The 288,358-nt window shown below is 42.8% G+C and overlaps 6 protein-coding genes across 13 annotated transcripts in view; 5 read left to right on the top strand and 1 right to left on the bottom strand.

The window, feature by feature from the left end:
- LOC146503275 (uncharacterized) overlaps positions 1 to 19,770 on the top strand; it is a 39,702-nt gene extending 19,932 nt beyond the window's left edge. The window contains exons 2-13 of the mRNA XM_085130614.1: positions 3,974 to 4,219; positions 4,525 to 4,675; positions 6,208 to 6,390; positions 6,465 to 6,599; positions 6,690 to 6,884; positions 9,081 to 9,210; positions 9,313 to 9,456; positions 9,583 to 9,665; positions 12,369 to 12,599; positions 16,970 to 17,122; positions 17,274 to 17,329; positions 19,135 to 19,770. Of these exons, the coding sequence (XP_084986740.1) occupies positions 3,996 to 4,219; positions 4,525 to 4,675; positions 6,208 to 6,390; positions 6,465 to 6,599; positions 6,690 to 6,884; positions 9,081 to 9,210; positions 9,313 to 9,456; positions 9,583 to 9,665; positions 12,369 to 12,599; positions 16,970 to 17,122; positions 17,274 to 17,329; positions 19,135 to 19,339 (1,890 nt within the window). The 5' untranslated portion in view covers positions 3,974 to 3,995 and the 3' untranslated portion in view covers positions 19,340 to 19,770. The remainder of the gene's footprint in view (positions 1 to 3,973; positions 4,220 to 4,524; positions 4,676 to 6,207; positions 6,391 to 6,464; positions 6,600 to 6,689; positions 6,885 to 9,080; positions 9,211 to 9,312; positions 9,457 to 9,582; positions 9,666 to 12,368; positions 12,600 to 16,969; positions 17,123 to 17,273; positions 17,330 to 19,134) is intronic.
- A 37,894-nt stretch (positions 19,771 to 57,664) lies between these two features.
- On the top strand, positions 57,665 to 108,322 carry LOC146503274 (uncharacterized). Of its 4 annotated transcripts, none has more exons than XM_085130615.1 (4): positions 57,665 to 57,828; positions 98,716 to 100,266; positions 102,984 to 103,499; positions 107,263 to 108,322. In XM_085130615.1, the coding sequence occupies exons 2-4, from the start codon at positions 98,925 to 98,927 to the stop codon at positions 107,283 to 107,285; spliced, it is 1,881 nt and encodes a 626-aa protein (XP_084986741.1). In that variant the 5' UTR covers positions 57,665 to 57,828; positions 98,716 to 98,924; the 3' UTR covers positions 107,286 to 108,322. The 4 variants fall into 4 exon arrangements, with proteins under 4 accessions (XP_084986741.1, XP_084986744.1, XP_084986742.1 ...); XM_085130618.1 differs by lacking the exon at positions 57,665 to 57,828 and adding an exon at positions 57,836 to 58,008; XM_085130616.1 differs by lacking the exon at positions 57,665 to 57,828 and adding an exon at positions 75,866 to 77,257.
- LOC146503273 (transmembrane protein 87A) lies at positions 107,572 to 135,424 on the bottom strand. Of its 3 annotated transcripts, XR_014868674.1 has the most exons (22): positions 135,196 to 135,423; positions 129,885 to 129,957; positions 129,363 to 129,457; positions 127,854 to 127,967; positions 127,705 to 127,761; positions 127,419 to 127,472; positions 126,359 to 126,397; positions 126,136 to 126,256; positions 125,229 to 125,290; positions 124,939 to 125,122; positions 124,757 to 124,856; positions 122,416 to 122,509; positions 122,272 to 122,346; positions 120,451 to 120,559; positions 120,313 to 120,371; positions 120,028 to 120,131; positions 119,867 to 119,940; positions 119,432 to 119,493; positions 118,077 to 118,129; positions 117,965 to 117,995; positions 112,768 to 115,159; positions 107,572 to 112,732 (listed from the first exon to the last, which is right to left on the bottom strand). XR_014868674.1 is itself a non-coding variant. In XM_085130620.1 (21 exons), exons 1-21 carry the CDS (start codon positions 135,331 to 135,333, stop codon positions 115,118 to 115,120), a joined length of 1,734 nt encoding a protein of 577 aa, XP_084986746.1. In that variant the 5' UTR covers positions 135,334 to 135,424; the 3' UTR covers positions 107,572 to 115,117. The 3 variants fall into 3 exon arrangements, 2 of the variants coding, with proteins under 2 accessions (XP_084986746.1, XP_084986745.1); XM_085130620.1 differs by lacking the exon at positions 122,272 to 122,346 and adding an exon at positions 120,921 to 120,989 and having other exon boundaries at positions 107,572 to 115,159; positions 135,196 to 135,424; XM_085130619.1 differs by having other exon boundaries at positions 107,572 to 115,159.
- Positions 135,425 to 137,314: 1,890 nt separating this feature from the next.
- Positions 137,315 to 145,973, top strand: capns1b (calpain, small subunit 1 b). The gene is made up of 11 exons (XM_085130624.1): positions 137,315 to 137,474; positions 138,775 to 138,833; positions 138,916 to 138,952; positions 139,346 to 139,438; positions 143,466 to 143,523; positions 143,634 to 143,698; positions 143,819 to 143,887; positions 143,966 to 144,044; positions 144,197 to 144,313; positions 144,835 to 144,893; positions 145,665 to 145,973. The coding sequence occupies exons 2-11, from the start codon at positions 138,787 to 138,789 to the stop codon at positions 145,689 to 145,691; spliced, it is 651 nt and encodes a 216-aa protein (XP_084986750.1). The 5' UTR covers positions 137,315 to 137,474; positions 138,775 to 138,786; the 3' UTR covers positions 145,692 to 145,973.
- A 133-nt stretch (positions 145,974 to 146,106) lies between these two features.
- Positions 146,107 to 161,286, top strand: LOC146503271 (synaptosomal-associated protein 25). Of its 2 annotated transcripts, none has more exons than XM_085130625.1 (8): positions 146,107 to 147,561; positions 150,913 to 151,065; positions 155,240 to 155,281; positions 155,798 to 155,846; positions 157,194 to 157,305; positions 158,020 to 158,166; positions 158,411 to 158,555; positions 160,151 to 161,286. In XM_085130625.1, exons 2-8 carry the CDS (start codon positions 150,982 to 150,984, stop codon positions 160,214 to 160,216), a joined length of 645 nt encoding a protein of 214 aa, XP_084986751.1. In that variant the 5' UTR covers positions 146,107 to 147,561; positions 150,913 to 150,981; the 3' UTR covers positions 160,217 to 161,286. The 2 variants fall into 2 exon arrangements, with proteins under 2 accessions (XP_084986751.1, XP_084986752.1); XM_085130626.1 differs by lacking the exon at positions 157,194 to 157,305 and adding an exon at positions 156,093 to 156,210.
- Positions 161,287 to 161,518: 232 nt separating this feature from the next.
- Positions 161,519 to 172,736, top strand: LOC146503270 (uncharacterized). Of its 2 annotated transcripts, XM_085130621.1 has the most exons (7): positions 161,519 to 161,660; positions 164,892 to 165,155; positions 165,861 to 165,955; positions 167,132 to 167,288; positions 168,730 to 168,909; positions 169,162 to 169,209; positions 169,676 to 172,736. In XM_085130621.1, exons 2-7 carry the CDS (start codon positions 165,014 to 165,016, stop codon positions 170,542 to 170,544), a joined length of 1,491 nt encoding a protein of 496 aa, XP_084986747.1. In that variant the 5' UTR covers positions 161,519 to 161,660; positions 164,892 to 165,013; the 3' UTR covers positions 170,545 to 172,736. The 2 variants fall into 2 exon arrangements, with proteins under 2 accessions (XP_084986747.1, XP_084986748.1); XM_085130622.1 differs by lacking the exon at positions 161,519 to 161,660 and having other exon boundaries at positions 165,041 to 165,155; positions 165,331 to 165,955.
- Positions 172,737 to 288,358: the final 115,622 nt, after the last annotated feature.

The following is a 288,358-nucleotide window of genomic DNA, read 5'->3' as shown; positions in this document are numbered from 1 at the left end:
GCTGCTACGTAGAGTCTTTCTCCAGATGTGGCTTGTATAAAACAGCTGTGCATTACTACACTACACCGCCTCCGTGCACCTTGGGAATTCAGGAAAACATCTTTCGGGATGGCTCGCTGATTTATGGCTCACTGGCAGGAGGACAGACCGTCAGCTTGATGATGTTGTTGTTCTTCCCCCTGGTGGACAAAAACCGAGTAGCGATGTTGACCGATACGCGACCATAAATAATGATATTTTCTCCTATTTATTTCCTTATCATAAGAGTTAACTAATTAACCTCTTAAGCCCCAAGCCTACCTGGTCTCCTGCTTTTTGCCCCCTGAAAGCAGGAGATCAGGTAGGCTTGGGGCTTAAGAGGTTAAATAAAGGTGCACAGAAAACGAAGAGTGTTGGAAAGGGAAACCAAGCAGACTGTCTTCAAACACAGAGGACGAGCAGTTTTCTCTTCATTAAACTTGAGCTTGAACTTCAGCTTCACTGAACTGTGAAATCCCTGCAGCACACTTTCTGATGAGACTCTACAGTTTGCATTTGTCTGAATTTACTGAGCTCCGACTGGCAGATCTGCCATCACTGTTTCCTCTGTGTTCATTTTATCTCGGAGTACTCCTCCTGCTCCTCCACTAAACGCACAATAGATGGGTATGATTTATGACAGGAAGTGTTTTGAGTTTATAGATGTGTGTGTGTGTGTATACACACTCTCTCATGCACGCACAAACTCGTGTTTTCATATTGTTGCGTGGACCTCTCATTGACGTAATAATTTCCCTAACCATCAAAAATCAATGCCTGACCTAACATAAGCCTGACATTAAAACCACATTTAGTCTCAAAAATGCCTTCAGACTCGTGGGGACGGGCACTTTGTCCCCATATATACCTCACATAGCTATATAAACATGGTACACACACACGTGTCATTCACTCGGTTTTTAATTGTGTTCACTGTTAGTCTTGAGGTGGAGTCGAGCTCGTGTTTTCTTGTCACGCTTTGATGATTAATTTTTGATGGTTTTGCTTCATGCACTGATTTAAAAAACTGCTCGAGTGTCGAAAGTGTCCGCATTTTAGTTTCTCTGTTGTGCTGCAACAAGTCGTGAGTTGAATCAATCACCAGATGATTAGGAATGTGATTCGATAAGACGCAGTTATTTATTTGAATGTTTCAGCCAGTCATGATTGGATGATCAAACTCTGTCAGAGGAGAAAGGTCAGACTCTCCTCTCAGCGAAGAACAGGAAACTGATCATCGCGTCTCTGCTGCCCGTTTACGTGATGAAGCGCTGATGGACCAAACGGCTGTGATTTAATATTCCAGCATTAAACGTTTGAAGCCGTTTTGGGGCTCAAAGTGGTTTTTAGAGTCAGGGTTATGGTTGGGGTTAGCATTATGTTAATTAGACGTCCTCACTAAGATATGAAAGTGTTTTCTCTTTGAGAAGAGCAGCGTATTTAAACGTGTTTAAATTGGGCTGTAACAGCTTTTAGAGACATCTCTCACCATCATCTGGGGAAGCACAGCTGGCAGATTAGTCAGTAGCACAAGTCACTGGGCTAAATGATAAAATCTCCTATTTATGTACCTTTTATTACATGATCGTCTACTTTGACTTGACGTTGCCAAATCCCCTGAATGCTGTCTGAAAATGTTTTTGATCATCTTAATTTTGAGACGTTTGGAGTGGAAATGGCGTTTTTATTGTGCAGAGAGCGCCTGGATGTCGGTCACAGGTCCTGAGTGTGTAATCACCTGCTGCGTCTGTAAATCAGGAGATAATTACACACAGACTGTGAGCTCCAACTGAATGAAAGGTGCAGTGTAAATTTGTCCTGCTTTTCATAAATCAGACCCGCTCTGTCTCCACTTAGTGTGTGTGTGTGTGTGTGTGTGTGTGTGTGTGTGTGTGTGTGTGTGTGTGTGAGATAATGGTGAATCATGGCTGTGTGTGGTCGTCCTCCTGGCTCGGAGGATTTAAACCACCGACTGGAAGCCTGATTTCTTGTTGTTTGCTTTTCTCCAGGAGCGCCGTCTCAAACATGTTCGTGTCACCTTGTTAAAGCAGTCGCTTCAACTTCAGCAACAACTAAAGATTGTGGGAATAAAAAGATTCTCCTTATTGCCAGTGTTGGGGAGTAACGGAATACATGTACCGCCGTTACGTATTTAAAATACAAAATATGAGTAACTGTATTCCGTTACAGTTACCGTTTAAAAAGGTGGTATTTAGAATACAGTTACTTTGTTGAAATAAATGGATTACACGGCGGTACTTCCCTGTTTCATATTGTGGCGGGTCAGGACTGTTTGGGTTTTGTTTGACAACTACGTTGTTGTTCCAGGCGGCAGCGTTACGGTTGCCATGGTTACAGGGTGACGCTCTCTCTCTGCGTGTTTCCTGGGTGAGAGAGCGCCTGTTGTTGTTGTGCTAAGCTAATAGGCAGAATGCTACAGGTATAGCTCTAAAGAATGTAGCATCATGGGCAGTGTAGTCCGTGCTGCAGGGAGAATGGACTGCCATACACGTTATGTGTCTGTGAGCGAGGGAGGGAGAAAAAGGAAAAGTACGAGCTGTCATCGAGCAAAAACGGGAGCTGGAAGCATGTAAATATAATAATAACCACTGCAGCCAAGAAGAGAGCCTGACGAGCCCAGTTGTAAGTAAGCTATTAAGACTCGACTGTACACCGTGTTCGTGTTTTCCTCCAAAAACAATAAGTTCTGTTGGAGCAGCCTTTCAATGCCTCTCTCTGTCTCTGGCTAGCAAAGTTGACCCAGACAACAAAGTAAAGCTAGTTTTCAGCTACGAGCCCGACACAGAACCCACCGTATTAGCCAGAGGTCCCTTTACTACGGTTCGGAGCCGCGGACCTTCAGTAACAGTAATAAATCACAGCAATAGTACATTCACGTAGTTGTAAACAGCATGATAATATATTAAGTAATCCAAAGTATTCAGAATACGTTACTCTCATTGAGTAACTAACGGAATACGTTACAGAATACATTTTGGGGCATGTAATCTGTATTCTGTAATGGAATACATTTTAAAAGTAACCTTCCCAACACTGCTTATTGCCCACAAACGCTTCGTTTAGTCATTGAACACAGTAGGGATGGGGGACAAAATCGATACTGTGTAGCATCGTGATATTTTGTTTGCTAATAATGTATCGATACAGGGACAGCAGAAATCGATATTTTGTTACAAAAAAAGGTTTTGATCCTTTTTCTGAGCAAGAATCCTGACGTGTTTAACCTTTTTTTTTTTTTGTGGCAGCAATAAACATGACAGTTTACTTATTTTAATTTAAGACATGTTTTATTTTAATTAAGTTTAAAACTTTTTTATTTAATGTAAAATTATATTTTGTTTTAATTTACTTTCAAATTCTTCAGTTGCTGAAGGGGCTGCATAGTTTTCATAAACTGCATAGTTCAGAATAGCTATAATTGTACCAGATGGTTGATTCAGTTAAGTTGGACTAGACTGTAATACAAACCGTTCAGTTTGTCAACAATAAAACTGAAATGAGAGAAAGACTGAGTGTGAGACTTTGATATTAGATAAAATGAATATTGATAAAGTTTACCTTTATGTACAGAATCTGAATATCGCAAAATATTTTTAAAAAATTGCAATAATATCGTATTGTGGGATGTATGGTGATTCCCACCTCTAGAATACAGTAACTCCATAACTTGGCTATAGAGTGAGGAAATTATTTGATCCCCCTGCTGAATTTAATTTTTCTCAGAATAAAATGAATTAATTTTGTTTTAATATTAATGGACATGGACAGAATATCAACCAAAAATCCAGAAAAACACAAACTGACCCGGAGTTGGATCAGCAGAGCAGGAGGGGTGGTTGGCAGTGGTTAGTGTAACCAATATTGTTGCCATGTTGTGTTAGGCATATGTCTCTGAATTAATGTGAATTCTAATCAGTGGCATCTTCTCCATCAGGTAAAGGTCACATGATGTTGAAATGCCTGGCATAGACCTGCCCACCTCAGAACGCCACAGCAGCATCACCCCAAACCCTGCAGGAAGTGATGTTGTACCCGGAGATGAAGTGAGTGACACGGAGCACCTCCTGGATCTGTACCAGTGCCGGCTTCCTGTCCACTCGTCTCCAGTGGAGCTAAAGGAGGAAATGCAGCGAGTCGACAGCAGTTGGAGCCAAGATGGAGACCTGCAGGACTGTGGACAGTGAGTGTCCTTCAGCTGCTAATCAGACCTGAGTAATCAGTAAAACAGATGATCGATTTTTAAGAGTTGCTGTGCAGCTACTCTGCAGCATTTTTTCAGCTGAGGTCACTTTTACCTCAAAGTTTGAAAGAAGTTGGAAATATATGAGCCTAAAAGTACCAACTTTATTTTTCTGAGTGGACAGAAACTATATTCTAAAAACTTTGAACGATGAATCTGCACTGCTGACTAATAACAGCACAGTTACTTTTCTCAGGTTTCTTGTTCAGCTTGAAAACGTCTCACTTTGTGCATATTTCTGCCAGGTTGGAGAGGAGATGGCTGCTCTGGCATGAGTTTATGAAGGAGTACGACCATTTGGATGCTTGGCTGAGATTGGCCGAGGACGCCGTCTCTTCCCCAAACTCCGTCCACGTTACCTACCAGACCGCCAAGGAGGAAATGAAGAAGTTTGAGGTGGGAAAAGAAATAACTTAAACGGAAACTGAAATCTAAACTTGGCTTCAGGTGTTTTAACCTCACAGGGATTCCAGCCACCATCTTTCACCTCATCTGTGTTTTTGTTGTGCACTGAATCTCTTTTGTTGTCTCTCTGTGACAGAAACGATGTTTGAGGTCTGTGTTTGTGTTCAGGCACTCGCACAAATTAAAACCTGGGTCGGAGCAAAGATGGGCCAAAGTTCAGCACATGGTTAAAGTTGTCATCCAGCCAGGGTGTAAATATCGCTCAGCAGCCAGCCGTAAAGCTGAAGCAGGCAGCATCGACACATAAATCTACTCGTGCTGCCGGCTTAAATAACAAGACCACCTCTGACCGAAAAGCTGTAGATTCTTCTTGTTTGCACAAATTAATTCAGGCTCACACGAATTGTGTCTGCAGCTCCAACAAAATGAGGAAGAGGAGAAACACAATTAGCCTGAATTAGAATTTGATGGAAAAGGAGGACAAGGAGAAGGAAGAGCATCTCTATGATGTCACTGAGGTTTCCTTTCATTAATACGATCCTCTCACAAAGAAAGACGCCCCTAATGTAGTTCACCTACTTCCTGTATTAACCTCCTAAGACCCGAACTCTGTCATTTGCATCTGCATTTTTAATTTCTCTTTGCTATTTGGGCTGATAGGGACCTGATGAATGTAAAAACAAAGAATTGCATGATCTTTTTTTTATTTTTAAATCTGATTTTTTGTTTCTGAGAAACTTGAGATCCACATATGATGATATGACCTTGGCAGTATATCGTCCTCGTAAGTGGACATCAGGCCCATGTAGAGCAAAATTTAGTATTTTGGTCTACACAACCCAAAATGTGATGTCCACATGTGGATGCCGGGTCCTCGGAGGTTAAATACTGGTTTGCAAAATGTTCTGATCAGGTTTGCATCTGCAGGTAAATGAACATCAAATCTCTAAAACGGATTAAAATCAGTTTTTACTTTTAGTCTTAAGACCATATGTTGTATATTTATCATCTTTGTGATAAAACCCATGTCAGCCTTTGGTTTATGGACTTTGCATTTTGAAGCTTTAGCATTTGCTTTATTGCTGTGTTGGTTTTTGTGAGCCACATATTAGGACGAGAGATCAGAATCTGGAGTCGTGCACACTGTAGTTTTATTAAGTGTGTATCTATAAGATTTCTACAACAGATCTAAGGTGTGCCTGAGAACAGGAAGTCGTCTGCATAGAGGAGAACTTTCATAGCAGGCTGGTACAAAGTGAGGCTTTGTGCTCACATTTGCTACAAACACTTGTTTTAATTCTGTTTTGATGCACAAATCAGGCAGAAACGGGACTTTTATGGTGTGTTCTTCTGAACTGATTGCATATTGCATAGATTTGATTTGGGTTTCATTCTTTCTGGAAGACAACAGTCGCAGGCTCGTCCAAGTTTTCCAAATATAGGAATATCTCCACCTGATCAAGCCTGGATTTGGGAAACCAAAAAACATCTGCTTCAGATGCGCTTTGTGTTTGTGTGTTCAGAGGCTGCGGCGAGAGGCGGGGCCTCGCCTCATCCAGCTGGACAGCCTGACACGGAGGAATCGAACACTAACTCGGCTCTTCCAGGGTACCATGCAGGCTCGGCTGCTGTCATCGGCGAGGGAGTGCGGCCGCCGCTGGGATGACGTGAGCGCCAAACTGCATTCCATCACAGGCCAACTGCAGGTACGCGAGTCAGACCTTCTGAGGAGGGTTTCGCTTCTCTCTTCTAGTATAGTTGACTCTTCCCTCTCTCTCAGCTCTTTGTCTCAGAGTGGGAGGCGTTTGATGCGCAAAGGGAGGAGCTTGCAGTTTGGTTGGCTGACATGGATGTCCGCCTGATCGAGGTTGAGCAGCTGACAGGAAACGCCTGTGAAAAACTGAGACAGCTGCAGGTGTGGGCTTGTTTTGAAGTGACACATCAGTTTCTTTCTGCATGTTTTTACTTTGTTGTTCATTTTATTTCATCTTTTTTTTATGCACAGTCATTTCAGGAGTGCGTGTGCGAGAATTCGGGGCGTGTGAACGCCCTGCTGCAGCGCGGCGAAGCGTTGATCCAGCACAGTGTGGCTTCTGACGCTCAGCACGTCGAGAGCCAGCTGCTGGAGCTGCTGCAGCATTGCAGCCACGTCTACAACAACATTGGACGAACACACACCCGGCTGCTCAGCATGAGACTGGTACACACACACACACACACACACACACAGAGTAATCAAAGCGTGTCTCAAGTAATTGATATAGTGTTTGATTTTTGTGCTTTTAGACATTTAAAAACATGTCAACATCTGAAGTAATCACACTTATCATTCATTTGGTGTTTGTGCATCGTGTCAGCATGAGTCTGGTAACCTGAGGGCACAAAACAGACAAACAGTGCGTCGAAGGGAGGAGCATGCAGTTTGGTTGGCTGACATGGATGTCCGCCTGATCGAGGTTGAGCAGCTGACAGGAAACACCTGTGAAAAACTGACATTTTAATTTCAATCAACCTGTTTGAAATGTTGATTTTAAACTCTTGAAAGTAAAATTTAACTTCTCTGCAGCTCCCAATACAACGATAGCGCCACACAAACTGTGCTGGAATAAAATATAAATAGTAGACATCAGGAATAAATAATATGCAGGAGAATTGTGTACAATCAACAGGAATATGTTCGAAAATGATAAAGGCACACATCAGAGAACCAGATGCAAAGTGCTCTGAGGTACTGCAAAGAAAAGTCTTGACCTCACAAGTGAGATCAGCAGAGGTGTGGGGGGGGTCCCTGTTTATGATGAGAGGGGGGTCGTCTGTGCCTCATGAAGTCCAGGATGAGTTTATGATGGGACATTCAGGTTCAGGTTAGTGGGAATATTCAGAACTTGAGGGATGAGGTTTTTTTTGTACTCCCTCCTTCCTTCCTTCCTTTCTTCCTTGGGATGATGCCAAGGCATTCCCAGTCTACCCCTTCTCCGTGTCCTGGGTCTGTCCCAGGGTCTTCTCCCAGTGGATGATGCCCAGAACATTTTACACAGGAGTTATCCTGGTCAGATACCTGAACTACTTCAACTGGTTCCTTTCGATGATGAGGATTAGTGGACCGCCTCTTTGCCCCTCAGAGTTCCTCATCCCATCCCGAGGCTGAGCCCAGACACCCTTGGGTAGAATCTCATTTCTCTTGCTTTTATCCACCACCTCATTCTTTCTATCACCACTGAAGGTTTGTGGCCATTGCCCAGTAGACTGGCTTTGCTCTTCAATCTCTTGCTTCGCTCACAGAGAAGAACCCAAAATACGTCTCCATTTGTGGGAGCGACACTCCTGACACTCCCCTCTTTCCACCTGAGAACTCTGCCCTCAGACTTTGAGGCGCTAATTTTCATTCGATCTGCTCCAACCTCGGCCGCCACCTGACGAAGCCAATAAAACCATCATCCCCAAGAAGCAGAGACAAGATCCTGAGACCACTGAACCGGACGCCCACTTGACCCTCGGACTGGTTCCAAGAAGCTTCCTGGTTACTATTTTCATCATGCTGACAATTCAGGGTTAGTTGTCATGCAGGTAACAGGTCTCGCACGATCTGATATCCTCGTGTTGGTGTTGTTCCCAGATCATCATACTAAAGGTTGTTCCAGGATCAACATTGCAAGTGACCAATCAGAATGTTGTGACGTCATACTTTTGCGACTTCGGGAAAAACCGGCGTAAAACAAAAAACTGTACTTAAGCTGCGAGAAACCGCCTTTGTCCGCCGATCAACGGACCCTAACCCTTTAATAAACGCTAAGCAGAATTGATATTGTCCTTGCAACATTGGAATTTCATAAATGCACGAATGGGTTGGTGCGCAAAAGAATAACGTCACAATAATGTGATTGGTCACTTGCAATGTTGAACCTGGAACAACATTTTCATGATGATCTGGGAACAACACCAACACGACGATATCAGATCATCCAACAGGTCTCTGAGGAATAGAGTGAATATACTGGCATCAGTTGTCGTTTTTTATTTTAGCTTCCTATTGTTTGTGAGCAAGGTTTCTTTTTTGTCATCATCTAAGCCTCCATGTTTTGGACTTTCTTATATCAGGCCCCTCTTTGTTTCTTTGGCCCAGATTTACTGGCTGCATCTGAAACATTGGCCATCTTTTCCAGAAAGATGTCTGCAGGTAGTAGCTCCCAGATTCAGGAATCCTGAATGGACTGTCCAGATATTCCAGTCATGGAGATGCATAACAGTAAAAACTCGGGCGTATTAAGGACTTAATGTTGTGGTCTGACGTGAGTGCTCCAGTAACTGAGTCTGAAGTCAAGCTTCAAAAACATGCACATCAACCAAACCCCAGCACATAAATATCCTCTTCCTCCTCCCCATCCTCTTCCTCCAGGTGTTTGAGGACGACTGCATTCTGTCCCAGGCTACAGACTCTGGTTGTCCTTCGGAGAGTCTTTTAGAAGATGAGGGAACAGCTGAAAAGCAAAATGTGGACCTCCTCGCATCGTCAAACCACCGTAAAGGTAAACCAACATCTCTGACCTGAAGGAGTCGGTTTGATCAGTTACTCACAAAAGGATTACGATCAAAACGAACCATAAACCTCTCATCTGCCTCCTCCTCAGACCCTCCCTCACCCATTCACCATCCTCCTCCTCCATCCTCTCCTACCCATGAGCACCTGGGGCTGGAGTGGGACCCGTCAGTTGACATTGGACGCTCTGTCTCCCGTGACGACGCCGACTCATCGTATTTCAGTGCCAGCACAGGTAAGAAGCGACAGAACAGATGCCTCACCTTACACGGGAATACCGCCTTAAGAAATCAAAGGTGGCACCGTGAGAATGCAGATTTGTTCTGTCAACAGGATGTTTTTTTTTTTTCTTTTTCTGCAGGTCTGAAGAGGTGGAGCTACCTGAGTTCTTTTGACTCTCAGTCTGACATCAGCGCTGACATCAGGAACCAGGAGGGAGACTTGGTGAGTTAAAATCTAACATTGATCCATTTCCACAGGTTGGTAGAAAGAAATCTTGATTGTGATCTGCAGTGAACCCCGCAGACTTCCTGCTGCACAAACTCTTGGAAATATTCCACTTCTGCCGCCCATTTGTCATTTGTGTCCTTTTATTTATTTTGAAAGTAAAGCACGGAGTAACAAAGGATGGGAATCGGCCGACTGCGGTGACTTCACTGTAATTTGTTATTGATCAAACTGTTACAGAGTCAATAGCTCATCTATATTTTGGTGTTGGTGATGGAGGATTATTCTATTCCCTCAAACATACCGTAAACTTCAATTTTCTGATTCGACACGCACAAAGTAGCACAAAAGTGGAAGCAGCTCGTCCGTTACCGGCCTCTAAGGACGGACAGGACTGGATTCTGAAGTAAAAATCTGGTTCCAGTTTCCGAGCCCTGGACTGCAGTGATGAGTGGTTTTGTCATTTGAAATCATCATTTGTTGTTTTTGTCACCAGTTAATGAGTTTTAAATCACAGAGATTGTTTCACTCTTAAAAAACGTTTGCTGTTACGATGCCACCAAGATTCTCACAATTGAACAAATGAGTGGTCCTGGAATTGAACCCTGGGGAACACCTTTAGTTCCATTATGGTAGAAGTGATTCCTTCTGCCTGCGCACACTGTCTGTATGACAGGTAATTGTCAAACCAGCCGTTGTGCCAGACGCCTTAGCTCGATCGATACAAACCACATTGTTTTGTGTGTTTGTTTTTTGGATGGATAAAGTCATTTATTTCTCTTGAGGTTCTGAAAAAAAGACATCACTTGGTTATTTTAGTCAATAAAACCTCCCATCTCTCCCTCCATCACAGCATCCACCAAACTGTAGTCCGGAGCACACCGTGATGATATAAACCAGCAAAACACTGATGTTGGAAAACCTTTTCTTGCAAAAGCCTCTGGATGAAATTAAAGCCAGTCTTTGTGGTGTTTGGCCTCCTAATTTTGTTGTTTACTCTCTCCTCTTGGTTGTTCTGCGCTGACCCAGATGCTGCATGGCCCAGAGGCCTGTCTGCCTGCCTCTGCCTCTCACACAGCCACTGATGTTCAGATACAGCGGCTCTCTAAAATCGTTCCCCATCAGCGGCTGTCGGCTGTATGAGCTGGTTACAGCAGTTCACCTCCTCTTCTGCTGATTTATTGATGATGCCTGCAGAACGTGGCACCTCTGCATGTTGTCGGGTTTCCTTTTTTAGCTTTATTGTGGCGAGATGCAGCAGTGTGCTGAAAAAGCTGCTGTATGAGGCAGGCAGAGGAGGGAGAAAGGGGAAAATAAGATGGGAAACAAAGGCGAGGACAGACGTTGTCAGAGTCTGAAGTAATTTGAATGTCCTCCTCTGGCAGCCTGTAGCTTCCTCGTTTTTGTGTATTTCTGTCTCTTTCAGACAGAAACACACTGTGTTGCATTGTCGGCGAAGCCCCCCTCAAAGCCCAACAGGAAAGAAACAAACGAGAGGCGCACGTAAAACTGAATTAGCATCTGATTACAGCTGCAGGATCATAACAAAGATATCAAAGTTTGTGTCATCTCGCTCTGCTTTCTTATAAGCCCAGCCTCATTATTTACTGGGCTGGCGAAGACGTGATGTCAGCGCGCCGTCCCCACGGGCTCGGCTCGGCTCGGCACCGCCTGCCCCGAGGACTCGTGTGGTTGTACTTCATTAAATCTGCGACTGTGTGACCTCGTCTCTGGGGGCTCGCATGCCGCATGAATTCTGAGCGCTACTCAAAAGACGTGCCTGCAGAGTTTTGTGATCATGTCCACTATGGTCACCACCGCCGGCTCCCTGTAAAAAGATTTATTTTTTCCATTTCTTGTGATTTGAAAAAGCAGCATGACTGAAAATGTTCCTGGTCATCTTTTTATACAGTTAACTCATTAAAGGTACGTTTTGTGAGAGCCCTCTGCAAAGTGTAATGACGACCTGCACCACAAGGTGGCGTCGTCTTAATGAACATCGTATTTACAGCACAGATAATCTTTGCATCATTTCCCACAATGTTTAAAAGAAATTAAAAAGAAATAAATGCACACGAGCTGCTATAAGATTAAAATAAAAAATATCGATATACACTAAACCTTACAGTTCATGAGGTGACTACTCAAAAATAACTGATAACTTAATTACTTGTTACTAAAATACTTTTAGCAAAATTAAGTTACTTAATTACTTGGCAGAATAAAATAATTACACGACTCGTTACAGTACTTAAAGATCTAAAAACACATTTTCACATAATTACAGTTAATATAAACCTGCAGTCCCACACCAGCATAGTCCCAGTCTGCATGAGGACACACAGGATCTTTCATTTAGCTTTTATGTACAAGCACAAAGCAAAGCAGAGTTAGTGGTGAGCGGCCTGGATGGACTTTCCACTTCACCATCCTGCTTTTTCCCCTTTTGTGGAACAAAATTAACCTTCTGCTTTACTTTATTTCATGCTATCTTCCTGTTTGTTTGCTTCTTCTACTCCTAACTCTTGCTAAGCTGCTCCAGCAGATAATAAAACACGGTGGTGGGAATGAGCAGAATAACTGGAAGTTTTGCAAACCTGGATGGTAATAGAGTTCTGGGTTTGACTTGGAGAATAAAAAAGAAGCGTTAAATCGTCTCAGTGAGGTTTTAAACTTTTCTATAATGAACTCTGTCTGCAGGAATGGCTTGATCACACTCAGCTGGGCTTCTTCTCGCCTGTCGCAGACCAAAAGGAGGAAGCTCTGGGCTACAGGGACCAGTGGAAGACCTCGACTCCCGACCGACAGGACGGCGAGCCGGTTGACTTTGACGGAGGCCGCGTGCAGGCGTGGCTTAGAGTCCAGAGCGCCGCTTTGCCAGAGAGGAGCACGTCCTGTTCGAAAGAAGTGCAGACTGACGGGAGGCTGAAGGTACCGTCTTAAAAAATGCTCATGTTCAAGCTCCATGGTTATACTTCCTCTTTGGTCCAAATATAACCATGAAAAACAACCGAACGGCGCGCTCGATCACTGAAGTTTTCTTTATAGTTTAAGCATCTCGGAGAATGTTATTTGTAAAGAATAAACAGTTGGTGCTGCTGCGGTTCTCACAAATCTTATGTCATTAGAAGTTCGTGAGCGGAGCTGTGCATTCACAACTGTTTCATTTTCCATTTGAACGAAGCCGGTGCCCACGAGGTCGGCCCTTCATTTGAGAGCGTCTGTTTGTGGGAGAGTGAAGCAGAATGTCAGCAGACGCAGGTCAGGAGGTTTTACACGCAGATGATATTCATGTGCTGAATGTTGATGCTCAACTCCAGGAAAACGGGTTCAGAGTCGAGGACAGTCGGTTTGGTTTTATTCCAGATGTTCATCACAGACGACACATGAAAAGCTCAAAGCGCTGCAGATATAAACAGCACCCGTCACAATAACATGCTCGTGTAAGGTGACCCCCTCACATGGAAACGCATAGATACTCACCTCTAACAGCCACAGGGCCAAGCAGGAGGAGACGGTTGGAATCAAGTCTCAGTATTTTCACGTCTCCATGAAGTCCTACGGTGCTTTTATTGAACTTTGTGGTTGTACACATTTACACTTAGATTGCAACTTCACCTTATATGAAAAATAAAACAAAAACATTAATTAAAATAAAATGTACAATATTAAAGGATGTAGACGTGCGTATGGTGCAAGGTTATTATCGTTAACGAAAACTAACGAAATAACGAAAACTAGAAGTGAAAAAACATTTTTGTTAACGGAAATAAAAATAAAAACAAAAAAAGGAAAACTAACTAAAACTGAGTGTTCACAAAACTAACTAAAATTAACTGAATTTATAGCAAAAATGTGTTTAGTTTTCATTGATGTGTGCGTGTCATACAAGAGTCAGGGGTGAAAATGAAGTTTAGTTTCCAGATTTTTTTCTTGCTGTGTCTCATTATGCCAGCAGGTGGCAGCACGTTAGTAGAGTCGTCTGTGTTGCTGCTCCGTCCACGCGCAGAATCATGTCAGGAAAAGTCGGGAGCCAGAGTCCAATTTGGGATTACTTTGAATATGACTGTGTTTTGGATAAAGCAAGTGTCTTGTAGTGGAAACAGACAAATTATGAGGGACATTTCTAAAGGGAAAAAATCCCACAAACCTTAAAGTGCACTTGAAAAGCTCACACAAGAAGGCTAACCTAGCTTACCTTGAGAAGGTAAGGGAGCACACTCAACCCTCATCCCCAGAAAACAGAAGCTAACCCCAGGCAAGGCAGCGTGATGCATCCCGAGACAACAGGACGGGGATATCTACACAACTGTGTGAGTCAATCACCTTCAAAAAGTTTATCAATTCACTTGAACCAAAATTACGAACACCCGGTGCTGCGAGAGTTAATAGTGTCATTGGGGCCAAGATATACATTTTATAGTTGCCTGGTATCAATGGTTGTTCATCTGCCTTTATTTATTTATTTAAAGAACCCATAGGTGGGAATGTGAGTTGTCTGTCTCTGCGTGTTAGCCCTGCGACAGACAGGCGACCTGTCCAGGGTGCAGTATGGTAGCTGGAATAGCAACATACCCAAGGATGAGCAGAATGACTGATATGATGAAACTGGGATTTTGTTACACTTAATTATTGCAAACACAACTAAAACTATAACTGAAACTAATCAAAACTAAACTGAAACTAAGGATTTTCCAAAAAATAAAAACTAAACTAAACTAGCAAACAATTGGTAAAAACTAATTAAAACTGATATAAAATTGAAAATCTGAAGTCAAAACTAAATAAAAATAAAAACTAATGAAAATTGCAAAACTATTAAAACCTTGGTATGGTGTAAATTGTTTATGGAATCGCTCGGGTTGTGTAATGTTGTGGTTGTACTGCAGGGTCACAGTGAGGTCGTTATAACTGAGAGTCCAAACGGTTCTACCAGGATGACTCTCAGACTGAAGGTGAGCTGTAAGAAGAATGAAAGCCTCTGTGGTGTTTGGTCGGTGGGAGACGTTCAGGCAGGCGCGTGGGGTCACTGCAAGCTGCTGGTGGCTTTCCCGAGGCAGCGTCTGTGCTTTAGAGAGAAGCTAAACAACCGCCAGCTGCCTTCAAACGCCATTGATAAGCTCCTCCTCCTTTCTGCCTGTCGGGGGCATCAGGAGAAGCCCGGCTGATGGGTCGTGATGACAATAGCACATTTTTAACTCCCGCAAACACAGATTTTCCTTTGTTCCTGTCACCTGGGACAAATTAGTATTACTGCTTCGACTGCATCAAGAGTTCATGTTTGGTTGCGTTCAATAAAAGAAAAATAAAGACCAGATTTGAATGAACGTAATCAATGAAATGAGATGACAACATCAATAAGAAAAAACATCACCACAAGGTGGCAGCAGTTTACCACAAAGTTTGGCCTAATTTAATGTTTTCTATTTAAAAACGACGACGGCACAGATTGAGCTCCTGAAGCTACCAAAATAAATCAGCAAAGTGTGGCGTTAACATGAATTCTGTACAAATTTGGAGCTAGCAGTGGCCTGAAAAGAGAGGTCTTGTGCTGGAGGGTAAATCGAACGCCACCTTGTGGTTAAAAGCGGAATTACACACTAGTACAGCTCAGCTCTAGTTCAACTCTAGTTGATATCTATGCAGATATCACACAGACATCTGTAATATCTTTTTTTGATGGATTTTGAAAGTTTTAAATTCTTTTTAAGCAAGTTTGTAGAAATCAAAGCTGTGAGCGACGTGTCGGACGCGCAGCTTTAAACTGTTTGCGCTCTCCTCGCTGACTGCCAAAAGTGAGAGTGAGCAGATTTGATAATTGTAAGCAAGAGAAGCTCTGTTGATCTCTCAGCTTTAGTTACACAATTTCTTTTGCATGGCTCCAAACAGCTGCTGCATTAATGAGTCTGTCCTCAATCACACACGCAAATCCAATTCGGCTCTTACAAATCTGTCCTGCGTGCTCACAGATGTCGAGTCGCGGCCCGACTTTGGAGAGCACAGATTTGTTTAGCGCTCGCTCACGTCCTTATTTTCTACCTTGGTTTGTCCCGAGATGGTAGTCGGGTCCCCGAAGTGTGGGCGAAGAGGCAGATGTGTCCCCAGAAGCTCATTAATACAGGTTTAGACTTTACACTGACGCAGCCGCACAGTCTATATGTTCCAGTTTGAAGTTGCAGCTCACACAACAGATCCCATCAGCCTTTATTTTCCTCCCAGATTCATCCTCCTGAATAACTGTCCTCTCCAGGCCTCGTGTTTCTCTCTCCATTTAGACTTCATTGGCCTCAGCCTTCATTTTCTCTCCCTCGCTCTCATTACTGGGGAATAGCATCTATTTATCCTCCTCTTCCTCCGTCCCGTCTGCTGCTCCTCGGGCCGCCGAATGAATCCATAAAGTCTTGATTTATGCATCGTCTGACTGCACTTTAACTGTCACCATAAAAACAGAGAAGCACGCCGACTTCGTCCTTTCCTTTTTCCTTCTTTAGTTTCTCCTTGCCCTCGTCTTCCTCCGTCTGACTTACAGCCAGTCCACATAACTGTCCGTGTGCAGGAAATCTATAAAGATGAGGAAGAGAGGGAAGAAAGTTTGTGGATTAGTTTTTAGGGATCAATTCAGATGACAAAGTGTTATTGTATCAGGTTTCTTTATGTGCTTGAATTTGAATTATGCAAATTTGATTGAGCGTGTGTTTGTGCGAAATAGCACTGGGACTTTCTAATGGAGGTTCATTACAGAAAAAACTATCGAGTGAGTGCAAAACAAATTGGAGGAGACATTAGCTGCAAGTCCAGATCGAGAGCAGCGAAGGAGAAAGTCCCAAAGTTTGTCGATGTTTTGCAGCAGCTGCAAACTTGTGATGGAAACAGAACTGTGTGGCGTTTGTTCATGCGACAGGATATAAGCTGTATATAAAAGATGGACACAGTCGTGATGAAAAATGAGTCAAAAAACAAAATCTATCCCCCGTACAGCTGTTATGAAGGACGTTGGCCATAGAGACCAAACAGGTGTTTGTAACCACGTGTTAACTTGGGCGTCTGTGGACTGATTCACTGCTGCTGCCTCTAGTGGACATTTGAGGAGCTGCAGGTTTTTGGGAGTTCCACATTTGCTTAATGCTTCAATCCCGATGTTGCTGCTCTCCGATCTGACGGATAACGATGCAAATATAATCTCAAAGCTCAAAAACAGCGTCCGTGTCTGAGTTGTCGTCCATCTTTAAACATTGACCGTGATTTGAAGGATGAAGTAAACTCTAACATTTACATTTGTTTACCAAAATCCCCACGTTCAGATGTCGCAGTGTTGCATGGATGAAAACCACGCTGATGCATCCAGCAGCAGCCATGGCTGCCGCGATGACACACGGCGGCTTTCCCCGTCAGATCACCTGAATTTAAAGGCCAGCTCTGATAGGATGAGGAACCACTATCAGTCACAAGCACGGGTGAGCTGATGGGTTTTCAATAACAACTCTTTGTTTTTGTTACTTCAAGGAGAAAATAAGCATCTGGACATGTTGGTAGATCGTTTTAAATCTATAAAGTTATAAGCTGTTGACACTGGTGTGGATTATCGGAGGCTCTCTGTTCTTTTAGGAGGAAGAGGAGCTGTACTGCTGTGAGGAAGCCGACGGTCTCATCTCTGAACAAAGGTGAGGAAACACAGAAATCCCTCCGAGAGGAACTCGGATGCAACAGGAAACTGTCACATGTGTCCTTTACAGTTTGTTCAGGTCAGCAAATGCAAAAGTAATGATGAGTTCAGATTGCTGTAAATACTATATCAGGGTTTTTTCTACTGTCGGATCTGTATGATGTCACGTGGAGCAGATATGCCTAATATGATGGTTGATAAGTCTCAGCCCAATCTTAACTGATTCATTTTTGAAGTATTAAATATTCAATATGTGGGACACTGTGTGTCACAAAGCCTGTTTTTAAAGAAACTGGGCTTCAAGCTACGCTTCACCTGCAAACATGCAAACGTAGGATGATAACTGTATTGTTTTTAAAGGCTTGGAGCCATAAAATGGTTAAATATCATTCAATACTTGACTGGGAATATAAAACCATGTTGGTGAGCTGGTCACATAAATATCTGACCTCTAGATTTATTATATGATTAGACAGTTGAACATAATATTTAATATTAGTATTTAAATATATTCTTTAACCTTGTTCTGTATATTTTGCTTTGATTCATTTTTACCTTTTAACATTAATGCTTAGATGTAAATAAAGGAAAACCTAAGTTAAGAAAAGAAAGAACAACTAAAATGATGATACTTGATCAGGTTTGTGGTGTCGCCGCCGTGTGAGGAGGTTTCTCCGGCTGCTCGCGTTTCTTCTCGAACCACAAAGACGCGTATCTCAGGCTGGTGACTGAGAGGAGATGAAGCGCTCGAACTGCCTTTATTGATTTGACTGTGTGGATATGGTGTGAAGCTCTGAGAGGTCAGCAAGAGAAGAAAACTGTTACATAAACAGTCAGTTTCCATTTGCACAGCTTTGAGACTACTCGTCTTTCTACTCAAACTTCAGATGCCCAAAGCAAATTTCTTAAAATGCTTTAATTATTCAACTTTTCATGTTTTAATTATTGATTTAGTGCCTCAATTATATTTTCTGTAGGTTTTATTTAAATGGAGTATTTCCAGGGCAGTTTCTCATGACTTTATAACTTTTTACATCTGGTGACTGTGGAGACTGTGAGCACAGTGAAGTCCCATCAGACGATGGGATACTGTTCTCACTGAGGGATGGAGATGATCGGCAACAACGGAGTTTAAACAAGAGGCCCAAAGTGTGCCAAGAAAACCTCCCCCAAACTGGTGCATGCATCCATCCTGTCAGCATCGCCATCTAAATGTCGCAGCAGAAATTGAGACACATCGGGAAACTTTTTTCCATCTGTTATTGTCCAGTTTTGGTGGGTCTGTGAGCTGTAGCCTCAGCTTTCTGTTGTTAGCTGACAGCAGTGGTACCCGGTGGTCTTCTGCTGCTGTGGCTCGTCTGCTTTAAGGTTTGAGATGCAGAGATGCTCTTCTACAGTTTGAGTTGGTGTTGCTTCAGCTTAAAGCAGTCTGTCCTCTGACATCATCATGTCTCCCGGAGAATTTTTCCTGACCATTATCTGTAAACCAGAGTGTGTAAAATCATCTTTCTTCCTCATTCTGATGCCGAGTTTGAACTTCAGCAGGTTGTCTTAACTGCAGGGCTAAATGTGCAGAATTGCTGCCATGTTATTGGTTCCTAATAAAGTGGCCAATGAATCTACATCTTGCTTCCTAATGTTATTGTTGGCAAAATCAGATTACATCAAACGTGACAAACCGCAGCCCTGACTCTGTTTATCTGACATCAGCAGGTCTCCTTAAAACCTAACGGTTTGCACTGAGCTCCTTTAAACTCCCCGGGCAGGTAAACCAAACACTAACGCCTCCACCTTCCCCTGCAGTGTTCCCCGTGTGACCTCCAGCAGCAGCAGCGGGGCTGCTTCCTCGCTCTCCCCCACCCTCTTCTGCCTCCTCCTGGCTGCAGCACTGGTTCTGCTGGCCTGTCTGGCCTGGGTCGTCGCTGAGCAGCCATGTCACCGCAGCAACACGATGGCCCGTACCTGCCACCTGACACTGAGATACGTCAACGGACCCCCGCCTACCTGAGTGCCAGTGGAAACGCTTTCTTGTGGCTCTTCAGGACAGAGGTTTGCAGCTCGCTGTGAGCAGTTCAAACAGCAATAACTTGAAACAAGACCACAAAAACAATCAGGTCTTCTGCTAGAAGATGGAAGAAAGTCTGTATACACAGGATGCACCAAATGTTGGAGATCTTCTCACTCTGAAGTCTGACTTGCAGGGACCTCACATTATGTAAAAACTGTAAAGATTATATGGGAGAGGTTTATATATCCACGATGTGTCCTCAAACTGTGCTAATGTTAAAATGCAGCTTATAAACTGACCTCTCCCCCTCACTACATGACTGTATATAATTTTGTCATTTATATCAAATATTTGTAGTATTTTGTACTTCATAGTCCACGTCTGCCTGTGACTGTACTTTCCTAACTCACTTTGTACAGTGTTGCATGTTTTACAGGAAAATGCTTTACTTTGAGTGAACATCAGCGTTTGTGTCCAAGCTCATGACCGAGAGTGAGGTTGACATTTTTCTAAACCACTTCAGTCTTTAAAGACTTTAAACGGGGCCGGGTTCTATTTTTTGTGTGTAATAAGACTTTAAACCAGAAGGTGGCGCACTGAGGTAAAGACGTCCCAAAAATAGTCGAGCTAATCCGACGTATTCTGGATTCGTTAGAGTTCATCCTTCCGAATAGTTGAAAGAAAATCCGATTGAAAAGAAGACACAGTTTGACGGCAACAATGAAACCTGCTCAACGTGCTGCCACCTTGTGGTGGAATATTTTCATTACAATTTAGAAAAAGTACCTTTTGTTATTTCTAAGGTTTCAGACTTCTGTGAGAATCAAACTGTAGAGCCCATCTTTGGCCCTGTTGGTATCTGACATCCAGCATCTGTTGATTTCCAAGTTCGGAGCTGTTCTCACGCACTGAAACCTGGTTACTCAGACCATTTTTGAAGGTGGTCTGGGCGACACTGAAGGACCACCTACACAGCTCACAGCTCTGCTAGTCTACCGAGCTATGTGGGGCCGGGTTGCAAACCAGGACCCGTGCAGGACTCTGGCATCTGGTCTTTGCAAACATAAAGAAAATGTAGGGAGAGACATCCTGGAAGAACTGGTCCCCTCATGTTCTTGGAGCTGTGGATGCACATTGAGAGGTGTAAACAGGGCCTGTGGAAGTCAACATGGCGTCTTTTTAAACAGAGAGACGAGCTTTGACTGACCGGCAGTCATGTTCTGCAGAGGTATGTGAAGCACTGACACATTAGAAGAAGTGAGCATGTTTTCAGTATGAAGAGCTGTTTGATGCCACGTGTGAGTTCAGCACAGCTTCCTAAATGTTTGAGGGAAAAGTCATTTTCTGTTGCTGTCATGAGCTACATAATTATGAGATTATGTGTTTTTTAAAGCTTTAATGTGTTGGGAAAATAACTGTAAAACTGACGTTTGTATTGGTCGCCTGCCACCTCATACATTTACTTTTTTATACAAGAATAATTCTTGATGTGTTGTTGAATATTTGAAAAAAGCCTTTTTGTCCAATGAAATGTCTAAGATTAATAAAATTAATTAAATGAAAAAGTGGTATTTTCTGATCTTTGATCAATGACCTCAGTAATTCCTGATCAGTTTCTGGTCAAAGTCCACGTTACTGTCTGCAGTTTGAATCTAAAGAGCCAAACAGACTTTCCTGAATTTCCTTCCCCCTTTGAGAAGCTTCAGTGGAAATACAATTAACCTTAAATATTCACTGAGATGGTGTTTGCTGATTCTCAGAATGGGGGGGACTGTAATGTGGAAGTTTAGGATTTTAAAGTGATGAAGAAAATGTCTCTTTTGGTCACTTTAGTTGGCAGTTAAACGTCCATCTGTCCATCTAAGCTGTGAGAAAATCACTAGAAGCAGAGATGCCCACACTTCCCTCTTAACAGACACCTTCTTGACTTCTTCTGAAAGCAATACTGAGGTGTTTCCACGACAGACCTCGGTCTTTCCTCTGGCTTTCCTGCAGTCTCCATCCAAAGAACATCCCAATCATCATGAGCGGTGGATCCCCTCTGAGCTCCTCCTGAATGAATAAGCTCCTCATCTTATTGCTAAAGCTGAACTCGGACACCCTGCAGGACTCTGATTGTATCTTTGAGCTTATTCTTTCAGTCCCTGTCTTCAGCTCATTGCCACGGGTGAGACTAGAAGGGAATCAACCAGCAAACTGGGTTTGGAGAAAAAAAAAGTTTATTTCATAATCTGTTTTCTTGGATTCAGACAACGTCCATGCTGCAGACCTGAAACGCCCTGAAACATGCTGGTTTTAAAGGGTTGACCTCACACCCACAGTGCACAGTCCATCATTTTCCAGCCAATAATCAGGGACTTGGACTTGGAGCCAGTTTTCCTCCTTGCTGTGTCAGCTACAAACCAGCTCAGCAGGACCTGGATGTCCAGAAGGTTCAGTCTTTAAAGACTTTAAACGGGGCCGGGTTCTATTTTTTGTGTGTAATAAGACTTTAAACCAGAAGGTGGCGCACTGAGGTAAAGACGAGACGGTTCGAGACGGTTCGAGACGGTTCGAGCCCGGGCTCGAACCGTCTCGGTCGTTGTGTCCTTGGGCAAGACGCTTCACCCGTTGCCTACTGGTGGTGGTCAGAGGGCCCGGTGGTGCCAGTGTCCGGCAGCCTCGCCTCTGTCAGTGCGCCCCAGCGTGGCTGTGCTACAATGTAGCTACAATGTAGCTGTAGCTATGTACCGGTAGCTACAATGTAGCTACAATGTAGCTACAATGTAGCTACAATGTAGCTGTAGCTATGTACCGGTAGCTACAATGTAGCTACAATGTAGCTGCCATCACCAGTGTGTGAATGGGTGTGTAAAGTGCTTTGGGGTCCTTAGGACTAAGTAAAGCACTATACAAATACAGGCCATTTACCATCTTGCGGTAAGAAGTAGTATTACTGACAGAGAACCTTATTTGATCTTTAATTGATATCACTCTGAGGGGCTGATTACTGATATAGCTTCAATTAAGGCATCCTTAAATTATGTTTTTAAACCAGGAACTCTTTGAACACTTATGTTCCGGTGTTCAGCTATATTTTTGTCACACTCTGCCTGTTTTTGCCTGCACGAGTGTTTCTTCCTCCAGAGACGGATTTTCATCTGTGTGTGTGGTTTCTTATGAATGACTCCACTGATAATATACTTTTATCTGCGTGACTTTCCAGCTTCTGTCTGTGTGTGTGTGTGTGTGTGTGTGTGTGTGTGCGCGCTTTGCTGGTGATCCAGTTAATGAAAGTGCTCCATCTGTTCGGAGCGCCGGCAGGCCTGCAGCTGAGACAATGATGATTATGATATCCGCTCATTAAGAGGAGGGAAAAAGAGAAGAAAATTTTAAACTTCCTTCACTGAAACCACTTGATGACCAAAACAACCACTGCACTGTAGTTAAGTTTCAAATTGAAGCCAAAAGCGCGGGGGGCTGAATTTTTTTCTTCGCACTATTGAGGTTTTACACACTCACACAAATCTCATTTCTTTAGCTTCTTTGCGAGTAGCAGCAGCATTTTTTTGAAACCACATCAATAAGCTGGATTCCCATTTTAAATCTGCACAATGTCTGATAGAGATAGCATGTGTTTGGATGGACAAGGCCTGTTTTTCAGCTTCTGCGCGTGGAAACGGGACGGAGGTTCAGGGAGGCGGAAAGCGTACGAAGGCGGCGAGCAAATGAATGGGCACGATTGTTTCCAACAGCTGAGAAATCGGCACAAATTCAGTTAGAGGGCAAATAATTTCACATTAGCAGAGGAATTCAACAGTGGACTTTTAACCCGGCAGTTGTGACACACAAAGAGATGGAAAGAGAAGATAAAAGAATATAATATAATAGCCCTTTATTGCCACTGTACATGTACAACAAAATTACGGGTGCTCCACGCCAACAGTGCAGGAATCAAATATAAATAGGAGGAACACAGAATCTACAACGAAGATGGATACAAAAACTTTCACCACAAACCTAAAAGTGTTGACGATGTTGGAGTTGTGCAGGTTTGCAGTTCTTAAACTAAAGCTCACTGTGACTGATTCTGCCCCCAAAATATGTCACTGTGGGACAGCAGAGACTTTCCCACAGCTTCTCTGCCACTTTGGAGGAATGTCCTACCTTTTTTCTGTGACCTGTACCATAAGGTCAAGTCAAAACGCTGCCTACAGAAAGGACAAACATGTCAGTTTGTGGGGGGGTTAAAAATAAAGATGCATTATTTAAGAGCCTGCCTAAGACTATACATGGCTTCCAGAGAGCACGAACAAATAGACTCTGAATTTATCTTGGAAAGGAAGATCTTTTATATTTAAGTCTATGTTTCCCTTCCAAAGAGCATTAAATAGCAGTGGGTTAATTCTCGGAAGCAGTCCTACTCAAAAACAACTGAAATCCAATCCGAGTTCAGGAAAAGGTCCTGACGGTTTTATGGACTACCAAAGTTCTTGGAAACCCCTGAGATGCCGCTGTAATTAAGTGATATCTTTCACTGGGCTGTCCTCATTTTTACTGCAGAACACACAAATATGTAAGATGAGATTTTTGTAATCCGTCTTGAGGACATGACAAACCAAAGACCACATTATGGCTCACACTGAAAGTAAAAAAAAACAGGATGGTAACTAAGAGGAAGACAAAAAATTAAAATCAGTGATCAAGGGGTTTATTTTTGGGGGTTTTTTTTACTGTCGGATTTTAAACACAGACCAACTTGTTTATGAACCAAGCTGGTGTAAAACAGCAGTATGAAAGAGTCAGTCTGCTATCAGATTGCGACTGAATGGGGTCAAGCTGGTCATCTGTTGGTGACAGTGTTGCCAACTTAGCGACTTTGTCACTATATTTAGCGAGTTTTCAGACCCCCTGAAAACTCGCTAAATATAACGTCTAAAAAAAGACGTGAAAGCGCATATCACTTTTACTCTCAACAAGCAGCGGGTGCTGTAACGCAGTCAGTTCTTATTTTACTCTTTTACTCTTATGCTGTTTTGTGGATCACAAGGTTTAAAACTACTTATAAACACACACACACAAAGTAACTCCACCAGAGTGCCTATTTCGGGTCACTTTTGCAGGTCCAAGCCCGGGTAAAGGAGCAGGGTTGGAATTGTGACATTACAAAAACAATAATTGTTCAAATAAATTTAATTTGTAGTTCTAAATAAATTCTAAATGCATTCAGGACGTTTTTACTCACTTTATGTCTCTTCCACGATGTTATTTCTCTCTCCAACAACATAGATTATAATTACATTAGCATGACCAATTATGCAAATTAGGTGATGACGTCATTTAGCGACTTCTAGCGACTTTTAGGACAGCCAATAGCGATTTTCCTTACTGAGGAGTTGGCAACACTGGTTGGTGACGATCCGGTCTTTCAGTGATGATGTATGAATCCTGCTTTTGGGTCCAAACTACTCTGCGTTTATTAAGGCTGTTGTGTTTTTAACATGTTTTAATGTTTTGTATCTTGTTCTATTTAATCTGAACAAGCCCCTAAAAGCAGTCAGTGATCACTGTCGGCCTCTCTCGGTTTTTATTACCACTGTTTATTTTAAAGCTCAGTTTTTAAACCTCACGATGTAGCTACAGCCCAGCAGCAGTATATTAATGACTAACCTCGTATTGTGGATGTATTTTCTCAGTTGTTCTTCTGACTGAAGTTTGGTCCTTTTACAGCATCCTGCCATGTGATTGCATTTGTCCCTAACCATCAGGAACCCTCACATTAACTTTTATCGAGTGGAAAAAGGTTAGCGTTCATCCTCCAGCTTCACTGTGTTTATGCTATGCTAACATAGCTGTGTCGCTAGCCACCACGTAGCATATCATTATATACCAGCTAGCCCAACTTCAGTAACCCTACAAACGTCACTGCTGTTTCGTTTTCTGTCTTCATTTATGTTGGAAGTGATAGCAGAGCTGTACGTTTGAATTTGTCAGAAATCTCTCAGTCAGAACATGCTATATCATGTTCAGATGGAAGCTAGCAAGCTAACTCCCTGCTAACTTCCAACTCAGTTAAACTTCACGAATCCTGTTTTCTTGGATTTTCCTGGAATCATCAAAATCACAAACCTGTTGGCATCTACATACACAGACTATGACAGTTTTTATTTTATTATATGCATAAGAATGTAACCAGAATACAAACAGCTGAAAAGCAGCTGTCCGCTGTTTGAGAGTTGCGTTGCAGATGAGTTGCGCTCGTCAGTTCAGACCGGCTCAGACTGATTGCAACATTTTCAATTTGTAATTATAAATTAGGCAGTCATTGACAAACTTCACCACTCTTCCTGAAAGTTACTGAAGTCAGTCAAATATGCACATATTACATAGTTCTTTATCTGCAAAGTGCATTTCACAGTCACTGGAACCAGAATATCTCCTGCTTTGTGCTACACCTGAGAAATATCCTCACTTTATCCAGAGTTCATGTGTAAAATCACCCTAATTTTCAACAAATACAACTGAGATGCCTTTATTAAGACTTATAAATGTGCAGGCATTCATCTAAACTAGAAATAAACAGCAGTGTGCAAAAGTCTTGAGCCACCCATGCTGTATTTCTGTCTATACTTGCAAATTTCAATAATTCCTGCACATATTTTACAGTTTCTTAGCAAAATATAAAGAATTGAAGGGTGGCTCAAGACTTTTGCACAACATTGTAAACTGCACTTAAGTTAACTCAGCCGAACTGCAGAAACAAACCACGAAAAGGGAAAAGACTGCGAAGGATTCCAGTCGCATTGCAGCTGCGTTCAGGAATGTGAGATATTTCAGAGCATGTTTAGGAAGAGCACACAGGCCGTGTTGTTGCATCCACAAACCCTCCTTCAGCCTCCAGGCTATAGATAAGTCTGTTCGCAGCTGCTTCCTCGCACTGAGGCCACAGTTTAGCATTTTAACATGCTAACGTTTTTCATTAAAGAATTTTAAACCGCCACCAACGGAGCAAATGTAAAGTAAAAAAAAACCAAATTCCTGCACTGATTTGATTTAATTTGAGCTGCGTACGGCAGCTGCTAGCTGCTGTGGCTAATCAGATTTAAAACACACTGAGGTTTTAGTGACGTTTAAAGAAAATTGATGTCAGAGAGAAACATTCCTGATTTAATGGAGATGTAATGGAGTTAGTCTATTAAGTGCTTAAAAACACAAAACCAGAAAAATGCAGCTTTCTTTTTAGGCTCGCTGTCTCTGAGTGTACTGGGGCTTTATTAAGAGTGTGTGTGTGTGTGTGTGCGCAGATAATCCAGTGTGGCTCCAGGCTGGACAAACACTCTCCCTGATCTCTAAAACTAATGAACCGTCCAAATTACCATCCTGGACAGCCATCTTCTCGAGGTTTCAGCATCCTTAAAAGACTCTCTTATCAATTCTGTCCCAAACACATTCTCTGCATTTCAGCATCACAAATACATCCACACAGACGCAGTTTGTTTTTAGTGTATGGAACGGCTGAAAGCCAATATTATCATGACTGTGAGAAATATAAACTTTTATCATCTTTTAATTTTTCTACATGAAGAAGAGGAAATGTGAGATTCTTCAGTAATCAAGTCGCCTGATCTGAAACTCAACAGAGCAGCTGTAAAGACAAACCTGCAGCAAAGGAGAAGCAGAGTATCTAACAACGGCAGGAGCTGCACCAGAGCCCTGTACAAGAAAAGGATTGATGCAAAGCTACTCTACTAGAGTAGAGTAGCTTTGCATCAAGAATTACAGTGTGGAGCTGGAAGTGAGCAGAAAAAATCTTAAATTAAATTAAAAAAAAACCCAAAAAACCTATGAAATCAAGTAGGAGGACGTCATCCTGACCTCCAGCTCGGGCTGTTGTTTAAAGCGCTGCTAATGTTGGCGAGGTCACGGGTTCAGATCACTAATAACGCTAACCATCATCGCTCTGCTGCGAGCGTTAATGCAGATAAAAGCATCCAAAGGAGGTTAATCGTAGTCCTGAGCCTGTAAACACACCAATTAACACAGCTTTACCTGCACCCATCTGTAGGACAGGTGTGTGTGTGTTAGTACTGCAGTGCAGGATGAAGTCAGGATGTTCCCCCAGCTAAGCTTTGGATCAGAGCCTGACAGTGACAGAAGTGACTGAGGCAGGAGCTGAGGCAGGAAGCTGATGGTGGGAAGCGCGTGTGTGTGGCAGGAAGCTGATGCTTTTTGGAAATTGAAAGTGACACGCTGGATCCGGAGCATGAAAAGGGGAAGACGTTGGGGTGTTTTTGCTACTTAATTATTTAAAATGAGCCTCTGAAGCGATCGACACCAGAGCAGACTGACTGGAAGATTTAAGAAGTTGATGCTGTAAGCTTCATGTAGCTGTTTAAACGCCGTCAATTTCTCAAAAAGTCTTAGAAAAACACAATAATTAAACCAGGTTTACACTGAATATTCCCTGTGTCTGTGCTGGAGCTTCATCAGATGCTCCGTTAGTACAATTAACTGATCAGAGAAAATCAACCGGTGAAGCTGAGCAGGCAGCTAGCAGCTACCTCCACCTGTCAGTCAAAGAGGCCACGCCCCTAATATTTCAAACTTTATCATCCATACAGGTGAGCTACAAAAAAAAGGTCTCAGTGAGAAGTTCGAAACTGCAAAATGAGCTGAACGAATTAAATTAAACATTTATTTGTAATCAGATTTTCTGTAACACTAAACGTGCCAAATATTCAGAGGTTTAAACATCACGGTGGGTGGTCTTCAGTCAGCGTCCCAGGGTCAGAGGTCACTGAGGTTAGAGCCTCAGTAGATTAGTATTGACCGGAGTCGGTGCTCCCTCAGGTCCAATCGTCTGTCCGCGTGTTAGAGCCCGGCCCCCCAGTGGAGACGATGGTGGAGTGCTGCATGCTCACCTGTGCAAATGCTCAGGTTTTATTTCAGCAATCATCAGTTATGTTCATTTTTAGTTTTGTGTTCTTTATGTGAGCAGTTAAAATTCTGAGGAGATCCCAAAACTCAGAATAAAGACGGTGGAGACAGCTGAGCTGTGGCGAGCTGTGCGGCCCCGTCCAGGCGATCTAAGACGTTTGTCTTAGATCGCCTGGACGGAGCAGCGATGCCTCGCAGGCTGCCGGCTTTTTATTTTTGAATGCTTTGACATTTAAGTGATTTTGTACGGAGGTGAGCTCTGTGTGTGTGTGTGTGTGTGTGTGCGTGTGTGTGTGTGTGCGTGTGTGTGTGTTCGCTGTGGAAACACATCACTATCTGCCTCTCTCCATGTCTCTCGTCCCGAGGGTCCACTCAGTACACCAGTCAAACCGCTATGAGTTCACTCAACCACCGCTCCCCTGGGGCATTATGGGTAAACTCACAACATTATGTTCTCTATTGACTAGGTGAGTGTACTCCAGGGACTGTGGACCCAGAGCAGTTACACACACAACTGAATCATGCAGATATACACAGGTGCACTGTGCTACGTGCATCAGGGGATTGATGCTAAACACACACACACACACACAGATGATCAGGTGAAAACATCCTCACACATGGGGCGTTGTCTGTGCTCGACTATCTGACAGAAAACAACTACGCCCGCTTCCTCAGTTCAGAGTGGTGACACGCTGCGAGCTGTTGAAGACTCGATATGTCTGTAAAAGCCGCCATGACATCACCAGGTGGTTTTTTTTTACTGTTGTTGTTTTTGTATTTAGAAGCTGCATTATTTAAATCAGTGTTATCATCGAATGTTCGCCATCTCACATAGAAAGCTGAACTGCAGAGACTCGGACAACCTGCAGTCAGACTAATGAACTCCTCGTACTTCTTAGATGATCTGTTAGTTCAGCCCATTCTCACTCCCGAGGCGTAACATGGCGACGTTTTGTCACGTCCCGCGGCGTTCCTGAGGAACGCAAAAGGAGACCTTCGGCGTTCTTATAGTACGCGGCGGGTTATGGCCGAAATCCAGTGCAATGACGCTCCCGCGGTAATAGACGTTCCAGCCCTGTATTCCAGCCCTAAACCTAACCTTATCCCTAGCCCTAACCATAACCTTTTTCCTGATCTTAACCAGGACTTTAACGATGTTAAATAGCGTGTTTCTAAGCGATTTGAAGAAAAAGAGCGAACATGTGTAGATTGAGTCCATACGGTTCTCATATTTCCTCATTTTTCCGAGGTCGTCATTTAGGAACGTGGTGGGTAGCTGAAAACGTAATATGTTGACGATTTGTCACCTAGCATAAAATGTTACGCTTTGGGAGTGAGAACGTGTTGGTTAGTTCAACCAACCACACAGCAGGCATAACGGGCTCACTCGGGGTCTGGTGCACCGTTTCCCTTCATTTGTTCATGTGTGTGCGAAGTGTGAAGCCCCCTTGAACTGAACGTTTTCACTGTCACCATGCTGAGGCTTTGGAACCTGCGACGGAGCCTCGGGGCCACATTAGGCCTCGGCTGCTGTACCCTCTACAAACTGCGTTGGTGAATGTGCACTTCATCAGTATGAGGATGTTGAAAAGACGGTGCAGAAAACTGCGTCTGGCCAGAAGGAGGAGTTGGCCTGATCTGTGCGATGTGAAATGGTTTGTGACGGACAGATCTGAAACTCAAAGGTCAAACCTCGGAGCGAACCACAGCCTGATCGCTGAGACAGCTGCCCGCTACCGCCAGCTCTCCAACCTCCTAACATGGACTTTGTGCTTCTCTAAAACACATCAATGCACAAATGCCAGAGACCACCTGGTGCGTCTGACAAAATGGCATCATGGGGAGGTGGGGAAGGCGCTGACTGTACCCCGAGGCGGGGGGTCAGTAAAGTTTTGGGGCTCACTGCTGCAAGCTCGCAGTGAGTCACAGAGAAAAAACAGAAAGAGGAAAAGAAAACTGTGTTTTTAGGGCAGTCTGGTTAAGATTTGACTGTTCCAGAATATAGAGCTCACACTGTGTGTGTGTGTGTGTGTGTGTGTGTGTGGTACACTCAGCAGTAGGTCTGCCTCTCTGGGACAGATCTCACTAGGAGCTGGAGCAACAGTGTAGAATAAATCTGTAGCAGTGAGCCAGGCTCCGTGTCGCGGCTTCTATCAGAGTACGTGACAGAAACTGTTTCCGATAGATTCAGACGTCCGTTCACGAAGTGGCTGCAACACGAACGAAGCTCGAATCAGACCACAGCAGGTGAAGCAGAGGAATTTAACACAGGTTGGTGACTTGCGGTCTAATGGTGAACACAGTTTAGTTCACATGCTTACTTATTGTGAGCTAAAGCGATGCATGAGCGACGACTCCGGGACCTAAAATCTGCTTCGTTAATTTAAAGAAATGTGAAAGGCCTGGTCTGTATCAAGCATGTTTCTGCTCATTCAAAGCGATTTATGTAACATGCCTCATTCACACATCTTAGTGCCTTCTAACATATGTACCCCAACGGGTGCATCACACAGAAACTTGGGGTTCGGTATTTTGCCCAAGGTTATTTGGCAAACTGGAGCAATCGGGTATTGAACCATCAACCTTCTCAATTAGTGGATGACCTGTTGTACCTCCTGAGCCTACAGTCGGCATGATTTATATCAAAGTATATTTTCTTTAACCCTTTAACATCCACCAGTTCATCACCAGCTCAGCTGGGGTCAAGTGTAGGGTGTGAGTTTGTAAGCATACAGGACAAAGGTAACATGTCCAGTTTGAAAGCCTGGTCACTGTTGGAGACCTTTAAAGCCGGTCAGAGTGGGCACGCTCCATTTTGCGTAACTATTTTTAAACCCCGGTAGCACGGCAACCACATAAGCTAGGGAATAATTTTTTTTGCATATGAAACCAGAGGAGTTGTACTTACATCTTATGCCATCAGCTTGTCCTCGGTCACAGTTTCCTTCCACATATAGCTTTGCAAAAACTGCATAAAAAGCACTTGCAGCAACAAAAACATAATATTCCAGAAACACGCTTTGCCGATCCGATCAGCTGTTTGTAACACTTCCTACTTCCATCAGCGTGAACTATCCATGTCCGCCATGACCTGCCCGAAACCGGAAGTGACGTCATTTTGCGGAAATGTAGTTTTTTACCATCAGGGCCTCATGAGCCTATACTGGTGTTTTTAAAAGTTATGTTTGACTTTATGACTTTCTGTGTGGTTTCTGGGATGCTTAGGACTCATATTGCACTGCTGGAAATAGTTTATTTTGATGCATATGCTGCTTTTTTGCAAATTTGAACTATAATATTTATATTTGTTTTTCCTGCAGTGTATGAAAAATAAGTGTATTTCAAAAATGAAACTATGAAGACACTTAAAATAAATTTCCTGTGGTGGGAAACTATTTTGCGCAACTTTTTTGTATTTACAGTTTTGAGGGATAAGCCTCTTAAATTTCTATAACTAGAAATATATGTTAAAAAAACAAAAACGATTTTAAATTTTTTTGTAGTTTACTGCACTTTTTTGCAATTTATGTAATTACTATGCACTTAATGCAGACATATTATTCAAATTTGGGCTATAATGGTTGTATTGATGTATAGCAACTTGAAATGCTCCCAAAAATGGCTCCACCGCATGTAAAAATATAATATAAGCTCTGGCGGACTTGGTTCTATGGTAGGTCTTAAAGGGTTAAAAGGGAGCCGATATTTCTCCAAAGGCTGGGTGTTCATATTAAACATGACCAAAATTTGAAGGCTTATTTTGAACTGGAAATGATGCAAAGCTACTCTGATAGAGTCCAACAATAAAGAGCAATAGAACAGGTCCCAGTGTCTTTTTCTGCTGACCACTGCCTGTTCATGTTTTTGTTTCACTTAGTGTTGCACAGCTGCTGCCGGGCTTAGCGTACTGTCCTGGTTTGACTTGTAAATCTGCCCTGTTGTCCACCCATTGGCCAGTTTCAAACCATGTTTACTGCCACCAGATTAGCCTTTAGCCTGACTGTACAGCTGATTGTTGGCGAGCTAGCAGACTGGTTACGCTGCCCACAACTTTCCTGCTGGAGCCATCAGGTGTGTCACAGGTGAGGTGAACACCGACCACTTTGTGCGTATCACATATGCCGCCCTACATTTCCAAATTTTAATGCTCAAGCATTATGGATGTGCTTTTTGTTTGTTTTTTACATGGATTACTGTTTCAGCCAATCAAGTTTTGGACGATTTGGCTCAAATCCTCCAGACAGAATTTACTCCCCTATAAAAGTGCACATATTTTATTTTTCTTTATCTTAAACGTCAAAGTTTAAACGTAATCGCTGCGAGCCACACCCCTGCAGACCGCTCGAAACCCTCAGCTGATTAATATTTTCTCTGCATGTGCAGAAATCTTGTTTTTCCTATTTGATTTAAAAACAGAAAACATTAATTGTCTCTGTGACCTTTTAATAGGTCAAATATACCTGTTTGAAGATTATTTTACATTTCTGACCTGTGTTTGCTGCTGCTCGCTCTGAATATTAAGGAATAAATCACAAAGAGCAATAAAAGGAAAGATCAGTCGATGAGTGCACATTTGTCCCTCTTCACTTCTTTCTGCTTTTCTTAATCTCTTTCTCCTCCTCGTCTTATCTTCTCCTTCACGCTGAGTTTTCTGACTGACCTTTATTCTGTGTTCGCCTCTGTTATCTTGGACTTCCTGTAACAGACTTTTGTTTCTCTCTTTCATGTTTACATTCTCTGTGCAGTGGAAAAGTATGTTATAAACAGAGATGGGCAGTAACGCGTAACGCGTTACTGTAATCTGATTACTTTTTTCATGTAACGAGTAATGTAAGGGATTACATTGCAAAAATGGTAATTAGATTACCGTTACTTTCCCGTAGGAACGCTGCGTTACTGCGTTACTAAAACCGTGATTTTTTGCGAGAATGTCTCATGACAGTGACGTAAGCGAGTGCGACGTTCGTGACAACAGCTGTGTGCAGATCAACAATGGATCATATATCGAGTGCAGAGAGAGTATGAGCGTGCAGCGTTTAAAGCGTGGAAGTACTGACCTTACTTTGAGTTTGATTCCATAAAAAGTGACAAAAACATTAGTGTCCGTTGTGCGTGGGAAGAAAACTTCTTTTTACAGCAAAAAAAAACCCTAAGCAAGCACCGAGTAGCTACGACGTAATGGGAAACTCACAGAGAAACTGCCGTATCCTTCCACTGACCGCTGCACACCTGCACCAGGGTAATCCTCCGCCTACCCCACTCCTGCTTTACAGGTGAAAATAGAGCAACAGGACCGCTAGTCTTTGACTTTATTTATTTTCTGCTGTGTTTTACTTGCATCTATTTGAAAGACTGAGTGTAAACACAAAAAATATTTTATTTTATGTGCTGGAATGTGCAGAAAATAGGTTTAAATGTTAAACTAATTTCTTCCAGTCAGAGAATGTTGCAGATAATTAAATTTTTGCTTGATGGATAAAGTTAAAAGATTAAAACTAATAAAACAAGTTTTAAAAAGAGACTTTTCCATTTGATTACATTTTGTATGATGGATTATGTAGAAAAAGTAGAATTTGGCTGAAAGATCTATCACTTTATCACCTATTCAGGGTGTAAAGCGTGTTTTAAAAAAGTAACTAAGTAACTAAGTATTTAATTACTTTTGAAAATAAGTAATCAGTAAAGTAACGGGATTACTTTTTTGGGGAAGTAATTGGTAATTAGTTACTGATTACTTTTTTCAAGTAACTTGACCAACACTGGTTATAAAGAGTCTCTAATATCAGCGGGAGAAGGACCGGACACGTTATTGCTTTCCCAGACCTCAGTCACCTTTTGTTTCTCTGATTTTTGGTGAATCTTGTCAGGAAAATCATTTGCATCTCTCATCATTCCTCCAATAGAGATGCTGATCATGATTTCTGATACTGATACGTTTCCCCTGCTCAGCTAGTACACGAGCAAGTCATCATCACAGGTGGTTGAATCTGGCTACTTTGATGAACTGAATAAACCGGATTAGCAAATCCCGGTTGAGCAACTTTATCTTGGATCTATTTATCCAGCGGGTGAAGTTGTGACAGATGTTTACGTCCATAGACAGTGGTGTTTCAGCGAAAACCATCCGGTCCTACACAGCTGTGAAAGGTTTTAGCGCTTTAGTCGATCTCAAGAAGAACCAGCGCGTTCAGTTAGTTTCTCCATCCTGCACGAGGCGTCCGGCCTGGTCTCACAGTAAATCACGAAATCATGAAAGAGCAGAAAGAAACAAAAGAAATCAGCTTTAAAAGAAGCGACAGCTATTATTTGAACTCAAATTTGAGCTCTTTATAACACAGTCGAGTCAGGCACTTTGAGTTTATAATGTATTAAGAATTAATACAAATGATGTGTGAAAGTCTGTGTCTGATGTGAGCGGTGAAACGATTCGCTCCACCACCAAACCCTCCATTCTTTTCATGCACACAGACATGAATCCCGTGAGACCCGACAGGAACACGAACCAGTGATTCGATTTTATTTAGACGACATATTTTATCAGGAAAGGACACAGAAGCATTGCTTTCAGTCCGATTCTGTTTTTTGAATTCTCAAACATAAACCAGACGAGACGGGCAAGAAGCTCAGACATGACAGTCGCAGGGTAACAGGGCGTGTCCCGGTAACGTCCTGGCTCTGTGTTTATGGATTTGTTCATTTCTATTCTGGTTTAATTATTATTATTTGACTGAGTCTCTGAGTTGTTTTCTGCTTGTGTTATGTTTGTATTTTCTAGTCTTTACCTCCCGTGTTCCACGTTTCCATGTTCGGCGTTCCCTTTCTGTCTCCTCAGTCAGTTATGTTCCCATCAGTGTTGCCAACTCCTCAGTAAGGAAAATCGCTATTGGTTGTCCTAAAAGTCGCTAGAAGTCGCTAAATGACGTCATCACCTAATTTGCATAATTGGTCATGCTAATGTAATTGTAACCTACGCTGCTGGAGAGAGAAATAACATCGTGGACGAGACATAAAGTGAGCAAAAAACGTCCTAAATGCATTTAGAATTTATTTAGAACTACAAATTAAATTTCTTTTAGCAATTATTGTTTTTTGTAATGTCTTTCACGTCTTTTTTTTTTTTTTTTTCTGTGAGGGGGTCTGAAAACTCGCTAAATATAGCGACAAAGTCGCTAAGTTGGCAACACTGGTTCCCATGCCTGTTCTCCCCCCGTTCCCACGTGTCTTAGTCTTTGTCTCCATGGTTATTGTACATCCTGTTTTATTTTGACAGTCTCTCGTCCGTGTTTCCCATGCTCTTGTTATCCTGTGTGGATTTAATTTTATATGTCATTTCTAGGCGTTCATCATCATTCCTGCAACAAACACCAAACAGAGTCTGATCGTATAAATTTGGTGCCACTTCAACGCAGCACAAAAACCTTTTTCTCCTGGAAGCAGCACGACTCAAATCTGGATCCTCGTTTCTGCTGCGGCCCGATAAAAACATCCAATATGGCCGCCAGCAGGTGCGTTACATCACCTGAAAATCCTTCTGTTCTTTTCTGTGTAACCCCCACCCCCACCGCTAGCCCTCCTCCCCTCCCCCCAGAGTGGGTTGGGCTACATAATGAGATCACGCCAGCTAATCAGCAGGGAGGCTTCCCATTGGCCGGACTGGTTCATGGCGGGAGGTTGGCATGACGAGAACACTGATTGACACTGACAGGTCGTTGCTACACATAATGGGATTATGGAGGGACAAGGGGTGGAGGGATGGGAGAGGGAGGCTTTGTTCCCCCCTCTTTGCTCTGACAGGGTTTGTGTCGCTGTGCGTTGGATCCAAAGTTTATCTGCTGTGCTCCAGCGTTTTCACAGCTAAAGAGGAACACGACTGCCCCAAAGGTTTGTTGCCATAGTGACGGGAAAGCAGACCCCCACCTAAAAAAAAGCCTCACACCCTCAATAACTGATACAGGTCAGAAACAGCAGTCAGTCCAGAGCATAAGACCAGCGAGGGCAAGACATCACTGTGTTAATGTAACTCACATATAAGGCAGCAGAAACAGCTTCATTCAGCTTCATTTCTTCATTCCTGGACTCTGCTACAGTAGCTTTGCATGACTCAAAGCTGGAATCAGTTATTTTTATTCAGAAAAGAGTAAAACGCAAGGTTGAAACAGGATGGAAGACCTGGCTGACAAACCTGCGACAAAAACTGAGCCAAGGTGTACAGAAGAAGCAAAGGAGTAGTTGTATGAGGCTGACCTCATAATCAATAGTAACAGTACTAAATAAGTATTTGAGAGGACAATATTTCCTAAGTGTCTCCAGTAACAGAAATAACCGCAGCACTCCTGGCTCATAAACTCAGCGGTTACATCTTCCAAAGCGGTTCACACATGCACAGCAGCCCTGAACTGTTCTACGATGTGAGAACACAAATGTCATCAGTCAGACGTGTCTTTCACTCATCACGTCCGCTTTCAAAACACCAACATCATGTAACTTCGTGGTGGATATGGCATCTATTTTCTTCACTGTGTGTAATCGCAGTGGCGTCAGGCTAAATACGTTAGCGTGTTCTTCCTTCGTCTAAGCCAGGGGTGGTGGAACTCCAGGCCTCGAAGGCCGGTGTCCTGCAGGTTTTAGACGTGTCCTTGATCCAACACAGCTGATTCAAATGGCCAAATGACCTCCTCAACATGTCCTGAAGTTCTCCGGAGGCCTGGTAATGAACTAATCATTTGATTCAGGTATTTTGACCCAGGATCTAAAACCGACACCGACCCTCGAGGCCTGGAGTTTCCCACTTGTGGTGTAAGCCATTCCCTCCAGCTTATAAACCTCTGTAGTCCGACTCATCATTGGCGCAAACCACAACCCTTAACTATAACATGCAAAAACAACAATAGTATGAGTGTTTTTTTTGTTTGTTTGTTTGTTTCCAGACTGCCAAGATTCAGGAGAAGAATTTAATAAAGAATAAAATGACACATTCTGAGTGCTCGGTGTTAGTTTAGGGTTGGGTCTCACAAGGTTAATGGAGAATGGTATTATATAGCCTTGAATGCCCGTACAGATGCGCCTTTAACCTGCTAACAGCCGGCAGGTTCTGACCCGTCCAGGGTTAGCCAAATGCTGAGATAGCAGTTTTTATACAGCTGAAGATGTGACCATTTAAGTAAACTCATAAACATTAACTTTGGCCTTACAGTTGACTTTAGATTTTAGTGTTTGAAACAGGCAGAAATAATATTAAAAGGGGGCGGAGCTTAATTTGGTTCAATCCAGAACCTTTCCTGGGTGGCTGTTGGTCAGGTTAAAGGTGAGTTCAGTCATCCATCAAAAGAGGCGTGTCTTCTTTCTTTATTCACAGCTCATGACCAAAGGTAGGGAGTGAAACTGTAGACTTAAATTTCCTTTTTTTCTAATTAGACCCACTTTCACATCGGGTCAAAGGTCAAGATTTTTGGTAGTAGAAGCCTTCTGATTTCCATTTGTAGTCTGAGTGGAGTCCAAGTCCACCAAAGCAGAGTGGGCTTTGGTTTCATGTTTGAGTTTGGAGAGCAAGCGAAGGACTGAGTTACGGCAGATTACCTACATTCATAAACAATAACTGGAACCCGGACTTGAAGTCTTGGTGTGGATCTTTGTCATGTTGCTGCAGGTAAGCAAACACACATGATGTTCATGGCTGTTTTTCTTTCATACAAACATGAAATATGAAGTTATTTTCTTCCTTTCTGTTGAAATTATGCTTCTCTATCAGGATAATATACCCGGTCTCCAACTGTGAAGCAGTCATAACTGTAATGAGATTAAAGTGATAATGCAGCACATTCCTACCAAAATTAAACCCAAGACAAGAACACATCACTATAAAAATGATTGCCAGGTTTCTTAATATTCTGCGCATAACCCAAATATGAGTTTCTGCTATTTTATTATGCTTGCAGCATAAGAATTTTCCAGACAAAACAAGAAAAATAAATAAACTCAGTTCTTATTTTCTGTCTGCAGCCGTCCTGACCCTGTTTGTCCTCCTGCTGCTGCTGAGGTTTCAGGGCTGTTTGGGGATGTGACCCAAAGAGGTGAAAGACAGCAGACAGCACTAGTCAGCACAGATAACACACACACACACACACACACACACACACACACACACACACACGCACGGGCTGAGCAGCCAGTAGGACTTGTGTTTGAGTGCTACCAGCCTGACTGTCATGTCAGCCCCTGCAGCTCTGCCATGAATCAGCAACACAGAGACAGATGGAAACAGGCCACCGAGACACAGAGAAGGACAAACGGATGAAGAGATGGAAATACTGCATGTAAACAAATCATTTAAGCGACTTCATCATTTTATCATGCATCCTAAATATGTGCAAAATTACCGCCCACTAAGCACAAGAGTTTTATGGAGGGTAAATTTTGTACCAAATCTGGTATTTAACCCTTTATAAGATTTATTTTCATGTTCAAATTCTATTTAAAAATCCGTCCATCTATTCAACCATCAATTTATATAGCACTTACAGAAAACTCCCAACTGAAAACAAAGTGCCATACACTTCGATACATTTAATACATGCATCCATCCATCCATCTATTCAACCATCCTCCATCCATCCATCCATGCATCATCCATCATGCATCCATCCGTGCATCCATCCATGCATCCATCTATTCAACCATCCTCCATCCATTCATCCATCCATCCATGCATCATCCATCATGCATCCATCCGTGCATCCATCCATGCATCCATCTATTCAACCATCCTCCATCCATTCATCCATCCATCCATGCATCATCCATCATGCATCCATCCGTGCATCCATCCATGCATCCATTTATTCAACCATCCTCCATCCATTCATCCATCCATCCATGCATCATCCATCATGCATCCATCCGTGCATCCATCCATGCATCCATCTATTCAACCATCCTCCATCCATCCATTCATCCATCCATCCATGCATCATCCATCATGCATCCATCTGTGCATCCATCCATGCATCCATCTATTCAACCATCCTCCATCCATCCATCCATCCATCCATGCATCATTCATCATGCATCCATCCGTGAATCCATCCATGCATCCATCTATTTAACCATCATCCATCCATTCATCCATCTATTCAACTATCCTCCATCCATTCATCCATCCATCCATGCATCATCCATCATGCATCCATCTGTGCATCCATCCATCTATTCAACCATCCTCCATCCATCCATTCATCCATCCATCCATGCATCATCCATCATGCATCCATCTGTGCATCCATCCATGCATCCATCTATTCAACCATCCTCCATCCATTCATCCATCCATCCATGCATCATTCATCATGCATCCATCCGTGAATCCATCCATGCATCCATCTATTTAACCATCCTCCATCCATCCATCCATCCATCTATTCAACTATCCTCCATCCATTCATCCATCCATCCATGCATCATCCATCATGCATCCATCTGTGCATCCATCCATCCATCCATCTATTCAACCATCCTCCATCCATTCATCCATCCATCCATGCATCATCCATCATGCATCCATCTGTGCATCCATCCACCCATCCATCTATCCAACCATCAATTTATATAGCACTTACAGAAAACTCCCAACTGAAAACAAAGTGCCATACACTGCGATACATTTAATACATGCATCCATGCATCCATACATCCATCCAGACTTACGCTTATCCAATTCAGGGTCCTGGGGGGGCCTACCCCCCGTGCCACAGGTTGAGAGGCAGGATTCGCCCTGAACAGGTTGCTAGTCTGACACAGGACTTGGTTAAAAAGTGAAATGTTTTGAAGACAAACATCGGCATCAGCTTCAGGTATTGAGCTCATTAGCACACTGATACAGCAAACTACAGCTGTGTCTAAAATCATGTACATACTTACATGCTAACTATTCTGAGGGCATGCGTGTCTTCACACCATCGACTACTACCTCATAAAGGGCTCTAAGAGTATGTGAAAGGTCAAAAAGATGGATGCTCACCATCTTGGCTTTGGAGAGGAAACAGAAAGATCACAAAACATTTTTCAGCCAGTGGAAGCAAGATATGAGGATGTCAAAGGAATGGAGCTCTGTGAAATGTAGACTTTGTGAGGAAAACACTTTTCTTCTGGAAATTGTCATCATATTTTTGACAGAAGGGGCTGAGATAACAGATATAGTGGAATTTTTAGATTGTTTTCGACTGGTTTCTGCTATAGTAAAATATCTTTCTGTGAGTATCAGGAATGTTTGAGCACCACGAGCCGAAGCATTTGGTGAGCAGCAGAAGATTTTTAGCCGGTATCCTCTCCAACCACCACGACCAGCTGCTTCTACACACATGGAAGCTCCTGCTGGGCTTTAATTGCACCTTAACTTGTTCTAGTTATTAAAGTAAAACCTTACCTGGTCAGTACTTATTTTTCACAAAGTTGTCTAATAATTTTTAACTATGGTTTGTTCAGAAGTTGGCATCAACTCATAAACATATAAAAGATGGACCAATCCACTTTGACATCACCCACTGGTGAGTGAATTCACAACGATCCACCTTTCTAACACAACGGCCAAAATGTATTTAAAAAAAATGCTTCATGTTTCATTCAGTAAGACCTGAAACTCGTGACTGAGACCATGAACCCATCAGGGAGGTGTTGACAGACGTCACGGCTCATGGTTGTTTGTCACACACACTTCTATAGGACTGGAAATCTTTTGCAGCCACAGCTGGTAGTTTCACTTATTGGATTTTGCAGTTTTATGCTGGATGCTCTTCCTCACACAAACCCAAAGGGGATTTAAAAATGTTTAGTAGACATCAAGATCAAATCTCGCCTTTGTTTCAGAAGGTCAAAATAATACCACACTTGACTGACATTTGGGGAGATACGCTGAAATTCGATGTTCTTGTGATGAGTACACAAACACACACGTATGTAAAACTTTGTGTGTCCACCGTTGGTGTGCTTGTGCTCGTGTCAGTTAGGTAAAAATAGGCCAAACGTTGTGCTGAGCTGCAGACTTAATGTTGAATCAAGGGACACTAATCTCAAACTCGCTCCTTTATCCAGGTTAAGGCTTAAGTAGAGGTTATTTGATGCCTCCAGCAAGCAGCTGGTGGCTCCTTACTCCTTTCATCTCAGCTCCACCTGGACTGAACTTTGGGGTTTTTTGTAAAGATGATAGAGCGAACAGACCCAAATTCCAGGATTCGCGGCATCCCCTCAGCTTTTCCTTACAGTCTGCAGGATTTAGAGGTGTTACAGATAAACAGCTCTTTGCTTCTACTTACAACAGCACCAGCTGATGCATTTATGGAGGACAATAAGCAGATACTCACATGGAGGATTTTCCTCAGCCCTTCATATTTTCCACTATTATGGTAAAATAACAGTACAATCTCATTAAGCTTGGTGTGAGCATCTCTATTCTTCAGCATAGCTTGAAGTCTCTTCTTGTTCTGGTCCGGATGATCCCACACCGCTCCAGTAATGTTGAGGTCCGGGCTCCAGGGACACCGATTCATGACTGATAGTGATCACCTTGGGAAAACTGCCACCTGAGCATACCCGAGACCATTTCTGATGAGGCTTCAGTGAACAGTAGATGGATCAGATGCATCTCTCAAGTCCTGTGTCAGGTCTTTACTGGATGTTTTCCTGTTTCTTAACGACGTGACTTCCAGATCCTGTTTATCTGCTGTGGATAGTTTTTTAAGGCCTACACTTTGGTCCTCCACTCGTCCAGTTTCCTCAGCTCCTGCACACCGCGCTGAGATATGTTTTCAGATAACAGGTCTTTAAGAATGCTGCAGAAACGCTATTTTATGTCTGTCAAACTGTCTTATCCTCGACAAAGGAAATGTGACAGGCCATTAGTAACAAAGCGCCTAAATGTAGGCAATTTGTTAAATGATGTGTTATGTGTGAATGATTCATAGGTCAGTATTAAGTGGCTCAACAAACAAATGACTCCTCTGAAAGCAGTCAGTTACAAAGACTGGAGTGAAAAAGCAGCCAATGTCAAAAGAAAAAGGAGAACTGTGGCTCAAGACCACTTTAAAACATCGCAAGAAAGCCTGGCTCCTTTGATTCAAGATCAGTAACTAGACTTCAACCAGAACCTTATCAGGTAACTTCCTGCTGACCGGCCACACTGATTGGTTATCACAGCTGAAAGAATTTGGACTGTTTTTAACTCTCAGGGGAGCCTGGGCGTTTGTCTGAGGGAGCGTTTGGTAATGGATAATGACGTCAGACTTAACGAGCAGATAGGTAGCGCATTGGTTTGTCATTATCATGTTAGCAAGGTGACATTAGTGTTCGACCCAGTGCAGCTTTATAGAGCTGTGACTGCGGGCTTGTAGTCTTGTTCCTTGTTTCTATCCACCATGAATAATTAAACTCAGTCCTTCCAGGTTCTGTGTGTGACTGGGGCTCCGGAGATTTAGCCAGGAAAAGGAGAAGCTGGAGTTTGTAGAAAAGCGGGAGGAAAAAGGAAGCGAATGACGCAGAAAGAAAAATAAGAGAAGATACAGAGAGGGAACGAATGAGTAGGAAAGGTAATGGAGTAAAATTAAGAGAGAAGAGGAGGAAATGTAGAGGAAGAAGAAAAGGAAACAGAAGAGGAAGGCCAAGGAGGAGAGAAAAAGATAAGAGGAGGAAAGGGGGTAAAACAAGCTTCGAACCTAATTACACAGATTAATGTGGCGTGGAGAGAGCAGTTACCCAAATGGACTAAAAAGACAGAATGAGAGAGAGAGCGGGTGAGAGAGAGAGACTATTAGACTCCATGATGCTCCAGACTCTAATGTTAATAGATGACTTCCCAGCTCTCTCTCTCTCTCCGCTTCCTATACCTTTCACCCTCTCTCGCTCGTTCTCGTTAGACAGCATGTGTCAGCACTACACTTTATAATCTCCCTCACTTTTTCTAATTTCTCCTCTCCCTCTTTGTCACTTCACTTCAATTCGATGGGTTTAGTGAAATAAAGCGCAGTTCAGCGTGTGGCATGGCCGAACAAAATAACACCTGGTGGAAATGACTGAGCCCATCCCGAGCGGGCAGATTTTCAGTGGCTTTTAAGGACAGATTAACACGTTTCCATTACACCGTTTCTGAAACAAATCACTGACGTCACCAAGAATTGGAACTAATGAAATTCGAGATCCAGAGAGTCCCGTTTGATGGATTGATGTGTGAGTTTGAAGGCTGCACAGAAACAGTTTTACAACTCCGGAGAGTTATCACAGCTACAGCTGCTTTATCGTCTGTCTCACTGATTCTGAGGTAAACAGTAAATTTGGGAGGTTTCCGCCTCCGCTGCTGCAATTTCCACCATTCTTTTACAATCCCTCAACTTTATGTTTATATAAATGCAACATTAAATCATTGCAGAACTTTCTGAAATAACTTTTTCCAGTATTTTCTTATTGTTGACGGACAGCAAACACTGGGGAGGGGCTCCACAGACAGAACAGCTGTTCTGTTCTTTCAACATCGGTAAACTTACAATGTGTGCACAAAATGATCATCTTATTAACCTGTTGGCCTGAACACATCATTTACAGCATCAACAGGTTATAGTGCAGAACTGGAAACTGGTTATTTTCTGGCACCTTTCCAAACTATATGGCTAAGGAAAGGTGAAGGCGGTTACCCAGGCAACTTCTATTTCAGGTAGTACATTTGCACTGGGTTAACACCTCATAGAAATAGTCCTGAGTGGGCTGATTTATGGACAGATTAACTCACTTCTATTACCCTCTATATTAAACATTTTTTTCTGTTTATGTTTATTTATATAATGACAATTTATAACAATATTCACTTTTTAAAAAAAGGGCTTTATGGTGTGAGGTACAGTATTGGAGAAAACCTCCTTCCAACATTCAGACAACCCCCTGTGGGCAAGCACTTTCAGATGGTGGGAAGGAAAAACTCCCTTTTAACAGGAAGCACTGATAGCACAAAGCTCAAGAGGGAGGAGCATCCATCTGTCATGACCAGCTGGACGTGAGGGGAAATTACAGACATTAACAACTGGAACTAAAACCTGCTCGGTTATGTTTAAGCAACAAAACTATTTGATGAGCTTTAGATCAGTGATGGAATATTCCAGATTACTTTGGTTGTGATGATGTGAATTCGTGGTTCTAAAACATCAGGTGGAGTTGTGACCATCATAGCATAAAAAATGTAGCCTGATCTTTTTGAAATCCTATCCGATGAGTCAAAGCCAAACGTCAGGGTGAACCAGAGTGTCTGGGTTAGGGTATGACAGTCCATTCTCCCTGCAGCACGGACTACACTGCCCATGAGGCCACATTCTTTAGAGCTATGCCTGTAGCATTCTGCCTATTAGCTTAGCACAACAACAAAAAAAAGGCCTCTCTCACCCAGGAAACACACAGTCGCAGAGAGAGTGCGCGTCGCCCTGTAACCATGGCAACCGTAACGCTGCCGCCTGGAACAACAACATAGCTGTCAAACAAAACCCAAACAGTCCTGACCCGCGACAATATGAAACAGGAAAATACCGCCGTGTAATCCATTTACTTCAACAAAGTAACTGTATTCTAAATACCACCTTTTAAACGGTAACTGTAACAGAATACAGTTACTCATATTTAGTATTTTAAATACGTAACGGCGGTACATGTATTCCGTTACTCCCCAACACTGCGTATGAACCGTGCTTCCGGGTCCAAACTACTCTGCATTTATTAAGGTTGATGTGTTTTTAACATGTTTTAATGCTTTGTATCCTGAACAAGCCCCTAAAAAGTGATCACTGTTGGCCTCTCTCAGTTTTTATTACCACTGTTCATTCGCAGCATGTTTTAAAGCTCAGTTTTTAAACCTTACGATGTAGCTACAGCCCATACAGCAGTATATTAATAACTAACCTCGTATTGTGGATGGATTATCTCAGTTGTTCTTCTGACTGAAGTTTGTTCCGTTTACAGCATCCTGCCCAGTGTTGCCAACTTAGCGACTTTGTCGCTATATTTAGCAAGTTTTCAGACCCCCTAAAAGACGTGAAAGCGCATTTCGCTTTTACTCTCAACAAGCAGCGGGTGCTGTAACGCAGTCAGTTCTTCTTTTACTCTTTTACTCTTATGCTGTTTTGTGGATCACAAGGTTTAAAACTACTTATAAACACACACACACAAAGTAACTCCACCAGAGTGCCTATTTCGGGTCACTTTTGCCGGTCCAAGCCCGGGTAAAGGAGCAGGGTTGGAATTGTGACATTAAAAAAACAATAATTGCTAAAATAAATTTAATTTGTAGTTCTAAATAAACTCTAAATGCATTTAGGATGTTTTTTACTCACTTTATGTCTCTTCCACGATGTTATTTCTCTCTCCAACAACATAGATTACAATTACATTAGCATGACCAATTATGCAAATTAGGTGATGACGTCATTTAGCGACTTCTAGCGACTTTTGGGACAGCCAATAGCGATTTTCCTTACTGAGGAGTTGGCAACACTGATCCTGCCATGTGGTTGCATTTGTCTCTAACCATCAGGAACCCTCACGTTAACTTTTATCGAGTGGAAAAAAAAGCTAGCGTTCATCCTCCAGCTTCACTGTGTTTATGCTATGCTAACATAGCTGTGTAGCTAGCCACCACGTAGCACATCATTATATAGCAGCTAGCCCACCTTCAGTAACCCTACAAACGTCACTGCTGTTTAGTTTTCTGTCTTCACTTTCTATATCAGAAGTGATAGAAGAGCTGTACGTTTTAATTTTTCAGAAATCTCTCAGTCAGAACATGCTACATCATGTTTAGATGGAAGCTAGCGAGCTAACTCTCTGCTAACTTCTAACTTTGTTAAACTTTATAAATTTCGTTTCTCGTGGATGGCTGGATGTTAAACTTAATTGTTACACCTGGTAGAGCAGCCACACTGATCATTTTATTAAAGATGAAAGAATTTAGGCAGTTTTTAGCTCTCAGACTTTGACTTTGGGACCTAAAGCGGAGTTTGGAACGGAAAACGGCTAATGACATCAGACTTAAAGAGCGGACGGTTGCAGCAATTCCCCAGCTCTCTCTGAATGCAGTCATGGTCATTGATGAGTCTTCACTACAGTTTGCATGTTAATGATCATGAAACTGACCTCACAGATCAAGGTTACTCAGTGGTGCCCGTTTTGAGTCAACTTTTTGAGACTTTCCTTACCTGGATCATTGAGTGTGATCAAAACACAGACCGACTAAACTTATTCCATGTTGTGCCGTGAGATGCGGCGAGTCTTAAGTGATAACTCTATACTGCACGTTGTGTGGAGCTAACAGTTCAAAAACTGGTTTACTGCATTATCAGCAAAAACACTCACACTTTACATTAAGCACCTACACATTTGTGCACAGCATTTCACACACAGTTAATGAAGCCTTGAGAAAAATGGTCTTATTTTTCACGGTTTTACTAATATCACAAGTTCACAAAGCCCTCTCCATCTGTTGTTCCAGCCCCCAGCTTCTCATTCATTTCATTTTGCTGCCATTACCTCACCTCTGTGTGAGCGTGTGTGTGATGAGTCATACTTTTATTTTGTGGCGGTCTTTAGTTCCAGCCGATGGCTTGGACCGCTCAGGGTGACAATGACACACACACAGCCTTTAATTCATGTGAATGGGGGGGTTGTGGGATATTTGGGGGCGGAGGACGCTGACATGCATCAACGCACAGCCACTGAAAGGAGACCAGCTCCTTTTCCTTCGTACCCCCTTCTCTTCTACTCCCTTTCCCATGTCTTCCACCTCTTCCCCCTTCCTGCTTCCCTCTTCTTCTCGCGGTTATGCTACCAGTCAACATTGATTAGATATTGAAGTTAATCTCGGCTAAACTCCTCCACTTACAGCCCGCACGTTTCAACCAGTCAGAGACCAGCTTGCTGCTGACTGGAAATCTAAACTGCATCCGTATTGGTCCGCAACAGCTGCATCCTGCTGCACGTGCACACCGCATATCTGAAAATAAGCGAGCATGATAAGCGAGCGGGAAATTAATTTGACGGGTAGCACAAAGAGCTGACACACACACAGCCCAACCCTCGACGTATACATGAGCTCACTCATGAGTGCACAGACATGTAGCCGAGCGTGAAGAGGTGCACAGAGGCCATAGGTTTATAATGTACGCTCTCACCGACAGCTCGGTCTCACAGCTGAAAACCTGTTTGCTCATCTCCACAAACACAAATTAAGTGTAACAATGTTTCCATCACCACACCAAGCCAGAAAATACAAAGATCTGAAAAGGTTTCTGTTATATTTACACCTAAACTGTGATCTTTGTCTATCGCTGAACTTAGTTTTGATTGATTAACCTGACAGGGAAGTTTTTATTGTCTAAAGCTTCTTCTTCTTGTTTCGGCTGCCCCCTTTAGGGTTCACTACAGCGGATCATGCTCCTCCATCTCACCCTATCCTTAGCATCCTCTTTGGTCACATCGACCCTTTCCGTGTCCTCCTTCACTACATCCATGACCCTCCTCTGAGGCCTTCCTCTTTTCCTCCTGCCTGGCAGCCCCTCTCTCTCCTCTGCACATGTCCAAACCATCTCAGCCTTGTCCTTCTAACTTTGTCTCCACGCCGCTCAGCCTGAGCTGTTCCTCTGGTGTCCTCATCTCTAGTCCTGTCCATCACTCACGGGAAAGATCTTCAGCTCAGCTTCCTGCCCTTTTGTTGGTTTCTGTTATGGAAATCTGAAATAAATCGATCAATCCCCGTTTAAAAACCATGTAGTTCACGCATAGAAAATCCAGAAAGGGTCAACCCTCTTGTCTCTCAACGGTGTGAGGTTAGAGGCTGGAAAGCCGGCCTTCCAGGACGATCAGTCACCATGTAACCTCTTCTACCTGCTTCCTGCTCTCACTGGTCAAGCAAATAGTTTATCTGCCTAAACTTAACTAAGTAGTTATTACCTAAAGCTAACCAATAGCTGATATCTATTAATGCAACAAGAACCAGACTGTCTCATGACGTCTCCGTGGTCTTCCTCTTAGTCCCTGTGTTTAAAGTTCCTCCTCTCACTTCCACACTCTGGCGTTCCTTCTCTCTTGTTGCCTCCTAACACACCTTCCTCTTCTCCTCTTCCTTTGTCTTTGGTCATCAGCAGCACAGTTTCCACCCTGCTGGCCACCAGTGAACCCGGGGCGGGTGGAAATCTCACTCTTGCTAATCCACATCATTGAACTGGCAAAGATTTGATGCATTTTGCCCTCTCTGACCCAATCCTAGGATCACCTTGCTTTGTGCCCCCTCTTTTAGTTTGGGACGTGGCGTGTTAGTGCAAACATCAGTGAACAAATCTTGAAACCAAATGTCACTGAAATCACGCCAAAGTTCAGAATTATATCCATCAAAAGATTTGAAGGTTTGCAAGATACTGCATAACTGTTGCTTTTTGCCACCAGTTCAGCTCCGCCCACATGATGTGTCATCGCAGCTTGTGAACATAAAAAAGCTCTACGCCAGAACAGTGTGGTGGGAGGGGCTTATCCAATTACTTTTCCTAACAGTTTGCCATCCCTAGGACCACTGACCGTCCCTAACACCGTTTATCAAGCCTGTCTGTCTCTGTGTCTGTCTGTCTCTCTGCTGTATCCATTTCTTTCCTGACATCCCAATGACTGTTATTTATTACCCGGCAGTGTCGGCTTTAGCCGAGCATGCCAAGGCTGGTCGCTCTGTCCTCAGGCAAACTCTCTCCCTCTTTCATTACCCATCTTTCTCACTTTATCGATGCCTCCCTCTCTCTCTCTCTCTCGTTTTATGCCACTGTCTGGCACATTCTGCATCTCATTTCTTCTTCCTCTGTCTTGCCGTCTGTCTGTTGTTATTCGCCTGTCGTGCTCCATCCTCTGTTTGTGTTTTTCCCCTCCATCGGCATCACTGTTTGCACACATACAGACACAGACTGCTGTCACCAGAGGCAGGAGGCTCTCTCCAGACACCTCTCTGTCTGGTGACATCCAGACGACATTGGATTGTGTGTGTTTGCTACGGGTGTGTGTTCATCCCCCTCTCTTTATTGAGATAGATAGATAGATAGATAGATAGATAGATAGAGAGAGAAGAATGGAGTCAGGAGGTGGTGAGTGAGAGGAAGCGAGATGACGTTCATGAAAGGCGGGATGAATGTGGAGGTGTGTGTAGAGGGGGGAATGAGGGCAAGTAAGAAAGAGAGAGAGAGACTTAATGGCATGTTGGCATGTTTGTCAACTTTACCCTAAAGCTGTGTGTGAGTGTGTGTACAATTACAGCCACTTACAGCTGTGCAGCCCTAATTAGCCCTCAACACACACTCATTAGTCTACAGTGGAAGACCAAAAGAAGGATAATGTGGGCCAAAGTGGGATGGTCCCCTCACAACCACAAGGTCAAAGTGGGGAAGTCTATTCTCCTCTAGAGGGGAACATCCTAATGAATGATGCTTCAATTAGGAAGACTTTCAGTTACGGTGTGCCAACCAATCCAGACACATCAAACATCATCCAGAGGCTTCAGGCTTGACCAAAGGTAAGCTGAATTATTAGGATAACAAGACACTTTTTCCTAAAATCATCTGTTACAACACCAAAATCAGACAACTGCTTGAGGATGACATGAAAAGGACCAACAGCATCAGCCTTTCAGCCAAAAACCAAAAACTGGTTTCAGTCATTATGCAGATGTTCTGTTTATAAGATTGAAACCTGCAATCAGCTGAGACTGAAGAAGTCACCCGGATGCTGGATGCAAAACGCTACGTCCAGATGAACAGAATCAACTTTTGGAAAAACTGCAGTTCCTCTAATGTCCACATGAGGCTCCATAAATGTCAGTCATCATTGCAAATATTCACCACAGTGTTAATCTTCGTTTGTAAGTTGTTCTCCTTCCAGCCCACAATAATACAAGCCCAAACCTCAACAAACCAACTTCATTACAAATACATAAACACCTCGGGGACTTTCTTCGCCCTGAAGTCATTTTCTCAAACACAGTGGAGTGCCAGACTGTGTGTCTCCTCCAGCAAGTTCCAATTAAACTCTCACCTTATTTACTTTTCTTACCTAACCCCTTTCGATTGATTTGGCTTCTTGGAAGGCAAAGCATGAAACCACCAAAGATGTTGATTATTTAAAGTCATTATTTAAGAAAAAATCTAATTCTATTTTTTTTCTTTTGCTTTGACATACACTTGAAATCTTCCTGCTGCTACTATAATTGTAAGAACATTACCTGAGCACCAGTGGGCTTGTTGTGATCATAGACATAATGTAAAGGAACACAGTAAAGGATTTCCTGCTTTTTGTCTATTTAAACACTAATGGAGACCATAACTGAAAACAAAAACATCATGTTGTATTTATAGGGCTTTATAAATATACATATACCCATGAAGGAAGTGTTTGCTAGTGGAATAAATCAGATGAGCTGTTGGGTAATATTTTTTACAGGCTCCTGTACATTTCTTTAAACAAGCAGAGGAGTCGCCCCCTCCTTGGCATTATAAAGAATTCAGATTTAAGCCACTTCATCACCTCAAAATGGTATTTATCTTATTTATGTCCTGTATTAAAACTCTTAAGAGTAGTTTTAGTTTACTAGTTTTAATACTTAAACTTAAAACCACAGAGGAAGAAAAGTCAAAAACAAGAGCAATTAAAAATTCAAATAAGTAAAGAGAAGTGGTCCAGGTGAGAGCTTGAATTCATGCGATTGTGAATTCTGCCACCCAACTTATCTTTTAGTGCTGACACTTTTAGAATATTGTTGTTCCTCACAATTAAAAATCAGCGGTAAAAAGACACAAATGTGCTTTTTGAAACCAAAGAAGTCGCCCCCTGCTGACCATTACTGAGAAAGGACGTTAGACCAGAAGCCACCTTAGCCTTTGTACTCAGAGTTTGCTTTTAATGCATATTTTAATTATGAAGGGATGTTTTTGTAGTTTTAGTGTCTAAATTTAACCAGACAGACAGAAAATGAAAAATGGTATAGCCAAAGGAAGATACGATAAAAGGTTGTACAAAAAAGGTGATTCCTAATACGACTCAGACGTTTAGTTTTACTTTGAAGGTTATGTGACACAACCAGCTCTTAAAATGCACCTTGTAGATTTTGTTGTGGCTCACATGGGAAATTAATTAACTTAAATTCAATTTAATTTTATTTATATAGTGTCAAATCACAACAACAGTTGCCTCAACGTGCTTTGTATTGTAAGGTAAAGACAAGCTTAAGGCTCTGCCTCCAATTGTACTTTTAAAGACCCTGGAACCACAAGTAAACCTGCAGTCTGAGAGCAGTGCTCTGTTGGGTGATCTATGAGGACTTTCAGATAAAAATGGCCCTGATTATTCAAAATGTTATGAGAAGGATTTTAAATTTGATTCTTGATTTAACAGGAAGCCCATGAGAAGCCAGTATGGGTGAAATCTGCTCTCTCTTTCTAATCCCTGTCAGGACTCTTGCTGCAGCATTTTGGATTAGCTGAAGGCTTTTCAGGGAGTTTTTAGGACTTCCTGATAATAATGAATTACAGTCGTCCAGCCTGGAAGTAATAAATGCATGAACTAGTTTTTCAGCGTCACTCTGAGACAGGATATTTCTAACTTTAGAGATGTTGCACAAATGGAAGAAAGCAGTCTTACATATTTGTTTAATATGTGCGTTGAAGGACATATCCTGGTCAAAAATGACTCCAAGGTTCCTCACAGTGTTACTGGAGGCCAAGGTAATGTCATCCAGAGTAAGAATCTGGTTAGAGACCATATTTCTAAGATTTTCTGGGCCGAGTACAATAACCTCAGTTTGATCTGAATTAAGAAGCAGAAAGTTAGCGGCCATCCAGGTCTTTATGTCTTTAAGACATTCCTGCAGTTTAACTAATTGGTGTGTGTTATCTGGCTTCATGGACAGATAGAGCTGGGTGTCATCTGCATAGCAGTGTAAATGTATGCTATGTCTTCTAATGATGCTGCCTAAGGGAAGCATGTATAATGTAAACAGAATTGGTCCTAGCACTGAACCCTGTGGAACTCCATAATTAACCTCAGTGTGTGAAGAGGACTCTCCATTTACATGCACAAACTGGAGTCTGTAGCCACTTTTCCATAAGTACCTAGTCACCACACTCGAGTTGGATCGACTGGTTTTCCATTACAATCCGGTACTACCTAACATGCATGCTTGTCATCATGGCAACGTGTCCAAGCATCATACAACGTAATTAATATGCAACACGAACGCTACAAAACAGGTTGATGTCGAAGCAAGAATATACCTGCTGCTCGGTCTGTGGCTTTTCATTACACTCGGGGAAAACAGTGTTGTTTGTTGTTCGCCGGGTTTCGAAATGGCCGTTTTAATTTTCATGAATGAGAAACTCTCATGAGTAGTGAAGCTACTGACCAGCCAGTCGGTGGCATGCAGTCTGGCAACATCACATTTTAGTATCTGCTTGGATCGCCTGAAAGCAACAGTCGCCTCAAGGTGCTTTATATTGTAAGGTAGACCCTACAATAATACATACAGAGAAAAACCCAACAATCATATGACCAACTATGAGCAAGCACTGTGGCGACAGTGGGAAGGAAAAACTCCCTACAGGGGCCTCATTCTGCTTTCTGCTACTACAGTAAGAGTCTTTAAGAGCTTTGCGTTTTACTTCCCCAAACATAAGACACAAAATCTGTCAGCCCGACAGACAGAATCAGACTCTCAGATTTTAAACCAGGTAGACATTTCTGCCGTAAACTGTACACGTATAAGTAGGACCTCCACACTTCAAACGTAACGTGCCGATCCCTCTGCTCTGAGGAATCCCATGGAGCAGCTGTGAATGGAATTACACGCTTACCTGAAAGCATCAGTGCATATTTATGTGTGTGTCAGTGCTCCTGGTCTCAAAGGCTCATTAGGTGAGCATATGGAGTGATGAGTGAAAAAGGTCTGCCGGTGATGGGGAACAGAAACAAGCTGACTCAGCACTCCGGCTGCTGAATTACAGCTCGACGGTTTTACCTCTCTGCTTTTAATACACCGCGCTGAGTAGAACACACTAAAACTCGCACGACTTACCTTCGAATATCCGAGATTTGTTTTATTGGTCCGCAGAGATTTTATGCAGTCTTTAAAAAGGTAGAAAATAATTTTAATTTGTCTTTTAACCTTTTTTTAATATACAGACAGGAAGTGTCTGAGAGGGACGGACCTGTTACTGTGGGTCGCTGTGCAGGAGCAGTCAGGTGAGAATGATTTTTCCTCGGTTCAGTCAGGGATCTCAGCATGCTGTGACCCGGCGGGCAGTCTGAACCACTGGTAATAAAGTGGAGACACATTAATTCCTGAAATGTTTCGAGATATCAGAGCGTGCAGTAGAACATCAATATATCATTACCACTTAAATGTCGAGACAGCAGTGTAATTACTGCAGACGAGAAAGCTGCCAGCCTCTATCAGTTCAGGAGATGTTTATATTCCCTCACGAAGATGCAGGATCCTGAGAATGTGCTGCACATTTTAACCCCTTAAATCCAGCCACCGCTGATGATGCTGAACCTGTTGTAAAGGTTCTGGGCTCCAGATTTGATGCAACAAAAAACAACAATATTGCACACGTTCCAGTCACAGCGGTGTTAGGCGGTAGAGTGTGCCTCACAGATGAGCTGTTTTGTTTCCTGTCAGGCTATTTGACCGGTAAACCAACATCACACTAATGACGTTCTCATCGGTACACCAATAAGACAGTGTGTCACTTTGGCTGCGAGGTTTATTTCTTGTTAGCCGACATATGAGCCAAAGGAAAAGGCAGCTAACATGATGAGTTGACTTTAAAAATGTCAACCAAACTTGCTACCTCAAAAAAGACTGACTGTGTAGGCCTTCAAATGGATACGTTAAATACACTTAATATAATGATAATATAATATAATAAATACAAAACGTTACCTGATGAATCGTGATTTATGCTGAGACATTCAGAATTTGGTGATGTTGTCAAGTCAGTATGGACTAAAAAGTTTACTTTGTTAGTCTTTTTCTGAATAATTAAGGATACACTTCATATCCATCCATCCATCTATCTATCTATCTATCTATCTATCTATCTATCTATCATTTTGTTAGTAAATAAACTCAGAAATTCACATGATTAAATGTTTTCTATAAACCTAAGCCTGTGAGTCCAGTATTTAAATGATGTTCTAACTCTCTGTGATCTCACACTTTGCCTCATTCACATGCCCCATAACACCACAGTTACAGAAACACTACTTTTAATTAACATTTAATCATTAACCCTGAACACGAGCACTGACCATGAGCCATTAACGGGCACGATCCTGGTGGCCTGTTGCTGCTCTCGCTCCAAAGAAACACTGGAAAGCACTTCTCATCCACTGGAATGACCAGTTAAACACATAAACATGACTAAACTAAGGCAGGGAAATATTCCCATGAGTATTCTGTACTTTGAAAAACCAGGTACGAGTCACTGACTCAATATGAGTATAAATAAAGTTAAAGGCAGTCCACTGTGTGCATTTACAGTGTGAGGTCCTGTTTGCTGTGCCTGACTTTATATTGCTCATATTATGGCATGTTTGGCATTGTTAAAAAGACTGTTTTTTACGGTCAGAAGATGTTGTTGTGGGCTGAGACATCTGCAGTCATGTTTTAAGTCTCATTGCTGCCAACGTCCAAAAACTTGGAACATTTTTTAGAACATCTTGTCAAATGTGCACCCCAGAAAACGGTGCTAGATCAGATTTTATGAGGGATACAATTCATGTGGAAATGTGCAGTCAAATAATACGTCTTCATCTGGTGACTTTTCTTAAACTATGAAAAAACAAGTTTGATTTCATCCACTAGGATCCTCTGTTGAATCTCCTTTGTTCTCTCCTTGGTACTCCTCCTTTGCCCATCCACTCCTTGCCCATGTCTCCTCTCCTCAGAGGCACAGAGGGGGGATGAGGGCAGAGCAGAGGTAAAGGAGGAGCAGGAGAAAAGGAGGCTGCTGGCTGTCATGTCAAATCATCATCAGACTGCAGAATCAACAGCAGGCTGAGTGACACATCCCTTTTCTGCTCACTCACTCTCTCGTCTTCTTCGTGTCTCTTTTAAGATCCTTTAACGTTGGACCGCGCTGTGTCTGCACGTGACAATTAACCCAGTCCCAGATGCTTTAGGCTTCAGAATAAAACAGCTACATTTCTTCTTTGCTCTTTAATGATCTGCAAACGAATGCACTGCAGTGTTGGGCAGTGGAGCAGACGTTTGTTTTTAAACTGGACTTATTTTTCTCATTTCCAGCTCCTCATTTCAGAGTAGCTTTGCATGATCTTCTGTGGAAAGCAACCCATGTGAAATCTTTTTAGAATGAGCATGAGCATTTCTGGTGGGTCAATAGAAACTCTAAAAATTCATGCAGGGAAATTAAAAATCTTAACTGACACACAGCAGGGTCACTGAGTTGTGATAAATGGGATCAGTTGTAGTCAGTTCCAGCTCTATATTTTCATGCTCTTGCTAATAGGTTTGCTTTGCATGATTCACAGTTCAAAATGATCCTTATTTGATTGTACTGGGCCTTGGTGCAGCCCCTCAGTTTATCAGCTGTCTGAAATAAACAGTTTTAGCCCCTCCCACTTTAAGCCAACAGCTTTTTTAATTGGCTGTCCCGCATAAACAACAAGTTTAAACAACAGGTGGGTGGAGCTTTGTGAGGTGATCAGATTATGGATGGTCTCACTTTGTGACATCATCCAGAGCTAAGAGCAAAAAAACCCAAATAAAAATAAATCTGTGTTTAGAACAATGTCCAACAATATTCAGTTATATCTGTTAAGAGCCAATGAATGCAGCTTATTGAACAGTTGGCATGGAGTGAATGTTTAGCAGAGACTGGGATTTGGTCTGTGCAGAAATTCAGAGTTGTGTTATCAGTTAAGTCTGTGAAGCAGCTTTCTTATGACTCCCCTACATAAAATAAAGCTGGTGTGTCACACTACTGCAGTAGTTACAAGGAGTAAAGTGCAGTTGCTGTTTATTGCTCTGCAAACACACTTGAAATGCTGTAAAACCAACCGTATCATCCGTCACTGCTGGACATTCCCCCAAAATGTCACATCAGGACAGCTTCTTCAGGAACAGAGCGCAGTTAAAGGATGAAGATTATTAGGCTGTGGTTGTGCCAAGTCTGTTCAGGACATTAAAAACTAGAAATTTCGTGCCCAGAAACAGAAATGTGAATCTTTTGTCCTGTCTTGCTCCCCTAACCCCAACTGCTGAGGATTCTTCCTGGTAAAAGGGAGTTTTTCCTTCCCACTGTCACCAAGTGTTTGCTCATGGGGGTCATTTTTCAGTTTTCTACCTTTACTGCTGTTTACTGGTGATGCGATTTACTGCTATCTAAATAAAACTGAACTGCCTTCAATTAGTAAATTAACACTTGTGAATATTTTACAAACTGCTGTGAGACTGTTATTATCACAGTACAGCCAAATATTTTTGACACTGCCCCATTCTGACAGCAGATCCTCTCTGCAGTCCGTAGCTTCCAGCGAGCTACCAATGAGCTGCCTCCACTGAGCTATCATTTCCCCTTAAAGTGGACCTCAGAGTAACTGCAGTTCTGCAGGTTTCCAGTTGTGCTGAAAGAAAAACTGCAGCCATAATGTACACAGAGTAAAGATGCAGTGTGGACACAAAGGAGGAAATCCAGAGAAGATCCGAGCTTTTTGTGCATATTTTAAATTTAGGAGGAAGGGGCCACCTCGCCCTGCACCCTCCTCTCTTTTTCTTCTTTTCTTGCATTGATGCTTTGCCCCCATTGTTCTCCGGCCTACACACACACACACACACACACACACACACACACACAAAGATGGAACACAATGCGTGAAGCGTGAATGGAGCAGCCACCACAGGGAGAGTTGTAAGCTGCTGGCGCACAGAGGAGCGCCGCTGACTATCTCACTCCATCTGCTCCCTTTGTCTCTCACTCATCTCTCTCTCTCTTTTAATTCAAAGTTTGCACGCGCATCCGAGGGATGGAGAGAAAAATCATTTTCACATTTTCTCAGAAACATTTTTTTGGGCAGTCTAAGGAGGTGGAGTCGGGTGAAGTGATGGTGGTGAGGGTGGAGATGATGGGGCTCCTGGACAAGGGGCGCAGAAGGGGTGGTGGTCTTCGCGGTTGCTAGGGGCAACCAAATAACGTTGAGAGGTGAAGAGGTGTGTGTGTGTGTGTGTGTGTGTGTGTGTGTGAGAGAGAGAGAGAGAGAAGAACCTGCCAACGTCCCGCTGCTCAACCCCTCGCGCCAATTTCATCTCACACAATTGGCTGAGAGAGAGAGAGAGAGAGAGAGAGAGAGAGAGAGAGCGACGACGCAGGCAGACGCGCGAGCGAGCAACAGAGAGAGAGAGGGGGGATGGCTGGTAGGATTTAGCCCTGGCAGCGTCTTTTCCCGTCCAACACAACAAGCTTATTACCTTTCTGTCCACGCGCCTGGAAACGGATTTACGCACACGAAAGGAGGTTTGTTTGCCTCTTTTATTTCTGCATTTCTCCACTCTGACCATCACTCTGCCGAGTGGCACATCTCTGGCGTCTTATTCATGTTTTCCTGCTCACCTCTTAATGAGCGGAGGCTTTTATTTCGGCTGCAGCTGCAGGCTACAGGTCGCAGGAGTGTGTTTAATGGCGATTAGCCGGCGGGTAATTAGCCTTTAACGGTCATATTAACCTGGTAGTAGTAGTGGTGGAGGTGGTGGTGGTGGCGTGCGGGGCAGTGAGGGTGTGCTGATTTGGGGTCCTCGTGCGAGGGCTTGTTTTTGTCGGCGGTGACGGTTGCGGAGGGGGACAATGAACGGGGACTGTTGTTTGGCGACGTCGCGCGCGCTTGTGCCCAAAAAGCCTTTGATCCAATTGAGTCTGTTTGCAAAGAGACACGTTTATATATATTTATTTATATAGATTTTTTTTTTCTTTAATTGAGTGGGGGGAAAACACAGGATGGTTGGCGTGTTTTTGTGACGTTATGGAGCCTCACAGGAGCTGTGTGTGATAGGTGATGATACTCGCGCGGGGCTTGCGGTTGATACTTTGATGTCACACGGAGCTGTTAATGTCTCTTCGTTCTTCCACGCGGCTCCAAGGGGCGTTTGTTGCTCTCCGGGAGGGACGGTTAGGTCGGTCCCTGTGGCTCTGACATGTGTGTCTGTCATCTTCTCCTACTTGCGCGCGCGCGCGCGCCTGTGTGTGTTTCTGTTTTGAGCGCGTGCAGTCTGGAGAATATCCTACCACAAAAATAAAATCAGTGAATTAGAACAAATAATAATAATTTAAAAAACAACCCGTCGAGGCGCGTGAGGTTGTTTACGCGCCCAGGCAGCAGCGAGCGCAATAAACACAGAATCTCAGTCTGAATGCGCGCGCAGGAAGAAAAGAGACTGGAAAGGGGGCGGGGAGGGGAGAGGGCGCGTGAGGGTCTTTAAGCCATTTTCGATGAAGCGCGTTTAAAAAAAAAATGGTGCGCACATGGCGACAGACAGAATCACATCACAATCAGAGCCCAGCGTGCACGTGAGAAACGTAAACGAGGTCAGCGCGAGGAAAGCGGGAAAACTCGTGTATGTAGTGTCACTATCGGCTGTTTCCCGTCCTGTTGGCCCTGATGCGTCGAGGCTGGGGGTTAAAAGTGAGAAGTATGCCAGGCTTTTCTTCCTCCAACAATAGACAACGACGTGCTTGTCGGGAATCTGGCGCTTCACTTGTTTTGCTCAGTGATGGATTCTCTGCGAGCCCCCCTCTCTCTGTTGTTGTTGATCGTAAAGCCATGAACCCCTCACTCATTTGCTGCTTATCTTGATTACGATTAAATTACCAGGTGGTGATTAATCGATCATTTAGCGGTTGTTTTGGGGGGCCCATGTGCCGTCCATTGTTCCCCGTATAAAGCTTTTCATAAAGACACATTGAACTGGGTCCAGTTGGAGCTGAATGCGAATGTTTGCGTTGATGTTTTTTCTGTCCTTCCTGCATCGATGTGAAATGTGTCTGCAGCAGGTGTAGTAAACACTGAAGTCTGCTGACCTTCTGGATCATCATGTTTTTATCGCTTTGTTCATATTTCTGCAGTGTTTCAGCTCTGACTTGGATTTTTTAAATACATAACTTACAGAATCGTCCTTTAAAACTGCAACATGGTGGTAGGATTTTAAACGTTTTCCCCTCCTTTGGTGTGTTTGGGAGGAAAGACGAAGGGGCACACGATTTAAAAACATGTCGCCATATTAGAAGCTTTTTTTGCCCCCCAAAATGGAAGGGGGAGGAGGCTCAGAGAGGAGCTCATTAGCAATGCAAATTAGTTTTTTTTCCCCTCTTCATCTGGGGCTCGGGCACCTGCTGTCTCGAGCATGCGCGCGGCTGGCTGGCTGGCTGGCTGGCTTCCTCCCCTCGTCGTCCTCCTCGGGCCTCGTGTGCGCGCCTCCCTCCCTCCTTCCCTCTGCCTCCTTCTCATTAGACTTATGTTCCATTTTCCACTGCGCGCACACGCTGCAGGAGCTTTGACGGATAAAGAATAAATAAATAAAATAAGAAGGAGGAGGAGAGCTCGTGCACTCCTCTCCCTCTCATGCAGCTTCTAGCAGAACATGGTGGAAATAAACGGAAAAAAAAGAGGGGAAATAAAAATGTGGGAGGAGGGTTAGGGTTCAAGTTAAACTAGAAAAGGAATTAGGACACAGAGCTAGGAGAGAGGAAAAAAGGAAGGAAAAGTGAAGAATGAGAGGTCACCTTATTTTAACTGAAATTTCACATTCACACAGGATAAAATATAGATAGTTGTGGTCTAACGCACATGTAGGGTTATTTTATCTGCTTGGAAAGTCTGACGTCATACATTTACGGGTCCAAACGCTCCTTCAGGTTCTAAAATCAAACCAGCCCTGAGACAGCGCTCCAAATCCTTTCAGCTCCCTCTGACTGAAAGATGCTAAAAATAAAGAAATTAAAGCATTCAGCTGTGCTACAACTCTGCAGTATTTTTATGTGATTCGCTCACCACTGTTGCCTATTGTTACACCCATTTGTATGTATTTTAGGGTGCCGTCAGGTGGTCTGGTGCACTGCTCCCAGCTAAATGGCGCTAGGAGAGCCAAGCGTCTCCTCGTTCAGACGACTCGTGTCTGAAATGACTGATTTGTCACAGCAGCAGATTAAATTTAGAGTTTGGTGTTTAGACTCCGGGCTTGCTGTTTTTTTATGATGGATGTAAACATTGGTGCATGATGAGTAAACGTCTGCCTGGAGGCTACAGGTGGATGCTGGGGTGGTGGAGGGGTGTAAACAAGTCTGAGAGGAAACTTTCAGTGTGAGTGTTTTTGGAGTTGTGATCAAAGTGAAGTGTGTTGTGACTAGGGCTGCCACAAACGATTATTTTGATAGTCGACTAGTCACCGATTTTTTTGCAATTAGTCGACTAATCAGATCATCCATTGGACGTAAAACATACAGCTTATTGCACCAGCAGCATCTGCTCTTATATAACTATCATTAGCTTACAGCTTTAAGTGTTTAAGGTATGTGCTAACTAAAAATAAAGACAAGATGATAGTTTATTAAATTTTAATGAAATTTGCAGATTGTTTCGGTAAAGTTTAATAAACTCCTTGCTATCTAAAATATAACAGGACCGGAGTAAATTCTCGAGCATCTCACACTTCTGATAATCAGCTGTCTGCTTGACGTTTATTCAGCTGTGTAAAAACTATAACTTTAATCTCAGCCAAACCGATTTACTCAGGAACAAATAAAATACTAAAAAAAAGCCAAACAATAACATTTTTAAGTTATCTAAGTGACTTATATATCATGTTTAACCTGAGTAGCGAAAGACGGCGGTGGGTTTGAAAGCGATTAGCCGGGAGTCCGGTGTTCTCACGGCTCTAGAGAGCTTAGCCCCCGGCTAGCTATCGAGCTAGTGGCTAACAGACGTCTCCGAAAACGTCGGAGCGCTTTTGAAAATATGTGGTGTCTTGATAAACTGAGCAGATATTTGAGGTTTACACAGCTACATTCTCGCCTGAAAATATGTTAAACGTTTATTTTGTGACCCAGAAAGAATAATAAGAGTAATATTAAAACTAACTAGCTGCCGCCATTGTTGGAAACTGAGCTGGGCTGCGCTATGAATTCTGGGACACAGCTTCTTCTTCTTCTTCGGGGTTTAACGGCAGCTGGCATCCTTGTACATGCAGTGCTGCCATCTTCTGTTTCAGTCCGTTATTACACTCTTAAATCCTACTACTTATTCCTGCATCTTTTGGGATCTTACAAAGCTTCAAACGACGAAGATTTTGATAGTCGACTAATCGTGGCAGCCCTAGTTGTGACACAGGGCAGTATTTTCTATGTATTTTGTACTAAATTTAGCTTCCATAAGTTTACTAAATACATTCAGTTTTAGTTTAGTTTTTAATAGATTATTAGATTATATATTGGTATTTATCAGGGAAAAATGTAGTAGATACATTAGTCTGAATATTAGTCATAAACTGAATTCTCACATAGTTTCTCCTGTTTCTGTTATATTTTTCTTTATATTTCTTATTTAATTTAAATGATACTCTTCTTTTTTACACATTGTTTAGTTTTATTTTGTTCAGCTTAAATTGTTTAGTTTCAGTTAAATAGATTAATCTTCCTCACACAAATGCGTCAGTATATCCGTCCAACATCTATAGATTTATTGATTTTAGCGCCTGATATTTACCTGATGTTGCCTGGGTTTTGTGGCTTTATAATATTTGCACATTACATAAAGAAAGAAGTAGAAGTGGAAAAACTAGAAAACCAAAATAAACATTAAAAATAATCAGAACTCAACAGTTAAAGTTAAAATATCAGCATCCAACCCAAACTCACAGTATTTACATTACAATAGGTTTAGTTTGCTTTTGCCGATGGGAGGAAACTGTTGTACATACCAGTATGAATAAATCTGAAGAATATTTGTATGTTTGCTGATATGGTTAAAGAATAAAACTGATGTCAGAATCTGACATTTATCACATTAATTTTTCATGAGACAAATGTTTAAAGAAAAAGCTAAAAGGCTGCAGTTTGGTGTTTTTACATAACGATCAAAGGGAGGAAAAATATCGCCATTAGCTTTGGTTGTTTTAAACATCGATGCTGGGACAGAATTCATAGTAAACACTGATTCATTGACGCACAGAAGATGGAAATCTGGACTCGAGCCCCGTGTTTTAATCGGTATTGGCCTTGTCCACTGACATCGGCACAGAATAAAACAGCATTTACTGAAGTCAGAGCCGATGTCAGTTGCGTTGCATCAGTTTTTCACCAAATTAATGGCATTTAGTAAATATTTATGATTAAGATTTCTCTGTTTGTCTGCAGGAAAGGGGGATAAATAATAATCACTAATAGAGAGAGAGATCGGTGTCAGCTATTGGTCCAGGTGTGATGTCACACCCAGTGCTGATTTTTCTTACAAACATCTGTGTATGTCAAACGTTTAGTTTGACCTTTGACCCTAGGCTGCTCATCGTTGCACAGTCAGTATAACGTTTAAAAACATAAACATAGTTTTGACTCAGTACCAACACAATATGGTCACCTTCAGCATGCACGCAGTCCCAGCTTGTGTCAGAAAGAAGACTAATTAGCTGATAAGCAAAGGTTAATGGGCTGAATGATGAATGGGAGATAAATGAATGAACGCAGGAGACGAGAAGACCGGACGACAAAGATGAACGATAGACAAAAATGACAAATTATTGTTGGGGTTAAAATGGCGAAAGTAAGAAGAGAAATGGGCAGGAAGCAATGACGAGGAGCAAAAGGATGGATGGTGGCTTATAAGTGGAGGAACATGCAGAGGACGGCACGGCGAATTAAAGAGACAGAAAAAGAAGAAAAGGGTAAGAATGAGGAGAAGAAATGAGGTTAAGACAACTGTTAAGAAACAGGAAGATGTTAACGAAGAAAGATGGAGCTGAAGGATATTAGGAGCCAAAGAGACAGTGAGGAAAGGAGGGAAGAAATAAGAGAAGGGTAATACATGGAAGGAAGGGAGGAATGAGAAGTGGTGAAGGAGGTCGCATTTAAAGGAAGATTAAAGGAGACAAAATAGTTGAGGGTGATAATGATCAATCAGTGAGTGAAATATAAAGAAGATAAAAAGGAAAATGACAGATGTTTTGTGGGAACCCAGGAGGCAGCGTTCAGCATCACGTATCGCAGCTAACCGCGAACAATCAGCGAGGAAAATGGATGTATAGATGCTAACGCGGCGAGCGCGATGGGAGAGCAGAGCAGGGGATTGTTTCCTCTGGTCACGCGTGGATCATGTGGTTGTTTTAAATTCAGTGAAATGCACAACATGTGCAAAGTCTTCGCTTTACTGTCATGCAAGACTACGATGGATCCACGAGTTTCTCCGTATACGCTCATCTTTACCGTTAAATGGTCCCATGTTTAGCATCGATGGGAAATCATTGGGATACGGCTTCACCCTGATTTCTGATTAGCTTAGTCGTGCTCATTTTTTAAACTTCTCACCTTACAGCGTGTTTTTTTCAGTATGTTTGATTTATGTAATGCTCTGCATGTCTGCAGTGATGTATCTGCAGCATCGCTCTGGTAGGTCAGAAACAGAGTTTATGATGTGAAGTGTCTGACCAGCGCTGCGTTTCTGGGTCGGATGCTGGTTGATTGATATGTTAGCTTATGCATTGCTCATTTTTTGGTATTAGCATTGTGATTGCGAACTAGTCGGCACATCACATACTCCCCCTGAAGTGTGAGATGATAGCTTTTGTCAGACATCACCTGTGGCTTAGCAAAGGTGATGTCTGACACAGCAGCGTTGGATGCAGGGAGACCTATAAGGTGCACACTGGAAAGCTGTAGTAGTGGTGAGGAAGTTTTGGCTCTAAAAACTGCCTGGTCAGGTGGAGGAAACAGTACTGGGTTCGATTGTAATGTTGTAGGCTGCATATAAGAATTGGACATAAACATTAGAGCAGCGGTCTCCAACCTTTTTTGCGCCACGGACCGGTTTATGCCCGACATTATTTTCATGGACCGGCCTTTAAGGTGTCGCAGATAAATACAACAAAATAAAACTAGCACCAGTACCGAAAAAAAAGATTTATTCATAACACACGTGAAAAGACCCAGGAAAACCGAGTAAACGATAAAAACGATAACAAAATAACGCTGAAAACCGATAAAAACCCTGAAAACTATACATTTCACACCTGAGCCTCAACTCTCGCGGCCCGGTACCAAACGACTCGCGGACCAGTACCGGTCCGAGGCCCGGGGGTTGGGGACCGCTGCATTAGAGGACCTACATTAGCTTCATTTTTTCAGTCAAAAAGGTTGCTGTTTGATTCTAATCTGCCCCTTTGATGAAAAATGATGAGTTTAGAATTACCGCCTTGTCACCTTAACTCCCCAGAATGAGAATGGGCTGGTTAGCAACTTAAGGTGAAGCCGCAGCTCGACTCGCTGTCGTCTGAGCTGCAGATTCCAGCGTGTGCTGCAGACAAGTTAAAGTTAAAGAGTTAAAAACACTGAAGTGAATGGACGTGGATGTGACAGCGCCATTTCTAAAGCACACCAGTCATTAGGGGTGGGGGAAAAAATCGATACTGTGTAGCATCGTGATATTTTGTTTGATAATAATGTATCGATACAGGGACAGCAGAAATTGATATTTTGTTACAAAAAAGGTTTTTGTGCTCTGACTTCAGAGCAAGAATCCTGACATTCCTTCACTGTCCAAATGTGTTTAACTTTTTTATGGCAGCAATAAACATGACAGTTTACTTATTTTAATTTAAGACATGTTTTATTTTAATTAAGTTTAAAACTTTTTTATTTCATGTAAAATTATATTTTGTTTTAATTTACTTTCAAATTCTTCAGTTGCTGAAGGGGCTGCATAGTTTTCATAAACTGCATAGTTCAGAATAGCTATAATTGTACCAGATGGTTGTTCAGTTAAGTTGGACTAGACTGTAATACAAACCGTTCAGTTTGTCAACAATAAAACTGAAATGAGAGAAAGACTGAGTGTGAGACTTTGATATTAGATAAAATGAATATTGATAAAGTTTACCTTTATGTACAGAATCTGAATATCGCAAAATATTTTTAAAAATTGCAATAATATTGTTTCGTGCGTTAAGTATTGTGATAATATCGTATCGTGGGATGTATGGTGATTCCCACCTCTACCAGTCATAAGGGTTTTATATTGGCACAAACTGGATGACACATTCACTGAGGTGTCTGGATTTGGGCTATAAATAAACTGGATTTTCAAAGCTGAAGAATATATGAGTAAGGAAATATTTAACTTAATTTAACTAAAGTCCAAACACGATGTCTTTAAGGAAAGCTCTGCTGCATTTTGTTCACATTTCTCTGAGAATTTAACATTTTAAGAAGAGTTCAAATCTTTTGAAGACATAACATTAGAAAAGGTGCAGAATTAACCAGAAATTCCCAAACTTTCTTTTAATAATCACCCCCCCTTGTTTCTTTGAATATTTATGGCTGTTGAGACTGTTGATCCAACAAAACAAGGGATTTGGGAAAGTTTTGAGATGTTACAGAACAAACTGGGAATAACTAAAAACAACAGCAACCTGCACCTCCGCAGCAGGCTCGTCGAGTTGACTCACATATGTTTGTGTGTTGATGCTGAATGGCTGATATGAAGAGATTATTTGACCAGAAAATAAAATGTGGAGGAAAAAACAGAAAACCTCTGCTGGAAAGACTTAAGAGATAACATCAAATCGGTATTAAGCTACGCAGACAGATAGCGCTGCCATGGATAAAATATTTAGCTGGATTTCCAAATCAGCCTTTTCCCCCCACATTACTCTGAGAGTGTGTGTGTGTGTGTGTGTGTGTCTCCCCCCAAATCCTACCCAGCATGCCTGCGGAAAACAGGGTCAGGCCGGAGAAAAAAGAGAACGAGAGCGAGCACATGATGGGCAGATAAAGGCTCGTCTGTGTCAGAGGGAGAAGAGAGCAAGGAGGAGGAGGAGGGCAGGACGATGAAGGGGCCTCTCTGTTGAAGGAGGGAGTTCAGGCTCTATAGAAATCTCCCATGGCGGACAGAAACAAGGCATTTAGTCTGTGAGTCGGCCTCTGGAACGCCATAATAGGCTCTTATAATGATGCCACTATGGACAGGGACGAGAAAACACAGAATGTCCCTTTAAACTGAGCTTTTGGTGAGAAATGCCTGTAGTGTGAAGGAGGTGGATGAGCTGTTGGAGGGCCTGCAGTAACATGGACTCTCTGTTAAAGTCGACTTATCCTGCTTTTCCTTACTTCATGGGCAAAGTTTTGAATACTGAGGTCAGAGTATGTACATGTAATCCCTGAAACCGAAGGTCAGACTTCTCTCTGCTCCCAGTGCTTAGTTTTTTACTCTTAAGATGTCACAGACAGCAGATTTCCTCAATATGGTCATCTCAGGCAGAGAAGCCACGCCCACCTGCAGTATAGACTTGCTTAGGAGGGGCAGCCAATTAGGGCTGCCACAAACGATTATTTTGATAGTGGACTAGTCACCAATTATTTTTGTGATTAGTCGACTAATCAGATCATCATCCATTGAACGTAAAACATACAGCTTATTGCACCAGCAGCATCTGCTCTTATATAACTATCATTAGCTTACAGCTTTAAGTGTTTAAGGTATGTGCTAACTAAAAATAAAGACAAGATGATAGTTTATTAAATTTTAATGAAGTTTGCAGATTGTTTCGGTGAAGTTTAATAAACTCCTTGTTATCTAAAATATAACAGGACACCGGAGTAAATTCTCGAGCATCTCACACTTCTGATAATCAGCTGTCTGCTTGACGTTTATTCAGCTGTGTAAAAACTATAACTTTAATCTCAGCCAAACCGATTTACTCAGGAACAAATAAAACACTGAAAAAAGCCAAACAATAATATTTTTAAGTTATATAAGTGACTTATATATCATGTTTAACCTGAGTAGCGAAAGACGGCGGTGGGTTTGGAAACGATTTGTCCGGTGTTCTCACGGCTCTAGTGAGCCTAGCCCCCGGCTAGCTATCGAGCTAGTGGGTAACAGACGTCTCCGAAAACGTTGGAGCGCTTTTGAAAATATGTGGTGTCTTGATAAACTGAGCAGATATTTGAGGTTTACACAGCTACATTCTCGCCTGAAAATACGTTAAATTTTATTTTGTGACCCAGAAAGAATAATAAGAGTAATATTAAAACTAACTAGCTGCTGCCATTGTTGACAACTGCGCTGGGCCGCGCTATGAATTCTGGGACATTGCTTCTTCTTCTTCTTCTTCGGGGTTTAACGGCAGCTGGCATCCTTGTACATGCAGTGCTGCCATCTTCTGTTTCAGTCCGTTATTACACTCTTAAATCCTACTACTTATTCCTGCGTCTTTTGGGATCTTACAAAGCTTCAAACGACGCGTCCACTATTAAATCAGTCGTCGACGATTTTGATAGTCGACTAATCGTGGCAGCCCTACAGCCAATGAAAGGAAAATATGTGAGTTATTAATTCTGGGTGCCTAATGAATGGGTTTTAAGAATGCATGGTGAGTAAAAAGTGGATTGAAAGAAAATGATTAAAAAAAAGAGGATACAGTCTGAGGAAAAACATCTACCCAGATTACATTTATCTGTAAGTGTATCAAAGAAAATTTGTTGATTAATTTCATGAGTTGTGCTGAAATAACACTGAGCGAAGAAAAGAAAATCTTCCACTGTGACTATTAAACCATTAAATAGACCGAATATGCTTTTCTCTGTGATTTATGTGAGGCACAGCCAATCAGAAGACAGTCGACTTAAAGGAGGAGGAGCTAAAACAGTTTGTTTTAAATAGAATGAACTGAGTTCACTCAGAATTGAGAAGGATTATTTTGAACTGTGAATCATGCAAAGCTACTCTATTAGGACTTCCAAGCATTGTTTTGGGGAATTTGGTTAATGCTCACACGTGAGTTCTCATATATTCACTTAATGTGCAACTGGTCTCTTTGGAAGAGAACTTAATTGAAGTTAATAAGTGTTAACTGGAAATGTTATAGGTTTGCAAAAATTACATATTAAGTTTGGATTCCTGTGTGAACCTTGAATATAAATCATTCTGTCGTTAAAGAAGAGAAGCAGGGCTGATGGTTGGGGAAACTTGCCTATTGTTCAGATAATGTGGGAAGTAGTTTCACAGTTGGAATTACAGTGGATGTTTTTCATTGTCCACGATGCATCTGTGCTTCCAGTCGCCCACGCTTCCTTCACGCCAAGCTTCAAACAGAAGATGCTGTCGTTTTGGTCTTTTCTGCAGCTTCGAATTTGAACATAAAATAAAAGGCTGACTTCTGAGAGAACGTCACATCTGTACAGCCTGGATTTCATTTTGACTTCTATAAAGAAAAAACCTTTATTCTTCTCAGACTGTCACCAAATATCTGACCAGATAGAGGAAAATTCCTTCTTCCCAACTAGCGAATGATATGTTTTATTAGGACGAGCAGACAGCAGCTTCAGATCCAGGTATCCATTTAAATGAAGTCAGGAAATATACGACTTATTATCAGTCACGTATTTCATATGTGAAATATCGTCAACACTTTTCACAGGATTCTACATTAAATGTGTTTGTAACATGGTGAAAAGCTGTTTTCCTATTTAATTCAATTCAGTTCGGTTTAATTTACACAGCACCAAATCACAACAACAGTCGCCTCGAGGCGCTTTACATTGTAAGACCCTACAATAACACATACAGAGAAAAACCCAACAATCATATGACCCCTAAGAGCAAGCACTTCCAGGTGTGCCTTAAGATTTTATGACATATTCATAATAATGCATTTTAAAGATAATGATATATGTATAGAAAACATTGTTTAAATCACTTCTGTCAGAGGGAAGTTTGGTCTGTTGGTTCACTGTTGGATGGTGGGAATTATGGGAGGGTAACACACATGCTCTGAACCACAAATACGGTGCAGATGATCCACTGCCTGAAGCAGCGGTCCCCAACCTGCGGGCCTTGGACCGGTACCGGACCGTGAGTCGTTTGGTACCGGGCCGCGAGAGTTGAGGCTCAGGTGTGAAATGTATGGTTTTCAGGGTTTTTATCAGTTTTCAGCGTTATTTTGTTATCGTTTTTATCGTTTACTCGTTTCTCTGGGTCTTTTCACGTGTGTTATGAATAAATCTTTTTTTTTTTTCGGTACCGGTACTAGTTTTATTTTGTTGTATTTATCCGACACCTTAAAGGCCGGTCCATGAAAATATTGTCAGGCATAAACCGGTCCGTGGCGCAAAAAAGGTTGGAGACCGCTGGCCTAAAGAATAGAAAGGAAGCAAGTCCACTAAAATGGAATATAAATGCTTTGATCGGACATTTGAATGGGATATCAGTCCGGTCCTGTCTTAAAAAGTTGGTTCAATTGACATTATTTGATTTCGTCACCTCGGATCAGCTCCAAACTTTACTGCCAAAAGGAGCAGTAAAGGAAGGTAAACTCCGAGTCAGAGGAGGAAAGTCAATAACAGCAGTTTCCTAATGACTCTCAAAGTTGAAATCAAACTATTACAAGTAAATTTGTTGAATAACATCAAAATATTTTTGTCCTATCATTCCTAGTCTCTGCTTCACAGTCGGGGTTACAGCTTTTTAATTTGACACCATTATTACAGAACCCAGCATGAGCAGGTACCAGAAGCAAAGGTATCAGTATTGGACCTGGAAAGAAAATGGATTGATCCCTAACTTGGACACCAAACATCCTTTCTATTCATAGGAGGGCTGAATCTGAACCAGACACAGGAAGATTGTTAATTAGACTGTGTCAGAGTGTGAGGTGATGCAGGCAAAGAGGAAGGCATCAAATCTGAATTTTGCATATGTGAGTACTGGTGTGATATGGTCAGAAAAGGTTTCACCTTTGTTGTGTCAGAGTTTAAAATATTGACAAATGATTAACAGCAAAAACGGAAAACACCGGGTCCAAATTCCAAGAGCGTCCGTGCAGAGTGTTTGAGTCTTTCAGCTCTCCTGTGAAGGACTTCATCAGCTTCTAAAGCTGAAGATGCCGTTCGGATGAAACTTTTGCAGAGGACATAAGAAGTCGCCCAGTTTGTCTTGAGTCAAGCATATTAGCCCATCATGACCTGCATGGACCTACATACATATATCTACAAGGAGAACCTCACACAGCTCTAACAGATCAATACAAACAATGAGCCGACAGCTCCGATGTTTCTTTTTTTCTCCCAGATTGTGCGTTCATACTCTCCGGGTGTGGTGCAGATAAAATAAAACTCCTGATTTCAGCTTGTAAGAGAACCAGGAAGTAAAAACAGACCTTAAACTCTTCACTGTGCATGGACAGTTTGGCCTCTGAGACTTCCTCCACTTGGCTAAATTAATGAATAACTTTCTCAAACAGAAACCGTCACTGTAGCTCTTCAGTTAAAATGTAAACCGTGCTGTTAATCAAGCTGCAAGTGAAACAGCAGAGTCCAAAGTTACAGCGGTGCCCCGGGGATATAAATTAATCTTAAATACTGTCCTTACTCCTTGCTTGGCATCAGCCCAAATTAGTCTGGATTAGGACTGCTGTCTCCATCCATCTTAAGATGGTGTGACAGAGACTTCGCCCTTTTAGGTTTTTCTTTTAGTGCTTTACTGGTATTCAGTTATTCAATTCCATATTTTTATTCATGGACTCTATCAGAGCAGCTTTGCATTATTCACTGTTCAAAATAATCCTTGTGTGTCTTGTACTCGGTCTAAGTGCAACCACTCAATTCATCTTCTGTCTGACAGAAGTTGTTCTAGTCCCTCCCCCTTTTGGGATAACTTTTTTCTGATTGGCGGTTCCATTTGTGCCTGAGATGACCATATTAGGGATATCCCCTCTCTATGACATCATATAGAACCAAAAGTAAAAAAAAAACAGTTATAAATTGAGTGTTTACAGCAGCCTGAGCTTTTCGCTCACTGGGATTGTTTTCATGTTAACCTTTATGTTTAATATGAGAGTTGACAAGTGGAATAAGATGCATATCTCCATAAAAGGCTGATAAAACCAAGCTTCTACTTGGCCTCCACCAACTTGGCTGAATGCTAGTTGACTGGTTTTGAGCATTTTAAATGGAGGCACCACGCTTTTATATCTACATACCTGCCAGTCCAGACAATAGTGTGGTTGAGCTGATGTATCAGTGTGTCCCGACATCGAGTTCTTCGCCTTTCTCAACAGAACTCCAACTGGAACTGATTTAAACACAGAATGACTACAAGCTGCAGCTTTTTAACCTCTAGTGTCGAATCACTGCAAAAAGTAAACGCAGCACGACACAGATTTCTGTGCCACGGGTCTGAGTCTGGACACTGGTGACATTAGTTTGACTCCACTGTGGCCTTTTCTGCTGCTACCAGGGTCACAGCTGCCACAGAGGACTTCACGTTCGTGTCCTCTGAAAGTTTCTGGCAAAGCGAAAATGATCCATCGAGGTTTTTAAAGATGGTGAAACATGATTAAACAAAAAGCATTTTAGTGTTTTCTGCTAGGATAATGCGCCTGGCTTTGAAGACGAGCTCCTTCTCACCAACTTTTAACCAACCTGCAGGCCCGAAACAGGAAGCCAACACTGAAGTGCAGTTTCTCTAATGACCACTAGAGGCTGCCTCCCAATCTTCAAAATGCTACCCCTCGGCCTTCTAGTAGTTGCACCTGTGGTATCAATTGAAAGTCCTTGGTAACCTTAACACTGCTGAAGTGCTAAAGTTCAAAGTAATCCTTATTTATCGTCACATTAAAGGCTTTAATGGACCTTCATGAACTGCTGTGAGAGTTTGTTGGAATGAACCTGCTGCACACATTTTCAAGAAAGCTAAGGGTCACATGTCAGATGATTTTCAGAAACATTTCGGAGCAATTGTGTTTGTTAGACTTGATTTTGATTAAACCAGCAGAAACTGCTGCAAATCCATTTAAACACGTTTTTATGTCGACACTGAAGATGTGTGAGGGAAGTCCTTCACAGGCAAACCTGTGTGTGGTCTCCGCTGATCCTGCAGATGGATCTAACATGCTTAAAGCACCTGCCGTGTCATTTGAAACTTTATGGCTCAGCGAAGTCGTCCCGTCTCTTGACCCTCTGCACTCTGTGGTCAGAGATGAAGGTTAGTGTCAGAGCCTGCCTGGAGTTGAACTGTTTTACCTTCGGCAGACAGGGTGGAGGTGACGGTGGTCCCGCGGCCCCACCGTGCATCAGGGTAGCATTTTAGATCAGAGAGCATGTTTCATGGTTTTAATTTTAACGGCAATAAGGTCTGCGCTCAGTGGCTGTGAGGCTGGTGGTGGCGTATAAGAAGAAGTCGCAGATTATTCCATTCCTGTCCTTTCTACTTCAGGTTCACCGGACGCTAAAACAAACCCGTGCAAAACAGCACTAGCGTAGCTTTTTAAGAGTCTGCTTCATAGACGTGGCCTTTTCAGTTCAGTTTTATTTACATAGCACCAAATCACAGCAGCAGTCACCTCACGGTGCTTTACACTGTAAGGTAAAGAACCTGCAATAATGCAGAGAAAACCCCAACAATAAAAAACATTGAGCAAGGCGACAGCGGGACAGAAAAACTCCCTTTTAACAGGATGCACCTCTGACTGAACCAGGCTCAGGGACACTAAACATATTCTCTCATATCTTCATTTTCTTTGGTAAAACGTTGGCTCTGCTGTGCAAAACTGGCCCTGCCTTCCTGGATTTGATTATTTCTCACTGAGAGGCGTTGCTATCAGATCCAACAACCTTGAGTTTCAGGGCAAACTGTTTAACATGTCAGCATTCGGGGGATATTCACCCTTTTTTGTGGGCTCTTTTAAACTGAAGGGTGAATCAGGAGGGCAGCGGTGTCTTGTTTTTGTCTGCTCTTGTAGTGGTTGAATGAGTTGCTGTGTTGTTATTGCATTACTGCAGATGTTACGGCCCTGTGGAGACTTAACACTGTACGTGTGATCTGTTTTTAATCCACAGTAGTAATGTGTTTTTCCCCCTCTCTCTCTCTTTATCTGCCTTGTAGCTACTCTCCTTTTTGCAGCTCTTTGGCAGATTGAGCTGAATCGAAGGGTTTTTGATTCAGCGTTGTGCCCTCATTACCATGCAGACCTATATTTTCAAAATACAATTCCCTAATTATCCGTGCTGTCGTAGTTCTGCATCAGGAGCAGGAGGGCTGCTCTGAAAAGGCTTTCATGTGCAGCGCAGTGAGGGTCCCGTTATTCTCAACTCCTTCATCAAAAAAGAAAGAAAGATTTGTGTGTGCTGGTTCAGATGAGAGCGTTTGTTCCTGGTTATTCAGGGGAAGAAAGAGCAGGAAGTCTTGCATTTTTGGGAGGATTGTTGAAGAACTGCAGCTGTTTGGTTTTTTTAAAGGACCACCTATGAAAGTACAAATGAACAAGGGCCCAGCCAGCGGTGCGTTACATGGATCGCACTAATAATTGATATTTAGGTTCAAACGGTTAACTCATTGGCCACGCTTCTTCTTCTGTAAATGCAACACCCTGAGAACTTTCTCATTTTCCTGACACGGGTGGATGCAAGGCTAGAAGATAAGCAGCCAACTGTCCTGCATGGTGGTGTGACCCTTTAAAGTTTACCCAGAATGCATTTTTTTGAGGTGAAAACAGATTGAATTGGGTGACAATGCTTGTTTCTATTCCTTTGCAGACATTAGGGGCCAGATTTACTAAACGGGGCAAAGTATCACCAAAAGCCCAAATAGTTGTGATTTTATGGGGGATTTAAAGAAATTGTGCCGTTGTCTAAATCCAGGTACTGTCAGTTCACTTCAATATCAACAAACAAGTATTTAAATCAGTCTGCACACTGGATTTAAATATTCTTCCCCTGATATTTCGCAGCTTGAGAAAGGAAGTCCCAGAAACACACATCCAACAGGGTCAGCTGCAGAAAGCTCTGAATTCTCAGCTCTTACAGTCTTGTAGCTGCGCTTTGTAAATACAAACTTCTGCTTTTTGTCCTGGCACAGTACGCTAGGAAATCCTAAACTGCGTTGCATAGCACTAAATTTTGAAAGACCAAACCAACAGTGTGCTCCTCTGGTATTCACAGGAGAAAGCCCTGCAGGTTTTCCTGTTGCTTTTCATACTTGCTGTTGAATTTACAGACAGGGCGTCACCACATATCCTTACAGTCAAATATTCAAAAACAAAGGGGAGATAAAGACATAAATGGAGGCAACTGTCAGACAGCAGCAGAGAGACCGTGTGGTCCCATGGGCTGAATCCAGTTTAAATTGGCTGCTTTCCTCGCTCAGGATTAGACCTGGGCTTAATACCTTTACACTAAAAGGCCTTTCCGTTCTCTCCGAGGGCAATCTGCTGCAGGAACACACCCGGCTTTTAATCCACAGCAACAACAACAAGTGCGTGGCCGAAGCTGGCGGAGGCGAGTCGCACCACGACGAGCTCACTTGTTCCATCTCAGCGCCTCAAAGTCTAGTTTAAAAAATAACAGAAATCTGGGAAATTATTAGACAGAGTAAATCGGTTCTTATGCAAACGAGGAAGCGGTTTCTGTTTCTGGCAGCCATCTTTGTTTTGGTCAAGGAAGGTGCAGCTTATGGGGAGCTTTCAAGTTCTTTAACAACAACCGGATACGGGAGACTGGTGCCAATTGGATAACTTCATTGACACAGATTGAATCAAGAACGGGTCTAAAAGCAGATTATTTCTTCTTCTGTGGTTCTTTAATGTGAAGGTGCTGTTTTCCTTGCTGGTAACCGGAGGATCTTTGGATTTTGGTTGGATAAAATGGAGAATCTGAAGACTCCAGTTTGTTTTTATTTGATTTTATGATTGTGTCATGCAAAAACACCACCATGTCCAACTGTAAAAACAACCCCAAGACACAATCAGGAAGAAACTGCAGCCATGCTGTGAATATTACAGAGTACTCACACAACCTGCATGTTTGTAAATCTGATGATTTTATGGGTAAGAGGAAGGATTCCTGTCACAGACCATTATCTTATTAACAACTTGCCATAACGTCATGTTCATTAGAGGTGGGAATCACCATACATCCCACGATACGTTATTATCACAATACTTAACGCACGATACGATATTATTGCAATTTTTAAAGATATTTTTTGATATTCAGATTCTGTACATAAAGGTAAACTTTATCAATATTCATTTTCTCTAATATCAAAGTCTCACACTCAGTCTTTCTCTCATTTCAGTTTTATTGTTGACAAACTGAACGGTTTGTATTACAGTCTAGTCCAACTTAACTGAATCAACCATCTGGTACAATTATAGCTATTCTGAACTATGCAGTTTATGAAAACTATGCAGCCCCTTCAGCAACTGAAGAATTTGAAAGTAAATTAAAACCAAATAGAATTTTACATTAAATAAAAAAGTTTTAAACTTAATTAAAATAAAACATGTCTTAAATTAAAATAAGTAAACTGTCATGTTTATTGCTGCCAAAAAAAAGTTAAACACATTTGGACAGTGAAGGAATGTCAGGATTCTTGCTCAGAAAAAGGATCAACATGCTCTGAAGTCAGAGCACAAAAACCTTTTTTGTAACAAAATATCGATTTCTGCTGTTTCTGTATCGATACATTATTAGCAAACAAAATATCACGATGCTACACAGTATCGATTTTTTCCCCCACCCCTAATGTTCATGGCTGAAGTTTTACTTGATCCCAGTATGTTTGTTATGTTGTTAACAAATATTTCAACAAGTTCTCTTAAAACAAGTCAATCACTTTATCCTAATTATGTTTCATTTTAAATTATTAACACACTGTAGCAGTAATGTTGCTGCGATTCACGCTCAGCTCCCAAACCTCCAAAAAAATAAAGACTTGCTGTTTTTAAATGTTCACATTCATACAGTCGTGGGCAGCAGCCTACAGTTAATTGCATTATTGGCTAGTGACGTGAACTAGCCTTCGAAACGTTTCAGAATCGGTACGAAGCAAGCGAGCTATGCTGAGCTTAAGTCTGAGTACCGGAGGAGGCTGTGCAGTAAAGCTGCAGCAGTGCAAACTGGAATATGACTGAATTTTTATGTTTTCATTTGATGACTCAGAAAATGTATATTTACACTTTTCTGTTTGGTCCTAATTGGCTGTTAAGCCTGTTTGAACATGGGTTGGAAAATGTGTTTGTCTCTTTCTTGTCCGTTTATCGCTGAGAATTTTGAATCTGCATTTCACGTTGATCTCGATCTCCACGTCTCCATCTTCAGGCTCTCGTCCGAATCGCAGCAACTGAGCTGGTTTTTTGCTGTTATAATTTTAGTGGTTGTGAGGTCTGTGAAGCGGGCGGCAGGTGAGCAAAATGATGTCATGTCCTGCTATTATGTGAGCGTGCTCAGAGCCTGAGGCCCGGGTTAGCAAAGGAAGCCGATGCTCATGTTTGGGGTCATCTCTATAAACAATAAACAATAATAAACAAATTGTTTCAAATGTATTAAATTGACCAGTAATGCTAATCCAACCAAAGCACCTTCAGACAGCAGAGGCAGGGTTCACACCTCTGAGGAGCCTCCTTACCTGTTCCTTAAACCCTCCAACTGTAAAATCAGCTCCTGGCTTTACAATCAATCAAAATGTGCTGCTTTGTGCTTTGCTTTGATCTGATTGGCTCACAGTCTGACAGTATGGTGGCCAGCAAGGACAAACTTTACAACCGGCAAGGAACAAAGAAGTAATCAAGTAATCAGAGCAGGTTCTGTGTTTCTGATTGAATTGGTGTGGGATCTTTAGGCTCTGATTAATCCACCAAATGCTCTGATGTTACCTGCCGGCACACGAAACGAGGCAAAATGAACTCCTGAGGTAAAGTTTGTTCTTGTTCAAATAATCCATTCGGGATTTTGGTTTCAGTTTCTCCGGTCCTGTTGAAATATGGCTCAAGTGTTTAGGTGCAACAGTAAGCTGCGTATTTGTGAAGCGTGATCCGTTTGCTGCTCTGAAGCCAGAAATGAAACGACCACATGTGTGCCGGACAGGGTTTTAATAGTTTTGCAATTTTCATTAGTTTTTATTTTTATTTAGTTTTGACTTCAGATTTTCAATTTTATATCAGTTTTAATTAGTTTTTACCAATTGTTTGCTAGTTTAGTTTAGTTTTATTTTTTTGAAAATCCTTAGTTTCAGTTTAGTTTTGATTAGTTTCAGTTATAGTTTTAGTTGTGTTTGCAATAATTAAGTGTAACAAAATCCCAGTTTCATCATATCAGTCATTCTGCTCATCCTTGGGTATGTTGCTATTCCAGCTACCATACTGCACCCTGGACAGGTCGCCTGTCTGTCGCAGGGCTAACACGCAGAGACAGACAACTCACATTCCCACCTATGGGTTCTTTAAATAAATAAATAAAGGCAGATGAACAACCATTGATACCAGGCAACTATAAAACGTATATCTTGGCCCCAATGAGACTATTAACTCTCGCAGCACCGGGTGTTCGTAATTTTGGTTCAAGTGAATTGATAAACTTTTTGAAGGTAATTGACTCACACAGTTGTGTAGATATCCCCGTCCTGTTGTCTCGGGATGCATCACGCTGCCTTGCCTGGGGTTAGCTTCTGTTTTCTGGGGATGAGGGTTGAGTGTGCTCCCTTACCTTCTCAAGCTAAGCTAGGTTAGCCTTCTTGTGTGAGCTTTTCAAGTGCACTTTAAGGTTTGTGGGATTTTTTTCCCTTTAGAAATGTCCCTCATAATTTGTCTCTTTCCACTACAAGACACTTGCTTTATCCAAACACAGTCATATTCAAAGTAATCCCAAATTGGACTCTGGCGCTTTCTTCCGACTTTTCCTGACATGATTCTGCGCGTGGACGGAGCAGCAACACAGACGACTCGACTAACATGCTGCCACCTGCTGGCATAATGAGACACAGCAAGAAAAAAATCTGGAAACTAAACTTCATTTTCACCCTTGACTCTTGTATGACACGCACACATCAATGAAAACTAAACACATTTTTGCTATAAATTCAGTTAATTTTAGTTAGTTTTGTGAACACTCATTATAGTTTTAGTTAGTTTTCCTTTTTTTGTTTTTATTTTTATTTCCGTTAACGAAAATGTTTTTTCACTTCTAGTTTTCGTTATTTCGTTAGTTTTCGTTAACGATAATAACCTTGGTGCCGGAGCCGGTTTTATACACACTGAAGACAGCTGCTGGTTTAAGCCCAGGTAGCTTCGCTCTGTGGGAGCTTTCTGTCGTTGTGGACTACTTCTATATTTTCTCTCTTGTTTAACAAGTGGACAAAACAACACTTTTATTCTGTTTAATATAATAACAATGAAAAACAGTTTTCAGTTCTTGATCTGTGGTGAAAACACAGAACAGTTTCTTTCTTCCACGTGATCCCAGCATCCTCCTCCGTCACACCAACCCTCAGCACGTCCTCCATCACTACATCCATCAGTCTTCTCTGAGGTCTTCCTCTTCCCTCCTGCCTGGCTGGAGTCCAGTATATCCTCTCTTCCTCCTCCACACATATCCAAACCATCTCAGCCTCTCCGACTTTGAGCCGTCCCCGTGATGGACTCATTTCTGATCCCGTCCATCGTGGTCATTCCTAATAAAAATCTGGACTTCTTCAGCGCTGCCTCTTGTCTTTCCGTCAGCGCCGCCATCTCCAAACCTTCCCTTTCCTTTTCTTGCTGCCAGTCACAAATCACCCGCTCCACCCTGCCTGCATGCTCTTCTTATCTGAATTTAAAAATTCAGATTTCCATTATTTAATATTTTATCTATAATGGAAACAGAGGAACCTGTTTTTTTATTTAATGGAATACTAATACCATTAAGTCCCACCTTATCCTTGGGTTTTTAATAGAGATGGCACGATACCACTTTTTTATGTCCGATACCGATACCGATATCATAAATTTGGATATCTGCCGATACCGATATGAATCCGATATAGTGTGTTTTTTAATCAGTAAAACTGTTTTTTTAATATCGTGCTGCTTTTTGTATAAGTTCATACTCAAGTTAAAAAACAACAACAACACTAAAGCTATTCTGCTATACCTGTATGTAAAAAAAAAAAAAAAGAAAAAACACACTGCACCCAAAATATTTCATAGATCAGCAACACTGATCAATCTAATAAAGTTAAACCTGCACCATCCTTCCTATTCTGGTATTTTAAAGAGTACTTAGCAGAAATATTAAGCAACCTAACTAATAGGGTTGCAAACTCCCAGCAAAAGAAAATAGGGAACCATCCTCTTCCTCATGATGCTTAATCAATGTAATCAACTTTAATTTGATGCAGGGTGAAAAAAATTCACAGAAATAAATTATTTTTCAAGAATAATTAAATAGATTCAACATCTTTCTTCTACAGAATTGCAGACTGCACAGATGGTACCTTCCCAAAGGAAAAAGTACTACTACTAAAAAGTACTAGGGTATATTAGACTTAACAGTTACTATATACAGTAATGGACTTCTATACATTTTACATCAGATTAAAACTTTGGGTGTAAGATTCAGATAATTATTAAATAATTAAAAGCTAGATATTTTAAATGAGAATAAGAAAGAAAAGTATGTCTTTGTGCCCCCTTTTGCCTGTTCATGCCCTATCGGCCCCCCTGGCTAAACTTTGCTAGATCCGCCCCTGCACAGTTACCAGCCGTCAGCTGCGTAGAAAAAGATCCTGGTCTAGAAAGTAATATTAAATAAATTCTAACAACAGCTTATCAAGCTTAAACGTGCTGCTGTTGTTCAGCCGCTGGTTTCCTCTTTCTGGTGAGAAGTGGGCCAAAAACAAACAAGAGAGACGGACTCGCGACAGAAAAGCCGATCAGCTGATCATTAAGCAGTTTCACGATTGAAGTAGCAGCAGGAGAGAGAGAGAGAGAGAGGCAGTTGCTCTATATATCGGTTGTCAAGCTTAACGCGGGAATGCTTTACAAACATTCAGAGATGAACTTACACACTTGCTTTACTTCTCTCTGAGATAACTTCCTCGGTGATTAAATGTTTGCTAGCAGGCTACAAATACACACAGCCGCTCTATCACGTGACCACACTGCTCCGGCTCGCCATGTCGCCAAGTTTTGTGAGGTGCTTTTTTGATATTTAATGGATCGGATTACATTTTCTATTTCTCTCCGATATCCGATCCAGTAATTTAGGTCAGTATCGGACCGATACCGATACGTAATATCGGATCGGTCCATCTCTAGTTTTTAATGGTATGCGTGGAGTGAAAATACAAACCTATACGTGCCTGTGATGATACGAGGTTTTTGCATGAGGGACAAATCCACAGCCTTTAATTTTGACTTTACATGTTGCCTCTGTAATCTGTCATCCTCAGGCTGTTGATTCAGCAGGCGCCGGAAATTTGTTGTCAAATGAGGTTGAATTGGTTTTGTCTGTATTAAAGACAATTTTCTGTTATCAAGGTTACTTCCTGATTTTTGCCACTTTCAATGCATCGCGCTGTGTAAAGGCCTGATCGTCTCTCTGTTGTCGTCTTCCAGCTGTTTGTCTGAAGGCAGCTCAGTTAAATTGTGAATGCTTTTGCTCGGCCTCCGTCTCAGAGGTCACAGGTTCAATTCCCTCGGCAGCTAGTGTGTCCTGGAGGAAGATTTCGTCTCTTTATCGCTGTACTTCTGTCAGCTCTGTAAAGTGGACCTTTTCCTGCAGGCCTGGTTTCATTTAATGGTTTTTATTACAAAGCGCTGCAAACTGCTGGAGTTCAGGGCTCGATATTTCATGAGTGTAACCTCACATCACCTGGAATGTCACCTTCACCGGTAATGAAGCTTATCGCTGTTGCGTGACTTAACCTGTGAATGTCTGTTTGCTTTGTTATCTGTTACACTGTTGCACATCTGGTTCCTCACAAAGTTTCAAGAAATCAAACAGAGGTTTTTTTCCTGACCCTGCAACCTGATAACTTAGACAGTGGATTTTACTAATACGGTCATCTGAGACCCAGAAGCCCCGCCCACCTGTTTTTCAGACTGGGCAGCCAATCAGAAGAAAGCTAGCTTTCCTTAAGGGCATGTTTGATAAGAAGCCTCTGCTTTTTTATCAGAAAGTTTATTTTTTCTACCCCAACACATCCGCTGGACAGTAACGAGTCTGCACGTGATTCTGAAATGTTTTCCAGTGACGTCGCTCTGCTGGTGTCAAACTGAGTAAGCAGAGGTTTTTACTTCTAAGTGTGTGATAACTGTTGAAGAGCCGCGTGCTAACGTCGCGCTGTCAGACTGGGCTTTTGTCACTTTGGACTGAATAGTGTGGCGTTTGTGAGCAGCAGGAATTGTGGCCTTCAGCTGTTGGAGATGTTTGTGTTTGTGTGTCGCACATTTTGCTTCACATGCAGCTCAAACCAAATGACGGTATTTTAATTTGCTGTAAAACCAGAAATAAAATGAGGTCAGGGGTAAAATCTACTCAATTAGTAACAGAATTATGTAAATTAGCAGTGTGATGGGTAAAATGGTGGCGCGTCTTATTTTTGCTGCTGTTGTGCTTCCCTTTAACAATAACTAACCTCCTCAAAAGCTTCCAGGTGATTCCTCTGTAAAGCGGCGACTGCTGAGTCAGCAGTCAGGCACCTGTGTTTCCATGTTATCTGTGACTTACTAAATAGATTACCCACAAATCCTCTCTGATCAGACGTCGAGCTGTGGACCATCTTTGTCACCGATAACTAAACAATAACCCGACAAATAAGAGAGCGAGCGACGAGCACCTGTATGAATATATTTAAAAGTCAAAGTTAAGTTGTAAAGTCTTCAATGATCAGCGTGTTATTTGTTGAGATTATACTTTAGAGATTGTCCAACATAATGTCCCAGGGACAGAAAATGAATAAATAAAACATTATTTTATGTTAGGGCTGCAGCCTTCGACTATTACAGTAATTCAGTATTATTTATTCTATCGATGAGCCTTTTAACATCAATTAAATAGTTTAACTGCACATAATAGCTGTTAAAAGCAACTAAAACTGTTGTTGTTACTTAATATTTTTGAAAGAGAACATTTTCATAAATGCAAAAATAATGACAAATAGGGGTGGGGGGAAAAAATCGATACTATGTAGTATCGTGATATTTTGTTTGCTAATAATGTATCGATACAGGGACAGCAGAAATCTATATTTTGTTACAAAAAAGGTTTTTGTGCTCTGACTTCAGAGCATGTTGATCCTTTTTCTGAGCAAGAATCCTGACATTCCTTCACTGTCCAAATGTGTTTAACTTTTTTTTGGCAGCAATAAACATGACAGTTTACTTATTTTAATTTAAGACATGTTTTATTTTAATTAAGTTGAAAACTTTTTTATTTAATGTGAAATTATATTTTGTTTTAATTTACTTTCAAATTCTTCAGTTGCTGAAGGGGCTGCATAGTTTTCATAAACTGCATAGTTCAGAATAGCTATAATTGTACCAGATGGTTGATTCAGTTAAGTTGGACTAGACTGTGATACAAACCGTTCAGTTTGTCAACAATAAAACTGAAATGAGAGAAAGACTGAGTGTGAGACTTTGTTATTAGATGAAAATGAATATTGATAAAGTTTATGTACAGAATCTGAATATCGCAAAATATTTTAAAAAATTGCAATAATATCGTATCGTGTGTTAAGTATTGTGATAATATCGTATCGTGGGATGTATGGTGATTCCCACCTCTAATGACAAATGCAGTAAAATGAAATGGCCATTACTTTAGAGCTTTCTTACTAATGCAGGAAAGCGTTCCAGGCGTTCGACTGTTTTCCTGGTAGGAGGCTGTTGTACCTCATGAATGGGCTAGATTGCTGTGTGCTTTTATGTGTGTGTGTGTGTGTGTGTGTGTGTGTGTATATATCATGAATATTTTATATTAATCTAAAAATTGCAAATAATGTTACTAAAGCCTTGAAATGAATCCAGTGCCCCCCTTCAGATGCTCCCCTGATTATTGGAGGTATGACAGCGATGGAAAGTGGGACGGCTGCTGGCAGCCTGATTTAAACACGTAACAGTTCATCTACATACATGCACTTATATTCTACTGTAGAGTTTTCACTGTGTAAAACAAACAGTGACGTGTACACAGACTCAGCCTCGACATTAAACTAGTTACAAGCTGACAACGGAGTCGTTTGCATCAAGTTTTTAAAAAGAAATTTTTAAATAGCTGAGTAATTCAAGTCACGCGACGAGTCATTGGAGCCTTTTTTATATGCTCAGCTTTATGTATAACATTACAACGTACTGTTTAATCTGTGACACAGCTTTATAATAAATGTGAAGGCTACACCGCGCCCTCTTTAGGTTCCCTGCATGCTGCTGTCTTCTAGAAAAAGAGAGGAGGGACATCTGTATTCTTACGTTTACAAAAATTAAGATCAACTTAAACTAAACCAGCAGTTTATCTGAATAAGCAGAAGTTTAGTTTCAGGTTTTACTTCAGCTTTGCCGTCTCTATAAAAGAGAGCAGTGCTGAATGTGAAGCGGCTCCACCAGAAGCTTCATCTCCACTGCTGTTATCAGCCTTTCTGTTGAGCAAAACAAAGCTTGAATCTTAGGATATGTCCTGGTCACACATGTGCCCCTCAATACATGTAACGGTCCATCTGGTTCAAATGTGAGCGACACGCTGTACGGCCCTGAATCATCAGCGTCGGCTTCCTGCTGTGTTTTCTGCTTCACTAAGAACAGTCTCTTTATTTCATTAACCTCAGGCATTCCCTTTAATGTGACAGCAGGAAAAATCGACTTGTTAACAATGAAACTCTATTTAAACTTAAACTTAACGTTGAATTTAAATTTTATATAGCGCCAAATTAGAACAACAGTCACCTTATATTGTAGTGAAAGGTACAGACTTGGTTATGCAGACAAATCAAATCATAATCAGCAATCAAACGACTAAACATTTGGCGACAGTGGGAAGGAAAAAAACTCCCTTTTAACAGGAAGCAACCTTTGGCAGAACCAGGCACAGTGGGCGGAGCCATCTCCTGCAACAGGGTGGGTGTGGACTGAGATTGCTATGCCTACTTAGGTGTTGCAGGTTGGAAAATGTCTTGAAAGTAAAAGCTGGTTTAGTCTTTGTGGGCAGTATTTGTGTTGTTGATCACGTTCATACAGATCAGAACAGAATCGGAGTGAATGGCACTCGTATCCACGAGCGCTTCAGTTCCTCAGCAGGTTTATATGTGGAGCTTGACAGTGAGTGTGAAACCTGTGAAGGGTTAGATGAGGAAGCTGAGTGGTGTATTTGTGTGTGGATGCAGCAGAGTGTTTTAATGTGTTGGTATCAGGAAGGTGTGAAGAGGAGGGCTATTATCGCAGTGTGAAGTGGAAAACTGTGATTGGCCATTCTGACGCTTCCCCATTGACCCCCATTATAGCTGCATTAACGGGCGTCCTGCAGGATTAGATTGCCATCACAGAGAGTGAAAACGCGTGCAGCTGGAAATGCACCCGAGAAGGCCCTCGCATGATGACAAAGTTATCTGCGCCAGCGAGGGTTTACCTCCAGAACTTTCAAACTTTCTAATATGAACAGAGTAAATCTCTGCAGACAGGTGAGAAGGGAGACGATGGTGTTCACTGTAGGGCTGCCACAAACGATTATTTTGATGGTCGACTAGTCACCGATTATTTTTGCGATTAGTCGACTAATCAGATCATCATCCATTCAACGTAAAACGTACAGATTATTGCACCAGCATCTGTTTTTCCATTGCAGGCTGCTTTGTTTTGGCTGTTTTCACTTTAATATTGATCATTATTAATCATTTAATCTTACAAAATCTACCAAAGAATCAGACCTGTGGGATTTTAGGGATGTTCTTTGGATCGAATCAAATCCACTGGACTCCTCTTTAAACAAAGAGTAGTAGTGTCAGCCACTGGTTTTGTGTTCTAGCCTACCGGGTTATTTATGTGTTTTGTGACATGACATTAGGGCTGCCACAGACGATTATTTTGATAGTCGACTAATCACATCATCATCCATTGGACGTAAAACGTACAGCTTATTGCACCAGCAGCATCTGCTCTTATATAACTATCATTAGCTTACAGCTTTAAGTGTTTAAGGTATGTGCTAACTAAAAATAAAGACAAGATGATAGTTTATTAAGTTTTAATGAAATTTGCAGATTGTTTCGGTGAAGTTTAATAAACTCCTTGCTATCTAAAATATAACAGGACACCGGAGTAAATTCTCCAGCATCTCACACTTCTGATAATCAGTTGTCTGCTTGACGTTTATTCAGCTGTGTAAAAACTATAACTTTAATCTCAGCCAAATCAATTTAATCACGAACAAATAAAACACTAAAAAAAAGCCAAACAATAACATTTTTAAGTTATCTAAGTGACTTATATATGTTTAACCTGAGTAGCGAAAGACCGCAGTGAGCCTAGCCCCCGGCTAGCTATCGAGCTAGCGGGTAACAGACGTCTCCGAAAACGTCGGAGCGCTTTTGAAAGTATGTGGTGTCTTGATAAACTGAGCAGATATTTGAGGTTTACACAGCTACATTCTCGCCTGAAAATATGTTAAACGTTTATTTTGTGACCCAGAAAGAATAATAAGAGTTATTAATAAAACTAACTAGCTGCCACCATTGTTGGAAACTGAGCTGGGCTGTGCTATGAATTCTGGGACGCTGCTTCTTCTTCTTCTTCGGGGATTAACGGCAGCTGGCATCCTTGTACATGCAGTGCTGCCATCTTCTGTTTCAGTCCGTTATTACACTCTTAAATCCTACTACTTATTCCTGCGTCTTTTGGGATCTTACAAAGCTTCAAACGACGCGTCGACTATTAAATCAGTCGTCGACGATTTTGATAGTCGACGTAATCGTAGCAGCCCTAATTCACTGGTACATAAATACTGGTATATAAATATTAGATTTCTGCTTCAGTTGGCGTAGATGATGGATTAAATGTTCCCTTTCTGTCAGGTAATCTACAAAATGTACATACTGAACATGGACAGAGCCACTGATTAGTAAAGTCCAACCTCTGACTCCTTAACTGAGCATTTTCACACCCGCCATGTTTGTTTTGTGGTAATCTAAACCAAAATGTGTAAAATGAGGATCATGTTGTTTTAAATAAGACTTGAAACCATAAACCAGGCTTTACATAAACCTCTGGATTATTCATTGATTGGTTAGCGTGAGCGTCTTACTGCTCTCAGTTCGAGTCACATGGTTTTCTCCTTTCCTGCTCTCGGTCTCACTGCGAGCACACCTCCGTGCACACGGAGTGGAGCAGATTTTAATCACAGTGAAGATGCAAGAAGAAAAGCTGTTAGCATGTTAGTGTGAAATGCTTCCTAACTGCTGATGCTTTGCTGTTAGCTTCCGTCATGCAGTGTTAGCTCTCCTCTCACCCACAGCATAATCACATAAAGCTCCAGAGGCAAAATTGATTCATCTTTTGTGTGGAAACGTGTTTAAATGTTGCGTCTGGCTATCTTGCCCTAACCTTAACTCTGAAATAATAAAGATGTTTGTTGCAAGTTGCCAAAGACTGATGGAAAACAAATCAAGTAAATTGCTAGTGAACACTACGCAGCTTTCAGATGTATTCATTAAAATGTTTTCTCATTACGTTGATAAAAATGAATTCATTACATCCTCCCAAACTGTATTTGCTGTTCCAAATTGGTAGTTCATGAATTAGAAACATGCTTCAGCTCGCAGCAGTGTTGCTGTGTTTACAGTTACGATACAAAGAGGTATCGAGTCTCATGCGTCTCACTCAGTCAGTGTTGTGCTTCGACTCCACATATTACACATCCTAAGCTCTGGCTGTGCAGCTGTGCTTTTGCTTTCCGTTGGAATTGAAGTGCAGTTGTGTGCTTTCGGTCTTTTGCATGAAGTTAAACTCCCGGCCGTACGGTGCTCACAGACAGACTGCATCATAGTGAGTCTGTACCAGCCCCGCGCAGAAGCTGACTCATCCCAGCTGCTTCATGTGCCTAAAATGTATTATTATCGACAATGCTCAACTTCACTCACAGCTGCACAAACGCAACACATCTCGTCGGCCCTTTGAGTCTTCACTTGACCTTGGCAAACTACACCACATCCTTCGTTTAAACCTTTCCAAGATGCCGACGTCGCGTTAGCGGTCGTTGCTCGTGTTAAACGAAGACAGTCGTTTTCTCGTACCAGTCAGGGGCAGTGTAATCAAATGAGATTTTATTTTTTCTTCATCTTTTCATATTTCCCCAAGACCTCAGAGCAGAACGAGGCAATGACTGCAGATATGATATTTATAAAGTCAGGAACAATATTTTAAAAAGGGACGCTGGGGTGGGCTGCACAGCTGGTTGCAGATGTGCCTGTAGGTTAAATGAACATAAATAGATCTGTAGCAGGTCTGAACCAACACTGTGGTCGATTCCATTCTCTTTACTTCATTTGACCAAATTTTAATTATTTCTTCAAATACTTTCAGGACAGACGACCTTCAGGACTTTCCTCAGTTTCCAGAACTGGTGGTGTTGAGTTTTTACACAGTGGTGTGGAGGTGGATTGCCAAGCGGCTTGCAGAAGCAAATGTAGGTGGTCTTAAGCATCTTGGCTCAGTGTCCTACATGATATTTGCCATTGATATTGGGGTGGCTGTAGCTCAGGTGGCAGAGCAGGTCAGCCACTAATCAGAAGGTCGGTGGTTTGATCCCAGGCTGCCTTCTTGCATGCTGCATGCCAAATATCCTTGGGCAAGATACTAACCCCATGTTTGCCTACTGGTGGTGGTCAGAGGGCCCGGTGGCGCCAGTGTCCGGCAGCCTCGCCTCTGTCAGTGCGCCCCAGGGTGGCTGTGGCTACAATGTAGCTGCCATCACCAGTGTGTGAATGTGTGTGTGAATGGGTGAATGACTCAGTGTAGTGTGAAGCGCTTTGGGGTCCTTAGGGACTAGAAAAGCGCTATCCAAATGCAGGCCATTTACCATTGATATGTCTAGAAGGAAGTCGGCTAAACCAGCGGTCTCCAACCTTTTTTGCGCCACAGACCGGTTTATGCCCGACAATATTTTCACGGACCGGCCTTTAAGGTGTCGCGGATAAATACAACAAAATAAAACTAGTACCGGTACCGAAAAAAAGAAGATTTATCCATAACACACGTGAAAAGACCCAGGAAAACAGAGTTAACGATAAAAACGATAACAAGTTTCTAAAAATAACGGAGTCTTCATTAATCCCATGCAAACGTACACCTATCTGGAATAACCCTGACATATTACAAAACAAAAATATGATTAATTTCCCAGAATGGAGTTGTAAAGGAATTAAATACTTAGAACATATATTAGAGGGAACAGAATTTATTCCATTTGACAGACTAGTTACACAATATGGGATCAACAAGAAAAGATTTTTAGAATATCAACAAATTAAATCCATAGTAAAAAAGAAATTTAACCTCAGTCAAGTTGAATTACAAACACCACCAAGTGTGGTTCAATTTCTTACTCTTAAATCCCCCAAACTATTATCTAAAATATACAGAACACTTTCTAAAATAGATGAATCAATATCCCTTCCTATTGCAAAGTGGGAAGCAGATTTATCAGTCAGCTTAGACCAAAACGTCTGGTCTCAGATTTGCTTAAAAACCTTTAAATTTATTAAAAATCCCAATCTGCAATTAATACAATACAAAATACTGCATAGAGTGCACTATACAGGTCATCGAATGTTTAAGATGGGCTTTACATCCGCCAACAACTGCTCACACTGTCAAGGCAATACACCAGACAGTTACATCCACGCTCTTTGGTTCTGTCCACCAGTGCAGAAGTTTTGGCACGAGATATGTGAGGACTTATCAAAGTGTCTGAAATGTAAAATTCCAACCTCCCCTTTAGTATGCTTGTTGGGAAATTTGGATGATGTCACTACAGAAATTAATACAGTCCACATGGTTTTTATTGCCCTATGCATCGCCAAGAAAACGGTCCTCATGAACTGGAAAAATAAAAATAATCTTAATTCTAGCCAATACAGAAACTATCTAATAGATCACATTAGTCTCGATATAGCCTCTGCCACCACATTAGATCAATCCCTCTGGGCTCCTTTGATCGGCTCCATCACCTAGCGGGGGTGGGGGGTCGTGGTTTGGTCCCGCCTTGGCTATTGTGGTTGATGTGGAGGTTGGGATGGGCTTAGGGCACCTGGAGGACCCCTAGAGACGTTATCCCTGGAGGGCTTAACCCGGGGGTTGTGTTCATAACCTGGTTAGTGGCTCTGGTCGCTCTCAGAGGTTGTTCTCCTCGTGGCCGCGTGCAGCGGGGCTGGAGGATGGTCTGTGCTGGCGGACGTAGGTTACTGGCCTGGTGGCCTGGCTGCCCCTGAGTGGATCCGGGGCGGGCGTGGGGGTTTGGGGTTCGGGGGTGCTTCGCCTCCGTGCTGGGGCTCTGGCTGGGCCTTGGGGGCTTCGGTCCTCGTCGGTGTGTCGCCGAGGTTGTGGGCGGGTGGGTGCACGGGGGCTCAGCCCTGGCGCAGGGGGCCTCTTGTGCATCGGCCTAACCGGGGGGCTCTTGAACTGGCAGGGAGGTTGTTCCATCTTTGCAGGAGTCCACTCTGCAGGTGGGGGAGAGACATAGGAGAGGTGGAGAATAAACTTAACCTGGGTGTCTGTGTCTTGTGTAGTCTGGGAGATGATTGAATGTTGGGGTGGGTACAGTTTCCTCTGCGGTGGGGTAGAGTGGGCTGCCCCGGGTCCTGTGGGGCTTGGCGGTGTTGCTGCCGTAGGCCCCGGTCTGGATGGGCCTGGGCTCCCTTGCCTTGGTGGATACCAGAGGACGGGGGTGCATATTGGGGTCAGCGGGGGAGCTGGCCCTAGGGAGGGACACCCTCCCCTCCCTTCTTTTCCTCCCCATCCCCGTCTGCCTCCCTCTTCACGCTCCACCACACCCACCCACACAGGTAGGGCTTTGGGGTGCGGGTGTGTCACCAGGGTGCAGGGGAGACATTCCCCCCCCTCTGTCCTCTTCTGGCCACCTGTGCCTCAATTTTATCTCACAACTTAGACATCCACATTACTTACACTCTCATAACACACACATATATATATATATAGGGCCTTGAGGGTGGGCACGTTAACGGCGTCCAGTAGACGGTCTGTGTATTCAAACCTGCCTCTGGCGCCGGTGCCCACCTCTCAATTTTAAATCCATGTAGACATTGAGGGTTCTCGGGAGGGGCCGTGCTAACACCTGCTGCTCTCTGGCAGCAGCACCATGCTCTCCCTTGTTTTAAATACACTTTAGAGCAACACGCAGCAACACTACACTTGAGCGGGAGGAGGGAGGTATGGGGTCTTAACACACCCCTGTTCTCTGCTAGCCATCGGGGCGGGGGGGCTGGGAAGAGATGCTGGCTGTCCGATTGGCCTCCCTGCTGCTGCGGAGCCTGGGGCGGTCTGCTTGCCTCCACCCCGGAGGGAAGGGTAACATCTCTTGGGTCTGGGTGCCGTTTCCATCTCTGGGGGTGAGGATACCTGGACCCGGGATATAGAGTATGTTTGGGGAGTGTGATTGTGTGTACATGTCCATTTACGTTTATTCCTGCGTTGGGTGAGTGCTGAGTGTTTGTATATGTGTGCATGAGGGTGGGAATGCATGTCTGTGTCTGTGTGTGCCTGTTTGTCTGTGTCTATATGTCAGGTCGGGTCTTAGACTTCACCTCTCTGGGAACTCCAAGGCCCTCCAAAGTGTGGAGGCCTATCTCCCCTCACCACACTCCCTGCCGGTGACTGATGCCCTCAGGGGTCGGTGCGTTGGTGGTTCTTGGTGTCCGGGGCTGGGCGCTCAGGTATGTACCAGCTCACTCCCGGTGACTACTTGGCGGGGCCTGGCGCCTGCTGCTCGGTCAGGCCTCTTCCGGGGCGCGGGGGGCCCTCGGGCCTCCGGCCTCTGTGCCTGCGGCTCGGTTCACTCTGGCACAGCTGGCTGCCGGCAGAGCCGGCGGGCACGCCGGTGCAGCCCCCTCTAGCTTCTGCCCGGTGGCTACTGGGTGACCCCTCATCTGGGGATCCTCAGCCCTTCCCATGAAGGTGGCACGGATGCCCCTCCGGTGGTCCTCCTTGGGCTCTTGCACTCTGGGGCCTCTGGATGTCTGGGGCCTGGATCTCCTCCATGCCTGCTTCATGCCCTGGGGGACGGGGCTATGGCTCTCTACATCCTCTAGCAGACCATTACATGGGGAAACCATTTGAATACAAGCGCGCCGATCCACACAGGTGTGCACATGGGTGTTCGCTATTCGTAGACTTAAATCACACCTTTCTTGGCTGCTACTTCAAAGCACATTGTGCGCTGTCTGTCCTGCGTGCTGCACAACAACATTCAATATTTAGTATTTACTGCTGTTTTCACTTAGCTAGATTAATGCGATGGTGTTGTGTATAGTATGTTGCATTGTGTGGTTTTTTTTTTGCTTGTTTTCTATTCTTTTTCTCTCAACAGGTGATCCCGGAGATATTTTTTCTTCCCCCCTTTCTCACTGTCCCTCTCCCCTTCTGTTTTTCTTTTCCTTCCTCTTTCTTTCTCCCTTTCCTATCCCTCACTCATGTCTGTCCCGTCTGTAACAACTGAAAATAAAATAAATAATAAAAACAAAGGTCGATCAAATGGACCAATACGGCAATGCCATGATGATCCATTTGGCAAAATAAATCCATTGGGTATCCTTGTTGGTCTTCAGACAACAATTCTGACGGCTAAAGAACCAAATGGGACAGGCGGAAAAAAAAAAAAAAAAAAAAAAAAAAAAAAAAAAAAAAAAAACGATAACAAAATAACGCTGAAAACCGATACAAACCCTGAAAACTATACATTTCACACCTGAGCCTCAATACTCGCGGCCCGCTACCAAACGACTCACGGACCGGTACCAGTCCGAGGCCCGGGGGTTGGGGACCGCTGGGCTAAACCACCAGATGATGTGGGCTGGTACCAGATGAGATCAGCTGATCTGCCGAGCTTGACTTCATGGCCTGCCTGAGTGAAGGTGGGCGATCGTGGCTCAAGAGTTGGGAGTTCGTCTTGTAATCGGAAGGTTGCCGGTTTGAGCCCCGGCTCGGACAGTCTCGGCCGTTGTGTCCTTGGGCAAGACACTTCACCTACCGCCTACTGGTGATGGCCAGAGGGGCCGATGGTGCGATATGGCAGCCTCGCTTCTGTCAGTCTGCCCCAGGGAAGCTGTGGCTACAACTGTAGCTGCCTCCACCAGTGTGTGAATGTGAGAGTGAATGAATAGTGGTATTGTAAAGCGCTTTGAGGGGTCCCGAAAAGCGCTATATAAATGACATCCATTATTATTATTATTAAGGTTAAGCTTGATTGAATCAATTAGATTTGAAATGTTGCTGAAATGTGTGGCTGACTCCTACTTCCTGTGGCAAACATTGAGGACATCAGCATTTAAATGTATCATTTGACTAGTTATGGGGACATGTGCTCTGTTACAATAAATAAAAATGGTGAATTTGGGTCTAACAACCAGAAAGATGAATATAAAGCTGATAAACCGGGAGAGATGTAGACTGACAAATAGGTTGGAGGAAAAAGATCAAGTCAGAGATGGAGAGACAGATGGAGACATGGGAAGGTGAACGAGAACAAACGTGATACAAAAGATGCCGAAAGAAGAAGCTGGCATCACAAAAGACACGAAGGCAAAAACGAGACGGTGACGGCAGGAGAGACGGAAAGGGTGAGATGAATAACTGAATGTGGCTGAGAGGAAAAAGGAAGGAGGATGAATTAAAGTGAAAAGGAAGAGACAGAAGAGAACACAGCATGAAAGGAGAGGCAAAAACACCCAAAGACAAAGATTTAATGAGATGGAGAGAATAAAGACGAGTGCAAGAGAGAGGAAAACAAACGAGAACGAAAGAGACAGACGAGAAAAAACCAGACAGACGGAGGTGAATGGTAAGAGGCAAACGAACAGAAAGAGACGATTCACAATCAGCCCATGTCTGCGCCACTCCTCCTCCTCCTCTTCCTCCCCTTCCTCGCTCCCTCCCTCCATTTTGTCGTCGTCCTCTGTCTGATGCTGTTCCAACACCTCGGGGCTTCAGCCTCACATCCACCATCCAACATGCTAATGCTCCTCTGCTGCAGCGTAATCAGACGCCAGCAAGAAACACAACAAAAACACGATCCATCCAAAATAAAGAGCGACTGAAACAAAGCCCCGGCTCGTCTCGTGTGGGCGAACGTGCCTCAAACATCGAGGTGGAGCCCAGCAGAAAGTTGGATCAACCGATGCTATAATGTCTGTTTAAAGCTGCAGCGATGAGGATTTCTATTCTCCTGTGTCGCCGTGCGATTAATCCTTAAATCCCGTTTAATGAATCCGTGGTTGAGATGATCGGTCACCTCTAATTCACAGCAGAGCAACCTTTTCTCAACGGTCCTGTTTTATTTAAAGCACTTGTCCGCTCTCTGAAGGCCTTGGCTGAATGCTGATGTTCAGTGTTCTTTGAATCAGTTTATTAAAAATGTAAAGAACGGTCTGTTAGGTTATGTCGTGAGAGCGTGAGACGAGTTTCAGACTTTGTTAGAAGCTTTAAAGACGGGATTGAAACGGCTTTCAGATGCAAACATGAAGGGTTGGGGTTACCACTCTCTGGTCTGCTTAAACAATCAATAAATAACAATTGATGTGTGGCCCAGGTGTGCCCCACATCTGCATTTTTGGTAAGCATTCAGACCTTTGTGCCAGACCTCACTCACGCAGGTAGATCCTGTAAAGTCCAGCTCCTGACTTAGGGCTTGTCGGACCCTCGTGATACCTGCTGTATTCCAGCTCATGAAATCTAGGGTAGGGGTACGTACCATAACCTCATGTCATGTAGGGCTGCCATGATTAGTCGACTAGTCACGATTACGTCGATTATCAAAATCGTTGACGACTGATTTAATAGTCGACGCGTCGTTTGAAGCTTTGTAAGATCCCAAAAGAGCAGGAATAAGTAGTAGGATTTAAGAGTGTAATAACGGACTGAACCAGAAGATGGCAGCACTGCATGTACAAGGATGCCAGCTGCCGTTAAACCCCGAAGAAGAAGAAGAAGCTGTGTCCCAGAATTCACAGCGCGGCCCTGCTCAGTTTCCAACAATGGCGGCAGCTAGTTAGTTTTAATATTACTCTTATTATTCTTTCTGGGTCACAAAATAAACGTTTAACATGTTTTCAGACGAGAATGTAGCTGTGTAAACCTCAAATATCTGCTCAGTTTATCAAGACACCACATATTTTCAAAAGCGCTCCGACGTTTTCGGAGACGTCTGTTAGCCACTAGCTCGATAGCTAGCCGGGGGCTAGGCTAACTAGAGCCGTGAGAACACCGGACTCCCGGCAAATGCTTTCAAACCCACCGCCGTCTTTCGCTACTCAGGTTAAATATATATAAGTCACTTAGATAACTTAAAAATGTTATTGTTTGGCTTTTTTTTAGTATTTTATTTGTTCCTGAGTAAATGGTTTGGCTGAGATTAAAGTTATAGTTTTTACACAGCTGAATAAACGTCAAGCAGACAGCTGATTATCAGAAGTGTGAGATGCTCGAGAATTTACTCCGGTGTCCTGTTATATTTTAGATAGCAAGGAGTTTATTAAACTTCACCGAAACAATCTGCAAATTTCATTAAAATTTAATAAACGATCATCTTGTCTTTATTTTTAGTTAGCACATACCTGAAACACTTAAAGCTGTAAGCTAATGATAGTTATATAAGAGCAGATGCTGCTGGTGCAATAAGCTTGCGTTTTACGTCCAATGGATGATGATCTGATTAGTCGACTAATCGCAAAAATAATCGGTGACTAGTCACTATCAAAATAATCGTTTGTGGCAGCCCTAATGTCATGTCACAAAACACATAAATAACCCGGTAGGCTAGAACACAAAACCAGTGGCTGACACTACTACTCTTTGTTTAAAGAGGAGTCCAGTGGATTTGATTCGATCCAAAGAACATCCCTAAAATCCCACAGGTCTGATTCTTTGGTAGATTTTGTAAGACTCACTTAAATGATTAATAATGATCAATATTAAAGTGAAAACAGCCAAAACAAAGCAGCCTGCAATGGAAAAACAGATGGTGGTGCCAGTGTCCGTCAGTCTGTACGACTTGTTGAAAAAACTGGAACTGAAATGACATATCGAAGTCGAGTCGATGTTTGCTTGGGAAGTATTTTGATGAAACCAAGCCCATCGGCGTCTGAATCATTGATAAGCAGAATATTTGATCAAGAGCTTCTTAATCTCTGTCCAAACTCAGCTGCTAATGTGATGTTTCCAAATAGTCTGAGCGAACGCGTCGCCAGATGAAGGAAAGAAGAAACAAACCAATTATTGGAAGAACAGGACCAAGATGGCTGATATTTGACAAACCGTGATGAGGTCCAGTGAGCTGGAGTTAAATCAGTCAGCTCCAGCTGGGGGGGAGTTGTATAAAGGCATGTGCTGAGCGTCATGTAGCTGCTAGCCTAATTTGTGTTTATTTCAGCTAAACGACGCAGTGATTTTAATATTGTGTGATAGTGGAGGTGTATGTGTTTCTATCTCTAGGCTACAACCTTCAGGGGCTCAGAAAGCAGCCACATGGTCACATTTATTTCTGCCAATGCTTTTATTTTGTCTCTTGGATTTTAACTCTAATGTTGCTGCTTTTTCCAGTCACTTCATATCATTTGTGTATATTTTTTGTTTTTATTAAATGCTGCCCTTCTTTAAAACGCACCAAATAAATGAGTAATAGCCAGTCAGGCCTATTCGTGTGCTTGACATTGGCAAAGGTGAAAAAATATTCACCATTTGAGCTTCCAGATTCAATAACTCAGACATGAAATGATACAAAACCTCTTTCTGACTGCGGTAAAGTCCAGTACAGCATGAAAAATACGAGTAAGAAGTGACCATTGTGGCTAAAGCAGCCACGGCTATAAAAGTATTTATTCAAATATATTTTTGCATAAGTTTTTATTGCCCGACTGTACGGCCCAACCCCACAGCTGCACACACAGTCTGGTGTCAAGCTTCCTAGCTGGATAATTGTGATGTCGATTGTTACAGCTTGAACATCATAGTCAGACTTCCAGGTTTGAGGCTGGAACAAGGCTGATTGCTCCCTCTTGGTTAAGGAGTTGTTGTCCCAAGCAAGGAGCTGAAGTATCTTGAATTCTTGTTAATGAGTGATGGGAAGGTGCAAGACCGACGGACTGACGTGCCATCTGGCGTTCGCTGTCAGTATATTTGTGGCAACGAGAGAACTGAGCTGAGCTCACACGACCGCCAGCTGTGGGTCGCGGCCAAAAGAGTATAATCTGAGCTAAGAGGGGAAGAAAGGAGCTTCCTCTGATGGGCGTGAAGGTGACTCTGATGAAGGAGATGGCGAGAGGAGATCCGGGCATCTCTGCTGAGACTGCTGCAAGCAGCAAAAAAAACAATGCATGGATGGAGCACTTCGACGCCGTCCTCTGTCGCCACAATCTTTTATTACAACAACTCGTTTAGCAAAACAGGGCTTTTATCACCTGCTCTCACCAAACCTGAAGCATCAACACTGGCAGGCGTGAATATATAGAGTCGGTCAGCTCGGGACACAGCACTTTGGGGCAAAGCCACACAATGTTGGTATCAAATGTCACAGCGACGTTAGTAAAGATAACACGTCATTTAGATGTGGCACTATGTCGCAGGGAGCTCTTTGCTCTTCCCACAGATTTCCTTTCGTTCGTATTTCCTCCGAGCAACGTCAGCGAGGTCTGTCGCAGGTGTGCAGATGTGCACACATCACTCAGTGACTGCCGTCCGTTATATCTGAGAGCCCTCGTGGTTTTTTGCTGCATTGTTTTGTGTCTAGTTATTGTTTCTGCATAATGACGGGGTTTCACCTTTTGTGTGCGTAGGTATGAAATTGAGCTTGATTTGAACTAAAACCAGCATTCATGTCATTCATTTCTAGAGTAAGATGGTTGTAACAACGTGCAAAGGTAAAAGCAGTGCTGTAAAGTTAGTGATTGGGGTAAACCAAGCGTCTAACGCAAGAAACGCTTTGTATCGTCCTCACCGCAAGTTATTTATGTAAATCCAAATCTTTACTACAGAGGTGTTGAACAACAAATCAGACGGCCCGTAAATCTGCCTCTCGCGCCGCTCAGCCATCAAGGGTAATGAGCGCAAGTCATCCGTCCCATCAGCAAGCCAGAGAGGCAGGCAGTCGACCAGTAAGCCATCCAGTTGGCCGGTCAGTCCGTTGTGGCAACAGCACAGTGTGAGATTATCTGGAGCATGTGATGTATGTGTTTACACCTCGTTCCCTCCGTCTGCCTCTCCTCTGTGTGATTGTCTCTCCACCTGAGTGCCTCTCCATCAGCGTCTCTCTGCTTCCTCCAGTCTGACTCACCTTCTCCTCTGAGAGTGTGCGACTGTGCGCGCTAAACGTCTGGACTCTCAGAGCTGAAAATTACTCTGCGTCGGCACTCGTGCACGCGTGCGTGTGTGTCATTGATCTGCTGATTCATTCATTAAACTGTCAAAATGTGTTACAACCGAGGAATGTTTGGAAGCAGCAGTCTGGTCGTGTTTTATAGTTTTCCTCAATGAAAACAAACCACGCCAGCAGCACACTGATCTCACCAGCAGGTGTTTTATGTGCGTCTCTCAGAACAAGACGGACGGTGTCTAATTGGTGCCACGAACCAAACGTATAAAATACACGATGATTGCACAAAATGTGCTTTTGCTGAGTCAGTGCTTGTGTTCTTATGCATCATAAAGAACACAATTGGTGTCAATTTATGATTGAAGCTAACATCCCGTCTCCTGCGATACTGATGGCTGATGGGGTTGTGACAAAAATAAATCGAGCTGAACGACAACAAGCAAAGCAACAAATGCGTTACAAGAACCTGTGAGCGCGACGCCGAGGCCTTCCACTTCTGTTGGTTTTGCATTTCATCCTTTTCAAGGTGTGTTTACTGTACTTGTAGGGACCAAAATCCAAGTCGCACAAGTTGAAGGAATTTTTGAGACAAAATATGTGGTTTTAGTGTCAGGGTTACCATTAGGCTGTGGTTAGGGTGTGTGATTAGGAAACATGCCTGTATTTTGTGTCCTGCTGAGATTCCTTATCATGTTAACTTCATTCCTCATTCGGTGCACAGTCCAGACCAGACTCATCGAGCGCCTATGGTGTCGCTTCAGACTATTAACCATCTGTCTCTCGCTCTCTCTCCCTTTTTTCCTCCTGCAGGAGTTTGGAGGTCTAGTAGGATGCTGAGTATCTTTCCTCCTCGCCACTGCTCTCAACCCTGCTCTCCATGACCTGAGAGCGCCACCACAGCGGGAGGAACGAAACACTAGAGAGAGAGAGAGGAAGAGGAGGACAGAAGGCCAGGGAAGAAAGGCAGGCCGGAAGGAAGAGACTTTTTTTGTTGTTATTGTTTGGTTTCCCTTTCTGAGATGGCGGCAACGGAGGCCAGCGCAGCACCAGTGGTCCAGGAAGATGGAAAAAGCACCGAAAATAAGCCAGCAGAGGTGGAGCAAGCGGCCAAAAACGCCAACACGAGCTCAGAGACTGTCAAAGACGAGGCTGTCGATAAAGACGGCACAGCCGTCAACAGCGAGGTTGTCGAGAACAAAGAGACTGTGAATAACGACACAGCGGTGGCGGACACAGTGGGAACTGAGGAGGGGGGAGCCGCGGCGGCAGGCGAGGATGCGCCGCCTCAGAGCTCCGAAAACACCACTTCCTCTGAACCCAAGACCTCGTTCCTGGACTCCTTCCTCAACAAGAGTGGCCTGGGAAAGGTGATGGGTGGAAGGAAGAAGAAAGAGCAGAGCGCCCCCGCGGCTGGAGGCGAGGAGGGCGCGGCTGAAGGAGGGGAGAAAGAGGCCGACAAAGGAGGGGAGGAAGCTGCCTCAGCAGAGGGAGGAGCAGAAGGAGGTGCGGAAGGTGAGGCGGCGACAGAGAAGGCTGCGGAAAATGGAGAGAAGGAAGACGAGAAGAAAGCGGAGAAGAGCAAAGCAGCGGAGGCGAAATCCACAGTTCGAGATTTGATCAGGAAGCCTGTGGCGAGAATCTTCTCCCATCGCAGCACTGAGAAGAAGGAGGGCGCCACTGCAGAGCCCCAGAAACCAGTAAAGGTCCGGTCCAGGTCTCTGGACCGGCTGGAAGATCCCGAAGCACTTAACACCACTGCAGACTCCATCGTAGAGGAAGGAGGAGCAGCGGGAGCTGCAGAAGAGGAACAGAAAGCCTCGGCCTCTTCAGCAACCACTAAGCACATGAAGCGCTGGCACTCCTTCAAGAAGCTCATGGCTCAGAAGGCACACAAGAAGACTGGAGGAGGCGAGGATGGGAAAGAGGAAGGAGCAGAGGGAGAAGGAGGTGGCGGAGACTCCTCCACACTTGACTCCAAAGAGTCAGGCCAGAAGAGGTGGAAGCTCAAACGCTCCTGGACCTTCCAGGGCTTGAAGAGGGACACCTCCATGTCCGGCATCAGCGGCAAGGCCAAGGGCTCCGACAAAGACTCCGCTGAAAACGCCAAGCCCGAGGAGCCTGAGGGAGGAGAGGAAGCAGCTAAGGCAGAGGGAGGAGCAGAGGAGGGCAAGACAGAGGGAGGGGAGGAGAAGGAGAAAGCAGAGGGAGGTGAGGAGGAGAAGGCGGCAGCAGCAGGTGGAACGGTGACACAACACGCCAACGAGATCTGGACCTCCTTCAAGAAGCGGGTCATCCCCAAGAGCAAACGCACCAACACGGAGTGCCACCCTGGAGGCGAGGAGGAGGCGCCTGCAGCCTCGGGTGAGTCAGCGCAGAGTCGAGCGCGTGAACATAACTCGTCTTTACGAAGGTCATCTGACCTCAGTCACCCTGACGTCAGCCAGCCAAAGCAGTCGCAACCGTCTTTATCCAGGCTGTCTGTGAAGCATGTGCAGGTCCGGTGGCTGCAGGTGTGTAAGCACATTCTGCAGGTATGTGGGCGTTAATGTGGGAGGAGCCAAGGCTGATAACGTTAGCCGCACTCGGCAGACTCTTGCTTTAATTTAGGCTTGTTTTACTCATAAGTGCAGCCTTTTAACGGCTTCAACTCTGCACATCAAGATGTTCTTCTAAAGGACAGGGTGTGGGCATCCGTGCGTGACGAGTGACCATGTTGGTGGTTGTTACGCTCATCAACTCTTAAAACTTTAGAGGTTCCTCTTTAAAATCCCTCCATCCATTCTCTTCTGCTCATCCAGTTTTTAAAATTATAACCAAAGGAAACTCATTTAATATCTCGCCAGTTATCACATGACCTGCACTGGGGGTTTGGCCTTTAGATTGAGAATCGCTGCACTTTGGGCGTCGTCATTTCCAGGTTTCTGCTTCATGATCTTTTGGAGGAAGTTAAAGCGAGCAGAGATGTATTAAGAGTCTGACTGCAGGTCTTAAGCGTCGCTGTGTTTTTGTCAGCGCCACAGTTGGACACCGTTTAAAAATTCAGTTTCTGAAGCCGGCAGCTTGTTTGCACTCATTTCAGTCTGTCGCTGTCCACCAAGGACACGCAGGAGTTAAAGGCTTGCTAACTCTGGGGGAGGTAATGTAATTGAACATTGTCCCAAATAAAATATTCAACGGGTGATGTGAAATTCAAATTACAGCATAACTTAGGTCAACAGAAGAGACTAAATTAAGCTTTACTTTCTGCTCTTTCTGCACACAAGAACACAGCAGAGTGAAAATGAGAGATTTGTTTCTTTTATTCCACCTTCTTTGGTTCAGAGTTGAAATTTCATGTTTTAATTTTAAAAATCTCAAGTTTGTTCTTGTTTTTTTGCTTTAAGATAAGAAAAAACTTTATTCATTGGGAAACGTGGCAGCCCAAATATTCACCACAACCTGAAAAAAACTTCAATAACATGATGTCATTGTTATCCAAAAGGGCCTATTCCTGTTCCTGCCTTTCACAATAAAAGACCTCAACAGAAACAGTGTAATGATCCTTGGATGATCTGATATCGTCGTGTTGGTGTTGTTCCCAGATCATCATGAAAATGTTGTTCCAGGTTCAACATTGCAAGTGACCAATCACATTGTTGCGACGTTATTCTTTTGCGCGCCATTTGTGCATTTATGAAATTCCAAATTTTGCAAGTACAAAATCAGTTCTGCTTACCGTTTACCGTTTATTAAAGAGTTACGGTTAGGGTTACGGTCAGGGTCCGTTGATCGGCGGACAAAGGCGGTTTCTCGCAGCTTAAGTACAGTTTTTTTGTTTTACGGCGTTTTTTCCCGAAGTCGCAAAAGTATGACGTCACAACATTCTGATTGGTCACTTGCAATGTTGATCCTGGAACAACATTTAGTATGATGATCTGGGAACAACACCAACACGAGGATATCAGATCGTGCAATGATCATTTCCCTGATTATTCCTGTTCCTGCCTTTCACAATAAAAGACCTCAACAGAAACAGTGTAATGATCCTTGGATGATCTGATATCGTCGTGTTGGTGTTGTTCCCAGATCATCATGAAAATGTTGTTCCAGGATCAACATTGCAAGTGACCAATCACATTGTTGCTACGTTATTCTTTTGCGCGCCATTCGTGCATTTATGAAATTCCAAATTTTGCAAGTACAAAATCAGTTCTGCTTACCGTTTATTAAAGAGTTACGGTTAGGGTTACGGTCGGGGTCCGTTGATCGGCGGACAGAAGCGGTTTCTCGCAGCTTAAGTACAGTTTTTTGTTTTACGGCGGTTTTTCCCGAAGTCGCAAAAGTATGACGTCACAACATTCTGATTGGTCACTTGCAATGTTGATCCTGGAACAACCTTTAGTATGATGATCTGGGAACAACACCAACACGACGATATCAGATCGTGCAATGATCATTTCCCTGATTATTCCTGTTCCTGCCTTTCACAATAAAAGACCTCAACAGAAACAGTGTAATGATCCTTAACGTAGAAGAAGGAAAATCTTAAAAAAGAAACCAAACTACAGAAATATTAGAAGCACTTTACAAAATAGACTCGACAGCTAATCTTTGGTTTTACTACTTATCAACTGTTTTCTTAAACAGGAAATGAACATTTGTCTTTTAGTTTGAAGAATGTGATTGAATGAATTTCACGAATGTTTGCCAAGTGTAAGAAAGGACCACGTTAGCAAAATTAATGAAATCATAAAACAAGAAGAAAGAGAAGAAAGGGATGTATTTGATAAGACATGATATGATAAGGACTTACAGCCTTCAGTGTAATTAGATTAAATGTTGTCACCGCGCTGGGTGAGCAGCGGCGTGAATACGATAACGTGAGACTGAGGCTACGTGGGATTTTGTGGGAAGCTTAGAGATCTGGACCTCAAAGACGAGGTCAGACTCTAATATTTTTAATCAATAAATTAGTTTTTAGTAATATAAATATTTGCTAACTTGATGAACACTTCTTCCACTCACCCGCTGTAATCCTGTGCGACTAATTGATGCACACCCTGATGAACTTTAACCTCAAATGCTTTTTTCCGCTCCAGGTGAGGAAGGCGCCACAGAGGACGGCAAAGACGGAAAGTCGGCCAAAGCCAAGCGCTCACATTTCGGCCGTGCGGTTTCCCTGAAGAACTTCATCATGCGCAAGGGCAAGTCCACCAGTGTGGACACGGGCGAGGGCGCCAAGGAGGAGGAGGCCGCAGAGGGAGGAGAGGCAGCGGCGGCGACAGAGGAGGGAGGCGCGGACGGCGAAGCTGCCGCAGCGACCGCGGAGGCCAACGACAAAGATGCAGCGACAGCAGCTGAGAAGACACCAGCGGAGGAGAGTGGAGCGGAGGTGGCGAAGGAGAAGGAGCCGGAGAAGACGACGGCCGAAGCTCCGGTGACCAACGGGGAGAACGGCTGCTCCAACGGCACAGAGGAGGAGAACGCCACGCATAATCACCAGGAGGAGGAAAAGACGACAGGGAGCAGCCCCATGAAGAAGAGCAAGGAGGCGGGAGGGGTGAAAGATGAGGCCAACGCCAAGATCATCAACGCCACGGCGGCCGTGAACAGCGGTGAGTTAGAGCACGCCGACCGGGACTCTGACGAGCCTCAGAACAGCAGCAGCAGCAAAGACGGAGAAGCTAACGGCAAACGGCAAGAAGCGCTAACAAACGATAGCAATAAACGCGCCGCACACAGGGACCGCCACACGCAGATAGCATTAGCTGTTAGCGGGGAGAAGGGGGAAGGGCAGGGGGTGGCGGAGTCTCCGCAGAATGGAGGTTGTCACGATGCTGAAGAGTCACATGACCAGGGAGAGGAGGGTGAGGAGGAGGAAATGAGGAAGAGGGATCTAAGAGAGGCGGCCGTGGTCATTGTTCAAAACGTGATGTCAGCAGCAACCGACCAATTAGAGAAGGAGCTGTGTGTGGACAATGGGTTAAACGGGTGCTATGATGCTGACGCCAGATACTAGGAACACACACACGCGTGATACAGTGAAATGTGACACACACGTTAGCACAGATTAGCACAGACTCCTCCCCTCACGGAGCTCTGAGGGGAGGAGCCTATCTTTGCGCAACGACTGAAAGCAGCTCAAATGTCACAAATGCAAAGAGAGTTTAGCACTGAGATGTAAACTGAACTTTGTCTGCGGCCGAGGTGACTTAACGAACATGCAGTTACTGAATTTGAACTTTGAACTTTGAAATTCGATAAGAAGACGCGATTTGAAAGAATTGAATCTAATTTATTTCGTTTAAGTGATAAATTTTTTGGTGATTCGACTCAGATGAAGCTCCACAGCAGGTCAGAGTCCTGGTGAAAGATCAGCCTGGAGCAGTTTAATAGTGTGGTCAGAAGAGATGATGTATAGTCGAGCAGCCCAAACACCTGAGAGCGCAGGTAGATGAGGGAATCCAGATGTTTCTTACTGAACTTGTGCAATAAGAGGTTAAAGAGCTGGAGGTGAAGCCCCAATCCAACCAGCTGCTGGCCTCCGTGGTGACAGAGACCTGCACCAAAATCTAGCTTATGGTCACCGTTTGCGTTACACTCTGACATCACCACAGGCCTGTAACACCGGCGCTCGCTGCAGTCTCCTGCTGAAATACAGATGTGACGGCGAACTCGAGCTGCTGATTTTGGCACCGATGGTTCAAAGCTGTTTGTTACCGTTTCACCCCGCCTGCATTCAGTCGTTAAGCTAAGCTAGGCTAACCGCGACCAGCTCCACATTCAGCCCACGCACTGACTGATGCTGTTTACCTGTACGTTGAAAGGTGCACGCACAGAACCACGCGCTGTATTTATAGGCATGCCAGCTTTTCTGGGCGATCGCTCGGTAAACATAACGCACTTCTTCCTGAATCCCTTTAAGTAAGTCGTAGAGTAGACGTTTGCTCGGCAGCGAATCACCTGCGAGCGTTCAGCAGAGAGAGAGAGTTCATGCACAGATGAGCAGCAAAAAGCCATCAACAGTGACGGGGACTCAGGTGGCGAGCGCGGGAGGAAGCCGGCTGCTCGTGGACTTGTATGAAAATGCAAATATCAGATCATCTGCTCTGCGGCACATCCTGTTAGAGCTAATTTGATGTTGACGTCGCTTTGGTAGGTTTTGACCCACACACGAGAGGATCGAGGACAAGCACGAGGAAGTGTGGCGATGGAGGTGAAATTTAGCATCTCCTGACATTTGGAGCCTTTTCTCTTCTTTGCCTGGGGGCGGTCTGCTCCGTGGACTTGCTCTTTTCCTTCCTGTTCCCACCACTTCCCCCGTTCCCACCAGGGAGCCGGCAGGAGCTGCTGGACGCTGAGCAGTAGGAGGTGAAGTGCCTGCGAACCAGAAGGTGCTCTGTTTCCTCCTCCATTATTTATCACTTTCAGCCTCCTCTTCATTCAAGCGCTACGTGAGGCTCTGTGTCCAGCGAGCGCCTCGCTTTGATCTCTTGCAGATGCTCGCAGAGAGGATCGCAGCTCCTGCTGCTGCTGTGCAATTCACAGGGAGTCTCTTTGAAGCTCCAAGTCTTTTGCTAAAATGAGCTCGGTTTAACGGCCAGTGTTCGGGACAGTGTGCCGAGCTGTCTGCGACACCAGCGGCTGAAACGCTCAGTAAAGGGTTTTTATTTGGTGGCACAAAGAACCAGCACGGAAATAACTGAAATACCAAAACAGATGAAAATTTCAGCTCTAATAATTAGTTCAGATTTTTGGATGAAGCATCTAAAAAGAGCTCAGACTTCACGGACCGTCTGCTAGCATGAATGACCTCACAGCAGCCGTATTATTGGTCACATGATTCCATTAAAAATACTCCAAAAGGCTCCAACAGCACAAACGCGACCCAGAGGTCCAGTTCAGGGACTCCAGTTAGCTGAGGTGAAGCCTAGCAGACCACTAGCACCTACAGCCACCTGTGTCACCGTCCACCTGTCAGTCAAAGAGGCCACGCCCCTAACCCCTAATTGGTGGTGAGACCAGTGTCTGTATCAGGCTGTAACGCCGACTCTGTTTTTGCCACTTCGGCGTTGCGCTTCCAGTTCCCAGCCCTCTAACTGGCTGCTTGGTTGACATACTGGTGGAGCTTCCAACTGAAAATGCTGCAGCAATTTGGCAGCTTTTTAAAGTATGTGATGAGCAGAGAAGGTGAGAGGTTTGGAAACCAAATAATTGATGTGGCACAGCTCTTGGAGAAAGACTCTGTAGTAACAGAATTACCATGTTTGTGCATTTAAACCTCCTTTCTTCTCCGGCCAGTTCAGAGTTGGCTTCTCTGTTATTTTCCATATGGATGCTGTGCAGGTCCAAGCTGCCGAAATGATCGATAACGCAGGAAGATTCATTTGTGGAAACTCTCAAGTTCAGTGCATGAAGTGTTATTGTAACCGTCACTGCATTGATAATATAAAAACGCATCTTTTGGGTCTGAAGTGAAGCCAGTGCACAAGTGCCTTAAAGCTGCATTCTTTCTGCAGGCGGCTGCAGCTCGCACTTTGGGAATCAGTGATGCAGAAATGTTTTAAAAGCCTTTTAACGTTGGCAAAATGAAGCAAGGAGTTAGTTTAGTCAATTATGGCCACGCTGGATGTTATAATCCAATGAGCTTGCAGCGTGCTTCAGTTTGTGTGCTCACGCATCACATCCGGTCTCAGAACGCAGAGATGCTGACGGGGAAAAACGTCTCGTTAAACGGGACTTGATGTGCTGAGTCCGTCTTTCGTACGTGTGCTGGATTCGGCTCAGATTGGTTACCGTGCTGACTCGCGGCTCCATCTTGTGGTTCAAACTGGAATTACATAAAAACGCAGCTCCGTGATCGCGCAAGCGTCTGTGCATCCTGCTGCTAGTTTTACACGAATCGCGTTTAAGGCACCGGTTTTGTCACAGCGCTTCGACCTCTGACCTCGATCCTCAGGTGGCTTCTAGCTCTCACTAGCTGTAGCTGAGACGGGAGAGAAAAGCTGGGTATGGACTGACTTTCCTCCCTCGCTCGCTCTCGGAGGTTTTTCTGCGTGAGCGATGCAAAGACAGACGGCAGTGGGTGGTCGCGTTTATTTACTAGAGGGCAAATCTCCTCCTCACGGTCAAGAGCACAAAGAGCACAAGCACAGGTAGAGTAGCTGTCACGTGATCCTCCATGATGTGACGACTCGTCGTTGTCCTCGTCAGCTGTCGTTGTGTTGTTCTGCTCTGTGTGCGTCCTGTGACACCAACCTCCTCGTACTAAACCACTGAACACACGTGCAGCATTTAACCCTTTTATGTGACTGTTGCTTCTTCTTTTTTCCAATTTTTTAATCCTTTTTTTCGATCTCTTCTGTTATCATTTACCAGACAAAAAGGCGGGAAACGTGTGAGGCCACACAAAGAGGATTAGAACTGCCCAGGATTCGCTGAGCAAGGAGCTCTGAGCCCCACCCCCCCCAACTCCTCCACTTTCTTGCCCTCTTATTTCCTCCCCGTCCTCCTCCTCCTCTCTCCCTTCATCCCTCCCAATAAATGGAGTAATCACGTGTTATCAAACCAACATGGTGAGAAACGAGAGACGGAGAGAAAGATGCAATTCATGTAGACGTGAAGAAAAATGATTACTCGGAAAGCAATAATTCAAGCCCTTCTTTTTGTCCATCCATCCATCCGTCATCCATCCATCCGTCATCCATCCATCCGTCATCCATCCACCCCCCCTCTGTCCGATACAAACATCCAGTCGTTTCTTTTCTTAATCCTTTGCTTGTCTGTGAGATTTTATATTGTCTACGAGAGAAAATGAAGAATAAAAAATGAAAATCGAGACATTCCACTTTCCTCCCCCTTCTCTTCCCGAAACTCCTGATTGGTGGATTACATAAAAAAAAAAACGAGAGAGAGAGAAAAAGACTGTTAGTTTTATATCGACGGCCATTTTGGTTTGTAGTCCCCCCTCTCCTCCTCCTCTTCCTCCTCCTCTTCTTCTTCTTCCTCCCCATCTTTGCCCCCGTAGATATTTGACAGTACAGCAGGACCATGTTGCTTCCATATATAAACCGCCCCAAGGACTGCCACTTCCCCACCAACACTGCAATGTCTTCAGCTCTGTGTGTTTAATGTTTTTAGACTGTTATATTGTGTACATGAATTTAAAACAAAGAAAAAAAAAAAAGAAGAAAATCCATCATTGAATATTAAAGTCAAACTGTTTCTTTTTGTTTGTTTTGTTCCCGTTTGGTTTCAATTCTTCTTTTGTTTTTGTTTTTTAAAAACATCTTCTCACTGTTACCGACGATTATGCTGTAATTAAAATAATAATAATAATAATAATGATGATGTTTTGTTGGTCCAAGTTTTCACATGTCCGCTAGCAAATTGTCAAGAAAAGAAATAGTACAATAAAGACTAAAATCTAACAACTAAACTGCAGGTTTCTATTTTTATCCGCACGCCTGAAGGCTCCTATGGTTTGAGGGGAGGGCGGGGCGATATGCCGAAATATGATTGGGCGCTCGTTAATCTGCATATCGATAATCTCATCCTTTTACGTAACGGGTGGAATAATACGAGATTTCTTTGTATTAAAGTAGATCTGCGTGTATTATCCGGCAGCAGGCGGCTGCTGCTTCCTGTGGACGGTCCAGGACGTCCGTGTGCCGGACGCTGGTGTCGCACAGGTGGATCGAAACTTTATAAAGGACTCGGCAACATCTTCATTTTAAATAAAGGATCACGTTTGTACAAGTCGAGTGAAAGCAGTCAGTAGTCATTTAGCGTATTCATTTTAGTTCTAGTTAATGAAGTTGTGCAAAGTTGAACTGTCACGTTACACAGAAGGGCCTGATAGTGGCTGAAATCCAGGATGAAGCAAGATCAGATCATAAAATAATGTTTGTTCATGAACAACAGAAGCTGTGTTTTATATAAACATGCTTAAACTCATCAGGTACCTACACAACAGGTGAGGGCCTGCAGGAACTGATACCATCACACAACAGGAAACAGGCTAGTTCATGATCCTATCATTTGGGGCTTGATACCCATTCTCCGTCTCCCCCCCCCGACCTGGCGTCCTGGCTCCTCCTTGCCGTAGCGTGATGTCCCTCATCAATCTCTAGCCCTGAGAGTGGTCCTCTCCTCCACACAGCTGGAATTGAACTTGCACCTCCCACTCCAAAGGCATGTAGTCTTACTACTACACTATCCAGTAGGAGCCAATCGGGTTCACTCTGAGGGAAAACTAAAGGACATAAATGTAATTTTCCATGGCTGATAACTGCAATAAAGCAGGAATCATTTTAGCTCCATTCACTCTCATCATGGAGGATTTGCTCCTGCTGAGTTTCAGCCAATATCTGAGCAACATTTCTAAAAGAAAGTGGAACGTCGCAGCAGCAGTATAGATCCCCTTTGTAAGAAAAGCATTTGACTGGCCTGATGTTGTTACTCCTAAATCAAATAGGTCTCAAAGGCTGGAGGGGAGGGGCTGAGAGACGAGGGCCGTGCAACAGAAAATCATGTGCTGTATATATTTAGAAGGTTTACTGGTGGAGATTAGAGAGTCCGGGTGAAGGTCCGCGGGCCAAACGTTGACACGCACGGCAGCAGTAATAACACATGTCTCGCCGTCTGTGAAGTGTGTGATGATGATAATTCCCCGCTGTCAGTAAAAATCGGCAGCATACTGTCTCGCTGTCAGGCCAAATCTCTGGGATTATGTTATTACAGCCATAATGTGGGAGTACAGTAGCCGAGCGTGCACACACACACACACACACACGGAAACACCCTGAGGAAAACTGCTGCTTTGTCATTTAAAGATATCTTAATGGACGGCGTGTGATAACACCGCTCGTGTTGGGAACAGCTCTGGATAGCAGACGGAGGCGATGTCGGAGCTCGGTGGTTAAAGTCGTCTTTTTCTGAGTTCAGGTCAAAGACGGGAACAAACAGGCCGAACAGACGGATTACAAATCGGGATTATAACGTAGAGACACCAGCTGCTAATTACAGAGCAACACCTACATGAACGGGGCCCGCAGGCCTCTGCTTTCAGGATTAAAGTAACACCAGCGCACAGACGAACATCCAGGCTGCAGCAGCCGTCCTCAAGTTTGGACAAATTCTCTTCTTCATTTCATTAAAGACAGATAACGTAACCCAAATTTGAATGTTTTATTTAAAGAAACCCTTTCTGCTCATGCTCAGTGCCAGTTTTTCATGCTTTGCATGATTCACAGTTTGAAACTAATTGAGGCTTTACTGGCTTTTTAAAAGTGGAAAATATTCTTTAGCTTTCTTAGTTCGGACTCTGCTAGAGCAGCTTTGCATAAGTCCTTGTTCAAAATAAACCTCCTTCATCTTATTCTGAGGCTCGGTGTAACTTTTTAGTTCTCTGAGCTGACTGTGCCAGAATAAAATAGAAATAGCAGACAGCAGGAATAAATGACATACAGTGTAAATATATACAATCAAGGAGGAAACAAAATAGTTGTGCTTGGAGGCGAATAGAGTCTGAGTGGCCTGAGTGATGATTCGTGGTGGGTGGAGAGGGGTGGGGTTTGGTAGCAGACTGATGGCCCAGGGGAGGAAGCTGTTAGTGAGTCTGGAGGTGTGGACCTGACTGACCTCAGGTGCACCGGGTCAAACAGGTGGTGGGCGGGGATGCCAGGGCTCTGTGATGGGCCTGCTTTACCTGAAACAGGAAGATGGCATTGGTCCAGGTTAGAGCAGGGCGATATGGCCAAAAATATTTATCACGATATACATTTGAAAATTTGCGATAACGATATAATTGACACCAGACAAAATACTTTACAACTCCATCCACAACTATTTTCAGTTGCAGATGATAAAGGATTCAGAAAGTTTATTCATGCAGGCCCATATGACAGAGAATGTGCATCTTCTTTTTGTTTTCATATTTTAATTTATATTTAATTGTGTTGTGGTTTGCAGTGTTTTGTGTTGTTTCACTTTAAATTTGTTTAAAAGGAAAAAGCTGAAAATTTAAATAGTTAAAAGTTGAAATGTGAATAGTTGGTTTTTGTATTATATGATTTATTTATTACATTTTATGTGGAGTGAATAAATAAAAGTATATTTACGGTGGCCCCTAGAGACAAAGCACGTACAAACTTCAAAACACGTAAAAACTCAGAAGCACATAAAAACTCAAAACACGTACAAAACACAACAGAAGTGCTCCAGGACGCTAGGGGGCAGTGTTGAGCTTTTGTTACCTCGTGGCTACACAAGCCAGCAAGTACCAACCACCGGATTTGGTGTGTGGTAGTAACAGCTAAATGAACATTGTTTTAAAAAATTATTTGAATATATATGAGTGCTTGTGTATAAATACACAAACATGCTTTCAATTGTGTGATTTAAGTGATCTAGTAGCTCTGTTTTGGAAGTTCAGTTAGTGCTAGAAATATGTTTTGGACTTTGTACGTGTTTTGTCTCTAGGGGCCACCGCATATATTTATATATAAACATATATAAAAAAAAAACCACTTTTTTTTTACATTAGTAATTCCTTTTGTGCATAATTTTATATTTTTTGTTAATAATAAATTAATTAAAGCAACAAGAGCTGGAAATCCCACCACTAACATGCATATGAAAACAAAGGCACTGCGCGTTTTACCCATATTTCATTTTCTTATCGTTGCCCAACATTATATATATTACCGTGGTGATATGGCCCAGCCCTACTCCAGGTGAGGTCATATTCCACCTGTTCTCCATTTACAGTGAGAGTTGAGTGGACCTGTCTGTGCCTGCTGACGTCCATTATGAGACGTTCAGCTTCAGGTTATTCTCTTTGCAGCAGCGGGACAACTTCTCGACCTCCACCCTGCACGCTGTCCCATCTCAGAGGGGGAACGCAGCTCTGCAGGGATCCGGGAGGTGCGGGCCGAGTCGGGCTGATTGAGGCCGGTTTGTTTGGAAGATCCAGGAGCAGATGGTGGTGGCATCCTCCATGGAGGACTACCCGGTTATCCCCCTCGAGGGAGGGGGGTCTATTCTGTGTAAAAGTCATTAGACAACCAATCAGAACAACCAATAAAGCCAATAAACAATAAATGTCATAAGATGCAAATATCAATAAACACATTGAAATATGTGAGTAAAATCAGAATTTAGGGGCACACAAACCTCATAACTTACTTTTTATTAACAACTTCTGATTTTTTTTACAAAGATAATAATTTTACAGACTGAAGTGGAAAACAAAGTTTCTCCCCAACATCACAGCTGATACAAAAACACACTTTTCAAAGAGACAAATCGCCGCAGACGATTGAGCGACTCCTGCGTCCACAGTTCAGCAGGAACAGATGTTTGGTTTTTACTTTTCATCTAAATTTAACGGCCCGTAATCACACACTGCTGCGCGAACGCTGCGCACGTACTCCGGTGTAAAGCTCAAAGCCTGCATTACATGGATTTTATTTATGTGACGCACTTTTCATCTGTAACAGCTGCTGCTCGCTGGATTTAAAATGAGACAATGCTCGCTGTCCGACCCGTCTTATCTGCTCGGGATTTGCTGCAGGTCCACTTTATGAGAGCAGCTGCATTATGTAAGAAAACACTGAATATGACTCGGGATCAGCAGCCCTCCAAAATAAAAGTCCAGCCTCAAACGTCACTGAGAAAAAGCTGAAAGTAGAGCTGATTACTGTGAAAGCGAGCGAGCGCTGCAGGCTGATGGGAGCGGGCAGCACACAGGGAGAGTTTTCCTGCAGCTCATCCGGGCGATTCATGGAGCATTTAGTCCATCCAAACAAGTCAGCGTCAACACTTTAACTGAAACACACACACAGGGCTGTGTAAAGAGTGTGTGTGGCTGAGAGAGAAGACACTGCAGGCGGCCGAACAGACAGATAAAAAGATGGTGCAAAGGTTGAATAGGAGACATTATCCCGGGGCTGAAGCACAGACTGGATATCTGGAAACAGGAAGAAGCCTCCAGGGTTTCTTCCTGTTAAAAGGGAGTTTTTCCTTCCCACTGTCGCCAAAGTGCTGCTCATAGGGGGTCATATGATTGTTGGGTTTATCTATTTATGTATTATTGTAGGGTCTACCTTTCAATATAAACCACCTTGAGGTGACTGTTGTTGTGATTTGGTGCTGTATAAATAAAACTGAATTGGATGCAGCCGTTGTGACATCATTAGCCAAGTCCTCCAAAAGCTGCAGTTCCTCCAGGGTCCACTCGAGGCTCCAAAAGTGAGTCAGCGGCAGTTTTGTTTCAAACGCTTTGCCTTTAAAAAGAAAATTCTCTTATGCAGTGAAGACAGAGGTAATTTTACTGGCAAACAAATCAATTTGAAATATACTGAAAGAATCCTCAGAGACCGACTTCCTGCAACTATCCAGGAACAATCTGCTGACAATCTGAGCACCTTCCAGCACGATGGAGCTCCATGTCACGAGACAAACATGATCTGAAGTTTGCAGAAATCTTGAAACTTTGGATTCATGGGCAGGAAAATTCCCGTATCGTAATCTGACCCAGAATCTTTGGTCGGTGGTTGGACGAGGAGAAGCCGACAAAGCGACCAACAGGCTGAAACGCTGATCGGGCAAGAATGGATCTAACAAGTTGTGACAGCGAACCAAGTGTGGTTCTTACACTGCACACTCACTGACACGAGCACCGTTTCTAACATTCACACTGCCGTGGATGCATCTGAGAGCACTTTGGGGTTCGGTGTCTTTCAGAGGAATACTCTGGCACGCAGACTATCAACCTTCCAGGTAGATGACCATAAATTTGTCGATACAACCAGAGTTTGGAGAATTTACTACTTTGGTGTGTCTGAGTGTTTGCCAAGTTCTTTTAGACTTGACAGGGGCTGTGATTCATACATTCAGTTGGCAGGAGAAAGGTCGCTGGGTCAAGCCAGAGCCACAATTCCCCTGTGAGGTTGCATCAGGAAGGGAATCCAGCGTAAATCTGCAAAATCAAACCACCTGCTGTGAAACCTTTTATGGCTTTTATAGCTTTAAACTTCTCACAGTCTGACAGAAAACACTGAAAGGAGCCGAAACATGTAAATCGACAAGTTAAAAAGTGCCACAGGCAGCTCCAGCCTGGCACCTCGGCTAATTCCAGTCCCTGAACTGGACCTCTGGACGCTGTTTGTACTGTTTGGGCCTTTTTAATGACATCATCTGACCAATTATATGGCTGCTGTGAGGTTACTGTAGTAACCATGAAGTCTGAGTGAAAGTCGAAGACTTGATTTGGATGTGACTCAGCGCTGATTAGCAGGTATCTGTGATGTGAGCGTGTTAGCCATGTTAGCTAATAATGCGGCACCTCAGCTCTCATCCAGATACAGTCCCCGCTGGCTCCAAAGCGCCAACATTTAGGAAAACGTCTTTTATATACAGTCTATGATTTTACCCCCAGCCAGACTCTGAGGTCTGATTTTTGGCTTTATGATCGAATAATAAACCTAAATTATCACCAAAGACAGACCGCGCCGTTTCGTTTTCCTGCTCATTTCTGTGCAGTAACGAAACCCTGTGCGTCGGGGCCTCGTCGCACGTTTTACGGCATCTGAACCGGAGCCTGCAGAAGGTGTCAAACTCAAACAAGCCGTCTCAGCACAGGAAGGACGTTAAGTTCTGAATTAATAATGAGAATTAAACGAAAACACAAAACTGGCATGAAAGACAAACGTCAGCTTCATCAGAAATACTCCATGTTTACTCACATTTTGCTTTTATGATGCACAATTTAAATCTCTGCAGGTTGAAGAAATCAAAACACATTTTTTTCATTCAGCTTAAAAAAAACCCAAACAAACCAAAAAAGTCCCCAAAACCCACTGCAGCGAGGCGACAGGAAACCTGCGCGTGTAAACGTGAAAAATCCAACAAACACAAAACATTTAACGTTAAATCGGTCAAAATATACTGTTTGTGTATGCAGAGTATACAGAGAGAGGCGTATAAGTACAAACAGGAGATAAAAAGAACCAAATAAAAGCATCAACTCTGCTCCCAGCGTATGTACAGGTCAAGGCTTACAAAGCTCATAAGTTCAGGGATGAAATCACACGGCGACAGTGAGCTCTCGCTCCCATCGGTTCCCTCCTTCATCCAGCGCTTCATCTCTCCCTCCTCCTCGTCACGTGGAAGTACCTCTCGGTGATGCCACAGTCTCTTGGTTTTTAAAAAAAAGCTCCTCTTTTGTGCTTCACTCCATCTTGGACATCTCAAACTTGGTCGTCATCGTTTCCTGCAACAGAAAACACACCAGCACGTTTGTAGTTTCAGGAGCTTTGACCCACAGACTGTCGAAGCGTCAACCTTAGAGCATCTATATCTTACAGAAAGGCAGATTTAGGAAGGATTTACATCCTTTTGACTCGATGCAGGAATATCGTCTGCAGGCTGTTCCACTCCTGCATGGCCACACGGGGAATTTTGTGTTTTTGTTAAAATTATTGGAGTTGACCTCGCTGAAATTTGCACCTTTTGCAGCTGAACTGGACCCTTTGGTGGTTCTGGTCCCACGTGACCCCTGCTTTACATTCTCAAGCAGTCAAAACGTTTCCACAGCAGGACAGTGAAGCGCAGCGTGGACGTAAACAGCGATGGTCCTGAGTGGATCTACAGCCTAAACGTTCTGCCCAGAACCGGCCTTTCTGACAGCACAGCTCGGTGCGCTCTCTAAGCGACAAACTGCAGAGGTCAGCACCGTTTACAGATATTAAAAAGCTCTTTTACATCAGGTTATTTCAGGCTCAGGGATTAAGGAAGGTCAGAGAGCAGCTTCTGTCTTCATGAGCGACACTGAGGAGCGCCGAGCGTTTCAAACAATCTTCTCACGCTGGCTCAGCTGCCAGAATCCAGGTTAACAGGATTTATTCAGGTAGCAAAACAACACAAAGCGTCGGGGTGACGGCAGGTGAGGCACAATTTCCTCCTCGATCGTGATGAATTGCGTAATTTAGCATAACAGGCAGGTTGGGTTCAGATTCAGCCCTCATTTATCTCTTAAATAACAAGAACGCGTTACATAATCTAGCAAAAGGAGGCGACGAGCAGGGAGTTAAAGGCATTATTTCCCCTTAATTTAACCCTTTGATGAGCCGGCTTCATTACGTACACGTCCATTATCCTCGCTGGCAGAACGAAGCCCGCTCGCCCTGCGGGGAACAGAGCGTGTGCACACTTCATATCTTCTGTGGGTTTAATACCCCTCTGCGTTCATATGGCCGCTTATGTAAGAAATTGATTTTACATAAGAGGCACTTTGTTGATTGCCGGACGCCTTAAAGAGGCTCGGTCTGCAGACGAGAGAGTAAATAATTTGGAAAATGGTTTGAATGAACGGCCAACGGAGGACGCGAGGAAAAACGCGGACGGATGTTAAAACGAGCGCGGCGTCTGCTGGACGTCGGTCTGAGGCCGCTGATCACACAAACAGTGATGAGAAAAAATACAAATATGTTTTGTTTTTATTCGGAGGATCATTAACAGCTGCAGCACACACACACACACACACGCCGCGTGTCTGTCGCGTCACATCTTTCTGCTCACCATGACAACACAGAGGACGATAAACAACAGTATGACGTAACCAGCAGCACAGGGTGTCTACTGTGGGTCTGCTGCCCCCTGCTGCTCATAAGCTGTGTGTGTGTGTGTGTGTGTGTGTGTGTGTGTGTGTGTGTGTGTGTGTGTGTGTGTGTGTGTGTGTGTGTACACCTGTCTAGAGATCTTTGTGGGGACCAACAGTGACTCGTGAGGACAAAAGTGGGCGTCCTCACGAGTCTGAGGGCATTTTTGAGACTCAAAATGTGGTTTTAAGAATCAGGGTTACAGTTAGGTTATAGTTATAGTTCAGGCTGAGGGTTAGCAGCTAAGGAAAGCATTATGTAAATTAGATTTCCTCACAAACAAAACATGAAAACAAGAATGTGTGTGTGTGTTTCTCAATAAGTTTGAGTTTGTTCACTGAGCTCTTCGAGTAAACTCAGTATGCAGGTGAGAACAGTTTGACGCTCTGTGGTCTCCAGAGGGAGATCCACCCAAACCACCACAGCTTTACTTCACAAATGAATATAAAGTGATAATAATGATAACGTGGAGTTTCAGGGTGAATCACAGAAATGAAAACACTATTTAAACCCTGCGGATTTGTTCCACTGGTTCAGTTTCTCTTTTAAATGCAAATATATTTAATATGTTAAAGTTGATTTTAAAACCAAAGTCGAAAAGGCCTCTATAATGGAAACAGTTTATAATAGAAACATCTGCTTGACTTTGGACCTGATCCCAGAGGAGTTGGGCGCCTTGTCCTCTAAAGTATAAAAATGATATATTCCTGTGGATTTCAAAGTTTTACACACACTAACAGATACTAACCCCATGTTTGCCTACTGGTGGTGGTCAGAGGGCCCGGTGGCGCCTGTGTCCGGCAGCCTCGCCTCTGTCAGTGCGCCCCAGGGCAGCTGTGGCTACAATGTAGCTTGCCATTGCCAGTGTGTGAATGTGAGTGTGAATGGGTGAATGACTGAATGTAGTGTAAAGCGCTTTGGGGTCCTTAAGGACTAGAAAAGTGCTATACAAATGCAGGCCATTTACCATTTACCATTTTACAGACTTCAGAATTTCAATTAACTGGAAAAGAAACAGTTTATTGACAATAAATGAGCTCTGATGGCTCAAATGCGATACCTCACAGCACATGAGGGGACCCACACTCTCTGGGGACCTTTCGGGACCAGAGACACTTCCTGCATTTCTCTTTAACGCAGATAAACAGACTCAGCTGTGTGCTGCTTGTCAGTAACGATGACGATCTCATTTATTATTTATCTGTTAGCGGCCTCAAACACAATTTTCAAACTGTGATAAAGTTTAAACTTTGGGAATTTAAAAAAAAAAAAAACTAAACCATCAACTGGTCAGATCCCAGTGAGTCTACTCCGGGTACCATTTGTGCCTTTGTGCTCTAAATTCTCCACAGTGACGGAGAAAGTTTCATTTTACGTTTGAATCGATGTCAAATTTTTCCAGTGAAGTGAAAGTTTACCTCGTCAGAGTCCAGCAGGGGCGGCAGGGCGCTGCGAGGAAGAGAAAACACGTTCAGTGTCGGGTTTCTGATTCACAATAATCAGCAGAGTCACACGCTCGTGACGACTTACACATCTGCCATAGATGACGGGATGTTCTCCTCAACCCACTTCAGGTCCTCATCCTAAGGAGATTAAACATGAGGGATCAGGCTGCGTGATGCAAATAGAAGATTTTCCTTTGAACACTAAACATGGCTTCATCAGCTGTTACAGAAACTGTGATTGAATGCAGTAAAATAAGCAGCTACGACGACTGAACAATAACCAGTTTAGTAAAATCTTTAGTGAGTAAAGTAAAAAAAAAAAAAGATATATAAAAAGAAAAATAAGTTTTAGTTTCTAATCCATTCAACGGATCCTAAAAAATTAAGATAACGCTGGAGCACCAAAAGCTGCAGTTCCTCTGACGTCCACCGGAGGCTCCAGCTGCTGAGTCATGTTAAAACTTTACAGCACAAATGAAGCGCGTTGTTTGTGCATATATTGTTATTTTACAGTCAGCCATAATGCTTTGATTTAGACATTGCTGGTGTAACTTCTATCCCGGGTTTTGTTTGTGCTAGCAGTTACATCTTTTACATCCATGCATGTGTTATAAAGCAAACACTACTAACCATCAGATCATCTGAATTTTCTTCTGTTTACAGGCACATGTCTGGTAAATTATGTTTCTTTATGTTGCTTTGGTGTCCATGTTGTGTATTCAGGTCGTATATGTGAGACAGGTGTATGGGAAGGGCCGCCCACTACTTCCTGTTTATGTCGGGTCATGAGGTCAATGATTGCATCACTGGGTGTAACCAAATGGGGTTTTTTTTCATTTTGTATAGTATTGTTTGTTTTCTTTAAAGTAGCCCTTTGAGTTATATTGTATGCAGTGTTTTACTTTACAAACCATTTAGTTGAGTAAATGAGTTCATGCATGACTTTATTCCTGTTCTTTGTTTAGACTTGTATTGTTTGGTCTGACCTATTTGTTTCAATGGTAGAGACTATCGAGGTCAGGTGTGGGCAAAGTCCTGTATAAAGCCAGTGGGATTTTTGCATGCCTGATTGTTTTATGGTAAAACGGAGATGCCAGCAATAAAGTATGCTTAAAAGAACTTCAATCGTCTGCTAATGCTATTTACTTATCACCGTCCTTGCTGCTTAAGTTATGCTACATCACACACGTTTACAGCCTGATACAAAGAAATATGCTTTTGTCTCCACAGCTAATTTCCTCCATCATTACTGTAATTTTTTAAAATAAATCATTAGTTCTCCTTTTATTTAGCAACTTTTCTGGACTGTGTTTGTGCTGTTGGTGCCTTTAGGACCATTTTAATGCCACAATCTGACCAGTAACACGGCTGCTGCGAGGTTCCTGTGCAAACCGCTAACACGGGCTGATGTCTGGCGGTGTTCGGAGTCCTCTGACTCACCACTTTGTTAGCTTTGGCTGAGCCGTTGGCCTCATTCTTCATGCCCCTCATCTTCATCCCCTCTGGAGACACAAAGGAGTGAAAAACAAACAAACCGTGAGAAAAATAATAAAACGTAGAAGATCATTTACCAGAGGTACCTCACACATGTGCAGCGTGGCTCCTGTTCCAATGATGGAAACGTATTTAACGTCGTTAACGTGTTAAAAATGAGTTTCTAATAACGAGGTCACAGCTGCTCGTCAAAGCTCTTGTTAATGACGGGCATCCAATCAGAAGAAGGCTGGTTTAAAGGGCGAAAAGCTAAAACAGCTCGCTGAGTATCAGATAACGGATTATTATGAACAATCATGGAGCTGAATCCACTTCAATGGATTCATTTCATCTCAGGCTAAACAGAAAGAGGAGAGGAGTGAGGCAGGTGTGCATTCTGACCAAAAGCCTCGTTCATCATGGGCTCCTTCTCCTCTTCATCGCTCTCTTCATCCACCAGAGGACTGAAGGCGTACCTGTTACAGACACAGAGGACACGGCTTTACTTTACAGACACAAACTGGAGACTGGGGATTAAAAAAAAACCCAAAACAACATCCTACCTCTGGTTATTGGCTGACGGTCGCCATAGAAACATAATGACCAATAGGATGATGGAGAACAAGAAACGCCAGAAAGCGTCATCTATCCACAGCTCCCTCCAGTCCTGCAGAGAGAGAGAGAGAGATTCAGCAGTGAGGAAGAAAAAACAAACTCGGTTCAGAGAATAAATCGAATTAATCGATTAATTCTTCTCATTTTTGCAGTTAAATATTTTCCAATGAAAACAAGAAGAAATGAAAGAGAGAGAAGCTGGAGAGCAGCTTTAACTGGATCCAAGTACTTACAGACTGACATTTGGACATCCTGAAGGTCTTCGTGGTCCAGATGATGAAGATGACCGACGCTGAAAAGCACACAAACATCACAGCCTTCAAACAAGGACGTGAAAATAAAATGTTTAACTCAAAGAGAACTTTGAATACCTATGACAGCGAAGATGAGCGTGTTGGTGAAGTGTCTGTAGAGCGAGAGCTTCACCACGTTCCTCCTGAGGCGCAGCAGCTTCATCGTCTGAGTCAGGCTCACAAAGATGTGACGACACGGTCAAGGAACTTCACCGAGAGGACGACTGAAACTTGTCGTGCAACATTCACTTCACACGCAGGACAATTTAAAACTCTGTCCCACTCAGCTAACATCCACTCCCTCCCTCCCTGCACAGGTAGGAACCCAAGAGCGGACGCACCTGTCGGATTTTCTCTGTGCCGATCACGCTTTGAGTTCTCCTGGTGCTTCAGGGTAACTCTGATGTTTAAGGACACCTCTGATTCAAGGGTCCATGTATCAGTTAGCTCTGGCTAAATATGTAACAAAGCAGCAAGGTAGAAACAAGTGGAAAGGGAGAGAAAGGCAAACTTTCACTAGAGAGGGGGGAAGGTGCAGTGGCGGATATCCACCAGCAGAGGGTAGAGTCGAGCACAGCCAGAGGAATAGCAGCCAGGAGCACTACATCATCTTCAGCCTGGAGAGGGAAAGAAAAGGAAGACGGGAGAAGACACGGAGGATGAGGCGAAGGAGACAAAATGAAGAGGAAGAGGAGGGACGCAAGAAAGCAGGAAGGGAAGGAAAAGAACGGAGGAAGTAAACAGAAAAGAGAAGGGTGAGAGGAAGAAGAGAAATGCACACACAGCCCATCCACACACAGCGAACAGCTTCTGTTCAGTCTAAAGGTTTGTTTTGCTCATCAGGGTGCAGCAGGTGGGTGGAGTTTATTCATCATCCCTCCTGTCGCTCAATCATCGGATATTTTAGTGGGTCGGACGCATTTACATCCCCCAGCAGGGAAAACAAACAGGAAGAGACAAACGGGAGGACCTGGTGTGTTCAGAGATTTAATCGACCTGGGGTGGCTGCAGCTGAAACAGCCGCTTCGTTTGGACTTTAAATTTCGACTTAAATGTGTCATAAAATATTAAGAAAGTCAGTTCAATTCTGTGGTTTTTTTGCTTTGCTGAATTTTTTATTATAAATTAGTTTTCGTTTATTAGATGGTCCATTTTTACCTCCTTGATGTTTTCATTTTGCTTATTGTTATTTTTATCTGACTGGACTAGTTTCAGCTATTTCTTATACATTTGGTGTGTTTTACTTCATTTTGACTGCTGTAACTTCCCCCCCCCACAGTCGAAGACTTTTGGTGACCTGCCACTGACGAGGGCTCAGGCTTCTAAATAAAATAAAATCTTGTAAGAAATGTGTTTGTTCAAGAAAAGGCACGAAACAGGAGAAAGAAACCTTCACTGCCGATGCTCCCTGGATGCATTTGACGCCCAGTTTAGGTCCATGGAGTTCAAACGTGCAGAGCAGAAACATTTGGGGCTCAGCTTTAAGCCTGCAGAGATTTACAGGACCGAACCAAAGCTTTGGCACGGAGCTCGCGGCTTTGAGCCGTCCACTCAAACCAATCATGCACGGACACCTCGCTCTGGCATTTCAAATAAATTAACGCTCCTAATGGGAGCTAACACGGCCACAACAGGTGCAAAAGAGACTCTTGTCTGCATTAAATTAAGAAAAACCCTCGGTATGATTCATTTCAATACTCTCCTCCCAAAACGATGACTCTGAGAGGAAAACTCCTACAAACACAAAAAGATGCCTCCCCACGCCGATGCCTCTTTATTAAATCCTGACCGTGTGGTTATGAATACATTTTTCAGTGTTTATGTGACGGATTTTATTTAGTTTTCAAAAGATTAATTAAGCGTGAGAGGATGATTCTCTTAATACATGTTAAAGGATATCCACCAGACAACACAGGAATCAGTGAAGGCCAGCACTATGTCACACAAAACTTTACTGCTGATGTCCCCTCGATCCTGCAGAGAAAAACATGTCAGACACACACACACACACACACAGCGTACTGCAGCGCTCTTGAGACTCACAGCGTTGACTCTTAAGATTCCCTCGATGATGGAGAAGATCAAGTAGAGCAGACCAACGGCAACGACTCTGTGCAGCAGAGCGCCGAGTCTCGGCCTGCGGGAGACAAACGAGAAACATCACTCTGTGCGTGTGAACTGTATCTGCAGATAATGACCGCTATATAAAGTGAGTTGGATCAGGTGGCAAGAGATGGCGCTGGACAGACCTGTCACACCAAAATGTATAGTGAGGGTGTGTTGGTAACGCCTAGCAGAGGCCCAGTCCGCGAGATCTTCAACGCACACCCTCGGCAGAGCTTCAACAGCATTCTGAGGGAGACTGGGGACATTGAGTCCGGATGGGACTGGGCAGCGGCCGCAGTGATGCAGATGCTCAATTTACCGGTCGATCTACCCTCAACTATGGTCACGAGCTGTGGGTAGTGACCGAAAGAACGAGGTTGCCGATACAAGCGGCAGAAATGAGCTTCCTCTGAAGGGTGGCTGGCCTCTCCCTTAGAGATAGGGTGAGTACGGCCATCCAGGAGGGGCTCAGAGCAGAGTCTTGCCCTTCACATCGAAAGGAGCCAGTTGAGGTGTTTCAGGCATCTGACAAAGACGCCTCCTGGGTGCCTCGTTCCGTGCATGTCCCACCGGGATGAGGCCCCGGGGCAGACCCAGGACACACTGGAGAGATTATATCTCTCGGCTGGCCTGGGAACGCCTTGGTGTTCCCCCACACAAGCTGGAGGAGGTGGCTGGGGAAGGGGAGGTCTGGGCTTCTCTGCTTAGGCTGCTGTGCCCGCGACTCCGTCCCGGATAAGCAGAAGGAGATGGATGGATGGAATCAGAAACACTTTCAGTGGTTCTCAAAGTTCCTTCAGTTCGCCGCTTGACTGCATTTCCACAGTGGTGACATTAATAGAAATCTATGGGAGGATTTCCCATCTGCAAACATGGCGGTTATCCCTTAAACCGCAAAGCACAAGCAAGTTCTGGGATCTGCTACATAGACTCTTATCTTCAAACTTTTTTTGTTTAGTGAATGAAATTTAAAAAATGCAAAGCGTTTGCTTTTGACATGACATCGATTCTGAGCCAGGTATACAAACAACAACCTGTAACCCAATCACGTAGCCGCACCGATCTGAGGATGGAGTTGTGCGCCATTTCTTTTTGGGTTTTCTAACTTTCCTTGATGCGTGATATCAATTTTAATGGAGTCCGTTCAGTCCTCTGGTTGGATCAGCAGAACTGACGATAGCATCAGCGGTCTGCATTTAAAAGTAATGTCATGTGACGCTGCACAGAACCGAACAGGGAGGAATTCATATTTTTGAGCAAAGTCAGCAAAATGTTTTGATTATTTTATGAGACTTGACACAAGCATTTTTATATCCTATTATTATGTAACTAAAGGTAAGACTTTCTCCTTTACGTCGAGGATTCAAAATAATACGAAGCACTCTGGACCCATCCAGGACTTCATAGATGTAGTTTCCAGGTCTGAAAAGCGACACCATCGCATAAGAGCCTCAAACCTGCACTCTTTCTACAGACCAGCAGGGGGCTCCTCTGGTTCCAAAGACTTTTGGAGCCACAGCTCATATTTCACATTAATAAAATCACATAGGACACCACCAGACAAAAATGTTACAAAAAGCATTTTTTTTCCCAGTACACCTTTTTTGCAACAACAACAAAAAAATTTCCAGGCCTAAATTAACATTTATGGTATTTATCTACGATGATGCTGGGCTACAGCTCCATCTGGTGGCAAACGGGTGCATAACATTACCGGCACTAGGCTCATAAATCAGCTAAGCTGCTGGGTTTTTAACTGCACAGCTGGAGGTCTTCAGACACATCAGCCTCAGAGTCGGTCCTTCCTTCTCCTACAGAGGTTCTCACAGTGGAAACATATAACCAGTGTTGCCAACTTAGCGACTTTGTCGCTATATTTAGCGAGTTTTCAGACCCCCTAGCAACTTTTGTTCTAAAAAAAAGTCGCGACTTTGTTAGCGACTTTTTTCCTAAAAAAAAGTCGCTAAAAAAAGACGTGAAAGACATTAAAAAAACAATAATTGCTAAAAGAAATTTAATTTGTAGTTCTAAATAAATTCTAAATGCATTTAGGACGTTTTTTTTGCTCACTTTATGTCTCGTCCACGATGTTATTTCTCTCTCCAGCAGCGTAGGTTACGATTACATTAGCATGACCAATTATGCAAATTAGGTGATGACGTCATTTGGCGACTTCTAGCGACTTCTAGGACAACCAATAGTGATTTTCCTTACTGAGGAGTTGGCAACACTGCATATAACGCACCTGCCAGCCGTCAGTAACAGCTGTGAAACTCACTTGACGATGCCGTATCCCAGACTGGCGATGATCACCAGCACTCTGGCCAGAGTTCTCTTCACCGCAGAGAGCACCTCGGCAAACACCACCGCCCCGGTGACTGCAGGAGGACACGTGACACAGGATATTCATCACAGCTCTGTCACGCACCACGCGGGCCACCACCTGTGATCTTTGTCTACCTGACACGCCTTCGTATCTGAGGCTCTGGAACTCGGCATAGTAAACGGCTTTCTCCAACATGCCCAGGAAGATGACACCTCCGATCCAGAACTGAATCCGGAGCAGGTCCCTCCAGTAACACGCGGACAGAACCAACCAGAGCACGGCGAGCAGCACGTACACGATGCACATCACCATGTAGAACTGGAAGAAAGGAGCGACAGGAAGTAAATGACTTATTGCTGCATTTTAAATACCCGAGCAAATAAATATAATTTGAATTTCTCTGCGTGCACGTGTTTGCTCTTACCATCATCAGAGGCCATTCGGACGCTGATATAAAGCCATGTGGACCCTTCATACTGATCTGGACTGTAAATACAAACAGAGTGGGTGTCAGACGGTGACTAAAAGCATTATCTAAAGTAGCCTCTGCTCACTGAACATCAGACCATCCAACTCCTCTCAACATAGCTCTATGTTATAGTCCTCTACTCGACCAATCAGCCTCCATTAGCAAATGCTAGCTTTAAAAACAAACAAAAAAACAAACCCAAAAAAACAGGCAGAATCAGCCTCACTCTAAAACAAACTGAAGGACATAAAAATCATTTTATTTCAGTTTGGACATGTTATGGACGCTGGATTTGAGAAAAACCAAATCAAAGGTGTTCTTTTGTTGTACAGAAGCAGGTTTGAATGGTTGTTTTTCACCAGTTCAGTTTCATTTACACCAGGGGTGTCCAACTCCAGGCCTCGAGGGCCGGTGTCCTGCAGGTTTTAGATGTGTCCTTGATCCATCACAGCTGATTCAAATGGATAAACGACCTCCTCAACATGTCTTGAAGTTCTCCAGAGGCCTGATGATGAACTAATCATGTGATTCAGGAGTGTTGATCTAAAACCTGCAGGACACCGGCTCTCGAGGCCTGGAGTTCGACACCCCTGATTTACGCCTTTGATTGAGGACCAGCTCTCGAGCGCCCCCTGCAGCGACACCAGGTGAACTGCAGTTGATGTTTCTCAAATTCGCTCTGATTAGACTTCACTGACACGCTGGTTTATTTAAAAAGCCTGTTATTGTGATTTTGAATGATTTCATTATGAGACAAAGACTTAACATATTTTAATTACAATTGTAAATCTCATTGATTGTTAACTAAGACTAATGCAGACAGCTGTCTGTGTGTGTGTTTTATGGATGAGCGTGCACTGACGCTTCAGATTCCATTGATTTTTGCCACCAGACTGCTGGCTCTTGTCTTCGATTTTGAGGATGAACATGTAGGGTCCGTCATCCCAGCTCTGAGCCACCGCATCGAAACCAGGATTCCCAGCCTGAGCAACAGCGGAGAGAGAGTAGCTTTTACATCAATTTAAAGAAGCCTCCATCAGGATTTCCTGGGATCACAAGATAATCTTTCAGGAATAGCAGCTGACCTGTTTTTGATCTTTGTCGGTTTCGTTCGTCTTTGCTGACTGTGAGACAAAGAAGAACAACGTTTGTTAAACTGACTCAAACACTCGAGAAGAAAACAATCTATGGATTTAAAATAACCAGAGTAACTTTAATCAGCGACGTGACCAATAACAAAGTCCGTCCACATCTGTTCTCCTACATTATTCGACTGTTACGCTCTGAAAAAATATCTTCAAATCTCACACGACTCACACAGAGCTCTTTAAATATTGACAGATCATATAAGTGGCACGCCTGCTCTAACAGAGGTGCTTCTATTGTTGCTAATGACAGCTGTGCTGTTTCCACTGTGAAAAACAAAAATATCTGACATTCAAAACAAAAAATGTAACAAAATGTACTTTAAAAAGTGCCTGAACAAAATTCTATCACTTAAAATATGACAAAGCAAATACTAAAGAACACTGCAGTGACTTCGTCCCATGAAGCGTTTCGGAATTTGGTCCAAAACATGCAAAACATTGACATCATTTCCTGTTCTTAACTGAAGACAACAGATAAGCAAACACACAAACATCACAAAGCTTTGTTTGCTGCCACAGCAGAGAAAGTAAAGGTACTTTCAGCTGCTCCCACAATTATTTAAATTTATTATCAACATAATTTCCTTAAAGGTTAAGGAGCCCTGGTTCCAGACCGGGCAGACACACACGCCCAGGCTCAGAGGGGCACAAACGAGTGTAGATCTCACACTGATCCTAGATGAGGAACAGGAGCGTGGGGTTAGAAAGGGCGTGAGGTAGGGTGCACAATCTGTGACAAACCAAATGTGTGGAGGGTGAAGCTGAGAGCAGCAGCTGTGGACAGAGCTTATCTCAGCTTCTGCTGTTCCTTATTTTACACATTAACGCCCCTGAAATTCAACTGTTGGTCTGACACTGTGTATTTATTCAGGCATGCAATTACATTTCTGCATGCTCCCCTTTATGCTCAGTGAATGTGCATTCATATCTTTGTGGGGACCAAAATCCCCACAAGATATGAATAGCCAACGCGCGTGCGTGTGCAAGATGTGCTCACCTGTGGCTTTGGAGCCTCTCTCTTTCGTTTCCCTGAAGCGTTTCCTGTGCTTGGCTGAAACACAAACAGCAGCTTAAACCAACCGGACAAACCAGAAAGGTGTGTGAGCAAAGCGGCCATGATGATTCTCATCAGACATGCAGAGCATGTAAAACAGTCTGAGACACACCTCAAAGGGTCAAACTGGGAGTACAGTCAGTACACAGAGCTGCAGCTAGCTGCAGAGACAAAGGGCCGTAGTGCTTCAGGCTTTTTTGATTGTGAAGAACAGAAGAAAAAAGCTCACCTGTGCCTGCTGCAGTGGTTTCAGCGGATATATCGGCTTGGATTGATTCAGGTTGAACTGAGTCATAAAACAAACACGCCCGTGTTAGCGTTCAATCACCACACAGACACTTCATTCAGTGTTTGCACGGTGTATGTGTGTGTGTTCACCTTGGGGTTCTGATTGTCACAGTGGATTGTATCATACGTGTGTGAAGAATAGAACCCAGTTCCTCCTTCTCTCTCCACGCTCTGCGACTCGGAGTACTCCTTCGCCAGCTTTTCCTGCAGATGCCACACATGTGATCATTTGGCATGTTGGATCCCGAGACGAGACTCAGTGTTGTCACACTTATAGCAGTGCGAGGATTAAAAAAACAACTAAAACTGTGATTTTTGTCGATTGCATTTCAGTGGGAAAGCAACCAGTTGACAGAAAAAACAAAATGAAACGTGAAAACTGAATCCTGATTATTTGGGAACGCTCCTGTGTGGAGTGTAAACAGGAGGACAGACGCAGCGAGGCCCAAAGGTTTGGGGTAGGGACACCATTTTTGTAGTCTTTACCTGCAGACCATCAGATTACACGTATATGTGGGATGTGTGTGTCAACTCAAGCATATCAACACTTCCTGTTGGAGAAGTGTTGCATCAACTCGTCTGCAGCAGAGCCAACGTTTTACTGCCCTTCAAAAAAAGCACTGTGCTTGTATTTTAAAATATTAATGCAAATTAACTAATAAAATATCTTCTTTCACTTTAAGTCAGAATGTTATGACATCCTGAAAATAAATATGGTCTTATGCACCCCATGCCCACCTTTAGATTCACCCCTGCTTCTTGCAGGTATCACTGCCGTAGACAGTTTATCATATCAGAAGACGTTTACAGCTCATCTGCATATTTTAATGCAACTTCTTTCTTCTCTGTGTGGATGAAGCATCTACAGAGTTCTCCTTCCTTCACGCTGCAGCTTGTGGATCAGGTGCTTTGCTTTAAAGGTGACTACAGGAACGAGCACCGCTCGCTTGGACCACCTCTGCTTCCTCGCTGTGTGTCTGTGTGTGTGGACAGACTCCACAACAACGCGCTTGCTCATAGGAGGTCATGTGATTGTTGGGTTTTTCTCTGTATGTATTACTGTAGGGTCGACCTTAAAATATAAAGCACCTTGAGGCGACTGTTGTTGTGATTTGGTGCTGTATGAATAAAACTGAATTGAATTAAACGATGACAACATCATCCTCACTGCTGATGTTGTGTTATCAGTGTTGCTGTTAAGAAACTGGAGCCTGTGTGGTCATAAATAAAGCACTAATGCAAAAAATGTGCATTGAAGTCAAGTTATACATCACCTCCTTACTGATCCTCTCCCATTATTTGTATTATTCAATGAATAATGGTTGGAGTTAATACGTCTGTTAAACCCTTAAAGCTGACGTCTGACTCGGGCTGGTGCACAAAGGCAAAACTGTCCACAAACTTCCAACCCTAACTGTTAATCAGTAATGATCTTCTTATTCGGACTCTGTGTTTTTGAGCGTCTGTGTGCGACAAAGCTAAAGGTTAAAAAAAAACTCAGATCATCTGTAGAAGTTTGCAGAAGTCCAAAAATCATGACATGGAAGTAGCGAATACTCCAAATAAGCAGTTTCCAGAGAAGAAAGCAGAGCGTCTTACGTCCAGGTTGAAGACTTCGTTGTTGCAGCGCGAGCTCCTCAGATACCAGGAAACGTCCAGGCTCGGGTGAGACATGGTGCAGTCTTTTGATACAACTGCACACACAAACAAACCAAATTAACTCACTTCTAGGCCACGATGCTGCTCCACTCGTTCTTTTCTTTATTTCACTTCATCATTTTAACCAGTGTTTCTGAACCGACGCTCAACGTCAGCTTTCTTCTGATTGGCTATCCTTCATTAACAAAACGTTTGAAGAGTGGGTGGGCGGAGCTTCTGTCCTCTCAGACAGGCACGCAGGTAAACCTGAAAGTGTCTGCCTGCATTTAATATGAACATATGATATGTTCTGTAAAATAAAGTTGAATGAGTCCACTTTAAGTAAGCTTTTTGTTTCAGAACGTGAGACGTTACAGTTTCGGCTTCTGCCTGCACAGCAAACATAAACTGGGCTTTTTGACAAACCCAAACGTTATTATCCAACTAAAATAAAGATTTAACAAAGAAGAAACATCTGCTTACATTTGAGACTGATAAAGCTGTTGTTGAACAGAGTTTTACTGTAGAAGAAGTACGTCTGCTTCTCCAGGACATCCTGAAACAAACAAAGAAAATCCATTTTTATTCTCTGACAGTTAATAAAGTCACAGTTAGGGCTGCCACAAACGATTATTCTGATAGTCGACTAGTCACCGATTATTTTTGTGATTAGTCGACTAATCAGATCATCATCCATTGGACGTAAAACGTACAGTTTATTGCACCAGCAGCATCTGCTCTTATATAACTATCATTAGCTTACAGCTTTAAGTGTTTAAGGTTTGTGCTAACTAAAAATAAAGACAAGATGAGAGTTTATTAAACTTTTAATGACATTTGCAGATTGTTTCAGTGGAGTTTAATAAATTTGGCCGTCTGTTCTTTCTATCTAAATATAACAGGACACTGGAGTAAACTCGACCGTCTCACACTTCTGTTTAATCAGTTCTCTGTTTGACGTTTGTTCAGCTGTGTGAAAATTATAACTTTAATCTCAGCCAAGCCGATTTTTCAGTAAAACAAAGCCAAACAATAATATTTTTAAGTTATCTAAATTACCATATCATGTTTAACCTGAGTAGGCACAGATCTGCCTGGAGGTCGCTGTTCTCGCCGGCTCTAGTGAGGCTTGAACCCCAGCTAGCTACGAGCTGGTGGTAACAGACGTCTCCGTCTGTTTTGTGGACATTGTCGTGTTTGTCGGGGAGAAAACGTACAAACTTACAGCACAGCACTACAGAGTCACACTGCTAGTGATTGATGTAGCGATTCTGTACTGTACGGGAGAGATGGCTCGGAGGAGATCGACAACAGTCTATAGCCGATCGGGACGCACAACACAATGCGCTTTAAAAAAAATAAAAATAAAGCATGCAAAACTGCACTAAAATAAAATCAGCGAGACCATGAAAGGTGAACTGCGTTATAGCGAGCGACTGCTGTAACTGTGAAGATAAGTCACAACGTACCCTTCATAAATACTAATATGTAGAGACCCTGAACAGCAATCATTCATTTTTATATTCTGTGGCTTTTAAACACTTTGATCACTTGGTCAGGACCAGATATGTTTCATTATGTTGTGATGTGAAAAACCTCACTTGAATCTAAGTTTTTAATTATTATCTTTACTCGTCTCCTGGGAGACTGAAGCCTGTAACCTGCAGGTTTATTGTTTGTAATCATTCCGATATTTCCAGCTGCCACACAAACACAGTGACCTCGATCCAGCCGTGGTCCCTCCCTAAAGTCGATAAATTCAGGGCTTTTCTGCATACAAGTTCCACCAAAGGAAAATCACAAGGACTGTGATAAAACTATTTCCTCCCCACTCCTAAAAACACTCATTTGCAGCCCCCTGTGTGAAGCATTAAAGGAAATTTCAGCCCCTGAGCTGGGAGATGCCTGTTATCATGTTACTCTGTGTTAACCGATGATCTGAGGCAGTTGATAACAACATCAGCGGTTCATGTTCCTGTTTTTAGAAAGGTGGCTTACAATGTTCGGGAACTTTGTGTATTTAATTCCACACCACTGCTGGTTGTGCAGATTAAAAACAGTGGTACAGTGTCAAGGCTCACAAAATTTCTAAATCCCTGGCAGCCCTTCGGGCCGGCACTCTGCAGGTTTTGGTAAAAATACATTTAAGTTGTCCAAATAAAACAGAGAGCAATTTTTTTAATGTTTTGTTTCCCGTTACAACATAGGTGTCAAACTCTGGCCCGCGGGCCAAATTTGGCCCACAACGCCATACCAAATTACTATTAGAGCTGGCCTACTGGTATTATACAGCTAATATATATATATTGTTTAGTATTAAGCTTTGCTTGTTCCATATTCAGTTTTCCAGCAAAACGTGTTTGAGTCCATAAGAAAAGATTCATTCTTATATCTGGAGGAATAAATATATTTCAATAAATATTAACGTTAGCCCGCGACTTTGTTCCAGTTTTGAATTTTGGCCCACTGTGTATTTGAGTTTGACACCCCTGCGTAGGGATGGGTATCGTTTAGGTTTTATCCGATACCGGTGCCAAACCGGTACTTTTGAAACGGTGCCGGTGCTTAAACGGTGCTCAAACCGGTGCTTAAAGAATGGAGAACACAAAATTGGTCCAAAAACATCTTATGTTCAGCTGTTTTTTTGTAAAAAGATAACAATGTTAGCCTTTTCTGCAGCTATAGGGGATTTATGGTATCATTCTTGGCTGGAAGCAGTGCTTAATCAATGGAAAAAACACAAACTTTGTCCAAAAACCTCTCATGTTTAACTGTTTTCCACTTTTTCTTTGGTCATTTTAGCCTTTTTGTCCAGGGTGAAGGGAGTATCTGCCATCAAACAAGAAGACAGCTGCATGTAACTATGACGTGTTTGCTAGTTCACCTTACATGCATTAATTTAATAACGTGGTTAGCCTACTAAGCTACTCACGCAGAGAAGAACGGCTGCTGCTGCATCATCATCCTCATCATTTCTGCTACACTGGCAGGGCTAGGGGCCAGGACTCTCCTCTTCGGGTTTTTAGGGGATGTTGCTAACTCCGGGTCCGATAACAGGCACCACACCCGCAGTAGATGTGCTCGGTGTGAGGTCTCGCAGCAAGCTATCAAATACGGCGCATTTTTCGGCTTTTAAAAAAAAAACGCTATCCGTCGCCAGGTGTTTCATCGGATTTGAGGTGTTACCTTCTTTGACAGTATCAGCTTAAAGCACTTGTTGCAGCTGCTGAGTTTGCATATTTTGCTGTGAAGTACAGCCAGACTTTTGACCGCTTCGCCTTGGGCATTTTTAATCTGTAGCTCTGCTCTAAAAGAACGTACGTACATGGACCCGCCTACTATCCGGAAACGTAAAATGATTGGCTAGAATCTAAAGTGTATCATTCCATACCAGTTGGTGGCGGTAATGCACCTTTCAGTTGTTTGCCAACCGCCAATATAAATGTAAGGAAGAAGAAAGTGTATCACAGCTCAGGAAAAAAAAAGCACCGAAATAAAGCACCGAAATGTGCGCTGCTTTTCGGTCTGGTTACTACCGTTTATGTCAGAACCGGTGCCATCATGGCACCGGATATCGGTACCCATCCCTACCCCTGCGTTACAATATTATACATTAAAGTATAATATTGTAACGGAAACAAAAATTAATCAAAAAAAATTGTTAAAATACAAATCACAACAACAACTGTATAAAAATTACAATCATCAACTCAAATATTTGGTTCTGATTGAACAGAAATTTCTATGAACTTGTAAGAACTGTGTCAGATCCTGAATGTGACATTTCCACTGGAGTCACTGGTAAGAGGCAAGTGGAACCAACATCTAGGACATTTGCTTTTTGAAGTTTGCAAAGACTGCTAAATTTGGCCAGTGGTAGTTCACTCTTTGCTACGCAGCAAAACGTGTTTGAGTCCAAAATCTGCTCTAAACAGATTTTTCAGGCCTTCTTCTTGTGTTTGGTTCATTTTTAGAATGTTTTTTGCGATTGCTGTTTGTTCTGGGAAAGATACTGCAGACTGAGCAATAATGCATTTCTTGCATTTCTCATGGGTTCTGATGGGGTCTTTCTTAAAATGACTGGTCCCAGTAACAAAGGCGCTTGTCGACTCACAACACACCTGGCAGAACATCGTGTTATTTAGCTCGTTGTGTTCCAGCCACAGAAATTCTTTTGTCCATGAAACAAAAGAATTTCTTTCTTTTTGCCTCATAGTCTGATTTGTTATAACTTTTCTGTTTTGCGGTCGGCTTTTCTTTGGCTGCCCCTTCTTCACGCTGACCTGTCTTATTTGGCTCAGCAGAACTAAAATACCGGCTTATATCCTGCTGCTTTTACACACCTACTCACATAATGCTCAGCGATTCTCTGCGCGATCAACCTCTCACGTGTTTAAGCTGCGGGAGATTTCACTTGTCATGTTTGAATAGTAAGCTAATGAGTGATAAGACGATGTCAGAGGAATTGATGCGCAATTAATCGTCACTCACCAATCAGTGCTGCCGCTCTCTACACGCCACAAAGTGAAAGCAAAAAACATGCGCAAAATCAAACGCGATTTCAATATGTCACATATTGACAGTGGCTCATCGATGCCGATGACATAATTACTCAGCTACATTTCGAAAGAATGCAAAAGCATTGACATATATTTTCCTATGATAGCCCGGGACGTTGGGCTAGTGATTTTGCGAGACCTGACAGTGTTGTCTTTGTGCATCAGCTTTGATATTAACCCGCAGCATTGATGAGTCTGGTTTATCATTAACCTTCATACTATATGTCTGGTTTTCCAGTGCACAGTCACAACTTTACAATCTTCTGCAGACTAATGCATGTAACAAACACTGGCTGTGCTTACAGCCCAACCAATGCAGGACTTTTACCCACAGCGATTAAAAATCTGATCTATCAGCAGATATTTTTTCCTTTAAGACACACAAAACTTTGTCTCCTCAGACATGTCCTGCAACACCCTCTCATACTTCTGTCACCTCCTCATGCAGTTCTTCTGCATCTGCTTTTCTGGCTCCACAGACTCAAACATCACATGTGTGGAGCTGTTTCTCAGCATGAAGCCATACTGCTGCTCACTGATGATCACCTCTCTTTAACCTGCTCACGACTCTTTCCCAAACTTTTCAGCTGTATTCCACTGTAGTTACTGCAGCTCTGTACATCACGCTTGTCCTTGAAAAGTACCAGCACCGCTTCTTGCTCAGGCATCTTCTCATCCGACAGGACTGTGTTGAACAGTCCGGTTAAAAAGCCTGCTGATGTGTCATCTGAAGCGTCCACTTGCAGTCTTCAAAGCTGCCGTCACTTTCTTTCTTACCAATCCTCTTCCTGATTCTCCAACTGTCCTCCAGTCTCTCTTCATTCACGATAACTCAAAGTACTCCTTCTGTCCTCTCAGCAGAATCTTTAAACAAGCCATTTTATCAGAGAGGACCACAAACACACACGTTAAATCAGATATGAGCGGCTGGTATCGGCCTGTTTCACATATACGCGAGTAACTGGTGATTTTATTGATATCAAACGTCTTTATGGCGCAGCTGGTATCGTTCGTGTCGAGTAACGCGCCACTTGAATACTTTCACTTTAGCTAACGTTAGCCGTTAGCGGCGTAACGATTATGGCGCAGGGCAAACAGAGCGGTATTTTAGCGGCTGCTTCGCCGCTGAAACACTTTTTATCTGCTCAAAGCTCCTCTCCGCTCCAACCCGTTCATCACAGAACCTAAACGAACCATCACAGAATCACAGCGGGGGGTACGAGCAAGAAACTCACGCTATTGATGTCCAGGTCCCACTTCCCCGGTTCCGACACGGCCGCCACCGGCCAGCTCGCTTCCGCCAGCACCAGCAGGACCAGAGCACAGCACCCGAGTCCCGGACCGGTCCGACCCGGACCCGTGAAGCTCGCCATTTGAGCCAACAGGAAGACGAGACGGACAACAGCAGCAAAGCCTCCACGACAACTCACAACAAGCTCCTGAACACTTCCTGCTTCCGGGTGACGTACACGTAGCGCAATGACTCTTCAGGGGAGACGTAATAAAATAAAATAAAACAAAATACATTTGCATTGTTTCTTTTCAAGAACGCGTTGTTGTTTAGGACAGGGGGAGATCTTTTTTTTACTTATCCGAGAACATTATTTATGAAATCGCAATAAAATAAATTAATTAAAAGTTAGAAATTAAGAGAAATGACTACAAGAGAACGTAAAACATCCAAACTAACTGGTAGCGACGACCACTACAGGGCAGCCTCAGGCATTGTTGTTGTTTTACATGTGCAGTTCTTTACTTTCACCACTGGAGGGCAGTGAAAACTCTTTCATTACAGTTTTGTTAAACAGCCGATTGGTTCATTTTCCTTACAGACACTGGATTGTCCAATCAGATCTCTATAATTCGCTGTGCGCTCAGCAACTTGTAGACAAAAGTTTGGTGTGGAAAAAGTTGTGAGAAGGTGGAGCTGAAAGCTAAGAGCAAACTAAAAACAGATGCAGTAAAATGTGTCAAATTAACGACAAGTTAGCTGTCGGTGCTGCTGCACCCTGAACAGTAGTACCAACAACAACCAGTAACTGATGGCAACCAGGCCTCCCAGTGACAAGAGGCTGGAGCTGCACCGGCTCTGGGCAAGCGAGAAACATCCGGTTATACCGCATGAAGAAATCATTTATGCGAGGTTTACACTTCATGTTATCACCGCCAAAGGATACAGACATAGTTTTAAAACGCACAATCATAAAAATGAAGAAAATAAATGTGATAAAACATAATCAATTTATTAATTAAACAGAAAATACAATTAAATAAATAAAATGCTATTTTCTGCTAAACTTCCTCCTTAAAAACCACAAACTTAGATAAAATAAAACAAATGCAATCAACTATCAACAATACAATAATATAAAATAAATATTTATAAAATACAAACACAAAGTAAAATAATATAAAATAATTGAATTATAAATGCATTAAAAATTAATAACTAAAGTCAAATGAAAAGAACAAAAAAAATCAAATCATAAAACCTTATAAAATACATAAACAGCAGAGGATTCATCTAAAGAACTGTAGAATAATTCAGTGCAATTGATTTCAATCCCCACGTCTCTGCTTCAGAGTAATAATGATAGTGATGCCTTTAATAATGTCTCTAAACATGTGTTTATGAGGAAGTCTTTGTCACGATGTCAGCTGTAGTAACATCACTAATGATGTGATCTTCAGTTCTCGAAGCTGAGACACAAACTGAGCTCCGCAGAGAGGCTGGAGCTGTCAGCGGAGGCGTTTAAAGGTGGGAGACGTAAAACAGGTCAGCCAGCTCTTTAACAGACACACCCACTGAAACAGGAAAGACGGAACATATCTGAAATATTTCTGGCAGTAATCAGCTGATGGATCGGTGGCTAGAATTTTCCTTTTACATCCCACCTTGTCCAACATTATCTTTTCCTGAAATCTGAAAAGTTCCAGGTCTGAAGTCTGTGAGTCAAAAGAAACGCAGACAACATTTACCAGGTTATCAGAGGATCATAAACCACCCACATCATTTCACATCATGTCGAATATAAAAACATTGACGCGTTCATCTGCCCCGGGCAGGAAAGGCTGACCATGTCCACAGCAACACTCAGGTAAGCTGTGGACTTAAACCATGCTCAGTTGGACCCAAAGTGTGTCAGGATAATATCCCCCACACCATCACTCCACCAGCAGCCTGACGTGCGTTTACAGACAGGCTGAATCTACGCTTCCAAACTCTGATCGAACAGCTAATATGAGGTGAGCTCTCCTCTGTTGGTGATGAGTCATTTGACCTGTGGGCCCCTGAACGCACCACGTATTTGAACTCTAGAGGGCGCTAGGATCTGGCGGCCTGCCCGTGCATATGTGCGCGTGTTTGGGGAGGGGTTGATGACGCATTGAAAAAGAACGCTGTCAGTGGGCTCGCCCTGCAGTTCCTCCGTGTCCGTATTTCCCCGCAGTCCGTGATCGTCTCTGTCGCCGGCTCCGCTGTGTCTGCCTCCGCCTGTCCTCAGCTGAAGCTTCTGTAAGTACCACAAAGCTCCTCTGTGTCTCAGCTGTGTAAAAGTGCAGAATTTTGCATGCTGTCCCACCCACCCGGTGGAAATTTACAAAACAAGGTTAAAGTGGAGAAAACAACCAGAACACGGAGGCACGGAAAGATTACTGAGGGTGAGATAAGACGGGAGCTGCGATGGAGCCTCCTCCCACCGCTGACCCTGCGCGTTATTTAAGAAAACATGGCACAAAATGGACTAGTGTGTGTGTGTGTGTGTGAGCGTTACTAATATGTTTAATACTCTTGTTTGAATGAATCCAAATACACTTAAAGTACAAGTACTCAGTCTGCGTAATCGTTACTACTACATAAAAGTTACTACATGAATTACTGATTCATTCATATTTGATTATCGGTTAATTTGGTCAGATTACTCAGACTGGAAAATTGTGAATTCCCTTTAAAAAAGAAGAAAAAAGTCTTTTATATTTGATTAATGAGCTGTGGGTTTAATTCGTCTGAGAAAGCTGAATAAAGCTGAATAAAGCTGAATAAAGCGAATCCAGCTGTGGGAGGGATGCTGGGCTGAATGGAACCTGAAAACTGTTCCAGACACAATCATTTAATATGAATAATAATCGTTGATTTTGTTGTTTTAATCATCTCTGTGGATAAACTACATTTACTCATGAACTGCTCCAGCTTCAGGTATAATAATAAGCACTTTGTCTTTGCAAGGGTCAGCAAAATAAGAAGTAACAGAAGCTTTAAAGTAGAATAACATAGAAATACTTGAATGAAATACACTAAAATATTAGATCAGTAAAATGCTTGAGTACATGTACTTGGTTAGATTCCAGCACAGGTCGTATTCGTAAGACTGACAGTAGCGTTTCATGTTGAGTTCATGTTCATATTTCAGGAGGGGTGGTGCCACCACGTCGCCCCTCTCTGGACACGGCCCTGCCTCTGAATGCAGTTTGGAGCCTGATGTGTTAGTTGGAAATATTTAAAGCATGTAGTTTGTTCTCTTTATATGATTATTTCTCCATGATGATGTTATTAATATGAAAACGGGCTATTATCAGAAGTATATAATCATATTATCATATAGTTATCATATTATTATTATAGTTATTATCTATGACATCATACTGATCAAAGAGTATAAAAACGTGACAGAGTTCACTCTGTCAGTTTTAATGAAACGTTCGTCTTCCGTCGGCGGTTTCTGTCTCAACCTCAGTGTTCGGTTCATTTACAGCCAGAAACGGTGAAAAACCGATTTCACGTATTAGTGTCGATTAAAGTCTTCGGTCTTTTTCAGATCGACGCCAAAATGTTTCTGTTGAAAGGAGTGATCGGGAGCGTCATCAAATCTGTGACGTGAGCACACCTTTTCTATCAGTTTCTACTCGAGTGTTTATGCTGAGCTAGGCTAACCGAGCCTGTGATTTCTTCCCCACAGTGACATCGACCCGTCTCAGTTCGTGCCGTCAGACCCTGTGAGTACTCTGTGTAAAGTCTGTCCTAATGCAGCCTCCAACACTTCTAATGAAAGCACAGGTAGATCTGCGTCAATGAGAAACGGGAAAAATAGATCCCAGATCAAATTTCTGGGATGTGTTGTGTGCAGCACCTGAATGTCGATGAACGAGTTTTAATATTTAATGTCGCAGAAATAGAAAGATTTTTTTGTCTTGTTCCTGTTAACAACTGATGACACACAATGGATAACTCTGAGCTTATGTGCATCGCTTCAACCTTGAACTGTGTGACTGTGTGACGCCCTCTCCGTGGAAGATTTTATGTGCAAACAAACACACAAACTGTCCGAACACAGTTGGAGGGAGGATGTGTGCGAGTGTGTGACCTAACAGAAGCTTCTCTGTGTGCAGCCTCCTCCCCGCAGACCGCTGCAGTTCGCTGAGGCCAATGAGAGCGAAGAGGAGAAACAGTTTCGGAGGGTTTTCAAACAGCTGGCTGGAGATGTGAGTGCACCTGCGTCCTGATGTTCTTCTCTTTAAACCAGGCTTAAAGCATTATTGGGGGCGTGGCCTCTTTCACTAAACTTTTAAAGTCACTGGGGTGTCTGCAGAAAGATCAGCGGCACTTAAATCAGCTTGTTCTGGTGGGTAGAAAGTGTATTTAGGCTCTGGGTAACACCTGTGCACTCCGTGTTCGTGCTCTGGTGCCTGTTTGGAGCATTTTTAGTAAAAACGGTGAAGGAGGACCTGCAGAGGGTTGGACGGTAGAGATGGAGGCAGATGCTCTGCTGTGGTGAGCCCTCATAGAAGACGTAGAAAAGCTGAAGGGTGGAGTATAAGTAGTCAAGGTGAGAAAATGGACAGGGGACCGGATAGACGGGGTGAGTGTTGGCGTATGAAAAGCAGGCAGACAGGTGTGGTGAGGTATGATGGCTCAGGTGAAACACAGACACTGACTGAGAGAGAGGGAGCCTAGCTAAGCTGTATGTTTAGCATCTGTGCTAGCAGCGTGCTACAGTGAACCAGGAAGAGCTCCTGTGTATTTGACTGGCTTGTAAAGCTGTGAAGCAGCCTTGTTGACAGCGGTGTGAGAAAAAGTGGGACTTTCAGAGCTCGTTCAGTTCATAAATATCTCGTAACATCGTAGAAAGGCCTTTTCTGGATATCGGACCTTTAACAGAAAAATAAAAACTGCGCAATGAGCTCGAACCAGCTCGACAGCTCTGGAGTTTTCACAGCAGTGAACTAACTGTCACTTCTAAACTTCAACCGCATGTTTTCGACCCGTGAAACGAGAAACTCCTGTAGCAGGGCGCGGCCGTGCGCTCGAGTATCATCCCTCACAATAAGGACAGACGTGGTTTCTGTGTGCTCTGCAGGTCGTATACAATAGAAGGATGTGTGTAGATGGGTGCATGCATTATCTGTGCATCTACACTAGAAAAATACTAAACGCACTTACGGTGCTTCCATCTGTATTGCTGACTAGAGGGTGCAGCATAGAAGCAGGAAAACTACGATATCAGGAATCAATCGTGTGTCGTGTAAATCTGCAGTCACAGAGTCCAAAGATAAAAGCACAGAGCTGGAAATGTGGAGCTTTAAAGAGTCGCAATTTGGTCGTCTCAGGAGCACAAGAGAAGCCGACTCTGTGCGGTTGGTTGTGTGTGAGTCCCCGAGTCATGTGGGCCCCTGACTGTAAACCAGGCGCAGATGTGCTCGGATGTTACAGCTGCAGGTTGAAACCCTGAGCCACTGAGCACTGAGACGTCCTCGCACCATTACAGCCAACCAGGAATGATCCTTATTGGTCAGATAATGTCATTAAGAAGGCTCCAACAGCACAAACACAGCGCAGCTGTGCCGCCATCCACCTGTCAGAGGCCACGCCCCTAATAATGCACACTTTAAGCCTCAATACAGTTTAAATGGGTGAAGTCTAAATACATTCAGCCCCTGTACCTGAAGGGGAAATTATCTGTGGAGACCAAAACGTCCAAACCAAAGAATCAAAGATAAGGAGAGCTGGAGGAAACTGAATCACCCTTAACATCACTGACTTCATCGTGATGAGGTGAAGACTATTTCCTACTTTTTTATCGAAGCGAATGTGTGTGTGTTGGTGTGTTTCCAGCCACTGACCTCACCGTATCCATGTCAGCGAGCCTTAAATATGATTTGGAGGTTTGTAAATGAAGTTAGTGAGAGCAGAGAAACCTCCAGAGCTGTTGTTGTTGTGCACTAGTGATTGTCTTTATTGTGCTTCTTCCTGGCCCTGCTGTACAGTCTACACTTTCTTTGGTTATCAGAATTTTGCTGTATTTGATTTTAATCACAGTGGAGTGAAAGCTCCCTCTGGGTCCCTCTGGGACTGGATCAGGAAATGCCACCGGTGTAAAATTCAGCCAAGTCAAACACGGAGCCGCACTCTGTGGAAGGAGCAGTTTTTTTTCCTGCTTTTTAATGACAGCGTGCGGTTCTGACACAGACATAAACAGTGAACTCGTTGAGTGAATCCTCTCACAAACATGTGGAAACTGCAGTTGGCTGCAGGGCGTGTTACACAGAGAACTCCCTCTCTGCATTCCTGCCATTGTCTGGCAGAGCCGCAGTCATGCTGTGTGTGTGTGTGTGTGTGTGTGTGTGTTTCTTCTACTCATCTGATGGGCGTGTGCACCAGTTAGACCAGAACACAGCCGGTTCTCGGCTAAACCAACAGCAGTAATAACTGCTGTGACAGAGGCTTGTAGTAAAGTATGCTCCTCCCATTTGCTTCAGGTGGGTGGAGTCAGGAGGCTGTGAAAGGTGAGTACTTTCTGGAAATTTCCAGCAGTTTAGTTTAGGGTGTCTAAGGGGAGCCCATCAGGTGACCGGGGCTGATGCTGTCGATGAGAAAGGATTTCTGTTCTGAAGCTGAATGTTGGGCCCAGATGTGATGAACACCTGCAGCTTTGTTAGGCCTTATGAGGGCCAGTATACTTGCTGTAACACATACTGGGCCCACCTCGTTATCTTTGGCTCACAGAACAGTTTTCAGTGCCATAACTGCCAAAAATGCTCCTTATTCAGTATTTGTCACGTGTGGTTTGTTCGTCCTTTTTTATATTTAGATGTAAATAGTGGAAAATGAAGTAAAAAGAAGAAGGAAAAGAGATTGAAGTGACTCAAGTGGCCGTGACTAAGAGTTTAGAGCTTTAGAGAAAGCTCGGGAAACATCACAGCTCACTGCTGGATGAACATTTGATTCGAAGTCGAGGTTTGTGAGCCGACCGGCCTGCATGTGGAAATAAACCTTTCCCGCTCACCCCGTGGCCTTGGAGCGCGTTTCATCGCGTGAAGAAAAAAAAGAGTTTTTGAGGAAGCCGCGTCCGACTTTTAGCGCTGCTTCTCTGTGTTGTGTGTTGTTGGCAACAGTGACTGCAGTGAGTCAGACGCTCTAAAAAGATCGAAGGCTTTGGTTTGAGTCATTCTGTGAGGCTGTGACTCACTCTGTGTTTTCAGGGGACTTCCTGTGTGGAGAACTCATACGCTGTGTGTGGATTGATATGTTTATTGATTAGCATTCAAATATCTCAGTGAAGACAGAACAAAGATTTACCACAAAGCAAGAAAGCATGAGACAAGGCTAATCAAAAGGTATTGGCTGAAGCATTTGCTTATTACGCCAACCCTTTTAACAAAAGATTTTTTAGCATGCAGCTCCTGTACACAGGGCTCGAAGCAAAGAATAAAATTCAATTCAATTCAATTTCATTTATATAGCGCCAAATCACAACAAAAGTCGCCTCAAGGCGCTTCATAGATACAGAGAGAAAAGCCCAACAATCATATGACCCCCTATGAGCAGCACTTTGGCGACAGTGGGAAGGAAAAACTCCCTTTTAACAGGAAGAAACCTCCGGCAGAACCAGGCTCAGGGAGGGGCGGGGCCATCTGCTGTGACCGGTTGGGGTGAGAGAAGGCAAACAAAGCAAAAACAAAACAAACAAACAAACAAACAAGAAAAAACACCACCACCTTAGTAAGTAACTACATCAAAGCAAAAGAATCAAGAGGTTTTCTGTTTTTTGTTTTTGTTTTTTTTTTTGCTCTTTTCATTCTTGATATATATATTTTTCTAATACTCTATTTTTAAACATATTTTTAAACAAGGAAAAAGAACTACACCTTTTTAAATCACTGTCAGAACTATTCCACAGGTTAACTCCTCTAACAGAAACACATCTCTGCTTTATATTTGTCCTTATCTTGTCTTTTTTTAAAGAAATCTGTTCCCCTTAAGTCATATTGACTCTCTCTGACTTTGAACAACTTCTGAGTACTGGGGCAAAGCAAGTTATTTTGTGCTTTATACATTATCTGTGCCATTTTATATTCAACTAAATCATAAAATTTCAGGGTATTCAGATTAATAAACAAAATGTTAGTTGGTTCTATATAGTTTGATTGGTTTATAATTCTTATAGCTCTTTTTTGCAACTTGAAAATAGGAAGAGTGTGTGTGTGTGTGTGTGTGTGTGTGTGTCTCCAGGACATGGAGGTGAGCCCCAATGAACTGATGAACATCTTGAATAAAGTGGTCTGCAAACGTGAGTCTGGTTTCCTTCTTATTGTTATTTTCTAGTTTCAGTGTTTTGTGTGTTTGCGGTAAATTTGTATTTTAACTAAACTGAACTGAAGTTGTGGATCTGTCGTTCAGATGGGAAGCTGAAGACCGACGGCTTCAGCAGTGAGTCCTGCAGGAGTATGGTTGCTGTGATGGACGTATCCTTCCACAAAACATAGTGCAGACTGAACACAGTAATCTCAGTGGTTGCAGAATTAGTAGCAGCAGTGAGTTCTGCTTGTGTTGCTGAGTTTGACCTTTGACCTGGCTCCCATCAGAGTGACAGCACAGGAAAACTGGGCTTCCACGAGTTCAAGTACCTCTGGAACAACATCAAGAAATGGCAGGTGGGTTGACGGGGAGCAGCCGTGCAGACGCTGGTTTTATGTTTGTGTTGTTTATTATTTGTTGTGTCTTGTTTTCAGGGCATCTACATTAACTATGACGCCGATAACTCAGGTGTGATCGGCGCTAGCGAGGTGCCTGGTGCCTTCAAGGCTGCAGGTAAGAAATGCTGCTGCTGTGTGTGTGTGTGTGTGTGTGTGTGTTCATACATTTGTTGGGACCAAAAACTGGACGTTCGCCGTACTTGTGGGAACCAAAGACGTTTGAGTGTGTGTAGTTTCATACTAAGTGTGTGTGTGTGTGTTTTGCAGGCTTCCCGCTGAATGAGCAGCTCTACAAGATGATTATCCGTCGCTATAGTGATGAGAACGGCGATATGGACTTTGACAATTTCATTGGCTGCCTGGTGCGACTGGACGCCATGTGCAGTGAGTCTCTCTTCACCCTCTGATTTCAGATATTCGTGCACTCGGCTGTCGGACCGTCTTATTTTCAGCTTTACGTTTCTGAATACGTCAAGTTTGTATAATGATGTGTTTAATCTTCCTCACCTGTGAACAGCTGTTGTCCCTATTTCTTTGTCTCTCTTATGCATAATAGAAGTTGTTACTATATCTCCAGTGTGTTGCTGCGTGGGGTGTGGTGAACCCATTTGCACGAGTCTATTCTCAGAGGAGAGACAAACCCAGCCTCGGGGGGTCAAAGCTATTGTAGCTAGTCGACCAATCCCAAGCCCAGATAAACAGGAACAGGAACAATCTGTGCTATACCAAAACATGTGGATCCGTCCACTGTGGCAATCCCCTGGGAAACAAGGCTGAAGCACCTAGTTCATCTCTAACCTACACCAAACTCCTCCTCCCTCCTCATCTAGCCAAGAAACAAAAAGCACAGAAGAAAAAATCTTTATATCAATTTAAAATGCACAACCTGTGTGTGTGTGTTGCAGGAGCGTTCAAGACGCTGGATAAGGACAACAGCGGCACCATCGATCTGGACGTCAAGGAGGTAAAACCCAGACTGGTCGACTTCAGAATGTTTTCTAATTCTCTCGATTCTCAAGTTTAGACACTGAATGGACGAGTGTGGTAAAAGTAGGAACGTGTGTGACAGTTCACAGTGGAAAAGATCCAAACACAGGAGACGAGGGTGAATCAAATTCATCAAGGGGCAGGAAAGCAAAATGGGTGGGGGTCAGGTCAAAGGCCAAAGACGAGAATGAGATTAGAAATGCACGGAAACAGAAGTCTGAAGTAGGAAAAGAAAACATGATTAATATTTTGAAATGATATGGAGCAGAAAAAAACATGAGGTGGAGAAGGATTTACTGACTGTGAACCACAGGAAAAAAACAAGTAAATACCAAAGTGCCTTAAATCTGTATTTTTTATAATATCCACTAGGGGGCAACATTTCTTCTTCTTCCAGAAAAAGTAACAACTTCATTGACTAGGTTATGGTGTCAGTCCCTAGTTTCAAGTCTTATTGAGCAAAGCATCCGTTCATCCAGAATGGACAACAAGTCTGAAGGTGTACCTCTGAGTGCACAGTCTCCCTCAGTTACTCAGTCAGAAATGTTCAGCTCGAGGCTCAGCGAGCAGTAATGGCCACGTCGTTCTTTTCTATACAGTCTGGTCTGGTTGGAAATGAACTTGAAGTCTGTAGGAAAACATCGGTCAGCTCCTGTGGTGACAATCAAACTGAAACTATAAAACCGAGAAGGACAGAGGACTGCTTGTGGTCACATGTAAACACTGACGCTCTCTTTCTTCCTCACAGTGGCTTCAGCTCACGATGTATTCGTGAGGCGATGGAGGGAAGCCTCTCCACAGCTTCTCACTTCTCACACCTTCTCCTTCCTCTCACTCAACCCGCGATGCGCAGTTATCGTCTTCATCTCTGTAACGGGACCAAAACGCCGGCACTGAGCAGACACGAAGGGAGAGCTCGTGCTGCCGTTGCACTCTCCGGCGCTGCGGCATCTCTGCGTTAAAAATTTCTGTTCTTTTGTCTCTAAATGAATTTTATTAGGCTGAAAGTTTGATGACTCTGAATGTTTGAAAGAATAAACTGACACAGCTGATGCTACAGTTGTCCTTTTCTCTGAGTTTTCATGCACGCTTTGTCCTCGTTCATGCACGTGACCACGTGTGATCTTACACTCATTCTTCTGATCGGGAATATTTTTTACTGCATCAAGTTTCAAAGCTTAACTTCAGCCTGCCGAGATTCTTCTGCAGCCCCTGAACCTTTAGTGGCAGCTCTGCTCGTCTCGCAAGTGAAAGATGAAATATTGCTTTTACGTTTTCATTCATTTTGACTTTTAAAGACACTTTACAACACCTTACTTGTTGAGCTTGATTCTTTCATCTGAATGTGAGATATGAGACGGGCTCAGAACCATGACTGTTTTATTCTTTCACTTAAACTGTGAACATTTTTTGGAAATTTTAAGCTAAGTTACAAAACCTGAGTTGAAATGTCCTTCAGAAAATGTGTTGATGAATCCTAAAAGATTTTATTGTACAGAAACCAAAAGGATGGTCGGCTTATGGATCCTAATGGTGTAACTTATCCTGCAAGTTTAACCTGTGAGATGCAAAACATTCAAAAGGTTTGACATTTTCTCTTCAGCTTATTTGCTACCCAGTGCAGTACCGTCAGAGGCCACCAGGGGGCTTCAGCCGCACACTTGGGATATTCAGTGCAAGGTTGTTAAAGAGAGGCTGAGAGCGCCTCTGGCAGATGTCTGACATAAAAAGCTTAATGAAAACTGTTTTTACAACTTCAACTTCAGTTTGAATTTGGTTAAAAGTGGAGGGTCGTCTCTGTCCTCGACACCTGAGGTCCGCACACCTCATTAGGAAACGAATTTGATGTTCAGAGAAGCACCATGTGACAAACACCACGTGATTGACATTTAGACAAGTATAAAGACTTTTTCGGTCATGTTTAAAAAATGATGAGCGCCTGTGTGGCTGTTTGATCACAAATATGTCATTTAAAAAAAGTCAAATGTTTGAAACACCGCTCAAACCACTGAACGTGATATACATGTCTGCTAAACTTTCACCTTTTAAACCAACTTCATCCCAGTTTTAAGTTTCAGTCATGTCCAATGTGCCATTGAGACACCTTTGGACAGGTTTTCTAATGCTTTGTTCAGCGGATAAACGGCTAAAGTGAAATCAAATGAGAAAAACACCATCACTATGACGTCATTAAGAGAGCATTAACACATGGGGGGGGGGGGGGTAATGTGTTTGACAAACGCAGGAAAGATGCAGATTTCATGGCGGCAGCTTCAAAACAATCAAAGCAGGATTTGTTAATTATAAAAATAGTTTTTTTGTAAAGTTTGCTAAACTGTCAGGATGCGAGCAGAGCTTCCTGCTGACCAGCGCTGAATACACGCCCATCGTTTACCCTTAAACATGTCGCTGGTTCCTCCACCTTCAGCTGCGTCCTTGTGGTGGAGAGAGGCGTTCAAAGCCGCTGCTCTCTGACGTCACGCTCAGGAAGAAAGTTTTGGTTGCCGTTTGTTGGGGGGCGGGGCCTGTGCGGAGGAGGGGAGCGGTGATGCTGAGGAGGAGTAACCGAGGAAGAGCAACAGGTTTCAGTGTGCTGATGGGTTCACGAGGACAGAGCACGAGCGTATGAAGAGGACGGAACACAGGTTCGTATGGATGTTATCTCTGAAAAGAGGCAGCTTTAAAAAAAACTGTTTTTATTTCAAATGTAAAAGTTGGTCATCAGAGTGACCCCGAGGTGGGAAGTAACGAAGTAGAATTTCCAGGTATTTCTACTTAACTCGAGCGTTTCTTGTTACTTTTTACTTTTACTCCCCACATTTTTGAACAACTATCTCTACTTTTACTCTTTACGTTTTAAAACAGTTACTTTAAGTTCATTCATATTGTGTGTGCTCGGCGTTAAACTGTTCCAGATGAACTGGTGTCACAGGTTAACTGGTGACGGTCAAACAGGCAATAAAAACGAAATATTTCATCTGTGACATTAATTCAAACAGACTCCGTCTTTTTGCTCTTGAACAATCAAATATTAAAAACTGTCGCGCGTGTACCTGGTGATATTCTCGCGCACGAGTTGACCGCGAAAACGGCAAACAAATACGTCACCACGCCGATTCACAAGGCAGCACGTTATCATCCCCATCACTCCGTGTCAGCCTCACAGCTAAGGTTTAATTCGTGTACACGTAAATGAACTGTGTGTGTGACACACACCTGCACCTGCTGTCACCACAGAACCAGAAGAAATCACAATGGGGTCAAAAACAGTAGAGGAACAAAAGACAGCATGGTACCCGGATGTTTGATTTAAAAAAACATCCAAAGAACATTTTTATGGTAAACTTATCAGAGTGACGTCACTATATGACGGAAGTAGCTGCTCAGAACAGGTTGTAGCATATGAAAAGTCTCCTTTTACCTCAATTTGATCCCAGGCTCATCTTCTAAAATAATTTTCTAACGTAGTCGTGAAAAAGATTTTGAATTGATATTAATGCTCTAAACTGACCAGAACAAACAGTCGTACTGAAGAAAATAACCTTATATTGTGACACTTGGAGTGGGTGTAAAACAGATTTCATGTTTTCTACAGATCCTGAAACTATCACACGACTATCTCATCTACTTAAAAAGTCGTAAATGGTCAAAAATGTTGGGAATAATAATTAAAAAACATTAAATTTCAGCCCGCCTCTGTCCTCTGAGGGCTGTTAATGCAGAAATTATGAAGGTAAAGTCTTTCATGGCTTCATTACACATGTTAAAGCTGATTGTGACGGGTCAGGTGGGCAGCACCGAAGAGCCAATATTTAAGGAGGAAGAATTTGTTTAGTGTCGAAAACTGGCTCAGAAAACACAGATATTCAGACTCATCTGGAGCCCAGGACAAAAACAGATTTATCACATGAAAAAAGATTTGTGCTGAATTTCAGTTTTTCAAATTTAGACTCTTTAGTAAAATTCACAATCCCCTTTAAATAATAGTAAAAAATTGTAATATGGATCATAGTTGTGGATTTGAGCTGGAGAAGATTTTAATGACTTGTAGTGCAGGTATGTTTATCTATAGTAGTACTGTGTAGTACATTAATACATCATATTTTGGGGGATGTGCCATGTGATGCCCCGCCCACTTTTGGGCACTTCTGAACATGAATGCTCATTATTATACCTGTGATTAGGAAGCAGTGCCAAAGCCTGCATGTTTGTGTGTGTTGGTTATTTGTCTCTGGTCACTCTTAGCTAAGCGTCACTTTAACGTGACAGCTGGTGATGATAGTCAAGCTAAAGGAGGCGACTCTGTCAAGTGTTACAGAAAATCTAGTTTACAGTCAACCTGATGATCATCGGCCTTTAAAAGCCGAACACAGTCGTTTTCTTCTCCGTGTTGTGTCCCAGACTGAATACCTCTGTCTATTTTAGCAGTTTCATTTTGTAGACTTGAAGATTTATCCGTTTATGGTGCAAAATATTTAAAACTGATTTTTTTAATAGAGCATCATGGCTCATTTTTTCTTTTCTTCTTTCTTGTTGTTCCTCTTCTTTATTCCAGCAGGTGGTGATTAGTGGTTAGGGCTAATTATGATGCTGCAGCCTGATCACACAAAGAGAAGTGTGTGTGTGTGTGTGTTAGGACTCAACACCTTGAAGCTGACATTGTGTGGACTCCTAATTATAGAGGAGGCAGTTGTTGTAAGAGTGAGGAGGGATTCGTTTTAGGCGCTTGTGAGAGCCGACGGCCGCACTGCCTTCATGCAGATACTGTAACACTTTATAACTGAATTGTGGTCTTTTCTAAAGAGCCTTTGTGGGAGTTGTGCGAACACCGGGTGTCTTGCCATCACAAGAATAACATCCAGTGAAAGAGGACGAAAATTCCTACCATTTCATATTTGAATGACGTATGCAGAGGGAATGATCTGAGCAGGAAACGACGGGAAAGCAGGTTTAAAAAAATATGTGTGTGATGTCATCACTCTGCAGGGCAAACTGAAACTGGAGGTAAAAAACAGAGATTCACTCATATGAGCTTTGTTTAAGATGAAAATAATTTTGACTTGATATTAATGCTCAAACTAAGTCGTGCTTAAGAAAAGCAGATTCAGAGTGGGTGTAAAACTGAGCACTTAAACCTGAAAATGTTGTGTGAATATATCTCCTCTTCTTCAAAGTTATAAGAGCTCCAAAGGCTGAAAATATAACTAAAAAGCACCCAGTTTCAGACCCACCCCTGTGCCCTATAAGGGCCTGTATCTGTGAATATATAAGTGAGTATTGACTGTGATTAACCCCCGGATTAACTGGAGATGGTGGGGAAGGGGCGGTCTGGGTGTCTCTGCTCAGACCTGGATCAGCAGCAGAAACTATGCATGAATTTAAGAAGAATGACGACAGGGACAAGAAGGAACCCGACAGTGTGCTTCAGTGCTTTTTCCTGCACACATTAAACGACTTATTCAGACTAAGCTAACCTGAGAGTTCATCCTTCTTCCTGTTTGGCCATTTGAATTGCTCGTGGTTTTAGCTGAAGATGATTTTAGTGTAATTTAGTGTGTTAGGTGTTTATGAAGAGCAGTGAATCACAAAGAAGCTAGCCTTTAAGGCTGGAGGAAGGAGCTAAGAGAGCTTGTTTTAGACAAGAGACGCTGCGTCAAAGCCCGTGTTAGACAAAGAAGGATTATTCTGAACGGTGGATGTTTCAGAACTATTCTTTTGATAGGAAATGAGTATTATGGGTCCCCTTGACCTTGAAGTATCACGTTCATGTGTGCAAAAGGCTGCTGCAGCTGATGTTTTGAGTGCTAACTGGCTGACTGTTGACAGTTACAGTAACTGCCATTAAAACGAAAGTAAGTGCTTCTTAAAAAATAAATGTGGTTATCCTGAAGCGTGTTTGTGTAAGCGAGAGCCTGTGCTGCCTGCCTGGCGTCTGCCTGCTCGAGTCTATTGTCAGTCATGAAAAATAACCATGGCCTCACTCTCACCCTCTCCAGCTGTTAAAGACACCTGATGCTGCAGTCTGATCCGCTCACCTGGGACTGAACACACACGCACAAACAAACATGGCTGCTAACGCACGTTCAGACCCGCCCATCCTCACAGAGCAGGAGGAGTTACAGAGAAGAGCCAATCAGGTCACAGATGAGGTAAGAGGATTATGATGGTAAATAAGTGTTTTATTAATTATTAACAACCACACATAGAAATGGCCGTTTACTTGTTACCCTTGTATCCAGTGCACATTAACCTGATAACAGCTGTTTGTGTAATTTACCTACTTTTCTCATCCTCCTGTGATTTAAACTTCACCATTTTCAGTCTTAAGCCTTTTCTCCCTGACTGAAAGAAGATTTTTCATCTCACCACGTCCTTAGCTTCCTTTGACCGGACAAAACATGTGCTGCAGACATGAAATTGACCTTTTACCCTCTTGTAAACGTTACTTACAAATTTGTGCCATCTCAAAAAAATGTCACAATTCACGTCCATGAGCATGAACAAGTAAACAATATATCTCACGACCCGGCTGTGAATCCAGAAGCAGGAAGTCAACAAACTTGACAACATAAATGAAGGTTTGGAAGAAAATGGAAACGTTTGGAATTCTGGAATTTTGTTGTTTATAAAAAGTGAAATAATTTCTTGCTATCTTTTAACCTCTTTTGTCCAACGTAAAAACTTGTTGTATAAGAACTAAAGGACCAAACAAAGTTCTAGTTGTGTCTTTGTAGCATGTGGCTAAAACACAACCGTATCTGTGAAGTGTGTAACTCGAGCTGTGGTCTCTCTGTGGAGGCAGAAGGACTTCCTCAGCTCCACTAACCTCTAAACATGGACACAGATTAGTTCGTATGAGACGGCACATCTGAAACATCAGGTTCAAGGACATGAAATTCATTTCCAGACTCACAAATGAATAAATTAGACGTTTGGAGTATTTCATAAACTGCCTTGAAACAGCAGTGGGATTTAAGTGATTCTACTTAAAAATAAAAACGTATTCTTTCTTTTTTATATAGTGAATTTGATCAGGGATGCCAAATATTTCCTTTCAGTGCAGCCCACCATATGGAGAGCAAAAACTGCAAAGAAAGAGGGGCTATAATACACTTTACACTGTATTTTGCTTAAGGAAACTGTCACGGCGAGTGAGATGAGCCGTGTGGAAAATAAAGGAGGATCCAAACGCAGGCACTTGTACAGGTGTGAGGGTGGTTTATTAAACACAAAAAGGAAATGGACAAACGGCGAACGGAGCAAAGACTAAACTAAACTGGAACTGGACATGAATGAGAGCGGGCGGAAACAGATGACGGTTGACTGCAGGGAAACACAGAGATGAAGCAGGGTGGAAACACAGACGGACCAGCGACTACAAACACAAAAGACCCGACTAAAATACACTCAGAGAAACACAGGGAGATTACACACAGGTGGGGGACACAGCTGGGAGTCATTAACGAGACGAGAGGTAAAACTGAACAATCACATGAGACGCAGACCTTCACAATAAAACAGGAACAAGAAACCATCGCACTAAGACGCAGACTCGACATTGAGAGACAGACAGAAAATGACACATGGAACTAGACCAATACAAAGCAGACACAACCGAAGAACAAATCCTAAACACAAATAAACAGAAACATGAAACTAATAATACACATCATAATCATTAACACAACAAGAAAACAATCCCTGATGCAAAATTAAACCAAAACATAAGAAATTCGAACCATACTGAGCCTGGGCTGTCTTTGGGCTCTAGGCTGGCTTCAGAAAAAGGAAACGTTTGAATAATGGATACAGAGAAAAACCCAACAATCATATGACCCCCTATGAGCAGCACTTTGGCGACAGTGGGAAGGAAAAACTCCCTTTTAACAGGAAGAAACCTCCGACAGAACCAGGCTCAGGCCATAAAAACACATGGATAAAGACATGCTGTGGAAGGGAGCCTGAGATTAATAACAGATACGATTCAGTGCAGAGAGGTCTGTTAACACATAGTGAGTGAAGAAGAAACACCCAGTGCATCATGGGAATCCCCCAGCAAGGCTGGAGTACCTGGCTGGAGCGTCATTCCACTGGATTTCATCCGTAACCCGGCGCGTAGCATTAGAACGGGGAAGGTCTCCTTTCGCGTTCCTGAGGAACACCGCGGGACGTGACAAAACGTCGGCGTGTTACGCCTCGGGAGTGAGAACGGTCTGTCTAATCTTAAAAGCAGAGATCGTTTTCAACAGTTGCCTCAAGGAGCATTTTGTTGCACGACCTTACAATCCTGCACTATATCATCATGACGACAAGTCACAGACTCTTTGAGCAAACTGAATTCCCAGTTCCAGATGTTATAGCTCCTCCCCCTTTAAGGCCATCTTCCCTTTCTTCTGACTGGCTGCTCCTGTAAACAGAAAACGAGATGAGGATATTGGGCCATATCCACTTATCCCCCGTCTGCAGTAGAAAAACGATGTGAAACTAAGCCAAGCCTGAATGTTCGGCTCATGAGAATTACACGGATTCATCTTCTCCTTTGACACTTTTGCCATGTTTCATATGAACATGGTTTTACATGTGCATTACCCTTCAGCTGACTCGGCCTAAAGAACGGATCATGAAAGTGTCAGACCATCTAACATCTTTGAGGCTGGCAAGGAGCGGAGAAAAATACAATCTAACAGTGGTGATGTGGACGGCAGCGAGTCACAACAGCATCCTCAGCTTATACCCCGGAGAGCGTGTCACACTCTGCGTGTCGGTCAGAGGAACCTGATGAGGATAATTATAATTAGAGCATCTCAGCAATAAAACCAAGAATTCATCATAAACAAACTGGCAAGAAGAGTGACGCAAATGACTACACAACCTGCTGAGCCACAGAGGACACAGCCCTGCCTGAGGGGGGGGGCCTGGCTCACCTGGTTGCCTTGGAGACAGCTGGTCTCCAGGTGCAACTGTCTGGCACAGATGAGCTCATACATTCAGTGGGGGTAGTTTTGAACACACACACACACACGCACACACACACACACACACACACACACACACACACACACACTCCCTGGTGTTTAAAGGCTACTGCAGGTCAGAGACATGTGTCACCTCATCATCCCATCAGTGGGGAAATCCCAGAGGACTGACATGATATTTACACAACACACACACAGACACACACACACACACACACACACACACACACACATACACACACACACAGACCTAGGGGTAGATAAACAGGCAGCTAGCAGTTTCTGCGCATGACTGATGTAGACTGTATCCTCCTACTATAACCTATAATAACTCCTTAATGACACAAAGATGATTTAAAAGTTCTTTTAACTAGAAATGACTTTCTAAACACATCAGATATCTTACTTGTTCCTGCTCCCACGTGTCCCCCTTTACATTTGGACCTGAAACTATGACACATTCCACAATACTGATGCTCAGAGATGGTTACTGAACAATAGTGAGGAACAAGAACAAGTTGTAGCTTTAGATTTTCACACTTGGTGCGAGTGTGAAATGAGCTTGACTGCATTTTTGACAGAGCTTAAATGTGTTTTTACACCCTCAAGCTTAATGTTAAAATGCAGAATATTATATTATATTATATGATAAGAAATTGCATCAATATCTGGTATAATGGAGGACGAGGTCTATCTCGCCCCTGTAGGCGGCCATGGGTGCGCACGGACCGGTTTAGGTCCGACAGTATTTTCACGGACCGGCCTTTAAGGTGTCCCGGATAAATACAACAAAATAAAACCAGTACTGGTACCAAAAAGAAATAAGATTTAGTCATAACACACGGGAAAAGACCCAGAGAAACGAGTTAACGATAAAAACCTGGTACCAAACGACTCACGGACCGGACTGTGGCCCAGGGGTTGGGGACCACTGCCCTACCAGAGGCCTGGAAGCTGGAGCTTCCTGTGTAGTGTGTGTTTAAGGTGGTGATCCACACCACTGACGGGACCATTAAGACCACCCTCCCCACTTTGCAGGACAGGACATGAAACGATTCACCTGCATCGTCCGCTGAACGAGGAGAAGCTTCTGACCTCAGACTGAAAGACCTCCGAGACTCAGAGTCACTCTTGCACCGTTTCTTATGTTGGTCGGATGCATTTAATGTATTTCTTTAACTTATGTGTAGCTGCAGAGGGGAATTTAAGGACTTCACTGTAGGTTATACTAAACTTTAACTGTTTGTATAACCAAGAACAAAATTAAAGCTACAAAAATGACTTAATGAGCAAGTTCATGTAATGTGTTGAATGTTAAATATTGAAGCAGTGATTTTGTGTCTTTCAGTCACTGGAGAGCACGCGGCGGATGGTTCAGTTGGTTGAGGAGGTACACACACACACACACACACACACACAGTATAATCTAGCAATAAGAAACAAAGACCCCCGCAGTGATGGAGTGATGAAGCACAAACCTCATTAACTGTGAACTTTGTCATCATCATCTGTAAATTAGCCTGCTGTGTTTCCACATGAGGAAATGACCACAGATCCATGTCAGCATGACTCTAACAAAGACGGATGCTGTGTTATGATTAAGTTTAAGCTCCTGGAAAATTATTTTGGACAAACGACGGCCGGGAGAGCAGAACAGTGAGGAAAGCATCTGTTTACTTTTAGTCGCTGTGATCAGGATCGAGGTCATGTGATCTTACTGCAGATAAACAGTTTAGGCAGTTTTACCTTGTTGGCTTTTTACCATAAACCTAAAATAGAAAGAATTTAAAGAAGTGAGCAGGAGCTCAGTGGATCGCCACGTGGCGTCTGCAGCAAACGTCTTTAAATCGATTTCCATCGCTGGGCTTCCTGTCAGTAACGGGTTTTTATGCGTTCCCTCCTCCAGAGTAAAGATGTTGGGATCAGGACTGTGGTGATGTTGGATGAACAAGGAGGTAAACAGCTTTTACTTGGCTTAAATGTAAAGACTTGTCTTGACCATAAAATTTGAAATTTGTGTTTATTCTTAAATTTCTCGTTGTATCAAGTTTTTTTCTCATAATTTAGCCTTTTTGTGTAAATATCCCCGATTTGAGCTTTTGGTTTGGAAGCCTTGCCAGTACACGTTGTGTAAACATGCCCATCTCTGTATTGATCTCTGCTCCTGCTGTGGCAACACCATAAAACTCCCGTTCTAACAGAGCAGTTGGAGCGTATTGAGGAGGGTATGGACTCCATCAACAGGGACATGAGAGAGGCAGAGAAGAATCTGACAGACATGGCCCAGTGCTGTGGCCTTTGTATCTGGCCACTCAGGAAGTAGGTCCAAGAACCTGCGTCTTTACCCAAACAGGCCCTAAAAAGCCCCGTACTGGTGCCCAGTTCCATTAAATGTGTTGCAGCATTCATCAAATGTGATTAGATTATCAAACTCCTTCAGCAACGATAATCGTAACCAATCGTCATCATCGTAATAATCAGGGGCTTAAATTACTCGATAAGACATCTTGAGTGAATGATGTCACTCTCTGCTCGTTTCCTTTTGCCCAAGTATTAAACTCAAAGATTTTTTTTATTTAATAATTCATTTTAATTGATCCATTAAGAAGAAAATAAAGCCAAAAGTCAAAGAATGCATGTTTTTACTAACAGATGTTCAGTGAATCAGGATCTGAATGATATATATGAACAAACTATTTGGTAAAAGCCTTCAGGATGTGAAAAACTACACGTTTGCTGTTTCTGAAGTGGAGATTTTTTGGCTTGAAGGATCAAAAAATCTAATTTATAGACAAAGGCCTGTAAAAATGAACTCGATATAACAGATAAGCTCTGCATCTCTTGCATCTGATGTCTGTTTATAGCAGAACGGTGACAATGAAGAGTTTTCTAACTGCATGTGACTAAAAATACCTAAATTTGGATTTAGAAGACATATTTGTATAAATGCGCCTTAAAATCTTCTTTAAAAGAAGCACAGATGCAGAAACATCCTTCGTACATAGCCCGAGAGAAGAAAACAGAATGGAAGTGGGCACCGAGGTCAAAGGTCGTTGGCTCTGCACCGTTTGGTCCCGTGTTAGCAGTTAGCGCAGCGTGGTGGTGTTCTGTTTCACGTTTCTGGTGGCTGCTGTTTCAGTTCATAGCGCAGCCGCGTGGAAATACTTTGTGATTTTTCTTCTTTTATTCCACCTCCCTCCTCCTCTCTTCTCCCTCCATTCTTCTCGTTACGTTCAACCTCACTTCCTGCTTTCTTTCACCTTTGCTCTTCCTTCATCCCGCTCCGCCGCATCCTCTCATAGAGCAGTTGGAGCGAATAGAGGAGGGCTTGGATCAGATCAACTCTGATATGAAGGAGGCAGAGAAAAACCTGACTGACCTGGGCAAGTGCTGTGGTCTCTGCTCCTGTGATAAGTAGGTGGAGGTGTGCGTGGCGTGTGTGTGAGTGTGTGTTTGTCTGTAAACACAGCTCGGTCCTGTTATTATAATGTTAATAGAGTTGAATTCGTCCTGTAAGGTCAGACTGCAACATTCAAACACCATCACAATGAGCAGCCATCTTATTCGCCAGTTTTTTCTGGCGATTTCACATTTTCAGGGCTCGGTGTTGGCGTTATGGCTGCTGTTGTGTTGGAAGTGACCATATTTGTAGTTTTTGGCACTTCTATACCCAGACGTTACTCACAAAGAGAGAAAACCAAACATAGCAGGAAAGCTAAACTGAGTGTTCTTCTTAAAGAAAGTGCAGATCTAAATGTGTTATAGTTCTTGTTCAGGATGATCCCAGTGATCCCAGTGATCCCAGTGATAAAATAGATGTTTCCAGTAAGGTGCTTTAACATACAGTGCGATGCTGACGAGGAGCAAATAGCGTCCTGAGATTTAAACACGAGAAAACTCTTCAGATTTGGTTCATTAGTTGCTTTTAGCTTTTGCTGTCGTCTTGCTTTGCTGCTCTGATTTGCTCTGAAGTAGTCCAGCGCCGTGTTTGTCGTGTTTTATGGTGTAAATGGACCCTTGGTGTACCCGTACTGTAGCTGCAGGAGCAGTATGGGTACGCTGTGGTCCTCACGTTTCACGTTTAACAGACGTCACTCATTAAAATCGACATCCATCTTTCTCTTCCAGACTAAAGGCTTTTGAGGAGAGTGGGGCGTACAAGGCAGTTTGGGGCAGAGCCTCAAGCCAGGATGGCGTTGTAGCCAATCAGCCGCCGTCATCTCGGGTCGTGGATGAGAGAGAGCAGATGATTATGAGTGGAGGATACATACGAAGGTAGGGAGAGAGTGACACACAGAGTTTAGTGGAGTGTGTTATTGTGTGAGCTGAGAGACGGCAGCTGCATACACGTTTTGTGTGTGTCTGAGTGTGCGTGTGTCTGTGTTTGCTCTTCTTTACAGCAAACTGACATCTAATACTTACGCCATCACACACAGGCAGCTGGTCAAACACAAACACAAAAACTTGCACACATCTTTGCAGCATTAATGTTTTCCTGCTTTATTCGTGCCCGTGTCAGGGCGACCGGCGACGCCCGCGAGGACGAGATGGAGGAGAACCTGGCACATGTGGGCAGCATCGTCGGAAATCTGAAGAGCATGGCGCTGGACATTGGCAACGAGCTGGAAACACAGAATTTCCAGATTGACCGCATACAGGGCAAGGTACCGCTGTCCTGTTCTGCATGTAGGAGACCTCAGTGTGTACCAGTCAAATAAAATTCATTTCACCAGACTCTGTTGGGCAGCACGGTGGTTAGCACTGTTGCCGCACAGCAAGAAGGTCCTGAGTTCAATTCCAACATCAGGTCTTTCTGTGTGGAGTCTCCCCGTGTTTGCGTGGGTTCCCTCCGGGTACTCCGGCTTCCTCCCACCGTCCAAAGACATGCAGTTTGTGGGAATAGGTTAATTGGATAATCCAAATTGCCACTAGGTGTGAATGTGCGAGTGAATGTGAGTGCGAATGGTTGTCTGTCCCTGTCTGTTAGCCCTGTGACAGACTGGCGACCTGTCCAGGGTGTACCCCGCATCTCGCCCTATGACAGCTGGGATAGGCTCCAGCGCCCCCCGCGACCCTGAAAAGGATAAGCAGAAGCGAATGGATGGACAGACTCTGTTAAATGTAACAATTTAAGGGCGCTGGTTTAGCTCGCTGGGATGAACGTGCAACCAACTTAACTCCCACCAGGTCAGGGTTGGATTTTGCTTTAGCCACATGATGAATAGACACATTTTACAAAACTGGAGGACTTTAAATAAAAGCTTTTCCTTTGACATGTTCTAGACCGGTGAAACTCTGTGAAAACAGCCACACCTAGAACATGCCAGCAAACCTCAGACTCCTGTATCTGGTTTGGCATCCAGTTCTCCAAGAACCCAGTTAAAAAAAATAGCATGGAGCTCATGTTATACAGAGAAGAAGCACTAACAATGGTAAACAGTCAAACAAAAGGGCAATAGCTTCTCAAGACTATACTTGAATAAAAGCAACTGAAAATAGGTTCATCTTAAAGTTGATTTCACAGGTTCGTATGTAGGAGGGCAGACTATTCCAGAGTCTGGAAGCAATGAGAGCGTGGCCTGGTCACCGTTAGGGGAGAATTCCCAGAAGTTGGGATAATGATCTCTGTGATATGGAGGCAAAATAGGCAGTTAACAGACCTGAGCAGCCATGAACAGCAGTGACGTGCTGTCTTTTCTTTGTACCAGTTAAAAGTCAAGCTGCTGTACACTGAACTATGTGAAATAGAGAGTGAGAGTGGAATTAGGCAATCTTATATACAGAGTTGCAGTAGACCAGCTGAGAGGTAGGTAAGGGGTGGATAGCTGTTTCCAGATCCTTTGGTCAGTTTTCAGAGTTTCACACGGATCTATCTGGGATCTTAGTGAGGAGAGATTAGGGGAATTATGGCAGTTCATCTCAGGCCCAGAGAGGGAGATGAATCAGATCAATAATGTGGCTTTTTACCTGACAGAAGCAGTTTGTGCTCTTCCCTTTGAGTCAGAGATGAAAGCAGCACAGGAACTCGTGCTAACAGCACTAAAGCTAAGAATTCTTATCTATGAACAGTTCTGAGCAGGTGTTTGATTATATTCACCCTACTGTGTGTTGTTGGACTGTAGAGCTTGCCGAGCTTCCTAACCAGAGCAATTAAGCAAACCTGAAAGTGAAAGATAGATGGAGAGCATAGCTGTGTGTGTCTGCCTACCACATTCTTGTTAACACTTCCTTGTTCTTTCTTTTTTCCCATCCTCTGCAGGCTAATCTCAACGTTACCCGAATCAGCGCTGCCAACCAGAAGGCTACCAACCTCATGAAACGATAGAAGTGCTCTTCCAGTCTTTTTCTATTAAACTGTGCTTTTGCGTGCCGTGCCAATATGCTGACCCTGTTATTTTAAACCTCCCATTACTCACTTTTGACAGTGAAATGTGCTGTAAAACTCATCTAGAGGCCGTAAGTCCATTATTTTTACTAGTGGGTCTAAAGTGGAGCTCTTTATTCCGTAACCGGTATTTTAACATTCCTGTTTGTTCCCCAAATATCATAATAGAAAGTCGTAGTTTTGTTTATTTGTATAAAATGTGACCTATGATTATTATAAGTCAGTTTGCAATGCAATGTACGCTCTGTTTTACCCCTCAGCGTGGCCTCCTTTAGCTCTTGGGAACCTTTAATGGTCCCTGTGAGGAAAAAATTGGGTCACTCCAACAGCACCATCACTGCCAGCAGTAGCAGTAGAGAGCACAATCACACAAATACGTCAATTTGTGTGAAAAGCAACCAGTCCAGTCCCAAATTACACAACCCTGTTCTTCCACTTTCTCCAAAATCTGCCACTGTGGATGAAACACGTATGTGACGGCGCCCTCTGTCGGCCCAGCCGGGTATTGCCCAGAAGAAGGAAATACGTATTTCCCCACAATGGAGGATCTCTGGCGACACCAAGCGGACGCAAGCGGAACATGCATTCTTCCTGGCCTCTCCCATCTTCCTTCTGTCTCCATGCTGATAGAAAATGGTGGTGACACCAAGTGACGTTGTAGCTGATTTTACGACCCTGTCTCTCAGTCGTGCAAAGGTTTGCCGACAATGCCAAAAGTCACCATATCCTAAATGATTTGTACTTGGTGTCTGTGTTTGTAATGTTAGCCAATCAGGGAGATCCTTAAGTAAACTATGCTGTCTTTTTATTAGCTGCTAGGTTTGAAATCGTTCATTGGGTAATTTAGAAGCTGTTTTTTGTTTAATTATGTACTGATGAGTAATGTAGTACAAATCATAGAAGTGTAGCTGATGCTGACCTATGTTGACCCACAAAGGCCTTCGTGTGCGTAACTACAAGGTAACTACTACAGCTGAGGATCACTCGTGTGTGTTTGTCACGATAAAATGTTGAAATATGAACGTAATGAATAAAAAAAATGTGCGCAGGAATACGTACGTGATTTTGGGACTAATTAATTATGTGAGGCGGGAGGAGGGGCTGTGAGGGTGATGGTTGTCATTAAATATTCACCGTGTGGCTGAACGTGCAGACTTCGTGAGTTTGGTGACTGATGTGTTGGGAATGGGAGTGACTGGTGCATACCGCGTCTGCGGCACATGGGGGCGCGCAGCGGCCTGAAAATGTTGCGCGTTCGAGGAAGAAGAAGGAAAAAAACCACACGCGCTGCGTGAATAGAGTCTGCGCAATTCGCTTGTTCTCGTCACTCCGAACTTTCGGGAGAACCACGAAGGAAGGAGGGGAGAACAGCGCCATTTGCCTGGTAATTATTTACAGCATATGCGGCCTTTTAAAAAACACTGCACGTCACGCGGAACCCGCAATAGCAGCCCGCACGGGCGGCTTTTTCGCGCAAAACGTACGAACCTGCTACAGTGCGAAATAAAAGCGTAGCGCCGAGCTAGCAGGCGTCTCCTCCAGCTCTGACACCGAGAGTTGGAGCGCAAAGACGCCGCACAGCTCCGCTTGTAATGTTCGCGATAATCCGGCTCGTGGTTACGGAAATTCGCAGGATTCGCACGCCTCGTCGTTTCCACGCAGCACCGGTTCAACCCGGCGTAGCTAACAGACGCGGAGGAGTCGGGTGGGCAGCTCCCCGTGTGAACCATCAGGCACGAGCTCAACAAAGACACAGCACGGTCGCAGCTGATTGGTTCGCGTGGGTCACGTGGCCTGGCAGAACGCAATGTTTATCAGGTATTTAATGAGATCTGGAACATTAGTACGCTCTCGTGGATGTTTACAGCCAGCCAATCAGCGCCGGTTCGAACACCGTGACGTAAACAGAATTCAACAGATTAACCAAAAGAAACAAAGTAACTAATAAAAGCACTTTAGAAGGATGGCTGCACTGACATGGTTACTTACTTTGTAACTACTTGATATATGGATACACAGATACATGTGTATGTAAAGGAATTTCCTACACACACGTGTGGGTGTCATTAGATTTCCTCAGAAAGTAGAAAAAGAATAATTTCTGAAAGACAGGAAAACATTCATCTATTAGTGTTTGTGTATGTTAAAGTCCAGCCAGGAGGGGGCGGTATAGGGACACGAGCTGAAGAAAAAACGAGATGTTCTCGTCTACAGCCATGAAAGCGGCCCCTGTCCAACACTGCAGGTGGTTTTCCTGAAATCTGCACTGGCTGTTTATGGTTCAGTCACCCTGTAAACAGTCCACTGTCTGCTAGCGTGCAGCACTTTTTGTCTGTGTTGCTAATTAAAATTAAGTTTTCACAACATAAAATCCAGTTCTCAGAAGTCTTGTGTGTCAAAGGAGGAGACGGAGACACTCGTAGGTTCGCTTCAGCTGCACAGCTGTCGCTCAGGTGATAACATCTGTGAAGTCCAGTTTTATATGAATTCGTTGCAGTCGCTAAATTCGTTTTTTTTTTTTTTTTAAAGTATGTAGAAGGATTTTTGAGAACATAATTTTGTAACCTCTAAATTGTGAGCTGCAGGTACATTTTAAAGTGCCAGTGGATGACTGGACTACCTGCTTCTGCAGTCATTTTTAAAATTGGGAACATACTTGAAACATGCATGAAATATTTATGAAACTGTATGAAGAAAGTTTTGTCTCACAACTTCTAAAAAGAAAAAGCCAAATTCTATATTCATCACTTCAAAAATATTTGTTTCAGTGGATCAGTTAGTGCCGCTGGGACCAGAAAATTGGTCCAGTGAATAAAAATGTTTTGATTTTTTCTGAAGAAATTTAATGGCTTCACAGACTTAGAAGAAACAACACCTCACAATAGGGAAAAAAAACAATATTGCTCAGATTCCTACAGAAACTGCTCACTCCACAGCTTGGTAGCGTGTAATATGAGCGTATTAGGTGTACCAGTGCTCTAAATGCTCACTCTAAACTTGAGTGGGCAGACATACTTGGCTGGCCATTAACATACAAAGCTTGGAGGAATGGGACAGCTATCACTTCTCGTGATCCAAGACAGTAGTTACGCCTCTTTTCCGCTGGTATCTACTCGTCTTAACTCGGTTGTTTGGTTTTTCCATTAGGTAGTAGTACCTGGTACTGGTTACTTTTTTAGTACCTGTTCAGTGGGGGTTGCAAGTAGGGTTGGGTTTAAAAAAAAAAAAAAGCGACATGGATTCATTAAATCCCGAGTCGACTTAAATATAAATGTATTTTTCCAGAAATGCCAGAATCTCAGGTTAAAGCTAACAAAACTATTTCAACAACCACCAACAGCTAAAACAGCAAACGATTAAAAAGCAGGTAATCTGATAAAGATGTAAACCTGACGGCATGCACAATTCACTGAACCAGCAACAAAAGAAGATCAAAACCGCTTCACGTTTAGAAACATCGTCATGGATACACTCTTGTTTAGGCAGTTTTGCTTCCACCACGATAAGATTACACTTCCTCCACAGCTCTCTCTCTCACTGTACTCAGAGACCAGTTTACCATCAAAAATCTGTTTTCTGCATTATTCGCTTGCTTACTACGCACCAGTCTACCGTTGTGTACAGCGCCGTCTGCCACACATGACCTCCGACAAGAACGCCTCGTTTCTGTTCGATCCTAAAGAAATGTAAACTTTTACAAATGATGTCAAATTGCAAAACTCTCAGCTGTGTCTCTCATCAAACCTCTGTAACTTTGCTCTGCTTCACTTCAGCAGCATCAGGTAATGTTCAGATGTCGCTTCATGGTTTTCTTCAGTTTTGTTTTCTACTGCAGAATATTTTCAGGTTTTCTGCTATAAAAAGCCAGGACAGGAAAATCTGCTCCACGTTTTTGTGTTTTATCCTCAGTTACTTTGACACAAAGGCATCTGCTCACACCTCTGATGAAGTCTCACAGGGTCCGCTTTGTTTTTATACATAGATATAAAATATGGATGTACGGATAAATGATCAGAATTATAATATTTCTGACTGTCTGAGTCCAAATCAAATTGAATCAAATCGGCAGCTTGTGAATCAGAATTGAATCGGTCATGGAAATCCTTGACAATAACCAGCCCTAGCTGCAAAAATGTGACGTCGACCGACTGCATGCTGGTGACTGGCCAGGCTGTGGCGTTGCTCGCGGAGTCATGAGATTGTCTCCTTCAAAGAAATCAAAACCGCCATTTTTAAATCTCGGCCAAAAATAGCCAACACAACTAGCTGATTAGCAATGACTGAATTTTCAGAATAAGAGCGAGGGTTAGGAGACTGTTTAGTGTAACTCAATGATGTTATTATCTTACATGGATTAAATCTCACATTAGTCAAAATGTACTCATCTGTTTATGCTGAAATTTAAAGTTATTTTGTATAAAATGAAAAGATAAACTTCGATCTGCACAAAAGCTTATTAAGGAGCTTATTTAGAGCAATAATAAGTAATCGTTTTTAAACAGTGAAATATTTTGTATGCTTATGAAGCAGAGATGCTATTTCTGCCTATTTATGTGTTTTTTTCCCTCCATATTTCTTTTCTTTCATCGTTTTTTCCTTTGTGTTTTTTCTGCAGGTCCTGTGCAGTCAGCCAGGCGTGTCTAGTCCCGACTGGCAGCTGGATCAGCTAGTCGTGGAGGGCGGCGAATTTGGTCTCGGTCTCTGTTTTAGCGGGCCGTCCGAGGCAGCGGTGGAGCCATGTCAGCCACGTGGCGTGAGGACGATGAGGAACTGAGGGTGGGAGGAGTAAAAGGAGCGTTGAAAGCCAAACCGAGGTTCTCCTTCACTGAGGTCAAGCTGCTGCTGGAGGCAGTGAAGAGGAACAGATACATCATCCTCAGTGAGTAGGAATAAAAAAAGTAGATTATTTCTTTTCTATTTAGGAGGAAAGTCTTCGAGGAGCTGTTTGTAATAAAACGTGTGCCGTCGAGGCCATTCTGGTACGACCTACTGACCGTCCTGTTGGTCGTGTTTATCATGCGAGTGTTGAGCTCCTCAAATCTCTCATCACATAGGCCGACGGACGCCAGCTTCGCCACCTTGGGCTGCATTTGGTGACGGCGATCTGTACTCTGCTGCAAAACGCACTCCAGCCGACTGGCAGCAGGTGGAGAGCTGCTTCTGATGCTGCTCTGTCGCCAGAGAGGCTGCAGTCAGAATCCCTCCATCCTTTTGTTTTTGTCATCACGGCGTTTGGGCAGTTAAAACACATCCGAGGGACATTTTTTAATATTGTTTAGTTCAGGAACCCCTGACAACACTGATACAATCCAAAGCTGTGGAAACACTGGCTTCACCGAGCAAGTTGATTCTTGAAAGAAATTTCAAGTGAAACTGATTGTGGTGCTGAGAACTCGAGTCAGATGTCAAACATAACATTTGATTTTATTGTGAAGTTACAGGATGTTTTACTGGTCCGTCTGCTCTCTCTCTGTTTTTAGTGCACTGTGCTTTTAAAGATCCTTACCAGCAGAGGGAGCACGTGGGTCACCTTTTACAGCACTGCTGTAATTTAATACTTGAGACTGACTCGTTCTCTCTGTAGGGAAGTTTAACCAAGGTGTGTCGGCTGAAACGAAGAAACAGACGTGGGTCGAGATCACCAATCAGATCAACGGTCTGGGAGAGAATCACAGAGAGGTTTGTTTTACATCATTCTCAGCCCCCGAAAGTCCTTCAAAAGATGATTTGTGAAGTTCGCACAGTTCAGAAAAGCCCTGATCTGTCCTTCAAAGTTTTGTTTTTCTGCATTACGTTAGGGCAAAAATGATAATCACGATTATTTTCACTGAAATTGAGATCTCGATTATTTGACGATATTTTTTAACAATAACAATGTGTTGAATAATGACTTTAAAGATTGTCAAAAATAATATAGAATAGTGTGCAAATACTGATAACAGTGCGAATGTTTGCAATATAAAAAATAAATGAAAAATGGAAACATTAATGTTTAGTGAACTTCAAAATACTGCATAATATTTCTGCATACAAATAACCAAACATCAAGGCGAGCTGTGTAGCGATGTCAACTAAAGTTGCTGCTCCTTCATTCTTTGATCGTATGTCACTTTGTGAGCGATCTTCAAATGATTGAATACATTTGTAGTGTTGCTCTGTGGTGCAGCTACGACACACTGTGTCTACTTGATCCACGTCTTGTTGTGGTGTGGAAACCCGTAATGTTTCCACACCACTGAAGTCGTTTTACCTCTTTTCAACCAACGCCATTCTTTCTTCAGCAGCCATTATCCTCTCCTCTCCAAATAACTTCTGCTTAGCTTTCCGAGCTTCCCTCGGGTCCTCTTAATTGTTGTCACGGTGTTTGAATCGCCGAGAGGTGCGCTCGTTTTACCACACGGAGCAGCGCGAGAGTAAAGCACGAGGGAGGTGCTAATAATCAGCTCGGTCATTTTTAATGATCGTTGAAAGCCCAGATTGTAATTTAGATTAAAATTCGATTAATTGAGCAGCCCTACATTACGTTATTAATTTATCCAAAGTCATGTGAAAAGAATCAGTTCTCCCAGATGAGCGAATTAATAGATAAGGCCATTCAGTCCTGCCGCACCATGCTGCCCTCTGCTGTTTGAACACAAACGCTGTATAAAACCTTTGACAGTTATACCAAACTTAACAATCACATAAGCTGAAAGTCTTCGTTTCAGGATGCGATAGATTTATTTTTTTATCGTTTGCGCTTCATAAACGACCGGCGGATTGTCGACAGTAGTTTAATAACTTGCAGCAGCTGCAGGCAGCGTGATGGATGGGACATGTCACTCAGCACTCCTCAAAGGTTTCGTTCCCACTCAGGTGCGTCAGATCATGAAGAAATGGGCAGACCTCAAATGCGATGGGAAGCGACGCATTGCAGCGCTGCGGGGTCCCAACGGCACAACCCTGAGGAAGAAGAAACTGGGCCCCGTGGAGAGGATGGTGCATAAGATACTGATGATGAGTCCTAGAGGAGGTGAGGCGAGGCGAGGCGTAGAGCAACACGGGGTTTTATCAGATTGGTTTCGAAGCGAGTGAAGTGACCCAGAAGTATCAGAGTTTCAGCCTCGATAAGAGCTGTTCAACTCTCCAAATCCGAAGGAAAGGCGCTTCACTGCTGCCTCCTTTCACAAAGGATGCACCCACCCATCCTTTAGGAAAGGAAACAAGATGATGCCATCCAGCCTGTGATGAAAACACGTGTTAGTTTCACTTCACTGCTTTATAAATTCTTTAATGTAATTGTAATTTTACCTCATAAAAGGCTGATGTTCTTCAGAGATTAGTCTCACCCCAAGCTGCCGTCACGTCACTGCACGCGTTGGCGTTTCAACCAGACCTCATTTTTGTTTGTTTTTCAGAAATTTCTCTCGACTTCACAGGTTTCTCCTGTTTTTTCTCACCGTGCCTCTCAGCTGTCAGTGACCCAGCACCTGCTAGTGAGGTGATCTGTTGTTTGACAGCTTCACGGTGCAGTAACGCCACCTTCTGGCTGCAGAGATGCTCTGCATCCTGCTAGGTGGCTGTAAAAACTGGTCTAAATTCGTACAGCTGATTTTATAACTGACTCCAGTTACAGCGTTGTGCATCACTGACACTGGTGTATATTTCATATTGCTGTGGCTTCAGTGTGTGTGTTCTGTTCTGTTGTTTATTTTATTACAGATTTAACGTGCTGTGTAATAATAATAATAATAATAATATTAGGATTTATATAGCGCTTTTCAAGGCACCCAAAGCGCTTTACAATTCCACTAGTCATTCACTCTCACATTCACTCACTGGTGGAGGCAGCTACAGGTGTAGCCACAGCTGCCCTGGGGCAGACTGACAGAAGCGAGGCTGCCATATCGCGCCATTGGCCCCTCTGGCCAACACCAGTAGGCGGTAGGTGAAGTGTCTTGCCCAAGGACACAACGACCAGGACAGAGAGCCCGGGGATCGAACCGGCGACCTTCCGGTTATAGATACGCTTCCCAACCCCCTGAGCCACGGTCGCCCGCAAACTGGTTAGAAAGTGTTTTTATCAGCCTGCCGGGGGCTGTGTACTTCCTGGGTCAAGTGCTAAAAGTCTAGAGAAGTGTTGTACTCAGCACCGCCCCTAGAGGCCAAGGAAAACACTGCATGCACAAACCGACTCCCTGAACTAAGTAATCTGTCTGATGTATTCTTTGCTGCTCATGTGTGAAAAGCTGCAGCTGGAAGCTGATCACATTACTGGCAGCCAATCAGCAGATGCGCTCTGTCCGCTGCCTCTCAAAGGCATTTCACTTTGCAGGATGGCGCTGCATTGTTAGTGTGGTCAGTGTAAAACTGAGAGAAGAGGTTACAGTGATATTTTAAAAAAGGTATCAGATATATCTATGAGGATCCGTCCAGTCAGAGTATTTACTCAGATTACATGTGTTGGTTTTCAGACGGCGACAGCGATCTGGACCTGGGAGAAGACGACGACTTCTCAAAGATGTGCAGCAAAGGGCTACCCACCAACAGTTCCCCCTACTCCTACCTCAGTCTGACAGACGGCACTCACACTTTATCAGGAGGACCCTCTTTTGACCTTTCACCTCTCTCCTCACCTGAAAAAGAACTCGGCGGTGAGTAAAGAAAAAGCTCAGGCAGCTCGATCGAGGGTTATTTGGACCAGACTCTGAGGTGTAAACCGTGGAGCCTGTTTTACATTTAATATAAATATGAAACGGTTGGTTGTGAGACTGATCTCCCATCGTCACCGACGTCCAAATCGATTGTTTAAGAAGAAAAAAAAAAAGTTCTTATATCCAGTTCAGATGTTAAAGCCTTTGTTCTGAGGCCTTCTTCTTTTCATGACGTTCTCGTGTTTTTTGCAGGAGATCCTTTCCACTCCTCGTCTGACTTTGACCTGGGTGATGATGGAGGTAAGGACACTGTTGATACTTAAAATAAACCATGCAGTCCAACGTTTGGCTGCAAGCGTTAAAAATCATACATACTGTGCATTTAAATGAATACGAATCAGGCATGACGTGGGTGTTTGAACATGTGAGGTCCTGTAAACTTCCTGCTTTCATTTGGCACAAGCACGAATGCCATACCTGAGCCTCGGCCATAATCTGATGGAGGCAGTGAAGTTAGGAATAAGAAATGAAAACCCTGAACATTCATCTTCTAGATTTGTGCATTTCTAAGAAAAGCAGGCTTCCTGTAAAATGTGGGGAAACACGATGTAAACATCTACACGGTGCTGTTTCTTCTGTCCTCGTTTTAATTTGGCGACAGCTTTAATGACAGTAATGAGAGTTTGCATCACCCTGCATGTTTCAGTGCTGCTCCTTTAAAGAATAAACTGCTCAAAGATCCTCCTGTGGCGTTTGTCCTTCACAGAACACATGATGGATTTTGATGAAAACGACGACTCCATGTTCTCCTACCCTTCCTCCGTCCGGCCACCCCCCACCTCCCTCGATCCTCTGCCCGATAACGCCCTGATGAGGGTGAAGCCCGTCTACACGTACTCCCGAAGCAGCAACGGCCAGAGCCAAACCATCCAGAACTCCTCCTCCTCCAGCAGACCTCCACCCGGACCTTCCTCCTCCTCAGTGGCTTCCACGTCCTCTGGCTTTCCTTTGGCTTCTGATTCAGAAGCTGCTTCGTCCTCTGCTGTCCCCCCACCATCACCATCCTCCAACAGACCTGGCTCCGCCCTCCCTGCTCCCTCTCCATTCCCTCCTCCATCATCTTCCTCTGCACCTGCTGCAGCCAATGGTGCTTCCTCTCACCCTCGACCTTCTACCTCAGTTCCACCACCTGCAGCTTCCTCCGCTTTCTCAACAGTCACCTCTGCCACTATTTCTTCTTCTTCTCGAAGCCAGCCTCCTCCCTCCTCCTCCATCTTTCCACGCAGTGCTCCCACCTCAGGCTCAAGCCTATCGGACCCTCTCCCAGCTGGAGCGTCCTCACGCAGGCCACACGAGCAGGTCGCCCAGGTGGCGTCTCAAAGCCTGCAGCAGCAGCGGGCCAGCAGGATGCTCCTGACCTCGGTGTCTCAGTCTCTGGAGACGTTGGCTCAGTCGGTCCAGCTGCTCGTGGAGAGCCAGCATGAGTTCGTGCAGGAGTCCCTGCAGCTCCAGCGGGAGACCGTGGACATCCTGAGGGATTTCTCCAACACTGCACTAACCATGCTGAGAGACAAGGCCAGCAGCGGGCAGCTGGCCCACCATCACCACCGACATCATCCCGCCTCGCACTTCTGAAACCCAGAGGGAGAAACGACAGGTTTGAGCAGTGCGAGGAGCTTCTCATCAGTCGGGAGTCTTTCTGGTGGGTGTTCCTGTTTGCTGCACACAAAAGCTGCTTTCCACTGGTGACTCGAGCACACGCAGATTTAGGCCCAGAGCTCAATTTTATTTATGTGCCTAAATCCTGCTTTGTTTTCCCCCTTTTTCTAGTTTTATTTGTGTCAGATTAACTAAAAGTTTTCCACACTGTAATAATCAGCATTTCTGATGGTGCTGAGCTGCTGTAGTCTCACAACCGCCGTGAACATTTCCACACAAACCCAGAGTGACCGAGCGCATTTACAGGAGACGATACACTACGTGGTGCAAGGACACAATCTGCAGTTTGAGAATTCTGCTTCCTGTGGACATGAGAGGAGAACACTAACCCTGCATCTGATCATCTGGCGCTCTTAAACTCAGACTGGCTCCTTCTCAGTTTCCTGAAACAGCAGAGGAGTAACACCTGGGGACAGGTGGGACAGGTGCTTCATGTCTGTAGTAAATTAGGACAAATTGTTGAGCAGAAGGAACCTGTTTTGTTGGGGTTACTGCTGAATTTCGCTGCTGCTGATGAAACTTTAGCTGTAATTGACCAATAGATGAACTGAATCTCTTTCCCTCATTAAAAACAAACAGTTCTCTTTTGGTAATCTGTGTAATCTGCTTACAGAATGAATTCATGCACGAAATCAGATAAACTTCACTGTAGACACAAACGCCACATCCAGAGCGTGCAGAATAATAAAGCACCTAAAACAGGAGGCAGCAGATATTAACGACTGATTCTCAAACTGGTTCCCTTTAACCCAGTCAGGGTCTAAGCAGCCGTGCAGTTTTCAATAGAAGCTCCGCCTTTTATTGAACAAAGCTATAAAATTGCAAATGTGCAACCGAACAGTATCCAACGTGTAAATTTCCTGACTGTAAACCATTATAGGAGGATTAACTGCTGCAGGTGACCGTGACACCGCATCATAATGTAAATGGGAAAAACAAATGTGAGCTGACAGAGTCTCTAATATCTTTATAAATTTACTTTTGCAGCCTGGGGCACCTTCTTAGTGTGCTTCTTTAACCCTTTAAGACCTACCATAGAACCAAGTCCGCCAGAGCTTATATTATATGTTTACATGCTGTGGAGCCATTTTTGGGAGATTTTCAAGTTGCTATACATCAATACAACCATTACAGCCTAGATTTTAATAATATGTATGAATTAAATGCATAGTAATTACATAAATTGCAAAAAAGTGCAATAAACTACAAAAAAATTGAAAATCGTTTTTGTTTTTTTAACATATATTTCTAGTTACAGAAATTTAAGAGGCTTATCCCTCAAAACTGTAAATACAAAAAAGTTGCACAAAATAGTTTCCCACCACAGGAAATTTATTTTGAGTGCCTTCATAGTTTTATTTTTGAAATACACCAATTTTTATACACTGCAGGAAAAACGAAAATAAATATTATAATGCAAATTTTCAAAAAAGCAGCATATGCATCAAAATAAACTATTTCCAGCAGTGCAATATGAGTCCTAAGCATCCCAGAAACGACACAGAAAGTCATAAAGTCAAAGATAACTTTTAAAAACACCAGTATAGGCTCATGAGGCCTTGACGGTAAAAAACTACATTTCCGCAAAATGACGTCACTTCCGGTTTTGGGCAGGTCATGGCGGACATGCGATAGTTCACGCTGATGGAAGGAAGTGTTATGAACAGCTGATCGGATCGGCAAAGCGTGTTTCTGGAATATTATGTTTTTGTTGCTGCAAGTGCTTTTTATGCAGTTTTTGCAAAGCTATATGTGGAAGGAAACTGTGACCGAGGACAAGCTGATGGCATAAGATGTAAGTACAACTCCTCCGGTTTCATATGCAAAAATAATTATTGCGCTAGCTTATGTGGTTGCAGAGCTACCAGGATTTAAAAATAGTTACGCAAAACAGAGCGTGCCTGCTCCGACCGGTTTTAAAGGGTTAAACTAACATAAATCAGATATTGTAGCTCTGTAACTCGTGCTGTGGCTCACACGTGAATCTTTAACTTATTTGCCTGTTTTAAGGATGGAGAAAAGCAAAGTTTCACAAACCTTTAAGAAGTCCAGTCGCTTTTCTTTCCAGGCTCTTTAGAGTACCGTGCCTTGCACTTAGGGAGGAACACCCTTCGACTGGAGTATGAAAAGGAATCAAGGAAACTAGCGGATTATAGAAACCATTTCGGTTTCAACCTAAGATGCAGACGAAGCAGACTTATTTCCAAGAGTTTGCACCTTGGATCCACGGTGAGGCGACACAGAATGGCATTGTTTGGCAGGTCCATTTCACTATAGATGCACTCCACAACAAGATTCTGCAGGAACTCAAACCCATACTCTCTCCTATGTTAGAAGACATTTTTGGGTTTGTGGACGAGGCTAAGCTCACGTTTAAGGAAAAGAAAGACGACTCCAAAAATTCCATACTTTCCTAACAAAAACTTATATTTCCCAGTCTAGACAATACAAACAAGAACAGGAAGACGTCACAGCCATGGACCGTCAGGAAAAATGTGTGACGAACTTTTCAGGCAGGACTCTCTGCCAGCCAAACGACTCCGTTTTTGCCATTTCTCCACAGCAGCTGCCCGTAGTGGACGTCATCACAGCCACGGAAACCGCCATAAGGATTAATAAAGTAACAGCCCGAAGCAGCGAATCAGGGTGAAGGTTTCACCCACCCTCTCCAGTACAAAAGTTCCTCCATCTAACCTCACGATACAAGAAAAGAAGGCCGTCGCTGAGCAAAGATCAAATTCAAGAAACTTTAAGAAATCCAGTCACTTTTCTTTCCAAGCTCCTTAAAGACTTTTCTAAATGCTGGGTGTCCCCTCGGTAAACCTGCACCAGGACGTGGCTCCATTTATATTTAAACAAGCAGAAGTGGGCTGAGGACAGGACCCTGTGGAACACCTGTCAGAGGTTACTTTTCATTATTGGAGAACAACATCACGTTTCCCGATTAGATAAGATTTAAATGTATTTTTTCTAATAAAATCCTGCAGTGAGCTTAGAAAGTTCATGTCATGGTTTAATGTGTCAGATGCCTTTTTAAGATGGAGAAAAACCAACAAACGATTTAAGTTAAATCAGAAGTGACCATCTCTGTGGAATAACGAGCTTCTGATTATTCCATGATTCCCACTTTGGATGCAAAGGTTAGTAAGTTACAAAAAGGGAGGCTTTACTTCCTGTGTCAGGGCAGGTTAACGCTGCAGAGACGGTGCCCACAGTGTTTTCACTGTGGGGTGGTTCTCACCTTTACCTGTCATTTAAAAGGTGGAACTGGGAGGCATCAGCAGCACAGCTGCAGCTTAAACAGGTGGGAACTTGAGCCAAAGCTCACTTCCTGTTAGACGTCTACTATCAACTATTCTTCTAGCCCAGATTCAATTTAGATAACAGGGCAGTGGTGACATCAGTCGTGCCCAGTATTTAGATGTTTCCTGTGGAGTTATTGTGGATTTAAATCCCAGCTACAAAGATTTAAACGTCTGAATGTCTGCATTTCCAGCCGGTTGTTGGCAGGTGCTGTAAATCTTATTTAATGTAGTTCAAAATCCTGCTTTCTTTAAACTTTGCATTCCCAGGACTGTTGAAACCTTTACTCGATTTTCTCATAAACTAGTGAATAGAGTTGATAAACAATATTAATAAACTGTCTTGAGCAGAAGATTAATTTTATGCTGTATTATTACTCTTCCATTCTCTGGAAAACAAAGACCGAGCTTCCACCTTAACCATCATCAGCACTGAATCAATGCTTGATGAATGTTCCAGGCAGTCAAACATCTCTGGTAAATTTCTCGTCAGCCGTCGTGGCTTTTGCACGAAGAAGTTATTCTCTCTTCTGCAAGAGTTTATTCCACAAACATCAAACGTTGCTTATGCTGGTGTTCGTTCTCCGTGTGATTATAGTTTATTCTGGTGTTTTTCAAACTGCTGCTGTACCAGAACAAAACACCTACTGTGGCTTTTTAAGTGATATAGATGTGAAATAATGTCGGCCACAAGTAGAGTTGATGGACCAAAAAATCCAAAATGAATAAAAGCAAAGAATAAACAAAACAAGAAATTCAAGAAACATCCAACAGAACCAGGTCAATAAAATAAAATCTATAAATGAGTAAAAAAAATTGCTCGTTAAACGTTAAAAAACATATAACATGTTAAAATATTTAACTTTACAGCAGAAATAAATATTTACAGCCAACTATAGAAAACAGCTTTTATTTTTTAAATAAGTGACGTACAGCTGGCTCTGCAGAGACCGACTGAGACGTCCGCTTCAGTTTTAGTCGATGAAATTCTTGCTTTTTGTTACTTTTCACTAATCAGCTGGTGTTTGTCTTTGCATTCTCCAAAACGACAAATCTTGAAAATGTGGAGATCAGAAAGCAGCAGGCGTGGATGTGACTGAACATTCAGTCTGTAGCAGGACATCAAACTTGTTTTACACTGTGAGCCACATGGAGCCCAATTTGATCTATCCATCCATCCATCCATTCATCCATCCATTCGCTTCCGCTTCTCCTTTTCAGGGTCGCGGGGGGCGCTGGAGCCTATCCCAGCTGTCATAGGGCGAGAGGCGGGGTACACCCTGGACAGGTCGCCAGTCTGTCGCAGGGCCAACACACAGGGACAGACAACCATTCACACTCACATTCACTCGCACATTCACACCTAGTGGTAATTTGGATTTTCCAATTAACCTATCCCCACAAGCTGCATGTCTTTGGACGATGGGAGGAAGCCGGAGTACCCGGAGGGAACCCACGCAAACACGGGGAGAACATGCAAACTCCACACAGAAAGACCCCGGCCTGATGGTGGAATTGAACTCAGGACCTTCTTGCTGTGCGGCAACAGTGCTGCCAATTTGATCTAATCTGGCTTAATCATCTGTAAAAAAACATTAAGGATGAAATTTGTAAAACTACAGAAAAATCAGCTCGTTGCCCAAAACACAACTTCTCTCAATTTTTTTATAATACTGTGGACCAGCTGCAAGAAATAGAGGCTTTATTATTTAATGAAATATTGTCAATAAAAAACAAACAAAAAAACTCTTTCTATCATATAATGACTTGTCTTTTATTTACTTTAGTGTATGGCAGGTTATCATCTTTGTCAGTAAGACGATTTAAAACTAACCGAACTTTATCGCCTTCTTTGGAATTTGAGTTTTTTGGCAGCTTCCAGGCGGGCAGATGAGGCCCTGTGCTGGTCCGGTACTGTGTGTTTGACATCCATATCTACAGTATGCAGCACAAAGTTCAAGCAAAAAGTTTTTAAGGATGAGGTTGTTGAACTAGAGAAGATGTAACAGATGATCCGGGCAGAGGGAGTGGGAGGAAGAAGAACAGCAGAGAGTCTGAAGCAGAAATAAAAATGAACTTATGGTCTCATCACTGAACTACAATAAAACCCGAGGGTAGTTTGGGTCTTTTAGTTTTCAGGCTGTGTTCAGTCCAATCTCACCTGGATGTCGCCAGATTACAGACGGCAACAACGTCAGGTGTTTGAAATCAATTATGCTGAACAGTTTATTTTGACCTTTGTTTCTTTGCATTATAAAAGTCTGCCAGTGTGGACCACTGCTGTCCTTGTGTTTATTCCTCAGAGATCGGTCTGTCAGAGCCTGAATATTCAATTCAGTTCAGACCCTACAGTAATGCAGAGATAATTGACCCTCCACGTGTCAACAGTGGGAAGGAAAACCTCCCTTTTATCAGGAAGGAACAGACAGAACCAGGATCGAGGCGAGGAGGCCATCTGCAAAAATCTGCCTTGATATAAGAAGGAAATAAGTTCTAACAGCGACCAGAAGAAAAGCACTCCTCTCACACTGGAGATGTGCTACACAAGAATTGATCTTTTCCAAGTGGATTAGTGGGCTGGGAGTGGGAAGCCCAGGACACCACGGTCAGAGTCATCAGATCAGCTTGGTTATAGACAGGAAAAGGTGGGTCACTCAGAGGAACGACATGTCAGTCTTGCATCTTGTTAAGAAAAAGTTTTCAACCACTGTAACTCTCTGGGAATGTTCCTCCATGCTTCCACCAGGCTGGCTGCTTCCTAATTGCACAGTGAGCTTTTCCTTCTGAGAACCACAGAAACAGGTTCCCAGTGAACACATGACCTGATTAAAAATGGATCCTCCACCGGTTTCTCCTGTTTCCCCTTTCTAGAGAAGGGCCTCAAACCCACAACATTCATCTACCCCGGTACTCGACTCCAAATAGCTAGCAGCTGGATTAGAGGAGAATTTTAACTCCCACATATCTGAAAACACTGATCCAGTGTTTTGTAGGAGATTGGGAGATGGCTTATTTGGTCAGCATTCAGCAATGATGGAGCACTGGTACCAGTACAGACCTTACTGCACGCATCGGTAAACGGCAGATGTGACTGCCGTAACCACAGATTCAGTTTTCAGTCAAGTGAACATTCATTTATTCTCAAACAGTTTTTACTTTTGCAGGGAGCGTGTACAAACATGCAACACGTTAGGTTCTTTTCCCGGTAATAAATCAATGTGCACAAGAGCGCAGGTGAATGATCCATCAGCTTCCTCTGAAACATTTGTAGAAGATTCTACGGAGCTCTATTGGATAATGAAAGGGTTTCTACAGAAGACAAAAACAGTTGCTGTGAAAATAATTGTTAAAGCTGCATCCACTTAAACCTAGAGACCAGTCAGTGACCCTGGCAACCATCAGTAGAGTTAAACTGGCTGTTGACAGGTTGCTGTGCTTTTAAACTACTACACTTGCAAACTACTCACCAAGTGTTAGTGAAACTGTGAAAAGTACAACTCAAACAAGAAATGGAGAGTGTGACCTTCAAAGTGAAAGCTGTGTCCTCTGGATCATGTTAGATTAGATTAGATGAAACTTTATTAATCCCTCGGGTGGGTTCCTCCGGGAAATTTGGTTTCCAATAGCACAGCACCGACAGAAGTTACAGAATGTGAGCAGAAATATACCATATATACACATATAAATACAGAGTGTACAAAAGGAAAATAGAATAAATAGGAATAAGAATACAAGGGAATTGCACATTTCCAGTATTGTGAGTCTATTGCATCGTTGGATATTAACGAAAAGTATTGCACAGTGAAAAGGCACTACAGCTTAGCTGTTCCCCCCTCCTTTGTCCTCCTGTCTTCCCTCCAGAGAGGAGTTAAACCGTCTGATGGCGTGTGGGACAAAGGAGTTTTTAAGTCTGTTGGTTCTTGTCTTTGGGAGAAGCAACCTGTCACTGAACAGACTTCTCTGGTTGTTCATGGCCGTGTGCAGAGGATGCCCAGCATCGTCCATAATGTCCAGCAGTTTCTTTAGTGTCCTTTTCTCTGCCACTGACACCAGAGTGTCCAACTTCATGCCGACCACAGAGCCAGCCTTCCTGATTAGTTTCTCCAGCCTGGATGAGTCCTTCTTTAGTTTGTTAGTTGTACGTTGAAGGCGAACGCTCTCCATTTCTTGTTTGAATTGTACTTCCTTGGCGAGCAGTTGGAGAGTGTTTGTAGACAAGTCAACATCTTCCATACAAACCACAGGTGACGACGACTGTTTGCTATTGACCACACCAGTCAAAGAGGGTTTCAGTGTAGCAACCAGTTAAGGTCATTATTCCCTAGTGACCAGTGGTTGCCAAGCAGCATCTAGGCTTGTGACACTGAGGCCTTAAATCAGGGGTGAGGGAACCCCAGGCCTCAAGGGCTGGTGTCCTGCAGGTTTCAGATGTGTCCTAATAGTGTGAATGCCTCACAGGCTGTTTCTCTTTATTCTTTATCCTTTATTATTCTAGTTGCTCCGTTTCTTGTATAACTACTCCCTCAGTTTCCAGTTCAAACTTTAAACTGTTCTGCTTTTTCTGCTTTCGACTGCTATATCTTTTGGTGATGATAACTATTATACTTTTTGAGATATTCAGCTTTTTATGCCATTTTTGGGCCCATTTTGCTTGCAGGGACCACATTGTCAGTGTGATCACTAGTTTTGAGCCATGTTTTAGCTCAGTGAGATGAGCAGCTGTTCTCAGACCAGGAGGCCCGGGTTCGAGTCCCGCTTATGGCAACATTTTCTTCAGTTAACACTTCAACTGTTTAAACTAACTATGGAACAGTCTGAATATGGAATTAAAGCAATGTCCAAACATAAAACTGTTCAAAAAGAGTTATAAAAATATGATCTTCTCAAACTATAAAGAAAAGGAAAATATTGAAATTAAGTGAATGTCTCTATTTAAAAAACAAACAAAAACAAACAAAACAACTCATGATGTGATATTATAGTATATAGTATATCAGAAATCTGTTCACTGTTTTTATTACAAATTATATCAGTAAGGAAGCTGACTAAATATTAACTGATAATTTATGGCAAAGGGGTGGGATTAAATAAGTGTTTACTTCTTCCCTTTCAACATGTAAATTAATAATTTTTTTTGTATGTAATTTGTACAGTATTTTTTTCTTTCTTATTTTCTTTTCTAAATGTCCTTGTATATTGTTCACATGTTGAAATAAATTACCAATCAATCAATCAATCAATCAATCAATCAATCAAACTCTTTTCCACACAAATTTCAGCTTTTTCACCTCTTTTTAGCAAATTTTTCAGTTTTTCATTACTTTTCAGCACAAATTCCAGCTTCTTAAGCTGTTTTTAGCACAAACTTCAGCTTCTTTTCCTCTTTTCAGCAGAAAGTCTGCTGATTCACCTCTTTTCAGTACAATTTTCAGCTTTTTCACCTCTTCTTAGCACAATTTTCATCCTCTTCTGCTCTTATTAGCATAATTTTCAGGTTCCTTATCTCTTTTTTGCTGAACATTCAGCATTTTCACCTCTTTTCAGCACAATTTAGCTTCTTCTGCACAGTGCACATTTTTTTCCCTCTCATCATATCGTTATTTGAGACCAGAACTGGTTTGGCGCAGTTGCTGTGAGATCTGGTGGCAAGGGTTCGAGTACTACATGGGAAAGATGCTGCACATCTTGCATGTAATCTGCTTTCTTGACACTCTTCAGTGTCGTCTTTCAAATAAAGCAGAGTTCAGCTTCTACACCTGTTTTCAACAGATAGCTCTCCTTCTTCTGCTGTTTTCAGATTCCACTACACGGCATTCACTCTGCATTTTTGCAGGAAATGCAACTTTTTCTAGTTTCAATAGTTCTCCTGAGGCCTGGTAATGATCGAATCATTTGATTCAGGTGACCCAGGGTGAGATCTAAAACCTGCAGGACACCGGCTCTTGAGGCCTGGAGTTCTCCACCCCTGCCTTAGCTGTTGGATTTGGGAGGGAGGATGTAGTCAGCATTTTATTTGGTGGATTCGCTGAAAAAATACTAATACCACCATGGTTGTATTTTAATCTTTTGCCTTAATTACTGCTAAAAGTAGTTGAGCACTGGGGACCCGACCCTGTAGAATCAGCACCATCAGAGTGGGGCATCTTTGTTGACCATAATTTCAGAATTTATACAGGAGATAGTTTTAAAGGATGCATCATTGTAAGGAATCCCAAAGGGCATCAGGGAGAAATAACCTTATAAACCCGAGGCTGTACTGATTAGAACTAGATTCTTTTCCTTTGATGCAAAAACTTGATGTATTACTGATTTGATTGGGAAAAGTGTAGGAAAATGGTCCAAGTACGTAGTTCTTCTCTTTAAACTTGGTGACAGATTCAGTTTCTTCTTTGCTCTTTTCTGCAAAGTTGTTCAAATGAGTTCCCTGCAGATGAGTATTTTTGGAAAATTGGGGGGAAATAGAGACCCAGAAGTCAGTACTGGGGATATGAGTGTTGAGGCAGATGAACAGAAAGGTGCTTTAGTAGCAGCTTTTTCCACTACGAGCGGGTAGATATTACTTTTCCTTCAGGAGGCACACAGCGGTCGAGATAACAAGGCAGATTGATGCTCGTGTAGAAGGGTCAGCATATCTTTCATCACGGGTCCCATTTCAGTGCCCGAGGAAGCTGTCGAGAGCAAAGAGGCGTTAGCCGGGGCTGAGAAGGAAGATTGTTTTATTCCTGAAATGAATAACTCTAATTTGGGTGGTTGGAGCTTCGGAGGAAACCTGCAGTAGCTGTTTATTGAGAAATAAGAGCCACGAGACATATGGATGCTCCTCCGGCTGTTCGGGAGTGTCAGAGGCAGCAGATGGGGAGTCTCTTTCTTCCAAGTACTGATCCAGTTGGAATGAGGGCTCATCTGGTGGCTCAACCACACCTGCTGAGGTGTGATAGAGCTGTACTGATTAAACACGCATCTACACACATTTCTGTCAGAAATCTGGTTTTGTGTTAACGTAAAAAGCAAACAGGGCAGGAAACTGTGTGGCTATGGTTGAACACGGAGGAACGTGCATGAGTTTGTGCAGCTAACAGCAAACCACAGGCTGTAACTTTCAAAAGTTCTTAGCAAGACCGCCGTTATTGTTCTCACACTCGAGACAAAGAAGCCAAGCAGAGAAGAAGCACTGTGTGTCCTGTATGTGAGGTTAGCCCCGCCCACCTCCCTGCCTGAACGGGGACCCGGTGTGGGCCGGGCCGTCAGTCTTTAATCCGCAGAAGATTATAAACAAGATGAATCAATAGCTCTGTCTGAAGATGCCCTCTCAGCTTAAGGTTTTGAACTTTTGAACCACACAGGGGCAAATCTTACATATCCTCAACCAAATCCTCCCTTTATTAAATGATCTATCAAATATCTAAGGTTCATATTAATATTCAAACGATGGTGTCAGTGTATGTTCCAGTAATCCCAGTGAAACGAATGCTCAGGCTGCAGGCTGCTGCACTTTTGTCTAGTCTTGGCTCTGTATGACGCAGCAGCCCGTCCATCATGTGCCAAACCTGCTTATTAAGGGCTGATCCAGTGAAAGCTAGCTTACAGAAGCAGCTAATGTTTATATAATAAAGATGAATGTTTTATATCTTTTTACAGTTAGTTTTCTTAGATTTGTAGTGTACATATGTAACATTTTTGCACTCATGTTATCAGAAATGGTCTTTCCCTTTTCACGTAAATGGCCTCCTTGACTCCGCCCTCAAACCAGCGTTCCTCCCTGTCCAGTAGTGATGTGCGATACCACTGATTTCCTTTCCGATCCGATACCAAGTAATATTCAGGGTGGTATCGACGATACTGATCCGATACCGATACTTTGTACAAAAACTTATTTTATTTATTGTATCTCAAATTATAGCATCATAATGATTACAGGACATCAGATTACTTGTTCTTATCACTTAATAATGCAGAGTTCATCATATAGAAATAAAAAAACTGAAGTTGCGGCTATTTGAACACCTTGCCTGCCTGCGGCAAGGTGGAGGCATCCTCATTGTGCCAGCGGCTACGAGACATTTATACAGCTGTATTTCGCCCATAACTATGAAAGGCGGAAGGAGAAGTAGTTCCTTTGAATGTAGAAGATCCGAATGTTATAGTTTCTTTCCACTGTGTTCCTGTTAATGATAAACTACAAATTTACCCTAAATTAGTAAAATATCAATATTTTAATATGAGAATCGATTCTAGAACATAAATGACTGGTATCGGAGGAATCGATATTTCAGGATCGATCCGCACATCACTACTGTCCAGGATGTTACATCCTCATCATTGAAAGAGTGTCCACTGGCCTGTAGGTGTGAATAGACTGCAGAGTCCTGGCCTGATGAAGTGGCTCTTCCGTGTTGTGTCATCCGCTTCGCCAGAGGTTGATTGGTTTCCCCGATGTATAAAACCTGCCTGTGACACTAACTTTAACTGTGTTATTTATTGTTGTAGACTATTTTTCTTCTGTATCCTGCAGCTCACCTGGTTGTCCACCCGCCGGCAGCTTCAAGTCAAGCTCGCTCACAGAGACTGCAGCCTTTCTTGCCATAAACCTAAGACTGTGACCTAAGACTTGAGTCGAATACATCAAAAATTATTTTGGCAAAATAGCTTTGGCTAAAAAAACCAACCCAAACCAAACTTTGGAACATTTTATGCAAATTGGAAATGGTCCATCAGCAGTGTTGGGAAGGTTACTTTTAAAATATATTCCACTACAGATTACAGATTACATGCCCCAAAATGTATTCTGTAACGTATTCCGTTACGTTACTCAATGAGAGTAACGTATTCTGAATACTTTGGATTACTTAATATATTATCATGCTGTTTACAACTACATGAATGTACTATTGCTGTGATTTATTACTGTTACTGAAGGTCCGCGGCTCCGAACCGTAGTAAAGGGACCTCTGACTAATACGGTGGGTTCTGTGTCGGGCTCGTAGCTGAAAACTAGCTTTACTTTGTTGTCTGGGTCAACTTTGCTAGCAAGAGACAGAGAGAGGCGTTGAAAAGCTGCTCCAACAGAACTTATTGTTTTTGGAGGAAAACACGAACACGGTGTACAGTCGAGTCTTAATAGCTTACTTACAACTGGGCTCGTCAGGCGCTCTTCTTGGCTGCAGTGGTTATTATTATATTTACATGCTTCCAGCTCCCGTTTTTGCTCGATGACAGCTCGTACTTTTCCTTTTTCTCCCTCCCTCGCTCACAGACACATAACGGGTATGGCAGTCCATTCTCCCTGCAGCACGGACTACACTGTCTATGATCAGTGTTGCCAACTCCTCAGTAAGGAAAATCGCTATTGGTTGTCCTAAAAGTCGCTAGAAGTCACTAAATGATGTCATCGCCTAATTTGCATAATTGGTCATGCTAATGTTATTGTAATCTATGTTGTTGGAGAGAGAAATAACATCGTGGAAGAGACAAAGTGAGTAAAAAACGTCCTAAATGCATTTAGAATTTATTTAGAACTACAAAGTAAATTTATTTTAGCAATTATTGTTTTTTTAATGTCACAATTCCAACCCTGCTCCTTTACCCGGGCTTGGACCGGCAAAAGTGACCCAAAATTGGCACTCTGGTGGAGTTACTTTGTGTGTGTGTGTGTTTATAAGTAGTTTTAAACCTTGTGATCCACAAAACAGCATAAGAGTAAAAGAGTAAAAGAAGAACTGACTGCGTTACAGCACCCGCTGCTTGTTGAGAGTAAAAGCGATATGCGCTTTCACGTCTTTTTTTAGCGACTTTTTTTTAGAAAAAAAGTCGCTAGGGGGTCTGAAAACTCGGACTCTGATAAACCTTTTCTTTCGACAGAAATGCTAATAATCAATCGCTCCACCACTCTCTCCCTCTCATCTTTGAAAATGATAAGCAGGGTCTTTCTGCTCCAAACAGTGATAAAGTCTCTGCTACTTTCCTTTGAAATGTTCAGAAAACAAAATGTTCCTCTTGAATTCTTCAGAGGCTCGCTGACAGACTCCGTGTTTTAATAATTCACTTTGTTTCTTTATCTTTCTCCAGCCTCCGTTTGTTCCTTATTGTCTCCATTTTCTGTATTTGGTGGAGACAGAAAAGACGAAATGAGATTTCTTTTCTTTAAATCCGTCATTTCCGCCTTTGACACCTCCCTCGACAAACCGCTGATAATACAAAATTAAACCAAATTATGACGCTCATTCAAAGCTGGTGAGTAACTTGTGTCCTTTGTGGGTTTCTGATAACACTACTTTACAACATATCAAATAATTATCTGGATTATTTTTCTGTTCAAAGTCAATACGCTGTATGACGTTTACAAAATTGTTCTCCAGCTGGATCTTGAACAGAAGACGCTGATTTTTACAGTCATTCCCAAAAATCTGTCGCAATGACGCACAACTCTCAATGCAGCACCCTGTGCACTGGTGTGAAATAATGAAAGTAGCCCAGCATGTCTGCGGTATTATAACTGATCTAACTGACCACTCAGAGACTGAAAGCCACATTCAAGTGTTCTAACCATTCATGGCCAATAACTGGGTTTCCTGGGAGGAGCTGCCTGGATGACAAGTTTCTCTACTTTTAAGATTAGGCTTCAAACTTTCCTTTTTGCTAAAGCATATAGTTAGGGCTGGACCAGGTGACCCTGAATCCTCCCTTAGTTATGCTGCAATAGACGTAGGCTGCCGGGGGATTCCCATGATGCATTGGGTGTTTCTTCTTCACTCACTATGTATTAACAGACCTCTCTGCATTGAATCATATCTGTTATTAATCTCTGTCTCTCTTCCACAGCATGTCTTTATCCTGTCTTCCTTCTCTCATCCCAACCAATCACAGCAGATGGCCCCGCCCCTCCCTGAGCCTGGTTCTGCCGGAGGTTTCTTCCTGTTAAAAGGGAGTTTTTCCTTCCCACTGTCGCCAAAGTGCTGCTCATAGGGGGTCTTATGATTGTTGGGTTTTTCTCTGTATCTATGAAGCGCCTTGAGGCGACTTTTGTTGTGATTTGGCGCTATATAAATAAAATTGAATTGAATTGTGCAGAAAAAGTAAATGTATTGTCCATATCCACACTGCAGACTGCGCCACTGTTTTCCTCTTCCAGGCACATGAACCGAAATCAGCTGATTGTAGCAAAAGTGGGAGCAGAATCGATCCCAATTCCCACCCCAACTGTGGAAGGCAAAGAGAGGAGGTGTAAACTGAGCGAATGAAAACACGCAGAAGCAAACGATGAACCCAACTCGTTTTCCTGGGTCATGGAGACAAAATTACCCCCCAAACATCCCTGATGATCTGTCCAGCTGCATCAAGATGATGTATGTTCAACGAAATGAGCACTGATGATGAAAGACACGCACACAGATTGTGGATATTTATTCAATTCCCTTAGGCTGAATGTTTGCATACACAACGTGTCTCTCCCTGTGTGTGTGTGTGTGTGTGTGTGTGTGTGTGTGTGTCTGTGTGTGTTGGATTGCCACTAAACAAACAACAATCAGCTAGCAGGTTGTTGCCTGCAGGCAGCTTGTTGTAAAGTCAATACCTGTGAAATTGAGAGTCATCATTTTGCTGCAAGTATTTTATCTCCACTGACACAAAGAAACAAAATGACTTCATAATGTGTGTACAATGCAAAACAGACACACACACACACACACACACACACACACACACACAGGCAAGACAAAGTTTGTTGCTTAAAGCTGAATAAAATCAAAAGTATGTGCACTTGTTAAAACTACACACCGGAGTTGTTTATATTTTTTGCCAGCTTCACTGATTGTGTTTATTCCTTCTGCTTCACATGGATCTATTATAAGGTTCATTTCTGAACTTAATTACTTTTGTATTTGTTTTACTTGGATTGGAGGCGTGCGTTTCTCTCCTTGTGTTTGTGTTGTTTTTGTTTCCTAATTTTGTTATGACAGATAGAAATGTAATTATTAGCATTCTGATTTAAGGAAACACGTGTGCTGCTCTCAAGTATTTGTTGGGAGAGCACATTATAGATGTTTTCACATAAGAAAATATGAGGAGTTAAGCTGAGCCAAATTTGTCCTTTTCCACATGGCCCACCGCAGGAGAGTGTTCGTATCAGACGAGGTCACACTAGTGGAAATAAATGAGGATGCTATGTGTGTTGAACTTGCAGAAGGAAGGAACCAGACAGAAACCCTCTGAGCTGAGAAATGAAGCCAGCAGGGAAGTGGCAAAAGCTGCAGTTCTTCTGAGTGAGTCCGTCCCTACAGACTCTCGTGCATAAACACCTATAAAAGCAGATTTGGCCTGACGGTTTGCACCTTCGTTACAGCTCAGCAAGGTCAGATGTTTTTATGACTCTCCCATGTGAGGCTGTAGTTTATTCTGAGAAACACCTGAGAGTGTGTTTGTTCTCTTTTTTTCGATCATTTATTCAATTTTAGTTTCTGTTATGACCATTAGAGGCATTTAGATACTTACACTTACAGTTAGGTCCATATATTTATATTATATATATTGTTTTGCTTGTTTACTGAAACATATTATAGTTAAATTCTGGACATGGACATAATGTGCAGACTCTCAGCTTTTATTTGAGGGTGTCCACACTCAAATAGGAAGAAGGGTTAGAAGTTTCAGCTCCTTAACATGTGCCACCATCTTTTTAAAGTGAACAAAAGTAATTAGAAAATTGACTCAAAGACTATTTCATGGGCTTTTGTTATGTTATTATCGATTAAGCAGATAAAAAGCCTGGAGCGGGTTTAAGTTTGCTGTGAACAGACAACATATGGTCAAAGTAGCGCTCCATGCAGGTGAAGCAAGCAATCAGAGAAATGGCTACAGTATTAGGAGTGGCAAAACCTTCATTTTAGTACATCCTGATAAAGAAAGGAAGCACTGATGAGCAGAGATGGGCAGTAACGCGTTACAATTAACGCGTTACTGTAATCCGATTACTTTTTTCAAGTAACGAGTAAAGTAAGGGATTACTATTGCAAAAACGGTAATTAGATTACCGTTACTTTCCCGTAGGAACGCTGCGTTACTGCGTTACTAAAACCGTGATTTTTTGCGAGAATGTCTCATGACAGTGACGTAAGCGAGTGCGACGTTCGTGACAACAGCTGTGTGCAGATCAACAATGGATCATATATCGAGTGCAGAGAGAGTATGAGCGTGCAGCGTTTAAAGCGTGGAAGTACTGACCTTACTTTGAGTTTGATTCCATAAAAAGTGACAAAAACATTAGTGTCCGTTGTGCGTGGGAAGAAAACTTCTTTTTACAGCGAAAAAAAACCCCTAAACTTCCAAACAAGCACCGAGTAGCTACGACGTAATGGGAAACTCACAGAGAAACTCGCGGATTCTTCCACTGACCGCTGCACACCTGCACCAGGGTAAACCTCCGCCTACCCCACTCCTGCTTTACAGGTGAAAATAGAGCAAAAGGACCGCTAGTCTTTGACTTTATTTATTTTCTGCTGTGTTTTACTTGCATTTATTTTAAAGACTGAGTGTAAACACACAAAAAATATTTTATTTTATGTGCAGGAATGTGCAGAAAATAGGTTTAAATATTAAACAAATTTCTTCCAGTCAGAGAATGTTGCAGTTAATTAAATTTTTGCTTGATGCATAAAGTTAAAAGATTAAAACTAATAAAACAAGTTTTAAAAAGAGACTTTTCCATCTGATTACATTTTGTATGATGATTATGCAGAAAAAGTAGAATTGGGCTGAAAGATCTATCACTTTATCACCTATTCAGGTTGTAAATCGTGTTTTTAAAAAGTAACTAAGTAACTAAGTAATTAATTACTTTTGAAAATAAGTAATCAGTAAAGTAACGGGATTACTTTTTGGGGGAAGTAATCAGTAATTAGTTACTGTTTACTTTTTTCAAGTAACTTGACCAACACTGCTGATGAACTCGGCAACGTACAAACACCCGGACGTCCATGGAAGACAACACTGGTGGATGAACGCAGAATCATTTCCATACTCATAAGAAACCAGTTCACAACACCAGGAGGAAGGTGTATCGACATCCACGTCTACAGGAAATAGAAGACTGCATGAAAGTAGATGCAGAGAGTTCAGTGCAAGATGCAAACCACTCATAAGCCTCAAGAACAGAAAGGCTAGATTGGCTAATAAACATCCAAAGAGGCTAGCATAGTTCTAGTAAAACATGCTTTGGACAGATGGAGCCGAGATCAACCTCTACCAGAAGACAAAGGTTTGGTGAAGGCGTGGAACAGCTCATGATCCCAAGCATACACATCATCTGTAAAGCACGGCGGAGGCAGTGTGATGGCTGCCGTGGCACCGGGACACTAGTGTTTATTGATGACACAGACAGAAGCAGCTGAATGAAGTCAGAGGTGTTCAGAGACATCACATCCAGGTAAACGTACAGTGGTGACATGAAGAACTCTGCTCTGAATCTCATTCATGCGACCTGAATCCTTTCACATCTCCACCCAATCAAAAACCCTCATCCAAGTCTCCACCTGCTTCATCTCTACAGCCACCAGCAGCCCGTGCTACTTCCTGTCATTGTTGGGGTCCACCTTGATACACAGCGTCGTTGGACCTATCGGGCTAATTGCTGCAGTTATCGCTCAAACTGCACTTTAGAGCTCAGGTCTTTCAAACGCTCTCTTTAGTGGAATAGTTACAAAGCTGTGCTGACTGAGAGGAAAGCTATTCGTGCCATGTACCCATAAAAAGGAGGTTATTGATATTTTGCCATGTGAGTGAACTGGGTGCTGAAACAGGTTAGGATAAGCAATCGTCTCAGGTGATCAGGAAATATATACTTTACATAACCGTTTAATGAGTCCTTACTGAGCTGCTTCACAGTGTTACACAGCTTCGTGCATGCGGTCCGATGACGTAAGAGAGGGAAATGAAACTGAGGAAAAAGTGACTCAGATGAGAAAAAAGGGGGAGAGGAGAGAAAGAGAGGCGCCCTCGATGTATAACCAGACAGCGTACACATCACTGCTGAGCTGTGACTCCACATGAACCTCTGCTTTTCTTCCACGTAATTGGCTTCTAAAACAAAGCAGAGGTCTGGAGGTCATCTAAGATCATTTATTATACAAGCAGATGCAGACTCTGGATATTCACTTTGTGTTTTCAAACTGGTATTCAAGACATCAGAGAGCAGAGAGAATGAGTTTGCAGCTCTCTGCAGGATAGCTGTTATCTGTTTGTGTTGTTGTTTGGGGGGCAGAGTTCCTGCATTATGCAAGAGGTGGGTGATGAACCCTCACGAGAGGGCTGCTGAGCTGAGACTCCGTGGCCCGTTTTAGGAGAGCATGCATTATACAGCACCGGTCCTCCGACTTCTTCTCTTGTCTAAGCTGCTGCAGTGCTGAAAACATCTTTTAAAAAATGTGTCTGTCACTGGGGAATCAGTCCAACCCTCAGCTGTTGTGCTGCTGTACTCCCCCACTCATGTCCTAAAATACTCACTTCAGTCACAACAACTCATCCAGAAAGCTGTCTCGTCTGCTGCCTCCCCAACAGTCTCCCAGTTCTCCTAAACTCTGCTGGCTCACTGTAAAACCTCGTGTCAAATCTGAAAAGCTAATGTTGGTCACGCCTCACATGCCTGCTGGTTCTGCAGATTCAAGCTTCACCACATTTAATATGAGTGTCTCTTTTATTCAAAAATGAGACCAGAGGCACAAAAATAAAATGGAAGAAAACCAGAAGTGTTTATATGTAAGAAATCTAAAAGCGAGCACTAACATTTAATTTTAACTTGTTATAACTTAACTTTTTTAGCTGCTGTTGAGCTGCAGAAGTTCTGCCCTGACAAGGTTGGAGTTTGAATTCACTTCATCAAATTCAAACTTCCAGACTGACAGGACTTTGCTAATGGCTGATTTGTGGAACCACATGTTCGCAGATCAGAATGTAAACTGGGATTTCTGAGGTGTTTAGGGAGAAAGTTCACCAAAATAATGTGTTGGAAGCAAAACAAAGGATTATTATAGCTGGTGCTTTTTGTTTGAGTTGTACTTTTTTGTGTAAGTAACACCTGGCAGAAGCAGGCAAACAGTTTTCAGTTTTATTTGTCATGTGCAAGTTAGCACAGTGAAATGAAATGTATTTGACGAGCAGCAGACAGTAGCTCAGCAGTATAGTAAGTAAAAAATAGTGAGAGCAAAATGTTTATAATATATAGTAAAAAGTTAACAGGATAAATAGGGATGGGTACCGGTATCCGGTGCCATCCTGACATAAACGGTAGTAACCAGACCGAAAAGCAGCGCACATTTCGGTGCTTTTTTTCCTGAGCTGTGGTACACTTTCTTCTTCCTTACATTTGTATTGGCGGTTGGCAAACAACTGAAAGGTGCATTACCGCCACCAACTGGTATGGAATGATACACTTTAGATTCTAGCCAATCATTTTACGTTTCCGGATAGTAGGCGGGTCCAGGTACGTACGTTCTTTTAGAGCAGAGCTACAGATTAAAAATGCCCAAGGCGAAGCGGTCAAAAGTCTGGCTGTACTTCACAGCAAAAGATGCAAACTCAGCAGCTGCAACAAGTGCTTTAAGGTGATACTGTGATACTGTCAAAGGAGGTAACACCTCAAATCCAATGAAACATCTGGCGACGCATAGCGTTTTTTTTAAAGCCGAGAAATGCACCGTATTTGATAGCTTGCTGCGAGACCTCACACCAGCACATCTACTGCGGGTGGGTTGCCTGTTATCGGACCCGGAGTTAGCAACATCCCCCAAAAACCCGAAGAGGAGAGTCCTGGCCCCTAGCCCTGCCAGTGTAGCAGAAATGATGAGGATGATGATGCAGCAGCAGCCGTTCTTCTCTGCGTGAGTAGCTTAATGTTGTTCGTGTGTAATTTACGTTGAGTAGGCTAACCACGTTATTACATTAATGCATGTAAGGTGAACTAGCAAACACCATCATAGCTACATGCGGCTGTCTTCTTGTTTGATGGCAGATACTCCCTTCACCCTGGCCAAAAAGGCTAAAATGACCAAAGAAAAAGTGGAAAACAGTTAAACATGAGAGGTTTTTGGACAACGTTTGTGTTTTTTCCATTGTTTAAGCACTGCTTCCAGCCAAGAGTGATACCATATATGCCCCATAGCTGCAGAAAAGGCTAACATTGTTATCTTTTTACAAAAACACAGCTGAACATGAGAGGTTTTTGGACCAATTTTGTGTTCTCCATTCTTTAAGCACCGGTTTGAGCACCGTTTAAGCACCGGCACCGTTTCAAAAGTACCGGTTTGGCACCGGTATAGGATAAAACCTAAACGATACCCATCCCTAAGGATAGATATATATATAGAAATATATGTACACACTTGTGAATTGATAAAAGAAATCTTAGGAATGTAATGTGTGTGTGGGGGCGGGGCAGCAATGGGATATTGTACATGAGATAAAGTCACTGTCACCGTGTTAAAGTCAAAATGAATGGAGACCAACAAAAAGCCAAACATCCCTCTTCCACAGTCGCACCGCAGAACTGCAGTCAAACCAGGAGAAAGCTGCAGGAGGCAGCATGTAGCGCTGTGATAAAGGTTCACTTCATACTGTGGTACATTGCCATGGTAACCCAAAGATGCTGGACTTGCTTTGTAGTTTGGGTGAATAAAGCTGCTGTGCTCACCACAATTAGAGACACGCCCCCTCTCCACGTATCAAGAGTCGAACAAAAACACCTTAAACTGATATTTACAGCAGGAGTGGGAACTCCAGGCCTCAACGGCCGGCGTCCTGCAGGTTTCAGATACGACCCTGGGTCAACACGGCTGACAGAATATAAGACAGCATCTTCTGAGTTTCTGGAGGAACTGATTTTGAAGAACACAAAGGTGTCACTGAGGACAAAACACCTGCAGTTTAGGTAACTTGATTAATATTCGGTGAAGCCATAAACATCAGCTAATGCCTGCCGGGCCTTTTTAACCAAGCTGACAGCAGCATGTGGATGACAGAATTTAAAGTGTATCCTGATATAATCCTTTAGAAATCCTTTCTCGCTGTCACCTTGGCTCTTTTCTAATTTTAAAAGTCGTCTTTGTTATTACTCCTCTTTCCTAGTTCACTCAGAGGTCGCTCACATCACTGCTGGTTTACTGAGATAATGACTTACTGAATATATTTAGCCTTTGCGTGACCAGACATGCCTTTCTGAGTCTGAGGGTTCATCCATCTCAGCCAGGTTCAATGATATCTTATGAGAATATGACTGTGCGATGTCTATTTTGGCCCGTCAGCAACACAGATGCTTTTCCTCAAACACACACAAATCAAACAGCCAGCCAGAAAAAGTTGAAGAGCCCTGCCAGCTTCATACAGTGATGTGTCAAAAGTGCATGTGCCAGGATGAAGATGAGCTGAAGTATATTGGCAGCTTTAGGTTTTATGTTTGGATAGCTAACAGCATCAGTCCATATGTGCCTGCACACTTCTCACTCTTCCTCAGACCATCTCTGAGGGCTTACAGTCGAGGCCTCCCTCCTCGTTCATCCAGCATCCTGACATACAGGATGTTACACAGCACTACTGCACGATCCCTTCATCTGATTTACATCACTTTACAACCTAAGTTTAATTTGCAGAAGCTGGGTAACAGAAATCGTACATGTGATTTGGTTTCATAACCTCCAACATTTGAATATTTGGTCATATTTAGATTTTCCTTTTCATGTCTTCTGTTTAAACTGGTCAGACTAAACTGGGAACACAAGCAGCAGGTACACAAAGCGCTGGCTGAACTTTGAAAGGAAGACCAGAATCCTTCCTCTTCTATTATCTTGTATCCTCTGAAGTCATGACACAAATCATCAAGAGAAGATGTCGTTTTTATGTCTTCTAAAGACGTTTGTCGCCTCTTACCACAAGACAGATTCATGTCAGGGAGGAAAAAGTGACGTTTTCATGATTGACAGATAGACCGTCCTGTGGAGGGATCATCCTCTCCCCAGCCACCACCTTTAGCTCTTCTGAGGTGTATGTAAGGCAGGTATGACTCAGGTTCTCCTGTCAGGCTGAACTGGCTCGAGTTCCTCTGAGCCTACACAGCCTTCTGCAGAAGCTCATTTCCTGCGCTTGTATTGGTGAGACAGACCCTAAGTCCAATGATGGAATAGCCTGCAACAGTGGTGTCGATACCCAGCACTCCAGCCAGGAGAACCTGCAGTTGATAATAATAATGGATTGGATTTATATAGCGCTTTTCAAGGCACCCAAAGCGCTTTACAATTCCATTATTCATTCACTCTCACATTCACACACTGGTGGAGGTTGTAGCCACAGCTGCCCTGGGGCAGACTGACAGAAGCGAGGCTGCCATATCACGCCATCGGCCCCTCTGGCCATCACCAGTAGGCGGTAGGTGAAGTGTCTTGCCCAAGGACACAACAGAGAGCCCGGGGATCGAACCGGTGACCTTCCGGTTGCAGATACGCTTCCCAACCCCCTGAGCCACGGTCGCCCCGTTGAATCCAAAATGTACCAGAAAGAAAGACTAAACAAACTGGAGATGAGTCAGATGATCTAAAACAATCCTTACTTTATCATGATGATGCTCTCGCTTTATTAATATCTGCAGTTTGCCAGCTAAATTACACAATAACAGTTAAATTGAGCAAAAATCTTTGCTCGTATTTTAAATGCACGTGTTTTGTCATTTAGCACATCTACTAAAAGCTAGGACTAAAAGAAATTTATTATGATGTCCAATAAAGAATTTTAAGACTGGACACATTTAAATCGAACAAAATTTGAATGCTTCCCTGTTATTTTTTCTTCATCACTTCTTTGGTCAAAGGTCAAAGCAGATAATTGTTAAATTGGTCTGATTATCTCTTTTCCTCCAGCTTGTTCACTTCCTACCAGGCATCAGCTGATGGAGCCCAGAATGAGGGTTTTGTGATACTTTGTAACACGCACACAAAATACACAGATCTGTAACAGATTTGTTGCTAACTCCTCCATTTATCTCTGTCTCGAGGCCACTCCAGTTAATGATGCAGGACGTTTCCTAACGAGGTGCTTTAATGAGCTGACCTAACAATGAGGCATCCCTTCAGTCTGATGGCCTCGGCTCGGCTCTGTCGGGCCTGACGTCATTTCTCGTCTTCGCGTCAGAGAGCAACATAGCGTGCAGTCCAGTCATCTTCAGTCTCTGTGGGCAGGACTGATGACTTTTCGTCTCGCTGACCGGCGCAGAATCGTTCCAACATGTCAGCGCTGTGACCTTAGAGCTCAAAGAGGTGTGCATGGGACGGAGCAGTCGCTGGTTTAAAGTGGATGAATCTGAGCAACTTTGTGTGTCTGTTGTGTCTCTGCACGAAGCCCCGAGTGAACCCTATGCTTACACTAAAACCTCGCTGCCTTCGACAGAAATACAAGCCTGTTAAGCCAGTCATATTTTATTAAGGCACTGTTGCAGCTGATGGTTGTAAGCTGGACGAGATGAAGCTGCTCTCTCGTACGGGAAGAGGCGAGGATATCGTGTTTAGCTCTGCACTCAGTACAGATCTGACAGTTTGGCCAAGTGTGTAATCATCTGTAGATTAGTCACGTTCCCATCCCACATTTGAATTTTCTGGACACAGCGGTGTTTCTGTTCAGAGGGATAATAAATGTACAGCTGAGTGTGCGTGTTTGGTCAGGGCAGGGCACTGGAAGCTAAAAAACAGACATCAGTTCAAACCCAACACAGTGAAAGCTCCTCCTGTCTTAAGGCACCGGTCAACCCACCAGGATGATCGCTTTGCTCATCGCAGTCTTGTCTCACAGTCACGTGTTTTTTAACGCCATAAAGGTGCAGGAAGCTGCGGCAGTATTCTCCTGAACGATAGGTGTCGCCACTCAGAAAACATTACCACATAAGTGCTGATGTAGGAGAAGAAGAAATCAAAACCGAAAGACAAGACTTTGAAATCTCCTTCTGTACATCTGGATGTCTCTGTATTGTACACTTGAATCATACAGTCCTTACTTTGTTATGATGAGGCTATTCTAGACCTGTGTCAACTTAGCTGGGGCAACCACAGCGCACCACAGCGCACCACACGCCACAAAGCATAATGGCTCCATCCTATCAGGCAGCATCATTAGAAGACATAGCATACATTTACACTGCTATGCAGATGACACCCAGCTCTATCTGTCCATGAAGTCAGATAACACACACCAATGAGTTAAACTGCAGGAATGTCTTAAAGACATAAAGACCTGGATGGCCACTAACTTTCTGCTTCTTAATTCAGATCAAACTGAGGTCATTGTACTCGGCCCTGAAAATCTTAGAAATATGGTCTCTAACCAGATTCTTACTCTGGGTGGCATTACCTTGGCCTCCAGTAACGCTGTGAGGAACCTTGGAGTCATTTTTCACCAGGATATGTCCTTCAATGCACATATTAAACAAATATGTAAGACTGTGTTCTTCCATTTGTGCAACATCTCTAAAGTTAGAAATATCCTGTCTCAGAGTGACGCTGAAAAACTAGTTCATGCATTTATTACTTCCAGGCTGGACGACTGTAATTCATTATTATCAGGAAGTCCTAAAAACTCCCTGAAAAGCCTTCAGTTAATTCAGCACTTCGCTCTCGCTCTGCAGGCCTACTTGTTGTTCCTAGAGTATTTAAAAGTAGAATGGGAGGCAGAGCCTTCAGTTTTCAGGCCCCTCTTCTGTGGAACCAGCTTCCAGTTTGGATTCAGGAGACAGACACTATCTCTACTTTTAAGATTAGGCTTCAAACTTTCCTTTTTGCTAAAGCATATAGTTAGGGCTGGACCAGGTGACCCTGAATCCTCCCTTAGTTATGCTGCAATAGGTGTAGGCTGCCGGGGGATTCCCATGATGCAAAGTACTTGCTCATAGGGGGTCATATGATTGTTGGGTTTTTCTCTGTATGTATTATTGTAGGATATACTTGAGGCGACTGTTGTTGTGATTTGGCGCTGTATAAATAAAATAGAATTGAATGATCAGCATCCTGTCCGGTAACGGCTCTCCTGTTGCTCATTTGCATCAGTTTTGTAAATTCTGCCATCTTCTGGCTGCAGGTGGCGCCTGTCTCTGTGAGCGAGCTTGACTTGAATCTACAACTTGTTTTTTACTTTCCTTGTTCCATTAACCACAGCTAGACCTGTGAAGCTGAGAGGAAAGCTACTTTCTTTGGTTGTCATTCTCACCGTTAACCCGAGGTCTCTGGAGCATGCTGCGGTCTGCGTTCACTACAGTCACTCTGTAAACATATGACTTTATAAAATATGATGCATTACTTCAGATTACAGCAGAAATATTCATCTATTTATCACTGACGGACATTTTTCTGCAGAATAATTTGTTTTTAGATATTTTAAAAAAACATTGCTACTAGTACACAGCAGTTAGGTGTGCTGCTGGTTTCTTAAAGAAATGGTTCTAGAAATTCCTCCACTGCTGGCAACGTTTTGATGATGAGATGAAACATAAATCCAAGCAGGAGGGAGAACAGAAAGCTGAAGATGTGCAGGAGACGTGGAAATCATGAAACACCATGTTTTAGTCTCAGACTGAATTATTTCTGCTTGCTCTTCTGAAAAAGATCCAATCATCCATATCACGAGTTCTTGTTAGCACGGCTAATGTTGGCTGTGATCCAGTGTCACTAAATCTACTATAGTTCATAAAATGAACCAATGAGACAGCCCCGTTCTTGTCACTTCATTTGAAGTATGAGCTAAAAGTAAATCGCAGCTTTGTTAGATGTCATTGACAACAGATTAATTTGCCCGCCTTTGTGTTCTGGAGATGTTCAATGAGCAGTTTTTACAGTCAAATGCTGTTCCTGGCTTTAAGAGCTCTAAATACACGCTGTCAGAGCACATTAGTGGGTTTTCTGAGAAATCATCTGCACACTTAGCCCGAGACCAAAGCAGATGAGGTGTATAAGTGAAACAATACCAGGATATGAGGATTTATTGGGGAAAATGATTTGGAAATGACTGAAAACCAAAGCTGCCATCAACAGTGAAAAATAATCTGTGACTCTGAGTTAATGGAGCCATTTACAGCACATATGGTCGGTCAATAAAAGCCTTGCAGTAAGCAGCAGAGAGCCAGCACGACATATGGCTTTAAATAGCTGGTTAGCTAGTTAGCCAACAAGGTTGTATTATGACAGATGGTTTGGTTAAAGCACAGTAGCCCTGCGGCTCGTTGGCTGAAGAGAGCTTTGCAATTCCAGTTTCTCCACTGAATCTGTTTCTTCTTCACGTTGTGTCTCCTTTGTTTTCCATCTAAGACACATGATGGACAGTCCTCAGTGAGCGTAAAGAATCAGTCTGTTCATGGTTTTTCTGCTCTTTGTTTACAAGTCAAATATTTTTACTCTTTTATTTTTGTCTCTCTTAACTTTCCTCATGAGTACACGCTGCTGCCCTGCCAAGCTCCTGTGGGATTGTACCAAATGGGCTAGGGGAGAGGGGGAAATGTTTGGAAGATTCAAATTCAATTCAATAAAACTTTATTGATCATGAAGGTTGACCCTGAAGGAAATTGGGTGGGAAGATTTTTTGAGATGGTGTAAACTCTTTTGGATGTATATAACAACCGAGCCATAGCAGCAATCTCTCCTTTTTAAGGCGTGGCTGAGTTCACCCTCACTGATCCAGGTCAAAATGTTTGCTTGTCCCAAAGTAAACAGTTGGTCCAAATACTGCATGAAAAAGTAAGAAAACTTTTTCCTCTTTGAAAATTTCAGCTCAGTAAACTCGACTGAGAAATACATCACTCGTCCGTGACATCAAGTTTGAGCGTTTGCAGCGCACAGAAGCATTTATATAACACCGCATCTATTTTTCAGTAGTTTGTCTGAGATGTCGTGTGGACGACGTACTCGTGCTGACGTTTTCAGGAGTGTCACAAAAAATGGCCGAAAAGCTGAGAGCTGCATTTTTTTTTTTTTAAAGAGAAACACATTAAATGTTCATTATTGTCACAAACATGTTTGGGTAGTTTATTGTTAGAAATTCATTTGAATTAAACATAAAAGCATATATATATATATTATATAAAAAAACTAAGCACACCCTCGGTGTCAGTAGCAGGCAGCTGCTGCTACAGTGAAATGCTCCTGACTAACTGTGTGAGCACCTCTATGGAAGTAGAAGAACTCTGGTCTGAAGTATTTAGGTGAGATTTAACACAAGTCAGGACATCAGCGTTGGTAGGACTGAGCAGCAACCGTGCATCAGCCTGGGAAAGGTCACGAGGGCATTTTTCTACAGTGAAAAACATTATTTACACGCAGAAAACATTCAAGAGAACAGCTAATCTTCCCACGAGTGGATGTCCCGACAATTTCTCTCCGAGCTCCGACTCTGGGATGCTGCAGCTGCAGTTGTCAGCACGGCAGTGGAGGGGAACACTGCAATCAGTGATGGGACCATCAAGCTTGGACCAAACTGGGTCATCAACAGCACAATGATCCAAAGCACAGCAGACAACTAATTGGACCACTGCAGCAACTTAATTCTTTCCTTTTTCAGCCAAAGTCCAGACCTCAGGTTAAATGAGATGATGCGATGGGACCTTCAAAGAGCTGTGCATAAATCAGTGCATGCTAATGCAATGAACTGAAGGAACGCTGTTAAGAACAGCGGGCCAGAAAGATGTGAGAGGCTGATGAAGTCATTCAGGAAACCATCGCTGCTGCTAAAGGAGGCTCTAAAGATGCTGGTAGAGCGGAGTGCATCTTCACTTAGAGTTCGTCATGACACAGTGGACTTCATCATGTTGGTCATCTCAGGTTGTATTTATCTCATTTTAAGACCTGCTGACTCTTTTAATAGGAAAACAACCCCTATTTAACTCAACATATTCAGGATGCACTGATGTTCTGATAATGAGCTCCACAAATACAGATGATAAGACACGAGGGTGTGAAGCCGATGAATGTATTGTGTGTTTGAAGCCACTGTTGTGTCTTCAGTATGCAACACTGGCACGATGAGCTGCCATCAGAGTTAAAGAGAATATAGTTTGGGATTGCTTGCAACATTATAATATTGCGGTTAATGGGTGTAAGAATACAAAATAGAAAATAGGCCTGGAATGGAAACAAAGAACTGGGTGCAGGACAGGAGGGGCAGACAAAAGGCAAATGGACACTACCTTAAAAGGAGATGGGGGTCAGGGTGTCAGCACCCTTGGCCACAGTGGCCAAGGGTGCCGACACCATTGTGGGTGTGTTTACTGTAGGGGGAGGAGACCAGAGGTTATAACTGTTGTGTGGAGTTCTTTAGATCAGCATGGACGCAGTGTGCTGATCTCCAGATGCATCTGTAAGAATAATGTGTAAGAAAAGGATGGAGTAAAACATGCAAACATCTCAGCGTGATCTCTACCAGGACCAAAAGAATCGCAGAGACCGCCGTCGTCTCTACAGCTGTTTGTCACAGTTTTGATAAAACGTGGATTAGCCTGTCCGATTAACAGAAATCCAGTTACCTTTTTTATTTTTTAGTCTTTTTAGACGTGGTGAAAGTGTCATAAATGGTAAATGGTCTGCATTTGGATAGCGCTTTTCTAGTCCCTAAGGACCCCAAAGCGCTTCACACTACATCCAGTCATCCACACATTCACACACTGGTGATGGTAGCTACATTGTAGCCACAGCCACCCTGGGGCGCACTGACAGAGGCGAGGCTGCCGGACACTGGCGCCACCGGGCCCTCTGACCACCACCAGTAGGCAAACATGGGGTTAGTATCTTGCCCAAGGATATTTGGCATGCATGGAGGCAGCCTGGGATCGAATCACCGATAAGGAAGTAATCCCTCAAAACTGCGACAGTGACGTCTTCTAATTTAGGCGGCCATTGGTTGGTTCATTTTAAAACGTGATTTGATGTAATTAAAAGTGGCACATGCTGTAAACGAAGCTAGGTGAAGACTGCAATATATGCAAACGGCCTATTACAGATATGACAAATTAGACTATTATCCTAGTACACGCGAGGCTTCACAGCACGAGTGTGTGCGAGTACACGAGTGCGCATAAATCAAGTTGTCTCCCGCTTTACTGTGTTTGTGTGCGTCTGTCTTACTTCTTCCATCCTGTTAGCATCAGTCCCGTCAACAGATGATGCATGTTGTCAATCACACAAAGCTTTTTACACACTTTACACAAACCCACGGCAGTCGTCGCGCGAAGCCACGCGTGCGCGTTAATAACATCTGGAAGACAGCCAACACTAAACGTTTCTGTCATGCAAATACCCCACAGAGTACGTTTCATTCGTTTGTAAGACGTGTGAAAGGCTAATCTGTATTTCGCGTCATGTTTCTGTGCAACGAATGCGCGTGTGTGCTGCATGTGGATCGCTGATTATTTTCACTTCCTCAGATTGTGGGTGACAGACACAGGCGTGACACGTCTCTCACCAGGATTTGCTCATTAGTGGCTGATGGAGGGACTCCTCTTCCACGCATGAAGGTTTGGCACATGCGACACACACGCTGCAAAGAGTTCAACCCAATTAGAGTTTTAATTACTTTCCGCTTCGGGGTCATCGTCACTTTGTAAATCTCATTACATTTAGCTGCTGTTCACCATCCAAAACAAGTGAGCAGCTACTTCATTTCTGCCACACGTGTGTGAATAACGTCTCTTTCCTATAAACTCTTGTTTAACTTGCTGCAAAATGGCAGCAGGGCTACGTCAGCCCAATGTGTTCCCTTTCCTTTTTTCCATTCGAGGTGTTCTTCAGCACAGCGGCTGAGGTTTTTCCGTTTTGGTCAGCACTTTTCTCTCCAAGCGGCTGAACTGTGCCAACAGCTTTTCTCATCGTGAAGCTCGAGTTTTTATCACCAAACACCGGGAAGAATCAGCAGCTCACAGGATTCACCTGCTGCCACCTGCAACCTGGAAACAGCAGGGACATCCGGGACACTTTGACACGTCTGAGGAAAAACAAACTTGGAGTCCTTTTGCTGTGGTTAATGTGTTTGAGCAAAGACGAGAACGCAATTATCACACCTACAGGTTACTGCAGCAGTTTCAGACGCAGGTGTCGCAGCTCTATGTCTTTATCTAATGTGTGAATAGAGCAGAAAATAGGTGGGATGGAGGATGGAAGCACAGGAGACCCCAGCTGGCAGCCGGATACTCAAATCTTATTGGCTTATTTTTAGGAAAAGGTTGTGGTTCGGTTTAAATATTCACAACATGAAGGTCCTTTAAAAATGTCTCATCACCGCCTGACGTGTCCCGGCACAGATGCCAAAGGATACCTTGTGCATATATGAGACATCGGCAGTTTTGACGCTTGCAGCTGAAGCTCCCTGCAGGAAAAATCCGATCTCAAACGTACCCGCTGTTTTTGTGGGAGCTACTTTATTCTCTACATCGCACTCGTAATACATTTGATTATCTTTCGTTTTTACGCTTTTCTGTTAAACAGAATATTAACGTCAGACAAAGCAAACAGATGAAACGCAGCCGCTGCTTGCTGTGCATCCTTCAACACCACAGAGGTTGTGGAGCGCAGAGCAGTACACGACACAGTGGCGCACTTTTCTCATATGTTCAATAAAACCACGTTTGACTTAATGTTTTATGAAGGCCAGGAGGAAAATCACGACTTTAATAAATGTTGTATCTGCTGCTCATGATCAGGAAAACACAAGCTGAGTCTCCTTTGCTCTGCTGCTGTGACTACGGCGCCGGTTTTGTTTGCTATGTTTTCACAGAGCTGTTGTTGAAGCACTTTTGCATGCTTTGTGCACTCTTTGCACCTTGAGCTGCTGCATGTGTGGAAGCTGTGGAGGCTCGTGCATCGTGGACACGATGGAAACCAAATCCAATGTGACTTCATGTGTCTCCTGGTCCACACAGTTGTATAGGAGCTTTAGCTCTCTGCTGACTTTCTTGCATGCATTTCATACTCAGCGGATCTTTTCACATTTTCTGTGTTTCAAAGTAAAAGTCCCACATTAGGCAGCTGTACCAAACATTGCATTATCTTCAAAAGTGAGTCGCAGCAGACAGACCAATCTCCAACTTTACAGCAGAAATAAACATGTTTAGCTTGCCACTAAAAGTTTTGGCCTCTGCAGCTGTTTTTGTCCTTCGTAACTAGGGATGGGTATCGTTTAGGTTTTATCCGATACCGGTGCCAAACCGGTACTTTTGAAACGGTGCCGGTGCTTAAACGGTGCTCAAACCGGTGCTTAAAGAATGGAGAACACAAAATTGGTCCAAAAACCTCTCATGTTCAGCTGTTTTTTGTAAAAAGATAATAATGTTAGCCTTTTCTGCAGCTATGGGGCATATATGGTATCACTCTTGGCTGGAAGCAGCTTAAACAATGGAAAAAACACAAACTTTGTCCAAAAACCTCTCATGTTTAACTGTTTTCCACTTTTTCTTTGGTCATTTTAGCCTTTTTGGCCAAGGTGAAGGGAGTATCTGCCATCAAACAAGAAGACAGCCGCATGTAGCTACGACGGTGTATGCTAGTTCACCTTACATGCATTAATTTAATAACGTGGTTAGCCTACTAAGCTACTCACGCAGAGAAGAACGGCTGCTGCTGCATCATCATCCGTCATCATTTCTGCTACACTGGCAGGGCTAGGGGCCAGGACTCTCCTCTTCGGGTTTTTGGGGGATGTTGCTAACTCCGGGTCCGATAACAGGCACCACACCCGCAGTAGATGTGCTCGGTGTGAGGTCTCGCAGCAAGCTATCAAATACGACGCATTTTTCGGCTTTTAAAAAAAACGCTATCCGTCGCCAGGTGTTTCATCAGATTTGAGGTGTTACCTCCTTTGACAGTATCACAGTATCAGCTTAAAGCACTTGTTGCAGCTGCTGAGTTTGCATCTTTTGCTGTGAAGTACAGCCAGACTTTTGACCGCTTCGCCTTGGGCGTTTTTAATCTGTAGCTCTGCTCTAAAAGAACGTACGTACCTGGACCTGCCTACTATCCCCGGAAACGTAAAATGATTGGCTAGAATCTAAAGTGTATCATTCCATACCAGTTGGTGGCGGTAATGCACCTTTCAGTTGTTTGCCAACCGCCAATACAAATGTAAGGAAGAAGAAAGTGTATCACAGCTCAGGAAAAAAGCACCGAAATGTGCGCTGCTTTTCGGTCTGGTTACTACCGTTTATGTCAGAACCGGTGCCATGATGGCACCGGACACCGGTACCCATCCCTATTCGTAACAGCTGCACGGGTTCAGGTGGACACCGATGAAGCTTAAAGTTGGGGGTGTGGCAGCTTCAACTAACAGATAGCTTTTAGCCAGGGCTTCACCTCCACTAACTGGAGCCCCTGAGCTGGACCTCTGGTGCTCTGTGCTGTTGGAGGCTTCTGGAGCATTTTTGATTTGATTTGCACAAACAGATTATCCTATTAGTCTATGCACCAGTTTTGTTCAGGTAAATGTGCAGATACCTTAGCACTTAACCCTGCTATGTAATTATGGTGCTTCTTGCTCCAAAGTGAAAATGCTGAGAAGCGGTGTTTAAGAATGAGATGCTGTGCTGTTTGTCTAATACATGCAGGATGTGGTTGTGTGCGTGGCTGCAGCAGTGGACAGAATGTCAACTACTGCTATTTCATTTATAAAAATGTGTGGTGTAAACCGCAGGGGGCTAACGGTCATCCTCGCGGAGCATCTTTATCAAAATGTTAGACACGTGATTTGCAGTCATCAGTGGCAACAGTTAATGGACTCTAATCATCTCATTAATGACACTCGAGGTCAGAATGGCCCCTAACTGTTGCTCACTCATTCACGATGAGCACAGTTCCACCCTTTTCCTCCTCTTTCTTATGCAAACACGACAGAGACGCTTAATTTTTATACAGCTGCATGTTTGTGTAAAAGAAGATGAATTATCATTAGGGATGAATAACGGTGCACAATAATGAAAATGAACAGAGGAAAGCAACATGACTCTCTGACCTCTGAGAAGCACTTTGTTTGTTAGGTTATAGAACAATGCAGACAATACTCAGGATTAACACCCAGGTGTGTATGTGCACGTTCACTCCGTGCCAGGAAAAACGCCGGTGCCTGAAGATTAAAAACAACCGCGCACAGCTCGGGGAGTAAAGACATGTGTGGCTCTCCAGCCTGAGCTTTACTTAAAATGCTTCTCAACAGGACAGTTCTGGGGGCTCTCTAATGATAACCGCCCCCTGGGGTGCTGCCTGGTAATGACATACCTTTAAAGGGAGTATAATTAGATTTTTTCATACTGTTAGTACACTTTCCACCACTAGGTGGCAGTGTTTTATCAGAAATTGTTAGTGCAGTCGCCCCTGTAGTTATAAACAGTAAAATGAGATATTTGCCCTGATGCAGGGCAGCAGTTAGCACCCTCTTCTTACTGCAGGAAGCTTCTGATTTTAGACTTCCTGTGCAGGTTGGATGTTCTCCCACAGGACAAAGACATCGTTGTTATGTAACTGGAGAGTCTGAGTTGGCCATATGTGTGCCTGTGTGAAGGTCCTTCGATGGACCGGAGCCCAGGCTCTCACTCTGTGACAGCTGGGATAGAGTTCAGCTCTAAAGCGATTAAGAAGATTGATGGTCTCAAATCCTCCAGTGGACAGTTTGGGAGATGGCGAAGAAGTGCTAATCACACACAGCAACTGTATCGATACTTTTGTAAGTTAACCCCGCACAATCTAAGCACTGGGGATCTTTTAATAGACAAGAACTACAACCTTTAATGAAAGGCTGCTGTTGAATTTATTACATGATATTATATCTTCCCCCCAAAAAATAATAAATATTTGACAAGAATGGAAACTCTATAGGCGGTTTTACCCTTTGAGCTGATGTCTGTCCACTTGTGTCCAATAATTAATCACAAGTTAATCAGGGACAAATGATGGAGCATTATTAGCTACCAACTTGTCATTAGCCGATGCTGTATGATATTGTATGACCCAATATGAGTGCATGAGGAAAGTGTTCACTAAGGTCAGGCCTGAGGGGCTTTTTCTTTTTTCATGTTGTCATAGGTATCGCCCCCTAGTGACCAAAAAAAAAAGGTAGGATGGAGGTTTAGGGTATCTGGATGCTGACTTGATGTGTCAGACCTGGAAGCCACAGCCACATTTCCTCTACCTCTCCTGATGAACCACTGACTCTCACCATCCTGTGGTACAAAATCCTCTCATAATAATGTCACAGTGGTTATGTCCTTACATTCTGTTGATAGCATGCTTCATCGGGAAGGCTTTAAATGCTTTATTTACCTTAACGGGCTTTTTTTGGTTGCTTGAATTGCTAATGCCAACAACATGGAGGATCCGATATGATCAAACTGCTTGTTGCCTGTTGTGCGAGTTGCAAAGGAGAAATGATGCTATTTTCTTTATACGCCGAGTATACGAGAAACTGCCATCGGCTGACCAACACGTTGTTTATTTCAGCCTCAGACAGTAACAGTGCTGCGAGCGCTAAATACTACATTTCGTACTGAAACTCAACACATACTTTGGCAACAATAGTGTTGCTCTACCAAAGCCACAGGTAAGCTAGAAGAAACCTAGAAGCTGAGGACGACTGAAGGAGGAGGAAAAGTCAATTTGCAGCTGGTTGATGATTAAATTTAGGTTCCAATAAAGGTAACTGGCTTGAAGATTACTTGATATATGAAATGTCAAACTCCAAACTGAAAAATGTCTGCGTGGATCTGGTGGAAATGATGACAAATTTACCAGCAAACTACTTTTTGGATCTCTGAGTGTGAATAATGCTTGCTTTATACTTCTGGACTTATTGCATGATGGATAATGCAAAATCCACACCACCTACACCATCCCAAAGTTGGAGAGGCTGTGTCTGTGTCCCACAATCTGATTGGCCAGCTGTGTGAAAGACATCGTTCCTCTCGCACTTTTCTCATTTGCTGCGCGTCCCTTTGTGGCACTTTTGTTGGAACATTCTTTGATTTCCAGCATCAATATGTTGTGAAAGCCCATAAACCCGCCCCAATGCTAACTCTAAACCAAAGTGGGGATTAGATGCATGAATCAGCACATGAAAAAAGTCTAACTGGAAGAAGTGCACTTCACACGATGACAGCAGAGCACCAAACATGCAGGGCTGTTTGTAGGACTTTCCAACCAAACCATTTTTAGCAGCCCCCTGAGGAAAATGCCCAGTAGACAAGTCTCCTGAGAACTACATGCATTTTTATTTTTGCATTTGCATTGTTAATGGTTCAGTCACAGCAGGGTCAAAATAGGACAGAAACCTCCACTTGTCTCCAAACAACTGTGATGTGATTCGGATTAACTGCAGTCACTCTCAGACGGGCTGGAGGAGGTCTGCAAATAACTGCAGCCTAATCTATAAATACAGACAGATGGGCAACTTGTTGCAATTGTGAGTGCAGTTTGTCTGTGACGCTTCTCTTGGCAGGAGGGGATTCGACTTAACTGGCTGTATTCTGCTTGTATCTTTATAGACAAACAGGGCTATGAGCCCCAGAGTCGCTTTGCAGTGAAATCTGTCCTGCCCTGCAGCAACTATGTCACGATTTGGGAGGTCAAGTTTATTTATATAGCACATTACCAAAAGTCCATGCTGCACAAGGTGCTTAACAATGTGAAATGCCACTAAAATAAATAAAATGCACAACAACGATGCACTAAAGCCAGACCAAAAAATGTAACAATTTAAAATGTTCGAGTGTTTGTGCAGATCTAATATTAAGAGGAAGACTAGTGTAGAGTCTGCCACAGAGCGGCTCTGTGGCCACAAGGCTTAAGTTTAGTCCGTGGAGTAGTTAAGGTTAGTTTTGACCTGGACCTCACAATTCTTTCTGGAGCATAAACAAATAGGAGCTCAGACAGGTAAGAAGGGGCTCGACCGTTAAGTGATTTATGAACAAAAAGTAAGATTTTAAACTGGATCCTGTAAGGAACAGGAAGCCAGTGTAGAGAGGCCAAACCTGGGGTAATATGCGCCTTCAGCTTTGTGCCAGCAGCTGCATTTTGGACCAACTGGAGACGATGCAGAGAGGCCTGGTCCAAACCAAAGTACAGACCATTGCAGTAGTCCAGTCTGCGAGTCAGGAACAGATGAATAACATGGGAGGAATTTCTGTTTATATAGACATAAACAGATTTGCAGATTTTGTTCATTTCGCACCAACAGGAGTAAGTACAGTAATTGACAACTTGACCTCATAACATGCAGACTGATAGTGTTGTGAGCTGAAAATCTTTAAGGAGGACGCTGATTTAATTGTAGTTTATTTTTGGGCACAGTGAATTATTAGAGTTTTACTATTTCCGGGAGGTTAGAGTTCTGACTGGCTCATGATGTCATCAGTAAGCACAAAAAGAAAACAAACAACAAACAGTGCGAGACGAGAGAGTATAGGCATTGATGGGATGCTATGTGTAGTGGCGATTCCTTTTGTTTGACCAACCAAACATCCAAAAATTTAAATTTCACAAGCCACTGCTGCACTGAGATAATATTTTGTACGCAGAAAAAAGAAGTCCACTGTCCAAACTTGAAAATTGCGCTTTATGGTGTATTTATCCAGTTTGGTAAGCAATAACAAGATCTGGTAAAAAACCATAGGCCCACCCCAGTGCATGCTGGTCCTATACCAGTCTCTTTATCAATCAATCAATCAATCAATCAAAGATTTATTCGCCACATGCAGGTTGCCCTGCAGTGAAATGGGACCCCCCCCCCCCCCCCCCCCGACCTTACACACACAACACAGACATCACATGGGGTTACAAGTCGGAGATCGGTAGCGTTACAGAAAAACACTGAAATGTACACTACAATGGGAAAGTTCAAGAGGAAAAAAAGAGAACTCCACTCAAGCTGTGCTTCCATGGTAGGACAGCACGAGAACAGGAAACAAAAAAACTCCTCTGCACCAAAAGCACATAAATGTCCACAGCACAACTTTGTGAAAGACATGACAAGCCACAGGATTGGGTGGGGGGTGAGGAGTAATACGAACACAGCAGCCGCCCTGCACAGCGCTACCATTCCAGCGCGGCACACAGACCCGCCGTGTTCCCCCGCAGGAAACAAGCATCGAAGGCGTTTGGAAAGGGAGGGGGGGATGAGTGCGTGCTTATCAGTGTAAGTGTATGTGTATGTGTGTCCATAGTTCAGCTGAGACAGTGTCCTTCGCCCTGCCAGGCTAAGTAAACAGTCTTCCAGCCAACCCAGGTGGCCTTGCATGGGATGGGAAGGAACAGACTAAACACAGTCGTTATCAGGGTGTTGTTGTTCAGCTCCAGCCTTGAGACCACCACTGGCGCCAAAGGGGTGGATAGTTGGGTGAGAATGAACAAATAGGTGAGTGTCTGTCCCAGGTTGGCGGATGACTTACTGCCCTGAGTGAAGGAGTTCAAATATCTTATGGTATCTCTTGTTCACAAGTCGGGGGAGAAGAATTGGCAGGCAAGTTGGTGCAGCGTCTGACTCTCCTGGTGATTTTTGTGATCTGTATTCCTGTGCTTATCTATGGCCACGAGCTGTTACTGTGACTGAAAGAACGAGATCGCAAAAACAAGAAGCAGAGACACGTTTCTGTAAAAGGATGTACCAAAGACACGGTGAGGAGCAGGACCATTCAGGAGAATCTCAGAGCAGAGCCACTCCTCTACATGAAAGGAGGTACATCCTGATGGATGCCTCCTGGTTGTGGTGTTTTGTGCTTGTCTGACTGGGGGACACTCCAGGGCAGATGGGGGACATGCTCATGTCTCACAGTTTGCTCGGAGACATCTCAGCGTCCCCCAGTCAGAAGCCACTGGTTAGGGAGCACTGGTTAGCCACTGGTTAGCTCTGCAACCCCAACCTGGATAAACAGGTGAAAATGTACAGAGTATTTTTGGCAGCAGTGATGCTAAAACACCTAAACACGCAGGTGTTCAGTCAATTTAAAGCATGTAACAATATGTACTGATGTACAGATTTGACTAATAAATCATTTAGCAGCGGTAGGACAGATGCCCCCACAGTTTAGATGCTGGTGGGTGAGCAGATGGCAGGTGGAGACTTGAATGAGGGTCTCTGAACATCCAGGATAAACTGGAGAACGTTAAAGAAATGAGAGTCTGAGAGGCAGAACGAAAGCATGGTGGTGAATTTTAAAGAACAGGAGGAAGTCTGTAATTGGTTCAAAGAGAAGATTATTGAATCAGAGTGATGACAGCAGAAGTGTGTTTGACAGCAAGGGCAAAAGAATCAATGAGAATGAATGCAGGAAGGCGAGAGCACACAGAGAGCTCCGCCGAACTTCAGTTCAATTATGGCTTCATAAGAGAGAACATGATGTAAACCCCTCAGCCTTATGACAGAGGAAGAGGAAAATTAAAATCTTACAACTGGCTGCTTTTTAGAATCCTTCAGCTGTTTTCCTTATGCTTTTCCTGGCACGGATATCAGAAAGAAAACTGAGCAACCGTTGCTGCCAAAATTTGTGACAAAAAAAAAAATCCAGTCCAATAAGCACCATGTTCAACTTTTCTAAAGGAACCCTACCGCCACCTGTGGTCACGAGCTGTGGGTAGTGACTCAAAGAACGACATCGCAGATACAAGCAGCAGAAATTAGCTTCCTCCGAAGGGTGGCTGGCCTCTCTCTTAGAGATAGGGTGAGAAGTTTAGCCATCAGGGAGGGGCTCACAGTAGAGCCGCTGCTGCTCCACATCCAAAGGAGCCAGCTGAGGTGGTTCGGGCGGCTGACAAGGATGCCTCCTGGGCGCCTCGTTCTGGGCATGTCCCACTGGGAGGAAGCCCCAGGCCAGACCCAGGACACAGATCTCTCGGCTGGCCTGGGAACGCCTTGGTGTTCCTCTGGACAAGCTGAAGGAGGTGGCTGTGGAGATGGAGGTCTGGGCTTCTCTGCTTAGGCTGCTGCCCCACAACCCGGCCCTTGAAGATCGATGGATGGATGGGTTTCTAAAGGAACATATAGTTTGATAAAGTCTTGCAGGTCCCATCATGGAGACATAATTAAACCAAACTAGGAAGCATCAACAGGGTTTCCTCTTACCCATCCTCTGGGCGAGGGCATCAGTGGACACAGCTCTTAACCCTTTAAAGCCGGTCAGAGCGGGCACGCTCTGTTTTGCGTAACTATTTTTAAATCCCGGTAGCTCTGCAACCACGTAAGCTAGCGCAATAATTTTTTTTGCATATGAAACCGGAGGAGTTGTACTTCCATCTTATGCCATCAGCTTGTCCTCGGTCACAGTTTCCTTCCACATATAGCTTTGCAAAAACTGCATAAAAAGCGCTTGAAGCAACAAAAACATAATATTCCAGAAACACGCTTTGCTGATCCGATCAGCTGTTCATAACACTTCCTACGTTGGATTAGATGTCAGCGCAAACTATCGCATGTCCGCCATTACCTGCCCAAAACCAGAAGTGACGTCATTTTCGCGGAAATGTAGTTTTTTTACCAGCAGGGCCTCATGAGCCTATACTGGTGTTTTTAAAAGTTATGTTTGACTTTATGACTTTCTGTGTGGTTTCTGGGATGCTTAGGACTCATATTGCACTGCTGGAAATAGTTTATTTTGATGCACATGCTGCTTTTTTGCAAATTTGCATTATAATATTTATTTTCGTTTTTCCTGCAGTATATAAAAATTGGTGTATTTCCAAAATAAAACTATGAAGACACTCAAAATAAATTTCCTGTGGTGGGAAACTATTTTGTGCAACTTTTTTGTATTTACAGTTTTGAGGGATAAGCCTCTTAAATTTCTCTAACTAGAAATATATGTTAAAAAAAACAAAAACGATTTTCAATTTTTTTGTAGTTTATTGCACTTTTTTGCAATTTATGTAATTACTATGCACTTAATTCATACATATTATTAAAATCTGGGCTATAATGGTTGTATTGATGTATAGCAACTTGAAATGCTCCCAAAAATGGCTCCACAGCATGTAAAAATATAATATAAGCTCTGTCGGACTTGGTTCTATGGTAGGTCTTAAAGGGTTAAAGTTGGACTCTGGCTCAGTGGAAACCAGCTGAGTGAAGGCTCAGAGCAAAATCATGATTTAGCAAACACACAGGTTTCATGTAAGCATGTAAAGCACATCACGTGATATTATCAACGGATTTTGTAAAGACTGATTCAACCTGCAGCTTCCTGCGAGAAGGCTGAATCACAGCATCATCATGTGAGGATTAATCAGGGGAGCTAAACAGGTGGCCCCTGATCAGATTTGTCAGTTTAATTTGCTGATGGCTGCTCATGATGAAGCTGCAGCGATGAGCTCAGATCTGACTCATCAGTGGATAAAACAGGGAACTATATTTGTGTTTTTATTCCTGGTGACACAGCTGTGGAAAAGCTGGAGGTAGTGGGAGAAACGGGGGTGAGAAGGTGAGATTTCGGTCATTTAAAAAGGGAGAGGAAGTTAATTAAAGACATAGGGGTGGAGGAAGGGTAGTGAGGGGCGTGTGGAGAGGACAGAGGTGGTGAAGGAGCGGAGATAGAGGGAGGAGAAAGGGAGGGGTGCTAATGAAGACAGGGAGGAGAAAAGAATTTTCTAATTAACACTCCTCTTTGATTCAACAGGAATTCTCCCTCCAGGCATCCTGATGTTTCTCCTTTATCATCTCTCCTCGTAGCTTTTAGCTTAGCCTTGATCTTTTAACACTTCTTCTCCTTTTCTCCACCATTTTGCCCTTTCACTAGAATCGTCTCTACTTTGTGACATATTTCCATTTCTACCTTGACTTTTCTAAACCCCCTGCCTCCACCTCTACCTTTTTCTTCCTTCTATTACTCCTCCCTCCAGCCCCCATCTTTCTTGCATCCTTTTATTATGTGCTTTCATTCTCTCTCCTTTCCTTCCTCCCCCCTGCTCTTTCTCCTCCAGGAGATGACGGGCTGAAGCAGGTTGTTATTAATCCAACCCGTTCTCCGTGGGTTTGTACAAGCAGACTGACGGGAGGAGTCTCCAGGAGAAGGCAAACACTCCCAGCACTGACATACCGGGCGAAGAGGAGAGGCAGAGAGAGTTAAGGAAGGAGGAAAGGTGAGGAGTTAGGAAAGAGTTATTTGGATGCCAGGTGGAAAGGAGATGAAAGAGTTAGCAAGAAGGAAGAAAACTAGTAAAAACAAGACCAGGAAAGAATGATGATTGTTCGACAAGTATCTTTAATTTTAGGCTTTTATGAGTTTCAGGTATGAAACTAAGCCTTTAAACACTGCAGGGTTTCAGCGTTCTCTGTTTGCATGTTTAAATCAAAGATTGGTTATGGACACCTGTGCATCACTTCATGTCACACTGATCCTACATTATGAGTGTGCTTGCACTGATATATCACCTTGTACTACTTTAAACGCCGACAGAAAAACTTCTCATGGCGGGCATCAAATAAAGCTGCTGCCCTTTGGGAGATGCACTCAAGACATGCTTTGGTGTCGGAGCTGCAGCGTTATTAGACAGTGTTATGGCGCTACAAAGGCCTCCTGTGATTTTCCCCTTGTGGGCGTGGCTTTACTAGCAGCTAACTGCATTCATTAGCTAAAGACTACTTAAGGTTGGGGAGCAGAGAGCTCTGAGGCCAGCAGGGAGTGAATAGGAGCATATTTTGGGTTAAGCCCAGTTTATGGTTCCCACATTGGTTGCTGTACATGCAACAAAGGACCTTAACTGTCAATACTTTTGCTTCAGGTGCACCGGACTCACTGAAGTCTTGAACGCTAGGTGTTGCAGCTCATCAGAGCAGAAGAAGTCAAAACAGGAAGCAAAGCGATTGAGGGCTTTTATCCAGAATGTCTCGTCTTTTCAGGCTGCAGCGTCTGGGAATCTCCGAGCTCCTGCAGTGACATGCCTTTGGAATGGTGGGAAACACTGATCCATTTCTTTTCTCATGTATTAATCACATATTTTGACCATATCACTTTAGCTCCTGTCACCAGTTTGTATGCATGTGGAATGTGATCACAAGTTTTATTGCACCTTCACAGCCGACTCATTTTCCTCTTGAGGGCTCTGGACATCCTGTTGTAAAGGAGGTGACGGTTGGTCGTCTGTGTCTGCGTATATAAGATGTAAGGGCGGTGGCCACAGTTCAGAGATCACCCTCGTGTTTGGCCGGAGTGGGTCTCTCCATATTGCAATGTGTTTATTAAATCATTTCATAACGCTCACTGGGTATGTTGCAGGTTATTGTTAAAATTTCCATAACAAAACTCGTGCATCAGGTTCCACAAATCAGGAGTTGCATGACGTGCAAAACGACACCAACGTCCATATGTTCTGGACCTGCTCTGATTTGAACCGGTTCTGGGAATTAGTTTTTAAAGCTCTTTCATATGTGTGTGGGAAAACAATTGATCCTAATCCGACGACAGCAGTCTTTGGTGTACTCCCAAACCAACACGGGATAACTTCTTATCAAATGAATGCAGTGGCTTTCTCATCTCTCCTGGCACGCAGGCTAATTCTTCTTAAATGGAAGGACTCAGGTCAGTGTTTGTTCAGTGGGTGAGAGAGGTGACGAGGTGTTTGCAGACAGAGCATTTGAGATACAGTTTGAGAGGGTCTCAAAATAAATACTACAAAACCTGGTCATCCTTTGTTGAATATGTGGAGAAGTCGTCATTTACTGAAGTATGATGTAATACTGCTTTTATCTGGGTTTGGTTTTTTTTTTCTCTTTCTTTCTTTAAAGCCACCTACTATCTGTAGCAAGCCAAAAAGAACTGCGCACAATGCAGCCCCCCCTTTATTTATGTATTTATTTTATTCTATTTTTGTTTGTTTTGTTCTTTTTGGTGGGTTTTGTTTTTTTTTTTCTGTTCTTTTGTTTGTTTGTTTGTTTTTTGCCTTGTTCACGTGATAGTACTTTTTTTGTATGTGCCCATAGATTACACATTTTTCTGCATCCAACTGGTTTGCCACTGCGTGGCGTAACCAGTTTCACAATGGCAGTGTTTGTAATCGCAATTCGAGTTATATTTTTCTGTACTTTTGTCATATTGGAAAATTATAAATAAAGTTGTCAAAGACTGCATTATAAAAAACAAAAAAACAAAAACAAAAAAACGACACCAACGTGCGGTCAGCAGTTGTGACATCACTTTTGGCATACGGGAAACAACGGCAGCGTAAACGGGCTGTTTCTCACTTTGGTTCGGTGACCGAGTGTTTCTCTGTCTCTAACGTAATAATAATGGCTTTTTGGTTGCTTTTAGTTCAATTATCTGTAAAAGCCTTTAATGCTAAAAATAAAAGTCGACCTGGAAACTTTTACTGTTACTTCCCAGAATCTCCTGATTTTCTGGGAAATGCAAAATGCTTATGTGGGATGAAAAAGGAGGCGAGCAAGGAGGGTAGTATTGCAGTAGGTCGACAGTTTTCTTTGTTTCTTTCCTTTATATTAACTCCATGTGTGGTGAGCTGGAGCCCGTTCAACGAGTGCAAATAGTGCCGACGTCTCATTTCACCAGGAGCCGACACTCAAGCTGCACTTTCACTTCTAAAGTGTTTCCCCGATGAGACGAACACAAAAGAAGGTGATCTCGCATTTCAATTTACAGCTTGCATGTTGAAAACGTATGAAATGATTTGAAATAGAAATCTCAGAAACAGCTTCTCTCTGAAGCAACTCGGCGTTTAGTAAAATCTTTCCAACAGTTTCATTGTTTTCTTCTGCAACATCTGAGTTTCTACGTTCTGTCATGTGTTTGGTGTCATGAACTTTCACACAGTTTGAGTCTCCTCTGTTCTTTTCTTCATTCATGCAGAATCCTCCTTTATTGCTCACGGTGTCAAAGCCGAACATTAGTTGGACTCAAAGCTTAATGCTTTTAAATCCTTCTTTAAAGACCTGGTTTAACCTCTCGAAATAAAAATGTGTTGCGGGCATACCACACAGTCGAAGCCTCTCCAGCTGAAAGGAGTCAGCATGTCAAATGTGTTTCACGTGGCCTTGGTTTGCTCCGACACCTAAACAAAGCGGAGCGCCTTGGTTTTCTTTAAGAATCGATTTAGTTGCTTTCTGAAAAGCGCTCAGATGAATGTTTAATACATGTCAGGAAATCCATTCTGACAATTTCTGCAGTGAAACTGTCAGAAAGCAAATAAAATTTGCTTTAACATACTTTTAATGTGGACTTGCATTCAGCCGTCAAGTCTTAATCTTAATGGAGTTTTAGATGAATATGAACGGCGATTAGCTCGGCTGGTGAGTCGTTTCAGAGAGCTCGCTCATGCGGTTAGGAAAATGGTCACCTTGTGTGTTTATTGTTGGTCAGATATGAACAAAAGCTACTTAAAATGTCACAGAAAATGGGGATGGAGCTGATAACCACGGGCGTGCGAACGTTACCTTAACATGACTTCTTGAAGGTTGCTCCGATCGCCTTGTTAGACTCGTCCATGAACTGTTTTCTACTGTCTCTGTTATTATTCCTCAATAGTAAGAATGAGAAGGAAAAAACCCTCACTTTTAAATGTCCTTGCTGCTTCTGAAAACACTTGGCAGGGTCTAGAAATTCATCCATCCAGACGCTCGGACATGCTCGGGGTGGTACGACCACACCATGATGCTGATATATGATTGTCCTGATGTCAGGTTGTATTTTGGTGTATTTTAACTCACTCAGCTTAAATTTTATGTAATATTTAATTGCAAATATTATTATTTTTTATTATTGTTATGAATTCTATTTCATTTTTAAATGTTACTTGATTTTATATCTTTGTATGTGTTTATTTTCTGACCTTAGTAAACTTTTAAAACTTTGCAAAGTAATTTTTAATAAAAAATAAAGTCAGAAAGTAGGCTGCTGTGTGTGTCTCTGACTTTGCCTTTAAATTTTAATGATGGATTCAGAGCATGAGGGAGCTGACAGGATCTGCAGGGAGAAGAGCGATGCCTGCTGAGAAGGGCTACGGGGTGTGTGTGTGTGTGTGTTAGCTGCATGTAGATGTAGACACTCTGGCAAACATACACACCACACTTGTATGCACTCAGAAACACACTCACACGCAGATACACGACACATAATCTGACGTGCCTGAAGTTGAGCATTAGCTAACCGCCCTACGCGCCTGTTTCAGTCTTGCTTTCTAACTTTTCATCTTTATGTGTCTCTCTCTAAACTAATGAGCTGTAATTGTGCTGATTTTTTAAAAGTGATCTTTGTTAGCCTGTTAGCACATCAGATCCAAAAGGCGTCTGCTCCTCTGAATGAGATCTGTCTGAGAACGACCTGCTGGGTGTTCCCGCAGGCAGGGCGAAAGTCTCAGGCAGGATGTGAGAAAGAGGGAAAAATCGCAACATGACATGCTCATTTCACACGCGGCGTGTGTTTAAAACAAATCGCAGGGTGTCTTTTTATCCATACGTTTATGCTCACAGCAAAACTGTCTCAAGCAGAGATCAGTGCTCTGAATGAACAGTCACTAAGGCAGGAATAAACAAACAAAAGATGGAAGGTTAATAAAGTCAACCTACAGATTCAGAAATGATGCTGCTGGGAACGTAAACGTCTTCAGGCATCAGTGTTGAATCTGCACAATGTTTTTAGACTTTAGACACAAACTGAAGACAGTACGTGGCCTTCGTGATGACATGCTAGATGTCAGCAGAACATCCATCCATCCGTCTAGATATAGATATCATAATTTCACAGATAAAAATCACAAAATGCTTCACAATCAAACAAGAAGTATGACGTATCACAACGATGTAAAGCAGCAGAATAAAGCAGAGTTAGTGGAGTCTGTACAGCGTAAAGAGACGTTTTTACCGAGTGAGAGGGCCCGATGACCTGCGAGCTCGGGAAGAAGAACGAGGTTTCAGCAGGGCCCTAAAAGTTCAAACTACAATTTTAAAGCGAAACCTAAAATTTACTTGTGAAAGGAGGCTAAAGGGTATGCGATCTTCTGTTGGTGCTAGTTAAGTCTTGCTGCAGTATTCTGCACAGTCCGAAGGTCCAAAGCTGGTTTGTTAAAACAAGTCAGAAGATCACAGCAGTAATCCAGACGGGAAACGATAAAAGCACGAATAATCATCTCAGTTCGGCCTTTTGAAATACCTCTATGATTGAAAATTATTTAAAAATCTTCTAGTTCACGTCTATATTTTACCCTGAAGTTTCTCTCAGGTATTCACAATTTTCTATCCCAGGACAAACGCTAAGGTGAGTCGCCCGGCAGCCGTTAGTAGCTCCAAACACTAGACTGGCTCTTTCAGTCCTTTCTTTCACACTTACAGCTCTGAAACTCTGGGACAGCCTACCTCTCCATCTGGGCCTGCAGTAACCCGTGAGTTCAACGTACCCACGCTCTCTTTGCACTGTGCACGTACCCCTGAGGACACTGAGCAGTCTGATGGTTAACAGCTTGCTGAGCAAACCCAGGGTTCAATTTAGCTACAACTGAGTTCACGTGAAAGGGACAACGTTTGCAACTAAATAAAACTAGACGACGTAAAACGCATAATACAGACTGAAGCAACACAGCTGCTGCAGTCAGGGTGGGCAGTTGGAGTGTGTGTGAGTGCGATATTAAGAGTGTTGTATGAATGTGTGTGTGCTTTAACCCTTTAAAGCCAGTGGGAGCGGGCACGCTCTGTTTTGCATAACTATTTTTAAATCCCGGTAGCTCTGCAACCACGTGAGCTAGCGCAATAATTTTTTTTGCATATGAAACCGGAGGAGTTGTACTTACATCTTATGCCATCAGCTTGTCCTCGGTCACAGTTTCCTTCCACATATAGTTTTGCAAAATCTGCATAAAAAGCACTTGCAGCAACAAAAACATAATATTCCAGAAACACGCTTTGCCGATCCGATGAGTTGTTCATAATGCTTCCTATGTTGGAATAGATGTCCGCGCGAACTTTTGCATGTCCGCATGACCTGCCCGAAACTGGAAGTGACGTCATTTTCGCGGAAAATGTAGGGTTTTTTTTTTTTACCATATAGCCTCATGAGCCTATACTGGTGTTTTTAAAAGTTATGTTTGACTTTATGACTTTCTGTGTGGTTTCTGGGATGCTTAGGACTCATATTGCACTGCTGGAAATAGTTTATTTTGATGCATATGCTGCTTTTTTGCAAATTTGCATTATAATATTTATTTTCGTTTTTTCTGCAGTATATAAAAATTGGTGTATTTCAAAAATAAAACTATGAAGACACTCAAAATAAATTTCCTGTGGTAGGAAACTATTTTGTGCAACTTTTTTGTATTTACAGTTTTGAGGGATAAGCCTCTTAAATTTCTCTAACTAGAAATATATGTTAAAAAAGCAAAAACGATTTTCAATTTTTTTGTAGTTTATTGCACTTTTTTGCAATTTATGTAATTACTATGCACTTAATGCTGACATATTATTAAAATCTGGGCTATCATGGTTGTATTGATGGATAGCAACTTGAAATGCTCCCAAAAATGGCTCCACAGCATGTAAAAATATAATATAAGCTCTGCCTGACTTGGTTCTATGGTAGGTCTTAAAGGGTTAAACAGTTTGGTAAAGAGCTGCTATGTTAAGTCTAGTCTATATGAAGCCAAGAAGAAAGCCGGCAAACATGCCGACTGTATGAGTTAACAGACTTTTCAATATCACAACTCTATCGTTACGAAACGGGAGAATCTGAGGGATTATAACTGATATTCTACTAAATTAATGTTTGTGTGTGAAACAGTTTTTACTGTCTGAGCTGCATTTCGGTGGTTTTTAAGGGTTCGAGAATGAAGAGAAAGTAGAAAAAAAGAAGTCCACAATAACTGTCACGTGTGTCTGTGGCAGGCAGGAAGTGGATCCAAACGCAGGACTCAAACACAAAAAGGTAAACTGAGAACAGAAGCTTTATTCACTGGGAAAAACCCTGAGTAAGAAACTAAGAACAAAACGCTTGGAGACTAGAAGCGTGGGACTAAGAAAGAAACAGAAACACAGAGAGACCTATAGTGGTACAACACCACAAAAGGCAAATGAAAACACAGGACTTAAATACACAAGGGAGTAACAGGAGGGAAACACAGCTGGGACTAATCAGACATAACGAGATGCGGAGAAAGCAAAACTGAATGCACTGAACACAGGACAAGGAACTATCAAAATAAAACAGGAAACCAGAGACATTCACAAAGATGTGGACCTTACACTGAGGGCCTTTCTCAATATGCGTACTTGTGCGTACTTGCGTTCTCGTGTACTCGTGATACGTCATCAGTCGGAGACCAAGTACTGTTCCAATTCGAAGTACGCATCAAGCCGAGAACGCGAAAAAGTCCCGGATGTGTTCTCGCTCCGCCCGTTTTATCGAGCATGCATCGGTGGTGACTTGTGTGGACTTGGTACAGCTAAATATCCCAGAATGCATTTCGTCCAAAACTCAAACGCGGCAATGGCGGACGAGCGGGGCTAAAAACTTTTAAATATTACTCTTTCTGGGTCACAAAATAAACTTTTAAGTTCTTTTCAAGCGAGAATGTAGCTGTGTAAACTTCGAATATCTGCTCAGTTTATCAAGATATCATATATTTCCAAACGAGGTCCGACGTTTTCGGAGACGTCTGTGACCCGCCAGCTCCATAGCAGACAGCGAGGTCGAGGATTATTACAGCCGGCGAGAACAGCGGAGTCCCGGCAGATCGTTTTCAACCCCCCCGCGGTCTTTTCGCTACTCAGGTTAAACAAACCCCAAACCCCAGTAGCTGTCTATTGTATTGAGTGTCCACTAAAATAAAAATAAAAGCGTTCTAACATCTCACCTGCTTGTTTTTATTAAGGTATGTACACGTATGTACATGTACACTATTTTTATTAATAGAGATTTCACTACTGAGGTTAAACATAATATATAAGTCACCTAGATCACTTCTAAATGTTAATGTTTGGCTTATTTCGGCTTTTTATTTGTTCCTGAGTAAACCGGTTTGGCTGTGATTAAAGTTAAGCTTCATAACATATTACTCACAGTTAAATTAAGGACGGCAGTAAAAACTCCGGACCTGTGACATCATCAAGTACGCTGGTGTTCCAATTGTACAAATCGCGAGTCCGTGCTCGCGTTCTCGGCGAGTCCGTACTCCCGTGCGTTCTCGGCGAGTATGTACCCGCCGAGAACGCGAGTACGTACTCGCATACTTGAGAATTGAGAAAGGGCCTGAGACTTTAGCTGTGTCCCATTTCAGGGTCTGCACGCTTGAAGTACGCGCACTACGCGTACTACGTACGGTGCGTAGTATAAGTACGAGAAGTGCGGAAGTGAGAGGCTTGTGAAATGGGACGGTATATGCTTCGTCGCGCTGTTCAGGTTGCCTAGCAACCATGATACTAACCGCGAGACACGTTTCATACAGCTTTGTGTGACAGAAATGAAGGAGAAAAATGTTTTGTTGGTCATTCATTTTTGTCATCACTTTGATTAGTTGAGTATCTGAGGCTGAGACCACAGGACTGTAAAACATGATTCAAGGGCTTCATTTCTGTACTGAACAGTCATTTAAGATTAGCTAGTAAATAATAATTAGTTAATGTTGTTCATGAGACTAAAGTCATCTCACTGTGGTAATGTAAATATAACATGGCCAATATTATAGTATTGTCAGATTATTATGATATATATATATATATATATATATATATATATATATATATATATATCACTGACTTTCAGCTTGTTTTGTTTGTGGATATATGACTGACTTTAATTAGCCATAAAATCATCAGATTCTCTGTAAGATTAAGGTCGACTACATGTATATTTAGAAGTAGAGGCTTTAAAACCAAGTTAATGCTGAAAGTACAAACATCACTAATGTCACATAACTTTGCCGACATGTGGCCAACAGCAATGTTTTAATGTTCTTCGTTATTAAACATTCGCACATGAATAAGTGACGTCATATTCAGTACTTACTTTTGACAGTTCACTCTTGGCCGCTCCCTTCTTGCGGCAAAATTATCCACACCCACCGCCGCGCTATGAATTGTGGGATATATGGGACCACGAAGCGTGCACCGGACCACGCTTGATATTTGGGGAAATCAACGGCGCATTTGGAGTATGCATTTGAAGTACACTTCGAATTGGGACAGCCGTTGTTGCGTGGCGGTGACGTAACCGCACTTAAAATGCGTACTTCAAGCGTGCAGACCCTGAAATGGGACACAGCCATAGAGACACGTGAATCACTAACTTGTGAGACAGAGGGACAAGAGGGCCTAGACGAGGAACCCGGGGAAGGCAAAGCAACAGAAACCTAAATCCTAGGAAGTAAGACCACAAGCAGAAAACAATAAAGGGAACCAAAACGATGAATCAAAGAATAAAAATGATCAAAAAAACCACAAACGACCATGACAATAACAAATACGTGCTCTATTTTAGGAAAGTATTTTAATGCTTATAGGAGAGAAATAAATGGAAAAAACAATAAAAGACTAAATCTGGATCTAAGAGTGTGAATGTTAGAATTCCACTGAATAAAACCTGTAAATGTCTCAATGACTGTGCACTTGTGACTTTTCAGACTGTGCTAATAAATCACCATCTGTTGGCTGACTGATGAAACAGCCTGCAGCAGTGTGGCTTTTACATCAGCAGATCAGAGCTCCCCCATTGGCTGGCTCTCTGTTTGTGTCCTTTGAGCTTCCTCAGTTGTGTTCCCTGCAGGCTCAAATCCCAGTGAGTCGGACCACAGAGACCTGTGTTTCAGGCAGATCATCCCCCAGCACACTGATTCTGGGTTTTTCTATCATGGGTTTCTTCTCATGAAATCTGCTTTAAGTCAGCTTCAGGTTTCCTTCAGTTCAGATCTGTCCACCTTGGTAAGTCTGTTCCCTTTCGCTGAGGATCGTATTGGGATTATTTAGTTAGTGTAGTTTGAAAGTGAAGGTAGATGGCTGTGATGGTGTATGAATGCTGCAAAAAAGTTGGATCAACCCACTGTTGTATCACAAATTATGTGGAACGACTGAGAACATCCTAAAAGTTTAAACCATTGAGTTGTAAAAATGTTTTTCGAGGGCGAGATTATCTTTAGAAAAGATTCTTTTGGCAGACTGGGAAGGTGAAGTTGGATATTTTAACACGAGAGTCTGAGAGGACTGACTTGTATTTAGAAACAGCCTCCGGTGGACATTAGAGGAATTGCAGTTTCTGGACCTTTTCTTAAACCTCCATTTCTAAAAACATAAATGACAAACGTTCCTCCAAAGTTTTTGGGCTGCACTTATTTCATAGTTAAAAAGTTAGCAACCCTGGATATAAGGAAGGTTCATGTTCCTATAAAATGTTGGTATTCAGCCTAAACAATACCTCGTGTCAAACAATAAAGAAAAATACAGTAAATGATGGCAGGAACCCACATGGGCATTCCCTTTGAGAAAATAAGAAAAAAACTGAAATAAAATACAGTAAATTGGGCTTCAGTTACCCAGTTTACTTTTTCCAAGGATATTTTTTGAATCAATGCTGGCAGTTTGCAGCTACAACAAACAATGTGAAGAAAAGCACAGCTGGGTTCAAAGTCTTTTTCTAGCAGGTTTATCCATGACTGCCTTCCTGATTATACTACGCAGACCAAAGACATCTGGTGCGCATGATGGGCTGTCACTGAAGGACACAAACTCGTCTGATACAATTACGGTCAAATCAGAATTGGTGTTTGTAAGAGAGCCATCTGATGGTCAGAAAGTTGCATCGCAGGTGACGGTCAATATGCATGACATTAAAGGCAGAATAAGGGAAAAACTAATTGTGCACATTATATGGGACGTTCCGGCTAAAATGGGGCATGGTGGCAACCCTTCTTATATCAGACATTAAAAAACTAATAAAAATCTGTTTCTTTGATCAGACTTCTTAGTCTGTTATCAGAGAGATTGAATCTGTAAGTTCTGTCAAAGTTTAATACTTTACCTCTACTGGACTCGTCTTTAACTCTGTCTGCATCTGAGTCCAGCAAATGGCACCAGAGGTGTGAGTGTAGTAAGAACGAGAGCTTGGAGAAGTAGCAAAGGGATTATTAGCTCACTTCTTACAATTGGATCAGGTTGGGGTACTGTGGGCAAGCTGCTGAACAGACAGATGAGTAGGCTGGCAAGGCAAGGTGATCCAGGTAAATGATGCTATAGGAAAGGAACCTGCTGACAGTGAAGCCAGAGGTAAGACTGACTGTGGTTCTTCTAATAACTCTTTTTTAAAATTTGGCAGAAATTAGACAAAAAGAGAGAAAGAAAAGAGGGAGAACTTCAAGGAGAAAGAAGATTGACCCCCAGAGATGGTGACAGTAAGAAAAAGAACGGGTTGATGTTGGTCTGGCATTAAATGTAAATGTAAAACTGATACAGCAGCTGAAAACATCGGACTTGTGGTTGGACTTTAGGACAGATTTCTGTTGGTGTTCTTTCTTATATCCCAGAAGTGAAAAAACGTACTTCATACATTTGATTCTATTGCTTTAAACACTAATAATAAGATTTCCATGATCTTAGGCTTGAGCCATTGCTGGGATGTTTGCGGGCAGTGTTGACTCACTGACTATGAAACACACATGTTGTAGATGGTAACAGTTTCTCCACCCAAAAGCCAAAAGCCATCAACAGACTTCTCTGCAGACCTGCTCTGGACTTTTTGAAGAACGAAGCTCCAAATATAAAAACTGCTTCACACTTGGTCATGACTGAAAAGTTCAGTGTGCACCAATGAAGCATGAGAGCATTAACTTCCTGCTGTGTTCTTCACTACCTGAGCAACCACTTAACCTGACAGCAGTGTGAAGGTGAGTAAAAGAAGCACGAGGCTGGAAGAGTTAGCAGGAGGTGGTGGCCTTTCATGTATTATAGATCCAACATTTGGTAACCGGCACACAGAAAAACAAAGCTTGACACTTTGAAAAACAAGACTCTTTAAGTGAGTGTCTGAATGAAGCTGGACAAATGGAGAGAAATGACCGTTTCTTATTTATGCAGCCAAACACAGTATAGATTGTTTTAACCTTAATCCTCAAAACCTGCTTCATGACGAGAGTGGGTCCTGTTCAGCTGATCTTGGAGTCCCTTTCCGAACCCGAGCAGTCATGTACTCTTCAGCTACCCATGCTTGCAGTGGTGGTGTAAATGGTGCCAGGTGTGGTGACGTCACTGTTTGCACAGGACACCGTTGGTGTGGCCATGAAGGGCCCTTTAGAGCTTTGGTTTAGTGCATGTGTTAATGCTTTAGAGCCAGAAGTTGCCTTATATGCATAAAAACATGTCATGAGTAATGCACTTGCTTTAGCTCATTAATAAACAGCATGGGTGGAACTCTCAACCCAACTGGTTGTGGCAGATGGCCGCCCCTCCCTGAGCCTGGTCCTGCTGGAGGTTTCCTCCTGTTAAAAGAGATGTCATGGTCCTCTGGTTTTGCCGTGGGTTGCCGTTTTCCCCTCCTCCCACCAAGGCAGCATCTGGTTTTCTGGCCTTTTGCTGTTCTCCACACCTGAGACTCATCATTCCTGATTATTCCAGCCTGTTTTTAAGAATGTTCCTCGCTGGATCATTGTACTTACCTCAGTTAGTGTAGCCAGGCTCTCCTCAATGAATGGTTTCCTTCTAATGGTTGTTTCTCCTCCTTGTACAGACCCCCGGGGACCCTTGCCTGTTTCCCTTGGACCCTCCTTGGATGAGCGTGATATATCAGATCACTGTATATATGTATATATTTCACTTGGTATTGTAAATAAAGTCCTGCCTCCCCTCAAGGCAGTTTTTCCTCCCCACTGTCACCAAAATGCGCACTCATAGGGGTCATATGATTGTTGGGTTTTTCTCTGCATGTATTGTTGTAGTGTCTACCTTACAATATAAAGCACCTTGAGGCGACTGTTGTTGTGCTTTGGCGCTGTATAAATAAAACTGAATTGACTTGAAGTAGTGATAAGTAACATCCAAATAAAATCCTAGAATTTCACACACAAAACTGGAGCCCAGACTTCTCGGCCGGTCTGTTAGTATAACTACCTGCACAATAAGTTGAATTATTTGTCAGATAATCCATTAAAAATGCTCCAAATCCAGTTCAACGATCCAGAAGTGGTGGATGAAGTCTAGCAGACAGCGACGGTGCCTCCATGTTGGGACAAACGCCAGTCAATGTAACAGCGACCCAACTTCTAGTACCCAGGTGGAAGAGTTATAAGAAAATTCCCCAGAATAGGATTGTTATGAAAGCAAAGCTATCCAAACGGCCTTTTGCATGCGGCTGTAAATATGCTTTATTTCTGCGGTGAAGTTGGACATTTAACACCTACGCAGACCGACTCCAAGCTCATGTGGACATCAGAGGAAATGCAGATTTTGGAACTTAAAGAATTGCTTCATTCTCTTCAACCCACCTCTCCACTTTGATTTAAAAGAAAGAAAAAACAAGACAAATGTATGGGTGACGTGAGAATTGTTAATGTTTCATAAAGCTCCTGAAATCCAGCCTTGGAATATCAAAAGTATTGTGACAGGAGGAAAGCAGACACAACACGGCAAACATTCAGAGACTAGACAGCCCTGGTGCTTTTGAAAGCAGGACTGTTATGCCTTTTGGTCAAAAGTCAGTAGTTAGTGCATAGTCTGATTAAGTTACATAAGCAAAGTGATAAATAAGTTCAAAGTTAAGAAATATTAGAAGTAATTCATGCTAAAAACAGTTAAAATGTCTGGGTTCGAAATTTGCTCAGAGTGAGACATCGTTATCACAAGCGATCTTTGTATTGTATGTGCGGAAATGGGAGCGAGGGAGCGCTCTGATCATTCGCCTATCTTTGACGTGTTTTCTCCGTTAATGCCGTGAAAAGTGCTTCGGTAGTATTAAAAGAGTGAACAAGTTCATGTACACGTTAAAAGTGCCCTACACGCTTGTACCTTGGGAAACGTTCGTCTTTGTGAGTATTAATATGTTCAGAAGTAACTTTTATATGTGTTTACCTGGAGTTAACTGTGATGCTAATGTAACGCACGTGTTAAGCTAGGCTAATCTTTAAGTTTGTCATTAAGATGTGTATTAGCTAGCAATTTATTTTCACTTTCTGTATGTTTCAGTTACAAATAAGGAATAGCAAGGAGAAGCCTTGAGAGAGGATAAGGCTTTAAAGGATCTTCATTAAAAGCAAGAAAAGCAAGCCTTGTGTGGAAGATCTCGTCTATTTTGTTCGCTAGCTGTCTAGCTTCACATGGTCACGTGTCGTGAGGGCAGCATAAGGACTCATTTTACAAAAGCTGATTTTAAATCTGAGAGGTGGATACTGCTTAATCCAAAGGGTACTTCCTCTTTTTACACTTCAGTTCAATTTAATCTCAAGTGGGCTGAAACAGCAAAGCGAGTCCATAATAACTCACTGTTTTTTTTTTTTTACATTTATCCCACGATGTGTTTAAAATACATCTGTTATTTCTTCATCAGTGTGCTGTCATGTGGATTATAATCTGAGTACACAGGAAAGCTGGAAAAACCCTCACATGTAGAGAATTTGGGGTCTAAACAGCAACATTGCTTTACTTCCTTATGATGGAAAGGCATTAACGGTCCATACTTCCCATGACTGAGAATAGCAGTGAATGTGCTGGAAAGAAGACCCCTGAATAATTAATGACTTTTCTACAATTTTCCTTCTCTGTAGAGCCATCCAACAAGCACGACTGAACCCTTCTGTGGGCCTGTTGCTGCAAAAGAAATGTGTCCAGTTGGCAGTATTAATAAAGCAGTCGCTCATTCTGAAGGTTTCTCTGCTCAGGTTTCATTTCCTGCTTTGCTCTTTTATTGTGGCTGTCATGCCGGAAAAGTGAACCACAAATCTTTGAACTTGCACTTTTTGGAGTTAATATAGGTTATAGGCTTTATATAAAAGATGGACCTATACTTGCTGATGTCACCCTCTGATATGTGAACTACAGTTTTTAGGTCACACACAATGTCCCTTTTTCATGCTGACAGACTTCTTGGATGTGCTGTTTGTGCAATTAACTTCATAACAAGCTGCAGTGTGTCTGAGAAAGCTGCATTAAAATGCTTCAACAGCACAAACACAGCTGAATGTTTCAGTTCTCTGATTGCACCATTGTCATGAAGCATGCTGTTAGCAATGGAGACCATCACAGTTTTTGCATCAGGCTGTAAACATGTATATTTCTGCAGTAAAATTCATTTTAACATGGGAGTCTATGGGGACTTACTCACTTTTCGAGCCAGCCTCTTGTGGCCACTGAAGGAACTGCAGTTTTTGGGCCTTTAACCTTGTTTTTATTCATCTTTGTCTTATTCTGTCAGAAGTCCATCTCACCACCAGAGCTGCATCTGCTGTTGAAATACAACCATCTAAGCACCTTCCTTATATTTCTATGACTTAAATGATGTATTGGTATGCTTTATTTCTGAAGCATCGGATTTTGTAGCTTTTTAGGAGAAAACATTTTGAAGGTGACCATTGTACAAGTTACAAGTGTCAGTTTTTAATTAAATTTTTGAAATCTTGTTTTGTCCTTGTGATGGAGACACGGATTTATCTGCAGCGTCTCTCATCCAAAGGGACCAAGGATACCGACTGAATTTGGAGATGTTTTTCTAAAGTGGAAATTTCAAAACATGTTGTAACTCAGGGGCTCACGGGATCAACTTGTTAGATAATTAGATAAAAAGTGCACAGCTTTCACCTCTTTGTCCTTCTTCTGCCGTCTTTTTTAGAACAGCATGCACTGATGTGACAACATTTACCGAGAAAGCTGCTCGGAGGTTTAGAGCATGAGAGCAGACAGTAGAGGTGCTGAGTGGTACAGATACTAACATTGGGTGTTTTTGGTTAATTTACCTCATTTTACCTTTTTAATTTTGTATATCCTTAATAGATCTGTCACCACTGAAAAAAGTGTCTCTTCTCGTCTGTGTAGGAACTGTAAATGATAACCCTGGGTCAGGTTCCGGGCTTGTCAGGGCTTCCGGGCGCCATGACAGGTGTCCTCCAAATGGACCCTGAGGTCACCTGGATCCAATGTGGCTGTCTGTGATGGACCATTATATTCTGTAGGGGCAACACACTCCCCATGCCTAACATGTCCTTAGATGGCACAACACCCATCCATCTCTGCAGGTTCCGAACGAGTCTTCCAAGTTCATTTGCTCAAGGTGCTCCATGTGGAGGCAGGTCCTGCCATGAAAACCTTGATGAAGTGTGACCGTTTCACCCTAGCTGCTATCTTTGCGCCTCTGGGTACCCAACTCAGGAGAAATGCTTTCTCAAGGTAAAAAAAGTAGATCTAGGATCTTTGCACATACTGGAAGTGGAAGTGCAGAATTCCCAGTTCCAAAGAGACATATCAGGGCTACTCTCCAGTCTGACTTGCAAAGGCTCATCTGCCCAACAACCAGCTTCATCCTCAGTCATGCTATAATGATGGCTACAGATCCAAAAATTAACATGTCTGTAAAAACGTATCGCTGATGCAGGAGTTTAACTTTTTCATTACCAAACTGTAGCTTTTAATTGTATTTACGGTTATGAAAGTATATTCTCGCTATCAGAAATTGTAAACAATGACATATTTGTGATGGCCCTGGCCATAATCTGTTTTTGTGGCTGTTTCTTTGTCTGTGTCTTTAAGTCTTTGCAGGTCCCTGAGTGGATGAGCTGACGGCTGCTGATTGGTCCCCTGGTCATGTGGTCTCATTCAAAATCCCTCACCAGCAGTTGTCCCGGGGCAGCCACTGACAGCAGCAGCAGACCTGACCCTGGCCTCCAAACTCTGTGACATTTGTGCCTGTGACTTTTGCGACTTTCTCAGTTCTGTATATAGTGTGTACATTAGTTTTCATTGTAAATAGCACTGGAACAGAAGGGGTGAGCTGCCTTATTGTTTTCCCTTGCACTGTTTTCTCCTGTTTATTTCAGTTAGGTGTAGCGCTTGTCTTTTGTTTGATGTTTGATTTCACCTAGGGTTTTAGATAGCACCTCCTCCTGACTTAGCTTGTTTTGTTTGTTATTTTGGCCTTTGTTCACCCCGGAGCTTACTTTTGCAGTGTAGAAAAATAAACCACCATTCACTAAGAAATTGGTTTTCCCTCTGTGTATGGTTTTGGGGACCAGGGCGGGGCAATCTTTTAAAACTTATGTTGCGTTCCTGTACCCCTAGACTGGGGCGTAACATATTTACATTTTAATATGTAAATATGTTAATATTGGGGCTATTGTGGCTCAAGAGTTGGGAGTTCGCCTTGTAATCGGAAGGTTGCCAGTTCGAGCCCCGGCTTGGACAGTCTCAGTCGTTGTGTCCTTGGGCAAGACACTTCCCCCGTTGCCTACTGGTGGTGGTCAGAGGGCCCGGTGGCGCCAGTGTCCGGCAGCCTCGCCTCTGTCAGTGCGCCCCAGGGTGGCTGTGGCTACAATGTAGCTGCCATCAGCAGTGTGTGGATGGGTGGATGACTGGATGTGTAAAGCGCTTTGGGGTCCTTAGGGACTAGTAAAGCGCTATATAAATACAGGCCATTTACCATTTAATATCAAATACCCTCTTACCCTCTGCAACTGAAGACTATGGAGCACCTACTTCCTGTTTGAGCTTTAGTCACAGACAGGGATGGGAATCGAGAACCGGTTCTTGTAGAGAATCGGTTACTGGCAGTTCAGATGTTTGGAACTGTTAGTCGGCTTGCCAAGTTCATGTGCCTGAGGAGGAAAATAGCCAAGAACCCAGAGTGACGTTAAATGAGGGAATGCTGACCGCAGCCCAGTAACCAGACTCTGAACTTCAACAGGTAAACGGATGAGTGTTTGCATGTTTCTACCGTACAATCACTGTGGCGATGCCTTTAAAGTCTCTTTGTGCTGGTTTTCGTCGTTGCTTTGTGCTGTTGGCTTTGCCTTCATACCTAAATACTAAAAGAAAGATTGTATGTGTGCCCTCGTTTGTGTAGGGATTTGTGTTGTGGTATGGGAATGTAGCCTATGGGTTTATATTGTTGACTGACAATTCAACACGTTCTCACTCCCAAAGCGTAACATTTTACGCTAGGTGACAAATCGTCAACATATTACGTTTTCGGCTACCCACCACGTTCCTAAATGACGACCTCGGAAAAATTAGGAAATATGAGAACCGTATGGACTCAATCTACACGTGTTCGCTCTTTTTCTTCAAATCGCTTAGAAACACGCTATTTAACATCATTAAAGTCCTGTTTAAGCTCAGGAAAAAGGTTATGGTTAGGGCTAGGGATAAGGTTAGGTTTAGGGCTGGAATACAGGGCTGGAACGTCTATTACCGCGGGAGCGTCATTGCACTGGATTTCGGCCATAACCCGCCGCGTCCCATAAGAATGCCGAAGGCCTCCTTTCGCGTTCCTCAGGAACGCCGCGGGACGTGACAAAACGTCGGCATGTTACGCCTCTTATGAGACGATGAGTTTCAGGTCATTTTACATACGGCATTACTTTTAAGAAAGAGTTCTGTGTAATATGTATAACAGATTACTACTGAGTAATGACCCCAAACAAAGAGGAGAAATACCTCCAACATGTGCAAACATTTGAGCACACAGCGTGCAATTATTCTCCATGAATGCAGATTAATTGAGGAGATGGTTAGTGATGGTGGTGACTCTCAAAGTGGAGCCAATGAGAACCCAATGAGAGTCAAGAAGAGAACTGATAATGGAATAAGCTTCCATTAGTTCTTATCAATCCTCTCGCAGAGGAAGGAGGATGGTTTATGAAGAGAATTAGCCATAAATGCACAACAGCCTTACAGAAGCCTGGACCTTGCAATATTACGCTACACGATCAAACACCGAAGAAGCTCGCTGACTGTCCTGAAGTCACTGTTCGACTGACAGGCAATTTACTGGAAATCCAGCACAGAACGTCCCGAGCAATGAATACTCTACAAAAGTACTCCAGTGAAATAGAAGTCCACAATGTCGAAGTTTAACTGTACTGAAGTGGAGCAAGTGTACTAGTATCTTGTGATTCTTTACATGAAAAAGAGCTGAACAAAGACTTCACACATGCAGATCGATAAATAGGAGAGTGATGAAAACGTGTCGTCGAGCAGATTTCTTCTAAATTAAAAAAGAAGAACAGCATTTGCACGAGTGTTTCCTTCTTTTCTTGTGTGTCGGGAGCTTTTGTAGATTTCTTTCAGTGATATATATTGCACGGCATTCTGGAAGTGCAGCTTTCTAAACAACTTGTTCTTTTCCCGAGTTTAAAATTCAGCCCTCAGGCAACAATTTACTTCAGCTGTAATTTCAGCACCGCAGACAGAAACACGCTCATCACCAATTTCCCTCAAGAGTCTCTCCTGCAGTGTTGTTATTTGAGCAGCACGGACAGCAGAGTCTCGCTGCACTAAGCTGCTTTATGTTTTCATCCAACTGTTGAAGTGAAGTTTATACATTGCATACTGGTGAAGTGTTTTTGTTACATAATCCTTGTCATTGAAAGTACTTCAGTTCTCTTAAAGGCCAAGTCCTGCATTTCCCATGTTGGGTTTTATTCTAATAACTGTCCACTCTGGTCTTGCCAAGTTTGCATAAGCCACTCAGACATCAGCAAACACTGACCTTGGCAGATCCTCGCAGCTACCTAACAGCAAATCAATCTGCCCAGTTGTTTACCTGTGTTTATTTTAGGTCGTACTTGAGACAAGTATTGGCAAAAATGTCTGAAAAGCCAAAATTTATAGAAGGTATGAATGATTGCCCAGGTTGTTTTGGTAGAGTTTGCATTTTTCCAATTCTCTTGGCGACAAATCTGGAGTGAAGGCCCTCGAGCAGAATGTGTTGAGAAACAGTACAACTAGAATTTATGTACCACACAATAAGTGGAAAACAACCTGCAGCTTCAGTCCAGCTCTACCTTATTTTTTAACCCAGCTTTTATTTCTTTATAAGTTCCTTTTATATATTATTAATAATAATATTTCACACAGAGAATAACTAAAACCAAAGCACATTGCGTAATTACAGGATGCATAGGTCTTGGTTAATTTGTGATAGTTTCTTGAGAACATGGAGGGAGTTTAATGTTTACAGTCTAAAAAATTAAACGCACACTAACTATTAGGCCTTTTTTTCCCTCAAGGTCCAGGTCCTCAGGTGGGAGCGGCAGAGGTCCGGCTAGTCCCTGCACCTAGACCAGTTCCCTGGGTAAGGGCAACCAGGAGCCAGTTTTTCCCTGCACTCGTACCAGTTCCTCAGGTGGGAGCGGCTGGTGTTCGGCCAGTCCTAGCACCTGCACCTTGGAGAAAAGCAACCAAGCTTCAGCCACAGCCGGAGTCGAGCCCTGTGCAGCCTCAGTCAGGACGTCGTTCACCCGCTGGGGGTTCAAGAAAGCCCGCCCAGCAGTTCCCTGTGTAAGTTCGGGGTTCTTTTGAGGTAAAGTCCTGTCTGCAGTCTGCATTTGGGTCCTATCCTGCTTGCCCCAAACAGCAACATATGACAACTTTAACGTGCTAACTGAGACCTGTAGAATCAGAGACGTAGCTCTTGGGGTTTTTGCAGTTGTTGGGACTCCTGGGAAGACTGCCTTGAATGTTTTCCACTCGGGAATAATCTTTCTCACTGCAGGATGATGGATTTTAAGCGGTTCCCAGACTCACAGGCAGCAGTAATTGCTTCATGAAGACCAGTGCTGATGTTTTTCCTCCTTGTCATTGTGTTAACCTGAACGATCCAGATCAACAAAATGCCAGAACTTCAACTTTAATGGAGGCGGACAAGTACATGTGACACCTGGCTGCTACTTTCCCACTTGATTGCCATGGAAATAAGGCATACTTAGTGCATCTGTACTTTGGCTTAATTTTAGTCAAATATGTTATATGTGGTTGTTTATCATAAGCTCCCAAAGATAAAGGTCAGCATCACACTGAAACAAGGCAAGCTATCCTGCAAACAAACAAACCACATCAGTCACATAATGTCCTTGGTGGAGGTAACAGGTGAGCTTCAAATATTGGTGTTGGTGTATTTGCTCTTTTTGCGTTGTGCCCTCATTGCACGTGTTAAATAACCCTTTTAGAAATGTTTAGAAGGTAAAAAAAAGTCAGAGAAACTTCATTTTAGTTTTACTTGAATAGGTAGTTTTTCTTCAACACATTTAATACTGCAGGAAGACAGAGTGATTAGAATGGCCTATCCCAGGCCCCAAAGACATACAGATAACTAAACGGCCCGTCGGCGTCCAGATTTCCCCGTTAGACTTAAGACGAGCTACCAGGCAGGAGCAGAGCGAGCAGTGCCTCTGGGTGCAGGGATACATTATGTACTCCTAGTTTGGTGACACAATAGGCTCTGTTGCAGAGACACCCATCCCTCAGGACTGTCTGTACATCTGCCAATGGGTCTCTCCTACCTGCTGCTTTGATGTAACAGCTAGTATTGCTTTTGTAGTGATGATGCTCATAGCCCTGTCTGTGTACTGTAAAACACCCTGAAGAATAAGCCTGCATGACATTACACATCTTTATTCACTTCACAAGTTTGTGTGGAAGGAAGAAGACCAGAAGTACATCAAATATATTCTTATCAAATAGACCGACTGTTGGATACCAGTGCATTTCTATCAAACATGCTTCCATTATTAATAAGATCATTTAATGACTTGGTTCAGATCTGAACAAAACTCAAGACAGACAAGACCAAAGCAGAGAGTTCTGGCCATAACGCACATCACCGGGTTTGGAAAAACAATCAAGATATTAAATCATGATGTGTATTTAGTTTCTAATAGGACTGAAAATGTTCTTTTTCACATGACTGGACCGGACAAACACAACGCTTCCTCTCCCAGTCCCGTCACTCAGCCCTGAGGCCAGAAGAAACCAAACATGAGCCTCCGCTGCATTTTGGGTTCTTTATTTCTGATACCTTCACTAATAATTTCTGTGAAAAACAGTCTAGTGACAGTTTGCACGATAGTAATGACTTCCAATCTGTTGATTCATGCACAGTACACACAATGAATATGTCTATACTTTTACAGGGCAAAAAAAAAGTCCATATTTAGTGAAGTGAATCATTTTGCCACTCAGTTTTGAGTTCTACACATCACACGTTTTCATACTTATTTGGTTCAGTACGGTGGCCCTGAGAGGCCAAAACGGACTGCAAGAACCAGCAATAAGAAAAATGCTGCAAAAGCGCACAAAACACAACGGAAATAGGAAAAAACAGATTCCCAAAAGCACAAGGGAAGTGTTTCTGGGGAGACAATAACCTGAGGGACCAGTTGCAGGAACTCAAAACATGGTAGATGTGTTTTATCATGATTCATACTGGATTTTTAGGCTAATAGTTACCTCTCATCTTTTCTTTCCTCACAAAAATGATTGATCCTCCACTTCTTTTAAGTGTCTCCCGGCACAATTCTTAGCATAATTTGGTTCCTGCAACTGGTCCGTTGGGTTATTGTCTCCCCAGAAACACTTCCCTTGTGCTTTTGGAAATCAGTTTTTTCCTATTTCCGTTGTGTTTCGTGTGCTTTTGCGGCATTTTTCTTATTGCTGATGTTTTATTTAGTTGCAGTCCGTTTGGCCTCTCAGGGCCACCGTAGTTCAGGCATTAAAACCACTGTGTTATGTTTAGAGAAATGTAATGTCATGTTATCTTGGTTAAAACGTCCTAAAGTCAGATGGACAGACACGGACTCACCCCACAAACGTCTGTCAGTCTAAAGGTGCTGAAGTTAAAACCACCCAATAAGCACAGGAAGTCCACTTAATTTCAAAGTGAGAGGAAGAATAAGCAGCAGAACAGCTGTTTCTATGGATCACATGTGTAATATCCACGCGGTCTGTCACGTGATCGAAGCAGCTGCAGTAATGTTTCCAGGAAAATGTAAAAGGAGTTCAACCATCAGTGCACAAATGTAAGTCATGGAGGCAGAGTCGAGGTTTTCAAGCTGTTTCCAAACAGATGATCTAATATTTAACTTTACAGCCCAGCAGAGTCCAGTTTTAGGCCCCCATACATCTTCTGAACAACAAAAATACCTAAGACAAGCTGAATAAGAGGCCAAGTGAGAAGGCACTTAAATATAAATCTTTAAGGCTCTTTTGATGTTAAGTCAATATAAACTAAAGTTCCCAGAAAGATAAACAGCACAAGTGTTAATGTGGCCTTGGCAGGAGTCTGAATTAAATCAGGAGACGGTTACAAAGAAACATTATCGGTCTATTGCAGTCTGAGCTCAGCTGATATCTCAAGTGTCTGAAAGAGACCGTGGTGATCGATACGGTGGGACTGCTAATATATTCCTATTTAGGGATGGGTACCGGTATCCGGTGCCATCATGGCACCGGTTCTGACATAAACGGTAGTAACCAGACCGAAAAGCAGCGCGCATTTCGGTGCTTTATTTCGGTGCTTTTTTTTCCTGAGCTGTGATACACTTTCTTCTTCCTTACATTTCTATTGGCGGTTGGCAAACAACTGAAAGGTGCATTACCGCCACCAACTGGTATGGAATGATACACTTTAGATTCTAGCCAATCATTTTACGTTTCGAGGATAGTAGGCGGGTCCAGGTACGTACGTTCTTTTAGAGCAGAGCTACAGATTAAAAATGCCCAAGGCAAAGTGGTCAAAAGTCTGGCTGTACTTCACAGCAAAAGATGCAAACTCAGCAGCCTGCAACAAGTGCTTTAAGCTGATACTGTCAAAGGAGGTCACACTTTAAATCCGATGAACCTAGCCCTGCCAGTGTAGCAGAAATGATGATGCAGCAGCAGCCGTTCTTCTCTGCGTGAGTAGCTTAATGTTGTTCGTGTGTAATTTACGTTGAGTAGGCTAACCGCGTTATTAAATTAATGCATGTAACGTGAACTAGCAAACACCATCATAGCTACATGCGGCTGTCTTCTTGTTTGATGGCAGATACTCCCTTCACCCTGGCCAAAAAGGCTAAAATGACCGAAGAAAAAGTGGAAAACAGTTAAACATGAGAGGTTTTTGGACAAAGTTTGTGTTTTTTCCATTGTTTAAGCTGCTTCCAGCCCAGAGTGATACCATATATGCCCTATACCTGCAGAAAAGACTAACATTGTTATCTTTTTACAAAAAAACAGCTGAACATGAGAGGTTTTTGGACCAATTTTGTGTTTTCCATTCTTTAAGCACCGGTTTGGGCACCGTTTAAGCACCGGCACCGTTTCAAAAGTACCGGTTTGGCACCGGTATCGGATAAAACCTAAACGATACCCATCCCTATTCCTATTCAATAACATTATTTTAATGACATAATATTAAAGAAATGTGGCCTTGCTCCAGCTCTGCTTCAGTCTCTCGCTTTATTTCGGGTTCAGTGAAGCACAGATGTTGGCAGAAGCACACGTGGAGCCCACAGTGAAGCTTTCTGTAGAGCACAGGAAGCCTCCTGACTGCAGGCGTGGACGCGAGTCACAATGTGTGTAAGTAATGGCGCCGTGTGTCCATGGTGTGAGACTTTATCCTTCTCCTGTATCCTGGGCTTTAACTCCTCTCCATTCTTCTGCTCATTGAACAAAAGAACAGTTTTATGTTCTCATTTAACTTCACAAAGGAAAACTTTGATTCTTTGCTGTTTTTAACTTGAAGCAAACACTTTTCTTCCGTGTCAGAAGCGTTGATGTGCAGTTGCACGCACACGCGTGTTAGGAAGGATGCTCAGGGTGGCTGCCGGGATCTGTTATTTAATTCTCCGAAGGCCTGCGCCGCTTTCAGACTTCGTCCTTTAGCTCTTTGTGTGTCTCCTTCACTTTCTTGTTTTCTCATTACTAGATTTGTTCTCTTGTTAGCTCAGCTTATCGCTCTTTTTGTGAAACTTTTTTTCCTTCAGGTCTCTTTAAAAAGAAAAAAAAAAGAGGCTAGATTAGCACGGCTTTATTATGAATCTTTCAGGGAAAAAAGGAGGGAGATTGAGTGTCGGGGTGGTGAATAAAGTTGGCGTCCCTCTGAGATTTGCATGAATTACAAAGGACCCAGTTATACAAGTGCTTGATTTTAAAGGCTGCACTGATGAAAGGAGTAAAAACATGGATGGGAAATGTGCAACACCTAAAAGTTTTTACAATTTGATGCCATTTGGGAACTGAAGCCCGTAAAAATAGAGCGATACAGGAAAAGAAACCAGAGGAGGTTTCCAGAAACATTTTCCTTCCTCTTTACTTTCTTTCTTTTCACCAGCTTGGAGAAGCTTCTTTTGTGGCTTTTGAGTGTCTCCTTTGAACAATAGCTGGATTAGTGTATCAACTGCTGCAGATAAGGGTTAATGAGAAATCTGCTGCGGCACACTTGCTGCTCTTTCATTGGCCCCCTCACATAAACATCTTTAATAGTCACATTTCATCATGACTTAGTGCAAATGATTAAAGACTATTATGTTGCTGAGTAATTAAAATGGTCCCATTAGCTTCAGCAGGTAGTTCTTCCCCTCATCACTGTTTCTCAACTGAACTTTATTAGCAGTCAGCGTTTATTTGTCCACACGGGACATGTGACATGTTTATTACCAGAGTTAATGTCAAGTATTAATAACATCATTTATCCTTTACAGCTGACATCAGCAAGAGAAAGGTTGGAGGACATCACGTCTGATCATTCTGAACAAAATTATCAGGACATCAAAGAACAAAGCCTGAAAAACGACAAAAGAACGAACACACACACACACACACACACACACACAGGTGATGTTATCGAGACACCGATGACTATCTGTGACCTCAGCAAAGACACTCGGCTTCTTCATGTGAGTTCAGTGAGTGATGTCATGAGCAACAGGCGATGAAGATGAATCAATTTTTCACATGGATATTTGTGTTTCCATTAAAGTGGAACTATTTAGCTTTTCCTTATTTTCTATCATGGATCTGCTGTTCCATTGGTGGATGTTCATATTAAATATGACAGAATAAAGGACTTTGCACCAGAAAGAGGAAACCAGCGGCTGAACAACAGCAGCACGTTTAAGCTTGATAAGCTGTTGTTAGAATTTATTTAATTTCTACACCAGGATCTTTTTCTACGTAGCTGACGTAACTGTGCAGGGGCGGATCTAGCAAAGTGTAGCCAGGGGGGCCAATAGGGCATGAACAGGGAAAAGGGGGCACAAAGACATACTTTTCTTTCTTATTCTCATTTAAAATGTCGAGCTTTTAATAAATATTTATCTGACTCTTACACCCAAAGTTTTAATCTGATGTAAAATGTATAGAAGTCCATTACTGTATATAGTAACTGTTAAGTCTAATATACCCTAGTACTTTTTAGTAGTAGTACTTTTTCCTTTCGGAAGATACCATCTGTGCAGTCTGCAGTTCTGTAGAAGAAAGATGTTGAATCTATTTAATTATTCTTGAAAAATAATTTATTTCTGTGCATTTTCCCCCTGCATCAAATTAAATTTGATTACATCGATTAAGCATCATGAGGTGGAGGGTGGGGGGTGGTTCCCTATTTTTTTTTTGCTGAGAGTTTGCAACCCTATTAGTTAGGTTGCTTAATATTTCTGCTAAGTACTCTTTAAAATACCAGAATAGGGAGGATGGAGCAGGTTTAAGTTTATTAGACTGATCAGTGTTGCTGAACTATGAAATATAGTGCAGTGTATTTTTTACATACAGGTGTAACAGAATAGCTTTAGTGTTGTTATTTATTTAAACTTGAGTATAAACTTATACAAAATGCGCAAGATATTAAAAAAACGTTTTATTGATTAAAAAACACATTATATCGGATTCATATCGGTATCAGCAGATATCCAAATTTATGATATCGGTATCGGTATCAGACATAAAAAAGTGGTATCGTGCCATCTCTACTTTAAACACTCAGTTTCACACAGTTTTTTCTTCTCTTGGCTCTGCGAGCACAGAGAGAGGAAACTAAACGACTCATTTCAGACAGATTATAAACTTATGAACAGCCCCAGATTAAGACAAACAAGATTATTGTGAACTGTGACTCATACAAAGCTACTCTACTAGAGTCAAAGTCTGAAAATGAGCAGCATAGCCGCCTCCTCCCGGCATCTTTATTTACATACGTTTAATAAAGGTCCAACAGGGAAAAAAGACACACTACACAAAGGAAAGTGATAGGTAGGACAACAAAAACAAGCAAACAAGAGGCTGGAGGGAGAGAGGAGCAATAAAGAGAAAGGCGAGTGGAGTAAGACACGAGTATAGATCGTGATTGTGGTGATTTATGAGCGAGGACTCATTCAGCCAAACCCCAGAAACCCAATTATGTCTGAAAAGCCTTTAATGTCCTCTATTACACCGCGGGCGATGCCGTCATTCAACTCGTTTCTCCAACACGTTGCGAATATGAGCCGCGGCGCCGTAACACCGAGCGACTATCAATGTCCCTACACAGCAGAAATGTTCCGTCGCCCTTCTGCTCCTCAGAGAGCCCAGAGTTTGATGAATGAGGGGCCATTATACAGTTATTCTAAGTCTGGAACTACACAAGAACGGAGACGAGAATGACAGTCAGCTATTTGTCAGACGGCGCTCACATGGCTGTCTGCACAGCTGCTGTTTTAGCCTGAAAGAGGTCAGGAGCCACTAAAACAGGTCCTGCAATGATTTATGTGACTTAGAGCTTCATGTGCTAATTGCTAATTTAAAGCAGATAAGTTAAAATATTTACATTTGCAGCTGCTCAAGTGGGACGGTTCACCGGCTGGCTGCAGTGTAGATAAACCGGAGATTCACTGGAGGAAATGGCGTCTTGTCACTCATACGGGGACGGTGTCCATCCACACAGGTTCATTGCTATCACTGGCTACAGTAACACGCACACATTTTTTAAAGTGAGCACCTGACGTGTGATGTGACCGTTTATTGTCATTTATGCAAATGAATCAAATTTTGGGGCCTCAGCTCAAAAAGTGCTAAAGTTTGCACAGGAGTGGTGAAAATGGATCACTTTATTGCTTTATGCACACAGAGGCGCAGTGTCTCCGTTAAATTTCTGCAGCCCTGCTGCTGTGCACACACCTGTAACGTCCAACAATCCTTTTTTAACCTCGTTCATGTGATTTTGAGTACATTTAGTTTGATGTTGGTTCAGTTCTTTCTTTAATCTCAGCAGCACCGTGCAAGTGATACATCCTGCATTTGTTTTCCTCTCTGTCTAGAGCAGGGCTGAGAACTCAAGGGCCAGCATCCTGCTTGTTTTAAATAGCTGGGTCAGCACACCTGGATCAAATGATTCGTTCATTAGCAGCCCTCTGGAGAACTTCAAGACATGTTGAGGAGGTCGTTTAGCCATTTAAATCAGCTGTGATGGATCAAGGACGCGTCTAAAACCGGCAGGACAGCGGCTATGTAATGTGTGTTCAGTGCAGTCATTGATCTGTGGCGCTTTTTCTTTTAGGAACTTGAATAAAAAAAACTATTTTTCCGCAGAGGACCCGTCCTGTACTCGAAGTCTTAACAAAATTCAACTTGTGTTATTTTTCTAAAAGATAAATCTATATAAAATTATGCACCAATGCCAAACACATTTCTATTTCAAACATGTCGCTTGGAGTCGGCTTAAAGTGGACAATTAGGTGAAAAACAGTTTTTGGTCATGTTTTTGCTGCTTATCGGGCTCAAAGGCTGGTGTGTGGTTATTTTACACAACAGGAATTTTGGTGGACTTGTCATAATTTAGTAGCCAAGAGGATGTAAATGCAGACGCAGGGTCTAAGCACCATTTAAGTGTTTTATTTTAGAGTGGGACAGGAACAGCACACTATGGGCAATGTTCACCAAGAAGCTGAGACTGGAGAGTGGGCAGGCAGTACTGTGGGAGTTAGAATCCTTATTTCCTAAGCACTGGTCTGAAGAAAAGCTCCAAACAGGTAGAGAGATTCCAATCCAGCCTCTGGGATATCCAGAGATGCATCATGGGATATTTGGAGGAGAGTTGGTGATGCAGTAAAAACTATTTACCAAAAACAGACAGGAGTGTCGGCCTCTGAGTCTGGGCTTGCGTTTGAAGGAAACTTGGAGCAGGATAACACAGCGTGTCAAAAAAGAGAAGTTTCACTAGAACTAGTTTGATGAAAATGACAGTTTCTCTGGTGGACTCCAGTGACCTCCTCAGTCAGATGTGAATCGAGCAGAGCACCTTTCACAGGCGGTAGAACGAGAGATTTCGCAGCCGACAAATCTGCAGAAACGACGTGATGCAACGCGGAGCAGGATATCAAAGGAATGTTTAAACGTCTTGTGAATTCATGACAGCGAGAACCGAAGCTGCTCGAGAGCAAAGCGGAGATGTGATGTCAGATGAACTGGCACGAGCAGCCCAGTTGCCACGATACATATCCGTGGAGCAGAGCGAACGACGTTCTGGCCGGATTCGGTGTCAGCCGCGGCTGACAGCGAGCTCGTCTCAGACAGACACCTGTCCTCGGCCTCCTCAAATCTATATTCGGCACAAACCTATGCTGTTTATTTTATCTCATTTTTATATTCAGCCTCTGATCTATAATGGATCAAAAAGCCCAAAGAGAAAAACCACTCGGCACATGGAGCACAGACATGCACATACGTGAGTGCACACGTAAATAATCATGTTTGATGGCAGCATGAAATATAAAAGGACAAGAAAAAAACCCTTTAATGTTATCTGAGCAGCAACTTTTAACCTCACAGGGCTGTTTGGCTCTCATGTTTGTAAGTTCATACTTTTTCTGTCCTTTCATTTTCTTCTGTAACACAATATTGACACTGATACAATTTCGAATCTGTGAGGCTGCTAAAGAAACTCTGTTTAATGCAGCTGAAATCTGTTACAAGTCATCCTTCGCTGAGACAATACTGAAGGACGTCGGTCAGCTTTATGTTACTGTTTCATAAAATTGTCTTCCAGGTCAATAAACTTTTGACTGAGCATGAGAGTGACTGACAGCGTTTCATTGTGTTGTTTATGGGATAGAGAAAGACACTGTGGCAAGCCTATTCAAATGGCGGCCCAGAAGCAACCTGCGAGTGGCCCTGCCTGTGGTCCTGGCAGAAACACAGAGAAAACGCAAAAAATTATTCATTAATTAATTTTTAAAAAATTAAAAATTCCTACAGCGTAGTGTAGACTGTGAATGCAACACTCCTAGTAGCCTAGCAATATTTAACCCACAATGCACCGTGATGTAAACATATTAAACAATCATCGTAATATATGATGTGACAACAGCACGTCTTTCTCTCTCCAAAAGCGCAAAATTGACAATGAAAACTGTCGGTTTAACCCTGCCTGGACTGACAAATACTTATTCATTTTACCGAGTTTAATAATCTTACAACCGGAGTTGTACTACCATGCTGAGGGTCCTGTACAGCCCAAGAGAGCTGCAGCAGCTTCCCTTCATGATTGCTTCTTGGCGAAGAGGAAAAGGCCTTTCACAGATTCTGAAACAGTGAAATACTGCATGCTGGCTGTGGTGGATGTGGTGAAAAGTAAGTGTGACATCTGCTATTAAAAACGTGCCCCTGTAGGACAGTTCAAATATTCGTAGAGTAGAAGTTCTGGCGTCAGACGAGTTTGAAATGCTGTTAGATGACCTGAGGAAAACTGATGTAATGTCTATAGCAGGAGATCACAGCTCACGGCTTACTACCGTTAGAGGGACACACAGCTGGCGAAATAATGTTTGAGAAGATTTCAGCTCTTTTTGAGGAAAATGGTCTGGATATGAAGCGTGTCTGTATACTTGTGCCAGATGGGGCTCCATTCATGGCAGAAAAAGTGAGTGGTCAGCGAAATATTTATTTTAATTTGAAAGGGAATTATCAAAATGTTTTTTTGTTATTATTATTATTATTTCAAATGTGCAAAATATAGTTTAGTTATAGCTCCTTTTTTTTTTTTTTTTAAATGGACCTTTTGGTGTGCATTTGTGAGGTCAACAGATTTACAGGGGAAAAGGAATAAAAAAATTACTTGTTTTTCAATACAGTTGTGTGGATTTGAAATTGATCATGATCTGCTGCTTACTGGCTTCAAAAAAATATCTGGCCCAGATAAATTCCTCGGTTTGAAAATCTGGCCCAACTGACTTCGTAGTTGAATAGCCATGCACTATGGCATAAATTTAAACAGAAAGACATTAAAAAAAAAGGTTTTCCTGCATTTTTCTTCTGTGAGAAAAAATTTCAACTCAGTGTATCGCAGCTAAGAATGTGAAGCACATGCTGGCCGCACTGCCCATCAGAGGACTAACAGAAAGAAAATGACTTCTTATATCGACTGTAATTTAGAATCTGAGCTGACTGTGAAATGTTTGTCTATTTGGCTGGAGAACCTGGAGAACACGCCCAGAACCCAGCTGACCAGCGGTGACTTCAAACTGAACTTCTTGATGCTACAGTGCAGATAAACTCCGACAGTCCTGCAGGAAATGCTTTACATAGTTTGACTTTTTTTTAAAGATTCGTTTTAGTTGGAAGCAGGAGGTCAAAGCAGTTTATTTTAGACTGCTGCCCCCAGAACACAGGCTCAGATAAACCACAGAAATGGATGAACGTCTTCAATAGAAGCTCTTTAACATGTTACTGTCATGAGCTGGTTGTGTGGCAGGCAGAGAGAGGACCCAACATGCAAGACCTGGCAGACAGACGTAACTGAAGAAACAGCAAACGGCTGATTGAACAATATAACAAGCAGAGCTGAACTATAGTAAACTAACTAAAACCCCGACTAACAAACAGACACACAACAAGAGGCGATGACGACATGACAAGGAACAGAGGAAAACTAAATACACAGGATAACGAGCGGATGGGCAACAGGTGGAAAACACACCTGGAACAAATCCGACTAACAGGGGAAGCAAAATAAACATGACGCACGTGAGACCAGGGACTGTCAGAATAAAACAGGAAGTGGCAAGCACACTGAGACTCAGACGAAGACGTGAGCTTGACACCAGGACAGGGAATAACAGACATGGAAACAAACGACAGAGAGAGAAAAGACTGGGCTGGAAATGGGGAAGAGACATGAAAGCAAGCAAAAGACAAACTAGAACATAAGAACCACAGACGACATGAGCAAGAGACGGAGAGCGAGAAAGACACCACATTTTGACAAACATAAACAGACAGGACGGAGTGCACACTGGGGACGCTGAGGAGGAAAGACTGGAGTAGACTGGAGAGGAAAGGGAATTGAATCAACAAGAACTAGAAATGTAACAAAACTCAGAGGCTTTCTTAAACTGAAGAGCAGAATCTCAATATTCTGCAAAAATGAGTCTAAACGAGTCAAAAATCAGGATCAAAGGCCTTTTTTTAACTGAACTGGAGTAACTGAGGATTGTAATGGGAATTTTGGGACATTTGCTTAAGACTACCACCTCTGACATTTATGAAACGGTACGCTTATTTAAGCACCTCTTCTTCTACTCTACTTACTGTGGAGACTGTGGGGCCTGGCCCTGGCTGATTAAGCCCTGCTTCTGTTTGGGCCTGCAGATACACCCAAAGAATTTTTCAAATCTGTCGTGTTGTGAATGAAGATAATAACACAGCAGTCGGGGGACACTTTTCTCTCTGCAGCACGTGTGTGTGTTTGCCGAGCGAGTGTGCGACGTCTCAGCGCTGCGCGTGCACACGTGTGTTTGTTTTAAGTGTGTCTGTGTGCATGTACAGTGGGATTTGTGTGTGTGTGCGTGCTCCTGGAGGTGTAAGCCTTCCTAAGATAAGCTATCTGCAGCACCCAGACACTGTAACACAGTGCTGATAGACACTGGTTATCACTGCAACAATAAACCCCGGGGAGAGAGAGACCTGCAAAGAAAGAGGAAAGGAGAAAAGAGAGAGTGGGGACATTCAGATGGCTTTGGGAATTCAAGCAAAGGAGGGAAAGACATCAGAAAGAAGATTAAAAAAAGAGAAAATATGTGAAAAAGCAAAGAAGAGAGGCAAAAGAAAAGAATTGTTGCTTTGCCACATCCATCCAAACGACTTTCCTCTTGCTCAGGTCGTCCATGGCTGGACTCCAACGTGTTCCCAAGTCAGTCGAGGCCAATGTTCCCTCTAAGCTGCACAGCTGCGCACTGCTGGCTCGTCTCTGCACACAGAAAATCTGTGTTGCACACAAAAAAAATCTAACCTGAATTGAAATTAATACTTTAACAATTTTGCAGTGTTAGTCAGTGAGTGACTGGCTGCTCCCACATGGGATTAAAAAGTCCAAAAATGCACCATGTGGACCAATCAAAAGATGATATGGCAACGTGGCATCTAGTTGCTAAGAAACGGAGGGAAGTTTTAGGAGTGACGGCGGTGCTTTGAGATGTGAGAGATTTGCGACGTTTAGCGCAAATCTTGTATAGTTAGTGTAGTGTAGTTTTGTTGTGTGTGTCAGAGCAATGAGGCGACTGCTGAGTGTTACAGCAGTGATACATCTGCTGCTGTCAGGCCTGCAGGTATCAGGCTGTTGTTCTCCTTCATCTCACAGTGGACAGAAATGATTTTTTTGGAGTGGCACAAATAATTTGTGTGGCATCAGATTTGATGCAGAACAGCTGATTGTTCTGTAAATAGTTTGAAATGTTTATTTGGCTGCATTTAAAAAAAAAGCTGCAAAAAAACTTTGTTTGCATAACTCAGTTACTTTTTTGAAGAAGTAACTATATAATTAATTGCCCAACATTGGTCATTATTTACTGTATTTTGCAGACAGAGAGTTACAGACTGTCTCCCAGACCACAGACTCATAATACAAGTCAGAGCTTTTTTTTTTTTTTTTTTTAAAAAAAAAAGGAGAAAGTTGTGTTTTCAAAATTGGAGTTCAAGTTATTTTTACTTCCAATAGTGTTAACATACTACCAAGGTTATTATCGTTAACGAAAACTAACGAAATAATGAAAACTAGAAGTAAAAAAAACATTTTCGTTAACGGAAATAAAAATAAAAACCAAAAAAGGAAAACTAACTAAAACTATAATGAGTGTTCACAAAACTAACTAAAATTAACTGAATTTATAGCAAAAATGTGTTTAGTTTTCATTGATGTGTGCGTGTCATACAAGAGTCAAGGGTGAAAATTAAGTTTAGTTTCCAGATTTTTTTTCTTGCTGTGTCTCATTATGCCAGCAGGTGGCAGCACGTTAGTCGAGTCGTCTGTGTCGCTGCTCCGTCCACGCGCAGAATCATGTCAGGATAAGTCGGGAGAAAGCGCCAGAGTCCAATTTGGGATTACTTTGAATATGACTGTGTTTTGGATAAAGCAAGTGTCTTGTAGTGGAAACAGACAAATTATGAGGGACATTTCTAAAGGGAAAAAAATCCCACAAACCTTAAAGTGCACTTGAAAAGCTCACACAAGAAGGCTAACCTAGCTTAGCTTGAGAAGGTAAGGGAGCACACTCAACCCTCATCCCCAGAAAACAGAAGCTAACCCCAGGCAAGGCAGCGTGATGCATCCCGAGACAACAGGACGGGGATATCTACACAACTGTGTGAGTCAATTACCTTCAAAAAGTTTATCAATTCACTTGAACCAAAATTACGAACACCCGGTGCTGCGAGAGTTAATAGTCTCATTGGGGCCAAGATATACGTTTTATAGTTGCCTGGTATCAATGGTTGTTCATCTGCCTTTATTTATTTATTTAAAGAACCCATAGGTGGGAATGTGAGTTGTCTGTCTCTGCGTGTTAGCCCTGCGACAGACAGGCGACCTGTCCAGGGTGCAGTATGGTAGCTGGAATAGCAACATACCCAAGGATGAGCAGAATGACTGATATGATGAAACTGGGATTTTGTTACACTTAATTATTGCAAACACAACTAAAACTATAACTGAAACTAATCAAAACTAAACTGAAACTAAGGATTTTCAAAAAAATAAAAACTAAACTAAACTAGCAAACAATTGGTAAAAACTAATTAAAACTGATATAAAATTGAAAATCTGAAGTCAAAACTAAATAAAAATAAAAACTAATGAAAATTGCAAAACTATTAAAACCCTGCATACTACACAGGTCATGAACAAGACTTTTTTTTACATTTTCATTGTAAGTGGGCTAAAGCAGTTAATTAAAAGTAGTCTAACATAAATGTAAATGCTGCAATTTGATTATTTTAATAAACATGTAACTTGGATGGATTCGATGCTGGCGTGACCACAGTGCACACGTCTGATGTCGCTCACAGTGGTCCAAAGGATCGCTCATGGAGTTTGTGTGTTCGCTCAGACATGTGAACAATTAGAGGGAACATTGGTCGAGACTTCTTCTCCAGCATGTCCTGGAGTTACCCCAAGGTCTCATCCTGGTACACTGTGCCTGAACACCTGACCTGTATAGGAGGCACCAGGGAGGCATCGTGATCAGACACACAAACCACCTCAACTGGCTCCTTTCAATGTGGAGGAGGAGCAGTGCCACTGTGAGTCGCTCTTGTATAACTGAACTCTCTTCGGTTTATTTTCCCCTGATCTCATTCGTGTACAGCACCAAATCACAGAAACAATGCTCCCTATAGGGCTTCATATTATAAGGTAAAGACTGCACAATTTCAGAGAGAAAACCACGATCATCAGATGACCCACTATCAGCAAGCGCTTGGCGAAAGTAGGAAGAAAAAACTACCTTTGAACAGGAAGAAAACTCAGGCAGAACCAGGTAAACTGATCATGTCGCACTCATGCTCATCTCCAGCATCCTCATCACTGCAGACAATGGCTGTCGGTCTTCTGCTCCTCTGTAGGGCAACAACTCTTCACCCACCCTGAGTGGGTGAAGCACTCCACCCTTCTCTGGCTGACAACAATGGCCTCAGACTGGAGCTGCAAATTCTCATTTCAGCTGCTCCACATTGGCTAAGAAAGCTCCAGTGCCAGCTGAAGGTCACCGCCAAATATGAATCCAAATATGTATTATTTGCAAAAAATGAATTAAAAATAACTCCTGTTCATAATTCTGTTATTCACTTAATCCTTTATAAACTATAAGCTGTGGGAAACAAAGAGGGATGTAGTTTAAAGCTGAAAACGTGACAGAAATGTGCTGGTGTGCCAGCATCCAGCAGATTTTAGTGAGAAATCTGAGAACCCATTAGGAGCCACAGTCTGTCTGACTGCAGCAGCTGATACTGGGAGAGGTGTGGAGAAAAGCCTGGACGCGCTGCCAACCGTATGAAAGGATGCACTACAATATCTCAGATTCAAACAAAGAAAAAAATCGAGTTAAGTTGTGGCAGCAAAACCCTTGTTTGCATGATGCGTCCTCCAGCAGATATAAGCTGTGTCCCAAAATGTCGGCTGCATCCTCCGGAGGCCGCATTCGAAGGCCGATTACATCATAGCCAGGCGACGAAGCCTGTCCCAATTCGTACAACCTCCTATGAGCAGCACTTTTGCGACAGTGGGAAGGAAAAACTCCCTTTTAACAGGAAGAAACCTCTGACAGAACCAGGCTCAGGGAGGGGCGGGGCCATCTGCTGCGATTGGTTGGGGTGAGAGAAGGAAGACAGGATAAAGACATGCTGTGGAAGAGAGACAGAAGCTGTGTCCCGAAAAGTCGGCTGCATCCTCCGGAGGCCGCATTCGAAGGCCGATTACGTCACAGCCAGGCGACGAAGGCTGTCCCAATTCGTCGACTCCTTCAAATGCGGCCGACAAATGCGAAGGATGGGTCGGGTGTGTCCTTCGTGGCCCACCATATCCCAGAGTTCATAGCGCGGCCCAGCCAATTCCAGTCTCCAACAATGGCGGCCGCTACTAAGCTTTAAAATTACTCTTATTAAACTTTCTGGGTCACAAAATAAACTTTTAACACATTTTCAGGTGAGAAAGTAGCGGTGTAAATTACAAATATCTGCTCAGTTTATCAAGACATCGCATATTTGCAAAAGTGCACCGACGTTTTCAGAGACGTCTGTTACCCACCAGCTCGATAGCTAGCCGGGAGCTCGAGGGTCACTCCAGCTGGCGAGAGCAGCGGACTCCCGGCTTCATCGTTTTCAGACCCCGCTCTTTCACTACTCAGGTTAAACATGATATATAAGTCACTCGAATAACTTAAAAATGTAACTGTTTGCCTTTTTTCGGTGTTTTATTTGTTCTGGAGTAAATCGGTTTGGCTGAGATCAAAGTTATTAGATTATTAGATTACATAAAACTTTATTAATCCATCGGGTGGGTTCCTCCGGGATTTTCACACAGCTGAATAAACGTCAAACAGAAAACTGATTAAACAGAAGTGTGAGACGGTCGAGAGTTTACGCCAGTGTCCTGTTATATTTTAGATAGCAAGGATCAGACGGTTGAGTTTATTAAACTCCACCGAGACAGCGGTGGCGCTAATCTGAAGGCTAGACCGTCACATTTCACAGCCTCGCACTTCTGGCCTTCTGCAGCCTACGTTTTGGGACACAGCTATAATGACCTCAGAAAGGACGTAATGGAAACTAACTGGAACTTAGATTCTTTATTTATTCTTCCTAAACACTCAAAGGGCCTTTGACATTCACCCATTCATACAGTCATGTATTCTTTACACTTTATCTATCAAATTACTTTAATAACATGCAGATCTTTGGAGTCGGGGAGGAAACCGATGCAGGAGAACATGGGAACTGCCTGGCTCACCACACAGATCCTTCTCGCTGTGTGGGAACAGTGCTAACCGCTACTACAGTATGGCAAGAAACTGAGCATGTGCAGTTACACAAAGAGACAGAAGATGATGGGACATCTTAAACCCACATAAGGATTGTGCAAAGTTCACCAGGATACTTGCCAAGGATGTGTCGAAGTCCCCTGCAAGTAGCGCCTTAAAACAGAATAGAACTCGTATGTCTGAAATCAATAAACACATCAGAAATATGATGCTGTCCCTGCACCTCACTCACTGTATAACTGGAGGTCAGCTGTCTGGTTTTCAGTGAGAAGAATGCAAATACGGTGATGCTGAGGAAAGCTGGAAATTGAGGAAGAAATAAGGAGAAAGTAAATAAAAGAAGGCAGCGAGAATGACTGATGAGGAGCTTCAGCTGGGAAGATGAGGCGAGAGCGTTGAAGGCGATACTTAACAAAAGACGAGAAGAGAAGGCTGATGAAAAAAGGAGGGGAGACGAGGAAGTGGCGGGAATGGAGACAACAGAGGACTTTTGGGATTTGGGAAGTTGAAAGTCAAAAGGAGAGAGCAGGTGATGTAAGAAGATGAGAGGACGAAGAAAAAACAGGATGATGTGAGGAGTAGACAGAAGGAAAAGAAGGATCAGTGAGGTCAAGGAGAGACGAGTCTAGTCCTGAGACGTGTTTCTGATGAAAGGAAAGTCAGAACATCTCTCACAATCAGGTTTTTAAATTGATTTCAATTGATAAAAACAACTTTTTCATCATCGGAGAATAAAATCGTTTTACGCTCCACGTTCTGATCCTTTTAATTTAAACGAGGACGCACTGATATCCTTCCATATCCTCACGACGAACTCGTAGTGAAATAATCATTTGTAATGTGTTGAAATCCTTAAGCAACAGCAGCTGTCTTACATTAATGCAAATTACATTAAAGCAGAAGCAGATTTATTGCATTTTACTTCTTTAATTAACTGAATCTGTATCGTGGGAACTTAGCAGATTTGTGCAGATCAGACCCGACTGCTATTTTTATAATGTGACGTGGAAGTCCTCAAACCCTGACTGCTATTTTTACAATGTGAAGCCCTCAAACCCTGACTGCTATTTTTACAATGTGACGTGGAAGTCCTCAAACCCTGACTGCTATTTTTACAATGTGAAGCCCTCAAACCCTGACTGCTATTTTTATAATGTGACGTGGAAGTCCTCAAACCCTGACTGCTATTTTTACAATGTGAAGCCCTCAAACCCTGACTGCTATTTTTACAATGTGACGTGGAAGTCCTCAAACCCTGACTGCTATTTTTACAATGTGAAGTCCTCAAACCCTGACTGCTATTTTTACAATGTGAAGTCCTCAAACCCTGACTGCTATTTTTACAATGTGACGTGGAAGTCCTCAAACCCTGACTGTTCGCATTTTCACTGGATGTGTTCACAGTCTAAGCCTGAGAGTCAGCCACGCCAGCTTGCCAGTATAATAACGAATAATGCCCCGAACGACAGTTCAGAGTACCTGGGTGGAGTGCTTGAGGGTGCTCCACATGGTGAGAGTCGTCCCAGTAAGACTGGGAGACTTCCCTGGGAGATCTTCAACTACCTCCTCCAGCAGAACTTGGACAGCATTTAGGCTACGTTCACACTGCAGGCGAAAGCGCATCAAATCCGATGTTTTTGACCCTCTGCGACCCATATCCGATCATGGTATGACAGTGTGAACGGCACAAATCCGATATTTTCAAATCCGATCTGGGGCACTTTTGTATGTGGTACTAAATCCGATACATATCCGATGTTTTAGAAAGCGACTGCTGTGTGATGGTCAAGTCGCATTAAATTGTCTTTTACGTCACTGACACAAGACAGACAGCAATTATCAGCGCCGGAGAAGACATCGCGACCGCTTCCTGGCCATCCGGTGAAACTGCTGGGAAGACAACGTTGGAGTAACATGAACATTTTATTTGTTCTGTATAATCTGCAGATTCTGACAGAAATCTGCAACCATCCTTTGAAGCACCGCTCCTCTAAAACAGCAATAAGGATCATTATTAGGTTTTTACATTATTATGTCAATAACAAAATAACTTAAAGCAAAAACTGGGAAACGTGAAGTCCGCAGTCTTTATATTAAGGCCATCAGTCAAACAATCCTGTTGCTCTGGGTCTAAACAGAGCGCGTTGTGTGTGGCGTCTTCTTTTGTGCATGCGGCCGCTTTGAGCGTTCACACTAGAGCGCGTTTGCTGTCGCATTTTATTTGTAGTGTGAACGAGCAGACAAAAAAATCGGATTTGATCAAAAAATCAGAATTGAGCATCAAGACCTGCAGTGTGAACGTAGCCTTAGGTGCAGACTGGGGACATTGAGTCTGAATAAACCATGTTCATCACCTCCGTTGCTGAAGCTGCTGCACTGAGCTGTGGCTGCACGGTGGTTGGTGCCTGTTGTGGTAACCTTGAGACCAACCGAGCAAACCCACGGATCTGTTAGCGCCGTCCCAGTGCCAGACACCACAGAACACCCACATTACAGCCTCGTTGGGGATTGTAAGTGTGCATTTCGTGCTGACATCATCTTCCATCAAACTGTTACATCTTTTTTGTTTTTACCTGTAAAAAATCAAACAAAAAACCCAAAGACAAACTGCTTTGATGGATGTCGCTTTTTTGTTTTAGTATAGAGACGATTAAGAAAACCCATCCAGTCATAGTCATTGATCCTGTGCTCCTTTCAGAGCGTTCTGTCTCTGTGAGCGCTGTTTGTCCAGGTTTTAATTTTGAGATGTGATGTTATGTTGATCCCAGCCTCCCCCACACCCGTATATCTCTTTCCTGTCCCTCTCTCCCTCAGTCACCATTTCATTTTTCATCCCTGCAGTATTTCCTTCCTCACACCTTCCCCAATTATCCTGTGACATCTCCCACCAGGTGTGTGTGTGTGTGTGTGTGTGTGTGCGCAGCAGCTTCACAGGCTCTCTGACATCTCTATCCTTACAGATAATTGGATGTTGGGTCACGACATCAAAAAGCCGCCAGGGGAGGACACGTATGGGGAGAGCGACAGAGAGAGAGGAAATGGGAAGAGAGAGATGAAGAGAGTCGTGAAATAATTTTGAATTTCCTTGCAGATCAATACAACAACTCCCAACTCAAACACGTCTGACACGTCTGTGTTTTTGGATTAAAATGAAGCTGCCGGCGGCACATGGTCGGCAGCACAGCTTGAACCTTTTAATCACACCTACAGGAAGGTATTTTATGAAGAGGCTGCTGGTAGACATTATAGCACATATGCAGTCAGACAGAGCACTCATGCAGGGATGAGGGACATCGTGAGAACGAACAGGATGAGATGCAGACAGTATGCACACAAGAGGGAGTCAGGGCAGAGAGGAAACATCTGGGGAACACAGGTGAACATAGTCAGACTGATGAGACCGGGGAGGCAGAACAGAAGAGGATGCACGCAGGACGAGGGACTGACAAAACAGGAAGCACGAGAAACTGAGAATGACTGCAAAGAAAGAGCGAGGGCACAGAGGAACAGATTGGGGAAACAGAGGCAAATAAACATGGAGACGAGACTGACTGCACAGTAAGACACCAATATAACACTGGAAACATAAGAGGACAGAAACCTAAAGGCTGGGGAACAGAATATAAATATTAAACAGAGGAATCACAACTATAAGAACCAAAAGCAGAATCTTACATAAACCTGACCCAGCACCATGACAATATTCAAACCGAAGTGCAGGTCTAATGTTAGTGTGGTTGATTTGAGCCATGCTCATATTACTGGTACAGTGGCTCCCATTTGAATGTGAAAGTAAGCCGACACTGGAGGAAATGCTGTGTCACTGTTTTAACACCTGTTTCACATCTGGCCTGTAATAATCTGCATCATTATAACTGCATTAATAACATTCTTTACAGCATTATTTCATCTAATTGGCTAATCTAATATTTCTTACAGTATTGATATTGCATTAAAGTTGTTTAGTGAAGATGTCCATTTGAGGATCCATTATGTTAACTTTTATTACAAGTACGGTCAGAAGTATTTCATACACGTTGCATATTTGTGCTTATTTCGAGTTGATGTTCGGTTCATTAAGGGTCTTAAGCTTCACTGGTGTGACTGTCCAGGTGATACATGCTGAGGGAAACTAGAACATAGAAGGATAACTGCAATGCATGCTTACAATACATATAACACATATAATCTAGGAATGTGTCAGGCCTGAGGCCTTAACTCATTTGGTGTCTCACTATATTTTACTCTACTTGGCAACAGATGACCAGAGTCAATAATTAGCCCCAGAGGTCCTGAGGGCTTGAAGTTTATTACCTTGTATGGACGATGTTATAGAAAAGAGAAGTTCTATGTCTGCTTATAGCCATTAAAGATGTACAAGATGTACGATTAACTGTGACTAATGTCTGGAACCTATTTTAATCTGTAATTGACGCCATGGGGGGGCGTGTACCCCACTGCTTTATAAGTGTCCACAACATGTATTTTGGTCCGAGGACATATGCTGATGTTTTCTCCTGTGTTAATAAACTCATCGTTTGATTGCACTTTTCTGGGGCCTCTGTGGTTTGTCTCACTGCTCTACATTGATCGATTTCGCAACAGGCCACAAACAGCATCACAGCGGCGTTTCATAGCTGAGAGGCGAGCTCTGCCCCGAGATCCACCTGTACGTCACTGCAGCAAGGGCCAGAGTTAAACCAGTTAACAGTTTTTAATAATGCATTGAAATATAAAGATGACATGTCCACAAAAAAATGATTGGAGAGGCTGACTGCTGGATTATCTCAGCAGCTCTGCTCCATATGCAGGATCTAAGAACAGGAGTTATGTGTGAGTTTTAGCTGCTGTGTGACTGCAGATGGGTAGGGAGGACTCAGACATACTGATGTGAAGTAAGCCACTATAATGAAGAGTGTACTAAACGCTCCAAATTACTGGGTGACAGAAAATGAATTGATAGATGAAAGAAACACGACTGGATGAGCGTGGAGATGACTTTAACGAGGAGATCTCAGTGCCACGCTGCACTGCATCCCTGCATGTGTACACTAAAGAGAAGCACTGTGCTCGAGCAAGGCAAGTTCTGTTCACCCAGCATCAAAAGTTTATTTGAAACCGAGTTCGAAGTGTTGCTCTCGAGAGACAGAAAAACAGAGAGACCCACAGAGGGAAGACGGGAAGGACAAAATGGCCTCGTTGTATAAGACTGAGCGCTGCGGTCCACACTTGAGCAGCTCCGGCATGTTCCTAACCCCCACAGTGATGCAGCAGAGCTGAGCCAACACAGACATGGTTTCCCTATTAGTTCACTAACCAACAGGCACGCTCAGCTTTACACACCAGGGGATGAAGCTTAACGCAGTACATGCAACAGTCCTGTAAAGGCGAGCGGCGTTTCATGCTAGGTCAGATTTTCGACACAAACAGACACACATCAGGCGACTTATTCCACAGATTGAGCCTCAGAGCTGAGAAGCTTCTTAAAGCTGAATTATTCAAATCTTTTTCTAATGATAAATGGCATGAGACCATTGAAAGGCTTTTTTCTGCATTGCTCTGATGTATCAGTGTCCTCCCCAGCGTTAAAAAGTGGAAGGGGTTTTTATAAACGTCGAGGGGCTCCTCAGACGGCAGCCGCGGGGAGACTCCAGATTGTTCTTTGATGACGGCTACGCCTTCTGTTCGTCAGCCCTTTTGGTAGAAGAAGAAAGATGGTCAGGACAGAAGTTTGCAGCCTTAGAGAATGTGTGAAGTTCATTTAAAATGCACTGAAGTGCATTAAGGACAAGGTTTTATGACACGATCCGGTGATTTACGAATGTTAACGACTGGAAGAAGAGTTTCAGCTTTCAAAGTAAAAGCATGCTTTTCTTGCCCTGACTAAGGGCGGCTGAGACGACATGAAAGAGACTGAGCTTCCTCCTAAGCAGCCACAGACACAGTTTGAAGTGATGTGTTTACAAAAATGCAGGAACTGAAACAGCAGGACAGACGGACACAACAGACATGTCAAGAAAGAAAAACCTCCACATGCACCACCTTTACCTCCATCATGTTACACAGTAGGGAAAACAGTGGTGGAGACTTTGCTACTACCAAAATTATTGTAACTGTGTGGATTAAACTTGTGATCTCTCTACCTTTGAAACGGCTGCTTTTAAGGCGGGGACGAGGTCTGTGATCACTCAGTCGGTTCGCAACTTCAAAGCGACTTTGTTGTGTCGAGTTGGGGATAAAACAGAAGAAAGAGAAATCTGCTATCAGTGTGAAATGGAACGGCACCAAATTGGCAATTAAATGCAACTGTTTGTGTTAATTAACTGTGATAATTCACATATGGTGACATTGTTGCTGCAGGACTGACATTTAACAGCAAAATGACGCAGACGCTTCTCTATGGGAATATAACCTGATTACAGCTCGTTGACAGCAACTCTAGCCAAGTTGCCTGTTGCAAAGAGATGCATTGCAGAGAAGTTGGTGAGTCAGGTTGATTGCCATGTGTTGACAATCTGTGTGTGTTCAATAATTAGGCAGCAGTTATGTGCAAACCTTTGCCAATCTGTCTGAGAGTAAATGCAGATGTTCAGTCTAATGAGCACACAGTCACAGTCAGGGTTCACTGCACAGCAACAAATGCATACCAGTCATAATACATCAGCAGTCTGTGTTATCACTGAAAGAAGCATAAGAGTTTACTTATGACATCCTCAAACCAAAGCAGGACGACGACAAACGTGTCCAGTATCAAACACGCCGGTTCATGGCGTGCATGCAGAAGCTGCAGGACCAGCAGGGGGAGACAATTTATTATTAGTGAGCAAAAATGCATGAAGCACATTCCAGCTAGGCAGCTAATAACTATATACATGTAAATGTGTTAATGGTGTCTATTTAAAGACTTTCCTGGGATTATTTTGATGTTTGCTTCTGCATCTGTGTCCATTTTACGCTTTTGAGATGGACACGGTGGACCAGCGGGTCTATTACCTGCTTTGCCACGACACCAGGTTGCTCAAACTGCCGTGCATCGGGTTCTCTCATACCATACGCACTAATACGTGGTTGCTATAAAAATGTGGAGTTTAGGAGGCCTGAATATAAAAAATAACAAGGAGCTTTAGTAGCTGCAGATAAGTTTATAATAAAGGTCCAAATGGGTAGAAAAACAGTCCAAAAACTCAAAGGGGAATTACACAAGGCTGCACATGTAACACAAACACTTTGACAAAGAACAAAGGCAAAACAGGAAGATGTATACACAGAGGACTAATTACTCAGCAAGGAAGAGGAGTGAGCAGAAAACATTAATACAGGTGAGAAAAATTAGAAGATAAAAGAGACAGGAAGCAAAACGAACCTTCAAAGTAAAGCAGGAAACAGCCAAAAGAGCTAGAAACTAAAATGAAGACAAAAAGAATGACACTAAGAGACAATAGGGCACCGAGGGGAGGAAATACAAGAGGCACACTGTGTCATGAAATGCTGTGTACAGGCAGGAGAAGAGGACCCAAACGCTGGACTCGGTGAACAGAAAGAGGCAGCTTTATTGCGCTGTGGCACAAACTCAAAATAAGAACCCTAACTACAAACACAAAGCTACTAACAAACACCTGGAACCGGGAGACAAAAGACTGGAAACACGGAGGCAAAACACACAGCTCATTGAGGGTACGACGTGACAGAGAGCACAGGGAGGGAACGAGAAACAGGAGGGGGTCCCAGCTGGGAGAAATTAGGCTAACGAGACGTGAGAAGTAAAACTTAACACACTGACAACAGACTGGGACTATCAAAATAAGACAGGAAGCAAAACTAGAAACACTGACATAAGATGTGAACCTTCACAACAAAACAGGAAATACAACGACTGAACTTTAGAGGTACCATATAACACAGAAGATACATCATGAAATCAAAGATTAACAATACAAAACACTGGGTCACAGATCAGGACCGTGACACACGGTCAGGAAACAACGCTTAATACAAACCAAGAACTGAGACTGAAACAGGAAGGTAAACAGACACTGAACAGGAACCAGGACTCACAGAATGTAAAGAGGACAAATGCTCAAAGGACTCGAATTCAAAACCTGACCTTCAAAGCACTAAAATAACAGTAATCTGCAAACACAAGTACAGCCAGCTGATAGAGAATTTAAACCTCCAAACTCCAACAAATGAACTCGGCCTCGAGGGAGCGATCCAAACATTGCGCTGGAACATCCTTTCAAAGGTAGATAACCTTGAAGAGTTTAGGAGGCCTTTTTAAATTAGCTTTTCTTTGTTTTGCTTTCTTTTTGATAGCAACAAGTATAATTCAAGTTCTGACACCAACTCAAGCCCATCAACTGAGGCTGTAGAATTACTAAAAGAATTTCTTGCACTTTTTCTCTCAGTTATTCAGATACACTCACTAAATCATTAACACGCTCTGATGCAGGCTGTGACACCAGCCTTTGGAAAAATCTTCCTGTATTGTTGAGGCTTTTAAAATATGACAAATACATAAAATCTATTCAGTTACAGGAAACCACAGACCAGAAACGGCTAACAGGTAGTTTAGCAACCTGAAGCTGAACGCTGCAGATGAAATGCTCTTCGTCATCTTCTACTTATCCAGGTGTTTCCATACCAGCCACTATCATCTCTCAAATCATCATCTCTCCACTATGTGATGGCTGTGCTCAACCTGGAAACTCAAACTAGATAGATGGAAGTAAAAAGTGGAAAATAAAATGTCCCAGATTCCAACAAAGAGAAAACGTGTATGCAAACAGAGGTTGTGAAATGCGATTCAGTGACAGGAACACGGCGTTATCAGTGGATATCTGCAGAGCTTCAGGATTCCAAAAATGATAATAAATAAAGATAAAACCATTAAAAATGTTGCTTCTCTTGACACAAACGATTTGTTAACCGAGTGATGATGAAACAGATTACGATATTGTGTTATTGCCACAGTTTTAATAGTTTCGCAATTTTCATTAGTTTTTATTTTTATTTAGTTTTGACTTCAGATTTTCAATTTTATATCAGTTTTAATTAGTTTTTACCAATTGTTTGCTAGTTTAGTTTAGTTTTTATTTTTTTGAAAATCCTTAGTTTCAGTTTAGTTTTGATTAGTTTCAGTTATAGTTTTAGTTGTGTTTGCAATAATTAAGTGTAACAAAATCCCAGTTTCATCATATCAGTCATTCTGCTCATCCTTGGGTATGCTGCTATTCCAGCTACCATACTGCACCCTGGACAGGTCGCCTGTCTGTCGCAGGGCTAACAGGCAGAGACAGACAACTCACATTCCCACCTATGGGTTCTTTAAATAAATAAATAAAGGCAGATGAACAACCATTGATACCAGGCAACTATAAAATGTATATCTTGGCCCCAATGAGACTATTAACTCTCGCAGCACCGGGTGTTCGTAATTTTGGTTCAAGTGAATTGATAAACTTTTTGAAGGTAATTGACTCACACAGTTGTGTAGATATCCCCGTCCTGTTGTCTCGGGATGCATCACGCTGCCTTGCCTGGGGTTAGCTTCTGTTTTCTGGGGATGAGGGTTGAGTGTGCTCCCTTACCTTCTCAAGGTAAGCTAGGTTAGCCTTCTTGTGTGAGCTTTTCAAGTGCACTTTAAGGTTTGTGGGATTTTTTTCCCTTTAGAAATGTCCCTCATAATTTGTCTGTTTCCACTACAAGACACTTGCTTTATCCAAAACACAGTCATATTCAAAGTAATCCCAAATTGGACTCTGGCGCTTTCTTCCGACTTTTCCTGACATGATTCTGCGCGTGGACGGAGCAGCGACACAGACGACTCGACTAACGTGCTGCCACCTGCTGGCATAATGAGACACAGCAAGAAAAAAATCTGGAAACTAAACTTCATTTTCACCCTTGACTCTTGTATGACACGCACACATCAATGAAAACTAAACACATTTTTGCTATAAATTCAGTTAATTTTAGTTAGTTTTGTGAACACTCATTATAGTTTTAGTTAGTTTTCCTTTTTTTGTTTTTATTTTTATTTCCGTTAACGAAAATGTTTTTTCACTTCTAGTTTTCGTTATTTCGTTAGTTTTCGTTAACGATAATAACCTTGGTTATTGCGCGCTTCGATGAGGAACACACTGAAACTCACTGAGGAAGTGGTGCGAGCTGTTGAGTGAAGTCAGGCCATCTAAGCACTCCAGCTGTCTGATTGAATATAGGCAGTCCATCAAAAGTAATACTTGAAATCCAGAACTTTCAACAAAGAATCAGACAACCATTACTACAGTTAGCCTGCAGACCAGACATGCTCTGTTCCTGTAGGGAGCAGAAAAAATTGAAAAACTGGAGGAAAGAAACTTATCATAAGTGCCCTGGGCCTCTTCACTAAAGGCTAATCTCCCCACTGCGCAGCTCTGCACTCTCATCTCCTGCAGTGCAGCAGTAATCAGTCACCTTGTGAACACAAACCAGATCCTGATGTGTCATACCTTAACCTGCTCCAACTAAGAGCTCTTTAGAGAAGTGCTTCCACATTCCTCGGGTACTTTAAAACCCTCATCAGTCACTCCCTGTGTGGTCTGGCCCTAACTCACCAGTCCCTGTGGTGTATTGTAAGGCCCTTTACCTCCCTGTGCTCTCATATCCTATTCTCTCTGTGCCTCGTGCAGTAACACTCAAGCAGTCTTGTTTCCACTTTAATTGATGGTAATTTTTTTGACAAACGGCCCGATTTCTTCTCCTCTTCTTTTGGTCTGTGTGCATACAGAGTGAGATTACAGGGGAGTCCTTGGAACAGACACGAGCTCTCCGGATCTCAACGGTAACATTCACACAGCAGCTGAAAGCTTCCCAGTGCAGTTTCTCATCTTTTCTCCTTCACATTCAGCCCGTTCTCACTCCCGAGGCGTAACATGCCGATGTTTTGTCACGTCCCGGGGCATTCCTGAGGAACGCAAAAGGAGACCTTTGGCGTTCTTATGGTACGCAGCGGGTTATGGCCGAAATCCAGTGCAATTACGCTCCCGCGGTAATAGACGTTCCAGCCCTGTATTCCAGCCCTAAACCTAACCTTATCCCTAGCCCTAACCATAACCTTTTTCCTGATCTTAACCAGGACTTTAATGATGTTAAATAGCGTGTTTCTAAGCGATTTGAAGAAAAAGAGCGAACATGTGTAGATTGAGTCCATATGGTTCTCATATTTCCTCGTTTTTCCGAGGTCGTCATTTAGGAACGTGGTGGGTAGCCGAAAACGTAATATGTTGACGATTTGTCACCTAGCGTAAAATGTTACGCTTTGGGAGTGAGAACGTGTTGCCACATTGGAAAACATCCTCCTGCACACGAAATGCGATGGACCCAAAGACCACCTATGATGGTGCACGCTCTTCAAAGACTAGGGATGGGTATCGAAAACCGGTTATGGTAAATGGCCTGTATTTATATAGCGCCTTACTAGTCCCCTAAGGACCCCAAAGCGCTTTACATATCCAGTTATCCACCCATTCACACACACATTCACACGCTGGTGATGGCAGCTACATTGTAGCCACAGCCACCCTGGGGCGCACTGACAGAGGCGAGGCTGCCGGACACTGGCGCCACCGGGCCCTCTGACCACCACCAGTAGGTGAAGTGTCTTGCCCAAGGACACAACGACAGAGACTGTCCGAGCCGGGGCTCGAACCAGCAACCTTCCGATTACAAGACGAACTCCCAACTCTTGAGCCACGATCGCCCACTTCTTGTTGAGAACCGGTTCCCACTGTTTCAATTCCTTGGAATTGTTTGCCATTTTTGCAAACGACTCCCTTATCGATTCCAGTCGCCCCGAATGACGTCACCACGTTGCGGAGCGTCATTTACCTGGCAGGAAACACGGCGGCTCAAACGCTCAAAAGTTTGGTTATACTTTACGAGAACGGATGATAACAGGGCAACTTGCAATACTTGCAAAGTAGATATTTCATTTAATGGAGGAAACACTACGAATATGTGTTTTTAATTCCGCTCCGGACTCGTGAATCTCAACCCAGCAGCAGCGGTAACGTTTGCACGTCCTCTCCCGTTAATGCGGCAGGTAAATAATCAACTAACAGTGCAGATTATGTTAGCGTGATCTGCCTTATTACAAAACCTGCCATTACTGTGCGTTTAGGTGACCATGATGAGAGAGTCTAGCTCAGAGGCTGGTAGTTCTCGCTGCAGTCTACCGGTAGCGTCTCCTTTCAGGCCGGGATAGACAAAAGTCACCGAGCAGTGACTCAGTTTGTGGTCAAAGGCTTGCACCCGTTTGCCACAGCAGATGATTTTCAGTAAGTGAATGTGTTTAATTGTAGGCAGGAACATTACTGGATATTCTTGTGTAACTGCTACATAATAATTTATGTTATACTTTGTTATTGCTACAGGAGAATATTTATTGTATTATTTTACATTTACAGTTTTTTCCCCGGGGACCCTGTGACACCCCATTAAAGAGCCGTAGGCTGTGGATCTCTTAAGATGGCAAATGGTAAATGGTCTGTATTTGTATAGCGCTTTTCTAGTCCCTAAGGACCCCAAAGCGCTTTACACAACCAGTCATCCACCCATTCACACATACATTCACACACTGGTGATGGCAGCTACATTGTAGCCACAGCCACCCTGGGGCGCACTGACAGAGGCGAGGCTGCCGGACACTGGCGCCACCGGCCCCTCTGACCACCACCAGTAGGCAACGGGTGAAGTGTCTCGCCCAAGGACACAACGACCGAGACTGTCCAAGCCGGTCATTGTGTCCAAGACTGTCCAAACCTTCCGATTACCAGGCGAACTCCCAACTCTTGAGCCACGATCAGTGAGCCAAGATCTCACTGTTGGGTTCGTAAGGCCACGTTACTCCTAAATTTCTATCTTGTTCAAAGAAAAGAGATAAAACAAAGTTCTAAGCTAATCTACCTTAGTGTTCTGAGAGAATGATCCTTAGATTCTTTGGATTTATGACCAACACAAACATTTTCCTGCAGAGCTTATGGCTCAGTTGCTACTTTCAAGTCTTTTTCACAACAACATAATGGTCACTTGTGTCAGTGTCAAAGGATGATCAAGCTGGGTATGTCAAGCCTTCTGGGTTCTAACAGTGTTTCTACAAAGCACTGCCTAGCTCTATGTTTTACATACATAAACCTCCAGTATGGATACCCGGTGTGTCTGCACAGATCTGAGCACTAAAGATAAACAGCATTTGTTCAGACTGGAACCGTGGTCCTCACTTATTCAGCCAGCATATCAGCTCCATCCGTGCTGCAGCAGAGAAGATGGTGAAATCAAATTAGTCTCATTCCTTTCTCTTGTTTCAGGCTTGTGGGTTGAAGCGAATCTTTAAGGTCTCACGAGTGTTTTTCCTGCTTTTATTGCTCTGTCATGACGGCTCTTCTTCCATTTACTTTCATTCATGTTTGCACTTTGACGTGCCCACGCTGAAGAGAGCGCTCCAGCTGTGTGCAAAATGATTAAAAAGCCACAGCTGAGATTGTAGGAATCCTGTTGTGGGAGTGTGTTTCGCTGAAAGAGAAACCACAGACCTGATATCCTGACTTGCCAATAAACATTCAGTTGAAATGAAATGAGTAAGAAGAAACTACATGTGTAAGTATAACCACTGCGGTGCTGTTGAAACATGTATGCAATACTAATCTCTGGGCTTTAAACTACAACGCAGGTTATCTTTTTTAAAGCTTGTGGCAACAGCAAGAAGGCCCAAACCGCTGACATAACAGCCTGCATCATTCATAAATGACATTAATATTTATATAAAGTCCATATTGGTGCAAACATTTGCCGTCCGCCTCCCCTCTCTCTCCTCGGACGCTGCTTTACTGAATCGCTGCTTAAGCCGCACGACTGTAGCATTAAAGCTGTATTCTATTTACCACCCCAGTAATAAAGCTTATTAATTTCTAATTCCCAGCGAGACCGAGGTTTAACCAGGGATTTGGGTAAAGCCAGCAGCCTGCTCACAGCAGCATCGGGAGTTTCGGGGGAAGATTAACGCGGTGTTATTTCAGCTCCGTCCAGCACGTGTGTGAATCTCTATGTAATGAGAAATTGATTTTGTCATCGTGTGATTTGTGTTTGTCACTCTTCTCTGTTTTCTGTCCCAGTTCTGTGAGCGGGTGAGGAATCAGTATGTTTAGCTTCACTCCAAACTGTCTGAAAGGCAAATAAATGATTTTCTCTCTGTTTTCTGGGAGTGTGAGTAAGCTGTCCATCACTGAGACGCAGCAGACTCACCTGTCGAGGAAGAAAATACAGTCAAGGTACAGACAGGTTTGATACCAATGAGAACTTTCTATGCATTTAATAATCATCCTTTTAAAGCAGATGATATGGCAATGATACCTGCTTATAGGACGATTCGTGACCCTTTGGCAACTTTGGCATCTGAGCTCACACGTCTGCAGATACATCAAACGGAAACTGGAAACTCACAGCCTACAGGTGGATGCTGAAGTGGGAAAGGTTAAAATATCAATACTACAGTCTAAATATCAGAAGAGCGAATCAATACGCTTTCAGATGTGTGGCTACGTGTTGGTGACGTGGTTGAAGCAGCTCACTGTGATGTCAGAGGGAGTTTTAAGGTCTATGACGTCAGGAGAGTGAGACACATGTTACTTACCTGAGTCCTAAGTTCCTTTAATACCTTTAATACCACAGCTGTAAAACCTGTTAAGATGTGGCCTCCAGAAAATTCCTGATGACATTAACTTCAAATTAAAACCGCCAATTAAGTCCTTGCAGTACTGTGGGAGCTAAGTACTCAGAGAAAACCCACAGAGGTGCATTAAGAACCTCTGTTTATACACCTCTCTGCATTTAATCCTCAGTTATTATTAATCTCTGGCTAAACTGGCTTTTGTCCTGTCTTCCTCCCCCACCCACCAGATGGCCCCGCCCCTCCCTGAGCCTGGCTGTGCTGGAGGATCCTTCCTGTTAAAAGGGAGGTTTTCCTTCCCCCGGTAACCAAAGTGCTTGCTCATAGGGGGTCATATGATTGTTGGGTTTTCTCTGTATGACTGTAGATTCTCTGCGTTACTGTATAAAGAACATTGAGGCGATTTCTCACCTTTGGTAGGTTCTTATCATTGCACGATTCCTGCTTTGGGTGCGAGAGATCCTGGGTTCAAATCCCGGACGAGCCCGCACTTGTTACTTTCCCTCATCCCCTGGACCTTTTTAGGGGAACAACACGTGTGGTTTTGGGGCTGCTCAGGTGTATTTGTATCGCTGCTTATTTATTAAAAGCCTTTAGCGACTGTTCTGTTGACCAAGTGACCCACTGGAGGACACTGGAGGAGCAATAATAAACATATGGCACATTTTTAATAGATGATTCTAGGGATGCAACGATACCAATTTTTTCAAACCGATACGATACCGATACTTGGATCTGAGTACTTGCCGATACAGAGTACAAAAACCGATACTTCTACCACACACACACACACACACAAATGCAATGAATTGGAAGACAGGTTTTATTTTATTCTCTGCCGATAATAAATAATATCTTAATAAAAATGACCACAAAAAAATGAAGTTCAAGTGAAAAATAAGCACTTCTGTTAAATTATTGCAGAGTCTCCACATTTTAATTTAACAGAATATCACTGAACTATTGGCACTGTCTCTAGGGGATGTCCCCCTAGTGGCCAATCTAAAAAACTACAACAAAAATGAAACAAGCCACCCTCTGACTAATGAAATAAGTTAGTATCGGTTCATGGTATCGGTTAACTTTTACGAGTATGAGTACGCACATTTTACAGTATACCAGTATCGGTATCGGTGCATCCCTAGATGATTCTCAACTTATGTGTCAAAAATGAAACAAAGGAAGGCAAAAGACAAGAGGTGAAGAGAGACATGAGAAAAAAGTAAACGCAAGGCAGGACATCAAATTAACTACAGACAGGAGCCAAAAGTGAAAACCCAAACAAAACTTCAGCAAAACGATGCATTCACTGCGTCACTGATGGTTATTAGATGACATTCATATGTTAAATATACATACAGATCTAAACGTGTGTATTTTTTGAGTGTTTTTGTTGCTTTTGAGAGTTTCTTACTTTCTGATATGAACTTCCTGTTTAGGCTGTGGGGCATATTGGCACTTTAGGAGTCACGTGGGGACAGATGAGGAGGCCACGTGAGGCTCCTGTGAAGGTGAAATCACTCTTCTCAAAAAGGAAGCGAATGGAAGGCAGAAGAAAAATAGCGTCTATACAAAAGGAGAACTGTGAGAAATAGAGCGGAGTGTGCAGGCTTCATGAGTTCTTTAATGGACCAAATGCTGCTGACTGACACATTTTGTTACACAAGGACTCATCTTCGCACTGCACTGCTAGGAGTGATGTAAAAAGAGCAATAAAAGACGCATGAAGAGAGGAAATTTTCTTCTATTGCATTTTTCCTCTGCTAAAGATAGAATGATGGATGGACATTAATGTTTGCTAATGAAAAGTCTCATAAAAACACAGCGGTAGAAGAGAAACCACACAGGCTGAACTCTGTTATTGGGAGAAAGAACAGCAGCAAGAACAGCTGGAGCTCAGCGTTCAGGTATCAAGTATTCAAGCAAGTCGACATCACCTTTATGAAAGATTGAAATAATCTCAATTATGTCATCGCTCTGTCCGAGAGAGTTCTCCGTTTGTATCTGACAGTTACTTAGTGTACAGAGTTCATCCTGAGAGCGCTTTCAGACAGTCCTTCTTCCCACCTCACACTCAAAACAGACTCTACTCCATCACGTGCACGACAATCCAAACAATCTCTGCGCAGTATGAGGAAATGATGCTGTATGCTCCTCTTTCCTCTCAAACTCACAAACCATTTGCAGCAGATGGCTGCTCCACTCTGAGCCTGGTTCAGGCAGAGGTCTCTTCCTGATTATCATCGCCGTGGGCTTCTCTGTAGAAGATCTTTGCTGAGGCACATAGTTCAGTTCACAAAACAGGAACTTTAAATTGTAAAAAGCCTTCAGTATGAGAGAGAACCCCAACAATCAGATGATTCTCTCTATTATTGTCTTAATATGACTGTTGTTAATAACTGAAGGTTATTTTTAAGGTGTAGGTGTGAGGCCAAGGTGACCTGAGTCATTAGACAGAGGGGGCTGTGTCTCTGAAGGTAGAGCAGGTTCTCTACTAATCTTCAAGGTCATGTGCAAGGTGCTAAACTGCCTGTGATTCATCCGTGTGTGTGCATTTAGACAAAGGTAGTTACTAAAATTGACATCTTCATATTAAATGAGTCACTATGTCTGTTCTAATTTCCCATTTACAGTTTAATCCACAGGTGTAACAACAAGCATGTGGACTGTAGGGTGATGAAGCAACTGCTGGACAGAGCAGTTAAACAACGAAAGACAATCGTTTTTATCAGGCGGTGAGGGAACAAACAGAGATCCACACTTACAGCAGGAATCAGGGAACACCTGTTAGGAGGCTGAGTGTGTTTTTCTTTTGGCTTTCAGGTGGGGATGTGGATGAATCCTGTGTAAACACCCATGGGCGGAGTAGCATTTTCCCAGGCTGTTTGCACAAACCTGCAGTCTGTCATCATCACGATTGTGTATTTAAGGACCACCACTGGCTGCGATTCTCCAGATTGCCACCGTCCACTACAGAGGTAAATCGGCTCCCTGGTTTGTAGCTTGTATTTGTTGATTCTTCCTGGTTGGTATAGCCGTCACCCACATCAAGACCTGCAATGCTGCTTGGAGTAGAAGAGTCGTAGCAACAATTCAAGCCTGGGAGTGCTCTATGGATATTAGTAACCTGTAACCTACATGCATGTCCGCTCTCCAACGGCAAAACCAGCCCACTCAGCCTGCCTGCTTACAGACCCTCCCAAGTCCATTCTCCATTACCTCTAAAACTCTACCAGACCCCGCATCAGTTCTCCACTGCCAGCTGTTACTAAAAGTGTTTATAGTAAATAGTTTCATTTGTTTAAATCAGACTTTTAAGCTTCATGTTAGTTTGTGTTTGCGTTCTTTCCAGTCATTAGGAAACCATAAGACAAAGCAAACCAGGGCAGCTAACCAACATTCAAACTCTGAAGCTAAAAAATGAAGCCAGTGCAAAAGCTGCAGTTCCTCCAGGCACCAGTTGAGGCGACACACACAGAACAACACGTTCTCACTCCCAAAGCGTCACATTTTACGCTAGGTGACAAATCGTCAACATATTACGTTTTCGGCTACCCACCACGTTCCTAAATGACGACCTCGGAAAAATGAGGAAATATGAGAACCGTATGGACTCAATCTACACATGTTCGCTCTTTTTCTTCAAATCGCTTAGAAACACGCTATTTAACATCATTAAAGTCCTGGTTAAGCTCAGGAAAAAGGTTATGGTTAGGGCTAGGGATAAGGTTAGGTTTAGGGCTGGACTACAGGGCTGGAACGTCTATTACCGCGGGAGCGTCATTGCACTGGATTTCAGCCATAACCCGCCGCGTACCATAAGAACGCCGAAGGTCTCCTTTTGTGTTCCTCAGGAACGCCGCGGGACGTGACAAAACGTCGGCATGTTACGCCTCGGGAGTGAGAACGGGCTGCACAGAAACAAACACAAACCTTCAAAGTAGGACAGGAAGTAACCAAAAGGCAAAATATGAAACACAGAGACACAAACCCCAAAGCAGAAAATGATAATCAAAGAACATAAAAGGAAACACAGAGGGAACTGAAACTACTAAATACAGTACTGCACAACTAGGGCTGGGTTTTGATAATCGATTTATCGATTAAAATCGATTCTGGCTTGGATAACGTTTTAATATAAATTAATTTTGCCAAAAACGCCAGAATCTCAGGTGAAACCTCACAAAATTTCAACAACCACCAAACAGCTAAAACAGTAAACGAGAGCAGGAACACGGATTCTGCACAAAGACGTAAACACAAAGCGTGGAACCGCCGACGGATCAGAATCAGTGAGATGTGACTTTCTCACCCGACGGCACGGACACGGTCGGGGCTGAAAGCCGACAGCTCGCTGATTCTGATGTTTCGGCGGGTCAAGCTTTGTGTTCACGCCCTTTTTGCACTGATTCTAAAACTGTTAGTTTGATCTCTCTCCAAACGATATTGACCGAACCAGCAGCAAAAGAAGATCCAAACTACGCTTCACATAAACATCGTCATGGACTCCCTCTTACTTTTGCTGTTTTGCTTCCACCAGGATATAAATAATAATAGGAAATAAAAGTCATTCTACCAGGATAACAGACAATAACCAAAAATCAAAATCACAAACACTAGAAGATCAATAAAACCCAAAATGGGACAAAGACTGTCCCATTCGTCATCACCAGGCTGATGTTGTCCTTTTATTTCAGATGCAGCTGCACCCTGTTTATTCCAATCCTTCCCGACGATAGCAGACACGGAGACTTACTGCATTAAAATTCCAGCAGGTATCGAGCTGGCCGGCGTTGCTGTGTTTGGCCTCACAGCTGCACAATGTTTGATCTGCCAAACATTTTTAAAATGCCAGAATTAAGACGTTAACACGAGTAACTCTTCATTGTCATTAGTAAGCTCTTACCTGCTGCTCCATTTCACACAGGGTAAATGTTTCCCGCGAGCAGATTTCCTCTTGCCCCATCATAACTTTACAGTTAATTTAATATCCAGCATGCATCATTAGATGTGGTTCACTGAGGCCCAGTTTCAGGTCAGCGCTCTTTGTGTTCTGGCTTGATGGAGTCTACTTGTCTTCCAAAACCAGCATGATGATTACCTGCACAGGTTCAAACACAATTAATGCAGGTCGCTGTAAGATAGACAGTTTACTTTAAGCCATTAACTGTGTCTCCTAAAACTTTACTGGAAAACCTTTTTTGTTTTGGCAATTTATTTTGTACAATTGTTGGAAATAACTGCTCATGGGATACACGGTTATGGGAAGCACATGAAAAGAGAAAAATGCTTCTTTAAGGGCTTTTCTACAGACAAGAGCCTCAAGCTGATGGCAGAAATATAGCAGCTCTGAACCACATGGACCTTCCTCCTTTTCAAAAACTGCACAAACAAAACGTGACAGCGTGCCGAGTACCCGCCATCTGCCAAGCAACGTGTTTTAAACAAACACTTAGCAGGAAATGAGCAAGTGAACATGGTGAGAAGAATCTGCTTACATACAATATTCAGTTTTCACCAGCATAGGCATGAGAGAGCGCCTCCTGGAGGACAAAATATGCACCATTCACACCAGTGTTGGTCAAGTTACTTGAAAAAAGTAATCAGTAACTAATTACTGTAATCCCCCAAAAAAGTTCCTTAGTACTTCTCCAAAAAAGTAATCACGTTACTTTACTGATTACTTATTTTCAATTTAATTAGTTACTTAGTTACTTTTTAAAACATGAAAAAAAACTAATTAAAATTAATTACTGATTACTTCTCCAAAAAAATAATCCCATTACTTTACTGATTACTTATTTTCAATTTAATTAGTTACTTAGTTACTTTTTAAAACATGAAAAAAACTAATTAAAACTAATTACTGATTACTTCTCCAAAAAAGTAATCCCGTTACTTTACTGATTATTTATTTTCAATTTAATTAGTTACTTAGTTACTTTTTAAAACATGAAAAAAAACTAATTAAAACTATTTACTGATTACTTCTCCAAAAAGGTAATCCCGTTACTTTACTGATTACTTATTTTCAATTTAATTAGTTACTTAGTTACTTTTTAAAACATGAAAAAAAACTAATTAAAATTAATTACTGATTACTTCTCCAAAAAAGTAATCCCATTACTTTACTGATTACTTATTTTCAAAAGTAATTAATTATTTAGTTACTTAGTTACCTTTTAAAAACACGATTTACAACCTGAATAGGTGATAAAGTGATAGATCTTTCAGCCCAATTCTACTTTTTCTACATAATCCATCATACAAAATGTAATCAAATGGAAAAGTCTCTTTTTAAAACTTGTTTTATTAGTTTTAATCTTTTAACTTTATGCATCAAGCAAAAATTTAATTATATGCAACATTCTGTGACTGGAAGAAATTAGTTTAACATTTAAACCTATTTTCTGCACATTCCAGCACATAAAATAAAATATTTTTTTTGTGTGTTTACACTCACTCTTTCAAATAGATGCAAGTAAAACAGCAGAAAATAAATAAAATCAAAGACTAGCGGTCCTTTTGCTCTATTTTCACCTGTAAAGCAGGAGTGGGGGTTTACCCTGGTGCAGGTGTGTCACAGCGCTCAGTGGAAGGATCCGGGAGTTTCACATTCCCGTGGCAGCGTACTGTCGGTGCTTGCTCAGACGTTTAGGGTGATTTAGGTGAGGCTAATGTTTTTGTCACTTTTTACAGAATCAAACTCAAAGTAAGGTCAGTACTTCCACGCTTTAAACGCTGCACGCTCATACTCTCTCTGCACTCGATATATGATCCATTGTTGATCTGCACACAGCTGTTGTCGTTGTCATGCTCATAACCGGACCAAAGATGGCTTTGAGTTTTTACCACCAGGAAATAAAAAAAGGAATCAGCATCTCTGTTGTTTTTGTTAAATAGTTGTCTGCTTTGTTGAAAGTACTGCAAATATGCACAGAATGGAAAACTAATTATTTTAATTTTCAAGAGAAATTGTGTTTATTGGATTTTTCTGGCAAAATAAAATGACTGCACATGGGATGTGTGTTTGAATTTATGAATGGTAAACTACAGAAATGACAAATTTTACAATAAAACAATAATGCAAATATTGCTGCAGTGTTGCTAACAGCCTGCTGCCAACAGGGCTGAATGCAGCGTGCATTAATGCAGCTTTAACAGGCCCATTAAATCTCCTCTAAGAGGGAAAAAGGAAAAACCTTTGTGTTGTTTAACTTTTCCTTTGCTGTCTGACTCTTATTCATTTGTTACATTGGGCCTTGCAAAAGGAAATTGAGCCAAAATAGCAGAGAAGCAGCCCATTATTTTTCCTGACAAGGCTGCAGAGACATTTTATTATTATCCGATCTGCTGGATTCCTCGGCCGGTATTCACAGAACTCCTGGAGAAAATATTTCCCTTCTGCAGGCAGCCAGCTGACGCTTCAGATTACTGTGGCTTCCTGTGGAAGCTCATTGGTATTCTGCCACTTCACAACTGTGGAAGCAGGGACAAATATAATGAAACTTGTGGTTGTTTTCAGGCATAATGAGTGAAGCAGGAAAAATGGAGGAAGGTGGAGGAAGAGAGGGGAAACAGAGGAAAAGGAAATTAAGGAAACATAGAAGAGGAGGAGGAAAACAGAAAAAGCAAAATACATTTAAAAATGGTAAATGGGAAGTAAATGCAGGGGAAATGAGATGAAGGAAGGAAAGAGGAAGCAGTGAAGGTGAGGAAACTTGAATGAGGGGAAATACACAGACTATTAAAGAGAGAGAGAAATATGTGGCAAAAAAGGCGATTTTAGGGGAAAAGAGGAAGGAATGGGATTAGGGATGAACAAGGAAATGGAGTAAGAGTAAAAAGGACAGAAGAGAAAAATTAAATATGAAAAAAGAAATGAAAAGCAAATAAGATTCCCAAAGGAGGAGAAAAGAAGGGAGCGAGAGCAGAGAGATGGGATGTGTGGAGAAAACTGAAATGAAAGAGCAATGAGAAAGCAAGAAAATGAAACAAAGAGAGATGCAGGTGCAAAAGATGGATGCAGAAAGTGGAGGAGGAGGAGGAGGAGTTGGCCTTGGCTCGTGTCCTTGCTTCCTTGTTTCTTTCCTGCGGCTAAATAATTAATGGCAGGGTTTAACTTTCTATTACCTGCTGCTGCTCAAACATGCACACACGCCCCCACATGGAAACACAAACACACAAACAATTCAAATATGCAAACTCACACACACACACACCTTTATGTCCCCCAAACTGAACATGGGATGAGACATATTTTACACGCTTCATGTGAAACAGTCGTCACATGTTCCAATTGCTGGTTAATCACTGCTAATCTCTTTAACACGCTGCTCCCAGCACTCCTACATCCTGCCCTTCCTCACACACGAATGCCAAATCTTACATAGAGGAGGGAAAAAAGACTAGTGGCCTTATAAAAACACACACACTCAAATATCTATGCACTTCCTCCGTGAAGCGGTGTATGTGGAAGCGTTTCAAACTGCTCAGCTGGCGAAGAGGAGGAGCTAACACAGGCTGTTTCAGCACCTTAAACCTGCATACTTGTTAACAACCACCAATTCAATTCAATTCAATTCAATTTTATTTATATAGCGCCAAATCACAACAAAAGTCGCCTCAAGGCGCTTCATAGATACAGAGAAAAGCCCAACAATCATATGACCCCCTATGAGCAGCACTTTGGCGACAGTGGGAAGGAAAAACTCCCTTTTAACAGGAAGAAACCTCCGGCAGAACCAGGCTCAGGGAGGGGCGGCCATCTGCTGCGACCGGTTGGGGTGAGAGAAGGAAGACAGGATAAAAGACATGCTGTGGAAGAGAGACAGAGATTAATAACAGATACGATTCAATACAGAGAGGTCTGTTAATACATAGTGAGTGAGAAAGGTGACTGGAAAGGAAAAACTCAATGCATCATGGGAATCCCCGGCAGCCTACGTCTATTGCAGCATAACTAAGGGAGGATTCAGGGTCACCTGGTCCAGCCCTAACTATATGCTTTAGCAAAAAGGAAAGTTTGAAGCCTAATCTTAAAAGTAGAGATAGTGTCTGTCTCCTGAATCCAAACTGGAAGCTGGTTCCACAGAAGAGGGGCCTGAAAACTGAAGGCTCTCCCTCCGTTCCTACTTTTAAATACTCTAGGAACAACAAGTAGGCCTGCAGAGCGGGAGCGAAGTGCTCTGATAGGGTGATATGGTACTACAAGGTCATTAAGATAAGATGGGGCCTGATTATTTAAGACCTTGTATGTGAGGAGCAGGATTTTGAATTAAATTCTGGATTTAACAGGAAGCCAATGAAGGGAAGCCAAAACAGGAGAAATCTGCTCTCTCTTTCTAGTCCCTGTCAGGACTCTTGCTGCAGCATTTTGGATTAACTGAAGGCTTTTCAGTGAGTTTTTTGGACATCCTGATAATAATGAATTACAGTCGTCCAGCCTGGAAGTAATAAATGCATGAACTAGTTTTTCAGCGTCACTCTGAGACAGGATATTTCTAATTTTAGAGATGTTGCACAAATGGAAGAACGCAGTCTTACATATTTGTTTAATATGTGCGTTGAAAAGTCTCCCCCTGGTGCGTCTCCTCACCAGGGGGAGACTTGTGTAGATGCACGTCTATGGGAGCTTCCTATAGACTTTATTTGCACCACATTAGATAAAACATAGAGTTCATTCTGTAAATTATGGTCACAGTAAGAGTGAAAAAAGGAGAAATATCTGGGATATGCTCACTGACTGATGAAGTGCGACTGACAGATCGAATGATTTCAGAGTCAAATCCAACCTTTGTTCATCCTATTTAAAACTCTGTGATGGTCCCAGCAAAAACATTCAGCTCACTGCGTCACACCACGATCTCACAAACCAGTGAGTGATGCCATGCTCACTGGCTGCACTGACTTGACTCACTCATCATTTTTTCAGCCTTTTAACCCTTAACTGGGACACCTGAGATTTCCATCTTAAAGTTGGACAAACACGAGGCTACTTTAAACATCCTTTTTGTCTGTGCATTACAGTAAGTCTCTTTCCCCCCATAAACAGACCAGGGTTCACTTCAGCAGATCATCTGCCTCCATCTGGGCGTATGTAGTCACCTTGATCCACGTATTTGATTTGCTCTGCCAGATAACCTTCCTGATTCAGCCCCCATCATTTATTCTGGCTTGGGACCGCCATGGGCCAGCAGCCCACTCACGGCGAGGTTGACAAGCAAGACAAATATCGGAAAAACAACAAAAAATGAACATTTTTACCTCCGTCTAAACAAAACTGCAATAGAGTCTAAGTTGTACTTCCCTCACATATCGGCCGCTTCACTCTTCTGTGAACATTTCCAGGAGCGTCGCAGGGAAACTGTTTGTTTTAGCACTTCAATCGACTGACTGCCGGGTTTACTGATTGTTTGTCTTGCAGCCAACAGATTCACCAAAATGATAAATGCTTTGCTTTGACAGGTTTCGCTTTGACACTCCCTGGATGACTGTAAACCTGTGTGTGTGTGTGTTTGTGGCAAATCCAGTGCCGGGCGGATCTCTGGCAGCCCCTTCTTCCCAGTGGAAATCACTCAACTCCTACTCGTATATAAACTGAACAGCAGTTGATCTCCTCCTCTCCCGACGTGCCCACGCACAGCTGGCAGTTCGGTTTCACCTTAAACTGAGAAACTACGATTCATTACAGTGGACATCATGCTTCAAATAAGAGCCGCAAACACAGACCTGCTGGGAACAAAGTTTAATGAGCCTTTTGTGGATTTCATGTCCGATTTTGATGTTTACTTTTATCTTCTCATCCTTGATCACTTGTAAGAAATGTGCCTTATAAATAATTTATTGCGATAAGAGTCGGTTTAGAAATTGAATAACCAGCATTCAAGAAATATCATTGCACTGCAGATGTTCCAGACTGTTTATTAGAGGGTGTATCTGATAAAGGGCATCAGTGGACTGATGCATTGGTCTATCAGCCTCATTACCATTAACACAGAGAGAAAGATAAGTGAAGAGAAATCATCTGTCATTTCAGGCTTAATTAATTATTTGGAACTAATTCTCACATCAGTTCAAAGTCCACTCTCTCCATTTAGTCATCATTAACCTCCTCTGGCTATTGCAGACTTCTCTCCAAAAACCTTCCTCGTGCCTTTTCAGACTTTCTTCTGCATAAAGAGTCTGAGTGTTCCTGATGACTGACAGTCAGCTGTGTTTGCTGCTGTTTGTGTATGAAAGCAGGCAGCTTAAAGCGTAACCTCTGACCTCAGAGACAAACTTCTGCTTTTAAGACTTTTCTTTTCCCAAAGGTTTGTGTCGAGGGATTTATTCAGCGCTGCTTCACGATGAGCTTCTGTGTTAGAAATATACTTTTTTGAACTGAACTCAGAAAGGAAGCTCACGGGCTTTTAGAGGTAACTTGTAGGTTTGGGGAAGTTCTTCATTTAAATGGCACAAAAGTCCATTCACACATGGTGTTACGCATGAATGCCGATGCATTTTTTTTAAATATAATTACAGTTTATTTCATTCATATGGTCGTTGTACTCATCACATGAAACAACATGATAATAGGGGCTGCAGCGCAGTGTTTGAACTGCCCACTCGTTCACTACAGAGCTGCGCTATAATGAGTCTGTTTGTAAAGCTTTTCAAAATCTCAGTCGACGGATGGACGTAGCTTTCCAATAGAAAAACCAAGACGATGCTAGAAGGAAACTGGACACGTTCCTGATGACTTTAGAGTTCCAGCAAAACTCTGGCTCTCTTCCACAAGCTGTCTTCATCTTGTCTTCCTCCCCTCACCAGAGCTGGACTGGGACAAAAAATCGGCCCGGGCATTTTGACTAGGCCCACCAAAAATGTGACGTCATTCAGGGGTAAAACCTCAAAGGATTCTGGGAACTTGTGGCAAGCGGTACTAGCGCATGCAGGCTTTCAATTGAACTCACTTACACAGCGATAAAAAGAAACACAAAAAATGGCAAGAAACTGTTGTATTATTAACTGCAATAGCCGGTGTTGTGCCAAAAAGTGATTGTCTGCCAAAAACTGATTTCCGGTATTTGCCAAAAACTGATTGCTCGTATTTAAATTGCTATAAGTAACTTGTTGGGCTATAATATGTGAAACATATGTCAAATGCATCCCTCATGGATGACATAAAGTCATATTGAGCTACAAACAACATTAGTGTAACAAAGTAGAAGCTGCAATCAGTCTTTGGCAGTGACTTTTATATAACCTTTATTTATGCCGTTAAAAATAGTCTAATTAACATTAAAAATGTATTTTGTAAGAAGTAGTTGGACAGCAGAAATGGCTCAAATATTACAATAGTTCTGTAAAAATATTTAAAGTGGGGATAAAGGACCGGATTGGTTATAATGTAAGTACAATAACACAGAGTTGTAAAGATACTTGAAAAAACAGATAATTTTTTAATTCCATATATAGCCCCTTTGTAAACGCTGTTCACCGAAGTCTATTTACCAACATAGATATTACACATAAAAAATACACGCAAACATTGGAAATCAGTTTTTGGCACAACACCTGTTGCATGACAGCCACGGGAAGCCGACGGGTAAAGAGATCGGTTGTTATCGGATTACGTCGTGGAAATTGTTTAAGCCATGTTTCCGAAGTAACAAAGAGCCGATGGATGGCCTATGAGATTGCTAAACAAGGGGGAGGGTGCATCCGACCTCCTCGGCTGTAATTGGTCCAGCCCAGAGTCGATCATGACCAATTGGCCAATCCAACACCTTTCATTATTTATACCCTTCCAAAAAAAAAAAAAAATCGATCGGCCCATAAAAACAAAAAATCGCCAGCGGCCCACCGGGCAAATGCCCGGTATGCCCGATGGCCAGTCCAGCTATGCCCCTCACCCCAACCAGTCATGCCAGATGGTCGCCCCTCCCTGAGCCTGGTTCTACCGGAGGTTTCTTCCAGTTAAATGTTAAAAATAATTTTTTTCCTTCCCTGTCGACAATCACTTGCTTGTTTGACACCCCTGCCTTAGTGCTTCACTCCCTCATCCAGATATGGCTCCAAAAACCTCTCATGGTTGTGGCCTAAATGTTAATGTTGATGCATACTGTAAATGTGGGGTCCAAACACTCTGGGTAATGTTATGGTGGTTGCATCTATCTTTTAAATTGTCATTGGTACTTAGCAATGTTTAAATATCGAGTCCCCTAAATTTGTTACAATGTTTTGCAGCAGTTTTCGAGCTAATGACGAATATCAGCACATAATGAAAGTAGCAGCGGTGCATCCGTCTAATGTCTGCAACGTGTGCTGTCTGCACTGTTTAGCAAACACTGCACAGTGGGTGAGTGGACAATTCAAATTTAGCCGTGATGTTTACATGAATCAATTGATTTTAGAGTCTGAACTAACACACACATTAGCCACCAACCTGAGAGCTCCACCCGGGGATGCTGCGAGTGTGTGTGTTTACACGTGTGGGCCTGAATTTCTGGAAACTCCACAACCCACACAGTTTACCCTGTGGACTATTACGAGCACACCCATTTCAGGCGAATTTGATTTATTGCAACAGAATCCACAGGAGCTCCATCAAATGGAAAAAGCGACAGGAAGGGTAAAGGCAGAGGGAAAAGGACAACAGGACATCCTGAAAACTGGAGCTGTTACTGCACTAGACATGTCTCCATTACAGTGACCATCATTATTTCAGCACTCCACTGAATGGACACTGGACACAATATGTGTAGACAGGGAACATTCACACTCAAATTCAAATAGCTGGCATTTCTTTATAGAAACGTAGACACACATTTGTCGTTCAGAATTCTCCAGCGTTCATCTCCTTGGGGTTTCTTTGTCTCTCTGCCCTCATTAGTCGCAATGAGGCGGAGAGATGCCACAATGGAACGATAATTAGCCGAACCTCGCCGTGTCAGGTGCATTTAACTGCTGGGATCTGAACCAGCACATATTTCATTTTCAAAAATGAAAAGTAGATAGAAGGACGAGGAAAAAAAAATATGGAGACCGGTGAGCAGATACATGAAAGGGAGGAGAGCACGGACAACGCTGTAGGAGGAGAGGTAAAAGGCAAAAGAACAGTGGAGACTAGAGTGCGAGTGAAATTTGTGAACAACAGTAAAAAGGAAATTCGAGCAGTTGCTGAGGAAAAGTGATGGATGAGTCAACGAGGGAGACGAGCAGAGGAAGAAGGGAAAAGAAAAACTGAAGAAAAAGTTCACATGATCAAAGAAGTTGCTGGCAGGATGAGGCGGACGAGAGCAGTGAAAAAACAAACATTAAAATGTCATTTAGAAGACAGCGAGAAACGAGAGAAACAAACGTTTAAAGAGCACTTATATACCTGAAGACTCGACATTAAAACGGCATGCGTACTTCATAAACAATGTGCAAGTTAGAGAGAGACAAATGGCTACTGACATTTTCAATCACACGGCAAGAGACGAGAGCGGGTAAGTGATGAGACACAGGAAGAACGACGAAGAACAAACAAATGCCTCGTGTTAAAAAAAGGTTTTAACCATTCGAACGGTGAGAAACGCAGAAACAGAGGAAAGGAAGGAATCCATAAAGGAAGCTTTAAACAGATGATTTTACTTAATTACTTTGGTAATAGTGACAGATTAGAAAAAAAGCAGTAACAACTATTAAATGCTGAACATGCACATCGTTCTAATTCCTCACACACCCACCATCACCCTGGTAGCCTGGACATGTAAATGAGCAGCACACCAACTTCCTGAAGCCTCCGAGGTCCAGGACATCCTTGGTGATAACCCCCAACCTTAAGCACACGAGTTCTTCTTTCAAAGGTGTTTCCTCTATCAGCTGATTTAAAGTCCTACTTAACCCCTCGTAGGGTTGTTATCTTGGTGGTTGTTGACCCATGTTACAGGTGACTGGTGGTTGGTATTATCACCACCTCTCTGTTCAACGATTGTTATTCAAGGCTGATAGAATAGAATAGAATAGAATTCAACTTTATTGTCATTGCACATGCACAGGTACAGGGCAACGAAATGCAGTTTGCATCCATCCAGAAGTGCTTTAGCCATGATATAGATATATTACAATATATATTAGCAATAATATAGATATGTAAGTATGTTACAGAAATGGGTCTATTATGGTATGTTATAATGTACACGGTATGAAGTATGTTATGAATATTCTATAACTATAAGTATGTACAGGCTGTAGTGAGTACAAGCTATGTACAGGCTATGAACAGGATATAAATATGAAATAAAAAACTATACAGAAATGTGAACTATGCAAGTTATAAACAGTTGTAGGATTAAAAATTATTGTATGTACAGAATGATTATTTACACAGAACTATACAGTAGTGCAGTTAACCCTTTAAAACCGCTCGGAGCGGGCACGTTCTGTTTTGCGTAACTATTTTTAAATCCCTGTAGCTCTGCAACCACGTAAGCTAGCGCAATAATTTTTTTTGCATATGAAACCGGAGGAGTTGTCCTTACATCTTATGCCATCAGCTTGTCCTCGGTCACAGTTTCCTTCCACATATAGCTTTGCAAAAACTGCATAAAAAGCACTTGCAGCAACAAAAACATAATATTCCAGAAACATGCTTTGCCGATCCGATCAGCTGTTCATAACACTTCCTACATTGGATTAGACGTCAGCGCGAACTATCGCATGTCCGCCATGACCTGCCCGAAACCGGAAGTGGCGTCATTTTCGCGGAAATGTAGTTTTTTACCGCCCGGGCCTCAATGAGCCTATACTGGTGTTTTTAAAAGTTATGTTTGACTTTATGACTTTCTGTGTCGTTTCTGGGATGCTTAGGACTCATATTGCACTGCTGGAAATAGTTTATTTTGATGCATATGCTGCTTTTTTTGCAAATTTGCATCATAATATTTATTTTCGTTTTTCCTGCAGTATATAAAAATTGGTGTATTTCAAAAATAAAACTATGAAGACACTCAAAATAAATTTCCTGTGGTGGGAAACTATTTTGTGCAACTTTTTTGTATTTACAGTTTTGAGGGATAAGCCTCTTAAATTTCTCTAACTAGAAATATATGTTAAAAAAACAAAAACGATTTTCAATTTTTTTGTAGTTTATTGCACTTTTTTGCAATGTATGTAATCACTATGCACTTAATGCAGACATATTATTAAAATCTGGGCTGTAATGGTTGTATTGATGTATAGCAACTTGAAATGCTCCCAAAAATGGCTCCACAGCATGTAAAAAATATAATATAAGCTCTGGCGGACTTGGTTCTACGGTAGGTCTTAAAGGGTTAAGATAAGTGAGATATGTGGATAATTTCTACAGAGGCTATAAAGTGCTGGTGGTTGTGAGTGGTGGTTCAGTCCATGTTATTATTGTGTGTTTGAGGGTACGGTTGTCCATTGTGTGTGTGTTTAGGTGGTTGTGGGTGTGTGTATGTTCAGTCCATGAGTTTAACGTGGGTCAGATGTCAGGAGGCAGAGTTCAGGAGTCTGACAGCTGTGGGGAAGAAGCTGTTCCGGTACCTGGTGGTCTTAGGTTGATGTGGATGGCCTCCCATATTTGTCTCTCTCTAACCATGAGTCTCTGTTCCCTTCAGTCCAAAAACATCCCAGTTACCTTCAACTTAAGCACCAATGTCTGCCATGATCCGGATGACCCCGAATCTACAGAACCGCCCTTATTTTGGAGAAGTGCACTGTTTTGGAAAAAATATACTGTCTTATGTGCGTCAGTTAGAATGTTTATTTCCTGATTCTTTGAGTTTTATTACCTGTGTTTTTTTTAACCTTTTTTATTTATTTTATTTTAATTTTTTATTTATTTGTTCATACAGGTAGTCCCAATGAGACTCAATGTCTCATTTACGAGAGAGACCTCTTTCTGTGAGCATTTTTCCTTAGAGGACCAGCACTGAACAACTACATTGAAATATGACATATTTCATGAAATACAACATATAACAACTGCTGAAAAATCGGTAAAATCCATGAATTTGTAAACTTTTATGTCATGGGTTAACAGACTCCTACTCCATCTTGGACTGGTGACCTAGTTCTGATTTGTCTGATCGTCTCTCCTGGCGGATCAATCGGGACCTTAATGGTGGAAAACTGGTTCAAATGTCGCTTTAGTCACTAAACAATGCTGCACAATTCTACACAACGCTGCGAAGCAGGACCAGGATTTGCTGCACATGTATGTTCCCAACATCCACCCTGTCACTGGGCAGCCTGTCTAGGGTTGTGTTAGATAGATAAATGATCAATAGATACTCGATTGAAAGGGGAATTGTTGTGTTACAGCTGAAGGATAAAGAATAACAATCATACAGTCTGCAATAAACAACAAAGGTAAAGTGCCAGAGGCGTTCAGTGAGGGCCTCATACTACGGGAGTGTGCAAAATGTTACTAACATTAGTTTAGTGGAGTGTGTGGTTGATTCACGGTCTACTTCCTCTTTTGTTTGTTTTTGGCTCCCATCACCCTGATCTGTGTTCAATCTTTGTGAGTAATTATGCTTTCATTATTAAAAGGTTAATGAACTGTGGCAGCATTGTGCCATCTTATGTTCGGTTCCTTTGAGCCATGGATTTAGAGACTGTAGCACTGGAACAATCGAACACAAAAGCATAAGAGAGCTGAAGGACCAACATGCATGTGTGAGACTTCATCTGAAGGGTAAAGTGTTTTAGTTTCTTTGAAATATGTTGGTTTGACATGAGGCTAAAACACAAATTCACTCCAGTTGTGTTAGCAGAGCAGGTAACTGCGCTCTAGCCCTGACCCGTGTCCTTGCCCTTAACCATTTTTCATGTTACTTTCATGCAAACAGGCAAACAACTGTAGACACTGTATGGAATAAATCCCCAGAGCAGCGTGTTTTATACACAATTCCATGACATCAGGTGATGTAAAGTTGCTTTCAAAGCCAAGTCTTTATAAATAGCAATAAAATAATGTGGAGAGCCTCTAGAGGTCACAAGCTGTTTGTGTTGCCTGGCAGTAATTCTATAGTCACTCTGATCCATTTCTTCCCAGGAGGGATAAACCGCACAGTGTAGGTGGAGGAGATCACAGCCTGACAAGTCCTTGTTGTGGTCGTGATGCATCCCGAAGATCTGATATCATATTTATAGATCCTTCCCTTGAAAATGACTCAGGTGACTTTTATTTTGAAAGACTGCTCGTAGACGAAACAAAGCCTCTGAGATGGTGCCTCTTTTTTTCAGCACTGGGTCTTTTTTTACTCCCAGAATATGAATATGAATTAGGAGCTCATACAACAACTGGATCTTTGTGGCAAGCATAATTATCTCCATCACACACAAACAGACTCACAAGGTGAAAGCAAATCCAGCTTCACTCATGCAGCCTGGTGACAGCTGATTGTCCCGTGTATGAGTTCATTAAAGGAATATCAGGTCATTTAACCATCTTGCTTTTCTTCATATTGTTTTATCAACTCACATCATCAGTGCAAACATGGCAAAACTACGGTGGCTGGAAGTGCAAAGCGCAACAAATTAAAAAACGGCAACAAATTGAAAAACCACAACAAATTAAAAAACGGCAACAAATTAAAAAACGGCAACAAATTAAAAAATCACAACAAATTAAAAAACCACAACAAATTAAAAAACCACAACAAATTAAAAAAACACAACAAATTAAAAATCCGCGACAAATTAAAAAACGGCAACAAATTGAAAAACCACAACAAATTAAAAAACGGCAACAAATTAAAAAACGGCAACAAATTAAAAAACCACAACAAATTAAAAAACCGCAACAAATTAAAAAACCGCAACAAATTAAAAATCCTTGATGGAAAGGGATTGTCTGAAATACCGGAAGTGACACAACGATTAGCCTAATAGGCCTTTCGGAGAGTGATGTCACTAGAGGGGGCGTGGCCATGATTTTTGGTTGAGGCGCCATGTTTCTGGGCCGAACAAACCGCTAGCGAAAGAGGAGCGAAGGTACACGGATAACACCAGCTATGGTTCATACTTGCTGTGCGGTCAGTTGTAAAGTTAGATCGCACGACCGGCAAGGGAATAAGGTTGAAAATGGTTTATCTTTTCATTCTTTCCCCACCTGGAAGCAACATGAGGCAGCTCATGTATCGGATGTTACCAAAAGAAGGCGTCTAGTCTGGATAGCAGCTGTGAGACGAGCTGATATCCAGTTCTCTTCCATCTCCAAATATCTGTTGGTGCTCCAGACATTTTCATTCCGGTAAGTTATAGATATGTTCATATCACTCTTTATCTGGTCTTTTAAGTCTGACATCACTAGCCGTGTCTTGGCTCAAACTCCGCTGCAGGTCCATAAATCACACGATCACTGTGGCATCACTGAGAGTTGAAAAAAAAGTGTTGTGGATTTTTAATTTGTTGCGGTTTTTTAATTTGTTGTGGATTGTTAATTTGTTGCGGATTTTTAATTTGTTGCCGTTTTTTAATTTGTTGCGTTTTTTTAATTTGTTATGGATTTTTAATTTGTTGCCGTTTTTTAATTTGTTATGGATTTTTAATTTGTTGCCGTTTTTTAATTTGTTGTGGATTTTTAATTTGTTGCGTTTTTTTAATTTGTTGCGGATTTTTAATTTGTTGCCGTTTTTTAATTTGTTGCGTTTTTTTAATTTGTTGTGGATTTTTAACTTGTTGTGGATTTTTAATTTGTTGTGGATTTTTAATTTGTTGCCGTTTTTTAATTTGTTGTGGATTTTTAACTTGTTGTGGATTTTTAATTTGTTGTGGATTTTTAATTTGTTGTGGATTTTTTAATTTGTTGCCGTTTTTTTAATTTGTTGTGGATTTTTAACTTGTTGTGGATTTTTAATTTGTTGCCGTTTTTTAATTTGTTGTGGATTTTTAACTTGTTGTGGATTTTTAATTTGTTGTGGATTTTTAATTTGTTGTGGATTTTTTAATTTGTTGCCGTTTTTTTAATTTGTTGTGGATTTTTAACTTGTTGTGGATTTTTAATTTGTTGTGGATTTTTAATTTGTTGCCGTTTTTTAATTTGTTGCGCTTTGCACTTCCCAGCCACCGTACAAAACTCATGCACTGCCTCAGTCTAATAACCTGTGCCTAATAAATGGGCAGAACTCTAAAACTCCAAATAAACTCTAATAAACACTGTGCAAGAGAGTCCCAGCATCATCCAGATGCATATTAACAAATAAAACACTCAGAAAACAGTGGTCTACTTAAATGTTTTCTTTGTCACATAGACTGCAAAAGATGAACACTGTTTTTGACTACGCCTCGGTATAACGGCTGCCATCGTGTTGGTTTTCTGGAGCCAGAGGTTACCATTTCTGCATGAGGGGGTCACGTGCTAATGCTAACAAGCTCTGTTAGCAAGCTGTAACAGAGATAGTAGCTAATTAGTGCTTAAAAATACTAGAACTGAACTTGGACAGGCTGTACGTCACATGTTATTTTTTGACATTTTCCATCAAAATGGCACAAAAACATTCAAGAGCAAGCAGCTATAGCATCTGTGCCGGCACACCTGTCAATCAAAGCAAACAAGACCCTAATTTTAAGCCTCACCAGCATTTTGTAGAAGACTGAAAACACATTTATTTCTGCTGTAAAGTTGAGCATTTTAATACTGGAGTCTTTGGGGATTGACTCGATTTTGGAGCCTCAACCTGCCGTTAGATAAAGTGCAGTTCTGGGCACTTCTGTGACTTCTTCCTTCTTACCAAAGATTCAGTTCAAGCTGAAGAGTTGCCTTTTGGATGTAGTCATTAAAACCTACTTTTACATCAAGTATTGTCTTTACCAGCAGCACTGGTCACTGCTCAGCGTAGTCGCTATGCTGTGATCACTGCTGGCAGCTATTACTCCTGTCAGATGTCAGAAATATGTGGACTAGAAGAAACAAAGTATTGTTAGTCCCCCAAAATGTTTTAATCTATATAAACTCCATCATCCATAATCTCTCTCCTCCTTCATTGACTCAGTAGTCCTGGTGATCAGCCTTTGCAGAGATACAATAATAAAAGGAGGCACTGCTGGGTAGTGTGCCGTGTTTAATAGTGTCTTTGTAAAGTACTGTGCAACATTTACATTGTCAACAGAAATGAGAATCGTTACACACCTGCTGACACAAACTGCTTCTGGAATCACTCTTTTAAATTTAACCTGAACCCACAAAGCTTTCACAGCACTGCGATGCTTCACAAATATAAAAACAGGTATTATTAATATTTCAGTGGGTAAAATAAACGTAACCCCGAACCAATAAGCACGGGCCCCGATATATAAGACAAGAGCAAAATCCATCGAGTGTGTTTTCATATTGAGCTAATTCATCTTCAGCAGGAAATTCTTCATTCTGCGAAAACAACAAACACAACAAACGCTGAAAATTACAATTATTGAAAACATCAGAGAGTTTACACACAGAAGGAGAAATTGTCAGCAGTGTTTTCCCTCTGGCATCTCTCAGACTTTATTGTACAGTTTCTTCTAAAGTAGAACCAAATCCTGATACAGCAGAAATGCATCACAGCAGCAGGGGCGTTTTAAGTAGCTGCTGCTGTGCACTACAGTGTCATGCCAGTGCTGTCAGGCTGAATTCTGGTTCCCGTGTGCTCCTCTGAACCCTGCTGGGCTTTAAAGCCAGATCTGAGCTCTTGAAGCAGACTGGATTGTATAACGAGTCTGCCGAGCCTCTAAAAGCTGCTGCACAGCTTCTGTCTTTTTCAAGTCATCCCAGAATGTCCCTGCATTGTCAGGTTCTTAGCACTCACAACTTTGAAGTTTTAGAAAAGTGTCTTTTCTCTTTAGTCCACAGCCAGAACTGTGGTTGAACACTAGCTTTTGTCAGTCAGGCTACGTGAACGTGGACGTTCTTCAGCTTCTAATCTATTAACAGAACATTTCAGTGTCGCCTCCACAAATGTGAACATCACTGTCAAAATATCAAAATGTAAAATTTTTTTGTGAAAAATATGAATTCATTTTAGTTCTGGTTCCATATTTTCATGCTCTCCTTTTGTTTTTAATGAAGAGATATGGCTCTAAGCACCGTAGCATTAAAGTTCCAGAGTTTAGATGCCACCACACATTTATTTTATTTCATTTGTTTATTTATTCTTCTTCCTTGCCACTCTCTGCACTCTCAATTGCCCCCATGGGGATAAATAAAGTTATCTGAATAATAGAGTCTGTAAGGAACAACTCCATGTTGGATCCAGATTAATTGGACATTAGTCCCACCTCGGTTTCATTTTTAAGGTCCAGCTGTTGCCAGGGACTGTGAACTCACAGCACCTAAATGAGCATCAGCTGTCACGAGCTACTGAAAAAGTCCACGATGATCTGCTCTTGGTGGCTGTGACACACCTCTCACGTGTCTCATGGGTTTATAAATGACTTTCTGACTCTGTAGTTCTGTGCTTGGATGCAGCTATCGAGCACAACCCTGCACACGTGTGCTGCAGCTGGACTCAGGCTCAGGACATTGTTCAGGCCCCGACATCGAACCCCAAACAGAAGAGACAGAGAGGCTGACCGAAAAATACCTGGTGCAGAGACCTCCAGGCAGACATCAAGAGCATAGACCTTACCTGGAGCTAGCTTGAGGCAGGAGCACTGAATAGAGGAAAATGCAGGTCTCTTGTCACCGCCTGTATTCTAAAGTCGGCTCTGGGGAGGGCGCAGCACAAAATAACTGAAGTTTGGGTATAAAACATGCAGCACAGCACACACTGCCTGAGTGTGCTCCAGAAGTAATCAGTAAATCCTTAAAATCAGCAGTAAAGGAAATCACAAGCGATGTAATGTGTCGTGCAGTAATTTCTAGCTGTTTCCACGTCACGATGAGGGGATGGTGTACAAACGTCTGCACTGCTGGTCCTTAATGTGGCAGCAAACGTTTGATGTCCACCATCTCTGGTGCAACATGTCAGGCTTTTTAGCTGCTTGATGTTCTGCTTCCTTCACCAGCTCGTCTCTAACAATGTCTGTAATGGTTTTATTGGCACTAGTGAGCTGAAAACGGCGGCCTGCTGATGCTGGAAACACCAAGACACCGAGGCAGACTGTGAGTGAGCCATAAAACTGACACTGTGAACTAAAAGAGGTGTTTTTAAAAAAGCCACTGCTGAGTGGCAATGCAAGCTTTCACCCTACTAACGTTTACTTGGTCGTAATCAGATATTATTCACTAACTAGTAGCCTTGGTGACGTTTCAGTATGCAGATAGTGCAGATAAAATTTAATTTACTAATGACTTTAACCAGACGTCCAAACAACACTTAGAGATCAAGGGCAGTCGTCTCTGGTCTAATTGTGCTGTGTATTTTATTCTATTTTCAACTGTTACTCAGAAATTTTAATCAGTGCATCCACACTGAAAGGCTAAATCTGTAGCCTACAGTAACAATACCACAGCTGTATGCTTTGTGTAATGACAGTGTTCAATCTCTTTACACAGCGATTATACTGATGGATTTTGTTATTAAAGCATATTTTGTAAAGCCCTAATGAGATTTGTAATCAAATGAGCACTGGCCTTATTTAACAGGCACCACATCAATAATTTATCACAGCATCTGAACATCAAACAGCTCTTTGAGCCGGTGTTGGTAATTCAATCCTCCTCCTCCTCTCTCACACTCCCTCCTTTCTTATTTTAGCCATGCCACGACGAGTTATTTTCTTCCCAGAAGAGGAAAAAAAATAACATCAGCGAAATTTTCCAAGGCTGCGATCAACAGCAGCCTTGGAAAATGTCTCAATTCTGATGTTTTCCTCTTTTTCACAGGCTAAAGTGTTTGCCCGTTTTCCAGCTCATAATAAATCCATTAAGAAGCATAAGGTCCGCTGAGTTCACAGCGCCGGGATGCTTCTGATGGGTCTCATTTCCCCAACCTCTATCATATTCCACACATCCAGACGGTTTAATTACTCGGAGAGAAAGATGAAGGACAGCAGCAGTAAGTCTCGTGCTTGTTGTAGGCGGTAATAATCATTTCGCGCAGGACACACAACGGCTTTTGTTTAAACGTCTACAACAGTGGGTT

The sequence above is a fragment of the Neolamprologus multifasciatus genome, chromosome 14 (assembly GCF_963576455.1).
Source record: "Neolamprologus multifasciatus chromosome 14, fNeoMul1.2, whole genome shotgun sequence".
NCBI classification, from domain to species: Eukaryota; Metazoa; Chordata; class Actinopteri; order Cichliformes; family Cichlidae; genus Neolamprologus; species Neolamprologus multifasciatus.
The sequence above is the reverse complement of the archived record's forward strand: the minus strand, read 5'-3'. Positions and strand labels throughout refer to the sequence as shown.

Bases quoted from the DNA above. Each gene is read 5' to 3' on its own strand.
- LOC146503274 (XM_085130615.1), top strand. From the start codon at position 98,925: ATGGCGGCAACGGAGGCCAGCGCAGCACCAGTGGTCCAGGAAGATGGA. The intron at 100,267-102,983 runs GTGAGTCAGCGC...TTTCCGCTCCAG, and splicing joins GGAGGCGCCTGCAGCCTCGG to GTGAGGAAGGCGCCACAGAG. The intron at 103,500-107,262 runs GTGAGTTAGAGC...ATCATTTACCAG, and splicing joins CACGGCGGCCGTGAACAGCG to ACAAAAAGGCGGGAAACGTG.
- LOC146503273 (XM_085130619.1), bottom strand. From the start codon at position 135,333: ATGGCGAGCTTCACGGGTCCGGGTCGGACCGGTCCGGGACTCGGGTGC. The intron at 127,473-127,704 runs GTGAGCTTTTTT...TTTGTGTTTCAG, and splicing joins AACCACTGCAGCAGGCACAG to CCAAGCACAGGAAACGCTTC. The intron at 124,857-124,938 runs GTAGACAAAGAT...GTCCTCCTGCAG, and splicing joins CAGATACGAAGGCGTGTCAG to TCACCGGGGCGGTGGTGTTT.
- capns1b (XM_085130624.1), top strand. From the start codon at position 138,787: ATGTTTCTGTTGAAAGGAGTGATCGGGAGCGTCATCAAATCTGTGAC. The intron at 143,699-143,818 runs GTATCCTTCCAC...GGCTCCCATCAG, and splicing joins GTATGGTTGCTGTGATGGAC to AGTGACAGCACAGGAAAACT. The intron at 143,888-143,965 runs GTGGGTTGACGG...TCTTGTTTTCAG, and splicing joins ACAACATCAAGAAATGGCAG to GGCATCTACATTAACTATGA.
- LOC146503271 (XM_085130626.1), top strand. From the start codon at position 150,982: ATGGCTGCTAACGCACGTTCAGACCCGCCCATCCTCACAGAGCAGGAG. The intron at 151,066-155,239 runs GTAAGAGGATTA...TGTGTCTTTCAG, and splicing joins CCAATCAGGTCACAGATGAG to TCACTGGAGAGCACGCGGCG. The intron at 155,847-156,092 runs GTAAACAGCTTT...CCGTTCTAACAG, and splicing joins GATGTTGGATGAACAAGGAG to AGCAGTTGGAGCGTATTGAG.
- LOC146503270 (XM_085130621.1), top strand. From the start codon at position 165,014: ATGTCAGCCACGTGGCGTGAGGACGATGAGGAACTGAGGGTGGGAGGA. The intron at 165,156-165,860 runs GTGAGTAGGAAT...TTCTCTCTGTAG, and splicing joins GAACAGATACATCATCCTCA to GGAAGTTTAACCAAGGTGTG. The intron at 168,910-169,161 runs GTGAGTAAAGAA...TGTTTTTTGCAG, and splicing joins ACCTGAAAAAGAACTCGGCG to GAGATCCTTTCCACTCCTCG.